The sequence below is a fragment of the Rhinoraja longicauda genome, chromosome 15 (assembly GCF_053455715.1).
Source record: "Rhinoraja longicauda isolate Sanriku21f chromosome 15, sRhiLon1.1, whole genome shotgun sequence".
Taxonomy (NCBI): Eukaryota; Metazoa; Chordata; class Chondrichthyes; order Rajiformes; family Arhynchobatidae; genus Rhinoraja; species Rhinoraja longicauda.
Window position 1 is genome coordinate 4,419,340 of NC_135967.1, and position 288,358 is coordinate 4,707,697.

At 41.7% G+C, this 288,358-nt stretch overlaps 2 protein-coding genes across 7 annotated transcripts; both read right to left on the reverse strand.

Moving 5' to 3' along the window:
• Nucleotides 1–2,665: 2,665 nt before the first annotated feature.
• LOC144600488 (transcriptional regulator ATRX-like) lies at nucleotides 2,666–183,562 on the reverse strand. 6 transcript variants are annotated; one of them, XM_078412131.1, is made up of 35 exons: nucleotides 183,427–183,562; nucleotides 167,849–167,961; nucleotides 150,394–150,446; nucleotides 144,467–144,513; nucleotides 140,433–140,563; nucleotides 136,602–136,718; nucleotides 134,573–134,682; nucleotides 133,546–133,613; nucleotides 129,915–133,261; nucleotides 126,359–126,434; nucleotides 110,149–110,282; nucleotides 104,916–105,104; nucleotides 103,600–103,711; nucleotides 102,096–102,192; nucleotides 97,477–97,683; nucleotides 92,933–93,077; nucleotides 91,187–91,296; nucleotides 90,100–90,246; nucleotides 85,875–86,052; nucleotides 73,619–73,756; nucleotides 71,646–71,821; nucleotides 70,074–70,191; nucleotides 54,488–54,618; nucleotides 53,460–53,548; nucleotides 50,128–50,294; nucleotides 49,639–49,792; nucleotides 47,250–47,350; nucleotides 33,408–33,516; nucleotides 31,080–31,257; nucleotides 30,222–30,416; nucleotides 15,912–16,061; nucleotides 14,905–15,030; nucleotides 13,053–13,148; nucleotides 10,643–10,771; nucleotides 2,666–7,024 (listed from the first exon to the last, which is right to left on the reverse strand). In XM_078412131.1, exons 3-35 carry the CDS (start codon nucleotides 150,406–150,408, stop codon nucleotides 6,725–6,727), a joined length of 7,587 nt encoding a protein of 2,528 aa, XP_078268257.1. In that variant the 5' UTR covers nucleotides 150,409–150,446; nucleotides 167,849–167,961; nucleotides 183,427–183,562; the 3' UTR covers nucleotides 2,666–6,724. The 6 variants fall into 6 exon arrangements, with proteins under 6 accessions (XP_078268257.1, XP_078268255.1, XP_078268253.1 ...); XM_078412129.1 differs by lacking the exon at nucleotides 183,427–183,562 and adding an exon at nucleotides 182,696–182,821; XM_078412127.1 differs by lacking the exon at nucleotides 183,427–183,562 and adding an exon at nucleotides 182,707–182,814.
• Nucleotides 183,563–200,615: 17,053 nt separating this feature from the next.
• On the reverse strand, nucleotides 200,616–230,134 carry LOC144600489 (dolichyl-diphosphooligosaccharide--protein glycosyltransferase subunit MAGT1-like). Its single transcript, XM_078412134.1, has 10 exons — nucleotides 229,993–230,134; nucleotides 223,122–223,291; nucleotides 222,892–223,009; nucleotides 221,821–221,961; nucleotides 219,579–219,719; nucleotides 218,852–218,941; nucleotides 215,863–215,926; nucleotides 211,481–211,555; nucleotides 209,116–209,206; nucleotides 200,616–203,422 (listed from the first exon to the last, which is right to left on the reverse strand). Exons 1-10 carry the CDS (start codon nucleotides 230,074–230,076, stop codon nucleotides 203,407–203,409), a joined length of 990 nt encoding a protein of 329 aa, XP_078268260.1. The 5' UTR covers nucleotides 230,077–230,134; the 3' UTR covers nucleotides 200,616–203,406.
• Between the last annotated feature and the right edge of the window lie 58,224 nt (nucleotides 230,135–288,358).

Consider the following 288,358-nt stretch of genomic DNA (forward strand, 5'->3'; position numbering starts at 1 on the left):
TGGCCCGTGTATTTTTAACTGCTAATGTACTTACTTGAATATGATCACTATTAGCTGGAAATCCTTGCCATATGAACATGTCTCAAAACCTTGCTGGGGTTTCACAGTACCAAGGTACATGGGACGATAAAGTATAATTGAATTATCTGCGATTCTTAAACAATGTGTCTATCGGAAGCTGAAGGCTACACTAATAAAAAAAAGGATGAATTAAACTGGGTCTCTGTTCATCCCAATGCAACTATAAGTGGCTGATAACCACTTATGTGCTCGGTGCAGATGTTATTTAATGGATTTAACTGTAGTGCAAGTATAATCTAAACCTCATGCTAAAATAGCGGCTTGGTCATATTGTGGTTTTGTTGAATAGTTAAACAGGCTTGAGGGATCATAATCCTTCCCCCATTTGTTTTGTTCTATGCTAATAATTTATGTATTAGAACTTAAGTTTTGTCTTAACTAAATCTGAACTAAGGTACCCTGCATCAATGACTAGTGGCACTAACGTCCGCGGTGAAGAAGTGCTTTGAATGGTTGGGTATGGCGCATATTAACTCCTTTTTTTTAAGCAAGATCTAGAGCTACAATTTCCCACTGTAGATCAACAGGGGATGTGATCTGACGGGCTCTCCACTCTGCAGTGGACCACGCAAAATGTCAGGCTTTTGTTGATCGACTACAGCTGTGGTGTTCAACACCACCAGCACCTACCTCTAAGCTTCTCAAAATCAGGGAAATGAGTCTCTGCTCATCCCAATGCAACTGAAGCCACAACGGCACACCACAATCTGTACAAATTGGCAACACCTCCTACTCGATTAGCACAGCACCTCAGGGCTGTGCTCCGCTGCCCCCTTCTCTACGCACTCCTGACCCACAACTGTGTAGCCAGGCAGTTCCAATACCATCTTTAAATTCTTGAAGACACCATTGTTGTTGGACAAATATCAGGTGATGAATCAGAATATAGGAGAGATTGAAAGGTGCCAGATCAGCCTTGCTAGACATCAGTAAGACCAAGAAGCTGATTGGCGCGGATCCATGCACCTGTCTTCTGACAGTAACTTCAAGTTGCTGTGTATGCACATCTCTGAAGATCAGTCTCAGACCCAGTACATTCATACAATCATAAACCTCATCAACATCTCTACTTCCTTAAAAGATTCAGCAGATTCAATACGTCAATGAACTCATGAACTTGCAGCAGCAGTGGCACAGTTGCTGCCTTACAGGGCAATTAAACCGGCTTCAATCTTGACAGTATTGGTCTGCACATTCTCCCTGTGACAATATGGGGTTCCCCGGGTGCTCCGGTTTCCTCCAACTTTCCAGACATACAGGTTTGTAGGTTAGTTTCGGCAAAAAATATAAGTTGTCCCTAGTGTGTAAGATAGTGCTAGTGTACTTGAGTGAACGCTGGTTGACGTGGTCTCGGCGGGCCGAAGAGCCTTTCCTCACTGTATTTCTAGTCTAAACTTCTACAGCTGTACAGAAAAGAGCATATTTTGACTGGTTGCATCACTGCCTGGTTTGGCAACTCGGTCCGGTCGTAGGTACTGACCTCCCCACCATTGGAGGAATCTAAAGGAGGCGCTGCCTCAAAAAGGCAGCCAATGTCATCAAGATATGCTCTCATATCATTCCTACCATTGAGGGTACAATAATCTGAACACTGTGACCACCAGGTTCCAGCATAGCTTCTTCCCAAGAGCCATCATTGTCTGGAACACGAATCTCAACTGCCTTTGGTTGCACTGAGGACTTTGGGCTTTCTGTTTTGCACTGGTATTGCAGTTATTGATTTATTGAATCTTTTGTTTACGATATATTTTGTTTTTTGTGCATATAGGCCTGTCATGCTCCTGTAATCAAGTATTTCATTGTTCCATTGTTGGTATATATCACAATGGAACACTCTTGATCAGTGAACGATAAACAGGCTCAGCATTTTAACCCTAGGCAAAGGATCCAAAACATTCATAAAATTTACATCAGTCAATTTGTGTCTCTTATTTTTGAGGACTACTGATGCACCAGGCAAGGGGTACAAGGGATTATCTACACTAGAGTCAGGAGGTAATCTTCCAAGCTGGCTTTATGTATTTGATATCTATAACTATTTTGTTCGATAATTGAAGATGAGCCAGTAAAAGGGCAAGGGTGTATTTTTCACGTGGTCTGGCAATGATGATTATTTATACTCTTGCTTTAGGGTTCAGTTTGAAGGTAAAACAAATACCATGACATTAAGATTATTCTTTACTCAAAGTTCATTTTCAGCATTTCAAAATGTCCCTAATAATCTTGATGCTTGGAAAAAGCTGAGCAGACTTTTGAGTGTTTCCTTCAAAAGCAGCAAAATGTGCAATTTGTAAGCCAGACCAAAAGGGATCTAACAGTTCTTTCAGTGAACACCTTGACCTCAAAATATCTTAAGGAAGAAAAGTGTTTTTTATGAAAAAATTATAATGCCTTACAATGGGTTGTAAAGACTGATCAGGATAACCGCAAGATTTCATTTGCTGACAGGAATGGACCAAAGAAAAACAATAATTGCTTTGATATTCAATCATAGCATTATTTTGTAACATGCAGACTTTACCAATGAAAATATAACTAGGCAAACTGATTTTTTGGTAACATTTTAATAAATAGCTTAGGCATATTCATTTTGTTATTTTTATTGAATATTAAATATTAAAATTTCAATATTTTGATACCACTTGCAAAGGTGACAACACAGTGTGCGTACTTATTCATCCACTACAATTTCTATTAAAACACGCTGCTAGAGGCACACAATAATCCCTATTGGATGAAGTTGCATCAGTTCTACAGTATTTACGGTGGCGAATAAATACAGTTGAAACAATTTCTAAAATGTATAAAGCAAGCAAGATTGTTACATCTTCACTGCTATTGAAATTTAACAGCTTCGGGCTTGCTTTTTGCTAATCAACTAGGGCACCGTTGATACAAAACAAGTAACTAAGCAAAGAATGCTTTACATTCAAAATTAAGGACAGTACGAGTTAGAAAATATGTTTTTTTCACCATTTTTAGTCATACAAGCTGCAACATATTTATCAGTTAAGCAACAGCAACTATGTAAATCACATCTAACCTTATAAAAATGAACAGTGTGGGTGATATAGTTTGTCATCCAACCACAACCTTAATAAATTTCACAACTATTTTGTGGTCAAATGTAGCACTGAGAGATTTAAACGTACAACACAAATTTAAAGTGAAACATACCAAGCAGCCTAAACTTTATATTGTATATTTCATCTGAAAAATTTGTGTGAATTAACTCAATACCATCAATGTGGTATCCATGGCTTAATTTTTTCTCTTCATTTAAGGAAAATAAAAGCAAAAATCTGTTAGCAGTACTGTTAGAATATCTGGTAAAAAGTCTGCGGGTAATTTTCCCTCTTGTTACAAAAAGAAAATTCCAAAAGAGAAAATTAATTACAGCAGAAAACAAAACTATGAAAACAAAACCCATTGAGAACTGAACATTATTCCACTGCCCAATTACATTTGAAGTCTCGTCACTGCATGGGTGTTTAGTTTTTATTGTTTCATGCTCCAAAAGATAAAGCCACGACAAATCAACCAACCTGCTTAAATCAAATGAGATGAAAGTGATTACGCCTCAAGTCACTGGCTACTTCGGTGATGATGATGAGGGGGGTGGAGTAGGGGGAGAGGGTAGAGAACAATGTGGTTGTCACGCAAGCACTTGAAGATGCCATCCCACTGAACGAACAAATACAACGTCTAACACCACATCATTAATGTACACATGTATATCTACTCCCACTCCCCAAATAACATCAGGAATTTGTGGAAACATTTAATGGGTATGAACTTATTACAAATTTAGCAATTCCCAATGGGTAACTATTTCAGCTCATTTGAAGTAACTCTTAATTGTAGAAGAGCACAGAGGTGATCAATTGATAAGGGAGAAAGTGGATGGTCCATCAATTTTTTAAAAAGCCATTGAAAGCAAAAGCTGCTGTGCAAATTGATTTTATTTTTAAAGTTAGCAGCCAAATAAGCCTCATCCTTCAATAAGACGAAGAGGCTTATTATTTTGCATCAATTGCATAGTGAAGTACAATGGACTTAAAGAAAATATCTGCCATTCATATTACACAATAGCATATAACTTGAAACCGCCACATTTTGCTGCTGCAAGTTCCAAATCAAGTAATTTGAACATATTCTTATGAATCATTGATGCAATTAGAAAACATTCATCTTTCATAAATCATTTCACTAGCTAAATAGATTTAAATCATAATGATTTTAACAAAGCTGCAGCCAGAGTAGTTTTATTTTTGGTTTACATTTGGCTGACAGTGTAGGTGCAAAATAAATGTGCATTACCATATTAATATGCTTATACTGCTTTAATCATACGTATGCAACAAAATGTTATGATTATATAATATGAAAAGACATTCTGACAGGAATCTGAAATTTACATTACTTATCCTTAATCTATCCTTCAGTCTTTGAAGAGAAGCATCCACCACATACCACAGTTGACAATCAAGGTTTCCAGTAGGTTCCTGTCAAGACTTTACTTATGGCATCATTACTTTGTTTCCCCACTAAAACCTAAGAAATTTTGGTTTTAGCTAACAGCTGATAGGTAGCCCTGTTTTGGAATTAAAAACTGAAATCAAAACACAAATTGACCCTATTTAGTAATACTTAAAGGTAATAGGATTGGTTGAGTAGAAGCTTCTATTCAAAAGAGCACTTCACTAGGTTGATAATGAGATTCCCCTCATTAAAACAAAATCAACAACATATAACAGGAGCTTGACCTAGCAGTATCTAACAGTTGGAATGAATTTTAAGATTTTCTTCATGGAAAACCAAAGCAAGATGCTTCAGCCAGTCTTTCAGATTATTAAATTACCTCCAAGATTGTACCTGATATTGATTGAAGATGACTTCAACTAATCAATTTTCTATTTTTATGGTGACAATAATGCATTACATGACATTAATAATTGCTTTCTGGTGCCAAAAGCAGAATGCGCATTGTTTAGCATCACCGATTTAGCTCAGGTTTAATCTATACAGGCCGTTAGTCATCTATGCACTGAAAAGAAGATTCTTCCTTGGAGACAGGTGAATGGAGGCTCATAGGCATAGATGTACAAATCACATTCAATAATTTAATGAATTGAGGGAACCAACAGTTTCAATCTTTAGGGTCCTATTATCTGTAGCGGATGAAACATCAAATCTAGAAGCAAGCAGGCAATTGTAAACTCTACATAAAATAAAAACGTTTAGTTGCCATGTAATAAATGCAAGTCACATGTTAATCTCAGTCCTGATGGAACATTTAGGTATATAGTTGAACATCAGTGAACAGATTCTTATTCCAATTGAGGAAATGAAATGAATTAACAGCAGTGAGAATGACTAAATGATCATTTGTTAGTACAATAATGTTGCTGAACCCAAACTGAGAAATAATTGTTCCAAGGACAGTTACATTTTATTCACAGGAATACAAGAGATAGCAATTTGTGCTCACGCCGAGGCTGGCCACTGACTAGAGATCTGTAGATGTCAAGAGAGAATTCCCTGACACTGGCATAACCCGCACCAGAAAGGATCCAAAGGTGTCATTCCAAGCAACCACGAATTGCACAATCAAAATGGAGACGTGACTGAATAGGATGGCATACTTAGGATAGAGACCAGTTACAGCCATGTACCAAATACACAAAGTTACATTAATGGAATCAACATTTGGTGAAGACGATAAATGGTAACTTGCAGGGCATGATTGGGTACTTTCCAGTTCCTCTACAGTTAAAGATATCCAGGCAGTAAGTTTATATCCAAGGTAAAAGTTTTGGCTTAATTGCAAGAGGAATTTAACTCCAAATCGGGTTTGCTGGCAACTAATTAGGTTGCAGAGTAAATGCAATGTAATTTGCACTACAGAGACTGAAGCAAAATAAAAATCACTAAATTAATATACTGAATAGTGGGACTGCAAAAGAATCAACTTCAATTTCTAAGAAAACAGAGGTTTTATTTAGAAATATGAATTGACATTCATAACTATTACCAATGAACCTTGCAAACATCTTGATTCATCTAAGATAAACCTGTTCTAGAATCTTTTAGTAGTTCAGAAATTTTCCTGTTTTGGAACAAGAGATGGAAAAACTCAGTTGACATGGGGTAAAAATCTTGACGTTAGCTCTGAGACAAGCTTTTTCACCCAAATATATTTCTGGAAGGGGTAACAAGAATGATTTGTCCTTTAATCAACTTGGGCTTATTCCTGTTATTCATAAGCATGTGAAAAGATCGACGTTTTTGTTGGTCAGTGAATCTGGACTCTCGTCTTCCCACTTCCCCAAACCATTTTAAATTGCTCAGATACATCAAATTAAACAAAATGGCATAAGGAAAAATAAAGGTGGAAGAAAACTAGTTCTCTTCCTCACCAGTCACATTTTTTTTTTTAAGGCTATGTACAATGTTTCAAGATTCTTCAGAATCTCCTATGACAGTATTACCACTGAATATCTCAGCACGAATCTATGCATTCAAGTAGTGTCCCAGTTATAAATTGGTCACTTTTTTTTCTTTCAGTTCAGAAATGTGCTTGCTACCATAGCAAAGGCACAATATTATGTTTTTGTTTTCTGGTAAAATCTCACAACAATGGCTATTTTTTTGAATTTTGTACTCCTTGTTTCAGTTGTGGGGGGCCAGGAGACTGTCCCTTCATCTGCATGGGTACAGGTGGTGCCCTCTGCAAAGGAGGTGGCCGCATACCAGATGCAGTTTGTGAATACATAGGCAGTCCTCTTAGGTCGATGTGTGGATAACTAAGCAGTGGGCCAGAATTTCTTGCAGCCATGAATTGGTTTAAAAGTGGAGACATCGGGTACTGTTGATGTTGTGCCATCTGGTTAATCTGTTGCTGCCTTCGGCTCATTAATATCTGCTGTACTGAACGGATCAGCTGTAAATAAAACAAAGAAATTAGAATGCAAATTGCATGCAGGATTCAAACTGATGGAAAAATGTCCTGAAAGGGCAATTCACAAATGCAAATGCAAGTTTCTGAAACCCCCATTTTCACTGATACCTGCCTGCATATTGTTGGCGTAGTTCACAAGTCATAGGATCAGAATTAGGCCATTCAGCTCGGTCTACTCTGCCATTTTATCATGGCTGATTTATCTTTCCCTCTCAACCCAATTCCCCTGCCTTCTCCCCATAACTTTTGACAGCCTTACCAATCAAGAACCCGTCAATCCCCACTTTGAAAACCCCCAATGACTTGGCCTCCACAGCCATCTGTGGCAATGAATTCCACAAATTCACTACTCTCTGACCAAATAAATTACTCCTCATCTCCTTTCTGAAGGTATGCCCTTTTATTCAAGAGTTGTCTTGTTAAGATTCATTTCAGTGTTGAATATGAGACCGAGAAAATTGTTACAGTTGTGATGGATGATTTTAGCTAATAAAAGTATTGGTTACTCTTGTAAAAGGCAGCTTAGAAATCCAGGTGATTTGGTTAACATCCACCCCATAGACTACTACTTTAGATACTTGTTTTCTTTAGGAAGTGTTATTAGGGAAATAGTTTCTTGTGGCGATCTTGAATCAGCAACGAAAATACAGTCTTGGGGTTTGAAAAAATAAAAATGTTTAAATTCTGCTTCCTGCAGAGGAAAATTAAAAAATACACTTACATTTTAGGTCTATTCCCAGATAAGTGAAAATAAAACGGACATTTTGTGCAACAGCAGCTCCTACAAATGAGTTCCTGAAAACAATCAGCTTCCCTTGGTTGTTCAATGTCCAGTCCAACAAGAACATAATCAAGTGATTTTTATTATGACAGAAGACTATCACTAAAATATAAATAGTCCAATTATGGGAGTGAAATATCAGTTTATCAGGTTCTTAATAAGTAAATTATAACCAGAAGTGGAATGACTTAATTTAGTGGCTATTTGCAAAAGGTTTATTTACTTCTGATTGACACATCTTTTTCTAATTTAAGTAAAAATATTAAAATGCACAATTCTAAAATGACATAGCTTTTAATGCCTTTGCATATTTCTCAGAAAAAAAAACTTTTTTGAAATGACATATTACATTCACATCTATGTTCTTTTAACTTGTGTGGTAGGGGATATTGAAAAATTGTGATCACTGAAGTAGTTTAGAGAGGTCATCAAGTTACAGAAATGTATTTTAATGTAAAGACAAGTGACCTCCATAATGTTTGGGACAAAGACCCATCATTTATTTATTTGCCTCTCTACTCCACAATTTGAGATTATAATAGAAAAAAATCACATGTGGTTAAAGTGCACATTGTCAGATTTTATCATATCATATCATATCATATATATACAGCGCCCACCAAGTCCGCGCCACCCAGCGATCCCCGCACACTAACACTATTAACACTATCCTACACACTAGGGACAATTTTTTTTTTTTACATTCACCCAGCCAATTTACCTACATACCTGTACGTCTTTGGAGTGTGGGAGGAAACCGAAGATCTTGGAGAAAACCCACGCAGGTCACGGGGAGAACGTACAAACTCCTTACAGTATTAAAGGATATTTTTATACATTTTGGTTTCACCATGTAGAAATTACAGCTGTGTTTATACATAGTCCCCCATTTTAGGGCACCATGTTTGGAACACATGGCTTCACAGGTGTTTGTAATTGCTCCGATATGTTTAAATGCCCCCTTAATGCAGGTATAAGAGAGCTCTCAGCACCAAGTCTTTCCATCACCTTTGGAAACTTTTATTGCTGTTTATCAACATGAGAACCAAAGTTGTGCCAATGAAAGTCAAAGAAGCCATTATGAGACTGAGAAACAAGAATAAAACTGTTAGAGACATCAGCCAAACCTTAGGCTTCCCAAAATCAACTGTTTGGAACATCATTAAGAAGAGAGGAGTGGTGAGCTTACTAATCGCAAAGGGACTGGCAGGCCAAGGAAGACCTCCACAGCTGATGACAGAAGAATTCTCTCTATACCGAAGGAAAATCCCCAAACACCTGTCCGACAGATCAGAAACACGCTTCAGGAGTCAGGCGTGGTTTTGTCAATGACCACTGTCCGCAGAAGACTTCATGAACAGAAATACAGAGGCTACACTGCAAGATACAAACCACTGGTTAGCTGCAAAAATAGGATGGCCAAGTTACAGTTTGCCAAGTAGTACTTAAAAGAGCAACCACAGTTCTGGAAAAGGTCTTGTGGACAGATGAGATGAAGATTAACTTATATCAGAGTGATGGCAAGAGCAAAGTATGGAGGAGAGAAGGAACTGCTCAAGATCCAAAGCATACCACCTCATCTGTGAAACATGGTGGTAGGGTGTTATGGCCTGGGCATGTATGGCTGCTGAAGGTACTGGCTCACTTATCTTCATTGATGATACAACTGCTGATGGTAGTAGCATATTGAATTCTGAAGTGTAAAGACACATCCTATCTGCTCCAGTTCAAACAAATGCCTCAAAACTCATTGGTCGACAGTTCATTCTACAGCAAGACAATGATCCCAAACATGCTACTAAAGCAACAAAGGAGTTTTTCAAAGCTAAAAAATGGTCAATTCTTGAGCGGCCAAGTCAATCACTCAATCTGAACCCAATTGAGCATGCCTTTTATATGCTGAAGAGAAAACTGAAGAGGACTAGTCCCTAAAACAAGCATAAGCTAAAGAAGACACCCAGCAACTGGTGATGTCCATGAATCGCAGACTTGAAGCAGTCATTGGATGCAAAGGATATGCAACAAAATACTAAACATAACTACTTTCATTTACATGACATTGCTGTGTCCCAAACATTATGGTGCCCTGAAATGGGGGGACTATGTATAAACACTGCTGTAATTTCTACATGGTGAAACCAAAATGTATAAAAATACTCTTTATTAAAATCTGACAATGTTCACTTTAACCACATGTGATTTTTTCTATTACAAATCTCAAATTGAGGACAGAGACAAATAAATAAATGACGGGTCTTTGTCCCAAACATTATGGAGGGCACTGTAGCTTTTAAAGGGTCAAAGCCTACACCCGACCCTCACAAGTTCCTTACACTCGATCCCACTTCATTAATAGAAATTAAGCTTAAAAGATTGAAGGTTTGAAGATTGGAAGGACATTTAGAGTTTATAATAGCATCATTTATCCAAACATCATGGAGGGACCGTATAAAATGTCAAGTTTCTTTAATAATTTTCCTTGTTACTACTGAGATTTAAAAAATCAAGTCATGGTTATACAGCCTACCTTGCCCATGCCGACAGAGATACCCCATCTATACTAGACTTGCCTGCATTTGGCTCATATCCTCTACACCGTTCCTTTCTAAATGTTCAAAACCAATCACTTGGAACACTTATTTTAATGGACAAAGAGGAGCTTAACTTCCTAGATAAGAAACAGGCACGGGTAGATGTAGCCAAACAGGAGCTTGCCCATATCACGTATGGCTGCTAGAATAAAGATTGAAAAGATTTTTGTTACATGAACCAGAGTGCTTGTTCGTCAAAAACAGGTTTCAGTGACCAAAAGATCTTACCAGCTGCTGCTTTGAAAGGATATCATTGTACATAGCTTCTCTTCGTTTAATTTCCAACTCTTGGGTTACTTGTTTGGTGAGTGATACTGCTTGAACCTGGTCTTCAGTCAGGCTGGGATTCTCTTTCCACTAAAGAAAAGCAGCTGTTAAAAATACTGCAAACCTGGAGAGCTAACAAAAACTAATAGCATACAGTATGTTTTGTGGCAGTTTCCTTAAATGTCTCCTGACACATGATTTTTAAAATCTACTGCAAGTGATTTAAAAAATAATTTCCATATACAATGAACGTAACATAACAGCAAAGAGTTTAAGAAAAAAATAGTCCAAAACAATTACATCAGGTGGTTTGTTTTTGTAATATTTGGTTAAGCTTGATGTTTTACAAAAATAACTTAAAAGAAAAGGGAAATGGGGTTGTTCTATTAATTCAGGAGTTCAATGCAGTAGTAAAAGCTAACGTTAACACAGAAGATCAAGATTTAGACTAATTTGGGATCGGAATGAGTGTTAGCAAAGGAAACAAGTCAAAAGAACGAAGTAGTCAAAAGCCCTCTAAGATTAGCTACACTGGAGGGCACCATGCTGTAATCCCACCACACTGTTGGGCAGGTAGGGACAAAGGAGTAAGAACAATACACTTCCCAGTCAGAAAAATATGCAACTTACAGCTGGCAGTGTTATGTGCTTGAAACTCTTGGTGCTTGAAACTCTTGGTGGGAGAGGTCACAGGTTAGGGAGCTGCTGCCAGAGTAATCAGCAAATACCTGCAGTGCATTTTGTAGATTGTTCACATTGCATTCATATGTCCAATTGTGGAGGTAATGAATGTATAAGGTAGTGCATGAGAAACCAAACAAGTTGGCTGATTTGTCTGCTAAGATGGTGCCACGGTTTTAGTGGTGTTGGAACTGCACTTGTCCAGGCAAGTAGAAAATATTCTGTCCCTCCTTACTTGCGCGTTGTTGATGGTGAAAAGACTGAGGGTATCAGAGACATGTCGTAGGATAACCAGCCTCTGACCTGCTCTTGAACCCCACAGCGTTTACTTGGCTGGTCTGGTTGAGTTACTGATGAACGGTGATCACCAGGATGGGGGAAGTCAGTAATGGCCTTGACACTGACTGCCAAAAAGCAGGTAAGTTATGTTCACTTGTATCGGAGAGAGTAACTATCGGACAATTTTGTGGCGTGAATATTAGTTGCCACTTATCAGTCCATGATTGAGTATTGTCTAGGTCTAGCTGAATGGAGATCTGGACTGCTTTATACATTCGGTTATAAATGGAATTAAATATGATGTAATCATAAGTGAATATCCCCATTTTTGACATAGTAATGGAAAATTCACAATCAAGAAGGAAGCGATGAACTTAATACAAATCAGTAGAGAAAAACTACTAGGCTATCTGAGAGATAAACGGCTGACACATTCTCTGGGCCTTGTGCCTGCTCCCATGTATGCTAAAAGTGACAGCACATGCATTGGTTATGATGTTCTCAAATTCCCTGTATTCTGGAAAATTCCTAGCAAAGTGGAAAAACACAAATGTAACTCCTATTCAAGAAAGGAGGGAGACATGATTAAGGAAATTACCTAGCTCATTAAATATTTAATTGCTAAATTTTAATATCTAATATTAAGGTAGTAGTAGCAGGATATTTAGAAAACCATAATAAAACCATACTGCAGTCGTTTAACTAAAAGGGTAACAGGGTATTTATTGTACATTAAACAAACAGGAATGTAAAACAGTTCCTCTCAGACTATAATAGTCCATTTATCGCAGTACTTCTATTATTGAATGAGTAATAACAACCCCCATTATTCACAAATATCATGATTGGCCCAAATAATGTATGCACAAACAACATGTTTAGAGATACACCATGGAAACACCGAGACAACGCTGATCATCGATCAGCCATTACACTAGTTCCATGTTAATCCACTCTCATCTCTACACACGAGGGGTGATTCACAATGGCCAATTAACCTACAAACCTCTACGTCCTTGGGATGTTGGAGGAAATCGGAGCCCCCCCCATAAAACCCGCATAGTCATAGGAAGAACGTGCAAACTAAACACAGACAGCAGCCAAGGTCAGGATTAAACCCGGGTCTCTGGCGCTAGAAGGCAGCAGCTCTACCAGCTGCACCATTGTGCCACCCAGTATGTGCCATATTAGACGCGAACAGAAACTGAGATTAATGATAGTAAAATAGAACACAGCTTTCATTAAATATTTTTTTTAATCTTTCAAGTTACATGCTTTGAAGAAAACTCATCATGCATCACTTTTAAGACTTTGACCAAAGCATCATTGCATGTTAGCGAAAAGTACATTATTAGAAAGTCATTAATAACAACAACATTAAGACTTTGGGATAAGTATTTAAATTTCTTACCACTTGTGCAATTAGGTCTTCAAGAGCCTCTGCTCTCACACCTGCTATGCTAGTACTTGCTTCGACTACTTTCTCTCTGCCTTGGTTTATAAGATCCTTAAAGATGGAGAAAGATCATCAGAGTGAGTAGGAACAAGTTCACAATTAGATTATATTTTTCAAGTGGAAATATTTAATATTTCCAGTTTTTACTTAACATAATCTTTGTATGCAAAACAAAAAATAGGATCAATCTCTATACTTGTCGCACCCATAAATGCACAGAATTACTAGATTAATCAGAATATTTACATTTTTCATGATTCAAGACAAGATCCTCACATACCATATATTTTTCACATCGGTTTGACTGGCATTGCTAAAGCACCTTATTCTGATCCAACAATGGTTATATTATGTGAATCATATTTCAACGAGCGAAGAACTATGCAATATGATTAACTTCAACACTGAGATTTTGGAACAGGAAATGATAATGAAATCAGAAATCCTATTTCTAATCAAACTATCTGACACATAAGCATAATGTTCACACTTTATCAACCTTGTACCACTATCCAAACTCCACAATGCTTGGAAGGAGGCAAGAAGTGACTTAATAATTGAATGCTGCACTAAGTAAAAAAACACCCCAGAATGAGTTCCATGGTAAGTCCTCAAGCCAAATACCTGACATCAGTTTAGTTTAGTGATACAGTATGGAAACAGGCCCTTCAGCACACTGTTCGCACTGACCATTGATCACCCTCTCACAATAGGACCGCGCCCATTGGTAATAAAATTCTATCTCGTTCAGCTTTAAGGTAAATAACCTACCCAGCATCAATTACCATTTACAAACACCTTCTCCACCTTCTGCCTCGTCGTTATCCCTGCATTGTCTGATACTAATTGTTAAACTACGGGCTCCCTGATCAGTGTGTTTTCTGTATGTATGCATGATCAGTATGTTGTTTTTTCTCCATCTATTTTGCCACTTCCACATAATACCATAGAAATTTAGTAGAAAATCACACCATAACCACTACGTTCCAGGGAATACAAATTTAGATTCTGTAGTTTCTCCACATCACTTGTCCTTGAAGGTCAGATAAATGTACAATGTGCACCCTCCAAGTACAATATCCTTCTTAAAACATAGAGAGGGAAACACATTCATCCAGTTGTGGTGTGACAGGGCTTTGTGCAGCCAGAGTGTTACTTCTTCCTCCTGTGCTCCGCTCCAACACTTCATTGGCGTCTCTGCGAGACTGGGCGCGGTCACAGGGAGAACTTGCAAGCTCCACACAGACAGTACCCAAGGTCAGGATGAACCCAGGTGTCTGGTGCTGTGAGGCAGCACGTCTACCAACTGCGCCACAGTATGCAGTTTATTTAGAGATACAGCGTGGAAACAGACCCTTTGGCCCACCGAGCCTGTGCAAACCAGTGATACACTAGTTCTATCCTTTATCCTACACACTAGTGACAATTTACAGAAGCCAATTAACCTACAAATCTGCCTGTATTTGGAAAGTGGGAGGAATCCTGAGAAAACCCACACGGTCACAGGGAGAACGTACAAGGCAGCAACTCTACCACTGCACCACTCTAAAGATGTTTAGCCATTGTTGTGACTAAAGATACAACAAAACCAGAAAATAGCTTTTTTTTTCAGTGATTGAAGCATTTTACCATGAAAAATGGAAATAACCACCTTTCTACTTAGAATTGATTAAATTGTACTTCCTCTTAAGGTGCACCTATTATATTATGCCGGATTAATTTTAATAGATAGTGCTTTGAACCTCACATAATCACCCAATCATCAAGATGTTGGGAACATCAGTTACATGTGGATCAGATTACCCACCTCCAGCTGTTGATTACTCATTGCCGACAAAGTTGCTATGTTGAAAGGAAAATGTGTAGCCTGCAAGCTGAAATTGGCACCAGGGAAATTAATCCCAGTTGGAACATTAGTTCGCAAGGAGATACCCTGGAAGGAAGGAAAAAAAGCCAGGTTTATCATTCTGAAACTGCAAGTAATATGAAACACCAAAAGCACCAACTCTATCGAGTCATTTGACAACTGTACAAAGCACATAATTTCCATAAGCAGATTGCAATGAAACAGAAATTATCCATATAAATTTCCTTCCTAGTATTTATATCATCATATACTTTGCATCCTAAGAGGAGGGATGTAAAAAAAGGGTAGCTCAAAAATCAATGGTTAGCTCAATAATCTCTTGGTGACCAGAGCATGCTTAAGGAGCATCATTTCCATATTATCAGAAAACATCTGATTTTAGTGAGTGTGAAAAGAATCTTATCCTTGTTTATTGATGGGCTGGAATGCCCCGCGAGAAAATAATTTGCAAAGCTGAAATTTATGCACAACATTGACCATTTTACCAAAGGAAATTTATATCCAAATTTCCTGTGCAATTACGAAGATTGCAGCGGGATACAAAGAGACATAAACATCTTGCATGTTATGAATTTAATGATTATAAGTCCCGTGTTTCCTCTGATCATCCCTCTCTTAGGACAGAATTTACACAAAGCCTTTATATTTGCCAGTCACTGGAGGCAGATCTATAAACATGCTCCCAAAATGTAGCTTTGTTTTATTCAACAGCCGAGTGATTTGATTGATTTGATCTATAATAGTATTGCTGCACTTGTCTGTTTGGGTAATAGTTTCCATTCAGTCTTGAAAACTTAGGAGAATCCAATTCTTAATAATCAAAAGCTACTTTTTAGTTTTTTGTTTTAAAAAGAGATTTATATCTCCTTTTAAGTTTGCTATAGAATTGCCATTTTGGACCAAATGAGAAAATCCCTTTGGAAATTTATGCCTGTGATGTTGCTCACCTTCTTTTCTGCTTCATATTCAGCCCATGCTGCTTTACGGTCCTCCTCACTGAGCTCTTCTTCCTCCTTGTGGTCTAAAAGCGAGTCATGTTCATGGTAACCAACAAGGAAATCTTTCTGGTTTTTAAGTAATTCTGCTAAAATATCATCCTTTTAAAAAACAAAAATAATAAAAATTATCGACTGGGTTATTTTCTGGACATTTGCAAAATCATTTTTAAAGTCCGGCATCATAAAATTATGTTGCTGGCCTTGCCGAGGAAGCGCGAGGTACAAATGGAGTCAATGGTAGGGAGGTTGGTTTGTGTGATAACCCATGTTGCGTCTAAAATTCGCTGCAATTTCTTGTAGTCTTGGAAGGAGCTGTTCTCAAACCAAGCATTAGAATTAGCACTAGCATATTTGGAATGGATAATAATCCCATTCTACAGTAGAAGCTAATATTGATCCATGGACTACAGGATAGTGAGACAGCATAGTTCCATTTCTGCTGACTAGATAGCATGTAACAAAAGCCTTTCACTGTACATGTGACAATAAACCAAACTCTATAGTCCACTAAGAAATTAGTTAGTAGCAAAACACAACAGGAACAATGAAGCTAGCTGGCTCCTGCAAGGATCTGTGTTGCATAATGGGAGCCCAGTGGTGTCAAGGTCTCAGGATGCGTAATAAGCCAGTGAAGGAAGCAGGCAGGCAGTGAAGAAAGCGAATAGCATGTTGCCTTTCATAACGAGAGGAGTTGAGTATAGGGGCAAAGAGGTCCTTCTGCAGTTGTACAGGGCCCTGGTGAGATCTGGAGTATTGTGTGCAGTTTTGGTCTCCTAATTTGAGGAAGGACATTCTTGCTATTGAGGGAGTGCAGCGTAGGTTCACGAGGTTAATTCCCAGGATGGCAGGAAGAATGGAGCAACTGGGCTTGTATTCACTGGAATTTAGAAGGTGAGAGGGGATCTTATAGAAACATATAAAATTATTAAGGGATTGGAACCAGGGCCACAGGTTAAGAATAAGGGGTAGGCCATTTAGAACTGAGATGAGGAAAAGCTTTTTCACACAGAGTTGTGAATTTGTGGCACAGATTCACTGGATGCATTCAAAAGAGTTAGATAGAGTTAGGGCTAGCGGAATCAAGGAATATGGGGAGAAGGTAGGAAAGGGTTACTGATTGTGGATGATCTTCCATGATCACATTGAATGGCAGTGCAGGCTCGAAGGGCCGAATGGCCTACTCCTGCACCTATTGTCTATGTATACCAAAGGTCTGCCTTGAAATACCCAGACAGTCGCTGATAGATGGCAAAGCTATGGGTGCAGCGTTGCCTCCTGTCAAATTTGGAAGGCTTATTGCTCCTCACAATTCTTTAACTGCCACTGATGTTCAGACATTTTAAAGGTTAATGAACACACAAATCAATATAACTGTTAAAAGTAAAAGGAATAAAAATCATACCTTCTAGCCAAGAACACACAGGGAAACAAATGCAGGACATGTGTTTCCAATTCTGTGTATGAAAGGCATAGGATCCAAGGCAGATTACATACCAGATGTTGGGGAGGACCAGCAACACTAGGCTGTTATTGTATCAGTGACAGATGCATCTAAGGCTAGGTATTAGTAGTGAACAAATAATTTAAAGCTGACAGGTTTGACCAATATCCAGGAGTTTAGTGGAAAACATTAAACAACAGATCTACAAAGCTGTAGATAAATGAAATTTGGTATGTCTCCAATGACTCTTACTAATTTCTACAGATGCATCGTAGCATCTTATCAGGACGTTCCACAACTTGGTTTGGCAACTTCTCCTTCCAGGACCGTGGGAAATTGCAGTCGTTAATGCAGCCCACTCCATCACACAAGCAATCCTCCTCCACCCTCACCACCCCCAAAATGACTTCATCTACACTTCACTCTGCCTTGGGAAAGCAGCTGACATAATCAAGGACCACAATCAAATGGGTCATTCCCCCTCTCCTTTCTGGCTGAAGATAAAAGCTTGAAGATATACCACTAAATTCAAAAGCAGCTTCTTCCTCGCTGCTATCAGACCAATAAATTGACCTCTTATAAGGCAAAGGTGTAATCCCGATCTCTCAAAGCAATTTGCTGTGGCCTTGCACTCTTTTGCTGTAACTCGATATACTGCACTCTGATTATTTTTCTCATTGCACTACCTGTTGTGCTTGAATATGACGTGACTGTGCTCTTCATGGGCTGAATGATTGGACGGCATGCAAACATTTTTTTTTAAACTGTTTACAAAAGTAAACCAATATTGATTTCAATCGTAAACAATTCTGCAGTGCGATTTTGTGACAGCACATACCATCAGAAAAAAAGCATCATTGTAGAATTGTTGACTTGTTTGAAATAGATATTGGTTTATTGTCACCGGCACCTCTGAAAGGTTAACCAGATTGATGTACAGCAGCCAATGGCATCATGCCTGAAGAAGGGTCTCAACCCGAAATAGCACCTATTCCTTCTCTCCAGAGATGCTGCCTGTCCTGCTGAGTTACTCCAGCTTTTTGTGTTTATCTTCAGTTTAAACCAATATCTGCAGTTCCTTCATACACAATGGCATCATGTTAACTGTTATATGCACCTATTGTCTATATATCTATATATACCAAACATGTTATATTGTTTGATACCCACAAAAAGCACTGATTCTGCATTTGAAAGGAGTATTTCTTAATGGTGGAAAACCAGCAGCCCAGATCCAAAACAACGCAGTCATCCAAGATCATTAACCACATGTCATAAACAGCTGCAGAAAACAATCAGGAGAATCACAAAAAATACTGGTCTTCAGATCAAGACAGTTTAAGCAACAAGCTGGTTAACTATCAGCAATCCTGGGCATGGAGTATAACATGACCTTAAACTATGTGCAATGTATATTTAAAATGGTATTTACAATCCAAGTGTAAAGTAAGAAATTACAGAGTTTTAAGGTTATGTTCCCTGAAATTAATTCAGTAAGAGGTTGAGATGATTTTATTGAAGTTTTCAAAACATTGTGAAGAAATTACAAGAGAGAAACATGCCCTGGTTAGGAGTCTCAGACCAGAGATCACGAGAGAAATTAGAAAATTACTTCCATGAATGGCTAGGACAATTGCTAACTTTAATTTTGAGTTTGATATAGAGTCTACCTTCGTTATTACGGACCTCTTTATAATGGATTTTGGTTATAGTGGACGTAGCATCCGCACAGTAATCAGACACCGTTGTCTCTTTAAGAACGATGGCTGTTACTTACACTGCGAGAGATCATAGACAATTGCTTCAATGTTCTTTCGTGTATTGGTCATGTTTGACTAATCTTCTTGATTTTTTTGAAGAGGTTACCAGGGAAATTGATAAGGGCAAGGCTGTGGATGTTGTCTATATGGACTTCAGTAAGGCATTTGACAAGGTTCCACATGGAAGGTTGATTAAGAAGGTTAAATCGTTGGGTATTAATAGTGAGGTTGCAAGATGGATTCAACAATGGCTGAATGGGAGATACCAGAGGGTAATGATTGACAACTGTATGTCAGGTTGGAGGCCAGCGTCTAGTGGAGTACCCCAAGGATCTGTGTTGGGTCCACTGTTGTTTGTCATTTACATTAATGATCTGGATGATGGTGTGGCAAATTGGATTAGTAAGTATGCAGATGATACTAAGATAGGTGGTGTAGTTAATAATGAAGTAGATTTTCAAAGTCTACAGAGAGACTTGGGCTTTTTGGAAGGGTGGGCTGAAAGATGGCAGATGGAGTTTAATGCCGATAAGTGTGAGGTGCTGCATTTTGGTAGGACAAATCAAAATAGGACGTACAGGGTAAATGGTAGGGAATTGAGGAATGCAGTGGAACAGAGGGATCTGGGAATAACTGTGCATTGTTCCCTGAAGGTGGAATCTCATGTGGATAGGGTGGTGAAGAAGGCGTTTGGTATGCTTGCCTTTATAAATCAGAGCATCGAATATAGAAGTTGGGATGTAATGTTAAAATTGTACAAGGCATTGGTGAGGCCGAATCTGGAGTATGGTGTGCAGTTCTGGTCGCCAAATTATAGGAAGGATGTCGACAAAATGGAGAGGGTACAGAGGAGATTTACTAGAATGTTGCCTGGGTTTCAGCACTTAAGCTACAGAGAGAGGTTGAACAGGTTGGGTCTTTATTCTTTGGAGCGTAGAAGGTTGAGGGGGGACTTGATAGAGGTTTTTTAAATGTTAAGAGGGACGGACAGAGTTGACGTGGGTAGGCTTTTCCCTTTGAGAGTGGGGAAGATTCCAACAAGGGGACATAACTTCAGAATTAAGGGACAAATGTTTAGGGGTAACATGAGGGGTAACTTCTTTACTCAGAGGGTGGTGGCTGTATGGAATGAGCTTCCGGTGGAAGTGGTGGAGGCAGGCTCGATTTTATTATTTAAGAATAAATTGGATAGGTATATGGATGGGAGGGGATTGGAGGGTTATGGTCTGAGAGCAGGTAGATGAGACTAGGTCAGAGAATGTGATCGGCGTGGACTGGTAGGGCCGAACGGGCCTGTTTCCGTGCTGTAATTGTTATATGGTTATATGGTATTAAGCAGCATCTGCAGTTTCTACTACTTGTACAATGATACCCTATTACCCGGTAATCCCTTACTCGGTGATAGCAGACAATCGGCAAAAACGGATACCATTCCATCCCCCTATGATCTGTTATAACAAGACTTATCTGTATTGTTAACTGAAGGTATTAAAAAAAAAAGGAAAAGTCAGGTATTTACATTTGGTCACAGATCAGCCAATTTCTTCATACAAAGGGCACTGAGTGAATCGTTGCAATTCTCTGCCTTGGAGGGGTGTGGAAGCTCAGCTGCCCAATACAGGCACTTCCCGACTTACGGAATAGACAACTTGTGTAAACTCACACTTAGCTAAACAATTCTCAATAGGTGGTTCAATTTCCTGAATGACCCGTGTTATTGCAATGGGAGGATGCAAGGGCTTCCCATCCTCTTCATAGATATAAAAGCGTCACCCGGGCTGCTGCTCTTATAGTTGCAGCCACTGTAGTTGTGACACTGGGAAGGGGAGCGAGAACGAGGGAGGTGGTGGAGAGCAACCCCCGGCTGAGTCACCGACATCTTCCAGACGGAAGCCCTTCATAACCAGCTGCTGCACTGTCTGGTTGACGCGGCTGTGGTCGCGGCTCACGTCATAGCCCCTGGCCAACCATGCTTTCTTTAGGCCACCACCGCTGACAGGATGTGCTCGGTCGCTGTAGAGATCCCTCCAGCTCCCGCTTTGTCCTGTCAGCCGTTGCTTCGTCCTCACTGCTGCTCCACCCTCCACCGCTGCCTCCTCCTCCTCCTTCTCCCCTGGAGTCGCTGACATCTTCCACTTTGATGTTGGTGACTGGGGGTGGAGGGGGGGGAAATCGGCAGAGGACAGAGCAACCTGCTTCTACCTAGTTTTAAGGTGATTCCCACCTGTGTAGTCTGACTAAAGTAAGGGTTTATGGAACGTTACCCTTATGTAAATCGGGGAGTATCTGCATGTTCATGTTAGAAATGAATAGATTTTTGGCTATTAAGTGAATCAAGGGCAATGGAGTTACTACTGAAAGTGGGCCTGGGTAGCGATCAGCCACAATCATTAAATATTGAAGCATGCATAAAGGACTGAATGCCTACTAGAACATTTGTATCTCACTGAAGGATTCATGGGATTAGAAGGTAGGTGGGATGGTACATGTAGTCTACACACGCAACTAAATAATGCAGAACAGAAGATGAGTCGACGAATGAAGTCTGCACAAGAAAAGTAATTAATGCTGTACAAGCACTGTGCTTCAGAAAATGTAATGACCTATTTTTTTTAGGTCATTTCCCCAACAGACCGTGATTTACTCAGCAAGTACAGGTTGAAACTCGTCAGTCTACATTCTATGTTCTGTCGTTTGGAATCTGTAGTTCTAGTCTATAGTAATCAATTCAATTGCAATTAATTAATTTAATTTTTTATAGATTGGTTGCCGTATCATAAATAATTCTATAAAATTAACTAAGATCTATACTAATCTGTAGCTAATTAACATGCCAGTGTAATTTACATGTTCTTAGTCAACATTACTTCCAACTTAAAGAAACAATGGGTTGATAGTTCTCAGAATCCCTATGCGACTCAGAGAATGTCTATACTTCAAAACAGGTCTGCTGCAGCTTTTTCTGTGGTCCAGCACCAGTCTAGCTCCAAGAGTTACTAGGGTAGCACTAGGGTAGTTATTTTCTATAAACCAATGTGTGCTCAGAAGCAATTCTTGAAAAGGACTTCTGCATGGAGCAACCTGCAGTTCCAAATTCAGATTGCTCTGAAGACTGTATTTGACTAGCATCAGTATCTTATAGGCTTGGACAGCTGTCCATAATCTCCAGATAGGGAAAGGCAAATTTACTGACCTAAGGTGTCAGGCATCCTGCTCACATCTTGATTTTCAGCATGGCCTCAAGTACAGAATGAACCCCCGAAAGAAATGACAGTTGACCAATGGAAATACGAGATGCTGTTCCTCCAATTTTCGCTTGGGCAGCTTACAGCCCAGAGGTATGAATATTGATTTTTCTAACTTCAGGTAGCCTCGGCATTCCCTCTCTCTCTCTATCCCTCCCCCACCCAAGTCGCACTAGCTTCTCGTTTTCACCTAACAAACAGCTAACAATGGCCTGTTTCCTTTACCATCATTACTTTTTTTCCACATCTTTCATTCATTGTTCTTTATCTCTCTACAGTATCACATATATCTCTCGTTTCCCTTATCCCTAACCAGCCTGAAGATGGGTTTCAACCTGAAACGTCACCCATTCCGTCTCTCCAGAGATGCTCCCGCTGAGTTATTCTAGCTTTTTGTGTCTATCTTCGGTTTAAACCAGCATGTGCAGTTCCTTCCTGCATACTATGTAGCCAGACGCAGCTCCAGTCATCTTTAAATTCACCAACGATGTAACCATTGTTGGACGAATAATAGATTCCCTTCTCAGTTTCTGGACAGTTTTGGAGAATGACTCAGTATAATCAATAACCTGGTAAATTCAACCTTATTCCTCTGAACTTCCCATCAGGCAGAACGTCATGATAATTTATGAAAGCTTTATAAACCTCAACTCCAGAAAATAAATAGTAAAATGACACAGGTCAATTAACCCGTTTCAATGCAGTAATAATTTCCAATGATATCAATGTAAGTTAGATATATTGTTCATTAAGATAAATCTTACTGATATTATTCAAAAGTTCTCCAATTATAATCACTATTACATTGCTGCAAATTAAATGTATCAACTGTTATCAACTAAACAATAAAGAATGACCTCAGCTGTACTGTTCTATTTGTTGTCAGTGATTATAAATCGCTAGTGATATTAAAGCATAATGACATTATTGTTGTAAAACTGACCTATATGTTACATGGCCACTTTGTTCTTCAATTATGTGAATGTATTCAGTTTAGATCAATCTACTCGGTATTGCTATGCTCAATGATGCAGTGCAACAATTACAAACCAGTTTTATTATTCTACCCCGACACAGCAGATTTTGAGATATAGTTCAGTGAGGTAATTTGAATAACCTAATAATATGGAACATGTTTATCAGGAATGAGAAAATGTTATAGAGATATTGGCTCACATTAAGGTGGGCAAATCCCCAAGGCCTGTTAAAATCTATCACAGTGTTGTGGGAAGCAATGGGGACATTGTTGGGGCTGACAGAGATTTTTGCACCATCTTTAGCCACAGTGAGGTACTGGAAGGCTGGGCAGTAACTAATATTGCTGTCATATTCAGTAAGAACTACAGGGATAAGCCAGGAAAATACAGGTCAGTGAGCCTGACGTTTATAGTAAAACTATTGGAAAAATTCTTAGGGATAGGATTTATTTTTACTTGAAAGGCAGGCACAAAACTCGATGACTAGAACTGCACAAAATACTCCAAATGCACCTGACCAGAGTCTGAAACAGCTGCAACATAACTTCCTGATTGTTATACAATGCCCTGACTGATGAAGGCAAGCATACCATACAAACTCTTTACCACTCTATCTGTTGTGCTGCCTCTGTCAGAGAGCTATGGAGTTGGTCCCAAGCACCACACAGAAAAGCACCAGGCCATTATTTCACAAATTATCTCAGATTTTATTACTTCCGGATGTCTACCCACACACAGCCTCCAACCTTATAGTTCCCCAGCATGGCACGGTCCCAATTTTCCTTCTCCCCAAAATCCAGAAACATAACTGCCCTGAAAGATCCATTGTTTCTGTCTGCTTCTGCCCCACTGAAATCTTTTCCACATACCATAATTCCATCCTTACCCCCCCCCCCCCCCGATCCAATCCCAGCCGGCCTATGTCCAAGATATCTCACACCCCCTTCATCTCCTTAATAATCTCCGTTTTCCTGGCCCCCGTTCCCATATCTTTACTATGAACGTTCAGTCACTTTACACATCCATCCCTCACCTGGCAGGCCTTAAAGCCCTTCGTTTCTTTCTCATTTGCAGAACCAGACAATTTCCCTCTGCTAACACGCTCTTCCGCCTAACAAAGCTGGTCCTCACTCTAAAAAACGTCTCCTTTCATTCCTTCCACTTCCTCCAAATCAAAGGTGTAGCCATGGGCACTTGCATGGGTCCCAGCTATGCCTGCCTCTGTAGGGTACGTCGAACAATCCCTGTTCCAGGCATACACTGGCCCAATCCCCAAAATCTATCTTGCTACATTGACGACTGCATCGTAGCTACCTCCTGCAACCATGCAGAACTCGTGGACTTCAATAACTTCACTACCAATTTCCATCCTGCACTCAAATTCACTTGGACCATGTTTGACACCTCCCTCCCATTTCGTGATCTCACCATCTCCATCACAGAAGATAGACTATCAACTGACGTCCACAGCTATCTAGACTAAATTTCTTCCCATCCTGTCGCCTGCAAAGACTCTATCCCCTACTCCCAATTCCCCCATCCACGCCACATCTGCATCCAAGGTGAGGTGTTCCATACCAGGACATCCGAGATGCCCTCATTCTTTAGGGAACGGGGGTTCCCCATTCCTATTAAAGAAGAGGCCCACATGCGTGTCTCCTCGGTAACCCACAGCTCCGCTCTTGCTGCCCCTCTCACCGGTCGCAACAGAGACAGAGTCCCCTTGTTCTCACCTTTCACACCATCACCTGTCGCATATAGCACCTAATTCTCTGACATTTTCGCAACCTCCAACAGGATCCCACCACTAGCCACATCTTCCCATCTCCACTCCTTTCCACACAGACTGTTCCCTCCGCAACTCCCTGGTTAACTCATTCCTTCCCACCCAAACCACCCTCTCCCCAGGTACCGCAACTGCAGGAGATGCAACACCTGTCCCTATACCTCCTCCCTTGACTCTGTCCAGGGACCCGGACAGTCCTTTCAGGTGAGACAGAGGTTCACTTGCACCTCTTCCAATCTCATCTACTGTATCCACTGTTCCCGGTGTGGACCCTTATATATTGGTGAGACCAAGTGCAAACTAGGCGATCGTTTTGCTGAACACCTTCGTTCAGTCCGCTTTGGCCTACATGATCTCCCAGTTGCCAAACACTTTAACTCCCCCTCCCATTCCCACTCTGACCTTTCAGTCCTGGGCCTCCTCCATTGTCAGAGTGAGACCAAAAGCAAATTGGAGGAACAACACCTCACCTAACAACCCAGTCGCATGAATATTGATTTTTCTAACTTCAAGTAACTCTTTCATCCCCTCTCTCTCCATCCCTCCTCCACCCTAGTCGTCGTACTAGTTTCACTGTCACCCTGTTGAGTTTCCCTGCCTGCATAACTCGTTATCACCTACTCTAGAGCAAACAATGGACCATTGTGGGCTCTACCTTTTATTGATCATCTTATTTTGCATATCTTTCTAAGCATATTGTTTCTTTGTGTTGTCTATCTCTCTCTTGTTTCCCTTTCCCCTGACTGTCTGTCTGAAGATCTCAACCCAAAACATAACCTATCCTTTTTCTCCAGAGATGTTGCCCGACTCGCTGAGTTACTCCAGCTTTTTGTATCTATCTTCGAGTTAAATCAGCATCTGCAGTTCCTTGCTACACATTTGCAGGCAACACTAAAATTGAAGTTGTGGACAATGAGGGAGGATATAGTGGAATATAGATTAGCTGTAGAAATGGGTGGAACAATGGCGAATGGAGTTGAACGTAAACAAGTGTAAGGTACTGCACTTGGGAGGCTGAATGTAATGGAATGCAAGGGTCTTGCCATCAGCTGTATACTTTACCCTTACATTCAGCTTCCCAAAGTGCAATAGCTTACACTTGTTCACGTTAAACTCTATTTGCTATTGCTCTGAGAGAACTCAAAAGAAAGGTGTAAACCTTTTCACAGTACAAAGCCAATTTCAAAATAAACGTTTGAACAACAAATTTATTGGGGCAAATTCAAACAGTGTGGGGAAACCAGAAATGCTTGCTGGTCATATCTCGCAGCGTTATTGAGATTGGGAGCCAGATTAGAATCCATTTATAAAAAATACTAACATTTGCAACAATTCATACTCTAAACAGCTTTGATCAAAAATGGCAGCATAATTACATTCTTGTTCAGTGGGGTACTAACAGATACTTCTATATTTCTGTAGATTTAAATGTGCGTAGAAGTTGTCAGCAGCTATTTAACCATCCAAGGCAACCAACCTGATCTCCCGGTGGCTGAGCACTTCAACTCCCCCTCCCACTCCCAGTGACCTTTCTGTCATGGGCCTCCTCCATTGTCATAGTGAGGCCCAGCGCAAATTGGAGGAACAGTATCTCACATTTTGCTTGGGCAGTTTACACCCCAGCGGCATGAACATTGACTTCTCCAACTTCAGATAGTTCCTCTGTCCCTCTCTTTCCCCTCCCCCTTCCCAGTTCTCCCACTGTCTTGCCTGTCTCCTACTACTTCCTATTTTGTCCCGCCCCCTCCCCTGGCATCAGTCTGAAGGGTCTCGACCCGAAACGTCACCCATTCCTTCTCTCCTGTGATGCTGCCTGACCCGCTGAGTTGCTCCAGCATTTTGTGTTTACCTAACCATCCAAGGCAATGTCACTTAAGGTTGTGAAAAGTGTCCAAAGTAAAAATAGTCACCCATGTTGACATGGTATTTTCAAATGTAATCTTGCCAGTCACCACACACAAATCTCAAACTCCCAACTCACTGGGTTATCTTTAAAGTAAGAGTGAGATCACTTAATTGATTCTCTCAGTAATAACCAACTTAGAATATTATCAACATGATTATTAAATGCTATTAAAAATAAGCAAATCATGCCATTACAATAAATAGAATGAATAATGTGTACCGTTTCAAATAAAGTTTATCTTACTAGTTGGGAATTTATAAACTCATTTGCAAATGGACTTAAATGCCAGAGCAAATGCTGTAAATTATTTTCAGATGGTCAGTGAGGTCAACTGCACTCACCATTGTAAAAAATCAGTTGAGCCACATCAATTCTTCGATATTAGAAAACAGTAAATTTCCACTTTGGACCAAAATTACTTGAAATTTTTTAATTTCCAACTAAGATGCAATTTTTAAGTCATTAATTCAATTTTTTTAAATGTATAAAAGAGTAAATGGAATCAAATTTTAACAATGTGCTTCAATTACAGTAAAGGTCTAATTAAAAAACAACAACACTCTAATTAAAAATTAAGCTTGACCTTGAAGTAAATGAAATTATTTTACGTTATTTTTCAATGAGTTAGATAATTAAATTCAGTGTGGATAATAGTGGCAGATAATTGAAATTCCCCAGGGTTAGTGTTATGCTTTCTCCAAGTTTGGTTTTGCACATTGAATGCAACATTACTGTAGTTAGAAAAATTACCTACGAGATAACCAGACGTAGCATAGTTTGATTCAAGTACAAAAGAAGACTACTGCTGTAAAATTGATATCAAGTTCAAGACTTTTCCATTCAAGAAATAGCAGGTACTCAGAGTATAAAGGAAATGTCATTATAACTCTGGTCTTTCTATCAAAAGTAGATGCCTGAAAATTATTTTTAATGTCCTTAAAATATAAATGATCTTTTAAAGTACCCAAAGCTGTAAGGTATAAACTGAAATATCAAAACGTCTATGGAAAAGGCAGCAAGAAGATGGCTTTGATCTGAAATTTCCTTATTATAGAGCCACTTTAAGAAAAAAATTTAGAATTGAAGATTTTTCATGCCACTCGGACTAGAAGATCAACTATGGTTGATTACAAAAATGAATCAATTTAAAACTGCTATTCAAATTTAAGTTTTCGCCTCCAACTCAAAATATGAGTGTGTCAATAATGTGCAATGTTTAAGGGTTAAGTAGCAGTTTAAAAAAAAAATTGCATCTTCAGATGAAATACACAAACTTCAGTTATATACTGCAGCAACTTCACTCCACACTTTACTATAATTTCTAAAATATCGAAGATTCAAATTATATTTTTAGTTTTTGTTCTAAACTACCATAAGATAATTAGTTAATACAATATATATTAATGATTTGGACGAGGGAATTGAATGCAACATCTTCAAGTTTGCAGATGACACGAAGCTGGGGGGCAGTGTTAGCTGTGAGGAGGATGCTAGGAGGCTGCAACGTGACTTGGATAGGTTAGGTGAGTGGGCAAATGCATGGCAGATGCAGTATAATGTGGATAAATGTGAGGTTATCCACTTTGGTGGCAAGAACAGGAAAGCAGACTATTACCTGAATGGTGGCCGATTAGGAGAAGGGGAGATGCAACGAGACCTGGGTGTCGTGGTACACCAGTCATTGAAAGTAGGCATGCAGGTGCAGCAGGCAGTGAAGAAAACGAATGGTATGTTGGCATTCATAGAGAGGGGATTTGAGTATAGGAGCAGGGAGGTTCTGCTGCAGTTGTACAGGGCATTGGTGAGACCACACCTGGAGTATTGCGTACAGTTTTGGTCTCCTAATCTGAGGAAAGACATTCTTGCCATTGAGGGAGTACAGAGAAGGTTCACCAGATTGATTCCTGGGATGGCAGGACTTTCATATGAAGAAAGACTGGATAGACTCGGCTTGTACTCGTTGGAATTTAGAAGATTGAGGGGGGATCTTATAGAAACTTACAAAATTCTTAAGGGATTGGACAGGCTAAATGCAGGAAGATTGTTCCCGATGTTGGGGAAGTCCAGAACAAGGGGTCACAGTTTAAGGATAAGGGGGAAGTCTTTTAGGACCGAGATGAGAAAGTTTTTTTTCATACAGAGAGTGGTGAATCTGTGGAATTCTCTGCCACAGAAGGTAGTTAAGGCCAGTTCATTGGCTATATTTAAGAGAGAGTTAGATGTGGCCCTTGTGGCTAAAGGGATCAGGGGGTATGGAGAGAAGGCAGGTACGGGACACTGAGTTGGATGATCAGCCATGATCATATTGAATGGCGGTGCAGGCTCGAAGGGCCGAATGGCCTACTCCTGCACCTATTTTCTATGTTTCTATGTAAATATAATGGTATAGTGCTCAAAATCAATTTGCTACATTAAAAATGCATCATACTTTGTAAAACATCTGGCATAATACACAAACATTAACTGTAGCATTTAAAGGTGACATAACCAACATTACATGATGGTAGTCATTATCCAACCAAATAGTGGATTGTTTCTTTTATCAGCCTTGGTGCCAAAGAATAATCTCAAGCTGTCAGCTATTAAGTACTCCTGGCAGCACATCTCCCAAAAGAAAAAATGTACAAAACTTACATCATTCTCATTCATCTCCATTTCCAGCCACCAGCTATATTTTCTAACCAGTTTGTTATTGTTTCTCATCTATTTATATCAATCTTACCAACTCTGTTCTAAATTTTAACGCTGATTTCACTGGCAATTTTTCTTGTCTTGCTTCAATCTCGTTCATTTCTCTCCAATTCTTTGTACATTTTTGCCTATTTCAGGTTCTTTCCAACACCAAGGCACCTCTATATTTCTCCATTTCAATTTGACATTTCTACCCCCTTTTTCCCCAATTGCGCATGTCTCTATCTAGTTCCTTCCCCAACCTTCTCTCTGCTTCTATTATGTTAAACAACATTTTGACCATTCCCTATTCATCTTCCATTTTTCCCTCTTTTAACATTCCTTCTTCACTCTAGAATGACCTTACTGTCAAGGACAGATGTCAGTGACATTTCCGATCCAAGTGTACCAAGAGCAAAATGTAAATTAATTTTTTTTTAATTGATGACCATTGAAATTAGGAAAGGACCAAACCTTTGGCAGCATTGGAGTATCCCTTTTCTTCTTCTTTTCAGTGCTTAGATCATCCAGCTGATCTGGCTCAAAAGTATAGAGTTCAGTTAATTCATTCATTGTGAAGTGACGCTCAATCTGTTGCTGGTCGACTACACGGAATGAAAGCGACTGTTTTGTTACTTGTCGATCGTAAATCTTTTCTTCCATGGTTCCCTGTAGTTAACATAGTATAATTTTATACTTCATCAGATACTCTTTATTCCCATGCCCTCGTAATCCACCCAATTGTAATGGGCAATTGTATGAGTCCTGTTGTATTTTGCCCTTGCTTAACCCATATTTTCTATTTCAAGGTTAAAATTACCTTTCTATGTTTTTTTTTAGAAAGTTGAAGGGAATATTTCATCACCAATACATAAACCAAGAACACCCTGATAAAATTAGGAAGACCAATAAAGAGACAAAAGTGAGAAGTAACTTTAAAATATGATTCATGATTCTAATTTCAAGGATGCTTCATAATTGCTGCAGAGGCAAGGTTTCCAGTAATTACTACAAAAAATGCATCCACACGCTTTGAGAAAGGCGTACATCATGAATTTATTTCCCTATACACATTTAAATTAGTTTTGAATACAATGAGAAAAGAATAGTAACCTAATTAGTAAAATTAGTAAAAATGTTTTTATTTTTAATGATAAAAAGTTTCACAATATCTAAACATTAATAGAGGAACAAACGCCTTGAACATATTTTTGTAAAGAAATTGTGTTACATTTTCCCCACCCCTCACAAATTATGTGCAATAATGTCCGTTCATACTTTTTTTAATAAAAAAGGAAATTATGCATGCACACAAAGGTATGTCATTTTTACCTGAGCCAAGAATCTGTACACAAAGACTGTCTTCAACTGTCCAAACCGATAAACTCGAAAGATGCTCTGGATATCATATGAAGGATTCCAGGAGGCATCAAAAATGATGACACGGTTGGCAGCCACAAGATTAATCCCCAGAGATCCAGCTTTCGTAGAAATGATGAATAGACGACCCCTTTCACACACAATTGAACAGAGATAATCAGAGTTATAGAGAACACCAGCAAGCAAACAAATTCAATATGGAGTAAAAATGCATTTTCTGTTCCTTTTTCAAATGTTTGCTTTTGTTTGATTTTGTTTTTGTGATAATGTAGTATATTGCAGTTATGTAAACCACCTTTACAATTCTATTTTGATAGTTTGCATACTGTATTTTTCTTTAGTTTAAAATGATTACATTTTTCTCCTTGCAATATAAAAAAAGTGAAATACTTAGAAACGTTTCAAAATACATTTTAGAAGATCTCGTGAAAAGATTTCAGGTACATTTGCTCAAATTCATGTTTTACAAATCGTTGGCCAAATTTTTTGCTGTGCAATTAATTATTCGCAATGCCAACTGCTCATAATTAAAGAGAAAGTCAGAGTTATACAGCATGAAAACAGGCTGCTTGGCCCAATGCCGACCAAGTTGCCAACTTGATTTGCCTGCATTTGTCCATATTGCTCCAATGTTATTGCTATATTGTTTAAATTTTCTATGAATATTGTAATCAATGTAATAATCAACATCCAGCAATTCTAGAGCTACAATTAGGAGATACAGAAGATGCTGTCCAGTTTGCATTACATCTTCACAAACTTTGCTGTACTGTTAGTATAAGAAAATAACTGCAGATGCTGGTACAAATCGAAGGTATTTATTCACAAAATGCTGGAGTAACTCAGCAGGTCAGGCAGCATCTCGGGAGAGAAGGAATGGGTGATGTTTCGGGTCGAGACCCTTCTTCAGACTGATCAGTCTGAAGAAGAGTCTCGACCTGAAACGTCACCCATTCCTTCTCTCCCGAGATGCTGCCTGACCTTGCTGTACTGTTAATGACCTCACCAAGAAATGGAACTAATAAGGCACAATGAATTGCAAAGTTGGGTTAGTGACCCACTGAATATACCAGAAAAAAATTGAAGCTGGCACATTTGAATTTGAATTTTTAGTAAATTATCATCCAAAGCAACCCCATGCCACCCAAAGGTCACATGTGCATGGGCAAACCCTACAGGCATTAGTGCTACTAATTAAAAAAACTCCCAATTTTCTTCCCTTTTATTTTGCCTTCTGTCAGTTTTCATTGAAATGAATATTCTATCTTGCACTTCCTCCTTTAGATTGTGCATCTTAATAAGGATTCATCAAATTGATTAAGGCATGCTGGTGACTCCCCTATTTACAAGTTCCAAATTTCCAGAACAGGAGGCACACATTACCTACTAATAATCTAAGTGCAGCCGTAAGCAGAATGAAGGATAAACACCACACATTCCCTGCATATCCATGTGCCTATTCAAAAGTCTCTTACATGCATCTATCGTATCTGCCTCCACTACCACCACCCTCAGCAGCACGTTCCGGGCTTCACCACGGTCTGTGCAAAAAAAAACTTGCCCGGTACATTTCCTTTAAACGTTGCCCTTCTCACCTTGAAGCTCTATTCACAATGTTTCACTAAATATGGTCTGAACTGGTTCAACATCCAGCAGTATCTTCGTGCCTAAGATTTCACAGAAAACTATAGAAAAGTACAGCACAGAAATAGGTTGCACCATGACTGTGCTGAACATGGTGCCAATTTAAGCTAATCCCACCTCCCTGCACATGGTCCATATCCTTTTCTTCCCTGCCTGCTCATGTGAATGTCTAAATGCCAATTGCTGTCGTATCTATCTCTACCACGGCCTCTGGTATTTGTGGTATTCACCACTGTCTAAAAACCTGACTTACAAATCTCCTTTAAATTTTCCCCCTGCTATGTTAAATCTTTGCCCTTCAGTGTTTGACATTTCCACCCTGGGGAAAAGACTGACTACCCAATTATGGTCATAATTTTGTATTCTTCTATCAGGTTACCCTCAGCCTCCAACTCTCCAGAGAAACATATTAAATTAGTGAGTTATTCAAACATATTAAAAGTGAATTCCTAGATTAATCTAGTACAATCAGCTTGAGCAATGCTACTCCATAATCTGTTAATATTTCAATTATTTTTAAACACCAAAATCAATTTTCAACCATTGAAGCTCATTTTTACACTTCTTTCCTATATGTAAAAAATGAACTAGCTATTTGCAGATTTTTGACATCAAAAAGCTTTTCAGTCCTAATACCTGACATTTGTTTCATCATTGAACTCTTCTGCCCATTTTTTTCTTGTTTGTGCACTTGTGGATCCATCCATTCGATAGTAATCTATGTTTCTGTACCATTTCCCTTTACCTGCAATTTAAAGTATTTAATTGTGAATCAAACACTATTTTTATACTCATAATTAAAATGAACTTATTCTTCACAATCAAACCTGCCCAGTAATTACAGCTGAAAGTTTAATCAAGGAACAGAATAGAACCATTTTTGAAGCAGCATTGCACAGCTTTTTGGGGTCTCACCCATCAATTTTCAGGTGTGTTAGACATAGAAGAAACATAGAAAAATAGGTGCAGGAGTAGGCCATTCGGCCCTTTGAGCCAGCACCGCCATTCAATATGATCATGGCTGATCATCTAAGATCAGTACAGATGCTCCCCGACTAACGTTGCTTCGACTTCCGATATTTCAACTTTACAACGGTGCAAACACTGGCCAACGGCAGCGACCCGTAGCTCGCTTCCGGCCACTTGATCAGGTGCATTAAATGCATTTCGACGTATGATATTTTCGGTTTACGATAGGTTTATCGGAACGCAAGTTGTAAGTTGAGGAGCACCTGTACCCCGTTCTCTGGGAACAACACCTGCAGAAATTGTGTCCAGGTGCAGCTCCTGAATGGACGTGTTGTGGAGTTGGAGAAGCAGCTGGATGACCTCAGGGCCATCCGGGAAGACGAGAGTTTCCTGGACAGGACCTACCGTGAGGTTGTCACGCCAAGGATCCAGGACGAGCGAAGGTGGGATACCGTGACAAAGGGGAGTAAACATGGACTACATGTGCCTAATGCAAACAGGTACATCCTCTTGGGAGCTGTTGGGGCAAAAGACGCTTCCAGTCCGAGTGGCGGACAGATTGGTGGCTCCAATCCTGGCAAGGAGACTCGACCGGGGAGATGGACGTCGGGTAGTTATAGTAGTGGGTGACTCCATTGTCCGAGGGGCAGACTGTAGATTCTGTGGCGGCAGGCGAGACTTGATGATGGTCTATCCTTTGTGACATTTCGTAGAAATGATGAATAGACGACCCCTTTCACAAACAATTGCACAGAGATAATCAGTTAAGAATCATATGAAAAACTTTTTAGTGGTGCATTCAAGATAACACTGTTATACTCGCTCCCTACACATAATGACAGTTGAAAAAGTCAAAAAACACGTAGGAAAGGAGAGAAAAATAAAATAAATACAACCATAATTCCATACAATCTGGTGCCAAGGTTCAAGATGTCACGGACCAGCTGCAGAACATCCTCGAGAGGGAAGGTGATCAGCCGGAAGTAGTTGTGCACGTGGGCACGAACGACGTCGGGAGGAAGAGGAAGGAGGTACTGCAACGTGAGTTTAAGGAGTTAGGAAGAAGACTAAGTAGGACTTCAAGGGTGGTTATCTCTGGATTGCTTCCTGTACCTGGTGCTAGTGAGGGCAGGAACAGGGAGATAGGGGATATGAATGTATGGCTGTGGGGCTGGTGCAGTGAGCAGGGTTTTAGATTTCTAGACTACTGGGATATCTTCTGGGGGAAGGGGTGACCTGTACAAAAGGGATGGGCTACACCTTAACAGCAGGGGGACCAACATTCTGGCAGGCAGGTTTGCTAGTGCTACACGTGTGGGTTTAAACTAAGTAATGGGGGGGGAGGGGTTGACAAATTGGGAGTATAAAGATGGAGTTAAAGGGGAAGAGAATACAGGAAAAATTGCAAAAGACTCCCGAATAAATGGGAAGGAAAATTCAAGATGGGATAAGAGAGTAAGGTCAGGGCCAATGGTGACCGGTGTGAGAGGGGAAGTGAATACCAAAGTTAAAATGCTGTATTTGAATGCGCGAAGTATAAAAAATAAAGTGGATGAGCTTGAGGCTCATACACATTGGCAAGTATGATGTGGGAATTACCGAGACATGGCTACAAGAGGACCAGGGCTGGGAGCTAAATATTCAGAGGTATACGACCTATCGAAAAGATGGACAGGTGGGCAGAGGGGGTGGGGTCGCTCTGTTGGTAAGGAATGGCATTCAGTCCCTTGCAAGGGGTGACATGGATCAGGAGATGTAGAATCTGTATGGATAGAACTGAGGAATTGTAAGGGTAAAAAGACCCTAATGGGAGTTATCTACAGGCCCCCAAACTGTAGCCTCGGCATAGGCTGCAAGTTGAATCAAGAGTTAAAATTGGCATGTCGCAAATGTAATGCTATGGTGGTTATGGGAGATTTCAACATGCAGATAGACTGGGAAAATCAGGTTGGTACTGGACTCCAGGAAAGGGAGTTTGTGGAATGCCTCAGAGATGAATTCTTAGAACAGCTTGTACTGGAGCCTACCAGGGAGAAGGCAATTCTGGATTTCGTGTTGTGTAATGAACCGGAAGGAACTCAAGGTAAAAGAGCCATTAGGAGGCAGTGATCATAATATGATAAATTTTAATCTACAATTTGAGAGGGAGAAAATCGGAAGTGTCAATATTACAGTATAGCAAAGGGGATTATAAAGGCATGAGGGAGGAGCTGGCCAGATTTGACTGGAAGGAGACCCTAGCAGGGAAGATGGTGGAATAGCAATGGCAGGCATTCCTGGGAATAATGCAGAAGGTGCAGGATCAATTCATCCCAAAGAGGAGGAAAGATTCTAAGCGGAGTAAGAGGTGCCCGTGGCTGACAAGGGAAGTCAAGAACAGCATAAAAATAAAAGAGAAGTATAACATAGCAAAGAAGAGCAGGAAACCAGAGGATTGGGACTCTTTTAAAGGGCAACAGAAGAGAACTAAAAAGGCAATGTAGGGAGAAAAGATGAGGTACGAAGGTAAGCTAGCCAGTAATATAAAGGAGGATAGTAAAAGCTTCTTTAGTTACGTGAAGAGGAAAAAAAGTTGAGGCAAATGTGGGTCCCTTGAAGACAGAAGCAGGTGAATTTATTATGGGGAACAAGGAAATGGCAGACAAGTTGAACCGGTACTTTGGATCTGCCTTCACTAAAGAAGATATAAACAATCTCCCAGATGTTCTAGTGGTCAGAGGTCCTAGGGTGACGAAGGAACTGAAGGAAATTCACATTAGGCAGGAAATGGTGTTGGGTAGACTGATGGGACTAAAGACTGATAATCCCCAGGGCCTGATGGTCTGCATCCCAGGGTACTTAAGGTGGTGGCTCTAGAAATTGTGGACGCATTGGTGATCATTTTCCAATGTTCTATAGATTCAGGATCAGTTCCTGTGGATTGGAGGGTAGCTAATGCTATCCCACATTTTAAGAAAGGAGGGAGAGAGAAAACAGGAAATTATAGACCAGTTAGTCTGACATCGGTGGTGGGGAAGATGCTGGAGTCAATTATAAAAGGCGAAATTACGGAGCATTTGGACAGCAGTAACAGGATCGTTCCGAGTCAGCATGGATTTACGAAGGGGAAATCATACTTGACTAATCTTCTGGAATTCTTTGAGGATGTAACTAGGAAAATGGACAGGGGAGAGCAGGTGGATGTAGAGTACCGTGACTTTCAGGAAGCCTTCGACAAGGTCCCACATAGGAGATAAGTGGGCAAAATTAGAGCACATGGTATTAGGGGTAGGGTACTGACATAGATAGAAAATTGGTTGGCAGACAGAAAGCAAAGAGTGGGGATAAATGGCAGGCAGTGACTAGTGGGGTACCGCAAGGCTCGGTGCTGGGACCGCAGCTATTTACAATATACATTAATGACTTGGATGAAGGGATTAAAAGTAACATCAGCAAATTTGCAGATGACACAAAGCTGGGTGGCAGTGTGAACTGTGAGGAAGATGCTATGAGGTTGCAGGGTGACTTAGACAGGTTGTGTGAGTGGGCGGATGCATGGCAGATGCAGTTTAATATGGATAAATGTGAGGTTATCCACTTTGTTGGTAAGAACAGGAAGGCAGATTATTATCTGAATGGTGTCAAGTTAGGAAAAGGGGACGTACAACGAGATCTGGGTGTCCTAGTGCATCAGTCACTGAAAGGAAGCATGCAGGTACAGCAGGCAGTGAAAAAAGCCAATGGAATGTTGGCCTTCATAACAAGGGGAGTTGAGTATAGGAGCAAAGAAGTCTTTCTGCAGTTGTACAGGGCTCTAGTGAGACCACACCTGGAGTATTGTGTGCAGTTTTGGTCTACAAACTTAAGGCAGGACATTCTTGCTATTGAAGGAATGCAGCGTAGGTTCACGAGGTTAATTCCCGGAATGGCGAGACTGTCGTACGTTGAAAGACTGGAGCAACTGGGCTTGTATATTCTGGAATTTAGAAGGATGAGAGGGGATCTTATTGAAACATATTAGATTATCAAGGGATTGGACACGCTAGAGGCAGGAAACATGTTCCCAATGTTGGGGGAGTCCCGAAGCAGGGGCCACAGTTTAAGAATAAGGGGTAGGCCATTTAGAACGGAGAGATGAGGCAGAACATTTAGAAATGAGGCAGAACCTTTTCACTCAGAGAGTTGTGAAGCTGTGGAATTCTCTGCCTCGGAAGGCAGTGGAGGCCAATTCTGTGGATGCTTTCAAGAGTTAGAAAGAGAGCAGAGTCAGGGGATATGGAGAGAAGGCAGGAATGGGGTACTGATTGTGCATGATCACGGTGAATGGTGATGCTGGTTCGAAGGGCCGAATGGCCTACTCCTGCACCTATTGTCTATTGTTCCTGCTGTTTCCCCATACCCTTTGATTCCTTTAGCTCTAAGAGCTAAATCTAACTCTCTCTTGAAAACATCCAGTAAATTGGACTCCACTGCCTTCCGTGGTAGAGAATTCCACAGATTCACAGCTCTAAGTGAAAAGATTTTTCCTCATCTCAGTCCTAAATGGCCTACCCCTTATTCTTAAACTATGATCCCTAGTCCTTGCAGTTGGTACTCCTTGCACCTAAATCCTCTCGCAATGAAGGCCAACATGCCATTAGCTTTCTTCACTGCCTGCTGTACCTGCATGCTTACTTTCAGTGACTGATTTACAAGCACACCCAGGTCCAGTTGCACCTCCCCTTTACCTAATCAGACACATAGAAAATAGATGCAGGAGTAAGCCATTCGGCCTTTTGAGCCAGCACCACCATTCAATATGATCATGGCAGATCATCTAAAATCAGTATCCTGTTCCTGCTTTTTCCCATATCCCGATTCCTTTAGCCCTAAGAGCTAAATCTAACTCTCTTGAAAATTCATCCAGTGAATTGGCCTCCACTGCCTTCTGTGGCAGAGAATTCCACAGATTCTCAACTCTGGGTGAAAATCTTTTTCCTAATTTCAGTCCTAAATGGCATATCCTTTGTTCTTAACACCATTCAGATAATCTGCCTTGCTGCTCTTGCCACCAAAGTGGATAACCTCACATTTATCCACATTATATTGCATCTGCCATGCATCTGCCCACTCACCCAACCTATTGAAGTCACCCTGCAGCCTCATAGCATCCTCCTCACAGCTCACACTGCCACCCAGCTTTGTGTCATCCGCAAAGTTGGAGATGTTACTTTTAATTCCCTCATCTAAATCGTTAATATATATTGTAACTAACTGGGGTCCCAGCACAGAGCCTTGCGGCACCCCACTAGTCACTGACTGCCATTTTGAAAATAACCTGTTAATTCCCACTCTTTGCTTCCTGTCTGCCAACCAGTTCTCTATCCATGTCAATACCCTACCCTCAATACCATGTGCTCTAATTTTGCACACTAATCTCTTGTGTGGGACCTGGTCAAAGGCTTTTTGAAAGTCCAGATACACCACATCCACTGGTTCTCCTTTGTCTATTCTACTTGTTAAATCCTCAAAATATTCCAGACAAACATTAGATCCCCTTCATAAATCCATGCTGACTTTGACAGATCCTGTCACTGCTTTCCAAATGCACTGCTAAAAAAATCTTTAATAATTGACTCAAGCATCTTCCTCACTACCGATGTAAGGCTAATTGGCTATAATTCCCTGTTTTCTCTCTCCCTCCTTTCTTAAAAAGTATAGTTACATTGCCTACTCTCCAGTCCACAGGAGCTGTCCCAGAGTCGAGAGAACATTGAAAAATGTTCACCAATGCATCCACGATTTCTAGGGCCACCTCCTTGAGTACTCGGGGATGTAGACCATCAGGCCCTGGGGATTTATCTGCCTTCAGTCCCAACAGTTTACCTAACACCATTTCCTGACTAATGTGGATCAAAACAGATAATCCCATTATATTTTAGTGACACTGAAGACCTGCTCTTCATAATTAGCTGGGTTTCCGGTCACACTGTTCTCATACAATTACAATACTGGTGTCTACGCAATTTGGAAAATTACCAATATATATCCAGCTCATAAAAACCACAGTGAGGATAGGTGATAAATCATCTTCTACAATAATCCTCAACATCAATGCCCCGCAAGGCTGCGTTCTTAATCCCCTTCTCTACTCCTTACACACTCATGACTGTGCAGCCAAATACCAACTTAACTCAATTTACAAGTTTGCTGACGACACCACCGCAGTGGGCCAGATATCAAATAATGACAAAACAAAGAACAGGACGGAGATTGAGAACCTCGTAAGCTGATGCCAAAACAACAACCTCTCCCTCAACATCAGTAAGACAAAGGAGAATATGATTGCCTTCAGGAAGCGAAGCGGTACACACCCCCAGTACAGATTAATGGCACCGAAGTAGAGATGGTTGAAAGCTTCAAGTTCTTAGGAATAAATATCACCAGGAATTTGACAGATCCTTGAGGAATTTGTCCTGGACCAGCCACATCGGAAGCAATAGCCAAGAAAGCACACCAACGCCTCTTCTTCCTTCGGAAGTTAGGCATGCCCCCAAAATTCCTCACCAATTACGATAGATGCACCTACAGTAGAAAGCATTCTATTGGGATAAATCACAGCATGGTTTGGGAACAGCTCCATCCAAGACCGCAAGAAATTGCCGAGTTGTGGACGTAGCCTAGACCATCACACAACCCAATCTCCCTCACACAGACTCCATCTACACTTCATGCTGCCATGGCAAGGCCACCAGCATAATCAACAACCAGTCTCAGCCTGGTCACTCCCTCTTCTCCCCTCTCCCATCAGACAAGAGGTACAGAAGCCTGAAAATGCTTACCTCTAGATCCAGGGCCAGTTTCTTCCCAGCCGTTATCAAGCAACAAAACCATCCTCTCACCAACTAGAGCAGTCCTGACCTCCCACCTCCCTCATTGGAGACCTTCAAACCATCTTTAATCAGACTTTACTGGACTTTATATTGCATTAAACGTTATACCCTTTATCCTGTATCTGTCTGTACACTGTGGGCAGCTTGATTGCGATCATGTATAGTCTTTTCGCTAACTGGATCGCATGCAAAAAGTTGTTCATTGTACCTCAGTACACATGACAATAATAAACTAAACTAAACAGAACAAATTCAACCCAACTATTACCTGCCAATCCATATACTCACAATCATCAAAGTGATGCAAGGTGTTTTCAATTGTGCTATCAAGCAGCATTTAATAATTGGTCCAGCTTACTTTCATCAGGACCGATTGGATGCAGTCCTCTTTGCTGCCATGGTTCATATACAAACCAGAGGTAAGGGGAAGGTACCACTGATAAAGTCAGCACTTGACCAACTGTGCCATCAAAAAGTTCAAACAAAATTGAACTCAATGGGCATCATGGGGAAAATGCTCTAGTTGGAAGCGTACGTTAACATGCACTAAGATAATTGTGATTTTGAAAGACAATCACCACTAGCTACCGGGTATCACTGCACGGATACCGCAGGGTAGTATCCTATGCTAATGCCATTAGCTGTCTCATAACAATCATTCCATCATTTGTCAGATGTAGGAACGTTTACTGATGCTCAATTTGCATCTCCCAAGCAAATTAAGTTCATGGCTGCATCCAGGAAGACTGAGACAACATTACGAATGGACCGCTAGATAGGTACTATTTGGTCGCCTGTGATGTCATTAAGCTGGAATCCACTTCAATCCACTTTACCTTAATTTACTTCCGCCTACCAATGAAAAGGAAATTATTAAGGGCATGCATCATTGTAACCAAAATGTACTACTTTATGGTCTTGTATAATAAACTATCTATCTACTCATTCCTCCGACTCAATGTGTACATATCTCCACTCAATTTAGGGAATATGTTTTCATTCATGTGGTTACATTCATTTCAATGCAGGAGGTTTCTGTAACCTTACTAAATATATTTTGTGAATCCCATCAATACCTCAGGCAGGTCCTTTATGTTTCCTCAAGCAAGCCAAGTACATTCTTCAGTTGTCTAAATATCAAAATTAGCTTCAAATAGCTTTGTGTTCAGTAAATTCATCTTATATTATGTATAGCCCCCCCCCAACCTAGATAAGACCAGCTGAGATATGATTTCCTATCTTATCCCCACTCTTTTATTTCTCAAAATTGCGTTAATTCAAGCTTACCTAGTCCAATATGCTACACTGTATCTAAAACAGGCCTTGTTACATTGTTACTAAATATGCTCGTTACATAGAAAAAGATGTTTTAAGAAAATGTAACTGCATGCTGGTGGAGTAAACTATTGGCAGTGATTTAGCTAATTAAATAAATACTCTAGTTAGGTTCAGTCTTTAACTAAATATTTTCTTTGTTAATTAAAGCTGCATGATGCACAATTTATTTTCTGCAAAACTGAGGTCCATAATGATGCAGGTTGGAAGATCAGGTTGACACCCTAGCTTACAGAGGACCATTCAGTAGTGTGATGACAGTGGAGGGAAAAAGCCATTCCCGAATCTGTTGGCACATGCTTTCAAGCGTTGGTGGGGGAGGACCACAGTCTAGGGTTCTTCCGCTGCTGGACATGGGGGGCAGGGTGTGGTGGAGACGCCCCTCCAAATAAGGGATTCTGTGTAAATTTGGAAATGAATATCTGCATTGAATGTGTAACCTCCAGAAATGTCGGATGGGGTTTTTGAAAAGAAGATATTTTGTAAATATTTATTACTTGAATAAAGTATTTTTTGATATTAAAAAAAGTATCTTCTGCCTGATGGGAAAGTGGAGTAGAGTGAATAATCAGGGTGAAAAAGGATATTTTCCAGGAGCAGCAGGAAGTATAGATGCAATTTCTCTGCAATTTCTTGTAGTCTTGGGCAGAATTGTTGCCAAACCAAGCTGTTTTCTACAGTGCATCAGCAGAAGTTGGCAAGCGTCATTGGAGACAAGCTGAATTTCCTTGGTCTTCTGCAGAGGTTGGTGTGCTTTCTTGACTGTAGCTCCAATGTAGTTAGTCCAGGATTTAAAAACTTGGTGATATTTATGCCGAGGTACTATAAGCTCTTGACCATCTCCACTCCATCTCAATGCTGAGAGTTAGATATTCCACCTTGCTCCTAAAGTCAATAACTAGCTCCTTTTCTTGCTGACATTGACAGGTTGTTATCTTGACACTATTTTTCAAAGTTCTCCATCTGCTTCCTGCATTGTCTCATCATTGTTCAAGATCTGACCTACTACAGTGGTGTCGTTTGTAAACTTGTTAATGGAGTTAGAGCAGAACTCTTTTGTGAGTGCACAGGGAGCTGTGAACATATGGGGCTGTGAACGATTGAGATTTTCTGCTGTGACCAAAGCTTTCCCTAGATGTCTTGCCTTCAAAATCATGCTAGTTTTTTCTCCCAATATTTATAACATTTATAATTCAGGATTTCTTGTTCCTCATCAACAAGCATTTTCACAAATAAAACTCACCATTAGGGGAATCGGTTTCAATATTTGTTATTAAAGGGAAAAAATCAACAAGTTGATCAAAAGCTACAATCATAGTCAATATTAAAGACGATCTTACTATTCAATGGAAAAATGCTCAAGATTAACTTCTTATTCAAAGTATAAAGTTTATAGAATAACTCCTGACAAAATCTTTGCATTTAGATATTAAAAATATCAAAAAATATCAACTGCATAAAATCTCGTGGCTCCTTAAACACCAATTAAGATTCCGTGCATCTCAGAAAAGTTCCACCAATTACAATTAGGTCTGTGACGTTACACAAACAGCTCTACGTCACTTTTACATCATCAGGAAGTCCTGTTTCCCCGATTTAGTTCAGCTACCAGAGTTTCTAAACTTTGAATATGTGGTTGAGCATTAACACATTCAAATTGACCAACTGTCATTATAAATATTTTCAGTAAATTAGAACAAAATACCAGTAAAGCTTTGTTTCCAATAATATTGGTATCAAACAGTGAAATAACACTCTATTCGTATGAGTGTAAAACAGACTTCCGTTGAGTCCTTAAAACTGCGTTTCCAACAAAGTTCTGTAGATTCTAGTCTTTAATCGGTATAGCTTTAAATGTTCAATTCTTCAATTGATTATTTGAAATCAGAAAATACAGCCCAATTTTACGTTTAGCTAATTATACTCTTTATCTTTCCATAAAAATCTAATTAAAAAAAAAAAAAGTATCCTCCTAAATTATAATATTAACCTTATTATTTCACCCATATGTGCATGGTATTAATTACTGAGGAATAATATATTCCAGACAAATTTCATCCCCAAAGTAATACTTCCAGGAATCAAGCTTCTAATGTCTAATCACAATGGAACTAAAATGCAGACCAGCTGTAGATTAATTATGTTATGAAGCAATACAACCTAATACCAGATGTATAAGCAAAATTCAGCTGATGACTATAGGCATGGGTTAACTAACCTAAACGTTGAATAAATAAACTTTAACCCCAATGTTAATACTTCAAATCTCTTTAAGGATGAAGACATATACATTTACAGCAAGAGGCCACTCAGCCCATCACATTCATAATATAGGATCAGGACCTTTGGCTTTGAATCTGCCCAGGCACTCCAGGTGATCATGGCTGCTCATCTTTCCCATTACTGAATTCCTGCTCTCTTCCCACACCCTATCTTGCATTTTGCAACTGGAAAATTTCCTCCCGATCTAAAGATATTTAGCACATTGTATCTACAGTTCTGTCGGAGCAAATAACCATTTGAGCAACAGAATTTCTAATTTTAGTCCTAAATCTTTTGCTCTGTAACCTGAGATTTGACCCCTCATTCCAGACAGGGGGAAACATCCTTCTCACACCCAATCTGTCTAGCCCTGTCAAACATGTAAGACTCAATTAAATCCCCTCTCATTCTTCTAAGCTCTAGTGAATACAAACCTAGTCAACTTAATCTCTTTTTGTACTGTAGTCTTGCCATCCCAGGAATCAGTCTGGTGAACCTTTGCTGCACTTCCTTTATGGCAAGTATATACTTGGGTAAAGAGACCACAACTTGCACAATACTCCAGGTGTGGTTTCAACAAGGTCTTGTATAACGGTAGCAAGTCATACTTGTTCCTGCACTGAACTCTGTGTATTTTAAGAGGCCAAATACCAGATAAGCAACTAAAATTATTCACTCCAATCTTACTTCTCAGACTGTAGTCTTCAGTTTAGTTTTAATTTAAAAGATAGAGCATGGAAACAGGCCCTACAGCCCACCAAGTCCGCGCCGACCAACATTCACCCTTAAGGATAGCGAAGTAGGGGGTATGGGGAGAGGGCAGGAACGGGGTACTGATTGAGAATGATCAGCCATGATCACATTGAATGGCGGTGCTGGCTCGAAGGGCCGAATGGCCTCCTCCTGCACCTATTGTCACCCCGTACACTAGTTCTGTCCTACACTCTAGGGGCAATTTAGAGAAGTCAATGAACCCACAAATGGAATGCATGAGGAAACTGAAGCACCCCAAAACCCACGCAAAGAACGTGCAAACTCCACACAGACAACACCCATAGTCAAGATTGAACCCAGATCTCTGGCGCTGTAGGGCAGCAACTCTGCTGCTGCACCACTGTGCTGCCCTAGTCCTATAGAATTCAGCAGGTAGTTGAGTTCTGAAAAATTGCGACAAATGTTATTTTGCCTTAACTGTCATTGCAAAAGCATTTTGTAGCCCCCCAGTCCTTTTTAGGTAAAACCAAATTCTTCAAGTTACATCTAAGACCCTTAGTTATTGACAACCTTGGTAAGGAAGATAGATCTGTCTCATTTAAATCACTCTGTTTTATACATCTCAATAAAAATGTACCTCTCTGCATTCACCGTTCCCATCTTTCTCTTTACCCACCAGTCCCACCTCGCTTTGAAAATAAACAATACCAGTTTAGACAACATTTCTTCAACTAAAATCTTTCAGGCGTAGCAATATCCAAATAAATCATCTTCATAACTTCCATAGTGTTAGCACACCTTTCCTATTACATGAGAACTGCATTCAAATTGTCTAGGACTTCGGCTTCATATAGGTTTACAATAACCTTCACACCAACTCAACCAATAAAGTACCTCGTATACTTTTATTTTAACCAGCTTATCTAATTAGTCTGACAACTTCACGGACATGGAAAAATTCAGCCCAAAGTCCCTCTACACTTTTAATTTCCTTCTTTGTTTGTCACACTGCTCCAAAAGCCTTATGTATAACCTTTTGATGGAGTTCCACTGTTGATCGATACCTTCCTATAATATACAGCTTTCTTCCTCTACAAACACCAAGCCAAGTTTAGCTGTATCTACAAACTTTTTACTCATGTCTAACACATTTATGCCTATAACTAAAAGTTGTGGGATCTGTGAAACGCAACAGCAAATTACCTCCGTGTCACTAAAAAAAAGCTTTATATTTTCCTTTCTACCACTGAGACAAAGCCCTTCTTCCTTGGATCCTTTTATTAAGTTTGACTACCACAGGGATTTTTGTCAGATACAGTAAAATTCAGTTAATCCTGCATAATTTGGTGGTTAGATTTTTTGAACTACTGGATGACACTGATTTTCTAAAGTGAAGGAACATGCAATCATACTATAAGGATAAGAATAGGCTCAAATTTCGGTTTTCAACTCTGTTAATTTTCTTCAAAAACCTCAGGAAGGCAAAAGAAAACTTCTACATTGCCCAATTTTAATGAAATGTGAAAATAACTCCTCCTTGATATATCTTGGAATAACTCTTTGGGTATTTAGCATTTAATACTCCAGTCCGTTTGTGCAATTGTCCACATGTATGAGACTCCCAACAAGGTTAACAAAAACTCTCAATAATAGTGGTATGGTAATCAGACTGGTGCAGAAAATTGTTCAAAATATCAAATAGTCAGGATTGTAATCAAAGAGACATGATTAACATGTGGGGATGTTTTCAGTCATTTACCCTAAATGATATCCGAGAATGGCAATTTTAGTATGGTTACAAATCTCCAGGCCCATATTTACATCTGTGGAAGGCATGGTGAATATCATCAAGGATGGTTGGTGGAGGCAGAGTGTGCATAAAAAGGAATAGTGAATCCTCAAAAGATATTACCCATTGAGTTGCACCGATACACTATCAACTGTTTTAGATGTTGCCATGGCAGTACCGTACTTTTTAAGTCCATATCATATAAGGCAGGCAGGTTCTAGATTTAACATTTCATCCTTCTCCAAGTTGATAAAAGTTCTCAAATTAACATTTAAAAAGTATATGAACTTGTGTAGATTAAAGAGCAAGAAGTGATAAACAAATGAACATGCATGCGAAATAGAGTATTAGAGCACCAATATGAGGAGGTTCCTTTGAGCAATGAATCCTACAGGAGTACCAGAAAGTGCTTTTTAAAATTAGTTTCATGCAAGCACTACTACTTTCATTAATCTGAAATTAAATTAAAATAGATTACAAAACTGGGTAATACTTTCTGTAATACAGAGATCATACCACAAGTTATCTTGGAGGATTAGATGGATGGCATAAGATTACCTTTATAAATATTATTTTTCCCTTCTGACTTTTCTTTACTTGCCATTTCCAGAAAGTCTTCTATCAAATCCAATGATATCAGTGATTGGCTGAAGACAAGTCTGAAATAAAATTAAAATATTGTCGACTTTACTCAATTACACCAATCATTTTTTCACTCGCTTTTGCAGTAGTCAATATATTTGATTTCAAAAATAATAAATTGGTCAAGGAGTGGGAAGAAGTTACAGAATAATTGGTATTATTTTTGAGTAATGTTAAAGATCAAAGTCTACATTACTGTACACTTTACTGTAAAGAAACTACCCGACTAAATAATCCCCAATATTGTTATTGAAAACTAGGGAGAAGAGCATGTCAAATTGAAATTAGTAATACTTTTGTCATATTTAATGAATTTGCTTTGCTTGCTTTAAAGTCAATTTAAAAATGGAGGTTACCTGACCAATTTAAAACCTCAAATTGCAAGGAAGAGCAACATGCAGAACAACTGCAGTCTTACAAATAACTAAATCTTCATACAAGAACTCAATAAATCCACAGGGAATAAAGCAAAACATTCAATCACAAATGCCTGACCAAATAATTCTTTACTTTGTTCACAATACTGGCAACTGCAAGCTTTTTCAATCAAATTGTTGTAGATTTCAGCTCCACGATATATATAGTGCAACAACAACTTGGTCGGCTCATTGGATGGAGTGTACGATCACCACAAAATAATTAAAGATTAGGAGTAAAACAATGAAATAGTTGATACGTGACGGTTAATAATACCTGCTTTGAGTAAAAGTATCAGAAAAATACCATTTGCCACTCAATGACTGTAAGGCAGTAATTAAGCATTGCTCATAAAAACTGCTTCTGTATGATTAACTGGAGTCAGTAATTACAAAAATTTAGAGATAACCATGTTGTGTACTTGTGAGAAATCAACCTGCTGAATATCTTGGAAACTGCAAAGAAAATAACCCTTTGTTTGAAAGGCCATCAAACTGAAACATAAGCTGGTTCTCTCAGAATTTGCCTGACCTATGAAATATTTGTAGCATTCTCTGCTATTTCGGATTTGCCACAAATAAAAGGTGTTTTGTATTCTCAGTTCCAGCACTATATTTTTCCCCTCTCATCCATTCTTTCTATCTTTCTATTTACATTTTCTCCAGATAGATGAAGTAAGACAATCATCCTCTTTCAGTTGGTACCACTTTTAATGTTATTCCGTTTCTCAATCTCCATCTATCAGATGTTCTCTTTCTTCCCTCTGTCCTATTCAGAGCAACATAAAACAATTGATTTCTCACCTCTCCAGTCTGATGAAAGGCCATTATCCAAAAATGTGTTTCCCCCATCTGTGTGATTTGATGCTCATTTTGTTATTATTTAAATTAATTCATTTTTATTTATAAAATATCCAACTGAGGCAAACAAAATGGCATATCTGGATTCTCAAAAAAATATGGCTGCTGCAAAATAAGGGGTCCATTATTTCTCGACAACACAAAAGACCAGGCGCCTCATTGAGTCTATGCAGGCTACCTGCCTATCCATTCATCCCACCCCCTTCCTCGACATATTTCTCTATAATCTATTCTTCTACTGCCTCCCCACTGATTCACTTACAATCCACATACCCTGGGGGCATTTTATAGTTGCCCAGTAGCACTTTTCTGCTCGTCTTTAGGATGTTGGAGGAAACCAGACAATCCAAGGGGAACCCACCAGTCACAGAGAATGTGCTCACTTACCACAGAAAACCCCCTAGATGGGCTTCAAATCTAAGTCACTGTTGGTGTTTGATTGAGTATTTTAGATTAATTTATTACGTCAACCTGCTGTTAGGATAGATAAAATTGACCATATAACTCTTGTAGATACAGCTTTAGCTGCAGAATATTCCCCCTTTCTTGAAGGCAACAAACTATTACAAACAATACTGTGCGTTTTCATCCCCAGATGTGGTAGATATTATTGTGATATAAGGAACTGCAGATGCTGGTTTACAAAAAAAGACTGGAGCAACTCAGCAGGCCAGGCAGCATCTCTGGAGAACATGGACAGGTGACTTTTCTGGTCAGGACCCTTCTTCAGAGTGACTGTAGAGGAGATAGAAAGCTAGAAAAGAGAGCTGGTAGATAATATTGTTCAGCAGACACATCTCAAAATGTTACAGATCTCCCCATTGCTGACCAGAGAGCACTATCTTTCATTGTCATTGACACATGACAGATTATTTTGCCCTCGACATTTGGAAGCTGCACAAAGCTGACAAAATGAAATGGGGAAATGTAGCGGAATTAAAACAAAGATTAAGTCATACTATCTTCAGAGAGGACACTCTCTAAACCAGTAATACGTTGTGGTTTATAATGAAGTGATGCTCACTTACATTTTTTCTCCTTTTTCTTCTGACATGTATAGAATTTCAAACAAGATGGACATTTTCCCTGAATGGTGAAGTATTTCTGCATCAGCATCAGTAATGAATTCTTTGTACCAGTCAGCAGCAGGACTACCTGGATTGGTAACAGCGGGAGGCTTCACTGCAAGAACCAAAATTGACATCACGTGAAATATATTTACAGTATGGTGGACCACATATAGGACATAAAGTGAATTATGTAACACACAATACCACTGACTATGAAGTCAGATTATTATTTTACAACCATCGATGTTCTAGCTTCTGTTTGTTTCAAATTTGTATAAAAAATATTGGCCCCATAGCAATTGTAAAGACATATCACATTAAATCAATTCTATTTATCTAAACACAGTATTGTCCTATACATTGACATTTTATACATTGATTTGTGAATTATACAAATATTTAGAAGTTTCACACTAACACCATTCAAATAATAAACTAAATTCTCACCCTCTTCGATTTTCGCAATAGTAGGTTCTGCAATTTTATCTTCTGTACTTCCTTCCCCTCCACCACGTGATCTTGAATTCCAGACTTTGATCACTTCTACATCATTGTCACTGCCACTTTCCTTAGAGCTGCTTTCATTTTTCTTTCCACGCTTTTTTTTCTTTTTACTATATTTTATACAGTTAAAGTAATGAGTGGAGCACACATCTCTTTATTATGGTATTACAATCAGTTTCTGCAACACATTCCCAATCACACTATTTATAACAGCATAAAATCCTAACACATGAAATGCTAAAAAATTCAAAAAAGATTAATTATTGCCTAATGTTTACACAAACTTTGCGTCATACAATCAGAGCTGTACAGAACAGAAATAGCCCTTCAGTCTAATGTGTCCAAGCTGACAAACCTTTACTATCCATCTACCCAGGCCTTTTCTTAATGTTCTATTTGTACCCAGCACTACTACATCCTCTGGCAACTTATTTCACCATCTGTGTGAAAATGTTGCCCCCTCAGATCCCTACTAAATCTTCCCTCGCTCACCTTCAACCCAAGCCCTCTAGTTTTAGCGACACACAAAATGCTGGAGTAACTCAGTGGGTCAGGCAGCATCTCTGGTGAAAATGGACAAGTGGCATTTCAGGTCAGTATAGAAGGGTCCCAACCCGAAACATCACTTGTCCATTTTGCAAGTATTTTGTGTCTATCTTTGGTATAAACCAGCATTTACAGTTCCTTTTTATTACCCTTTGGCAGGTGATTGGACAAAGGCCTGAAATGAAAAGACAAAAAAATGTGATAAAAGGATAGAAGCAGCATGAAATTTGAAGCCAGAGGGAGGAAAATAGGTGGCAGGGGACAGGGTGAAGGGAGAAGTGAGTGGGCATCCAGATGGGGCACAGGGAAAGGAAGGGGGAAAAAGGGTGGGGGTGGGGGGGTAGAAGAGGGAAAATGGAGGGTAAATGGAGGTTAATTACCTAAAATTGGAGAATTTAATATTCATACCGTTGGCTTACAAGCCAAGCAAAAATTTAGTTGCTGATCCTCCAGTTTGCATGTGGCCTCACTCTGGCAATGGAGGAGGCTAGACCATTGGGTAAAGGAAACCAAATCAGGAGCAGTGCCCTAGTTTACCGTCTCAAAATGCGAAACCTCACATTTATCTAAATTAAACTCTTCTGCCATTTCTTGGCCCACTGGCCCAGTTGATCAGAATCCCGTGGTAATCATACAGTGCCCTCCATAATGTTTGGGACAAAGACCCATCATTTATTTATTTTCCTCTGTACTCCACAATTTGAGATTTGTAAAATAGAAAAATTTACATGTGGTTAAAGTACACAGCCAGATTTTAATAAAGGCCATTTTTATACATTTTGGTTTCACCATGTAGAAATTACAGCAGTTTTTATACATAGTCCCCCCCATTTCAGGGCACCATAAAGTTTGGGACACAGCAATGTCATGTAAATGAAAGTAGTCATGTTTAGTATTTTGTTGCATATCCTTTGCATGCAATGACTACTTGAAGTCTCCGATTCATGAACATCACCAGTTGCTGGGTGTCTTCTCTGGTGATGCTCGGCCAGGCCTGTATTGCAGCCATCTTTAGCTTATGCTTGTTTTGGGGGCTAGTCCCCTTCAGCTTTCTCTTCAGCACATAAAATCATGCTCAATTGGGTTCAGACCGGGTGATTGACTTTGCCACTTAAGAATTGACCATTTTTTAGCTTTGAAAAACGCCTTTGTTGCTTTAGCAGTATGTTTGGGACCATTGCCTGCTGTAAAATGAACCGCCGGCCAATGAGTTTTGAGGCATTTGTTTGAACTTGAGCAAATAGGACGTGTCTATACACTTCAGAATTCATTATACTACTACCATCAGCAGTTGTATCATCAATGAAGATAAGTGAGCCAGTACCTTCAGCAGTACCTTGTTTGGATCTTGGGCAGTTCCTTCTCTCCTCCATACTTTGCTCTTGCCATCACTCTGATATAAGTTAACCTTCGTCTCATCTGTCCACAAGACCTTGTTCCAGAACTGTGGTTGCTTCTTGGCAAACTGTGCCTGGCCATCCTATTTTTGCAGCTCACCAGTGGTTTGCATCTTGCAGTGTAGCCTCTGTATTTCTGTTCATGAAGTCTTCTATGGGCAATGACAAATCCACACCTGACTCCTGAAGAGTTTCTGATCTGTCGGACAGTTGTTTGGGGATTATTCTTTCTTATAGAGACAATTCTTCTGTCATCAGCTGTGGAGGTCTTCCTTGGCCTGCCAGTCCCTTTGCAATTAGTAAGCTTACTAGTGCTCTCTTTCTTCTTAATGATGTTCCAAACAGTCGATTTTGGTAAGCCTAAGGTTTGGTTGATGTCTCTAACAATTTTATTCTTGTTTCTCAGTCTCATAATGGCTTCTTTGACTTTCATTGGCACAACTTTGGTCTTCATGATGATAAACAACAATAAAAGTTTCCAAAGATGATGGAAAGACTGGAGGAAAGACTAGGTGCTGAGAGCTCTCTTATACCTGCATTAAGGAAGCATTTAAACACACCTGAGCAATTACTGTGAAGCGATGTGTCCCAAACATTATGGCGCTCTAAAATGGGGGGACGATGTATATACTCAGCTGTAATTTCTACATGGTGAAACCAAAATGTGTAAAAATGGCCTTTATTAAAATCTAACAATGTGCATTTTAACCACATCTGATTTTTTAAAAATTACAAATCTCAAATTGTGGAGTACAGAGGCAAATAAATAAATGATGGGTCTTTGTCCCAAACATTTTTGAGGGCACCGTAGATTACCTTCATCGCTGTCCATTGTATGCCTAATTTTTGTGCCATTGGCAAACTTACTAACTAAGCCACTTACATTCACATCCAATTTGTTAATGTAGATAACGAACAATAATGGACCCAGCACAGATTCCTTTGGTACACTACGTATTACAGGCCTCCCATCAGAAAAACAACCTACCACAATTTATTTCCTATCTTTAACCAATTTTGTATCCAATTGGCTACCACCATGGAGCTGGGTGGTAGAAAAACCCAAGCGAAACATAAACAACTGCACAGTTCACTTAGGCCTTTTCTGCACTTGTAAGAATATTGTTCTCCACTATCCAAGTAGTTTTACTCCCCTGTACATCCAAAAGTCCAAAAGTACTCAATATTTTACCATTTTACATTATAAATAGAATAACTAGGTTTAATTTAACTATTAAACCTGGCAAAATTGTAGAATTACATTGAACTGAAATATTATAAAAGTACAATATGATTTTGAGTTTAGTAAATATAGATAAGAAAAAGAAACACCTTTTATCATCTTCTGAGGAAGGACTCATTGAAGTCTCATCAGAGTCTGATGCAATGAATTCATCCATACTGTCCTCATCAAAGTATCCCTATACAAATAGAAATAAATTGGTTATTGTTAACGTTTACTTCATCACACAACTTTCCTTTTACAAACTCCCTCAATGTTGCTGCTCTGTATCCTAGATCACCCTACCCAACTACACAGTGGATGTAACTTTATCAAAATTAATGCAGGGAATCAATATAGTAGTTTCTCCCCACTTTCGCAGGGAATTTGGAATGGGCAATAAAAGCTGGATTTGCCAGTAACATCCAGATGCAAGAAAATATTTGTCTTAGAAATGGAAGTGTTCAGTTTCCACTATCTTTCACTATTTGAAAAATGGTAATGACGTATAATTTTATTTAAAATTATTAATTAAATTCCAATTTTACAGGTGTCATGTGTCACTTGAACTCTGGTTTCTGGGTTGTCAGTCCAAAACGCTAGATTATTAACTACTGCAGAATCATTATTGCAAACTGTGCTGCAAATCAGTGTATTCTGATTAAACACTTCACACAGGATGGACAAACCATTCTACAGCATAACTCACTGGGATTACTGCAAGTGAGTTTGATATTTACATATATCTAATGTGCTTATCATTCAAGGCAGATGCTGCAATCTGGAGTATCTGTTTGGATTTATTTTTCAAATAACTCTTTAAACATGACACAAATTTCAATCTGTTATATGTTGCACCAAGATGCAATCCTATCAGATGTTTTTCAGAATGACCAACTTTTTAACGTATAACTGCCATAAAACAAAAAACACAGTAAATGATGACAATTGTCCTATCTTTATTTGTATTTATAATGAATGTCTCTTGCTATCCACTTTGCTGCTGTAACACTGCAAATTTCCCCGCAGTGGGACAAATAAAAGGAATATATTATTATTATTATATATTTTGAACTTCAGTGAAAAATGCCACAACTGAAAAAAATAACACCAATGGAATTCACTGTTTTTACTGTACCTTGTTTTCTTTACTGATGTAGTCCAACTGCAAACACCAAGGATGGGTCCATATCCTACTCAACATTTGAAAATCTTGAAAGAGTCTGGTTCCAGTTTTACCCCTTCCACCTTCATTACTATTTCCTACAGCTGAAAGCAAAGTTAGTAATCTTAATAGATTTACATATTTTTCAAACTATGTAATTTCTATTGTATCAACAGCTAAAGATATCAATTTTCTCTGCACACATTAATCCATCAATTGATAATGAGACTTTTAAACCACTATGTAAGTATCATATCATATCATATCATATATATACAGCCGGAAACAGGCCTTTTCGGCCCTCCAAGTCCGTGCCGCCCAGCGATCCCCGTACATTAACATTATCCTACACCCACTAGGGACAATTTTTACATTTACCCAGCCAATTAACCTACATACCTGTACGTCTTTGGAGTGTGGGAGGAAACCGAAGATCTCGGAGAAAACCCACGCAGGTCACGGGGAGAAGTACATTTAATATATTTCTTTTATGCAATTGACTTTTTTCTAATAAAGTGCCAACTCAGTTACAATCCGGAGAAAAATCAGAATAATTTAAGCATAGCATTTATTTGAAACTGATATAATGTTTAGTCCAAAATTAATAATTAACAACTGTCCTTGATGGGAGGTGCTTCAAGTTAATGGTTGAGAGCTGCAAGTTCCTTGGAGTTAATATCATCAACGATCTGTCACAGCAATCACATTGAAGACAGTACACCAATGTCTCTACTTCCTGAGGAGAATGAGGAAATTTAGCATGTCTCCAATGATTCTTACAAGTTTCTACTGATGCACCATTAAAGCATACTATCAGGTTGCATCACAGCTTGGTTTGGGAACAGCTCTGCCCAAGACCACAAGAAACTGCAGAGATATGTAGATGCAGCCCAGTATATCACACAAACCAGACTCACCACCATTGACTCATCTACACTTTACACTGCTTCAGAAAAGCAGTCAACATAATCAAAGACTTGTCCAACCCCGGACATTCATTCCCCCCCCCCCCTGCTCAGATCAAGCAGAAGATACAGAAGCTTGAAAGCACCCACTACATACGCAGGAACAGCTTCTTCCCTTTTAATCAAGCATCTGAACAGTCCTTTCATAAGAAAGGGTACCGTCCTATTCACCTCAACCCCATTGTGGACATTGAACTGTCCCTATGGAACTGGTGCACTACAATTGTAGTGCATTTTGCACCTTCCCCATTGCTTTACCCATTGTACTTGAGTTAGACTTGATTGCATTAAAGCTTAGTATTAGCCAGACCTCCCAACATTTGTCCAAAATTTACATCAAAATTCATAACATGGCGCGTAATGCAACTTTTCAGCAAAAAAAAAAGTATGCACACCAAATGCGCGTACACATTGCGCTACATTCACGTGTGAGAAACGACTATTATTTCCAACAGTCTAGTTCTTGGACTACATGTACAATGTCAGGCCTATCATAAGTATATTCTACTATTATAGAAAGGTTATTGAACAGAAATACCTTTTACAAAGAAAAAATTGTTTTGTTTTGTTTTTTCTATTTGCTTTTTCCATACACATCCCAATTCTCTTGGTATTGAATAAAAGAACAATGGTCATAAAATGTATGACTAAGTTATGAAGAAAAAGTTTCATTTAAAAAACTGCACATACCTAATTTAATTGAAGACATACTTGCTCCAGTGGTCTTCAACAGCAAATCACAATGGTCCATGTCCCCCCCAACCCTACTCCCCCCACCCCTCCTCTCCCCACTCCCCTCCCCCTTACTCCCCCCCACCCCTCCCCCAAATCCACTCCCCCACCCCCCTCTCTGCCCCTCCCTTCCTCCATCCCCCTGACCCCCACTCCCCCGCACCCTAACCCCCTCCCCCCCATCCCCTCTCAACACCAACGGGCCTCACGCTCCGCAGCGAGGCGAGGCCAGTGGCGAGAGGCGAGGCCGGGCGAGCGGTGAGGTGAGGCCGGGCCAGCGGCGAGGCGAGGCCGGGCGAGCGACGAGGCGAGGCTGGGCCAGCGACGAGGCAAGACCAGCGGTGAGACGAGGCGAGTACAGCGGCGAGGTGAGGCGAGGCGAGGCGAGTACAGCGGCAAGGTGAGACCAGCGGCGAGGCCGGGCCAGGGCGGGGCGAAGCAAGCGGCAAGGCATGTGTTTTGCGGAAAAATGTGTGGCGAAATCGGAATGGCGGAAATGAAATAAGAAAGTGGAAAGTTTCCGCCAAATTCGTAAGGGTTGGGAGGTCTGTATTATCTGATCTGATTGGATAGCATGTTAAAATACTTTTAACTGTAACTCGGTATATGTGACATGGTTTCCGCAATATTAGAACTCTTGTTCAATATTTATCCATGAATGAATTGCAATTTTCCCCATTGGACATGAGAAAACTGAATATTCTCCAATCTTTACCACTAATTCCATTTAAATTTCCCTTCTCTTCCCAAGTGTCTTACAAAATATCTATTATTATACCATCAATAAAATAGATTATATATTCATCACATTTACTGCCTGTGGGACATTACTCTGGACAAATTACAAATGTTACAACAGCAAGTAAACTTGACAAAACGTACATTGCCCGCAAGACACTTCGCATTCGAAGGTAGGGAATGGCATATCAAATTTGTTATTTCCAATAACAATACTATCTTCATCTAGATATGCAGCTGAAATTCATCTCCCTTTATTTCCAACACTCTTATCTTCTCTTCCCCCCCACCCCCACAGGTTTCTGGTGAATCATCAAGCCTTTGGCTAATCATCACATCTTAATTTTTTTGGGTTTCGTAGAATGTACTTTTATATTATATATAAATATAGATAGCCATGTGTTTGCTTGCTTGCTTCCTCCCAGGCAAGTTTAGCAAATAGGGTGTACTGTGGGGAAAAATAATAATATTTTCCCTGCCAGTTTGCATCACTGTGGGGCAGAGATCCAGGTGCATGGTTCATGAACAGTTAATCTAAACAGGTCCCGTGAGTAATAAGGAAAGCTAACAGAATGTTATCATTTATTGCTAAGGAACTAAATGACAAAATTATAAATATGTTATACTGCAGGTTCATAGAGACCATATTTGTCCAAATACAAAGTTGTATGTACAAAAGGATGTTAATGTGCTGAAATCAGCAGATTTCATTGTTAAATAAAGGCTAGGCATCTATTTGCTATAGTTTCTAAGTCAATCCTGGGAGTGAGGGTGAACTTGACTGAAGCACAAAAGATCCTGAGGGGTTTAGAAAGGAAGGTTTTGCAGAGCATGTTCTTTTCCTGTAGCACACTCTGGAACTAGCAATTAATGTTTGAAAATAAGGGGCAAATGGTTTATGACAAGAGTTCATTCTCTCCGCAAAGAGTTCTGTGGCTCGAGGGTCACAATCTCTGAAATTCCAAGGCAAAAGCAGATAGAGACCTGAAAGGAAGAGGTTAATAATTAGTGGAAAAAAATGCAGATTTGGGTTACTATCAGTTTAGTCATGATCTAATTAAATGGTTAGCAGATTTAAGAAGTGGAGTTGCAGATTCCTACCCCAATATATTTGCGTATGGGTGTTTCCGTAAATACGGCACTCAGTTGTGAAACTGAAGGTCTCCAAACTTCCAGGTTATTTTCCTGTTTTTTAATGTAATATTTCCATTGTTTCATATCCTGGATTTTAAGTAGTATATAGACCATGGTGTATAGCCAAAATAATGAGATGAAGCAAAAATAAATCTGTTTTTACAAAGAAAAATAACAGATAGGTCCCTGTGTTTTCTTGCCTTTTTTGTTACATTTTTCAAGCAGGATTTCATCAATTCCTTAGGCTAATTTATACCAGGAAGATTACATTAATTTTGCAATTAAATAACGCTATAAAAGCCAAATTCTGATTATGCTTATGATTTTTATGATTTATCACCCGACTAGATGGTTTTCTGATGCCCAAAATTTTTGCAGTACAACGTGAGTAGCGGTGTCCATTTGGTCACATGTGAAATGTGTGAATTAAAAGGAGAGTAACCGTTTTTATATTTATTGTTTCTTTTTTATTGTTTATATTTTGTGTTTAACCTTTCCATTGAAATACTTAATAATGAATAGAACGTAAAATTATGAAATAAAAATCTAGTTTGCGCACCTAGTTAATTGATGCCTCATTCTGTAGCCCCTCCCGTTGTCAATGCTATCTCTAACTGTTTTTTTTTTGTTGCACTCATCGCGATTTAAAAAAAATTCAAACAGCACGATTATAATGACCCTGGCGTGAACTATGGGCCTCGTGGTGGGTTACTGGCCGACATTTTTGCAAGGGAGCTTAGGAATCAGTAAAAAAGTAAATGTTTTTTTTCCTCAAAATTTGAAAGTATTAAATTTGGGTCAGATTTTGATCACAAATTAGCTCATGGTAATGCTGTGGTATTTCACTATGATTTAATAACTTTCAAATTTGGCCACCCATGTCACAGGTTGGTAACCTTATTTACAGAAACACCCATATTCTCTTTCTGATAAAAGTTTAACAGAGGTTAGAGTGGAGCAGTAGAGAATAATTAATGTACAATCTTGTGAGGATTAAGGAGTGTTGCACTGCTTTGCCAAATTCAAAGAGTAATCATACACACCAATGGATCAATTAAGTCCCCGCTGTGGTATGATCCCCACATAAGATTCCATGTTGTGTACAACATTGTAGAAAGCATTATTGAAATATCACAGGTATGGAAGTTGTTATGAAATAAAAAACAGGGATTTTTTTATGCTGGTAGAATGTAGATGGCAGTGTGCCCAGGAATCTACAATATTACATCTTGTTTTCTATTGTGCGACTTGTCTGAACCCAAACATCTGCAGTGGGATTCTGAAGTTTTCTGATGCTATTATAGGAAGTTGAGAAAATAAAAAACTGTGAGAATCAGGAATATTTGGATCAAACACAAAGAAAATATTAAAATATTAAGTACATACTAAACATAAAAAATAACAGTGCAGAGGAACAGATATCAAGGTGTGCAGAAATAAAAGTGAAAAGTACAAACAGCAAAGCTTTTGCGGGCTAACCAGAAAGATAATACATGATTATAATTGATCCATTTAAAGTGTATAGATACAGGATAAGGGAATAACGTTTAATGCAAGGTAAGCCAGCAAAGTCCAATCAAGGATAGTGCAAGGGTCATCAAAGAGGTAGATAATAGTTGTGGTAAGATGATTCAGTTGCCTTATAACAGCTGGGATGAAACTGTCCCCGAATCTGGAGCTGTGCTTTTTCACACTTCCATACCTTTTGCCTGATGGGAGAGGGGCGAAGAGGGAGAGGCCAGGGTGCAACTCGTCCTTGATGATGCTGCTGGCCTTGCCGAGGCAGCGCGAGGTATAAATTGAGTCAATAGAAGGGAGGTTGGTTTGTGTCTACATTGAGTCAATAGAAGGGAGGATGGTCTGGGCTGTGTCTACAAATCGCTGTGATTTCTTGCGGTCTTGGATGGAGCTGTTCCCAAACCAAGCTGTGATGCATCCTGATAAAAAAAACTTTCTAGGGTGCATCTGTAGAAGTTGATGAGACTTGTTGGGGATGTCAAACTTCCTAAACCTTCTAAGGATGTAGAAGTAGCTCCCTTTTAGCCTGCCAGTCATCTTAAAGAAGTGAACAGCATTAACCATTGTAATTGGTGCCTCTGGTATTGACAAAGGTACTACTTAAATCATAGTAAGAATATTAACTACCCAGAATACTTAAAACAGTTATTTCAATATAATTATGGGAATGCAGCCAAGGTCAGGGTCTGATCTGTAGGCCAGGAACATGGATATGTTTGCCACTGGAGCTAGGGTCCAAATGCTTGTACATTTTCCACTGAATTCACTGGAAAATATATTGTACCGCTTAGAAACTTGCAAGGAAAATGAAACAACAGAGTCTGAATATTAATAGATGCAACATTCAATAGTCCCAAAATACTCCAGCACTGCCAAAGTTCCACAGATGCTGGATTGTTGGAGTTGTAATGTAGTTATAAACTGTATAAATTCTACTGCGTGCATTTCCGGGTAGTCTAATATAGTAAAGATATGAGATATCAAAGAGATAGCTATAATATTTGATTGTAAATTATTTAATTGATTGTCGGTGTGGATCCGGTGGGCTGAAGGGCCTGTTTCTACGCTAAAATAAACTAAAACTAATCATTCAAAGTTTAAAAGAAAGGAGAAATAAATGGTAGAGGTGATGTTGGTGGGTTGCAAGTTGAGTTTTTGAATGAATAAGTAATGAAAAAAAGTTCTAGCAACCAACAAACACTAAACGTGTACTTATTTAAGATGAGCAACAAAGAAGAAATGGAGGAACATGGAATCAGTTTACACAGGATTATTTGAACAAGGCATGCTTTATCATATGTTTTTGTTTAGACGAATCCTAAAATAAATTGAAAGCAAATTTGATGTGATATTGTGCATAAAAAACCCAAATATGGGGTAGAAGCAAATGAACAGAATTAAAAAGAAATCAAAAGCAGCAACTATCACAGGTGGTTCATGAGACGTAAAATACTGAACCCCATTCTGAAATATCAAGACTGCCAACATTTTGTGCAAGTACAAGTTTAACAGCAAAGTCCAAAATTCATTTTAAAAAACATAAATCACATATGCACAAAACAGAAAACATAAAATTGAGAACTGATTAGTTGGAAGACCTCACGTTATTTATTTACCTCTGTACGCCACCATTTGAGATTTGTAATAGAAAAAAAATTACATGTGGTTAAAGTGCACATTGTCAGATTTTATTAAAGGCCATTTTTATACATTTTGGTTTCACCATGAAGAAATTACAGCTGTGTTTATACATAGTCCGTCCCCCCATTTCAGGGCACCATAATGTTTGGGACACGTGGCTTCACAGGCATTTGTAATTGCTCAGGTGTGTTTAATTGCCTCCTTAAGGCAGGTATAAGAGAGCTCTCAGCACCTAGTCTTTCCTCGAGTCTTTCCATCACCTTTGGAAACCTTCATTGCTGTTTATCAACATGAGGACCAAAGTTGCGCCAATGAAAGTCAAAGAAGTCATTATAACACTGAGAAACAAGAATAAAACTGTTAAGAGACATCAGCCAAACCGTAGGTGTACCAAAATCAACTGTTTGAAACATCATTAAGAAGAAAGAGAGCACTGCTGAGCTTACTAATCGCAAAGGGACTGGCAGGCCAAGGAAGACCTCCACAGCTGATGACAGAAGAATTCTCTTTATAATAAAGAAAAATCTCCAAACACCTGTCCGACAGATCAGAAACACTCTTCAGGAGTCAGATGTGGATTTGTCAATGACCACCGTCTGCAGAACGGTGAACAGAAATACAGAAGCTACATTGCAAGATGCAAACCACTGGTTAGCCGCACAAATAGGATGGCCAGGTTACAGTTTGCCAAGAAGTACTTAAAAGAGCAGCCACAGTTCTGGAAAAAGGTCTTGTGGACAGATGAGAAGAAGATTAACTTATATCAGAGTGATGGCAAGAGCAAAGTATGGAGGAGAGAAGGAACTGCACAAAATCCAAAGCATACCACCTCATCTGTGAAATACGGCGGTGGGGGTGTTATGGCCAGGGCATGTATGGATGCTGAAGGTACTGACTCACTTATCTTCATTGATGATACAACTGCTGAGGGTAGTAGCATAATGAATTCTGAAGTGTATAAACACATTCTATCTGCTCAAAATTCAAACAAGTGCCTCAAAACTTATTGGTCGGCGGTTTATTCTACAGCAAGACAATGATCCCAAACATACTGCTAAAGCAACAAAGGAGTTTTTCAAAGCTAAAAAATGGCCAATTCTTGAGTGGCCAAGTCAATCACTCGATCTGAACCCAATTGAACATGCCTTTTATTTGCTGAAAAGAAAACGGAAGGGGACTAGCCCCCAAAACAAGCATAAGCTAAAGATGACTGCAATACATGCCTGGCAGAGCATCACCAGAGAAGACACCCAACAACTGGTGATGTCCATGAATCGCAGACTTCAAGCAGTCATTGCATTCAATAGACAATAGACAATAGGTGCAGGAGTAGGCCATTCAGCCCTTCGAGCCAGCACCGCCATTCAATGCGATCATGGCTGATCACTCTCAATCAGTACCCCGTTCCTGCCTTCTCCCCATACCCCCTAACTCCGCTATCCTTAAGAGCTCTATCCAACTCTCTCTTGAAAGCATCCAACGAACTGGCCTCCACTGCCTTCTGAGGCAGAGAATTCCACACCTTCACCACCCTCTGACTGAAAAAGTTCTTCCTCATCTCCGTTCTAAATGGCCTACCCCTTATTCTTAAACTGTGGCCCCTTGTTCTGGACTCCCCCAACATTGGGAACATGTTATCTGCCTCTAATGTGTCCAATCCCCTAATTATCTTATATGTTTCAATAAGATCCCCCCTCATCCTTCTAAATTCCAGTGTATACAAGCCCAATCGCTCCAGCCTTTCAACATACGACAGTCCCGCCATTCCGGGAATTAACCTAGTGAACCTACGCTGCACGCCCTCCACAGCAAGAATATCCTTCCTCAAATTTGGAGACCAAAACTGCACACAGTACTCCAGGTGCGGTCTCACCAGGGCCCGGTACAACTGTAGAAGGACCTCTTTGCTCCTATACTCAACTCCTCTTGTTACGAAGGCCAACATTCCATTGGCTTTCTTCACTGCCTGCTGTACCTGCATGCTTCCTTTCATTGACTGATGCACTAGGACACCCAGATCTCGTTGAACTCCCCCTCTTCCTAACTTGACACCATTCATATAATAATCTGCCTTTCTATTCTTGCTTCCAAAGTGAATAACCTCACACTTATCTACATTAAACTGCATCTGCCATGTATCCGCCCACTCACACAACCTGTCCAAGTCACCCTGCAGCCTTATTGCATCTTCCTCACAATTCACACTACCCCCCAACTTAGTATCATCTGCAAATTTGCTAATGGTACTTTTAATCCCTTCGTCTAAGTCATTAATGTATATCGTAAATAGCTGGGGTCCCAGCACCGAACCTTGCGGTACCCCACTGGTCACTGCCTGCCATTCCGAAAGGGACCCATTTATCCCCACTCTTTGCTTTCTGTCTGTCAACCAATTTTCTATCCATGTCAGTACCCTACCCCCAATACCATGTGCCCTAATTTTGCCCACTAATCTCCTATGTGGGACCTTGTCGAAGGCTTTCTGAAAGTCGAGGTACACTACATCCACTGACTCTCCCTTGTCAATTTTCCTAGTTACATCCTCAAAAAATTCCAGTAGATTTGTCAAGCATGATTTCCCCTTCGTAAATCCATGCTGACTCGGAATGATCCCGTTACTGCTATCCAAATGCTCAGCAATTTCGTCTTTTATAATTGACTCCAGCATCTTCCCCACCACTGATGTCAGACTAATTGGTCTATAATTACCCGTTATCTCTCTCCCTCCTTTCTTAAAAAGTGGGATAACATTTGCTATCCTCCAATCCACAGGAACTGATCCTGAATCTATAGAACATTGAAAAATGATCTCCAATGCTTCCACTATTTCTAGAGCCACCTCCTATTTTTTTCCTCTTCACGTACCTAAAAAAACTTTTGCTATCCTCCTTTATATTATTGGCTAGTTTACCCTCGTACCTCATCTTTTCTCCCCGTATTGCCTTTTTAGTTAACTTTTGTTGCTCTTTAAAAGAGTCCCAATCCTCTGTCTTCCCACTCTTCTTTGCTATGTTATACTTCCTCTCCTTAATTTTTATGCTGTCCCTGACTTCCCTCGTCAGCCACAGGTGTCTCTTACTCCCCTTAGAGTCTTTCCACCTCTTTGGAATAAATTGATCCTGCAACCTCTGCATTATTCCCAGGAATACCTGCCATTGCTGTTCTACCGTCTTCCCTGCTAGGGCCTCCTTCCAATCAATTTTGGCCAGCTCCTGCCTCATGCCTCTGTAATCCCCTTTGCTATACTGTAATACCGACACTTCCGATTTTCCCTTCTGCCTTTCCATTTGCAGAGTAAAACTTATCATGTTGTGATCACTGCCTCCTAATGGCTCTTTTACCTCTAGTCCCCTTATCAGATCAGGATCATTACACAACACTAAATCCAGAATTGCCTTCTCCCTGGTAGACTCCAGTACAAGCTGTTCTAAGAATCCATCTCGAAGGCACTCTACAAACTCTCTTTCCTGGGGTCCATTTCCAACCTGATTTTCCCAGTCTACCTGCATGTTGAAATCTCCCATAACCACCGTAGCATTACATTTTTGACACGCCAATTTTATCTCCTGATTCAACTTGCACCCTATGTCGAGGCTACTGTTTGGGGGCCTATAGATAACTCCCATTAGGGTCTTTTTACCCTTACAATTTCTCATTTCTATCCATACTGATTCAACATCTCCTGATTCTATGTCACCCCTTGCAAGGGAATGAATATCATTCCTTACCATCAGAGCAACCCCACCCCCTCTGCCCACCAGTCTGTCTTTTCTATACGTTGTGTACCCCTGAATATTCAGTTCCCAGCCCTGGTCCTCTTGTAGCCATGTCTCAGTGATCCCTACAACATCATACTTGCCCATGACTAACTGAGCCTCAAGCTCATCCACTTTATTTTTTATACTACGCGCATTTAAGTACAACACTTTAACTTCTGTATTTACCTCCCCTCTCACATCGTTCACAATTGGCCCTGCCCTTAATTTCTTTTCCCCTCTAGAACTTCTGTTCCCATTCTTCCGAGAGTCTTTTGCAATATCTCCTGTATTCCCTTTTACCTCATCTTCATATTCACAATTTGTTAACCCCTCCCCCCCACTACTTAGTTTAAAGCCACAGGTGTCACACTAGCAAACCTGCCTGCCAGAATGTTTGTCCCCCTGCTGTTAAGATGCAACCCGTCCCTTTTGTACAAGTCACCCCATTCAAAGGATATGCAACAAAATACTAAACATGACTACTTTCATTTACATGACATTGTTGTGTCCCAAACATTATGGTGCCCTGAAATGGGGGGACTATGTATAAACACTGATTGAATTTTTTGAAGGGGTGACCAAGGAGGTAGATGGGGGTAGTGCAGTGGATGTGGTATACATGGATTTCAGTAAGGCTTTTGACAAGATCCCACACAGGAGACTAGTCAAGAAGGTAAAAGCCCATGGGATCCAGGGCACCTTGGCAAAATGGATAAAAAAACTGGCTTAGTGACAGAAGGTGATGGTAGAAGGGTGCTTCTGTGACTGGAGGCCGGTGTCCAGTGGGGTGCCGCAGGGATCGGTGTTGGGTCCCTTACTGTTTGTAATCTACATAAATGATCTAGATGTCAACGTACAGGGCATGATCAGCAAGTTTGCAGATGACACAAAGGTAGGGGGGGTGGTGAATAGCGAGGAAGGGAGCTGCAAGCTGCAGGAAGATATAGATGAGATGGTCAGAGCAGTGGCAGATGGAATTTAATCCTGAAAAGTGCGAGGTGATGCACTTTGGCAGAAATAACTTGGAGAGGTAGTACACCATGAATGGAAGGACCCTAGGAAAGACAGGGGTACAGAGGGACCTTGGAGTACAGGTACACAAGTCCTTGAAGGCAGCAGGACAGGTGGACAGGGTGGTTAAAAAGGCATATGGGTTACTGGCCTTCATTAGCCGGGGCATCGAATATAAAAGTAGGGGGGTAATGATGGAATTGTACAGAACACTGGTGAGGCCAGTTCTGGTCACCACATTATAGAAAGGATGTGATAGCTTTGGAGAGGGTGCAGAGGAGATTCACCCGGATGCTGCCAGGGATGAAGGGCCTCGGCTATGAGGAGAGACTGAGCAGACTGGGGTTGTTTTCCCTGGAGCAGAGAAGGCTGAGAGGGGACATGATCGAGGTGTACAAGATCATGAGGCGCATAGATAAGGTAGATGGCGGGGAACTTCTTCCACTGGTGGAAGGTTCAACAACGAGGGGACATAGATACAGGGTAAGGGGAGGGAGGTTTCGGGGGGATGTGAGAAATAACTTTTTCACAGAGGGTGGTTGGAGTCTGGAACTCACTGCCTGGGGTGGTGGTGGAGGCAGGAACACTCACAACGTTTAAGAGGCATTTGGATGGGCACTTGAAATGCTACAACATTCAGGGCTACGGTCCAAATGCGGGAAAATGGGATTAAAATTAGACTGTGTTTGGTAATGGGCGGCACGGACACGATGGGCCGAAGGGCCTCTTTCTGTGCTGTAGGACTCTATGACTGCTGTAATTTCTACATGGTGAAACCAAAATGTATAAAAATGGCCTTTATTAAAATCTGACAATGTGTACTTTAACCACATGTGATTTTTTCTATTACAAATCTCAAATTGAGTACAGAGGCAAATAAATAAATGATGGGTCTTTGTCCCAAACATTATGGAGGGCACTGTAGCTTTTAAAGAGTCAAAGCCTATACCCGACGGTTACAATTTCCTTTCACAAAATGCTGGAGTAGCGCAGCTGGTCAGGCAGCATCTCAGGAGAGATGGAATTGGTGATGTTTCGGGTCGAGACCCTTCTTCAGACTGATGTCAGGGGGGCGGGACAAAGGAAGCCCTCCTGACATCAGTCTAAAGGAGGGTCTCGACCCGAAACGTCACCCATTCCTTCTCTCCTGAGATGCTGCCTGACCTGCTGAGCTACTCCAGCATTTTGTGAAATAAATACCTTCGATTTGTACCAGCATCTGCAGTTATTTTCTTACACTTACAATTTCCTTACACTCTATCCCATTTCATTAATAGAAATTAAGCTTAAAAGATTGAAGATTTGAAGATTGGAAGGACATTTAGTTTGTAATAGCATCATTTAAAAGACACTCAGAGAGATACATGGACAGGAAAGGTTTCAACAGGCATGGTTAATGTTGGCAAATGAGATGAGCTTAGATAGGCACCTTAGGATATAGTAAAAAAGGGGCAAGAGTAGGCCATTCAGCCCTTCGAGGCAGCATCGCCATTCAATATGATCATGGCTAATCATCTAAAATCAGTACCCCGTTCTCTCTTGAAAACATTCAGTGAATTAGCCTCCACTGCCTTCTGTGGCAGAGAATTCCAGATTCACAACTCTCTGGGTGAAAAAGTTTTTCCTTATCTCAGTCCTAAATGGCCTCCCCCTTATTCTTAAACTGTGATCCCTGGTTCTGGACTCCCCCATCATCGGGAACATTTTTCCTGCATCTAGCCTGTCCAATCCTTTAAGAATTTTATATGTTTCTATGGACAAGTTGGGTGCTGTATGATACTATGTTATCATGCTATTACGATACTATGTTTCGCCCTGGAGAATACAAACATTAAAAAAAATACATGTAGATAGACTGAGGAGGGACCCCTAACAAATGCATGGCACACACAAAATCTGGAACAGCTGGGAGACAGGGCCCTAAATATATTCAGTAATCACAGAAACCAGCAGCACAAGTAAAGGAGGGCAATGGCACATTCAATCTCACCTTACACACCAGAATGCAATTTTTGTGAAGTCATTGGTGTGCCTGAAGTTCCTATACATTGTGACCGGTTTAGTATAAATAATACATTTATGAAGATGACTATTAAATTTAACAGATCAAAAATATAGTTGGAAAGACTATTTTAAATATATAAAATCCAAGAGCTGAGTCAGCTTTCAATAAGTTACACCTACCCTTAAGCAAGCCAGCTGGGCAAAATGACCTTGAATCACAGCAAAAACCAGACATCTGGTTCAAATTCACTACAGTTAAGCCTCTGTATGCTATTAAAATGCACAATGATATCACAGCAAACATGAATGAAAATGAAATTAAACTTTATAGTTATGAAACATAATTTAAGTAAAAGCTACAAGATGAATGCTCCATTGTAGTTCGTAAAGATTATTAAATAGATCTTGCTCAGTAGTCCTCAAAGAGCTTTGTTAAATGTTGCACAAGTTATGCTGATTAGGTAATTGTGGCCTTAGATTCAAAGTGTTCACTGATTGCACAAGAATAAACTGTTGGCTAATCGAGTTTTAAAACCCATTTATCACAAACTATTAAAAAAATATCACTGATAGGCATCTACTAACTTGGCAGAATTTTGATAACTGAGTCAACAGCACACTTGCAGGAGCCTCAAATTTAACTTCAAAACAGCGTACCTCATTTCATTCATATTGACAATGTATAGCATTTCTATGCAAGTACTTTTATGTAATACTAAACACCTTCATTTTAATTTCTTAATTTCTTGAATGTTGCAGCATTATTTTGAAATTCAAGATTAATTTGTGCCACCGTTTAATTTGACTCAATTTCCCCTTTAAATACACATACTCTACTTGCAATGTACTTATTTTCAGCTTCCCCTACCTATTGCAGTTCTCAAAGCATCATTGCCTTTGGCCTAATACAGACTTGTTCCATTGTGCATGTGTTCACAATGTTCCCCAATCCTTTATCCGCTTCTTCACCCACATTTTGGACAATTCTAGTGACCAGAACTCTTGCTTTAACCAGACAGGAGCCTCATCCTTAACAATTGAGTCAAATGCACCCTGAAACCACCTTAGTTTTTGCACTCCTGTTTATAACTTCGTTCTGGTTCAATCATTAATCCACAGGCTCAAACACACTACTCTTCAAAAGCTACTTTGACTTGCTCTGGTTTATCGAGAATATCTGATGATTTATTGTATGTTTATTTGAGATGCGTTGTGCAAGTAAGAATTTTATTGTTGTGGTCCCAGAGCATATGACAATTAAACACTCTTGACACTTAACATTATGAGGCAGCTCATTCACAGAGATGATTAAATAAAAATCCTTATCTCCAAAATTAATCAGAAATCTTGAGAGAACTTTGACAGTTGTTTACGAGTTAATCACCGTAACAAATTCAAAATTCATGCAGATACTGAAATTGATTACGTAAATTAATGTCTTCTTTCTATTTCAGATGCGAGGCACTTTAAGCTCTTTGAAACAGGCAATTGCACCATCCTGCCTCACAAATAAGTCTGTTACTCATGGGGATGGGAACATTTCAATGGCAGTTCACCAATCAACATTGGGATCTGGGCCAATGAAAATTAAGTGGGTCTCACGCCGACTTTGCCAGGCAGCCACCACACTCGCACCCAGTCTGTCCAAGATACATGCAAAAAAAAACAACAATAATTTGGGGTTTTTAAATGCCAATATTTCGATGTAACACTTTGATCAACAGAATTACTCTGGGATCTACAGCAACATTCCTTTACTCTCTCCACAATGTCTAGACAGCAGGAAGACCCAGCTCCAACTCACCACACACCACTATGCAATTCCTCCGTGACTGAAAATACACAAGCTATTGAATCGCATTGTTCTTTCTGGGGATGGCAGCCAACTCATTTTACAAACAGGCATGATTCCTGTATTTATGTAACATGCAAAAGTGACCAGACACTGCATAGCCAGCTATTCTTCCGAAGTTAACCAATGAATTAAAATCACAACCGGGACAGTTACTTTAAAAATCAAAATTGCAAATGTTTATTAAAAAAGATTTTGTCACATACCTGTAAAATGATCAAGGTAGTACTGATAAAGTTTGCACTGAATTGGCATCATTCTCACAGCAAGAACATACTCATATTTTGGATGCAAAAATTTTGTAAGTGCAGTATAATCTTTGCGCTGGAAAAGAAACAAATAGTTTTTACTAAAATAACAAAATAGACATTAATATTACCAATATTCCTTGTTTAGGCCAATTTGTGAGAAAGGAAAAGACTTGAAGATTATAAAGAAGCAGCCACTGTGTGAAATACACTTCAATTTCACAGAAGAATGCACCTTTGCCAAACAGGGAATCAGAGAGTGTAGACAAGCGTATGGCTAATGATAATCATCTAAAAAAGGTAAACTAAAACCAAGGGCAAGAATCTTTAAATTAATATAGTGCAGCAAAATAACATTGAGGTTCTCGAATATACTGGACCAAAAAAAATCATCAGGATGTTTAGATGATGGTTTTGACAGAGAGCACAGCAGACAGCTACATGCAACATTGACTTCACTGTCCAAAGAACAAGAAAGAAAGTAGTCTCACTACTTTAAAAAAAAAAGGGAAGCAGGAAACTACAAACCAGTAAGGTTGATATCAGTAGAAGTCAAAATGTTGGACTTCATTGTTAACGAAGTAACAAGGCACTTGGATTTATGAAACGGGAATCATATTCAACAAATCTATTGGAAATGTTTTTGTGATAGCCAGCCGGAAACACAAGGATGCCCCGTCAGCATTATGAAAGAACCATTCCCTTTGTGACTTCCTGGTCTGCTCTACCAACCCCACTGATCACTCTCTTTGTAGCAATTTGCATGCAACTGCAAATCCTGTTTTTACCCCTTTCTTTCCTACCACCCAGTGATCCAGTCATGCTAAGTGAACCAGCTATTCATTTGTATTTCTTCAAAATATAATGTGGTTTTCTTTAGTGAAGAAACCAAACAAAATTTGATATCAGTTTTGCAGACTACCTATATTCTGTCTGCAAGGAGCCACAAACAACTGCAGATCCTGTCTGGGGCTCAGCCCCAGGGACAGCATTTGGAACATTATGCACTATTCTGGTCGCTTTACCCAAGGATATACTTATAAGAGTGCAGCAAAGGTTCATCAGATGACAGATTTGTCACGCGAGTGATTACACAGACTATACCCTTATTGAAACATATACAAGATTTTTTACAGGGCGTGGCAATATAAATACAAAATTGATGTTTCTCCTCATTGAGATGTCTAGAACCAGAAATCATGAAATAAGGTACCAATCAGTACGGTCAGGAGTACTTTATTTAGCCAAAAGGTAGTGAACCGTTGGATTTAGTTACATAAGGTGGCCGTGAGGACTCAGTCAGAGTATATTCAAGAGAAAGTTTTTTTTAAAGAATCAAAAAATTTGGGGTTGCTGCTAGAAAGTGCCATTGAACTAAAACGTTAGCCATAATCTTATTAAATGGCAAAGCAACACAATAGGGCTGGATAACCTACTTCTGCTTTATTTCATTTATGTTCTTAGCCAATTTGTACCCAAACTGGAATATGGTTAGTAACTTAAGAAATAACAATTATGTTTAGCACTTACCTGCACACAACCTGCTAACATCTCATACAAAATGTGGGCACGTTTCTTCATTACTCTTACATCCACTAAAGTGGAGTCTGCACATTGCCCATTCTGAATCGGATTCATAAATCTGTTTCTGAATTCTTTTATTGAGCCAAGAAGATTCTCTTTAATGAAATTCACCATACAATGATCTGCAGGAGAAACATGTCAAATACTTAGACCAGACTTCCAAGTGACATAACTGCACCTTGAGCCCAACTATCAATTCAGCTTTTCTTGCCTCAGAAGACCAATCTTACTGTCTCAGGTGGTCCTGGAGATAAGTAATTAAGGCCTTGAGTAGCAGTTTCAGTGATGTAATGCCTGCTCATGAAACTCATCAGATGTTTTTGACAGCCAGCAATCCCTAACCCTGACCTACAAAATCATTTCAAATCTTTGAAAAATGCTATAAACATTTAAACATCTTAAAGAATTCAAACAAAAATCACTCCAACATATTTTCAATAATTAAAATCATTAAACAAAAACAAAAAAAATGTTTTCTTCTCACCCCTCATTCAAATGTAAAATGTCACCTCAATCCAGGTCCAAAAAAATTAAATTAACACATGGATAGGGCAGGTTTAAAGAGATAAATGCAGGCTAATGGGACCTTGGTCGACATGAAAGTGTTGGGCTGAAGGATCTATTTCTAAGCTGTATAACCATGACTCTAACATGGAATATTTCCTTTGAAAAATGCAACATGCATCCAATACAAAATGATGGATGGAATTTGTGCATGCAGTAAGTGTGAATATTTATGTGAAATGTTGCAGCAGCAGCCGCCAATTGCAACAGCAAGCTGTGGAACTCTGACAATTGGTACAGGTTAAACACCTGTTTTCTGGCATCCCCGGTTCCGAGCCTTTCTGGATTAACCGTTTTTCGAAACCAATAGAGGTCACGTGATAATGAAACAATACACCCCCAGCCCGCTAATGACACCCCTCTGTGTCTCTGAAGCACCACGTGGTGCCAGAAAATGAAATAAAACAAATATAAAATGTCAACTGAATAAGAACGGAATAACCCATCGACCCTTCGCAAGCTCCCACCGTCTACCCAGCTGTTTCGAGCCCCGGCTTCCGACCCGACCCCCAACTCACAAAGTGTACGTGTGAGCCCTTCTTCACCCACCGCATGGTCTGGCGACGCATCTCACGTTATAGCCTCTGGGGATAGCACTTTCGTTGGGGGGGCCCCCTTCCCTCTGCTTCCACCCCCCCACCTTTCTCTCTCTGCTGCCCCCTCTTCCACAGCTCCCCCATCTACCACCGTTGCCACCACCTCCTTCTCCCCCGGAGCGGTGGACATACTCTAGCTTGGAAGCAACAGCAGATGAGAGGTGAGAGCCCCACTGTGACCAAGCTCATGGGGGCACACTGAAGAAAGCACTATCCCCAGGGGCAACATTATGAGCTGCAACAGCTACATGAACTGGTGAAGGAGGGGCCACTGGTGTATACCAGTGGCATTGGCGCCTTGTTTCAAAGTGAAATGACACAAAGTGCTGTAGTAACAGTTGACTGAATCAATCCGAGGAAGGGTCCAAATGTCACCTATCCATGTTGTCCAGAGATCCGGACCCACTTGCAATGCCATCTGTGGCCACTCGGGAAATTTCAACTGAGCTCTGGTAATTTAGTCTGGATTTTTAGGGGCTGGAAAATTGCTGTTCAACCTGTACAAGATCTATTTTAAGCACAGTGTCAGATGATTTAAGGACAATTGGAGGAGAAAGATGGTTATGCCAAGAGTTAGATTTTGGGAAGGTTTACTTGCAACATTAACACTGGCATGAATCAGTTAGGCTGATTAACTAATTTGCGTGCTAAATTTATCATATAAAACATAAAGCATTAACATAAACGTTTAAACGGCTCTGTAATTTATAGAGATATTAATGTATTCAGAAGAAAATAGTGATAAACAGATGCACTTACATTCAACAAGATTGTTTTGTAATGGTGTCCCTGTAAGAATAATCCTCCTTCTTGTATCGATAGAATTCATTGCTTTTGATATTGCCGAAGCTTCATTTTTAAGTATATGGCCTTCATCACAGACAACAAAGTCTGGTCCTGGAGGAGAAATCAAGTAATTTGAAATAATTTGAAAGACTTTCACAAACCCTAGACCCAAGATTTAAAATCACTGATATAATGTGAGGCAAATTTTCAGTAATGGAATTTCCAAACTATATCATCTGCTTCAGCAACTTTGTTTCTGTATTCTAAACATTATGCAAGAGCATTAAGAACTATTTATGATACAACCTTGCTGCATCAATTATTTTACTGACTATTTAGCTACCTTAAATGCCAATGCCAAACTATTTTAAGGTAGCTAAATTCCAGTTTTATTTATTAATTAAAAATGATATCAAATTAGCCCTCGAATAGGACTGGAGCTAAAAAATACAATAATACTTCTGGTAAAGAAATCAAATTAAACATTTTTAACTAAATACGTTAATAATTAATCTACAATATGTATAATTGCAATTGATAAACATTAATGTACGTTTAAAAACAATTTTGTGAACCATTAACATCATAGTCCTACCTTCGGCCCAAGTTGCCCACGCCCACCACCATGCCCCATCCACATTAATCCCACCTGCCGGTATTTGGCCCATATCCTTCCAAACCTGTGCAATCCATGTACCATCCAAATGTCTTTTAAATGATGTGATCGTACCTGCTTCAACTACCCCCTCCAGCAGGTTGTTCCATACACCCACCACCCTTTCTGTAAAAAAGTTACCCTCAGATTCCTTCCTCACTTATCTAAATCTTTCCTCCCCTCACCTTAAACCTATGTACTCTGGTTCTTGATTCTCCTATTCAGGGTAAAAGACTATCTGATCCCCTCATGATCAAATACACTTCTATAAGATCACCCATCCTGTGCTCAACCTCTCCCTGTAGCTCGGGCCCCCGAGTCCTGGCAACATCCTTGTAAATCTCTGTACCCTTTCCAGCTTAACGTGTTGCTAACAGATGTAACATTAACAAACATTGTTACAATATTTCTGTAAACTTTTAATAAGTATAGTTTTCTCATGTCAAACCTCTAGATTGTGGTAATTTCCACCCCCCCCTCCCCATTTAACAATGTAGCATTCTGTTTTGAAAAAGCAGATGGTTCCTAATACATAATTTTATGATATATCATAAAGTTTCATAATTTTCAAGTAATTTTAAGCTTTGGCCACTAAGGGGCAATGTGTTGCACCCCTTTGTAAGCAAGCAGCCATTTCCATGGTCTTCGGTGGACAGGTTAACTACAAGATTTCAAATTAAACATTTTAAGAAAGGTTACATGTCCCCCACCCCACCAAAATAAAACTAAATGAATGGCATGACGCCCTCATGATCCCATTTGCAACACTTCTCCAAATGGTTTTGATAATTGCCTATCAAGCCAATGACCGTTAATGCAGCACTTTTGCAATAAATGGCTTCTCAGCTACTTTGCATCAACATGCAGTGTGCATTGTGTGGCACACATCTCTGCCCCCTCCCCACCACACTCTCTCTCTCTGTCCACTCCAGGTAATAGACATCTCCTTTGACTCCTCCCACTTCCTCCAAACCAGAGGCGTAGCTATGGGCACTCGCATGGGCCCTAGCTACGCCTGCCTCTTTGTCGGGTACGTCGAACAATCCCTGTTCCAGACGTACACTGGCCCCATCCCCGAACTCTACCTCCGCTACATCGACGACTGCATTGGTGCTACCTCTTGCACCCATGCAGAACTCACTGACTTCATACACTTCACCTCCAATTTCCATCCTGCCCTTAAATATACCTGGACTATCTCTGACATCTCCCTCCCGTTTCTGGTTGATCTGGTTAAAATGGTCTCTGGTACTGTGGAGATAATGCTAATTTTCTATCAAATCTCTCATATTAATTCAACTGTGAAGATAATGCTAATTTTCTATCAAATCTCTCATATTAATATGAGAGATTTGATAGAAAATTAGCATTATCTCCACAGTACCAGAGACCATTTTAACCAGATCAACGTACTGACTATAGATACAAAATGCTGGAGTAACTCAGTGGGCGAGGCAGCCTTCTGGAGAGACCTCAACCCAAAACGTCACTCATTCCTTCTCTCCAGACATGCTGCCTGTCCCGCTGAGTTACTGCAGCATTTTGTGTGCATCTTCGGTAAAAAACAGCATCTGCAGTTCCTTCCTACACAACATGCTGACTAATATTTTATAACTTGAGATAGACAAAGCATTCAATTGGGAACTTTGTCCATAAAATATCACTTTATTAGCTTTAAATAATTATGATGATTATTTATTTAAACAAAAGACACAAAATAGTAATTGGCCATTTTCCACCTTGAGCTCATTTCACAATTTAATGAGGCCAAGTCTGATTTGCCTTTCCCATGCTTCAGCCTTTGCTCTAATTTCCCAATGTGCAAGATTAAAAGCAAGCTATAATGTAAAATTAATAAATGGCCTATTAGTAAATTTCTTTTGAGGAAGAGAATTCCAAACTGCGAATTGAAATCTTTGACATCACTCCTTGAAGAACTTGGATTGAAATTTCAATTGTCTCCGAGCTAGTAGTGGGAGAAAGCTAGAACAGAGATTGGGGTAGGACAAAACCCAGTGAGCCGCGCTGGCACAAAGTTCAACAACTCATGGTTACAGGTGCTACTTGGGTCACAGCAGGCGTCTGATCCTGAGAACTGTTTGTAACCCCAAGCAATTTGGATGTGCAGCTATGAATCAAGTCCCTATATGGGAGATACCTGGAGAGATGGGTTATCCAATAGGAATAGATGGTCTGGAGAAGCATTTTAAAATCTCGTTTTGCTATCTATATACTAAAACTTTGTTAGTTTGTTTGTTCCAGAACTACAGCCAAAACGGTATACGATAGCGCAACAATTTTAGGCCCAACTTACTCACCGTCATCCCATTGGTGCTAATGGAAGAAGTTTCATTGAAATCGATGTTATATTTTTAAAGATATTCACATTTTAAAGTTTAAATCTATCTCCTAGGGAGGGAGGGGGGAGGACAAGGGGGGTTGAGGGGGATGGAGTGCGGGGAGGGGAAGGAGGGTGGAGTGAGGGAGGGTGGAGAGTGGGAGGGGGGAGAGTGGAAGGGGGGAAGGGGAGAGGGTGCTGCACCAATGCAGGAGAGGTTTGGGCCCAACGGGTCCACTTGGTCTAGTACTTAATAAAACTGATGTCAACAAATTTAGTCCAAGCTGATCTTGGACTATTCAATGTTCTTTTAAAAGATTTTACTGCAGGCAAGCATTTAAATGCTATTAATGGTTTCAAAAAGGACACTGCTGATGGCGAGAACAGCACGTCCCTAATTGGGATTCACAAACTGTCAATGTGTTTACGAGAATGTATTCTTCCTTGGTTTGATGTACAGAACAGTCCCATTGCAGCCAGCAAATCCATTCTGCCCGTCTCCCATAAGCATGCTGGCAGGTTAGGGCGACACACAAGTCAGGCGTTGTTAAACTGTGTACAACCTGTATCTGGCTTTTCACTGCTGCCCTTCTTAAAGAAAGGAATATTAGATTTCATCCAATCAAGTTTTGATGTCAAATTATCGTGATCAAAAATTACTTTTTGCCTGTCTGTATGCTTATTTTTCAACAGGAACCCAAAATCCTCAAAGCTCTTCACATCGGCACTGGTAGGTAATATAGTAAGCAGAACTCTAAATTAGACTAAACATTTACTGGAGAGAAAATTAACAACTTTGAAATCCGGTGGTTCCATTCTCTTAGGTGAAATGAACTGACATCTCCTTATACAGTGCCCTCCATAATGTTTGGGACAAAGACCCATCATTTATTTATTTGCCTCTGTACTCCACAATTTGAGATTTGTAATAGAAAAAAATCACATGTGGTTAAAGTCACATTGTCAGATTTTAATAAAGGCCATTTTTATACATTTTGGTTTCACCATGTAGAAATTACAGCTGTGTTTATAAATAGTCCTCCTATTTCAGGGCACCATAATGTTTGGGACACATGACTTCACAGGTGTTTGTAATTGCTCAGGTGTATTTAAATGCCTCCTTCATGCAGGTATAAGAGAGTTCTCAGCACCCAGACTTTCCTCCAGTCTTTCCATCACCTTTGGAAACCTTTATTGCTGTTTATCAACATGAGGACCAAAGTTGTGTCAATGAAATTCAAAGAAGCCATTATGAGACAGAAACAAGAATAAAACTGTTAGGGACAATAGACAACAGGAGGAGGCCATTCGGCCCTACGAGCCAGCACCACCATTCAATGTGATCATGGCTGATCATTCTCAATCAGTACCCCGTTCCTGCCTTCTCCCCATACCCCCTGACTCCACTATCTTTAAGAGCTCTATCTAGCTCTCTCTTGAATGCATTCAGAGAATTGGCCTCCACTGCCTTCTGAGGCAGAGAATTCCACAGATTCACAACTCTCTGACTGAAAAAGTTTTTCCTCATTTCAGTTCTAAATGGCCTACCCCTTAATCTTAAACTGTGGCCCCTTGTTCTGGACTCCCCCAACATTGGGAACATGTTTCCTGCCTCTAACGTGTCCAACCCCTTAATAATCTTGTACGTTTCGATAAGATCTCCTCTCATCCTTCTAAATTCCAGTGTATACAAGCCTAGTCGCTCCAGTCTTTCAACATATGACAGTCCCGCCATTCCGGGTATTAACCTAGTAAACCTATGCTGCATGCCCTCTATAATAAAGAAACATCCCCAAACAGCTGTCCGACAGATCAGAAACATTCTTCAGGAGTGGATTTGTCAATGACCACTGTCCGCAGAAGACTTCATGAACAGAAATACAGAAGCTACACTGCCAGAAGCAAACCACTGGTTAGGATGGCCAGGTTACAGTTTGCCAAGAAGTACTTGAAAGAGAACCACAGTTCAGGAAAAAGGTCTCGAGGACAGGTGAGATGAAGATTAACTTATATTAGAGTGATGGCAAGAGCAAAGTATGGAGGAGAGAAGGAACTGCCCAAGATCCAAAGCATACCACCTCATCTGTGAAACACAGTGGTGGGGGTGTTATGGCCTGGGCATGTATGGCTGCTGAAGGTACTGGCTCACTTATTTTCATTGATGATACAACTGTGGTAGTAGCATAATGAATTCTGAAGTGTACAGACACATCCTATCTGCTCAAGTTCAAACAAATGCCTCAAAACTTTTTGGCCGGCGGTTCATTCTATAGTAAGACATTGATCCCAAACATACTGCTAAAGCAACAAAGGAGTTTTTCAAAGCTAAAAAATGGTCAATTCTTGAGTGGCTAAGTCAATCACCTGATCTGAACCCAATTGAACATGCCTTTTATATGCTGAAGGGAAAACTGAAGGGGACTAGCCCCCAAAACAAGCATAAGCTAAAGATGGCTACAATACAGGCCTGGCAGAGCATCACCAAAGACACCAAGCAACTAGTAATGTCCATGAATCGCAGATTTCAAGCAGGCATTGCATGCAAAGGATATGCAACAAAATACTAAACGTGACTACTTTCATTTACATGACATTGCTGTGTCCCAAACATTATGGTGCCCTACAATGGGGGGACTATGTATAAACACTGCTGTAATTTCTACCTGGTGAAACCAAAATGTATAAAAATGGCCTTTATTAAAATCTGACAAACCACATGTGATTTTTTTTCTATTACAAATCTCAAATTGTGGGGTACAGAGGGAAATAAATAAATGATCGGTCTTTGTCCCAAACATTATGGAGGGCACTGTATGTAGGAAAGAACTGCAGAAGGGTCTTGATCCGAAACGCCACCCATTCCTTCTCTCCAGAGATGCTTTCTGTCCCGCTGAGTTACTCCAGCATTTTGTGTCTAACATCTCCTTACAAGTTGTTAAGATGAAACTTAGCCTTGGGTGGAGTGGGCACAGGAGATTGTGAGGGAATCCTACATTTTCAATTACTTTAATAAATTTCAGGCATTGCAATTCACTGAGCAAGGGGCAGCACGGTGGCACAGCAGTAAAGTTGTTGCCTTACAGCACCGGAGACCCGGGTTCGATCTCGACTACAGGTGCTGTCTGTACGGAGTTTGTACGTTCTCCCCACGACCGTGTGGGCTTTCTCCGAGATCTTTGGTTTCCTCCCACACTCCAAAGACATACAGGTATGTAATTTAATTGGCCTGGTGTAGGTATAAATTGGCCCTAGTGTGTGCAGGATAGTGTTAATGTGCGGGGATCGCTGGACGGCACGGACTAGGTGGGCCGAAGGGCCTGTTTCCGCACTGACTAAAAAACCTAACTACATTATTGGTCTGTTACGTAAGATATTGAAATAAAATAAAAATATATATGCATATTTTGGGATAACAAGGATGGGGATGGAAAGTAAAATAAAATTAAAATCTATCATTCCATCAAAGATAGACCTTTATCTAACAGCCATGCGGTCGGTCAGTGCAGAAAAAAGCAATCACAGCAATCAAGTTTAAACAGACCAATTAGTTAAGTGTTCAAAACGTTTCAGGGCTAAAAGAAAAGCAGACCTTCTTTTGAAAAAGTCAGAACCCAAGATAAGAACCAGCTGACTTTTCAACTTTTTGGAGATGGAGGTCATTACAAATGTCACTGCAATCTGGCAACCATTTGGAATTATCAAATGATGTTTACATGCTTCTCCACTAAAGCCACTGGCAAGCAAAGTTGGATAACGTGTTCAATATTTTAATGTTTATATCATGATATTTTCCAGCCTATTGTAGTTTGTTTTGTCAAACTTTCTCTTCTCAATTTCCAAGAAATCAGGTAAGAACAATTGCATCTCAGATGTGTAGCTAAGGAAAGTGAGGAGATATATAGTGCAATCTCTTAATCTATGGGGTTTGGCATTGAAGAAAATCGGAGACATACTGCATAATACAGAAAGTCAAATTTTACAGCTGAGAAAATTCAGAGACTATTCAAATTAGAAATACATGGTACTAACCAACTCTGCACAACACTAGATTTATGATAAACTATCAATTCTACATGAAACTAGAGGTTAACGTTTTTATTACTGAAAAAAATGTGGTTCATGAAACATGGAGAGCAGATTTACACAACTGAAACAAAGATTTTTTATGGTTTAGTATCTATGATTCATTGACTGGAAAAGATTTGTCAAATATCGACTAAATTGAAATTGTCGTAACAATTTTCATGTCAACATATCAAAAGGAATAACTTTCTTGAACTTTATTAATCAGAGCTTGTGAAAGACAAATTGACATTTATGGAATCTTTCTTTTTTTTCCAGAAATAACTTTCGAAAGCACTTTATAGCCAATTCAGTACTTCATTTTTTGTAATGTAAGCATTCCTGGAATGTATGAGCAGTAGCCATCTTGTAACTATCCTCCAGTAAATAACAATAATCTGCTGTAGAAAAACGAGGGATAAATGTGAGGAAAACTGAGGGATAATTTAAAATAGCGCCATTCTGTGGCGACATTTTGCAAAGCATCAAATACAGCAGTTCTGAATTTTTTAGATAAAAGAAACAGCAGAAATCAGTGCTGTAACTGACAAGCTGCTGTCCATTTAAATGGATTAGCACTATTGCGATGTCCTGCCAACAAAGGAGCTGCCAATTGCAAGGGAATCCCCTGTGGCAAGGCAGCCACAGAGAATCATTGTCAATACAGTGCCAGGAAACACTGAGGAAGCCTCCATTGTGCCCAGAAATGTGACTGGCTGGCAGGGGATTACTGAACGGCAAGACTGAACGGCAGGGGATTACTCCCCCCCCCCCCACCCACCTTCAACTGGACATTGAAGTTGGCTTCGAGGGAAGCTGATCACAGGTGCAGCATTCGTAGACTTGTCCGCAGCATGAGATACTGTAAACTATCGTACCATGAAAGCCAAACTGCAACAAACACTACAGGACTCTCATCTTGTCCAGTTCATCATGACAATGATGTAGAACCGCCGCTTCTTCGTATGCCTGAATTGTCAGAACAGCCGTTGAGGACGCCAAAAGAATGGTCTACCACAAGGCAGTGTCCTTACCCCAATGTTGTTCAATATATACACCAATGACCAACCCAGCACCCCAAAAACCACTGTCCCCCTCTTTCCCCTCCCCCTTCCCAGTTCTTCCACTGTCTTCCTGCCTCCAACTACATCCTTTCTTTGTCCGCCCCCTCCCCTGACATCAGTCTGAAGGTCTCGACCCGAAACATCACCCATTCCTTCTCTCCTGAGATGCTGCCTGGCCCGCTGAGCTACTCCAGCTTTTTGTGATGCCTTCGATTTGTACCAGCATCTGCAGTTATTTTCCTACACAAACCCCGAAAACTAGGTAGTTTCTGTATGCCGATGACTTATGCATCGTAACGCAATCTTCAGACTTCAGCCAGATTGAGACCGTACTAAGGCTGCTCTGCAGAATATGACAACATACTACCAACAGAATTCCCTGCGTCCAAATCCAACAAAAACGCAAAGCAGAGCTTTCCACCACCGGAACCGGGATGCGAAACGTCAACGGTAGGTGCGATGGAATGATGTCCAGTTGGAACACTGCAAAGCCCCAAAGTACCTAGGTATGGTCCTCGATCGTACATTATCATATCGCCATCATGTTGACAAAACCAAGGCATGGGTCAACACTCGCAAGAATGTCATCGAAAAACTGGCAAACAGCTCATTTGGAAGTGACCCAACAACAATCCGCACTGCAGCCGTGGCACTCTGTTTCTCAGTGGCAGAATATGCAAGCCCTGTCTGGAGTGGCTCTAAACATGCACGCAAGGTGGACTCTGCATTAAACACTGCCTGCAGGAAAATCACAGGATGCCTGAAGCCGACAAAGATTGAACATCTGTACGAGCTGGCTGGCAATGAAGAATCATCTCTAAGACGTGATAGGGCACCTGCAGTAGAACGCTTCAATGCGGACACAGACCCCCGTCATCCCTTGCACAATCACCAACACGCCAAGAAACACTTGAAGAGTCGGAACAGCTTCATGGAACTAGAGCCAACCGTGCCAGGTACCAAAACCAAACAACAGATGGCACCGGGAGACCACCTGCCTTATACTACCTGGAAAGGCCTAAACCGCCTCCGCACTGGAGTGGGACGTTGCAGACTCAACCTGAAGTGGGACTTCTCGGACTCTGACAAATGCAACTGTGGAGAGGTACAGACAATGGCCCACAGACTGACTTGCGGCAGAGAGGCATGCACTGCGGACGATCTCCGCAGAGGCACAGATGTGGCACTGGCTGTGGCAAAGCGATGGCAGAACGTCGTCTGACACACGAGCAAAACTGGCCAATGTTCAGTCCCTTGAGAAAAATGTTGAAGACTTAATGGCAAGTTTGCTTTATCAAAGGGAGGCGAGAGTGTGTTTTGTTTCAGAGACATGGCTCACCCCCAGCAACTCAAACTCAGCCCTCGAACCTGAAGGTTCCTCCACTCATTGCATGGACAGATCAGAGGCATCGGGGGAAGGAAGAAGCAATGGTGTCTACCTCATGGTAAACTCCTCTTGGTGCTTAGATGTAGCAGTCCTGTCCAACTCCTGCTCTCCACAAATGGAACACCTGGCAATGAAGTGCCGCCCCTTAACCTCCTGCCACCCCAGATAGACGTTCATCTCACACTGGTGGGGCTCCAGGTTGTGGTCAACAAAAACCAGACAGCATACCCCAACGTCTTTCCTTTCATAACTGGAGACTTCGACAAAGCCAGCTTGAAGAGGTCACTCACAAACCAGCACGTGTCCTGCAGCACCAGAGGATCAAACACCCTCGACCACTGCTGTTCCACCATCAGATATGCCTATTGCTCCAACCCGCACGATACTTTGGTAAATTGGACCACTTGGCTGTGCTCCTTCTTCCTGCGCACAGGCAGCGGTTGAAGAACTCACCCAGTGGTGAAGACCGCACAGAGTTAGTCAGGGGAAGCAGTGGAACAACCACATGACGGCTTGAAGTAGATTGGGTGATATTCAAGGACTCGGAAACGAACCATAACAAATACACACGTTGTTAGTTACTTCATAAGGAAACGTGGGGAGGTGTGTTCCCATGAAAACCATCCAAGTGCTCCCCCACCAGAATGAACCAGGAGGTCTTGATTTTGAGCAATTCTCTGAGGACCAGATCTCGGGCATTCAAGTCTGGCTACACATTCATACGAAATTTAGAAACTACTTTAATAAGGCCATCAAAAAGGTTAAAAGGGACTTTCGCTAAACTGGAGGATGAGACTGACGTTCGACGGCTGTCAGGGCTTACATGCTATCACTTCCTACAAGGCAAAACTAGGGGGCCGGTCAAGCGACAGCAAGGCATCACTCCCAGACGAGCTCAATATGTTCTACACACTACGACAGGGAGGACACTGATGTGCATTCTCAAGCCCCCGTAGCTTGATGGTATTACAATCGCAGTTACTGAGGCTACATCAGATCCTCCAGGACGGTGAACCCTCGGAAAGTGGCTGGACCTGATGGTATAATTAGTCATGTTCTCAAAACCTGTGTGGACCTAATGGTTGGAGTTTTTGTGGATATCTTCAACCTCTCATTAATGAGGTCTGAAGTTGTCACCTGTTTTAAAAGGGCATCTATAATACAGGTCCCAAGTAAAGTAATGTGATGTGCTTCAATGACTATTGATTGGTGGCACTAGTGTCCGTGGTGAAGTGCATTGAGAGGTTGGTTATGGTGCATATTAACGAACACAAGAACCTCGACCCATTCCAATTTGCCTATCGCCACAATAGATCAATGGAGGATGCGATTTCTCAGTGGTCCACTTGGACAATGGGAACACATACATCAGGCTGTTCATAGACTACAGCTTGGCGTTTAATACCATAATCTCCTCCAAACCTGTTACCATAGTCAGGGAACTCATCAACAGAACACAATTGGTACGAATTGGCAGAAACACTTCCTCCTCACTAACCATCAGCACAAGAGCACCTCAAGGCTGTATGCTCAGCCCCTGCACTACTCACTCCATACCCATGCCTGGGTCCATCTTTAAATTCACTGATGGCACCACAGTTGTTGGACGAATTACAGACCATTTAGAGTCAGAGTATAGGAGGTATTAATAAGTATTGAAATAATAAACATTAATCCAAAACTGTTCTGTTGTTGGTCTCAAAAACCTAATTTTTCTTTTTCATTAGATTGCTCCAATGATGTTGGCAATTTAAAATATATTGTCCACTGGATGTATCTTTTTTAAACTTAACAAAATAAAGCATTTTAACTTGCGCTGACCTTCAATAAGTCTTCAAGAATATAACGATGCAAGGATCTCACATGGTCCTTCAATACCACCTGACCATTGAATAAATTAACAACTGTACTTGAAACCATTTCAAATCCATTATGTGTGTATAATTCAAATCCATAATATGTGTGTATAATGTGTATGTAATATGTGTGTATAAATCAATATGTGATATTTGTGTATAAACATCTTTCTAGTCAATGAATGGAACTTCCACTTGCACTGAGTTAGTGGACTCCAAAAATTTACAACCCTCTATCCTAAACAGAGTACTTTTCAAATAACAAAAGCAAGCGAATGCAGTGGAAGAGTCTTTGTGGTGGCGTGGAGGTAGTACCTATGTACACAGGACATAAAGAGATCAAGGACAGTTATAGAAATTAATCAAAAGTTAATAGAAAGTCATCATATCAAACCAGGATTGATTTACGCCGCAGCTACACAAACCCCATGCTGCTCCACACATATAGTCCAGAGCACATTTCTGGGAACTGCACGGCAAAGAAGCATTCGAATTGGAGGTCATGCTATATGGCTTATTAATTTGATAAGCTAAAAATTCCAATTAAGTACACCTACAGGGAGGGATGGAAAGTATGACAGTCTTCAACAAACAGCGGCTGATAAAACGTTAATTATTTATTAAAAATCAAAGTGGGAGATAATTGTAAACCAAAGGTAGTGAGGAATATCATGAAAAAGCACATGGAGTTAAGTCAGCTATGATCTAAATGAATGACGGCCCAGGCTCGACCATTAATCAGCCAAATGCTCATCCTAGTGTTGTTGTACAATATGGATTTGCACAGTACTGCCAACATGCAATTGAAAAATTGGAATGTTATCAAAACTTATTCGAAGAGCAATAAATCATTAAAATATATCTCACCAGGGCTTACTAAAGTCTTCTGGAATATTTCTTTCATCTTCCTACTTTTCACATTTCTGCCTTGTGCAAGATTACGATACATTTCATAACCTAAAACCATGACACCTCCATCCTCCACCCATCTTTCAAGAAGGTACGATCTCTCCTGAGGGCGTTTAACTGTCGCCAATTCAGTTACCTTGAGGAGGGAAAACAACAGAAGTTGCTGAAGTCTGTCAAATTCCAGAAGTTTCAAGAATTTAAATAATGATGTGTACACATATTCTCAAAATATATTTTGTAACAATGAAGTACATATTCTAAAATAGATTCTTAATATACAAAATACATAGGATATTATACCAAAGCACAATTTTGATGTGTAGAACATTATAAAATGGCAAGTTACCATAATAATTGTGATGACAAACCGAAATTTCCCAGATGTTCAAGAATATCTTTTCGTTATCATGCAATATCTGTTTTGCTATATCTCGTGTTGAATAGCAGACCCTCTGATATTAGGAATTACTGATTTACCTCAATAAATCAATAGTTCAGGACATTCTCTAACTGCAATTACCGTATGACAATATTCATATTTGCACACCGTAGCAGGTGTTCCCAGTAGAGTAATTTTACCCATTGAATGTTTTAAATACATGCCTATACAATAAAACAAGTTTATCGAATGTCATACAGAAACAGGTCCTCCGTCAGTTCACTAGTTCAGCTTAGTTTATTGTCACATGTATCGAGGTACAGTTAAAAGCTTTACTATTGCATGCATTCCAGTCAGCGGAAAGACTGTACAGGATTACAATCAAGCAGCCCACTCAAGCAGCCCACCGGGAACAGATACAGGATAAAGGGAATAGCGTTTAGTGCAAGTTAAAGCGTAGCGAAGTGCGATTAAAGGTAGCCTGACGGTCTCCAATGAGGTAGATGGTCGGTCAAGACCGCCATCTAGATGGTGATGGGATGTTTCAGTTACCTGATTACAGCTGGGAAGAAATAGTCTCACTAATCCCATTTCCCAGCACTTTCTTTTTTTTTTAAGTTTAGAGATACAGCACAGAAACAGGCCTTTCGGCTCACCGAGTCCATGCCGAACATCGATCTCCGCACACTAACACTATCCTATGCAGACAAGGTTTCAAAGGTGTTTTATTGCCACGTGTACCAATTAAGGTACAGTGATATGCGAATTACCATACAGCCATACTAAAAAAACAACAAGACACACATAAAAGTTAACATAAACATCAACCACAGTGGATTCCCCATATTCCTCACTGTAATGGAAGGCAATAAAGTCTAATCTTCTTCCCTCATTTTTTTATCACGGTCGGAGCAGTCAAACTTTCCACCGGGGCGATCGAAGCTCCCGCATCGGGGCAGTCGAAGCTCCTGCAGCTTGGAGTTCCCGAAGCCGGTCTCTGACCAGACACCGCAAGCTCCATGATGTTAAAGTCCACAGGCACCCGCGGTGGAGCTCAGAGTTTGATCACTGGCAAAGGGATCGCGGGCTCCGCGATGTTAAAGTCCCATAGGCTCCCTGCGGTGGAGCTCCCGAAATCGGTCTCCAGCAAAGGCCGCCAACTCCTCGATGTCAGGCCGCAGTGCAGATGGAGATTCGATACGGGGAAAAAAAAAACGCATCTCCGTGGAGGTAAGAGATTAGAAAAAGTTTCCCCCAACCCTCTCCCCCATAGGAAACAAGCTCAAGAACACTATAAACATACATTTAACACATACTAAAAAAACAACAAAGAAGAAAGGGACAGACAGACTGTTGGCAAGGCAAGGGACAATTTACAATTATACTAAGCCAATTAGTGTACAAACCTGTACATCTCTGGAGTGTGGGAGGAAACCGGAGATCATGGAAAACCCCATGCAGGTCATGGGGAGAATGTACAAACTCCATACAGACAAGCACCCATAGTCAGGATCGAACCCGGGTCTCTGGCACCACTTGACCCACAATCTATGCCTCAGCATTTCAAGTGATCTTCTGAACATTTTCTAAATATTGTGAGAATGTGTCTCTCCACCACATAACCCCAGGCAGTGGATTCAGGATTTCAATCACCCTCTTGGTGAAAAATTCCCTCTGAATCATTTACCCTTTAACCTAAACCCCTCTGGTCAGACACTACTACAGGGAACGGTTTCCCACCATTACCCTATCTATGCCCCTAATACAATTGTACACTTCAATCAGTTCACCCTTCATCCTTGGTTCCAAACAATACAAATCCAGCCTATTCAGTTTATCTTCATGACAGAAATGATTCCTCTAAAAGTAATATGGTGATGAATCTCATCTTAAATCCATCCAGAACAAGTACATGCTTAATTTAATATTGCAGACAAAAGTTCACTGAATCATTCAAAACTCAAATTTGCAGTCAAAGCAGGAAATAAGCAGCAGCAATATATGAGATTGCATTATTTTTATATGTTATAGTTAAAGCAATTGAGTGATGGGTCAATGATACGTAATAAATGTTGATTAATTTTCATGCAAGAATAAAGGACTAGTTGCAATGGGATATCTGTAGAGTTTACATAGAGATCTGTATGATAACTGACTAATAACAATCCTGAACACTACCTTTCTTCACTCAAAGTAAATGAATTAAACAGTGAAATGGTCTGAATAATTTTGTTACTCAATAGTACTAAATCTTCTCGGGGGACATCAGTTGGTTACCCATCTAGTTCCCTTCCCCCATTTCTTTACCAGATTTCTCCTCCCTACCATCAGTCTGAGGAAGTGTCCCAACCCAAAACGTCACCTATCTATGTCCTCCAGAGATGCTGCCTGACCTGCTGAGTTATTGCAGCACATTGCGCTTTTTCATTTGGTAGTTGTCTAAAGCTTTACAAGCATCTGCTAGTTTTTGCTCTCCACATATTGGGATTATACGCAAGGTTCAGGAAACAATATTGTCTCTTTAATAATCTGAATCCCTTTGTTCTGAATTATATGAATGGTGGTTTATAGGATTTCTTGTTACCCCAAAGAACCCAGCAAATTAATTGTTCACTTGTTCAATGAAAATGAAGGTCATCTAACAACAGTATATCATCACGGCACAATTACTTTCCCTAACTACTGAAATAGCTAAATGTTAAAGCCCTTTGAACTGCCAATATGAAAGAAATCGCAAAACAAATAATCTGAAGTTGATACAAAAACTTAACTTCTGCAAAATAGTTGAACCAAATAAGTAAACTTAAGATAGACACAAAAAGCTGGAGTAACGCAGCAAGTTAGTTATGAATGGATTGGAGAGGGAGATAGAGAGAGAATGTTTTCATTTATTGGAGACTCCTGAAATACAAAGTAACTATAAAATAAACGGAGCAGGGAAATGAAAAAAAATGTTCCCGAGTAGTTAAAGCATAAAATTTACTACCAAAGGAGGAAATAGATGGCATTAAAAAGAAACTAAACAAATGAATGAGGGGTAAAAAGATAATGATGGGAATGTCTGACACAACATGGGTGGAAAGAGAATGAACTAGCGTGAAGAATAAATGCAATACAGACCATTTGGGTCGGAAGGCCCAATTCTACCCTGTATAATGAATGCCCATTAAAGTTTACAGTAAACTATTAAAAGGTAACATCACGCCTTCCCAAATAAACCAGTTATCAAAATTTGAATTGCATTTGTAATAGACAACCAAGATACCATATAATAATTATATAATATGGTATCTTGGTTGTCTATTACAAATGCAATTCAAATTTTGATAACTGGTTTATTTGGGAAGGCGTGATGTTACTCAATGTTTATTCTCCACCTGCAGAATGGAATACAACAAAGGTGGCCGATTGCATGAATGTTGAAAACTGTGAAAACCGATCGGAAGAAGAATAAAGCAAAGTGGAGGATGATTAATCTGGGGATTTTGGAAAGAGACGCGAGGGCAGGAAACTAATAAACAGTTGGTTGAGACAACTGAACTGATTCGCATTGGTATATAATATTAGAATCGCTTCACAATTGCACTATTTTAAAATCTATTTAGATTTATAAATCAAGTGTTGTCATACTAGTTGTTTCAAAATATGATCTCTTGTGCATCCAAGTTACTGTTTATGTGATTATTACTAACGAGAGAAAATAAAGTTAATTCAAAAAAGTTTTATATTTTAAATCAAATGCAATAAAAAACTGCAAAATATCACCAAATGAAAGCTCAAAGCTAAAGAAAGGTAAATAAATACCTCTAAGCACTCATCATCGTTCAGTCCTTCCTGCCATTTTGAAAATTCATTGATCCAATTAAGAACAGTGTTAAGTGGGCAAACAATTAAAGCAGTACTGAATTCAAGTTTATCAGCCAACAGCATGGTGTGCAAAAAAGTCACAACCTGTAAGTAAGACATGAAAAAACATTTTAGAAAGTCGGTGTAATTCATAACGATTTTAACCAGTTTTTCTTTCAAGTACTTTAAAATAACAGAAACGAATGCATGTTTGTTCTGAATAAACCTGGCTGATATGACTTCTAAAGAAAATTGAGTTTGTATTAATAGTACCGTTCTGCCTCATGTGTACTGTATTCAGGCGACCCAGTATTGAAACCTTTATTTAATTGGCTAGATATTTAAATCCATAACGGGTATGAAATTAATTGCTATAATTTTGCAATAAATACTAGATCTTCTTTGTTGCTGTCCTTTACTGCTCCCCCTTGAAAACTACACCAAGTAACGCAAGCACAGTTCTACACATATACTTTGATGGAACAATAAAAGTCAAATACAGTAAAAGCTATAAATCCACTGAAAAACAAAATGCTGGAAATGCTCATCAGTTCTGGCAGTGATGCAGAGAAATTACCAGAGTTATTACATCAGTTCAATTAGAAAAGACCATTGATCCAAAACATTAACTGTTTCCCTCTTCATGCCTGACCTGCTGATTTTTCCCAGCATTTTGTTTTATGATTTCATATTCATCATACATTAAGTTAAGCATCATACAGTAATATCAATACTGGAATGACTGAATGCACTCTGTTTCAGCGCATAATTACAACATTCAAAAATATTATTCATTAAGCAGACTCAAATTTGGCTGCAAGGTGGTGTCCAGCTGTTACGAGCCTTTTGTAAAAGACAGATTTAAAGAACCTCATGATGCCATGCACCTATAGCTTAATTGTAGATCTGGATTACATTTGAATGTCATTGTTATAAATTCTGTGCTTCCACCAAGATTTTAAAACTATTAAAAAAAAATCTGAAATCTGGCAAACAACCAAGTGGCCTCCTCAGTTAAAGTTTTATCTTTGCACACTCTGCTTACCTGCAGTGTCTTTCCAAGTCCCATGCAATGTGCCAATATGCAGCCTGAGCCTGTCTCTTTTAAGGATTTGCTCACCGACTCACAGCAGCAGTCCCACATGAACTGCACACCTGCATAAACAGGCAATTTTAATTATAAAAATCTATACAATCTGATACAGCCTCAATATTTCTACAACTTATACTTGCTCTGCTATTTTATCAATTAAATGAACGGGAGTAGTTAAGAGACAGAGAACATAGTCATATGAATGTAGCAGTTCTAAAGTGCACGTCCCACTCCCAGAGGTGGAAAAAACTAAAAACAAGCCAAACCAATATCATGGGAATGATCTGAAGTCTTCAGGTACCTAATTTCTGTCTGTATCAATCATCCAACTTTAGAGCCACTAGAACATCTAATATCTCTTTTGTTTTTAATTTTAACATGCCTTCGAAAGTCATCTTCCCAAATGAAATTTCCAACTATAATATTATTCTCCACAGTGAAAAAGTATTCATTTTAAGATCTTGTCACGTGCTCTAGCTTCACTTGCAGATTGCCTCCTTGATCTCTAATAAACCCCACTTTTCCTCGATTCCTTCTGCTTTCAATATACAAAACATTTTGGGATTTTATTTTATTTTATGGTGATATTCTGTGATGCCACTTTGCCCAAATATCTTCTTTAACCATCGCCCTGTGTGCTATACTATTGAAGGGCCTTCAGAACTTTCAGTATCATGTCAATATAGCATTTTAGAAAATATCATGCAGCTAGTCACATCCCCATTGCAGCCATAAAAAAGGAAGGAACCATATAATGCTTTTCAAAGAAATGTCAAGAGCAATATTGGACAACCCAAGGCACTCAGTTGCGAGTCAATTATGTCAAATTACAAGTGCTTTGGAACAGGCTCTAAGTTTCAACTCATTCCACCTGTTCTGAATGGTTCTAATGATGCACACGCAAATCTCTACCAAGCAGTTCAAATGGGTGGCCTTCTCTCACGACAGTTACATGTTTTCCTGCATCACCTAAAAGTCAAAGCAAGTTTGTCACTGTAAAGCAGGCACCAACTGTTGCAAGTCATCATGTGTATATAATATTTCATAGCAACATCTAGATCTGAGCACAACTATTATAGGAAGCCAACAAGCACAACTATTATAGGAAACTACACCACAGCTGCTTCTTCCATCCAGAAGATACCCTGACATTCTCAAGATCAAGTAAAGTATTGGACATACATACATACACAGCTAACATATAGGAAGTATACACACATCAGAATCTAATCACCCACTTTATATGCAAAACATTAAATTTATTTACCAGTTCCTGTTGGGCACTAGATATAAAAGCTTGAAAGCACCTACCATCAGACTCCAGAACAGCTTCTCCTCTCATCAGATTTCAGAATGGTTCTCCCATAAGCTAAGGTGTGCCCCCAATATTCCAATCTATCTCAATGCAAACACTGAACTTTTTCTCTGGCACTGTAGTGCTACAATCCTGAAAATTATATTCTAAACTGTGATTTTTTTCTCGTTGCTCTACCTGTTGTACTTGGGTATGGCTTGATTGCATTAATAAACTCTATTAGCTAATTTAATTAGATAGCACACAAACGAAAGCTCTTCATTGTTATCACTGCATGTGACAATAATAAACCAATACAACTCAGCCTGACAATGTCTGATCTTCGAACTTCATATAAAACACAAATTTCTAATTAACTATTATTTACAAATAAATTTACTTACCATCTACTTGATGCGGTTTCAATTTTCGTACCAAATTTCGATGGACTTGGATGATGCATTCCTTTGTCTCTTTGTCTTCCTCAAGGACCAGTTTAGTGGTTACTGCAAACTGTGCAGGTGATATACCTGCCAATACTTCCACGTGCTGTGAATTTAATTCAGAGAATATTTTTGATTTTACACAATGTACCGTGAAAATGAATTTTGTAATTTTCAACAATTGAATGTGTCAGTGTCAGGGTAAAAGCTATTGAACAAGCAATTTGCTGTAGTTATATTTAATAGCAAGTAGCATCAATGAAGTTACTATTGCATAACTAGTGAACAGGAAAATCAAGATTTCTGGGTGATAAAGATAAAATCCACACATATACATAATTGATGTACCTTCTTTGTGGTTCTAACTGGCCAAATTACACCATTACAGTCACAACCCTCACCCCATAAAGAGGAAAACTTGGTTATATCCTGCCCGTACAAAGCAGAACAAATCAAATTATCACCGTGATAACACACTTTCAATCCGTAGGAAAGTGGACAATAACATAAATACCTTTTCTCACCAACAACCTGCTCACAAAAATCCCAATTGCACTTTGCTAAACTACTTGGTTTCCTAGCACAAACCAAAGTCAATTTCTTGAAAAAATCCACTTTACTTCAAAGTAGCATTTGAGTGAGTCTGGCATTAAAGAGTCAAGAGCGCTCTATTGTCATATGTCCCAGATACAATGAGTAGTTCAGAGCTTATTTGGAGTTTGTAGTATAGCCTTTGAATGTAGCAGTTCCAAGGTGCACTTGAGTAAAGCAGGGGGCTGAGCACACAGCCTTAAGGTGCTCTCCTACAGACGGTTATTGAGGAAGAAGTGTTGCCAAATCCAAAAGACTGGTCTGTTGATGAGGAAGCTGAGGATCCAGTAGCAGAGAGATGCGGAGGTCCAGTTCCAGAAGCTTGATAACTAGCTTGGAAGGGATGATGGTATTGAACGCCAAGCTATAGTCTATAAACAACAGCCTGACGTATGTGTTTTTATTGTCCAAGTGGTCCAGTGGAGTGAAGAACCAGTGAGATTGCATCCTCTGTTGACCTGCTGTGGCGGCAGGCAAATTGTAATGGGTCAAAGTTCTTGTTGAGGTAGGAGTAGATATGGAGCGATAGGCATCTTTCATAATGGTATAGCACTGGTCAAGGGTGTTTAATCCTCTGGTGCTGCAGGAGACATATTGGTGGTAATTAGGGAGGGATTTCCTCAGGTTGGCTTTGTTGAAGTCCCCGGCTATGATGGTTAAGGCTTGGGGTGACTGGTGTTTGTTGACCATGGAGTGCAGTTCCTCCAGTCCAAGTAAAACTGAAGTTGTTGGGAATTGGGAGAAATACTCCACTGTCCACTCGTTGTTGTTTGAGGGCAATCTTAACCTCATAACATTGTTGCAGTACTTCCTAGGGTAGTGTGCTAAACTATCTTCAGCTGCTTCATTAATGCCAATCTCTTCGCCCTCCCCCAATCCACCTGACTCTATCTGCCCATTACAGTAATGTACCAGGGATCCTCATTCGGCATCTCCCAAATGGATACGGGTATCGCTGGTTGGCGCGGTGGGCTGAAGGCGCCTGCTTCCGCGCTGTATCTCTAAACTAATCCCAAGGCCAAAAGTTGTAATGGGAATATCACCTCCATGTCATTCTTCAAGTCAAATAACATCCTGTTATACCTTTTCTACCAAAATCATGGAATCTCTCACTGGTGGAAGTATCCTTACTCTATGGACTGCAGTATTTCCAAATGGGCAGTTTCCTCTCAATGACAATTAGGAATGGAGAATAAAAAATCTTGAGAGCAATGCCCACAAATCTATCTATCTATCTTATTCTATTCTATTCCATCTTTCTATTCTATTCTTTCTATATATTATGAAAACTCTCGGTTTGTTTGTGTTTATGTTTATGTGTGTACCATGCCCTCTACACAGCCAAAATGGTACATGACATGACCCTACTCACAATTCCCCCGTGGTTTGAATAAACCCACGTTTGTTACTTATTAAAAACAATTTACCTAATAAGCTTTAATAAATGCGCTCCCCCCCCCCCCCCCCCGAAGGACCAGTGCCCGTCCAGGCGTGCCCTGCGCCTGACCTTCCTCCCATGGTGCAGCGCAACCACAAATTTACAACTCTGACTGAAAAAGTTTTCCTCATCTCTGTTCCAAATGGCCTACTCCTTATTCTTAAACTGTGGCCCCCTAGTTCTGGACTCCCCAAAATTGGGAACCTGTTTCCTGCCTCTAACGTGTCCAGCCCCTTAATAGTCTTATATGTTTCCATAAGATCCCCTCTCATCCTTCCAAATTCCAGTCACAAGCCTAGTCGCTCCAGTCTTTTAACATACGACAGTCCCGTCATTCCGGGAATGAACCTAGTGAGCCTACGCTGCACGCCCTCAATAGCAAGAATATCCATCCTCAAATTTGGATCCCAAAACTGCACACAGTACTCCAGGTGCAGTCTTACTAGGGCCCTGTACAACTGCAGAAGGGCCTCTTTGATGCTATACTCAACTCCTCTTGTTATGAAGGCCAACATTTTGCATTGGCATTTTTCACTGCCTGCTGTACCTGCATGCTTCCTTTCAGTGACTGATGCACTAGGACACCCAGATCTCATTGTACATCCCCATTTCCTAACTTGACACCATTCAGATAATAATCTGCCTTCCTATTCTTACCACCAAAGTCACACTTATCCACATTAAACTGCATCTGCCATGCATCCGCCCTCTCACACAACCTGTCCAAGTCACCCTGCAACCTCATAGCATCTTCCTCAGTTCACACTGCCACCCAGCTTTGTGTCATCTGCAAATTTGCTAATGTTATTTTTAATCCCTTCATCCAAGTCATTAATGTATATTGTAAATAGCTGCCAAGGTCCCAGCACCGAGCCTTGCGGTACCCCACCAGTCACTGCCTGCCATTCTAAAAGGGACCCATTTATTCCCACTCTTTGCTTTCTGTCTGCCAACCAATTTTCTATCCATGTCAGTACCCTACCCCCAATATCATGTGCTCTAATTTTGCCCACAAGGTGGGACCTTGTTGAAGGCTTTCTGAAAGTCAAGGTGCACTACATCCACCGTCTCTCCCCTGTCCATTTTCCTTAGTTACATCCTCAAAAAATTCCAGAAGATTAGTCAAGTATGATTTCCCCTTCGTAAATCCATGCTGACTCTGAACGATCCTGTTACTGCTGTCCAAATGCTCCGCAATTTCGTCTTTTATAATTGACTCCAGCATCTTCCCCACCACTGATGTCAGACTAACTGGTCTATAATTTCCTGTTTTCTCTCTCCCTCCTTTCTTAAAAAGTGGGATAACATTAGCTACCCTCCAATCCACAGGAACTGATCCTGAATCTATAGAACAATGGAAAATGATCACCAATGCGTCCATGATTATTAGAGCCACCTCCTTAAGTACCCTGGGATGCAGACCATCAGGCCCTGGGGATTTATCAGCCTTCAGTCCCATCAGTCTACCCAACACCAGGAGAAACGGGTCAGTGCCTTTTCCCTGTCCCCCCTGGCCCGTACATGGGGGCACTCCCCACCCGGCAACGGGTGCACGGTTGGGCCGAGGAGGGGAGGGATGGGGGGAGAGGGATGAAGGGGATGGAGTCGGGGGGGGGGGGGGAGCGGTGAAGGGGGGGGGGTGCTGCACCAATGCAGGAGAGGTTGGAAACCAATGGGTCCACTTGGTCTAGTCAATAACTAATCCCCAAACATTACCAAGGTACAATTCCTAGTAATAATATTCAAATTTGCAGTTAATATTAACCTTGCTCTTAAAAAGTTAACAATTTCAAGTATCATCTGCTCTTTTAACTGTTTTGACATGAACCACAAAATAACCAGAAACAAAATAAATATGCACCACCTTTTCACCAAAAAGGACAGAACTTTACAAGAGATTTCCTGGATTAAACACAAAATTTTACTTATAACCCATAGTACAATTACCTTAATATTTCTAAAATAGGTAATGTGTTAACATGTACGGCTAGCCATCCATCTAAAGTCTTTATAAAAAAATGCACCTTGCACTTTACAAACCTCAAATTGCCACAATTAATATGCTTCCCTTCATGGCAAATCCTTTGATGCGTGGAAGCAAGTACTCAGCCAGTGGGATAAGAAATCAAAGACCTAATCTTATAAGGTTATCACTGATCAGCACAAAAAAAAAGAGAAGGCAATCATTTTCAGGTTAGATACGTGAGGAATTGAAATGTATGATGACATTTCCAATATGGGCAAAAAAGATCTGTACTTGCATCCAGTCTGGGTTTACTTGCTATCTTCAAATAGAAAATGCAACAGTAGAATGTATAAGAATCCGTATAAACTCAAAATTATGTTTGGAAATACATTACAAACACAGTCTGAAAATAGATGAGGTACAAACATCTTAACTGGCAGGTTTCAGAGTTCATCTCAATTGTATGAGAATCCAATGGGCTACATCTAAACACAATCAATCATGCAATACCTCTCTCAACGTTTCCCTCTCCTGTTCTCTGTCAGCAATTCGTTTTCTTCTATCTTCCTCTTCTTTTAAGGCATTTTGAGTTTCTGTTCGCAAATTGCCATCTTTCAAAATCTTCCTTATCCTCTTCCGACCTTTTCCAGGGGATGCTAAATCATCATCGCTCTCATCACTATCACTGTTACTTTCACCTTCACTCTCCGAGTTGCTCTGCATAAGAAAATTATTTGGTTTGATTTACATTCAAATTCTTAAATTTATTGCAAACAAAAAGAAACACATACACACAATTAGAACATATTCAGCTTTACTAGATGTTAGGAGATTTTTGCTTGCTCTCTTCTTATTAATATTGTTGACCTTGGTGAAACAAGTCTTATTACAGCATTAAAAATTTCTTCAATGGAAAAAAAATCTAAAAATGATTCAAGCAAAACAAAAATTAACCTCACATGACTAAAAACATAAAATGTAAGAAGTATTTTGAAAGAGGAGAGGGGTTTAGGGAGAGAATCAGAGAGGCTGCTTTTGCAGCTTAAGGTAAATCTAGGAAATAGTGGAGCAGTTAAATTTAGAATGAGCAAATGTTAGAGGAGGCTTTTGCAAACATAATCCAGTTCTACAAAGCAATAGAAGGTAGACACAAAATGCTGGAGTGACTCAGCGGGTCAGGCAGCATCTTGGGAGGGAAGGAATGGGTGACGTTTCAGGTCGAGACCTTTCTTCCCCTACAAAGCAATACCTCTGTGGAGAACTAAACTCGAAATTTTGTTGAATGTGGGGAATTAGCACGAGGGGAATATATATTTTTTAAAGGAATAATTTAAGGAAGCATACATAATAAGATAAATTAACAAAATAAATATATGTAACTGGATGTATTATAATAGTCATTGCGGACTCATGGTTACAGTGTGGCCAATGAACAGAGCAGAATATCCAGTATTTTTATTCACAAAATGCTGGAGTAACTCAGCAGGTCAGGCAGCATCTCGGGAGAGAAGGAATGGGTGACGTTTCGGGTCGAGACCCTTCTTCAGTCTGAAGAAGGGTCTCAACCCGAAACGTCACCCATTCCTTCTCTCCCGAGATGCTGCCTGACCTGCTGAGTTACTCCAGCATTTTGTGAATAAATCGATTTGTACCAGCATCTGCAGTTATTTTCTTAGAATATCTAGTATAGTGCCCTCCATAATGTTTGGGACATAGATCCATCATTTATTTATTTGCCTCCGTACTCCACAATTTGAGATTTGTTAGAGATATCAGCTAACCCTTCGGCTCACCAGAATCAACTGTTTGGACATCATTAAGAAGAAAGAGAGCACTGGTGAGCTTACTAATTGCAAAGGGACTGACAGGCCAAGGAAGACCGCCACAGCTGATGACAGAAGAATTCTCTCTATAAGAAATAATCCACAAACACCTGTCCGACAGATCAGAAACACTCTTCAGGAGTCAGGTTTGGATTTGTCAATGACCATTGTCCGCAGAAGACTTCATGAACAGAAATACAGTGGCTACACTGCAAGGTGCAAACTACTGGTTAGCTGCAATAATAGGATGGCCAGGCTACAGTTTGCCAAGAAGTACTTAAAAGAGCAACCACAGTTCTGGAAAAAGGTCTTGTGGACAGATGAGATGATGATTAACTTATATCAGGCAACAGCAAAGTATGGAGGAGAGAAGGAAGTGCCCAAGATCCAAAGCATACCACCTCATCTGTGAAACATGGTGGTGGGGGTGTTATGGCCTGGGCATGTATGGCTGCTGAAGGTACTGGCTCACTTATCTTCACTGATGAAACAAATGCTAATGGTAGTAGCATAATGAATTCTGAAGTGTATAGACACATCTTATCTGCTCAAGTTCAAATGTCTCAAAACCCATTTGCTGGCCGTTAATTCTTCAGCAAGACAATGATCCCAAACATACCACAAAAGCAACAAAGGAGTATTTAAAACAAAAAAATGGTAAATTCTTGAGTGGCCAAGTCAATCTGAACCCTATTGAGCATGCCTTTTATATGCTGCAGAGAAAACTGAAGGGGACTAGCCCCCAAAACAAGCACAAGCTAAAGATGGCTGCAATATAGGCCTGGTAGAGCATCACCAGAGAAGACACCCAGCAACTGGTGATGTCCATGAATCGCAGATTTCAAGCTGTCAATGCATGCAAAGGATATGCAACAAAATACTAAACATGACTACTTTCAGTTACATGACATTGCTGTGTCCCAAACATTATGATGCCCTGAAACGGGGGGGGGGGGGGGGGGCGATGACGACGACGACTATGTGTAAACACTGCTGTAATTTCTACACGGTGAACCCAAAATGTATAAAAATGGCCTTTATTAAAATCTGACATTGTGCACTTTAACCACATGCGGTTTTTTCTATTACAAATCACAAATTGTGGAGTACAGAGGCAAATAAATAAATGATGGGTCTTTGTCCCAAACATTACAGAAGGCACTCTACTTCAAATTTAGAAAGACAGCCAGAGAAGAAAAGAAGACAGGCGGCATTGTTGGCAAAGGATAACAGAATAACAATGAGAAAGGATATGAAGCAAGGATGCAGCACCAAGCTGAAGACGCCAGGGGAAGTTGTCTTACAAGTTGCCAGATAAACAGTAGAGGTAATGTAAGGGATGTCATCAAGCAGGAGAAAAATGCATATAACAATGTTCCTACAGTTATGAGATATCGACTGGCCAAATCAATTTAGCAATAGAACAGTGGTGGATGAGCTCTTAGACAGAATTGAGGAATTGCTTTGGACCAGTATGTTAATAAACCAACTGGAGAAAATGTTATCTAGAATGGGTACTGCAAAAAAGAGAAGGGGTTAGTCAATAACCTTGTTGTGCAGGGTCCCTTGGGAAGAGTGAATAGAACATAATAGAATTTGTATTAAATGTCAAAGTGAAATAGTTTAATCTAAAACATGAGTCTTGAATGTGACAAAGGAAACAATTGAAAAAGGCACAAATGCTGGAGTAACCCAGTGGGTCAGGCAGCATCTCTGGAGCACAAGATGCTGGAGTAACAACTGAATTTATTTGTGATAGATTGGGGGAACTTCACTGAAAGACATGACAGTGAATAGGCAATGGCTAACGTTTAAGGAACAAACATATGAATACAATAGCTATATATGTTTCTTTCTGGTGCAAAAACAAAAGGAAAGTTGAAGCAAGAATGGCTAACAATAGTGGTAGAGGGCTGTACTAGGTCAAAAGAGGATATGAAATTGCCAGAAGATATAAAGTTGCCAGAAAAAGAGTAAGCTGAGGGTCGGGGACAGTTTATCATTCAGCAAAAAGAAAAGGACCAAGAGATGAAAACAACATAAAATGGAGTACAGCAGTAAACTAGCAACGTACATGAAATCAGATTGTAAACGCCTCTAATAAAATGCAGAAAGAAAAATTATTCAAGTCCATTATAGTCAGAAACTAAAAAAATTATAATGATGAACAAGGAAAGGTTAATTAAACATCAAAGGTTCAGGTTTTGGAAAGGAATACAAATATCCCAAAAATTTGGACGCTAGAGTTAAAAGAAAAGGAACTAATAAATCCACAAGTTTTAAAATAAAAAGATGCACTGGAGAGATTAATAGAACTGGGAGTTGATTTGGGAGTTGATCTGAGAGAGAACTGGGAATTTCCCATGGAATTCCCCATTCTGCATCACAGAATACAAATTATGTAATCATAGAAATGGTGAATGCAGTTATAGTCATCCAAAATTCTATAGATTATGGAGCAGATTATAGATTATGACTTCGAGGACCAGAGGACATAGGTTTACGGTGAAAAGATTTAATAGGAATCTGAGATGTAACTTTTTCACACAAAGGGTGATTGATGTATGGAACAAGCTGCCAGAGGAGGTAGTTGAGGCAGGGACTATCCCAACATTTAAGAAACAGACAGGTACATGGATGGGACAGGTTTGGAGGGATGTGGGCAGTTGGGTCTAGTAGGCAAATTGGGCCGAAGGGCCAGTATTCACGCTGTATCACAATGAGTTCCTGCAGATTCAAGGATGACAAATACAAACCCATTATTAAAAAAGGATAGATAAAATAGGGATCAGTTTGTCAAATATCAATAAAAGGTAAAATAGAGTCGATAACATGAGAGTTCGAACATATCAGCGGGATTTGGCAAAGACAATGTGAATGTATGAAAGGGAAACCGATTAATGAACTAGGATGAAGCCAGTAGAACTGTCGAGAAAATCAGTGCTTGTGATGTATTTGGATTTTTTGATAAAATTCCATGTAAAAAGGTAGCGTGCACAATTAAAGTACATTGGATTGGAGTAATATACTGACAGGATTGAAGTGGTTGTAATATAGCAAACGTAATAGGTATTTTTGACAAAATTGGGTCTTCCCGTAGAGTACTGAAAGAATGAGTGTTTGGGCAGTCAGTCATTATATGGATAATTTAAATGCGATATCAGACCAACTTGGATGGGGCATCTTGGTCAGCATGGATGAATTGGATCAAGGCCTGTTTCCATGCTGTATGATTCTGTGACACTGACAACCAGCCCAGCACAACTCAGTTTTTTTTAAATTCACAATTAGCATCCATAAAATCACCTTTTCACTTGATGAGTTTTCCTGAACTTTAATTCGCCTTCTTTTCTTTTTCTGCAAATAGCTGCGATGGCTTTCCTCTGCCTCTTTTTTAGATGATCTGAAAAAGAATGCAGAATAATGCATTTAACTTTGGTCAAAGCTCCAGCTTTAACAATCTTGGTGGTACTTTTTTTTTCCCAAGCAAAAACCCCGAATATTTCTCATGGCAAACCTAAATAAGAATTCAGCAGTTCTGCAGGAGGTAAAGAAACTTAAAAATAGGATGATAAACAGGTAAAACATTCAACCTGAAATTTAAGGCTCAAAAAGGTACAACATTTCAATGCACAAGTTTTTCTTCAGTTAGCATGCATAAAGGCCAGGTTCAAAAAACTCAAAGTTCTCGATGTCATCCTTTAAACTGTCATGGACCAGAATTTCCTACAGGTTAAGTATTTAATATATTTTTTCCCAATTACCATGTGAGAACATCCTCCAAGTGTTTCCCTATGATAATCTCCCGCTGTGACGGAGGTTTGAGTAGAGTACTTGCCTTTGGATACTAATGTGATTAAACCAACGATAGGGCTCACCACTGGAGCCAGCTTGATGAAATTCGGGTATGCCGGTGTGGGACAGGAAAATCTATCCCCAACTGATTTGATTACTTTTGTGGAGACAGGTTTGGCATTACTTCTCCAATACTTCAAGGTGTCAGCTGTCTATGAAATGTGGCAAGTAATAGAGGGTGAAATAATTACTGTCTGATAGATGCTGAAGTTTGTACTGGTTTGAGGTCTTGATCATCAAGCATTCATTTCCTCAGAGAGCTAGGGACATTTTGCCGATCTTCATCAATAATATCTGCCTTTGCTGAAATGCATCTCTTGAAGCACAGAATGTGGTCTTCATTTTCCAAGATCTTGTCTTGGACTTTGTTTGTCAGGGGAGGGTGCATTGTAACTGGGCAAGGTGACAGAGGAACTTAATTTTCCCAATGGTTGGTATAAGACCCATTCTTTCAGATGATTCAGGGGACAAGTTGTTGATCACTTGGAACTAAATAAGCATGCACAAGTAATATAGGCATATTGCACCTTGATGAACACAGGCAGTTGTGGAATGGAAATTGTGTTAGTTGAATAGCTTTAAACTGGTCCTGCAAGTTAACCATGCCAGTAGGAAGTTTAATGGAAGAAAGGTACAATATCTTGGCAAGATGAGTCAAAGCAACCTTGTGGACTCCATCTGCATTTGGATGGGCTCAATGGTGAACCCAATGATTCAAATTATGGTTTGCATTCCATCAAGTAGCAGATGAACAGCCTTAGTTTACTGACAGTTTGATTAAAGTAAAAAACAGATAAGAATCAAATTTAAGATTATATAACTTGTATGATCATTGAAACACTATAATGCAATTACCCAAAAGAAAATAAAGGATGCTTCTGTACGATTTATTGAAGTATCAACAAATATTATTTTTTGCTTGTGCAAATAGGTTCATTTTTAAAATGGCATATACCTTGTCCTTGGACGTTTCCGTTTATCATCAGAATCACTTTCCTCTTCACTAGATTGAGATTGAGAGAAGTCAGAGTCACTCTCCTGTCCGGTAGTATCTTCGTTACTGCTTACTGAAATTAAAATTGATTATGATAGTAAAATTTACATCCAGCAACAATATGTGGAGATCCCCAAGTAGAATCTGGTGTGTGCAATTCCAAAATCAAATCAGAGGGAGTACTTGAATGCAATAGCATAATGCCTTCAAAGACACCTACCAAAGCAACACAATGACCACCAATATTTCTAATGTCCGGAAGTGGCGGCGCCTAACGGATGCGGCTCGCTAGCAGTCTGTTCGTCTTTTTTCCTTTTTTTTTTGTTGTGTGTCGGTGTTGGGATGGTTTTTTTTTGTTTTTGGTTGTGTATGTGTGGGGGGTGGTGGTGTGGGTGGGGGGGTGTTGGGAAACCTTTCTCTTTTAGGTCTCTTCCTCACGGCGCCTGGTGCGGCTCGGTCGCTGGACTTAACATCACCCGGCACGGCTCGGCCGCTGAACTTAACAGTGCCCGGTGCGGCTCGGCCGCGGGGCGCAACATCGCCCGGTGCGGCTCGGCCGCTGGACTTAACATCGCCCGGCGCGGCTTGGCCGCGGGGCCTAACATCGCTGGTGCGGCTCGGCCGCTGGACTTAACGGTGCCCGGTGCGGCTCGGCCGCGGGACTTTACATCGCCCGGCGCGGCTCGGCCGCTGGACTTTTCATCGCTGGCGCGGCTCGGCCGCTGGACTTAACATCGCCCGGTGCGGCTTGGCCGCGGGGCCTTCCATCGCCCGGTGCGGCTCGGCCGCTGGACTTAACATCGCCCGGCGCGGCTTGGCCGCGGGGCCTAACATCGCTGGTGCGGCTCGGCCGCTGGACTTAGCGGTGCCCGGTGCGGCTCGGCCGCGGGGCCTAGCATCGCACGGCGCGGCTCGGCCGCGGGACTTAGCTGCGCACGGCTCGGCCGCGGGGCCTTCCATCGCCCGGCTCGGCCGCGGGATGTTTCAGCGCTCGGTGCGGCTCGGCCGCGGGAACTTCCATCCCCTTGCGGGGACTGTGCGGGTCGGTCGGGGAAGAGCTGTCTGTCCGTGGGCGTGGGGAAGAGAGTGGAAGTTTTGTTGCCTCCATTACAGTGAGGGGGTGTTTGGAGTCACTGTGATGGATGTTTGTGTTGGGGTCATGTGTCTTGTGTTCTTTTTTGTGTATGACTGCTATGTAATTTCGTTCGGTACCTTGGTACCGAATGACAAATAAAGCTCTGTTTTTGAACTGTACAAAATGCAAGCCATCTACATACCTTTCCTTCTGCTCTTGCGTGTGCCTTCCTTTGCTCCATCTTTGATTTTAGCTCCTTTCTTTTCATTTCCAGATTCACCATCGCTCATTGTGAGTTTATGCCTCAAAAGTCGATGCCTGTAACGTGGCTTCTTTGTCATTTCAAAGTCAGAGTCTGAATCAGAGTCGGCTTCAGCTTCCTCTTCTTCATCTAGTTCAATAAAGGACCAGCTGAACATTAGAGCTTTTACTAGAAAGCAACAATTTTGGTCAACATTATTAATTTCAGTTTTAGCCTCATGTACTCCAAGTTGTAATTTTATTTAGAAGTAAACTAAATAGAAGTCTACAGTGCCCTCCATAATGTTTGGGACAAAGACCCATCATTTATTTATTTGTCTCTGTACTCCACAATGAGAGATTTGTAATAGAAAAAAAATCACACGTGGTTAAAGTGCACATTGTCAGATTTTATTAAAGGCAATTTTTATACTTTTTTGTTTCACCATGTAGAAATTACAGCAGTGTTTATACATAGTCCCCCATTTCAGGGCACCGTCATGTTTGGGGCACAACAATGTCATGTAAATGAAAGTAGTCATGTTTAGTATTTTGTTGCATATCCTTTGCATGCAATGACTGCTTGAAGTCTGCGATTCATGGACATCACCAGTTACTGGGTGTCTTCTCTGGTGATGCTCTGTCAGCCCTTTATTGCAGCCATCTTTAGCTCATGCTTGTTTTGGGGGCTAGTCCCCTTCTGTTTTCTCTTCAGCATATAAAAGGTATGCTCAATTGGGTTCAGATCAGGTGATTGACTTAGCCACTCAAGAATTGACTATTTTTTAGCTTTGAAAAACTAATTTTGTGCTTTAGCAGTATGTTTGGGATCATTCATTGTCTTGCTGTAGAAAGAACCACCGACCAATGAGTTTTGAGGCATTTGTTTGAACTTGAGCAGATAGGATGTGTCTATACACTTCAGAATTCATTATGCTACTACCATTAGCAGTTGTATCACCATTGAAGATAAGTGAGCCAGTACCTTCAGCAGCCATACATGCCCAGGCCATAACACCCCCACCACCTTGTTTCACAGATGAGGTGGTATGCTTTGGATCTTGGGCAGTTCCTTCTCTCCTTCATACTTTGATCTTGCCATCACTCTGATACAAGTTAATCTTCATCTCATCTGCATCAATACCTTTTTCCAGAACTGTGGTTGCTCTTTTAAGACTTTCTTGGCAAACTGTAACCTGGCCATCCTATTTTTGCATCCAACAGTGGTTTGCATTTAGTGTAGCCTCTGTATTTCTGTTCATGAAGTCTTCTGCGGACAGTGGTCATTGACAAATTCACACCTGACTCCTGAAGTGTGTTTCTGATCTGTCTGACAGGTGTTTGGGGATTTTTCTTTATTCTAGAGAATTCTTCTGTCATCAGCTGTGGAGGTCTTCCTTGGCCTGCCAGTCCCTTTGCAATTAGTAGGCTCACAAGTGCTCTCTTTCTTCTTAATGATGTTCCAAATAGTTGATTTTAGTAAGCCTAAGGTTTGGCCAATGTCTCTAACATTTTGAAGAAAATGCTAAGAAAATTAAATTTAACTTAAAGGACAACAAAATGCAGTTATTGTGAAATCAGAATTGTACAGTAGTGTAAGGATGTTGGTTTGGAAACACAATAATCCGCAGAGGCTGTATAGGAGCCATTTATGCATAATTTAGTTACTGTCATTGTATAAGAAGATAACTGCAGGTGCTGGTACAAATCGAAGGTATTTATTCACAAAATGCTGGAGTAACTCAGCAGGTCAGGCAGCATCTCGGGAGAGAAGGAATGGGCATTCTCTCCCGAGATGCTGCTTGACCTGCTGAGTTACTCCAGCATTTTGTGAATAAATACTGTCATTGTATTATGGCTATGTTTAATATTTCTAGTTTTTTGCATGCTTGTGGGTGTGATTTGATACGTAATGGCGAGTGTCTACATTGGAGGAGGCTAGCGTAGCAACAGAGATTGTGGGTCAGTTTAGTCTTGGAGGATGGAGAATAGTTTTTTACCACACTCATGACTGCCACACTCGCGCCAGCTATACTCACAAGGACCACACGGTAACGACTACACGATTTTTACTGTATTTGAAGAAGAAACAGTTGATAAGAACAAAAAGTTATGAATTACTCTTTGATTTGTGCTATTTTAATAAAGACCAATTAATCAAGAAACAGCGTTTGGAAGATTCGTTTTTGTTATCTCAGAGTGCGGTGTGTGCGTAAGCTATACCTCCATTCCATCCCCGGGCAGTAATGGCTATCGAAGTTGGACTTTGAGAAAGTATAGAAACTGCCATTATAGGCTGGATTCCAGAGCAAAATACAAAGTGCTGGAAGAACTCAGGAGGATTAGACAGCCAACATTTCTGGTCAAGACCCTTCTTCAGACTGATGGTTTCCTCTTCTAAAGGGAGCGAGTCGAACATGAACACCTCCTTGGGTCAAATGGCTTATTTATGTTGCATGTAGGTTAACCTGTCTGTTTTACATGACAACAAAATGTTGCTTATTCATTTCAAATTCTAACGTTCTTTCTAAAAGCCAACAGTAAATTTTAATTTGAAAGCTCAAAGTTTAATTTGGTGTTAATTTAGCCTGAAAATTGTAAAGATTAAATGATTAAGATATTTATTTCCAAAATGCTGAGGTCAGGCAGCATCTCAGGAGAGAAGGAATGGGCGACGTTTCGGGTCGAGACCCTTCTTCAGACTGAATTACCCTTCTCCCCCCCCCCCCCCCCCCCCCCCTCCCCAAATGATTAAGACATGTCATTTTTATTTTCATTTTTGAGCATTAAAAATACCATTGAAATGTGAACAATGTTTTTCAGTCAAAATATCCTATTTTTTAACACATTAAAAACCTCTAACTCAGCAAATTGTAAGCCTACAGGCCATTCCAGTAGCATCTAATTTAGACAGATGCTTCAAAGCAGTGCTCAGGAACTGTTCAACTCTCAAAGTGAATGTTCCACCAATCCACAAGTATTTGTAGATGGTCTCACAGAACTGTTCAAATGAGAATTTGACATGGTTCAAAAATAACTTTTATTCAGTAATCACAAAGACATTAACCTCAATACATTTTGTGGAACTTGTTGTGCAAAGAATTAGATCCCTGGTTTGTCAACCAACAATTTTTACAATTGAAAAGTTGCAAGGCATTTTTGGAATTCTTGAAAGGCACTCTATAAATCCTTCTATTATGTACCACTATTAACTTTCGTGTTGCTAACGTGCCTTTCGGCTACCTTTAGGATTCACTGTATGAATAATGTTGATGTTTTACTTCAAATCGCCACCTAATATTTTTATTTTATGAACCATGCAAACTTTAATGATTACCAAGTTACATGTCAGCCAATAACTTCGAAATATTGCAAATGTTGGCTCCAAATAATTACAGCATTAAAAACCCCCATTCCTGGAGTACATGTACCTCAAGATATAATTCAGATATATCCCGTTGAAATAATGTGAACCAATAGAACCTGCTTATTTGCTTTCCTCTTGATAAATTATATCTTGCCTGAAAGGTCACATGATTATCTATGCATATATATATTTATGAAAATTCATGGCGCAAAGTAGATAAATAGGATAGAGATGAAACATTAAATCATTTTTCTTAATGTGTTGAAAAAGCTATCCTAGAAAAGGAGAAATGCAAAGTTTAAAATAAACTGGCAGGTGGAAAGTGAAAATACAAAATCAAAAATATAAAATCCCATTACACTAAAGACAAATTAGAAATCATTACTATTAGAAACATAGAAAATAGGTGCAGGAGGAGGCCATTCGGCCCTACCATTCATTGTGATCATGGCTGATCATCCACAATCAGTAACCTGTGCCCAACTTCTCTCCATATCCCTTGAATCCACTAGCCCCAGAGCTCTATCTAACTCTCTCTTAAATTCATCCAGTGATTTGGCCTCCACTGCCCTCTATGGCAGAAAATTCCACAAATTCACAACTCTCTGGGTGAAAATGTTCCTTCTCACCTCAGTTTTAAATGGCCTCCCCTTTATTCTAAGACTGTGACCCCTGGTTCTGGACTTCCCCAACATTGGGAACATTTTTCCTGCATCTAGCTTGTCCAGTCCTTTTATAATTTAACGTGTCTATAAGATCCCCTCTCATCCTTCTAAACTCCAGTGAATACAAGATTATTGTAAAATTTATGATCTGCAAATCCATACAATTACAGAATTTTAGTACATTATTATTAAAGCAAGAACTTTGTCCTAGAAAACAGGAGAAATAATAGTGAACGGTGGGACACTAATCAGTGTTTTAAAGCGACTACAAACAACTACATTGTTTCCTGAAAGTGGTAGAAAAAGTAGACGTGCTAGTCTTCATCAGTCAAGGCATTGAGTATAGAAGTCAGCATGTTACATTGCAGTTGTTACATTCGTGAGGTCGTTCTTGGGAGTAGTCAAATTTGGTCACCCTACTATAAGGGAGAAGCTGAAAAGAGAGCAGGAAAGATATACAAAGATGCTACCAGAACTCCAAGGAGGAATTTTATTCCTTGGAGTAAAGGAGGCTGAGGGGGTGATATTCTAAAGGTGTATAAAATCATGTGTAGGAAAATAACTGCAGATGCTGGTACAAATCAAACGTATTTATTCACAAAATGCTGGGGTAACTCAGCAGGTCAGGAAGCATCTCAGGAGAGAAGGAATGGGTGACGTTTCAGGTCGAGACCCTTCTTCAGACTGAAGGGTCTCGACCCGAAACGTCACCCATTCCTTCTTTCCTGAGATGCTGCCTGACCTGCTGAGTTACTCCAGCATTTTGTGTATAAAATCATGATCATCTCTATTTCACTACTATTGATGCAGACTGGTGTGTTCTCCACCCATTTCCTAAATTCCAAGAATCAGAGGGCATAGGTTTAAGATGAGAAAGGAACGATTATTCTACCCAGAGGATGGTACATATATGGAATGAGCTACCAGAGGAAATGGTGGAGGTGGGTAAATAACAACATTTAGAAGTCATTGGGAAGGGTAAATGGACAGGAAAGATTTAGAGTGATACAAGTAATATACAGGCAAATAGGACTAACTTGGATGGACATCTTGGTCTGCAGGGACATGTTGGGCCAAAGGACTGTGTCCATGCTGTATAATTGCATATCTATATTACATGTAGGATTGAGTAAATACTTATCACTCTTAGATAACTTCCTCACCATTTTCTTCTTCATCTTGGTCATTTCTCTGGTCAGATTTCTTCTTTTCATCTTCGGATTCCTCGTCTGAAGATTTATCATTGTTGGATGATAAATTTGCATTTATTTCCGCTAACAGCATTTTCTTGGCAATTCTACCAAAGGAGAGAAAAGTTGAAGATTTCAAATTGAAATTTAAGTGAACAGTATCATTCAAGTAGTTCAATATAACCAGGTATTTTTTTGCTAATTATTACAAGCACTTACTGTTAATTTTCATAAATTTAGAGTTTTACATAAACACTAATAAGCAGGAAGATTATTCAGTCACCAAAATTTCACCACTTTTACCCACTTCCTGTATACATCTTGGAGTTTGTGAAGTAAGCAGATAAAATCTGTATCTGTACACTGTAAATGGCTCGATTGTAATCATGTATGGGCTTTCCGCTGACTTGTTAGCACGCAACAAAAGCTTTTCACTGTACCTCGGCACACGTGACAATAAACTAAACTAAACTCAAAATCAAATGATTACATTAGACATCTATTCAAAATAAGTTAACTTAAGAAAAATGAACTTTGTTCCAAAAAGATCAACACCACTCTGGACTCAAAGTGCTGGAGTAACGCAGCAGGTCAGGCAGCATCTCTGGAGAACAGGAGAAATAATAGTGAATGGCAGGACACTGATCTGTGTTGTAGAGGGACTACAAACAACGACATTGTTTCCTGAAAATGGTGGAAAAAAAATAGACATGCTAGCCTTCATCAGTCAAGGTATTGAGTACAAAAGTCAGGATGTTATGTTGCAGTTGATACATTGGTGAGGTCGTTCTTGGGAGTATTCAGATTTGGTCACCCTGCTATAAGAAGCTGAAAAGAGAGCAGGAAGGATATACGAAGATGCTGCCAGAACTCCAAGGAGAGGTTGGGCAAGCTGGAACTATTCCTTGGAGTATAGGAGGCTGAGGGGTGATATTTTAAAGGTGTATAAAATCATGATCATCTCTATTTCAGCACTATAGATGCAGGATAGGTGACGCTTTCAGTCAGGACTCTTGTTCAGACTGATTGAAAAGGGTGGAGATGGCAAAAGAAAGCCAAGAGACAGGAGAGGCAGTTCCAAGTCTGGCAGGTAACAGGTGAGAAGGGGATTTGATAGTCAGATGGTTGGAACAAAGGCCAGATATTAAAACAGAAGCTGTGAGACAAAGGATCGAAGAGTCGCGAATTGTGAGCCCAGAGGAAGGAATGTACGTGGAGGGGGAGGGGAGGAAAAGGTGCAAACCCAGGTGTGGCACAGGTGAGGCAGGGGGTTGTAGTGGTTACCTAAAATTGGAGAATTCAATGTTCATACCGTTTGGTTGTAAGCTTGGTCCAGTCTCTCCTCTCCGCAGCTTTCTCACCTCCTTTCCCCCCATCATAATCAGTATAAAAAAAGCCCCCTGCACAAAAAATCACCTATCCATGCTCCTGCTGATTTACTTCAGCACTTTGAATCCTTTGTAAAACAACCATCTGCAATTCCTTGTTTCAATACCACTCTGATACCTGTTCTTGGCCTTTTCCATTCAAGGAGTATTTGACTAATTATATTTTACCAACGGCTACAGATATTCCTATTCAATAAGCCGCTTAATTGAATTCATAAATTTCAAAACAAAAATCTCGACACCAATCACGAAAAAGATGGATGACAAATGGAAGACAATGCCAGAGCAGGAAAAGGGAAGGCAAAGAAAGAGTATAAATAAACTGGTCTAGAAATTTGTTAGATCCTCAGGATATTCTGTAAAACTACACTACTAATGATTTACATGTATTCATTTGCAGTAAACAGTAATTTATCTATGAATAGTTAATCTCAAGTTAATCAGATCACTGGCCAGTTTATATTTTGAGGGGTCAGTGACAAAAAAAAGTCAAGAAAACACTACACTACCTAGTGTTATAGGGAGCTTAACAAATACCCAACTAATAGCAATAGAACTGGTCATCCAAAAACAATGCAGTTCCCCAGGATCGCACAAACGCATCAGCAATAGTTATGCACTTAAATCTGGACAGCTTAATAGTTTAACATCAACTTAAAGCACAGCAGTCTCAACTGAACCTTTCACTAAATATTGCAAAGGAAATTGTAAATAATACCAACTTTAAAGATACCCAATTTATGTGAATTATAAGAAATCGTTGAACTGAACACCGATGAGACAATACTTGAAAGTGTGGTGGATGAAGAGTCTTAATTCTTTTTGAGCAGATATTTGACAAGCAAATAGAGTGAGACCATCAGGGTAATGTAGAGATTAATCTAATTTACCACTATTTTATTAAATAGTAGAATAGGCTCAAAAGACAAAGTGGCCTATTTTTGTTCTTAAATTAGAACATATAAACCATAAGACATAGGAGCAGAATTTTACCATTCAGCCCATTCGATCCTGGCCTATCTATTTTTCCCTGTCAACCTCATTCTCCTACCTTCTCGTAACTTTTGATGCTCTTCTTAAACAAGAACCTATTAAGCTCCCCCTCCCCCCCAGTCACAAGTAGCCCATAGCTTCACTCTTCCTCCCCTACCCCCAGTCGCAACAGGGACAGAGACCTCTAGTCCTCATCTTTCACCCAATCAGCCGTCGCATACAGCACATAATCCTCCGACATTTTCGCCAGCTTCCCATCTCCACCCCATTTCTACTTTCCGCTGATACTGATCCCTCCGCAAATCTCTGGTTCACTCATCCCTTCCCACCCCTCCCCGGGTACTTTCTCCTGTAACCGCAGGAGATGCAACACCTGTCCCGATACCTCTTTCGACTCCATCCAGGGACCCCAAGTCCTTTCAAGTGAGAGAGACGCTGCACCTCCTTCTACCTCATCTACTGTATCCTTTGCTCTCGGTGTGGCCTCCAATAAATCAGCGAGACCAAGCACAGACTGGGCAATCGTTTCGCTGAACACCTACTCAGTGGGCCTTGGCCCAGCCGATCTCCCAGTTGCCAAACATTTTAATATTTCCCATATTGACCTTCCTGTCCTGGGCCTCCTCCATTGTCAGAGTGAGGCCACAGGCAAATTGGAGAAATAGCACTTCATATTTTGCTTGGGCAACTCATCTTACAACACAACGGTATGAAAATTGATTTATCTATTTTCAAGTAACCCTTGCATTCCCACTCTCTCCGCCCCTACTCCACCCTAATCGTTCTGCTAGTTCCACTGTTTGCATCCATTTATCCCTTCATTATCACCTCTTCCACAGCCAACAATGGACCATAGCGGGCTCCATCTTTTGCTGTCATCGGTACCGGCTCCAATTTGTTCTGAATCTTTTCATACCTTTAGTTTCCCTCTCCCCTGATTCCCAGTCTGAAGGAGGGTCTCGACTCGAAGTCACCTATTTCTTTTCTCTAGAGATGCCGCCTGACCCGCTGAGTTAGTCCAGCATTTTGTGCTTGTCTTCGGTATAAACCACCATATCCAGTTCCTTCCTACACAAAAAGCTATCAATCTCACTTAAAAAATACCTCACGACTTGGCTTCCACAGCCATCTGCGGCAATTAATTCCTGCCAGTAGTAATGGCAGGAATGATCCTATCTCCACATGCAGTCCATCTAGGCCTTTCGGTATATTCGGTAGGTTTCAACAAGATCCCCTCTCTCTAAACTCCAGTAAGTACAGGCCCAGAGCCTTCAAATGCTCCTCAAACGTCAACCTACTCATCCCAGGCCCAGATCATTGTTGTAAACCTCATCTGGACACTCTCCAAAGGCAATACATCCTCTGATATGGAGCCGAAAACTGTTTCCAATATTTCAAATGTAGCCTGATCAGTGCCTTAATGCTTCAGCTTACACCCTTGCTTCTAAATTCTAGTCTTAAAATGAATACATTACTTACTACCAGCACTCTCAAGTCCATTTGCACTGCTGATTTCTGAATCCTCTCCCCATTTAGAAAATAGTCTACACCTTTATTCTTTCTACCAAAGTGCATAACTGTACAATTTGCTGCACTGTTGCCCACTCTCCCAACCTGTCCAAGCCCTTCGTCCTCAATGCCCTGCTTCCTCAACACTACCTGCCCCTCTACCTATCTTTGTATCATCTGCAAATTTGGCCCATTTCATCCTGTGCTTCCAAGTAATGGAAGTTAATAATAGACTCTAAAATCTTACCAACCACTAATGTCAGACTAACCAGCCGAATAATTTCATTTATTTTGCCTTGCTGCCTTTTTAAAACAGCAGTTACATTCGTGATTTTCAAGTCCTTTGGAACTATCCATCACTCTATTCATTAAAGATCATTACTAATGCTTCCACAATCTCCAGTGCTTCCAGCATTCCACAATGGTGTAGTCCATCTGGTCTAGGTGACTTATCCACCTTCAGACCTTCCTACTTCCCAAGCACCTTCTCCTTAGTAAAAGCCCTTGAATCTCCTGAATTGCTGGCATGTTGCTAGTGTCTTCCACTGTGAAGACTGACACAAGACTTACAATTTGTCTCCCATTTCTTGGTTCCCCATTACTATTTCTCCGGCGTCATTTTCCAGCAGTCCAACGTCCACTCTTGCCTCTTTTTTACTCTTTATATATTGAAAAAACCATTGAGTATCCTCTTTTATATTAACAGCTAGCTTACCTACATATTTTTTATCTTTTCTCTCCTTATTGCTTTTAATTGCCTTCTGTTGTTTCTTAAAAATTAGCTTCCCAATCTTCGAGCTTTCAGCTAATTTTTGCTATATTATATGCCTTTTCTTTTACTTTTGGGCCGTCTTTTGACTTCCCACAATGGTTACCTCATTTCCCTTCCTTCAGTACGTTTCTTTCTCTTTGGGATGAAAAGATCCGGCTGCTGAATTGTTTGCAGAAACTCCTGCCATTACGACTCCACCATCATTCTGCTAGGGTCCCCTTCCAATTAACTTCAGCCAGTTCCTCCTTTATGGCTCTATAGTTAGCTTTACTTAACAGTTATACTGATACATCTGATTTTGGCTTCTCCCTGTCACATTGCAGCCAATGAATATTATTTTGCAAATAATTGTTTAAACCTAAAAATAAACTGGCTTTGTCACAAATATACAAATTAAAATTGATGTAAGAAAATAGTACATGAAATTCCTTGTGCAGTATCTTTAAATAGCCTCTAGAGGGAGTCAAACCTCAAGCAATGATGCACTAACATGCTCTTTAATGTGTGTTTTATTAAACCATCCCATCAAATCTCTGTTCAGTCATGCTTCTGTTTGAATTTGTTAACCAAAGACTTGTGTATGGCGATAAATGTTGCATTTGACATTGTGGGGATTAGAGGACGTGGCTGCAGAAGGATCAGGACTGGGAACTGAATATTCAGGGTTATACGTCCGAGAGAAAGGACAGGCAGGTGGGCAGAGGAGGTGGGGTAGCTCGGTTGGTGAGGGATGGAAGTCAGTTCCTTGTGAAGAGTGACATTAGGACTGATGAAGTAGTCACTGTGGATAGAGTTGAGGAATTGTAACGGTAAGAAGACACTCATGGGAGTTACCTACAGACCCCAAACAGTAGCCTGGATATAGGGTGTAAGTTGCAGCAGGAGTTAAAATTGGCATGTAACAATGCCAATTGGGAGTTTGTATTGACATGGATAGAGAATTGGTTGGCAGACAGGAAGCAAAGAGGAGGAATAAACGGGTCCTTTTCAGAATGGCAGGCAGTGGCGAGTGGAGTGCCGCAAGGCTCGGTGTTGGGGCCGCATCTATTTACAATATATATTAATGATTTGGATGATGGAATTAGAAGTAACACTAGCAAGTTTGCAGATGACACAAAGCTGCGTGGCAGTCTGAACTGCGAAGAGGGTGTTAGGAGGTTGCAGGGTGACTTGGACAGGTTGAGTGAGTGGGCAGATGCAGTATAATGTAGATAAATGTGAGGTTATCCACTTTGGTGGCCAAAATAAGGAGGCACATTATTATCTCAATGGTGTCAAATTAGGTAAAGGGGAAGTGCAACGAGACCTTGGTGTCCTTGTACACCAGTCACTGAAAGTAAGCATGTAGGTACAGCAGGCAGTGAAGAAAGCGAATGGCATGTTGGCCTTCATAACGAGAGGATTTGAGTACAGGAGCAAAGAAGTCCTTCTGCAGTTGTATAGGGCCCTGGTGAGACCACATCTGGAGTATTGTGTACAGTTTTGGTCTCCTAATTTGAGGAAGAACTTCCTTGCTATTGAGGCAGTGCAGTTTAGGTTCACGAGGTTAATCCCTGCGTTGGAGGGACTGTCATATGAAGAAAGATTGGAAAGACTGAGCTTGTACTCGCTAGAGTTTAGAAGGATGAGAGGGGATCTTATAGAGACGTATAAAATTATAAAAGGACTAGATAAGCTAGATGCAGGAAAAATGTTCCCAATGTTGGGGGAGTCCAGAACCGGGGACACAGTCTAAGAATAAAGGGGACGCCATTTAAAACCGAGGTGAGAAAAAATGTTTTCACCCAGAGAGTTGTGAATTTGTGGAATTCTCTGCCGCGGGGGGTAGTGGAGGCCAATTCACTGGATGAATTCAAAAGAGAGTTAGATAGATCTCTGGGGGCTAGCGGAATACAGGGATATGGGGAGAAGGCAGGCACAGGTTACTGATTGTAGATGATCAGCCATGATCACAATGAATGGCAGCGCTGACTCGAAGGGCCAAATGGCCTCCTCCTGCACCTATTTTCTATGTTTCTATTTCCGACCACAATTCTATCGCTGGCATTATTAGTTGTATATCAAACCCAACGGATACTGTTGCAATCACCATATCTACAGCAACCATCAAGCAATCATTTACACCAAACCTACACATAATTATTTTCTTTTTTTGATTATGTCAAGGGAGACGATTATAAAATGCCAGTTTACACGTGTAACCACAAAGCTGGCATCTTTCTGTTCATTTTTTCCATGATATTTAGTGAAGCTACGAAGACTCACATGGCTCACATTCAAATCAACTTAATTGATACTCAATCACAATCTAATAAATAGGTGCTTCGTGTTCTACTTTCCCCAATCAAAGAAAATTCCAATTGAGTAGTTGCTTACTGGCCCCAGAAATCAAGGAACTTTCCTTCTCAGTTCTAAATTGTCTGCAGTTCTTTTCCCCCATACCCGATTTCAATTATTCCTCAACTTCCTTAAGCCCCTTGAGGATATTGTCCCTTTCCACTGCAAGCTGAACATTCTACACAATCCATTGCTAATGGTGAATTCCTAGTTCAACGTGATGTTATTTCTTCACAAAATCTTACTACTTCTGCATTAAATTGATACATCATTGCATATTTCAATGCTGACAATCATCACTGTACAGCCAATATATCACGATAACTAAATTAAAAATTAACACACACACAAATATCTACACCAAAGCATTTATATAAAAGTGCGTATTGAGCGATTGTCTAATCCAGTACATTATCCACATAATTGAGTTAGTCCATCAAAATGTTCTTTTCACTATTAGGGGCAGGACAGCAATCAATTTTTTTCTGCAGACACTAGTTCTGAAAACAGTGGACAAAGAAAATCACATGACGAGTCAGTCAGAAGAGTCCCGACCCAAAACATCACCTCTCTACATTTGCCAGATGCTGCCTGACCCATGGAGTTACTCCAGCACTTGGTCTTTTTTGTAAACCAGCCCCTGCAGTTCCCTGTTTCTAAGATCACATGATTACCATTTTCTTCTGCTGACAAGAGCAGTAATACCAATTATGCATAATGAATTCAATTTTTAGCTCTGTAACAATTAAAGTCACTTTTGTGCCATTTACCATTAATAAATTACAATGAAAAATCTGAATGCCATACAGATATTTTTAACATGAACGAACAATTCCAGCAACACAAAAGTTGGATTGCAACACCAAAAACTGGTTAAAATACCCAACCAGTTCCTTCAGAGAAAATAGACAGTTAACATCCCAGAAGAATTTTTAAACCAATGATTGACACTTGAACGATAAAGTATCAGCCTCCAGTGATCCGCTGAGAAATCTTAGCTTTTTAAAAAAAAGTTATTACCAAAACATGAATGGTCAGCCCCAAGCCCTTTCTCAACTTTTTTCCAAAAACTATGTACATGGAGGAACCAAGCATTATTTGTATAAATACTATGATCATTTTCGAAATTACATGACCAAGATGCACCGTTAGAATGGAAAGCAGCTTGTGGAATAGAAAGCAGCCTACTTAAATATTTTTTATGTTTAGTAATGCATCTTAATACTTTTAGAATATTCAAGGGTATATGTGTATTTACTTGGGGGGACGGACATTGAGTGCAAAGAAGGGATCCTTAAAAGCATCCCGTGTTCTGTCATCTACAGGAAGTCTGCTATCTATTGTGGATTTAGTACAATACAAAAATGTTTCAGATCAATTCATTATATAATAGTGAAATTAAAGATTTCACTCTAAACATTTAGTGTGTGATGATGAGTTGCTGTCTAATACAGGAATGACCACTGAATTAACAGCGATTAGCCAAGAAATACAAATGCATGCAGGATCTTAAATTAAGAGATGGGTTCAATTATTTAAGTTAATGGCTGGAGATAAAGAATAGCTGAGTTTCCTTTATCTTATGTTTTCTTTACTTACACTGTATTAAAACGGGATGATGTGCAGGATCTTCTGGTCTTCTGTGTATTCCAACTCCTGAGCTGGCCACCAGACTGAAGCCGGCACTTTCACATCCAGTCAACTAATCAGCTGCTCAGAACCCAATCCATGGCACACACTGGGCAACAAACGTCTGCTGTCATTCTTCAGTCAATTGCCCCGATCATTATCCATTGGTTTACTGTTCATTTAAGCACTTCGGATAGCATACTGTGCATTTCAAACAATGATTCTCTGCAAGTTTCTATTTGTAAATCCGTCATACAAAGGCTAAACGTGCAAAATAATGCTCCCTGCCCTTTCAACTATATTACTTCAGGAATATAACCCACACAAGAAAGAGAATATTTATTTCTACAAATTCTCAGGGAACAATGCAGCAGGTGAGTTTAGTGCCAAAACCCAGCATTTGTATCCTGCATTTGCATCTTCAACACAGGCTGAACAAAGCAACTTTTTTTTGTAGATACAAATTCCGATCATAGAAGAAATTACTTCGTCCATCAAATTTTACAACTCAAATTTGCAGACAAAAAATGGATGCAAATTAACCAATAGACACACAGCACAACATACAAATATTGAAGTATCAAAGGAATTCTCAGGAATTACTTGACAATAATTCAATATGCACAATTCATATTTTCAATTGCTTGTGTAAAATGTGAAAATATGTGTTAAGGTTTAATTATATGCAGAAATGGTGAGAAATTAAGAACTTCAAAGTACTTAAGCCTCTTTACTGCATTACACCATGGAATTGTCGTTTCATCTTGGAATATATAAATGTACAAAAGATTTTATATAATTGAATCAAATACAAATTCAATTTCCAAATTAATTATTCTAATCAGGTTTCATCAAACATCACAAGTCAGGTGGCATAGTACACAGTAGCACAAGGCCAGGCAATAGATTATGAATAAAGCAGTATTTCCCCAGAATGGGGAACTGAATCAAGTGAGCACAACCGCCTCAGGTGACCGTTATGAAAATAATTCTACGATTGCATTCTTGACGAGAGCATAAAAGGTTTTCAGGACTCAACACTAAATTGGATTATGATTACCATTAAGTTACTTGCATTTTTACAACTGTCTGTTTCAAATTGCAAATCAAATGATATTCATCTAATTCAGTTCAAGTTTGATTTCAAATTTGACCTTCTAATTGATTTTTTGACTTTTAAAAGAGTTTATCATCACTTTGTGATAATCTGGATATGAATATCGTGTAGGCAGTTCATTTATAGTAAAAATAATTCAAACTTGTATTATTAGTAACTTTGGTACTGTAATTTTTGTAATTTCAAGCATGTAATGTTCCAATTAACCTTTTGAACACTACAGCTTCATACAGAAACTTTAATTGTAGAAAAAACACAGTTGAAGTTTTATGCATATCCAAAACCTTTGAAATAACGAAAATACATATATTTGGCACTGAAAGGGCTAAAACCAAACCATATTCTATCATTTTCTACATGAGGAAAGGTGCTCACCCAAGGATTAGTGATTTTGTTCTGAAGACATTGGCCAAATATCTTTTAACTCTGAATTGCATGTTTTGCCAGTATTTTCCATTTTAAATACTTGGATCTATCACAATGAAAATCACTTGGAAATAGTTTAGGGCCCCTAGGATCTCATAATAATTTAGTAAATGCATCATGCTGAACCATAGAAAATGGGATATATTAACGCGTCTCCAGCCTTTGGATATCGACTGTGTAGATAATGAAGCACTAAATGTTAGAGGAGAAAACAATAATTTACCTCAAATTTAAGACTAACCTCCTCTCCATTTATAAATTTACAATTTTTCAGCAAATAATTAAATTTTAATTGAAGGATTTCACCAAAAATCTGAATTTTATATTCCAACCACTTGAAAAATCTGCAATAATTCCTTTTTAGACGCTTGTATGATCATCTTGAAATTATGTGATATCATCAATAATATTGTAAAGAATCCACTTTATCCTTGCTTGCCTCCATAATCTTGAAACCCAATTTCACAGTAAACCCTCAAATGCCTCAACTCTTCAGCAAACAAAAGCTTCAATTTTGTCTTTTATAATCAGAATCTCTCATCCAGGACACAACTAACATTTAAAATATATTTTGAGTTGTCCCAATTAGGTCATTTTTCTCCACGTGTCTATTGATCTCATCCTAAAGTAAAGTCTTCACTCATTTCTCAGCAGAAATATCAGCAAGTCTCTGCCTTACAATTGAGCGCCATATTTAAAAAAAAGGTTTGTTCTTCATGCAGCAGTCCAGTGGCAAAATTTCACAGAGCATGCTAATTTATCAAAACCTACTTCCTTGCTATCTCCAAATCCAATGATTGAATGGTTAAATTCAATTTTGGAGCATTTTAACAGCAGTCTATTTTTGTTATTACACTTTCAATATGTCAAAATGTTTCGCATGAGCATTATCAAAAGAATATCAACATTGACTAACCTTTGAATGCTTCTAGCAATTCAAATACTCAACTTCTCCTCTGAATGAAGGCAAAGCTAGTTTCACTATGCCAAAGTCTGAGGTCTCAACATAACCCAAAACATCACCTATTCATGTTCGCCAGAGATGCAGCCTGACCCGAGTTACTCCAGCACATTGTGTCCTTTTTTGTGTTAACCAGCGCCTACAATTCTTTGTTTCTCCACTATTCTTTCCCTTCCTACTACTGCATATATTTCCATGTCTTAGTGCCACAGCTTTACTTGTCACAATTACTTTCCTACAGGAAGGATACAAGATCTCAGTAAATTTGGGGATTTGGGGGGAAAATTTAAAATGCCAAAGCTCAACTAGAATTTTGATAAAATTTTGTAATCAATGAATATTGCTGAAAACTATGCCAACATTTAAAAATAGAATATTTCTTGATGGTAATGTCCAAGATTGCTTGCTTACATTCCTTATTGACAACTGAGATCCATTAGACCCTATTGAATTGTATAAAGGGAAGTGGTAAGTGTTGAGAAACTTCCATTTACATGAACTAGATACTCTGTGTGGAAACACACCCCTGAATTTTTGCTGTTTGTCATTTGTATCAATGATTTGGATGAGAATGTGTACAGCATGAATAATAGGTTTGCAGACGAGACTAAAATAGGTAGTATCATAGACAGTAAAGATGATTATCAAGAATCACGGTGGAATCGTTACCAACAGGGCAAGTCGGCCGAGGAATGGCAAATGGAGTTTAATTCAGATAAGTGTGAGATATTGTATATTGGGAAGTCAAACCAGGGCAGGACCCTCACGATAAACTAAAGGGCCCAGAGGCATGTTGAGAAGCAGAGGGATCTTGGAGTGCAAGTACGGTACGGTAGCGCAGCGGTAGAGTTGCTGCTTTAAAGCGAATGCAGCGCCGGAGACTCAGGTTCGATCCTGACTACGGGTGCTGCACTGTAAGGAGTTTGTACGTTCTCCCCGTGACCTGCGTGGGTTTTCTCCGAGATCTTCGGTTTCCTCCCACACTCCAAAGACGTACAGGTATGTAGGTTAATTGGCTGGGTAGATGTAAAAAATTGTCCCTAGTGGGTGTAGGATAGTGTTAATGTACGGGGATCACTGGGCGGCACGGACTTGGAGGGCCGAAAAAAAGGCCTGTTTCCGGCTGTATATATATGATATGATACATAGTTACCTGAAAGTGGTGTTTCGGGTAAATGGGGCTGTATAGAAGGTATTTGTGGCAAGCTGATCTTCATCAGTCAGGGAATGGAGTATAGATGTTGAGACAATATGTCAACAGTTATGCAAGACATTTGTCGGCTGCACTTGGGAGTATCTTGTTCAATTTTGGTCACCCTACTAGAGGAAAATGCCATTAAACTGGAATGGCGGAGAAAATTTGTGGATGTTGCCAGCACTTGAGGGCATGAACTGGGAGACTGCGAAGCCTAAGACTATTTCTTGCAACACAGGAGGCTGAGGGATGATCTTATAGATGTGTATAATAATAATCTTTCCAGGCTAAGGGATATTTGAGATTAATATTAATTCAAGAATGAGAAAATAAATGTTTACAGTGAGAGGGGAAAGATTTAATAAGAGACACAAGGAACTGAAGATACTGGAATCTTAAGCTAAACACAAAGTGCTGGAGTAACATAGCAGGTCAGGCAGCATCTGTGGTGGGAATGTATAGACAGCGTTTCAGGTTGGAACCTGAGGAGCAACTTTTTCAGAGAGAGCATGATGGGTATATGGAACGAGCAGCCAGGGAAAGTAATTGAGGAAGGTACATTAACAACATTTTTAAAAAACATTGGATAGATGCATAGAAAGGAAAGATTTAGAGGGATATGGGCCACGTGTAGAAAAATGGGACTAGCTTAGCTGGACATCTTGGTCGGCATGAAGAAGCCGAGTCGAAGGACCTGTTCTGTGTTGTAATCCATGACTCCGAATAAAACTGATGAAAATGGGAACGTCATTTAAGGTCCTGTTTAGTGATTTCAATGGTCAATTGTAAACATCTGCATAAATTCATGTGGAAGGACATTGCGAATGCATTACTTCCACTGTTCATTGGGGTCAGTTTTAAGATTGTAATATTTTGCCTTTGCCACTAGCCATTCTCATGACAAAATACAAGAAAGGTGCCCTCCCAGCTGCGATAGCAAACTGAAGGGTCTCAACCCGAAACGTCACCCATTCCTTCTCCTGCTGCCTGACCTGCTGAGTTACTCCAGCATTTTGTGAATAAATACCTTCGATTTGTACCAGCATCTGCAGTTATCTTCTTATACCAAATATCATGCCGTTGGACATCAGCAGCGCAAGTACAAAAGAGTGGGCCGCTTGACCCTTTAGCTTGCTCCACTATTCAATAAGATCACTGATGATCCTATTTCAATTCCGCTTGCGTCCCAATATTCACATCTTCTGACAAGAACATAACAAACAGAAGCAAAGGAATACAAGAAAAAGGAGGTGGTCATAGCTTGTTTTGAGCTCGATCAGGTTAAATTCAATGGCGCAATTTGTTATTCTAGCTTGCTTAAATTTCAGGTTCATGTATATGTTTCCAATCCTAAAGGGAAATAACATTCTCCTACAGTAAGCCGACATTTTTGTCAAAGTATGGTTTTAAACCATCAGAAATGCCAAAAGCCTTACAGCGTTGTAGAAAAGATTTAACTCTAGGAGCCCAAAAAACATTTAATAGAAAGGGCAACAAAAATCTCTATTAAGGCTATATCTGAATGCACTGTTGCATTTTCTTTGCTAGTCTAAAGGCAGCAACAAATGGAGACAGCCACTTTGGCCCAATTCTAACTCAGCACTCATGGAAGTTTTATATATAATTTGGAAACATTCACAGCCTATGCAGTAAAACAAGTATTTACCAATTTCTGAATAACAAACTTGAACCTGTATCCCACACTCATGAATTAACTCATTAATTACACACTATTAAAAGCAAAAAGGTTGCTTGCTTTATTACAAGCTACAATAAAGTAATTCTCTCATATTTGTGCCGTTCCAGAAATCTGAAAATGTAGGGTACTGTAACACTGCGATTAAGAGAAACTTTAAACTCTAGTTTATCAGAGAAAAAAATAGTACGAGCTTGTTAAATTTCCAAATTTTGCACTGCGGCAATGTTTTGAAAGTTGCTTCAAAAGTTCAATGAATCTCTTGTTTAAAAACATACTTTTACGTCAACACAAAATATGGAACACATGTCACTTTTGATCTTGACAATATCGTAAGGAAAATAAAGGAATTACTGCAAAGAAATTATTTAAATCTAAATTTCTTACTTTATGTCGAAACAATGTATACAATACGACATTAATACTGTTTATGCTGTGTTAGATCTTTGTCCATTAGATGTGCAGTAGAATGATGAATTAATTTAAAATGTAATACTTATGTTTACATGCAAGATACAGCTAGATACTACAAAATCTCTGCTTAAAAATCTTAAATGTAAACTGATTTCACTAATGCAGCAGCTAATGTAACTGATAGCAGTGGTTAAGTCTCGAATATTTCCTTCTATAAACAAGGAAACAAAACTCACAGCAGCAATTTTGCACCCTAAATGAAACATAAATAATCGCCATCCTAGGATCTGCAGTCCGGGCAATAAAACAAAGCTGCCGTTTTAATAACAGCCATTTCTACATTTTCCAATGGAAATGTTTTGTGCACAATTTTGAAAAATTCAAGACACCAAAATGTCCAGAAATACATAGCTAATATAACAAAATAACATTTTACAAACATCTTACATTGATGTAGCAAATGTTAGCATCTAATGAAGTAGCTCCAAGTGAAGAAAAAAAAATCAACCGGCTGTGGTAAAGTCACAAAACCTTAAAAACTGATCTATTCTGTCAAGTTTACTATTTGGCACAACTATTATGGCTTAGTAATTAACAGTTTTCAGTTAGTTTTTGTTTTAGTTTATGGAAGTTGGTCTGTCCCATTGGTATACCACTCTTCATGTGGTTATCTCACAGCTCTACAAAATGTTTCCATGAATGCCTTCTGGGTGCTTCAAATCTGGCCAATCTCGTCCCTCTCCCTGAAAATAGTCCGAGTTTGCACATATTCACCGTAAGACCAATTTTAATTGAGTGCCCCCCACTTTGACTTGCAATACAGAATATTTATTACTTGGATTTGTAACACAAAATGTTTAATGCATTACAAAGTACATGGCAGCAAACCATAAAACACTGATGACTAGATTTAAACCTGTATAAGGATTTCAAAATTACGTTTTAAAGATTGCAAAGTTATATTTTAGACAATTATATCCAATATATTCCAAACCATCGAATGTAAGAATAGAACACCAAGTCATGGCTGTCAAAAAATCATATTTGGGATCATGATGCATTCAAAGTCAAGTCTCATTTCCCACCAGGGGGACACCATAATTATTCATAAAAACTATTTTACTGCAAACAGCTGCATCAAAAGCTATCACACATTTAAAGAATTTAAAGTCCACTTTTGTTCACAAATTTAAATTAGTGACTGGATAAACCGGATTAACATTTCTAATGTTTCACATTAGAAACATTAATTCTGCATGAACAGAACATGAGGGGGGACCTCATTGAAACATACAGAATAGCGAAAAGCTTGGATATAGTGGATGTGGAAAGGATGTTTCCACTAGTGGAAGAGTCTAGGACTAGAGTTCATAGCCTCAGAATTAAAGGACTCTTTTAGGAAGGAGATGAAGAGGAATTTCTTTAGTCAGAGGGTGGTGAATCTGTGGAATTATTTGCTGCAGAAGGCTGTCAAGGCCAAGTCAGTGAATATATTTAAGGCAGAGATAGATCGATTCTGGATTAGTATGGGTGTCAGAAGTTATGGGGAGAAGGCGGGTAGGAAGGAGCGATAGATCAGCCATGAATGACGGAGTAGACTTGATGGGCCAAATGGCCTAATTCTGCTCCTATCACTTATGATCTTACAAAATTTGAAGGGAAAAAAACAGACTTAACCCTGCCAAATGGGAAACATTTTTTCAAACTTGATCCAACCAAACCAAACTACAAATTACAAATCATTACCTATTCTCAGGATCATCATCATAGTCATCACTGGCACACCGGGTGACATTTTTTGAATTGCCTTCTGCTTCATCACCTACAAAGATATAAAATTAAATTATTAGTTATTACAAAATTAGTGCTTTCATTACACCAGAATATTCTGCTCATTGTCCAGCAGCTCTGTAGAAAAATGCCAGTGTGCTGGAGAATCCAGGGCAAATTGTTCTCAGTTTATGCAATTGTACATGGCAATATGGAAGTCAAACAAGCATACCCAAACACTGTCGAAGAGGTATTAAATCTAGGGGGCAAATTAGTGAGCTGAAGTGCCAGAGGATTCTTCACTGCTGCACTTTGCAACTGATCCCAAAGCTTCATGAGGATTAACTGCCACATGTTGTGTGCTCCCTCCACCTCCCCACCCCTTCATTGGCTGACTGGCAAGAGGGCTTTTTCTCTGTTCACTGGAGGGGGAAAGAAGGGGGAGGGGGAAAGAAGGGGGAGGGGGAAAGAAGGGGGAGGGGGAAAGAAGGGGGAGGGGGAAAGAGCAGGTGGAGGGGATACTTAACAAAACAGTGCTTATATCAATTGATCTCCTGTAACATTGAATGAATAGTAAGGTTTTAGTTATGAGAATAGTTGCACAATAGTTTAATTAATTTAGTTGAAAGGATAGTCAAAGCTTATATGGAGCAACTGAGTACATTAGAATGGAATCATCAAGTATGGTGGAAATATTAAATTAATACTTTGCAGCCCTCTAAACTATAAAGCTATGCTTGACTGCTCGTGTTTAATGTTAATCATACAACTTATATTATAAATATTTATAATATTAAAATAGATTGGACAGAATTCCAAATAAACATTAAAAATAGAATTAAGATCAACCAGATCTGAAGATTGGCATTCAACAATTCTGAAGAAAACAAGGGATACACCAAAATATCAGGATTACCCCTTAATTGATTTGACACTGTCAACAGGACGCTTGAGGGCATCAATTATTATATATTATTATTTACATAGAGACATGGAAATTCAGCACTATTTCAAGTAAAGATCATAAGTTTTTCAAAGATATGTTTATAAAATTATAGTACACACAGTCAGAACCCATATAGAAATACTAGAGGCCAGTGTTAAAGTCAGAAGGGGAATGCTTTATGGAGATGTACAGCACAGGGTTCTTTTACACAGAGACGGGTAGATGTCTGGACTGCACTATTACGGGAGGTGGTAAACCAGGTACAATAGCAGCCTTTAAGAAGCTTCAGATAGGCACATGAATCTGCTAAAAAATGAGGGATAAGGAGTATGTGCAGGCAGAAGGAAGTACCTTAATTTGACATCGTGTTCAGCACATGTATGCAGATGATATGAAGATAGGTGGAGGGGTAGGTAGTGTAGATACAGTAGGGACTCTACAGAAAGACCTGGACAGGTTGGGAGAGTAGGCAAAGAAGTGGGTGATGGATTACAGCGTAACAAAGTGTGGAGTCATGCATTTGGGTTGTAGGAATAAAGGTGTAGGCTATTTTCTAAAGGGGAGAGAATTCAGAAATCAGAGGTGCAAAGGGACTTGGGAGTGCTGGTACAGGTGCGGGAAGTCTTCTGCCGCGTGGCCCGATGGGAAGCCATTCAAACTTACTCAATAGTCAAAGGCTTGGATAGAGTGGATGTGGAGTTTCCACTAATGGGAGAGTCTAGGATCAGAGGCCATGGCCTCAGAATAAAAGGACGTACCCTAAGAAAGGAGATGAGGAGGAATTTATTTTCGTCAGAGGGTGGTGAATCTGTGATATTCATTGCCACATAAGGCTGCGGAGGCCAAGTCAATGGATATTTTTCAGCTGGAAATTGACAGATTCTCGAGTATAAGGGTCAGGGGGTATGGGCAGAAGGCAGAATAGGGTTGAGAGGAAAAGATAGAACAGCCATGATTTAATGGCGGAGTAGACTTGATGGATCGAATGGCCTAATTCTGCTCCTATAACCTATAAACTCTCTCCTAAGCATTCCTTTACCTTAAGCTCCTTGATAATCACATCTGGCTCAAATTCTTGTGCCCCCTCCCCTTCTGGTTCACATTCTGCTCCTCTATCTTATGAATGTATGATATTGTGGAAATAAAGCTCTGTTTTTGCACTGTATTGTCTATGTTCTTCATGAGTTTCGGTACGGTTTCCTTTGAAAGTAATCACCAAGATCGTAGATGAGCAATGGCCAGTAGAAATCCCTTCTGAAAATTTACAGATAAACCCAATAGCAATGAGTGCATTAAATTTTAACGGATATTTAAGGCAGAGGACGTTTAATTTCTAAAAATAATAGAATGCAAACTTAGTGGACACGGAATCTACATATAGCTTTAAAGAAAACATTAAAGCAAGTGGAGGAAAAATAAGCAGGTCTAATTAGCACCATGATCACCAAAGGTTCATGAGCAATGCCATGAAGTGATACCTGGAGTTAGCAATTACAGGATAAGTGACTGAACGTTGAAGACTACAACATTATCAACAACAAAACAATGGTGAAACTTCAAAATGCAAAGTCAAGTTGTTAAGCAAAGAGCTGACAGCACTTGACTGGAACCCTGAACATTCATTTCCTCCATCAGTGGAACACAGTGGCCATGATGTGCATTGTCCGCAAAATACATTACAGTTCTCTCAGGCTATTCCTCTAGCACAGACATGTCCAAAGTCCGGCCCGGGGGCCAATCGCGGCCCGAGCTCAGATTTTATACGGCCCGCAGCTTCCGTCTTAAAATGTATTATTTATGGCCTGCCAGCACTGTTTAACAGAATGAAAGTGGGGGGAGGGGGAGAGGAGAGGGCGACTACACCTCCCGGCGGTCAGCGCTGTCCGACCTCTCTCCCCCCCCCCCCCCCCCAATCCAAGCGGGAGAGGCGACTACACTTCCTGGCGGCGGGGTTGAGGGCGTGCGGGGGGAGAGCAGCAGCTGAGCTCTCCTCACCCCGCACGCTCATTGGCAGGCGCTCCCGTCAGTCGGGCGGGTGCCGCATCCTCCCCCCCCCAGCGGGAGAGGCGACGGCGACTACACCGACTACATCTCCCGGCAGTCAGCGCTGCCCGATCTGCGGATTGACAGACGCGAGGTCCGTGGGGGGGGGCGCATTAGTTAAAGGTCCGGGGGGGAGCGCATTAGTTAACGGTTCGGGGGGGGGGGGGCATTGGCCCGTGAGTATTTTCACATTATCAAATCTGGCCCTCTTTGAAAAAAGTTTGGACACCACTGCTCCAGCACCTCAGAAACCTACAACCTCAATTACTAGAAAGGTCGAAGGCCTTCTTCAAGTTGCACTACCAAACAACACAATGGGAAGACCTTCAGCATAAGGACTGTAGCATGTCAAGGTGACAGCTCACCATTACCTCAAAGACAATTAGACACAGACATCATATGCTGCCAGGGTTGCTCAGATAGCAAAAACATTTAAAAAAACATTTAGTCCAATGCTGACTATTCTTGCTTACCAAATATTTTGTGAGTCTAAACAGCTGAATATACCACACATTGAGAACATAAATACAAAAAATCACCTACCTGATGACTGGCAAAATCCAGATCCAGTAGCAAGCACAATGTTTTCAATGATAGGTTGTATCTTTTGTTCGTCAATGCTTCCTTCTCCAGGAAGATCATGATTGTCTACTTGCTCAGCAGCTTCATCGTCATCTGACGAGGATGAAGAGGTTTGCTTTCTTTCCTTCGTTTTTTTCTTGCGTTTTAATTTTGTCTTTTCTTGAACAGACTTTGCAGCAACTTTCTCATCATCTTTGGATGAATCATCCCCATCTTCCTTTGTTGCCTGCTTTTTTGCTTTCTTTGAAGATGATTTTTTTGCTGCACTGATTTTACTCAAGTTTTTTATTTCTTTTTCTAGGTCAGAATCATAGTTGGAGGAGTCAGAGTTATGTCGTCTTTTTTTATTAGCAACATTAATTATTTTACTAGTTCTTTTTCTTGCCTTTCCACTGAAATCTGAGCTGGAGGATGAACACTTTCTCTTCCGTTTAACACTATCTGTGTTATTAGCTCGTGGCATTCGCTTTCTCAAACCAAACAAACTAGCCTTTTTAATAATTTTCTGCGATGAATCACTGTTTTTGTTATCCGCATCAGATGAACTATCACGTTTCACTGCTGCCTTTCTCAGTACTTCTGGTATTTCATCAGAGTCAGAGGTAATTTGCACACCAGCTTTATGAGATGTATCTGATTTATCAGGATCAGACTCTTCCATCTCAGACTTGACATTTTTATTAGATGTTTTTGATCGGACAGCCTTAACCTTTGCTGAAGAATTTACTTTTTCATTGTCCTTGGTTTTACTTTTTGATTTCCTTCTTTTTTTGCCACCACCACTATCAGTGTCTTCCTCAGATCTGGAGTTGACAATCCCTGCCCCTGCAGGGCGTCTCAAGGGGGTAGTCTTTATGCGAGGTGACCGCTTTGTATCAGTGTCCTCTGATAGAATCAATGCATCAATTGTAGCATCATTTGCAGTATCATTTTCAACACTTTCATCCTTAGATTTTTTCTTTCTTTTTTTGGAAACATTTGCACTGCCCTTTTGAGATCTAGTGACAATCTTTTTGTTTTTAACCAAATCACCTGCACCACTGACATTACCCACAATATCACCATTGCTGTCTTCCCCAGCATCATGGTTTTCATCATCCATTGACTCTGGTGCAACATCCTCACCACTCTTATTATCTAGAACGCCAGCATCACTGCGATCCCTCATTGCTTCAGCATCACTCCCATCATCCCCTACAGCCTCAACTGCACTGTCCACATTCCATAGAGTCTCAGCTATACCATCTCCGTCTCCTGCAGTCTCAGCTGCACCATCTACATCCGGTACTGCCTCAGCGGTACCGTCTACATCTTGTACAATCTCAGCTATACCATCCCCATCTCCTGCAGCCTTAGCTGGACCATCTACATCCCGTACAGTCTTAGCTGTACCATTGGCATCTCGTACAGTGTCAGCTATACCATCCCCATCTCCTGCAGCCTTAGCTGTACCATCCACATCCCGTACAGTCTCAGCTGTGCCATCTACATCCCGTATAGACTCAACGATACCATCCCCATCTCCTGCAGCCCCAGCTTCACCATCTCCATCCCCAGCAGACTCGGCTCCGCCATCTCCATCCCCAACAGAATCATCTCCATCATCTCCAGCAGACTCGGCTGCTCTATCCTCATCCCCAGCAGACTCGGCTACACGATCCTCATCCCCAGCAGAATCATCTCCATCATCTCCAGCAGACTCGGCTGCAGAATCCTCATCTCCAGCAGACTCGGCTGCAGAATCCTCATCTCCAGCAGACTCGGCTGCGCAATCCTCAACCCCAGCAGAATCAGCTCCATCATCTCCAGCAGACTCGGCTGCATGATCCTCATCTCCAGCAGACTCGGCTGCGCGATCCTCATCTCCAGCAGACCCAGCTGCACTATCCCCACCGCCAGCAGACCCAGCTGCATCATCACTGTCCCCCGCAGCCTCAGCTTCGTCATTATTGACCCCTGCAGCCTCAGCCACCGATTCGGACACATTTTTTCTACTTCTCTTTGGCAACCTTTTCTTACGTGCACCCAGTGTTGTTTTCTTACTCCTCTTCAATGAAACTGGGGTCAAATTTGTTGAAAGTTCATGCTTCACTAGACTAGAACCAGAGACAAACTCTGAAGATTTTTGCAAGTTATTGTCACTTTCAATGGTTGCCTTAGGTAACACGGTATCAAGCATTCCGCTGTGACTTGCAGAATTATTCACAGTTTCCAAATCTGGTAACAATGAGTCAGAAACCTCAGACAAATCTCCAGTTAGGGAAGAAACACATCCCATATGCAAGGCTTCATCTAAACTGTTAAACAAAGTTTCATCTACCATTTCTGATTCTAGGCCCAGGCTTGTACTTTCATCTGCAGTATCAGCTTCATTTTTGACCAATGGCTCACTTAATGAACAGTCATTTTCAACACTGTCTATTGCTGGATTGAGCATTAACTTATCAGTTTTTCCTACACGTATAATATTTTTATCTTCAGTAGTCTTGTCATGTTCACTTGAAACCAAAGACACTTCCATTTGATCAGATGTGTCTCCCGCTAAAACCGAATTTTCTGCAATTGTCTTATTTGGTAATAAATAATTCTCACTTTTAGTAGACTTTTGTGCATCAACTATGCTAACAGACTCTTGTAAGGATTCAGATTTTTTTTGTTCCATTTCTAAGTCTTGAATCTCTTTATCTATAACTTCTTCCAATGCAAGATGCACTTTCTTTAGATCACCAAGCACAGACTTAAATGCTTTCAACTGTCTCATGTTTACACTAGATTCAGAATCACCCAAGTCTTTTTGTTTTAAAAAATGAACAAAGCTATTATTCAAGTTAGCTGTCGTATCAATTAGTTTGCGAGCCTTCTTCAGAATGTCTTTTGGCACTTTCAATGCCTTATAAGAATATGTAATACTTCCAGATCCGGAAGAAAGAGTCTTCAATGAACTTGTATCCTTCTCCTGGCCATTACAATCTTTACTGGACATTCTTTGAGTGCTTTCATAATCTACAGATCTATCACTGTCATGGGGGTCTGGAGACTTGCATTTTTCCGTGTCAAATTTAAACTTTTCAAAGTCTTTCTTCTTTTTGTTTTGTTGCCATAGCTGATCAAGGCACTCAAATACACTGTCACAAGCTGTGACCAAATCCAGTAAAGGCTCTGGATTACACGTATAGCAATACCACTTTTTGTTTTCATCCATAATATTGGATAGTTCCTTTCTACCCAGGTTGCGCAATATGCAGCTTTTGCAAAATGCATTGTGACAAAAATCACAACAAATCAGATTTCCACCTTCAGCACACCATCTGCAGTACAGAAGAACAAGTGTGAGTATAATAAAAACAAGACTCCATCAGATAAATAATAATCGTGATTCTTGAAATGGTTTTCTTCAGCAGATGACTAAAGCCAACAGGTACAAAAAAAGGACATGGTGCTGGTTTTAATTTCCATTTCTTAAACTAGTGCAAAATAGTGCAACTAGTTGATTTGCACTAAAGTATCCAATCAACCCAACCAAACTTAAATTTTAGGCAGAAACTTTAGGCATACCAGTGTAATGAACGAGGAGAGATAAAACATTACACACCTGCACTGTTCATCCATATCATCAGCATCTCTGCTAATGTCATCACTCATGTAGTACTTATGGCAGTTCTAAAAAATATGCGTTAGAGTTTAACATGGTTACATACATAGTGAAAAAGTTTAAACAGATTCATTCTTAAAATCCTTAAATCTACTATGTCATTACATTACCAAATATAATGACGCTACCAATGTACCCAGTCAAAGAAGCCATTGGCTTTATTAACTCCAAAGAGACACATTTCAGTGACAAAAGCCTTGGGAAATTCGCCAAAAAAAGTATAATTATAGAATTTATTCCATGTACATGTTCCATATTTAGAGATAAATATCCTTCCATTGAGTTTGAAGTTACATCTTCAGCATTTGGTTATGAATTCCCATCAAGCTTCTGGGTGTCCACTCTGTTAAAGTGAGTAGCAACCAATGGTCTCATTCCAGGTTTTGGCAACAAATACCTCCAAATACAGGAAAATCACGGACCATCAAAATCTACGGCACCTTCAATATTATGCCGTATTAGAATCTGCTTAGCCCCAAGATGGTGCCAATATTCCCACCATAACACCTTGCAATTAAAAACTGATCCAAATCTCTAGGTTTCAACATTTCATATTCGCTATACTAAGTTAAGCCTTCCATTTCAGCCAAATTATCCCAAGACCTCCACACATCCTGTTACTGAATAATCACATCACATAACATAATTTAATAGTCAGTATAGATTGGATGTTTAAAAAAATATTTAACACCCCTTGGCCCTCTGATTAACTCTCCCTCTTCATCACCCATCCATCCCAGCAGTTGCACATACCAGAATCATGCGACTATTTACAGCTTTCTGGGTTCATTGTTAATTGTTAATTCCATCTGTTTTTGAAACCTGGAGACTTGCTGATCATTCTTGATCACATTTAGATTTGCGACTAACCTAACTGTTTTAAATACCTGACCATTACATCACAAATAGTTGCTAATATTTTGTTGGAACAGGATAAAATTCACAATAAAATTGCAAGAACACCTACCTTACATATGAGAACTTTCAATGTAGGATGCCGCTGGACTGAATCCTTGTGAAAATGGTTTACCTGCTGCCCACAAGCAGTGCAGCTCACTATTCCATGCAGATTCTCATCTGGAAATGAAAAGTCTTAGGTGTAAAACCATGTTTGCTCATTGGCTGCCAAAAAAAATTTAAACTACATTATTGTATTCCTCAGGCAATCTGATTGCAGAATGTACATATTGGGCTTAGAAGAATTCTGTGAAGAAATTCACCTGCTAACCCAAGTCAGAAAAATTAGGATAAAGATAAATCCAGATAAAGCTCAAAAGCAGAAGCCTTCATCCTAAAAGATCCTTCAGAACAATAATTTTGATAAATGTTTAATTTTAGTAATAAAAGTGCTAGAAGTACTCAATATTTGTGAAAAAAGAGCAAACTGGTGTTATCAGCTTGAAATGGTAATTATTTCTGAGCATCTTCAGCATTGATTTTATTTCAGATTCCCCACCATTGGTTTTCAATTCAATATAATTTATATTTATTATTTTTGGAAATTCCTTCTGCCGAGGTGACAATGCATGCTGTCACAGAAAGATTCTCCAGTAGAGTGTGGCTAGTAAAATCATCCCTGTTATTAAAAAACAAACACTAAGTCAAATTTCATTCTATTAGGATCACACGTAAGCTACTGGACCAAGAGCTAAACAGTGCACAGCAATTAATTTTAGATCTTTGTAAGCACAGACAGGTTTGAGATCGGTCATTCTGAAAAAAAATAAAATTTAAAGGCATAAAACACCAAACAGCAGCTGTCCGGGTATACAGACTTCTAATCAGATTAAAAATGATAGCTTGCGTGCCCTTACAAACAGAAGGCTTCAGTGCATTAGTGGTAAAGTTTTAAAGTGGCTCTACTAGCTGAGAGTCTGATTACATGAGGTAGTGTACACAATTCTGGATACTACAAATTAAACAGGACATTTCAGGATCACAGAACCACCGTTGTGTTGCTATCGTGCCACGGTTTTGGTTACGAGGAAAGAGTACAAGATTTGCATTTGTTGGAATGCAGGTTCAAAAGGTGGATTGTGCCAAAAATGAATTGATAGGATTGATAGAGCCACACTTTTCTAGTCAAGTCTCATTGAACATCTTAAAATCAAAGTTCATTATTGTTAGATAACGTTTTAAAAGGACATAGAACCAAGGCAGACAGAGTCAGAACCTACTCCTTCACAGTCCTATCTGAAGACTCATTCCTAACCAGTCATGATCTCAATTAAATGAGTTGTGTGATTGGATAGCCAAATCTTGTTCTTCCATTCTTGCCCAGCACCACAATCTCAGGTTCTAATATTATTCTTTACATTTTTAAATCTTGTTGTACTGTTTTGGTCTCCAAATTTGAGGAAGGATATTCTTGCTATTGAGGGCGTGCAGCATAGGTTTACTAGGTTAATTCCCGGAATGGCGGGACTGTCATATGTTGAAAGACTGGAGCAACTAGGCTTGTATACACTGGAATTTAGAAGGATGAGAGGGGATCTTATCGAAACATATAAGATTATTAAGGGGTTGGACACGTTAGAGGCAGGATACATGTTCCCAATGTTGGGGGAGTCCAGAACAAGGCGACACAGTTTAAGAATAAGGGGTAGGCCATTTAGAATGGAGATGAGGAAAAACCTTTTCAGTCAGAGAGTTGTGAATCTGTGGAATTCTCTGCCTCAGAAGGAAGTGGAGGCCAATTCTCTGAATGCATCCAAGAGAGCTAGATAGAGCTCTTAAGGATAGCGGAGTCAGGGGGTATGGGGAGAAGGCAGGAACGGGGTACTGATTGAGAATGATCAGCCATGATCACATTGAATGGCGGTGCTGGCTCGAAGGGCCGAATGGCCTACTCCTGCACCTATTGTCTATTGTCTACTATTTAAAATCAAAACCATTCCCCTAGCCAGACTCAAAACAATTTCAATATGCAACTCAAATGTTCAGAGAAAATTGCAAGTCATTGGAAGTTTATCAGATAAAGGTAATATTTGGTCTACCTCCACGTTTCTTTGTTGTTTCCATTTTGTTCTTAGGATTTCTGGTTCTAAATTCAGGTCCTCGAAAGTTATCTTTATCTTCATTCCATACAGGTTCAGGCTGCACAACTACCGTGCCTGAAAGAATGATATTTTACAGATAGAATTTAAATTATTAAACATTTCTAAAAATGCACAATCTCTAATACCACTTACTTTTCTTTAGAAAAAAAGCTGTAAATTAACAGAAGATTGGAACAGCTGATGAGTTTCTCCAAGCCAGATGTCAGTGTTGGCTACACACAGTAGGCCAAGAGGAACCCACATTGGACTATCCTTTTGATGTTCCCCACATCCTGTGGAGAATAGTCTGGCCAAGGTCTCCCTTGAGGCACCATTAAAATCAAAATCTCCACTACAGATTCATGCTTCTGGTTCTACAAGCCTTAAATAAAAGCCATACTTCTAATGGCTATTTGGAAAATAATTTAACTATTTTGTTTTCTATTCTGAAAAAAATATTATATAATTAATATTATATTACTCAGTTTTACTCAGTGCTCAGTTTTAAAAGAGACCCTTGCAATGTTCTACAATTTTCAGTGCCAGATATTCAAATTAGATAAGAGGCACAAAAAGTGGGTCAGGCGGCATCAGTGGAGGGAAATTCACATTGAACATTTCAGATCGAGACCCTTCCCTCTGGATTGAGAGTGGAGGGGCGATAGCCAGTATAAAGGGATAAGGGGATGTGGGACAAGAACTGGTGTTTGTGGGGAATAAAAATTGGTTGGATAGAGAGACAGAAGGGGTTAAATTATCTGAGAATGGAGAATTCAATGTTCATGTAGTCGGGTTGCAGATTACCGAGGCAAAATTGAGTCTCACCCTGGCAGTTAGTCAGGGTGAGAATGGGTGGGGAATTGAAATAGCAAGCAACCAGAAGCTCCAGATGACCATGACAGAGAGCGCAAGTGCACGGCAAAGCAATCACCTAGTCTGCAATTTGTCTCACAGATGTAGAGGTGGCCATGTCAAGAGCACCTAATGCAATAAACGAGGTTAAAGGAGGTGCAGGTGAATCTCTGGCTCACCTGGAAAGGATGTTTGGATCCCCAGATGTGCTGAGGGTGGAAGTATAGGGAGAAGCGTTGCACCTTGTGAGAGGAATGAACAAATGAGAGTCACTGAGAGTGGTCCCTGCAGAAAGAAGAAAGGGTTGGGGAGAGGAAGATGCAAAAGTGGTGGGAATACACTGCAGCTGGCAGAAATGTGTGAAGGATGCAAAGGCTGGTGGGGTGAAAGCAAGGACATACAGGATTCTATCCCTATTAGAAACATAGAAAATAGGTGCAGTAGGCCATTCAGCCCTTCGAGCCTGCACCGCCATTCAATATGATCATGGCTGATCATCCAACTCAGTATCCCGTACCTGCCTTCTCTCCATACCCCCTGATCCCTTTAGCCACAAGGGCCACATCTAACTCCCTCTTAAATATAGCCAATGAACTGGCCTCAACTACCTTCTGTGGCAGAGAATTCCACAGATTTACCACTCTGTGTGAAAAAAAACTTTCTCATCTCGGTCCTAAAAGACTTCCCCCTTATCCTTAAACTGTGACCCTTGGGATGGAAGCAGGATGTGAGCAGATATGTGGAAAATGGGAGATGTGGGTGAGGGTATTCATGTACCCAAAGATGCCAGGGAAGCTGGAAACCATGCAAATATCCATGTCTACACTATTTTGTAGAAAATGGAAGCAGTCAAAATAAGTTTTCAGGGTAAGCACAAGTTCAGCTCAGCAAAGGAAAGTGTTACAGAAGGGGAACCCTTTGACAATAGACAATAGGTGTAGGAGTAGGCCATTCGGCCCTTCGAGCCAGCACCACCATTCAATGTGATCATGGCTGATCATCCACAATCAGTACCCCATTCCTGCCTTCTCCCCATACCCCCTGACTCCGCTATCACTAAGAGCTCTATCTAACTCTCCCTTGAGAGCATCCAGAGAATTGGCCTCCACTGCCTTCTGAGGCAGAGAATTCCACAGATTTACAATTCTCTGAGTGAAAACGTTTTTCCTCATCTCTGTTCTAAATGGCCTACCCCTTATTCTTAAACTGTGGCCCCTGGTTCTGGACTCCTATAGCGTGTCCAATCCCTTAATAATCTTATGTTTCAATAAGATCCCCTCTCATCCGTCTAAATTCCAGTGTATTCAAGCCCAGTCGCTCCAGTCTTTCAACATACGACAGTCCTGCCATTCTGGGAATTAACCTAGTGAACCTATGCTGCACTCCCTTAATGGCAAGAATGTCCTTCCTCAAATTTGGAGACCAAAACTGCACACAGTACTCCTGTGTGGTCTCACTAGGGCCCTGCACAACTGCAGGACCTCTTTGCTTCTATACTCAACTCCTCTTGTCATGAAGGCCAACATGCCATTAGCTTTCTTCACTGCCAGCTGTACCTGCATGCTTACTTTCAGTGACTGATGAACAAGGACACCCTGGGCGGCACAGCGGTAGAGTTGCTGCCTTACAGCGAATGCAGCGCCGGAGACTCAGGTTTGATCCTGACCACGGGTGCCGTCTGTACGGAGTTTGTACATTCTCCCCGTGACCTGCGTGGCGATCTTGTCCGAGATCTTCGGTTTCCTCCCACACTCCAAAGACGTACAGGTATGTAGGTTAATTGGCTGGGCAAATGTAAAAATTGTCCCTAGGGTGTCGGATAGTGTTAATGTGCGGGGATCGCTGGGCGGCGCGGGCCCAGTGGGCCAAAGGGCCTGTTTCCGCGCTGTATCTCTAAATTTAAATCTAAAAAATCTAAATCTCTTTGCCTAACATGACACCATTCAGATAATAATCTGCTTTCCTGTTTTTACCACCAAAGTGGATAACCTCACATTTATCTGCATTAAACTGCATCTGCCCACTCACACAACCTGTCCAAGTCACCCTGCATCCTCATAGCATCCTCCTCACAGTTCACACTGACACCCAGCTTTGTGTCATCTGCTAACATTAGCTACCCTCCAATCCATGGGAACTGATCCTGAATCTATAGAACATTGGAAAATGATCACCAATGCGTCCACGATTTCTAGAGCCACTTACTTAAGTACCCTGGGATGCAGACTATCAGGCCCTGGGGATTTATCAGCCTTCAATCCCATCAGCCTACCCAACTGCATTTCCTGCCTAATATGAATTTCCTTTGGAGCTATGTTTCAGAAAGAAACAGGGAGCTGAGGCCTTCTTGATGGGGCACAGAAGTGTACGAGGATTGGACATTCATGGTGAAATTGAGGTGGTGGGCGCTAGGGAATTGAAAGTTGTTGAATTGACGGAGAGCATGTGAGGTGCCCTGGATGTACGTGGGAAGAGATTGGGCGAAGGAAGTGTTGAGGGAATGGAAGGCAAGAGAGTGTCAAGATACGAGGAGATGAATTCAGTGATGTAAGAACAGTCTAAAACAATGGGCCTGCCAGTCCTGTTTGTAAATCTTGGGTGGGAGATTGAAATGATCAGTACATGGGTTGGCAGTCTATAAGAAGTTGTAGTGCGGAGATCTTCTGAAGTGTTTGGAACTTCTGGTGGTGTGGGAGACAGGAATCTGGTATTAGGTGGTGGGGTCATGGTCAAGGAATAGGTATGAGGTGTTTGAAAGCTGTCTCCTAGTCTTAACAAGGTAGAAGTCAAATGTTAATGGTTCAAAACTGATTTATGGAATAGCTAACATTTAATAGTAATCAAATGATTATATGATCTTTCTCACTTGTATTGAGTTACAAAAGTGCACATTTGTATTTCGATAATGTTTCCTAAATATTTAAGAGAAATGTGTACCTTTAGGCAGACAATTCACATCTAAAACATCCGTGTCCTCAATATTTGAAGTCAGTTTCTCGCAGCCAGAAGCATTCTCATTTGATGTTTCATCATCTGACACAATGTGCTTTGTCACAAATGAGGGTTTCCTGCAATCAAAAGAAAATTAAACACGATGTTCAAGGTTTGTAAAATCATTCACCATCAGAAGCATAATGGTGCCATGGATCACTGGAATGTAAATTACGACATTTCAGCACTGCCACTTTGGTTAGCATACGAGATGCCAGTTCCAGTATTTTCATATAATGTAAACACACCAGAAACCACAAATGGTTCACTGAGCATGCCATTATTAACCCTCTTTCTAACATCTACCAAGATACTCACTTTTGTTGGGCAGACTCGTATAAGCAACGGTTCTTAAAAAAAGTAGACATTGCTTATTGAACAAGTCTCCATCAACCTGTCCTTACCCAGCTGATTTGCACAGGTTTACAATGCGGTAGGATTGCCCAGCTTCAATCTAATCTGTAGGTTGTAAAATCTACCGCATGCTATCTTTGCCGTTAGCAAAGCTATACTCTTGTACTGCATCTGCATCACGCTGACACTTCCTCAATTTTTAAAATATGTCCTGGCATGCTCTTCTACACTCTTTGTTGAACAAGTAATGCTAGGCCACCAGTTGAAACAGTACCAAGAGTTATTGGGGTCATATAGCCATAATGTTTCTACTGCAAAAACTGAAGAGAGAGAACGCCATTATGCTGCCACGGTACTCCAATTGCGGTCTGACCAGTGCCTTATAAAGCCTCAGCTTTACATCCCTGTTTTTATATTCTAGTGCTCTCAAAATAAATGTTAACATTGCATTTGCTGTCCTTGCTACCAAATCAACCTGCAAATTAACCTTTTAAGAATCTTACACCAGCTCTCCCAAATCCCTTTGCACCTCCGATTTGCTACTCAGTCTTCCATCTGCCACATCTTTGCCTACTCTCCCAAACTGTCCAAGTCCTTCTCCAGAATCGCTGATTCCTCTACACTAAGTGCCCCTCCACTTATCTTCCTATCATCCGCAAACTTGACCACATAGCCATCAATTCACTCATCCAAATAATTGATATACAATTTGAAGACTAGCAGCCCCAACACTGATCCTGCAGAACACCATTAGTCACTGGCAGCCAACCAGAAAATACCCCCTTTATTCCCACTCTTTGCCTTCTGCCATTCAGCAAACCTTCTATACATGCTGGTATCTTCCCTCTAATACTTTGGGCTCTTATCTTGTTTAGCAGTCACGCGTGCAGAACTTCATCAAAGGTCTTCTGAAAATCCAGGTAAACATCCACTGACTCTCCGTTGTCCATCTTGCTATTTACTTCAAAAAATTCCAACAGGTTCATCAGGCAAGATTTCCCCTTCACAAAACCATGCTGACTTCAGACTTCATGTGCTTCCAAGTATTCGGAAAACTCATCCTAATAATGGATTCTAAAATCTTACCAACCACTGAAGTCAGGCTAACTGGCCCCCAGTTTCCCTTCTTTTGCTTAGCTTTCTTCTTAAACAGCAGAGTAACATATACACTTTTCCAGTCCTTTGGGACCACTCCCGACTCTGGTGAAAGATCACCACTAATGCCTCCACAATCTCTAGTCACCTCAGACCCTTGAGTGTAGTCCACCTGATCCAAGCGACTTATCCACCTTCAGATCTTTCAGCATAACAAGCACCTACTCGTCAGTAATATCTACTCCACTAACAACTGCCTCATTCTCTGTGATGCAAAAACGTATTCAATTCATCTGCCATTTCTTTAGTCCCCATTATCACTTCTCCAGCATAATTTTCCAGTGGTCCAATGTCCACTCTTACCTCCCTGTTGCTATTTAAATATCTGAAGGAACTTTTGCTATCCTCTTTTATATTATTGGCAAGCTTACCTTCACATTTCATCGTTTCTCTCCTTATTGGCTTTTTAGTTACCTTCTGTTGGTGTTCAAAGGTTCCCAATCCTCTAATCGTTGCAATATTATATTCCTTCTCTTTTACCTTTATGCTGTTCTTGACTTCTCTTGTCAGCTGCGGTAGCTTCATTCTTCCCTTACAACTCTTCATCCTCTTTGGGATGAAAAGATCCTGCGTCTTCTGAATTACTCCCAGAAATTCCTGCCATTACTGCTACACTGCGGGAGTCCCTTTCCAATCAATTTTAGCCAGCTCCTCCCTCATGCCTCTGTAGTCACCTTTACTGAACAGAAATACCAACACATCATATTTCATCTTCTTCCTCTCACTGCAGATTGGATTTTATCATATTATGGTCACTACCTCTTAGGGGCTCCTTTACCTTAAGTCCCCTAATCAAACCCAGTTCATTACACAACACCAAATCCAGAATTGCCTTTTCCCTAGTAGGCTTGACTACAAGCTGCTCTATTAAGCTACCTCATAAGCACTCCACAACTTCCTTCTCTTGGGATCCAGTACCAACCTGATTTCCCAGTCCACCTCCATTTTGAAAACCCCCATGACCACTGTGACATTGCCTTTCTTACATGCTATTGTATCTTCTGGTGTAATTTGTACCCTACATCCTGGCTACTGTTCAGAGGCCTGTATGTAACTCAATAGTCTTTTTACCTTTGCAGTTTTAGAGCTCTATATCAAGGATTCAGCATCTGATCCTATGTCTTCCCTTGCTAAGGACTGCACTTCACTCCTTACCAGCAGAGCTACCCCGCCTCCTCTGCCTACCTGCCTGTCGTTCCGATAGGATGTGTAACCTTGTATTCCGATAGGATGTACACTCTCCTTCCCTTCAACTTCATACATACATTTCTAATTTCTTGATCACCCCCCCCCATAGAGTTTGAAGCCCTATCTACAGCCCTAGTTATGCGGTTAGCCACTACACTGGTTGCAGCAGGGCTCAAGTGGAGTCAATCCCATCGGAACAGCTCCCTCCTTCCCAGTACTGATGCCAATGTCCTACAAATTCATACCGACTTCTCCCACACCAATCTTTGAGCCAAACGTTCAAATTTTAAATCTTCTCAGCCCTATGACAATTTGCTCCTGGCTCAGGTAGCAATCCTGGAATTACTACCATTTTCGTTACTTTTCAATTTAATCCCTAGCTGCTCGAATTTCATTAGCAGAACTTTTTTAAGTTCTACCGAAGTCATTTGTACTCAAATGGACTACGATGACTGGATCTACCCCTCCCACTCAAAATACCTCTGCAGGTCAGACGAGATGTCCCGAACCCAGGCTCCAGGCAGGCATTCTCGTGAATTGGCATTCTTAATCCTCAAGACAGAGAAGTGTCTATTCCCCTATCTATAGTATCCCCAATGATAACTGTGTATCGTTTCCCTCTCTCGGTGTCATGGTTAGGTCATCCTTCCTACAGCCCCCACTCACCTGCACAGGGAACATGAATCACAGACCTACTTTACAAACTCATGGGCTGAGGCTCCTCTAACACTATCTCTATTCCCTCACTTGCAGCCACACCCTTCTCATGACCACAGATCAAATTGGAAGTAACAGGTGTGACTGCTTCCAGAAACAAAGGGTCCAAGTATTTCTTCCTGCCCCTGTTGTGCCGCAGCATTTGAAGCTCAGGCTTCAGGTCAAGGACCACTTAAACCCCAGTTATTCCCTCTTTTGTGCTCTCCCATCAGCTAGAAGACAAAAGCTTGGCAGCATAAGCCACCAGATTCAGAAGCAGCTTCTTCTCTTGTGTTATCAAGATGCTGAATGGACCTCTTATAAGCTACGGGTATAGTCGCCGATCTCTCAGCCTACCTCATTACTGCCATTGCATTTTTCTTTAATCTTCAGTCTCTCTGCAGCTCTAACTATATAATGTTATAGCAGTATGTACTGCACTCATTCTTTTTCTTTGCATCACTTGTTGCACTTGTGTATGGTTGATTATGCAGATGTATGTTATGATTTGACTGGATAACACAAAAACTTTTTTCACCGTTTGTCAGTAATGTGACCTATACTCACTTAACTTTTAAAATACTCACCTTCTTGTACGGGATGATCCCGAAGACTTTGATTTTTGGCTGGAGACCTTTAAATAAAAAGGAACCACTAAATTTAGGCTTATAAATGCTTCATCACAAAGTAACTAAAATGAACTAGTCAATAGTCAATAGTCGTTTATTTGTTACATACACATAAATGTGTAGTAAAATGAAACATTACCCGCAGTTGAACAATAAGACCAATAAGATTAATCAATAAAAATGCAATAACACATACAATCACAACTAACACCAAACAAAAAGAAACACTAATGTGGACTTTAGAAGATTAAAACTTAGAGCTGACCTAGTTTAAAAAAAAACGTTATGTATGCATTTCAGAAGTAATTATGGATAATTAACTTTGAATATAATGTCAAAATACAATGTTTAAAAAAACAGGGAAAGTGCCAGTTGAATTCTGGGCAAAATATCAAGAATGATGTTTCCATTTGACTCGTCAAATGCATCTTAAATACACTTCCAATGAGGACAAAAGATAGATGTATAAAAAGAACAAAATAGAAATATTCACTGCAAAGGTCCAAATGCTGTCCCCATAAATAAATAAAGATTTTTTTTCATATTTACTCAAGTGGCTGCTTAATGGTGGAACATGAAGATCATGATATTGAGAGAATGTAGGTCACAAACTCAATTCTCCAAACAAGGAACTGAAGGAAACGGCCTTATAGTATTCAACTGTCACACAGTAAGCTCATAAGATTTTCTTCATCTACTTTAAAAGAAATCGTCCTGATTACTTGTTGACATTCCAGCTTTTTTTTTTTGCAATGATGGCATGTTTCTAGTTTTTCTTTCAACCTTAACTTGAAACTGTTATAAATTATCTGCTCAATCGTCATCCTGCAGTTTTGTGTTATTCAAGGTCAATAACTTCTCATTCAATTTCTTTTTCTGGATACACATGTGGAAATGCTACCGCAGGTACATCATACCAGAACAAGTGCATTCTTATTTTTATTCCCTCTCCATATCTATCAAAATTTTAAAAATCAAGCACTCACAGCATATCAATTACTTATCCTATGGTAGATACAGCTTGAATGAATTATGTAAATAGTTCCCATCCACCAAAATAATAACAGCAAGTTCTGACTTCAAATTGAATGTATTTATTACAAGCTGAATAAATAAATTCTGCTTGCTTGGGATAATCTGCATCAATATTAATGGCTGGTTTACAGCCACTCACAATAAAATGATTGGCAGTTACAATCATTTCCCAAAGTTACCACCCATGTATATTATCCATATTTGGCACTCCATTTTTATAATTTGACGCTTCCAAAAGGAACCCATCTTCCAGAGAAACAAAGGAGGAGGAAAATTATTAGTTCCGGGTTGGGAACATTTCGCATTTTGTTTTCTATTCTTACAAAACAATAATGTACTGAACAAAATACAGGAAAATAGATTATCCATTCGCATTTCATATTCTAAAATGAGAAATGTCCCTAATGGATGTTTTCTTTTCACTCTGCACATTGGGACTCAGTTTTGAAAGATTCACTTCATTTCAACTACATCCCTCAAAGGGCCGAATGGCCTCCTCCTGCACCTATGTTTCCATAATCAGCCTTTTTAGTTGATTTTAGACTTTAGAGATACAACGTAGAAACTGGCCCTTCGGCCTCCCGAGTCCACAGCGACCAGCAATTTGGCAATATACTAACACTATTCTACACACCAGGGACAATTTACAATATTATTGAAGCCAATTAACCGACAAACCTGTATGTCTTTGGACGACAGGAGGAAACCGGAATGCCCAGGGAAAACCCACGCAGAAAACAGGAAGAACATACAAACTCCATACATACAGCACCCATAATCGAACCCAGGTCACTGGCGCTGTAAGGCAGCAGTTCTACCGCTACGCCACTGTGCCGCCCAACATTCTATATTTATAATAAAAGAACAAGGGTCATATGAAAGAAAAATGGACCCAACCCTCCTGTATCCAAAATGGATCATAATTGAAAATGTTGGTAGGATTTTCCTGCCACCTGCATTTAATTTAGTTTAGAGATACAACATGGAAGCAGGCCCTTCGGCCCATCAAGTCCATTCCAACCGTTGATCACCTGTTCACACTAGTTCTATGTTATCCCAGTTTCTCATCTACTCACTTACACTGGGGACAATTACAGGAACCAATTAACCTGCAAACCCGCACGTCTTTGAGATGTGGGAGGAAACCGGAGCACCTGGAGGAAACCCACGCAGTCATAGGGAGAACGTACAAACTCCACATGGACAGCACCCGTGGTCAGGATCAGACGTGGGTCTCAGGTGCTGTGAGGCAGCAACTTTATGATTACACCGCCCTATATTTAGAAAAATTGAATCTCCAAAGATAATTATATAAACTATGTTCACGGTTTACACAGAACATACACAGTATATCAGTATAGATATCAGTATATCAGAAACCCTACCTGGACCCCATGCAGTTCGCTTACCAAACAAAGATGAGGGTTGAGGATGCCATCATTCACCTGCTCCATCGTTCCTATGCTCACCTGGACAAGCCGGGAAGCACTGTGAGAGTCATGTTTTTTTTAATTTTTCCAGTGGTTTTAACACCATCCAGCCTGCACTGCTATAGAGCAAACTGGCGAAGATGCGGGTGGATGCTCCATTTGATGTTCTGGATCACCAACTACCTGACTGGATGACCACAATATGTCAGGCTACAGAACTGTGTCTCGGACATGGCAGTGAACAACATCGGGCCCCCACCGGGGATGGTCCTCTCTCCCTTCGTCATCACCTTCTACACCTCGGACTTCAGATATAACTCAGACTCCTGCTACCTATAGAAGTTTTCGGATGACTTTGCAATTGTGGGCTGCATCAGTGTGGGAGGGAAGCTGAATACAGAGGTGCAGTCAACGACTTTGTTCAGTGGTGTGGATTGAATCACCTGCAGCTCAACACTGACCAGACAAAGGAGTTAGTGGTGGACTTTAGGAGGAGATGAACATCCCTGTCCCTTGTCTCCATCATGGGTGTGGATGTGCAGTTTACCAAGGAGTGTACCTGGACAGAAAACTGGACTGGTCCAGGAACGATGAGGCCCTGTACAAGAGGGACAGAGCCGGCTGTACTTTTTGAGAAGGCTCCGCTCCTTCAATATCTACAGCAAGATGCTGCAGATGTTCTACCAATCGGTGCTGGCCAGTGCCATCTTCCTCGTTGTCATGTGTTGAGGCAGCAGGGCAAAGTCCGCGGACGCCAACAGGATTAACAAACTCATCAGGAAGGCTGGCTCCGTCCTGGGGGCGGAATTGGATTCATGGGAGGTGGTCTTGAAGGGGAGGATGCTCCTCAAACTGCAGAGCATCTTGGATAATACAACTCACTCCCTCCATGACACACTAGTCAACCTGAGTACCTTGAACATACTAGTTGCACCAAGATGTAGTACTGAATGCCACGCGAGATCCCTTTCCCTGTGGCTATCAATCTGTACAACTCCTCCCCCTTCTGTCGTGGGCTAGACTGAAATGCCCCCCCCCCCCTCCCCCAGCAAAAAAGATCTTTGCACATCCCCAATCCTTTCCACTCGTCACTTTAATTTCACGTATCTTGTGGTTTATGACCGTTGGCAGATCAATTTCCCTCCGAGAATAAATAAAGTTCTGTCGCATCGTATTGCATAGGAAAAGGCATTCTGGCCCACAATGTCCGTGCCAAAGATGATGCTAAATTAAACTATTCTCCTTTGCCTGCACATGATCCATATTTCTCAATTCCTTGCATATCCATGTGCCTTTCCAAAATCCTCCTAAATACTCCTATCGTATCTGCCTCCATCAGCATTCTGGACACCCACCATTCCTTGTAAAAAAAATTGCCCTGCATATTCTTTAAACTTTGCCCTCTCACATTAAGCTGTGCCCTCTAGTATCTGATATTTCCACCCTGGGAGAAAGAGTCTAACTATCTTATCTATGCCTCTCTCTCACAATCATACATACTGTCAGGTCTTCCCTTCAGCCTCTGATTTTTCAGAGAAAACAATCCAAGTTTTGCCCAACCTCTCCTTACAGATAATATCCTCTAATCTAGGCAACATTGTGGAAACCTCTTCTGCACCCTTCCCAAAGCCTCCACACCCTTCCTGCAATGGAGCAACAAGAACCGCACACAAATCTCCAAATGCAGCATACCAAATGTCCTGCAATATATAAATGTGATTTATATAAATCACAAACAGAGATCCTATCACAGAACCCTGTGAAGCTCCACTGGTCACAGACCTCCAGTCTACACCTTCGACCATAACCCCCTGCCTTCTATGAGCAAACCAGTTCCCAAACCAAGTCCTCAGGTATCCTATGCATCTTAATCTTCTGGATCAGGTTACCATGAGGGCCTTTATCAAATATCTTACCTAAATCCATGTACACATGCACTGCCCTTCCTTCCCTCCTCAGTCACTTTTGTCAACTCCTCAAAAAACGTAGTCAGACACGTAAAACATGGCATGCAATAGATAGAGCCATATTGCCCATTCACTTCCAATTTAGAGTAAATTCTATCCCAAAGAATCTTCTCCATTAGCTTCCTAACCACTGACATGTGGCTCATCAACCTATAATTCCCAGATTATCTCCACTTCACTTCTTAAACAAAAAAACATTGGCAACTTTCATACATTTATTCCCATTTAAAAACCAGCTCCACTTCCCTTTATTACACAAAGTCTTTTAAAAAACACTGCACTCAACAAGGTGCAAAAAAAAAAAAATGCTAAAAGATGTTAATAAAATAGGTGAGCTACTAAGATAACCACAGAAATGCAATTTTTTTTGGTCTACTTCCATAAGTAGGTGGTCAAAGGGTATGATTCTCGCTTCGGGTGCAAGAGATCATGGGTTTAAATCCCAGACAAGCCCTTCTTTCGGCTGGCACAGTAACACAGCGTCAGAGACCTGGGTTCCTGACCATGGGTTCTGTCTGTATGGAGTTTGTACGTTCTCCCAGTGACTGTGTGGGTTTTCTCTGGTGCTCCGGTTTTGCCCCTCATTCCAAAGACGTGCAGGTTTGTAGATTAACTGGCTTCTGTAAATTGCCCTTGGTGTATCGGACATAGAACTAGTGCATGGGTGGTCAGCGTGAACTTGGTGGGCCGAAGGACCTGTTTCCACGCTGTATATCTAAACTAAATAATCTAAATATGGTGTAGGAAGGAAGTGCAGATGCTGGTTTAAACCGAAGATAGACACAAAATGCTGGAGTAACTCAGCGGGTCAGACAGCATCTCTGGAGAAAAGGCATAGGCGACTTTTCGGGTCAAGACCCTTCTTCAGACATCAGAAGTCTGAAGAAGGGCCTCAACCCGAAAAGTCACCTATTCCTTTTCTCGTAATGCTATCTGACCCATTGAGTTACTCCAGCTTTTTGCGTCTATATTCAATCCAACTTTGGTAATGCAAATGAGACGGTAAGAAAGTAAAAAATAAAAAAACAAATGTCATCCACAAAAATCTAAAACAAAATGTAATTAACTCACAGGATCAGCTTGAAAAAGCAATGTACATATAAAATAACAACAGCATAAAAAACACCAAGTGTTGCAAACAAATCTCTTAAACGAATTACTACATGATGGAAAAAAAAGACTACAGGAAAACAAGTGCACAGAACATAAGAAAAGAGGAAGCATTTGATTCACATTTACAGGAATGAGAATAAAATAATTAATAGATTGAAAATGCTACTCCGCATTCTTTTGAGCTCAGGACTCTATGGTTAGGATTTGATAACAATCAAAGCACACAATCTTTTGGTAGACAAAAAAAAAATAATTAAATTGCAACTTCAATCCAGTACTTAAATCCAGAGAAGCCACTAGATTTTGCATGCATTTCTTCGAGTGTAAAAGTGGAACAAACCTCTTTGTGCTCCATATGTGTTGAAATTGAAATGAGAGCTGTGTCCCTTTTATCTGAAAGAAAAATTGTGCACATTCAACTCGGATGTTTGAAATCAAATCATCTTCTAGAAAATTTATATTCTAAATAGATTCAAAACGCACACATTTTTTTCCTCCAAAATCATTTTTTTAGGATATGTTAATATGAAGCTGATTGGTTGTAGAAACTTCTAACATGTCGTCACTTTTATATAGTCCATATCTGACTATCCTTCCCTGTTGTCTCTTTGTCCATTACCAATCAAAATCCATTTTGACCTCACAAACTTCCACAGCTGTGCTGACACAGTCTTCCAATATATTTCCTGTAATGAGTCGGAGTACAGAAAAGAGATCGAGAACCTAGTGTCCAGGTGTCGAGACAACAACCTTTCTCTCAATGTCATCAAGACAAAGGAGATAGTCCAAGTCCCAGGGCACCCACATGGGCCCAAACTATGCCTGCCTCTTTGTAGGATATGTTGAACAATCCCTGTTCCAGGCATATACTGGCCCTATCCCCAAACTCTATCTCTGATACATTGACGACTGCATCGGTGCAGAACTCATGGACGTCATCAACTTCACCACCAATTTTCATCCTGTACTCAAATTTACTTGGACCATCTCCAACACTTCCTCCCCTTTCTTGATCTCGGTCTCCATCACAGGAAATAGACTCAACTGATGTCTATTACAAACCCATTGACTCCCACAACTATCTCGACTACACTTCTTCCCACCCTGCTTCCTGCAAAGACTCTATCCCCATCTGCCAATTCCTCTGTCTACGCCGCATCGGCGCCCAAGATCAGGTGTTCCATACCAGGACATCCGAGATGTCCTCATTCTTTTGGGAACGAGGGTTCCCCTCTCCCTTCATTGATGAGGCCCTCACTCGTGTTTCCTCGGTACCCCGCAGCTCCGCCCTTGCTCCCTCTCCCCCTAGTCGCAGCAGACAGAGTCCCCCTAGTCGCAGCAGACAGAGTCCCCCTAGTCCTTACCTTTCACCCCATCAGCCATCGCCTACAACACATAGTCCTCTGAAATTTCCATCACCTCCAACGGGATCCTACTACAAGCCACATTTTCCCATTTCCACCTTCCACAGAGACCGTTCCCTTTACAACTCCCTGGTTAACTCATCCCGTCCCACCCAAATCACCCCCTTCCAGGTACTCTTCCCTGCAACCGCAGAAGATGCAACACCTGTCCCTATATCTCCTCCCTCGACTCTGCCCAGGGACACTGACAGTCCTTTCAGGTTAGGCAGACGTTCACATGCACCTTCACCAACCTCATCTACTGTATCCGTTGTTCAAGAAGTGGACTCTTATACATCAGCGAGACGAAACATAGACTGGGCAAATGTTTCACTGAACACCTTCGCTCAGTCTGCCTGAACCTACCTGATCTCCCAGTTGCTCAACAATTTAATTCTCCTTCCCATTCCCACAAATACCTTTATGTCCTAGGTCTCCTCCATTGTCAGAGTGAGGCTAAACGCAAATTGGAGGAACAGCAACTCTTATTTCGCTTGTGCAGCCTAACGCCCAGTGGTATGAATATTGATTTCTCTAATTTCAGGTAGCACTGGCATTCCCTCTCTCTCTATCCCTCTGCCAGCTAAGTCACATGAGTTTCTCATTTTCACCCAACAGCTAACAATGGCCTGTTTCCCATATCATCTTTTTTTTTGTTGCACATCTTTCATTCTTTATCTCTCTACATGATCGCCTATATCTCTCGTTTCCCTTATCCCTAACTAGTCTGAAGAAGGGTCTGGACACAAATCGTGAACACTCATAATCACAGAAGTATGGAACAAAAAATGAAGAACACTCATAATTACAGAAGTATGGAACAAAAAAATAATTTGTCTACTCGCCTCAAAGGACCTAAGGCGGTGGAGAAAATAAATTCTTTGTTTTGTCCTTTTGCAGACAGATTCAATGTGGTCTTTCCAGGATAGCAGATGGTCTATCATCACACCCAAATATTTAAATGAACACACCTGTTTGATTTTTTCATTATAGATAACAATAGGAACTATGAGAGTCAGATGGTGAACCAAATACCATTTCTTCATATTAATCTCGAGCATTATTATCACTCCACTCGACCACTTTGTTTACGCCATGTTGGTGCAGCTCAGGGTTGTCGGATTTACTCAGAAATATTAAAACTGTACCATCAGAATACTTTAGAATGTATTGATTTGGTTTATTTGTATGACAGTCGTCAGAATAAAAAATAAAAAGCATAGCTGAACTCGCACAACCCTGTGGAGCCCCAACATTGATTGTGATGGCAGATGAAAGTGTTTTGTTCACCTTTATGAACTGGACTCTGTTAGTGAGGAAAGAGGCATACCAGTGAATCAAATATGGATTCAATTCCTGCTGGACCATTTTTGACACCAAAAAGGTCTGCTTGTATTGTGTTGAAAGCTGACAAAATTGTTGATAAACGTAAATTATGAAACTTACTACTCAACAAAACCATGCAACAGTTATCATCAGGATTGCAGCAATTCATGGCAAAAGTTCTATCTTCAAGCACAATGAGAGATGGCAAGAAATACTGACTATACCAACCTCACCCACAACCTATTTAAAAATAAACATTTAGAAAAGTATTCAAAAAGATACCATACAAATGCTTACATTTTCTTCAATTATTAGTTTAAATACTTCAAGTCAAATAAAGTCCATTGTCAAATACAAGTACAGTGAGGTAAGGGTACAATGAAAATCGTGCTTGCAGTATCATCGCAGGCAACAAAAAAACATAAATTACACAAATTCTACACAGGGTGCAAAAATCAAGGCATTACTACATAAATATACAATTAGAAAATATATCCATTGTAGAGGACGTGTTGGTCTAGTATTCCATTGCTGAGTAAGTAATATCAGGCCAGTTTAAGAACCTGATAGTTGTAGGAAAGCAGCTGCTCCTGAACAGGGTGGTGTGCAACTTTAGTTTATAGTCACATGTACAATGTACATGTACAATGAAAAGCTTTTGTTGCATGCTAACCAGTCAGCAGAAAGACAATACATGATTACAATCAAATCATCCACAGTGTAGATACATGATAAAGGGAATAGCATTTAGAGCAAGATAAAGCCCTGTGAAGTCCAATTAAAGATAGTCCATGGGTATCTAGAGAGGTAGATAGTAGGTCAAGACCATTCTCTAGTTGTTTATAGGATGGTTCAGTTGTCCGTTAACCGTTGGGAAGAAACTATCCTTGAATCTGGAAGTGTGCGTTTCCACACTTCTGTCCCTCTTGCCTGATGGAAGAGGAAAGAAGAGGGAGTGACGGGGGTGAGACGTCCTTGATTATGCTGGTAGTCTTGCCAAGGCATCATGAGGTATAAATGGAGACAATGGAAGGGAGTTTGGTTTGTGCGATGGTCTGGGCTGTATCCACAATTCTCTGCAATTCTTTGCGGTCTAAATGCTTTCTATGGCGCATCTATAGAAGTTGGTGAGAGTTGATAGGGACATGCCCAATTTCCTACGCCTTCTAAGGAAGTAGAGGCATTGGTGTGCTTTCTTGGCCATTTCTTTGAAATGGGTGGTCCTGAACAGGTTGTTAGTGATATTTACTCCCAGGAACTTGAAGCCTTTCTACTTTAGCGCTGTCAATGCATACCAGGGTCCATGTACCGCTTTGTTACCAGAGGTCGATCGCTGTCTTACTGACATTGAAAGGTTATTGTCTTGACACCAGGTCACTAGGTTCTCAATCACCTTCCTGTATTCCGTGTCATCATTTTCTGATATCCGGGCCCGTTATGGTAGTGTCATCAACAAATTTGTAGATTTGAATTGGATTTGTACTTGGCTACAAGTCATGGGTGCGGAGCACCAGCGTTGAGGACTATCGCAGAGGATGATTTGACCCCTATCCTCACTGTTTGGGGTCTGTTGATCAGGAAGTTGAGGATCCAGTTGCAGAGATGAATGCTGACTTCAAGTTCCACAAGTTTGGTGATGGCCTTGGATGGGATAATTATGTTAAAATCAGAGCTGTAATCTAGGAATGGAAGTCTGACGTAGGTGTCCCTTATCCAGATGTTCCATGGATGAGTGCAGGGCCAAGGAGACGGCATCAGCCATGGACCATTTGTGGTGAGGCAAACTGCAGTGGGTCAAGGCTGTTTGGTAGACTGGATTTAATGCATGCCATAACTAGCCACTCAAAGCACTTCCTGACGATGGATGTTAAGGCCGCCAGACATTAGCCGTTAAGACACGAGATCTTGCTTTTCTTTGGCACCAGGATGTCTTTTTAATGCAGGTGGGTACGTCAGAACGGAGTAGGGAGAGATTAAAGATGTCTGTGAATACTCCAGCTAGTTGGTCGGCGCATCTTCCAAGGACGGGATTTACTGCAACTTATGATAAGTTGAGGCAATGTTTTGGCATGTCGGTGACTGCAACTTAGTCCAGATTTGTCTGCTACACTCCCTCTCACCTTCAGGGGATCATACCGATACTTCAGTCATAAAGCTACATAGCATGCAAACAGACCCTTCAGCCCACCTTGTCCATGCGAAAGGTAGACACAAAATGCTGAAATAACTCGGCGGGTCAGGCAGCATCTCTGGAGAGAATAAATGTGTGACGTTTCGGGTCGAGACCCTTCTTCAGTCTTAACAAATGTATTTTCTGAAGAAGGTCTCGACCCTAAACGTCACCCATTCCTTCTCTCCAGAGATGCTGCCTGTCCTGCTGAGTTACTCCAGCATTTTGTGTCTACCTTTGATTTAAACCAGCATCTGCAGTTCTTTCCTACACTTAATGACATCCTACCTATAGCTGGGCAACCAGAACTGCACACAGTATTCTAAGTGCAGTCACACCAACAACTTGTACCGTTGCACCATGTCCCAACCTTTATACTCTACACCCTTCCCCATGAAGGCAAGCATGCCAAATGTCTTCTTGACCACACTATCCTCCTGTTGCACCACATTTAGAGAACCATGCACCCGAGCTCCCAGATCTCTCTTCTGCAACACTGCCCAGGTCCAAGCTTTTATTGCATCCTAGTTTTTATAAAATGCACACGTGAGAGTTAAATTCTATTTGCTATTCCTTGTAAGGGAAAGAAGAGGCTCTCGCCACATTGTTATACTTAATATACCTGTAGAATCTCTGGAATTTCCTTTACCTTGCTTGCCAGTTCCATTTCATGTCCCCTTGTTGACCTGCTGATTGCCTTAAATATCCTCCTAGACCTCTGATGTAAGCCTCTCTCTTTTTCCTGATCAGAGTCTCAACATCTCTCGCCAACCCGGGTTCCCTAAACTTGCTAGCCTTGTCCTTCACCCTAACAAGAACATGTTACCCCTGTACTCCTATCTCACCTGACAGCTTTCCACTTGCCAGCCAGACCCTTACCTGCAAACAGACTTGCTCAATCTCAAGTTCTTGCCTAATACCTCCAATCAGCCTTGTCCCAATTTTGGACTTTTGACTTGTGGGACAGTCCCAACCTTCTCCTCAACCATTTAAAAACAAATAAAATTGTGCTCATTGGTCATGAAATGTTCCCTCACTGGAACCTCGGTCCCCGTCCTACCTCATTCCCCAAGAAGAGGGCCAGTGTTGTGCGCTCTCTAATACAGTGCATTCAGAAAGTATTCAGACCCCTTCACTTTTTCCACATTTTGCTGCGTTACAGCCTTATTTTTAAATGGATTAAATTCATTTTTTAATCAGCAATCTACACACAATACCCCATAATAAAAAAGCGAAAACAGATGTTTAGAAATTTTTGCAAAGTAATTAAAAAGAAATCAATGAAATATCACATTTACATAAGTATTCAGACACTTTACTCAGTACTTTGTTGAGGCACCTTTGGCAGCGATTACAGCCTCAAGTCTTCTTGATATGACGTTACAAGCTTGGCACACGTGTATTTGGGTAGTTTCTCCCATTCTCTGCAGATCCTCTCAAGCTCTGTCAGGTTGGATGGGGAGCGTCGATGGAAAGCTATTTTCAGGTCCCTCCCGAGATGTTCGATCGGATTCAAGTCCGGGCTCTGGCTGGGCCATTCAAGGACATTCACAGACTTGTCACAAAGCTACTCCCGCGTTGGCTTGGCTGTGTGCTTAGGGTCGTTGTCCTGTTGGAAGATGAACCTCCGCCCCAGTCTGAGGTCCAGAACACTCTGGTTTACATCAAGGATCTCTCTGTACTTTGCTCCGTTCATCGTTCACTCGATCCTGACTTGTCCCCCAGTTCCTGCCGCCGAAAAACACCCCCACAGCATGATGCTGCCACCACCATGCCTCTCCGTAGGTATGGTATTGGTCAGATGATGAGCAGTGCCGCTTGGCATTCAGGCCAAAGAGTTCAAACTTGGTTTCATCAGACCACAGAATCTTGTTTCTCATGGTCTGAGAGTCCTTTAGGTGCCTTTTGGGAAACTCCAAGCGGGCTGTCATGTGCCTTTTATTGAGCAGTGGCTTCTGTCTGGCCACTCTACCATAAAGGCCTGATTGGTGGAGTGCTGCACATATAGTTGTCCTTCTGGAAGGTTCTCCCATCTTCACAGAGGAACTCTGGAGCTCCGTCAGAGTGACCATCAGGTTCTTGGTCACCTCCCTGACCAAAGCCCTTCTCCCCCGATTGCTCAGTTTGGCCAGCTCTATGAAGAGTCCTGGTGGTTCCAAAGTTCTTCCATTTAAGAATGACAGAGGCCACTGTGCACTTCGGGACCTGCAATGCTGCAGAAATTGTTTTATACCCTTCCCCAGATCTGTGTCTCTACACAATACTGTCTCGGAGATCTACGGACAATTCCTTCGTCTTCATGGCTTGGTTTTTGCTCTGACATGCACTGTTAACTGTAGTACCTTGTATAGACAGGTGTGTGCCTTTCCAAATCATGTCCAATCAATTTAGTTCACCACTGGTGATCGCCAATCAAGTTGTAGAAACATCTCATGGATAATCAATGGAAACAGGATGAACATAAGCTTCATTTTGAGTGTCATAGCAAAGGATCTGAATACTTATGTAAATGTGATATTTCAGGTACATCTTTAATTACTTTGCAAAAATTTCTAAACACCTGTTTTTGCTTTTTTATTATGGGGTATTGTGTGTAGATTGATGATAAAAAAATGAATTTAATCCATTTTTAAATAAGGCTGTAACGTAGCAAAATGTGGAAAAAGTGAAGGGGTCTGAATACTTTATGAATGCACTATATATTGGAGGAAGTTTTTTTGAACACGTTAAACAAATTCTGCCCCGTCTAATCTGTTTACTCTGTGGTAGACCAAGCTGAAATCTCCCACTATTACAACCCTATTATTTTTATAGCTATCTACAATCTCCCAACACATCTACTGCTCTAATTCACATTGACTATTGCGATGGTATAATACACTCTCATCAAAGTGATCGTTCCTTCCTGTTGCTAAATGCTACCCATAAAGCCTCACCGGACGATATTTAGTTTTAGTGATACAGCATGGAAACAGGCCCTTCGGCCTCAGAGTCTGTGCCAAGCAACAATCATCAGTATACTAGTTCTATCCTATACACTGGGACAATTTACAGACGCTAATTAATTTACAAGCCTACACGTCATTGGAATGTGGGAGGAAACCGGAGCACCTGGAGAACACCCACACAGACACAGGAGGAATGTACAAACACTGTGCAGACAGCATCCGCAGTCAGGATTGAACCAGAATCTCTGGCGCTGCAAGGCAGCAACTCGACCATTGCGCCACTGTGCCATAGGATCTCCCTCGAATAACCTCTGAGCACCTTAGCTATGTCCTTCCTGATCAAAAGGCAACATCCACTCTTTTACCATCCACTCTGTACTCTGCCCCATTGAGCTGCCAGTCCTGTCCTTCTCACAGCCATATTTGTTATGGTTATAATATACGATTTACATGACCTAATCATAGCCCCAAGATCACCTGCCTACCTATTAAGCCTCTAGCATTGAAAGGAACACAGTTTAAACCACCTGTCTGTCATCTCATTTCTTGTACGACTGCAAGATGGAGAAAGAATCAGGTCCACCAAGCAGTCATTAGATAGCCATGATAGTGCAAAAACCTAACCAATGTGCAACCAAATACAGTCCATAGAGATTCATAGTTGTGGAGGTTCATGCTGTGTAGCATCAAGAGCGCGATGGTACAGGGAAGAAGTTATTCTTGAACCTACGATGGACTGGGCAGTGTTTACCATTCTCACTAATCTCATAATCATAATTTATTAGCCAAGTATGTTTTGCAACATACGAGGAATTTGGTTTGCCATACAGTGTACCAAAAAAAGCACAACATAAAAATTTGACATAAACACCCACCACAGAGGCTCCTCCTCCACATTCCCCACTGTGATGAAAGGCAATAAAGTCTTATCTTCTTTCCTGTCGAAGCAGGCAGGGTGGCTTAAAAGCCAGTTTCCTACTGCTGTAGTTCTGGCTGCAGATTTCAGTATTGAGGCCAAAACATTAGATTAGTGTTTACATGCTTGCAGGATAAAGAATGAGCTTTGTGGATGGAAGCAGCAGGTGATGGTGGAAGGCATCACAAAATGCTGGAGTAACTCAGCAGGTCAGGCAGCATCCAGGAGAGGTAAGCAGCCCAAGCGAAATATGAGGTGCTGTTCCTCCAATTTCAGGTGGGCCACACTATGGCACTGGAGGAGGCACATGATAGAAAGGTCAGACTGGGAGTGGGAGGGAGAGTTGAAGTGCTCAGCCACCGGGAGATCAGGTTGGTTAAGTTGTTGAGCGAAACGATCGCCGAGCCTGCGTCTGGTCTCGCCGATGTAGAGAAGTTGACATTTGGAACAGCAGTTTTTCCAACACTTTTCCTTCACTCTCCATCACTTTTTCCTACAGGTGATGGTGGAAGGTTGTTTTTCAGATTGGAGGCCTGTGAGTAATGGTGTGCCTCAGGGATCAGTTTGTGCTTTATATAACCAATTGTGTGTTGTAGAGCAGAGGGATGTAGAAGTGCAGTAACATAGTTTGCCAAAATTGGCATCCCAGGTAGATAGGGTGTTCAGAGCGGCTATTGGTACATTGACCTTCATCAGTCCCGGTATTGTATAGAGGTTGGGTTGTTATGTTACTGTTGTACAAGACATTGAACCTGCATTTGGAGTACAGTAGAGAAGGAATGGGTAACTGGAGAGAAGGAAAGGGTGACTTTTGAGGCGCGACACTTCATCAGACTCTTTGAAGTGTCGTGTTTGTTTTTTGTCACCCTGCTATAGGAAGGATGTTGTTAAGCTGGAAAGAGTGCAGAGATGTTGCCAAGACTTGAGGGCTTGAGCTATAGAGGCTGGGCAGGCTAGGATTTTAATTCTTGGAGCGCAGAGGGCCGAGAGGTGATCTTATAGAGGTGTATAAAATCATGAGAGGAGTTGGCTGCGCCTAACGGCTGCGGCTCTCTGGCAGTCTGTTTGTCTTTTTTTCTTTTTTTTTTGTTTGTGTCGGTGTTGGGATGGTTTTTGTTTCTGTTTTTGGCTGTGTATGTGTGGGGGGGGTGGGTGTGTTGGGGGAAACCTTTCTTTTATTAGGTCTCTTCCCCGGGGCGCAGCTCGCCCGCGGGGCCTTCCATCACCCGGCGCGGCACGGCCGCTGGACTTAACATCGCCGGCGCGGCTCGGCCGCGGGACGTTTCAGTGCCTGGTGCGGCTCAGCCGCGGGACGTTTCAGTGCCCGGTGCGGCTCGGCCGCGGGACGTTTCAGTGCCCGGTGCGGCTCGGCTGCGGGACTTAACATCGCCGGCGCGGCTCGGCTGCGGGACTTAACATCGCCGGCGCGGCTCGGCTGCGGGACGTTTCAGTGCCCGGTGCGGCTTGGCCGCGGGACGTTTCGGTGCCCAGTGCGGCTCGGCCGCTGGACTTAACATCGCCGGCACGGCTCGGCTGCAGGTCGTTTCAGTGCCCGGTGCGGCTCGGCCGCGGGACGTTTCGGTGCCCGGTGCGGCTCGGCCGCTGGACTTAACACCGCCCGGTGCGGCCGCGGGACGTTTCAGTGCCCGGGGCGGCTCGGCCGGGGGGGGGCTTCCATCCCCTTGTCGGTTGCCTCGGTAGGGGTCGAGCTGTCTGTCCGTGGGTGCGGGGGGAGGAGAGGGGAAGTTTTGTTGCCTCCATCACAGTGAGGGGGTGTTTGGAGTCACTGTGATGGATGTTTGTGTTGGGGTCGTGTGTCCTGTGTTCTTTTCTTTTTTTGCTGTGACTGCTGAAATTTCGTTCGGTGTTGTGCCGAGTGACAATAAAGTTTTGTTATGTTATGTTATGTTATGTTATGAGGGAATAGATAGGGTGAATGCAGTCTTTTACCCAGAGTGGGGAAATCAAGAACATAGGTTCAAGGCGAGAGGAGAAAGATTCAATAGAAACCAGAGGGGCAACGTTTTCCACAGAGGGTGGTGGTATGTGGAATGAGCTGCCAGAGGAGGTAGTTGACAACATTTTAAAGATATTTAAACAGGTACATGAATAGGAAAGTTGAGGGGTATGGGCCAAATACAGGCTGATACAACTAGCATAGATGGGGCATCTTGGTCGGCACAGGAAGGGCCTGTTTCCGTGCTCTATGACATATTGCTCACCAGAATATTAAGTTGTTTATGCATAATAAAGAGTTACCAATGTAGAATGTAATGCAAAATATATTGTTAAACTCATGACTAATAAATAGGCTTTGGCAAAAAACAAATGATGCAAACTGCCAAATGCATTACCTACACCATCACAGGGAGAATGTTCAAACTTCACAGTACTGGAGATTAGGATTAAAACTAAATTGGAACTGTGCCACCCATTTACACATCAGTAAACAATTTCAAAATGAGCTGCCGCAAGGATTGGCAAAGGAAGACCAAAATATTTCTGAAACATAAAGACAGGTGCTAGTTCCAATGTAATGCAACATAAAATTAGACACAAGGAATCAAAGTAAGTACAACTGAAGGCGAGAAGACCAGAAACATTGGTGTAGAGGGCACCAGTGATTTGAAAAAAAGTCCAGGTGGCACAGCAGTAGAGTTGCTGCCGTACAGCGCCACACTCTAGTTCATATACTGACTACGGGTGCTGTCTGCATGGAGTTTGTACGTTCTCCCTGTGACGGCGTGGATTTCCCCAGAGTGCTTCGATTTTTCCCCACATTCCAAAGAATGTTCCCGGTGTGTAGGATAGAATTAGTGCACGGGTGATCGCAGGTTGGCATGGGCACAGTGGACCAAAGGGCCCATTACCACATTGTAGCTCTAAGCTCCTTTTAAGTTGCAAATGCCAATACAAATCTTAATTTTGCATGTAGAGACAAAGTATAGTTATGACAGGCATGTGAGTGAGGATTAAAAAAAGAAAAAAAGATCCGAGAGTTTGCGCGAGGCGTACAACGGGGTCAAAAATTTACACACAAAATCACCCGTTTCGAGCCTCTTTTAGTGCATTTCAAAGTAAAAACAGACATTACGAAATAATGTGAATGTCACTGTACACTAATAACATTGAAGTAAATCCGCACCTTAATTGATTGTCAGCCCAAAAAGGTGGTAATTGGCTTTTCTGCTGTGCTTTATAATTTAACCCTGTCTTGATTAATTTAGTTATATAATCTTGCACTTAAATTTAATATTTACTCATTACAGTTCCACCACGGATTTTCTGGCACTCTTGGTTCCAGAGCTTTGCTCGTTTATCCAGCAGGCCAAGGAATGATTATCCAGCAGGCTATGGGGATAGATTTGCTGGCTCCAGCTGGGCTGGAGTTCCAGAGCTCCGGCCGCAGGTTGCAAATTCAACCCACCGATCGGCCGTGGAAGTCCCGATGAGGACAAGACTGGCTGCCTTGCCCAGCCGAGGTGCCACATTTTCGGGAGGACTTCCACGGCGCGGGGGATTTCTCGCAGAACCTCTAGCAGCCGAATTGACAAATTGGCCATGGAAGCCCCGATGAGGTTGAGATTGGCTGCCTTGCCCAGCCTAGGTACCACATTTCCGGGGAGACTTCCAGGATGCGCGGGGGTTCTCACGGAACCCCTAGCGACCTCTAGCGGAATCTAGTGTTCATTACAAGTCTATACATCGTTTATTTTTTCATCTCTTTTTTTCGATCCGATTTCTGTTTATTTGGCAAAATGAAAAACGCGGAAACCATGCAAAAAGCGCGGAAAATGGATTTTAAAAACGCTGAAATTCGCGGAAACTTCACATGCCTGTTAGGATCAATGTACAGAGACTTCCAAGAGAATGCATTTTCCAGAGATGTAAGAGATTGCAGATGCCGGGATCCTCAGCATAACAACGAACTGCTGGAGTCTGAAGAAGGGTCCTGAGCCAAAACATTTAATTTCTAACCAAAGATACTCTCTGGCCCACTGAGCTTGTCCAGCAGTTTGCTTTCTGCTCATTTTTCAGAAGTGAAACTTAAATATCATCAACAATTTATCCTGGATCAACCTCCTGCAAGCCATTATCAAGAAAGCACACTAACGCTCCAATGTTTCATACCAACTTTTACAGATGCACCACAGAATGCATCCTCTCAGGATGCACCACAGCTTGCTTTAAAAACAGCTTTGCCAAAGACCAAAACACATGGCAGATAATTGCTACCTCACAGCACTTTGCTTTTAATTGCACTTTCCCTATAAATGTAAGACTATAATCTTGTAACACTATATTCTGCACAATGGCTTGATTTTACTCATGTAGTGTATGATTTGACGGAATAGCACACAAAAAAACATTTATTATTGTACCTTAATGCACTTAGTCATAGAGTGATACAGAGTGGAAACAGGCCCTTTGGCCCAACTTGCCCAGACCGACCAACATTGTTCCAGCTACACAAGTCCCATCTGTCTGCGTTTTTGGCGAATATCCCTCCAAATTTGTCCTATCCATGTACATGTCTGTTTCTTGAATGTTGGGATAGTCCCTGCCTCAACTACCTCCCCGGCAGACACCCACCACCCTTTGTGTGAAAAAATTTCCCCTCAGATTCCTATTAAATCTTTTCCCTTTCACCTTAAACCTATGTTCTCTGGTCCTCAATTCACCTACTCTAGGTAAGAGACTCTGCATCTACCCGATCTATTCCTCCCAAGTAACAGGGTCCCAGCCTACTCAACCTCTCTCTATAGCTCATACCCTCTAGTCCTGGCAACATCCTTGTAAATCTTCTCTGTACCTGCTCCAGCATGACAACCTCTCCTCTAACATGGTGCCCAGAACCTAAAACAATACTAAATGCGGTCTCACCAGCATCTTATACAACTACAGCATGACCTCCAAACCTCTATGCTCAATACTTTGACTGAAGGCCAACGTACCAAAAGCCTTTTTTGACAAAACCTATCTATCTGCAACTCTACCTTCAAGTAACCGTACACCTGCACTCCCAGATCCCTCTGCACTACCCAGGTACTTTCCACTGCAATCGCAGGAGATGCAACACTTGTCCCTTTACCTCCCCCCTAGACTCCATCCAACGACCCCAACAGTCTTTCCATGTGAGGCATAGGTTCACTTGCACCTCCTCCAGCCTCCTCATCTACTGTATCCGCTGTTCCAGGTATCAACTCCTGTACATCGGCAAGACCAAGAAGCGCAGGCTCAGTAATCGTTTCGCGGAACACCTCTGCTCAATCTGCCTTAACCTACATGATCTCCCAGTTGCTCAGCACTTTAACTCCCCCTCCCATTCTCAATCTGTCCTGGGCCTCCTCCATTGTCAGAGTGAGGCCCAACGTAAATTGGAGGAACAGCACCTCTTATTTCACTTGGGTAGCTTACACCCCAGTGGTATGAACATTGACTTCTCCAACTTCACATAGCCCTTGCTTTCCCCCCTCTCTCCATCCCCCTCCCCTTCCCAGTTCTCCCACCAGTCTCACTGACTCCGACTATATTCTATCTCTGTGCTGCCCACTCCCCTGACATCAGTCTGAAGAAGGGTCTCGACCCGGAACGACACCCATTCCTTCTCTCCAGAGATGCTGTCTGTCCCGCTGATTTACTCCAGCATTTTGTGTCTCCCTCTGCTCTACAAGGGCCTAGAGCCCTACCATTCACTGTGTCCATCCTGCCCATGTTAGACTTCCCAAAATGCAACACCTCACATTTCTCTACATTAAATTCTATCAACTATTCCTCAGCCCACCCGGCCAATCGATCAAGGTCCTGCTGCAATTTATCACAACCCATCTTCACTATGTGCAAAAAAAAAACACTTTTGTATCACCCACTTGACAATAAATCAATACCAATCCCTAAAGTCAAGCATCGGTTGTAAAAGGGACATCAACTGGAGTATAATATTTCTTCAATCTCTCATTATTACGATCGGAGGTCTCCATCTGCTTTAAAGGGACATTCATAATATCGGTGCCCAAGACGAGCAAGGCGACATGCTGAAACTACCGACGGGAGGCATTCATGTCCATTATAATGAACTACATAGAGGAGTATAAGAAAATAACTGCAGATGCTGGTACAAATCGATTTATTCACAAAATGCTGGAGTAAATGCAGACTGAAGAAGGGTCTCGACCCGAAACGTCACCCGTTCCTTCTCTCCCGAGATGCTGCCTGACCTGCTGAGTTACTCCAGCATTTCGTGAATAAAACTACATAGTTGGTCATGATGCAAATCAACTCCTAATTCAGTAATGACCTGGACCCAGATCAATTCACAAACGATCGACAGTGGATGCAATCTTACTGGCTCTCCTCTCTGTGCTGGACCACTTGCATAATAGAAAGATCTATGTCACTTGTTGTTCATCACTACAGTTCAACATTTAACACCAGCATCCTGAAACCTCCTCAGCTGCACCCTCACCTTCCACATCAGCAGATTTCAATCAGCTTGGATTGGCAACAACACAAACTCCCAGCAGACCATCCGCACAGACAACTGCATGCTCAGTCTCCTGCTCTGCCCTATACCCATGGCTGTTTAGCGAGATGTATAGGAAGGAACTGCAGATGCTAGTTTAAACCGAAGATAAACACAAAAAGCAAAAGAAACTCAGCAAGTCAGCCAGCATCTCTAGAGAAAAGGAATGAGTGACATTTCAAGTTTGAGACCCTTTTGCAGACAGTCATGGGAACTGGAAACGAAAGATAGATGCCACACAGTACAAATGAAGAAAAGATATGCAAAAATCTACAATCAGACCTCCCAACATTTGATTTTACAAATTCATAATTTTGATGTCTAAAATTCAGAATTTCACATTAAAATTCATAATATGGCGCATAATGCAACTTTTCAGCAAAAAAATGTATGCGCACCAAATGTGCATATCCGTTGCGCTACTTTCATGTGTGAAAAACAACTATTATTTCCAACAGCCTGGAGTTCTTGGACTACATGTACAATGTCAGGCCTTTCATGACTATATTCTGCTATTTATAGAAAGGTTATTGAACAGAGATACTTTTTGCAACACAAAGAAAAAATTGTTTTGTTTTGTTTTTTCTATTTTGCTTTTTTCTTACACATCCCAATTATCTTGGTATTGAATAAAAGAACAATGATCATAAAATGTATGACTACGTTATGTAGAAAGTTGATATATGCGACTCGAATAAGCATACGGAAGTACTTGTTAAAGTAAATTCACACATTAATCGAAAATCAGCCCAAAAAGGTGGTAATTGGCTTTTCTGCTGTGTGTTATATTTTAACCCCGCCTTAATTAATTAATAAAGTTATATGATCTTGCACTTTATATGATCTTGCATTTAATATTTACTCATTACAGTTCCACCACTGATTTTCTGGCACTCTTGGTTCCAGAGCTTTGCTGGTTTATCCAGCTGACCAACGAAGTCGGCTATGGGGCTGGCTCCAGTTGGGCTGGAGTTCCAGAGCCCTGGTCGCAGGTTGCAAATTCTACCCACCGAACGACCATGGAAGTCCCGATGAGGTCGAGATTGGCTACCTTGCCCAGCCTAGGTGCCACATTTTCAGGGAGACTTCCAGGGCAGGGGGATTTCTCACGGAACCCCCAGCGACCTCTAGCTGCCGAATTGACAAATTGAAATTGTCTGTTTTGCGGAAAAATGAGAAGTAAAATCGGAATGGCAGAAATGAAATAAGAAAGCGGAAACTTTCCGCCAAATTCGGTAGGTTGGGAGGGGTGTACAATGATCAAGGAAAGGTGGAGCCCACAATGGTGCATTGTTGGCTGCGGGGTTGGTGATATAGACAGACAGTGAAACTCAACAGGAGTAGAGTTTTTACAGTGAAACTCAAAAGGATAACAGTGAAACTGGTACGACAACTAGGGAGGGGGAGGGATGGAGAAGGGATGTAGTGGTACTTGAAATTAGAGAAATCAATATTCATATCGTTGGGTTGTAAGCTGCCCAAGCAAAGTGAGGCACTGTTCCTCCAATTTGCGTTTTTCCCTCACTCGGACAATGGCAGATGCCCAGGGCTGAAAGGTCAGTAATCAAAATGGGTAGGGGAAAGTGGAGGAGGCTCTGCCTCGCCTTGAAGGACTGTCAGGGACCCTGGATAGAGTCGAGGAACAGGGACAGGTGTTGCATCTCCTGCTGTTGCAGGGGAAGGTCTTTCCATCTCTCCCCAACCCTCGTTGCTGTACTAGTTTCACTGTCGTTCTGTTGAGTTTCACTGTGTATATCTCGTTATCACCTTACAATCAGAGGCTCCCCCCCCCCAACCTCCCCGCATTCCTTCTATCACCTGCTTGAAAAACACAAGCCACGGTTTTCAAGCCATCAGCTAGATTAAACAGAGTTAAATTAAATTACATATCTTAGATTCTCAAAATGTTGTACACATCAATTAAGTCTGCCCTTAACCGCCTCTGAATTGGCAAGAGTTATTTTCTTTGCATTGTCTTTTCTAGGCTAAATTTTTCCATTCTGCGAAATGGACTTAAAATTCCTCCGCACCCTCTCCAACACAATCACATGGTTCTGGCAATGAGCACTACAGTACTCAAATGTTCAAGCTACAGCCTCACTACCAATATAGATAATTCCAGTATGATCTCCCAGCTTTTAAGTTCGGTGCCTCACCACAGGAACAAAGCATCTCAAGCTTCTTTTTTTTTTTTTTTTTTTTTTTTAAATCGCTTTCGGCCTTGCTAGCTTTGAAGATCGGAGTACATAAACTCCAAGACCCTCTACTCTAGTAGACATCTCAATGATTGCTCATTCCTTTTCCTTGGTGCATCGTCCCTGGTAAATTGACTCGTGCTTCCTTGGAATAAATTCTATTTGACACTATTGGCCAGTCTACCTACATTCATAAATTGAATTTTTTTCTGCCCCACCTCAGTGTCAATCAGAAAGCCAATTTGTGTATCGTTCACCACTTTTCTGTTATGGCTGTTACATTAAAGTTGATAAATTAGATTTAACTGATTTACCTGAAAATTGATTTACACATAGGTCTGGAGGGGACAGGGTTTCTTCAGCTTGTTCTGTTGATTGAGCCAGATATTCGTGTAGCTTCTGCACTAATGTATTCAGCTTGCTTTTACTGTAAAGATAAGAATTTTTTTTTTTTTTAATGCATTTGTTGCCAATGCATTTGTATTTAAGAGTGCAATTACAAACACCTAAAATAAGCAGATTGTGGGGAGAGATATAACAATTAATTAAAAGTGGACAAATATAAGCCTCAGAGGTTTGTGCGCGCACCGAGTGACTCTCAGCAAGTTCTGGATCGTTATTTTATTTTCGCCAAGTAAATTTTCTGGACAAAATTTATTCTTAATCAGTTCTTAATGCAAACTTGAAATGTAACCGATATGTTATGCTCCCATCTTTGTGCATAAGATGAAAATATAATCAGAACTTTGTTATCAAGTGATGTATATGGAAAAACTATTTGAACAGTGCCCAATTCTAAAAGTATGCAGTAGACCAACAGCCCTGTCCCCATCAAGTACCTGTCAATCTCCACTTTAAAAATACCCAAAGGCTTGTTTCTCCCCCACCACCAGCCATCTGTGGCAATGATTTACCACCCTCTGTGTAAGAAATTCCTCATCTTTCTAAAGTTACGTCCTTTTGTTCTAAGGCTGCGCCTTCTGGTCCTATGTCTTCACTAGTGGAAAGATCACATCCACTAGTAATCGATAGTTTTATGGTCAGGTTTGTGGATGGTTCGAAGATAGGTGGAAGGGCAGGTAGTGTAGAGGAAGCAAGCTCTGCAGAAGGACCTGGACAAGTTGGGAGAGTGGGCAAAGAAGTGGCAGATGAAATACACAAAGTATGCAGTCATTTATGATAGACACAAAATGCTGGAGTAACTCAGCGGGTCAGGCTTATTTTAGTGGTTGGAACAAAGGATTCATAAAATTTAGATTTTTTAGATTTAGAGATACAGTGTGGAAACAGGCCCTACGGCCCACCGAGTCCGCGCCGCCAAGCGATCCCCGCACATTCAAGTCAAGTCAAGTCAATTTTATTTGTATAGCACATTTAAAAACAACCCACGTTGACCAAAGTGCTGTACATCTGATTAGGAAAAAAATGAAACATACAGTAGCACGCAAACATAACAGCACATACAAAACAGTTCACAGCACCTCCTCAATGAGCCTCAAACGCTAGGGAGTAGAAATAGGTTTTGAGCCTGGACTTAAAGGAGTCGATGGAGGGGGCAGTTCTGATGGGGAGAGGGATGCTGTTCCAGTCTAGGAGCTGCAACCGCAAAAGCGCGGTCACCCCTGAGCTTAAGCCTAGACCGCGGGATAGTGAGTAGCCCCAAGTTGGCCGATCTGAGGGACCTGGAGTTAGAGAGGTGGGTTAGAAGATTTTTGATGTGGGGGGGAATGTCCATTTAGGGCTTTATATGTGAATAGGAGGAGCTTGAAGTTGATTCTGTACCGTACAGGGAGCCAGTGGAGAGAGGCCAGAATCGGCGTGATGTGGTCCCTTTTACGGGTACCCGTCAGGAGTCTCGCTGCGGCGTTTTGGACCAGTTGCAGGCGGGACAGGGAAGATTGGCTGATCCCAGTGTATAGGGAGTTGCAGTAGTCTAGGCGGGAGGAAATGAAAGCGTGAATGATTTTTTCAGTGTCGTCGAATTGGAGGAAAGGTTTGATTTTAGCTATGGTACGAAGTTGGAAGAAGCTGGCTTTTACCACAGCGTTGACTTGCTTGTCACATTTTAATGCAGAGTCAAATTTCACGCCGAGGTTTTTGACATGCGGTTTGACTAGGCAGGATAGGCTTCCAAGACTACATTAACACTATCCTACACACACTAGGGACAATTTTTACATTTACCCAGTACGTCTTTGGAGTGTGGGAGGAAACCGAAGATCTCGGAGAAAACCCACGCAGGTCACGGCGAGAACGTACAAACTCCGTACAGACGGCGCCTGTAGTCAGGATCGAACCTGAGTCTCCGGCACTGCATTCGCTGTAAGGCAGCAAATCTGGTGCAGGATTCCCAAAAGCTCGATCTGCAAGTTTATTGCAATGCAATATGAGCATGATTGGGTTAACATATGATGAGCGTTTGACGGCACTGTGCCTGTACTCGCTGGAGTTTAGAAGAATGAGGGGGGACATCATTGAAACTTACCAAATAGTGGAAGTCCTAGATAGAGTGGATGTAGAGAGGTTTCCACTAGTGGGGGAGTCTAGGACCAGAGGCCATTGCCTCAGATTAAAAGGACATACCTTTAGAAATGAAATAAGGAGGAATTTCATTAGTCAGAGGGTAGTGAATCTGACTAAGGCCACAGAAGGCAGTGGATATTTTAAGGCAGAGGCCAAGTCAATGGATATTTTTAAGGTGGAGATTCATAGATTCTCGCCGAGTAGGGGTTATGGAGGGAAAGGCAGGATAATGGGGTCGAGATGAAACAATAGATCAGTCATGATTGAATGGTAGAGTAGACGATGGCCTAATTCTGCTCCAAAACTTATGAATTATCTCCTAAGCATTCCTTTACCTAAAGCTCCCTAATCAAATCTGATTAATTTCAACAACAAAAAATCCAGAATTGCCTTTGCCTTTACCCTAGTAAGTTCAACCACAAACTGCTCTCAGCCATCCTATAGACATTCTACAAATTTTCTGTTCAAATCCAGTACCAACCTGATTTTCTCAGTTTACCTGCATATTGAAATCCCCCATGACCATTGTAAACACTGCCTTTCTTGCATGTCGATTGTATCCTCTGATGTAATTAGTATCTTACATCTTAGTTACTATTTGGAGGACAAAATATAACTCCCAACTGGGTCTTTTACCCTTAGAGTTTCTTAATTCTATCCTCAAAGACTCAACATCTTCTGATTCTATGCCATTCTTTGCTAAGGACTACATTTCATTTCTGACCAGCAGAACCACCCCACCCCATCTGCCCACCTCTTTGATAGGATGTGTAGCTCCCAGCTCTGACCCTCTTTCTGCCACATCTACATGTCGTATCTACCAATTTGTAACTGCACTGCAAGCTTATCCACCTCGCTCCGTATATTGCCTGCATTCAAATATAACATCTTTAGCTCAGTATTCAACACTCCTCTTCTCAAATTGTTCCATTTCACTGGAGCTTAAGACTCTTATCCTTTTTAAACTTCCTGTTCTATTACTTCTTCTGGAGACTTCAGTAACCTCTCTTGCACTCTCCTTGCCACTAACTTCATTCATATATATCCAATTTGTTGAACCCAAACAACAACCTGCTTGCTGAATGTGTTTAGGTCTGACATGCATGATTATTTTTGTAACTACTCACAAAAAACAGCCATTCTAAAGAAACATTTTCCTTATAGTTAAAATTTACATTTTTGGTATTGGTGGTGGTGATTTAGAAGAAAGGGAGTGGTTTAAGTGAAGACAACAAGATAGTTAAGGGAATAATAAAATTTTGTTTAGGAAGGTCTAAGCAATGCATTTGTGTTCATTATGTTTTCTTCCTCTTCGGCAACTCCTTGGGAGTCTCACCAGTTCAAAATGGCTGATGAGGTCAATGTGGAAGGTGCAAAGTCACAGGTGCAATAGGTGGTGCTGAACTTGGCAGGTTGTTTAGAAGCTGATCACACTGCTTCCACAGACTATGCTAAGTATCCAAGTATTCTAAATAAATGGACATCATTCCAAACTCTCCTACTTCATTGTGAAGCTCATGGCTTTCCACAAGTCACAGGATTCCTACACCAATTTGCAAGAGACCTACAGAAAACCCCTTGAAACATTTCCTGCAACAAGTGGGAAAGTCTTACCGCGATGGAGTTCGAGATGCCCATTTCAGGTTGTCGGATATCAACCAGCAAATCAAACCAACAGGGCATAATTACAGTTGCAGTGGCCAGGAACAGAACGCTGTCACAATTCACTTATCCTGCCAGTAAAATGAGTACAGAGACAGCTTGGAGCAATGACACTAATACTTTGGGGTGCTTGCTGCAGGTGTTCAGGTCTGACATGCAGGAGGGTGAACCAGTGGACTGTGGAGTGGGGCTGAAGTCTTGATCTTGAAACAGCTATCCTCACTTGGCAAAGGCCGACACACTGAAGGGGATAATGAATTTTGTCATCTGCTCCAACTAAGAAATGTGAAGTCGCCCACATTTGTTGAGGATCTTTATTGTCAGGCAGAGGGAACAGAAAGCATTACCTAGCAGGAACATGTTAGCAGAGGACTTCCTTTTTGTTGGTTTTTAGTCTATTCCAATGTTTGAGCTAGCAGAGTCAATGCTAACTTGAAGCACTATCTCTATGTGCACATCAGCAGGGATCAACTGCATATTGTAGTTGAACAAAGGAGGCTGTGGTGACCTTGGTTATGCATGGTATTGCAGTGAGAAAAAACAAGAACAATTGCTGGATGATGACACAACCCGATTTGAAACCAGTCTAAAATGAAAATCGGTCTGTTACAGACTTCTCAGTTCGAAAACGGACTTGCATACTATCATGTACCAGATAGACACAAATTCCAAGCTATGTTTGAGAAGGATGCATAATCCACCTTGATTGGAAACCAAAAGCTTGAGGTCAAAATGGGAAAGTACAGTAAATCCTTGTTATAATGGACCATATTGGGGGGGGGGGGGGGGGGGGGAGGGGAATGGTGTTCATTATTGCCCATTGTCCAAGGAAGGTATTTTCATTGTATTTAGTTGAGACAAAGAAATGCAGAGAATGGTTAATACACAAATGGACATTGAGTGCTGGAATAACTCAGCAGCATCTCCGGAGAACATGGATAGGTGATGTCTGAACCATTCGTCAGTCTGATTCAATCTGCTGGGTTACTCCAGCACTGTCATTTCACCGTAAACTTAGGTGCCAATGCCTGCACCAACGAACCCTTGTTCACCCACCACACGGCCCTATTGAAGTGACTGTTGTTATCGTAGCCCCACAGGGACAGCACGCTTTTTTCAGGCCGTTGCCACCGGCAGGACACCCTCTGTCATCATAAGGCTCACTCCCCTCACCAGAAGTCCTCTTCTTCCTTTGCTTTGGCCGCTCCACCACCTCCTCCTCCTCCCCCACAGTCGTGGGGGGACAAGCGGAAACTAGTGATAGGGGAGTAAACCTCATGGTGACCAAGCGCATCCTATTGTTGGCAGCGGCTTGAAGAAATCGCAGTCCCATGGAGCTACAATGTGAGCCGCAACTACAGCCGCATCAACCAGACCGTGCAGTAGGCGAAGGGCTCGCTGGTGCACCTTGCATGCTGGGTTTGGCATCGGAAGCCGGGGCTGTAAGGGGAGGGGGAGGCGGTGCAAGCCAGGCATGTTTCCTGGCAGGTCCATCTGCTATAATCGAAATCCATTATAAAGGGGTCCGTTAAAACAAGGGTTTACTTGATGATTACTGCTGCACCCAACATTCTCCTGGATTTGATATATAATGAAAATCATTACGGCTCTGCCTCTGAATGGACAGATTTCACGCTGTCACTTGAACATCTGGGAGGCAATAGTTGAGAAGAAACCAAGATAATATTCCCTGTGGCAGAAGGCAGATAATGCTCTTCTGAAAATACTACAATCGGATGCAAGCTTTCAAGATTATGGCATTTTCCAAGTCCTGACAAACCTCTTTCCAGATACAGGAGACATGGCTGTAAATTTGTTAGAGGTTTCCAAACTTCAGCCGGGTACTTTTTGCTTCCAAGGCCTTGTTTTTCAGCTGATATATGGTCTTATGAATTTGTCCATCTGGGGTGGCAGTGACAGTAGACTAGTCAGTTTGCTATTGGGTGAAGTTAAGGAACGATAATTGAGGAGTTCTTTCGTGGTTCCCAGCAGCATAGGCCCTAGGGCATTTGGTTTTTGAGCCACTTCATGGTATCTCGCATATCTGCACAAATGCCTTGGAACAGACCAGATGGAGCTGTTTAACAATATGTTGTTGGAGGTGAAAATATGAAGAGTGAAGTAAATATAAAAGATGGTCAGATTTTTCTTGCAATTAGAAGTGTAATTATTATTCACTGAAACCCAATTGTCAGAAACAAAATTAGAGCAATTGTGACATCAGGATTATTTGATAGAATTTTACAATTTTAATGTCAATACTGACTTCCAATTTTGATCCCCATGGGAATTGCTAAATAAACACATCACTAAACACTTGCTTAAACACAAGAACATTTGCTGCCAGTGTGCAAGACAAGAAGCGCATGTCAAGATGCACTCAGATTTACTTAACTTCCAATTGAATTTACAAATTAAACACATTTAAGTCATTAACTAAACAGCAGCAGGGATTTGGAATGGAGTCAGTCATATGCTCATCCTTGAAAGATAAAAAAATAAAAGAAATTAAAAATTGCACATGTTGGCCATCTAAAATAACAAAATGCACTCAGGCAATGCATCTGTGAGGAGCACAAATTTGTGAAGTTACAATTTTTTCACACTGAAGACCCTTTAACTGGAAATATTATTTATTTCCACAATTGCTACCTGACCTGATGGATAAATAATTCAGAGGATCCAATAAAAGGGAAGCAATTCTATCATAACATTGAACAATTTAATGTTAGATGTTGTGCTACTACAAAGATTTCTTCCAGACAAGTGATAATATGTGCTGAATCAAGATGGATTAAAACCTTTCAAATCATTCTAAATCACTGAGATTATCTAATGCTGAAGTTGTAGAATAGAAAATATAAATGGCAAATTATCCACGGGTCCTCTTATTTTTGATTGTAGGTTAACACTGCTGAATCTTCTGCATCCACTGAACCAAGTTGACCATAATTAAGGATCAAAACAGCATCAAAAATATGCACCAGGAGTGTCTAGTAGTCTATAACTGAACTTGATCCAAACAGGGAAAATACTATTCCCACCAAGTCAGGCAATCAGATCAGAACAAATGCCAGATTTGCTTGGATGGATCAGTTGGATAAAACCTGCTTGGCTGGATCAGTTAGTTTACTTACCAAATATCCAGTAAATCCATTCTGCACAGATTCCATTTGCTGGTTACAGCAAATGGAACAGAACAGACATTACATCTGCATGTTCCCCCAAGGATTATCCATGAATGCCCAGATTCTTGTAATGTGGACAAGGCAATAACTATCTTAGTTAAAGCAACTCCCCAAAGTAGAGGACAAGAACTACATTTTAAGCTCATGAAAATGGTCATCTCAAACAAGATTCTGGAACAACATGGAACCCTAGTTTCCAGAAAGATCAAAAACTGAAGAATTGAAAGTGACCATGACAGCCCTTCCAGGCCAGGCAGAGGTTCACATGCACCTCTATCCTCATCTAATGCATCCGATGTTCCCAATGTGGACTCCTGTGTATCAGCAAGACCAAGGGTAGACTCGACAACCATTTCACTGAACACTTGCACTTGATCTGCCGAGGCCTATTGGATCTCCTGGTTGCTAACCACTTTAACTCGCCTTTTCATTCTGATTTTTCTGCCCTGGGTCTCCCCCGTTGCCAGAGTGAGGCCATGCGCAGATTAGAAGATAACCTCATATTTTGCTTGGGTAGCTTACAACCCAGCGGTACGAACGTTGAATTCTCTAATTTAGATAACTTCTTCAAACATTTCCCTCTTCTTCTCCTTGCTTCCTTGGCTAGTTCTTTCAAAGTGCAAATCAGAAATACTATATTACAGATAATATCTCTTGGCTATTCATATTATTGATCTTTAATTGGTCAAGTTTATTTTACCTGTCACGAAGCAATCTTCAGCCAACTTGTTGCACTTTTACATGAAATTACATAATCACAGCTCACTGGATACAAAACTTGCAAGCCTTGAAGATATTCCATTCCGTTCCAGAAACAGCCATCCATGCATCACTGAGTTATTTCAATTCAGTAACATTGACATTTCCAAAATAAAGTCTTAAAATACATAATTCCTCCTGCCAATTACTACTGTCATCTATTCCCAATCAATAAAATTATAGAATACATGATCATCTGTGCCATGAAGCGGCACTTATTAATCAGTAACCTGCTTTCTACTTTTCATGTTCTGCCACAATTACTCAGTTCCTGGTCTCATCAGTCTTTGGGTAATACAGTTAGATTTCAAAGAATGGCAACCACAACCATCCCCCAAGTCAAGCAGCTCTCATAAAATGGAAACTGGGATGCATTCCGGTTGGAAATTCAGTGCAACGGAAAAGTTGCTGAAAGTCAATCTCAGCCCAAGGATATCAGTGGAAGATTTTGGGGTCTGCATTAAAAGGTAAAAAGCTGAGATATTTGCTTTCAATTGCAGTTCAATCCTTCAGGTGTTCAGATGTCTTGCTCTATGTGGAAATAATCTGGCTTACATTAATAAGCAGTGAAAAAAAAAGAAACACACCCAGCACACCAGGAAGTGAATATCCCAAGCAAGTCCACACACCAGCAAATAGAAATATCTCACTATCAACATTAAGCACATCACTGATTGGAATCTAAATCAACTACATGCAGACTATGACTTCAGTTAAGCTAGAGCTTTATATTCTGCAACAAGTGTCAACTACTGACTTCCCAAAGTCTTTACAAGATAGTTAGCAAGACAGCAATGTGATAGCAGCCCCTCCACCGCCTGTGCTTGCAACTCCAATGACATAGAATTAAAGACCACTTGATTGAGACCCCATCATTAACATAAACATCATTGCCTATAATGTCCGCAAACCACAGCAATGAGCATCATCTTCACATTAATAAGTCATGCAGACATTTTCAACAGCACCATCTATGCTGTTTAAAAGGACAAGGACTTAAAAGCCAATGGAACAGCACTACCTGCAAACTTTTGCCTCAAGTTAACCCACACTCTTACATGGAAATCTGTGATAATTTCTTCATAGTTTCTATCTACCAACCAAAAGTGCCAGAGAAATACCTTCAATGCGCAGATCGAATGCATAAGGAAACAGCGTACCAGCATCTTCAAGAATAATCAGAAATGTGAGCTTGTGCTGGCAGGCCAGCATTTGTAAGTCCTAAATGAAACAAAAATAAATTCGCAAAAGCCACTCAACTAAAAATATTTCCAATTCAGATTTCTTTTCTCACTTGTTTCGCAACATGTTAGTCAACAGAAGTCATTGACATTATTGAGTCAATTCATAAATAACTACACCAGTAAATAAAATTGCATTGTAGCCCACAAAAGGACACAAAGTGCTGAAGTATCAGGTCAGGCAGCAGATGATTTTATAAAATCACAGCTCACTGGGTACAACAAAACTTGCAAAAGTTAAATGGTTAGCAACAAGTAGATCCAGTAGGCCTCGACAGACCGAGCACAAGTGTTCAGCAAAACGGTCGCTGAGTCAACATTTGGTCTCGCCAACGTACAGGAGGCCAAATCGGGAACACCGGAAGCAGCAGATGAGGTTATGGGAGCTGCAAGTGAACAGAAATGTTGGAGCATGATCTGTTGGATGCAGAGGCTGATGAGGTGAGGACCTGAGGAACTCTATCCTTGTTCCATCTGGGGAGAGAGGGAGCAAGAGCAGATCTACAGGACAGACAAGATGCGGGTGAGATAACTATCTATGGCAGCAAGAGGGAAAGCATGTTTACTAAAGAAACAAGACATATCTGATGTCCTAGAATGGAAAGTCTCATCTTGAGAGCAGATGTGGCAAAGGAATTGAGAGCAGAGAATAGAGTTTTTGCAAGAGGCAGGGTGGGAGGATACAGGTCCAGATAACTGTGGCAGTCTCTAAGTTCATGGTAGACGTCAGTCAACAGACTTTCTGCTGTGTTGCCAACAGAGATCAAGAAAGGGGAACAGAGGTGTCGGAGATATTCCAGCTGAAGTTGAGGGCAGGATGGAAGTTAATGAAATGCAGCCCCAATACAGTCGATGTAGAAAGAGATGGTGGATGGAGCCAGTGAAACAAGGACTATTCAACGTACCCAACAAAAAGGCATAGCTGGGGCCTTTAACTTGGAAAAAGTGAGAGAAGCCAAAAGAGTTGTTGAGCACAAGGATAAGTTACTTGTGGAGGGAAATTGATTGGGTCTCTGTTGGAGGAAGAAACAGAGGGCTTCGAGATCTTCTGGGTGGGGGATGGAGGTGTAGAAGGACTGGACATCCATGGTGAAGATGAGGCAATGGAAGCCTAGTAATAGAAAGTTATTAAAGAGTTGAAGGGCATGTGAAATGTTTTGGACGTAGGTACGAAGGGACAAGGGGAGATAGTTCAGTACATGGAAATGAGCTGGCAGAAATGATGACCCTGTCAAAGCAGACCCGTTTGTGGATTTTGGGGGAGGAGATGCAAGTGGTCAGTGCCGGGCTGGGAATGATTCTACTGGCCAGTGTTCAGTCACTAGAAAATAAAGTGATGGACTTAAGGGCAAGGCTACTTTATCAAAGAGAGATGAGGGATTGCCAACCCAAAGGTTTTCCATCCATTGTATGGACAGAACAGAGGCAGCAGGAAAAGAGGATATGGCATCTGCCTCTTGGTAAACTCCTTATGGTGCTCAGATATAGTGGTCCTGTCCAACTCTTGCTCGCCACAGCTGGGACACATGGCAGTGAAGTGCCACCTCTTCTACCCGAGGGAATTCACCTCCATCATCATGACTGTACATCCCACCTCAGGCAGACCTTCACCTAGCACTGGAGGAACTGCACGCTGTGGTCAACAAACGCCAGTCGGCGTACCTCGATGCCTTTACCATCATAGCCAGGAACTTCAACAAAGCCAGCATGAAGAAATCACTCCAACTACCACCAGCACATGGCCTGCAGCACCTGAGGTGCAGACACCCTTGACCAGTGCTATACCACTATCAAGGATGCCCATTGCTCCATTCCTCGCCCTCACTTTGGGAAATCCGACCACTTGGGTGTGCTCCTTCTTCCTGCTCATTGGCAGCGAACGAAGAGTGCACCCTCAGCAGGGTGGACTGCACAAAGAGGGGGTCAGGGGAGGCAGAGAAACAACTCCAGGACTGCTTGGAGTTGGTAGATTAGGTGATATTCAAGGACTTGGAAACGGACCTGAATTAATACACCATATTTGTTACTGACTTCACAAGGAAGTGGGTGGAGGAGTGTGTTCCCACGAAAACCATCCAAGTGTCCATCAGCCAGAAGCCTTGGACGGACCAGGAGGTCCACATTCTTCTGAGGACCAGATCTTGGACATTTAAGTCTGGCTATGCAATCATACAAGTCCAGATACAACCTTGATAAGGCATTCAAAGGCTAAAAGAAGCTTTCCCTAAACAGGTGGATGTTGGGCAGCTGCAGCAGGGCTTGCACGCCATTACTTCCTACAAGGAGAAGCTACAGGGCAGCAAGCGACAACGAAGCATCACTCCCAGACCAGCTCAATGCGCTCTACGCAAGCTTTGATAGGGAGAATGATGTACCTTCCCAGGCCTCCATAGCCCATGATGATATTGCAGTCTCAATCACAGAGACCAATGTCAGAAGATCCTTCAGGAGAGTGAACGTTCAAAGCGTCAGGACCGGATGATACACCTGATCGTGTTCTTAAAACCTGTCCAAACCAACAAGCTGGAGTGTTTGCAGACATCTTCAACCTCTGATTACTGAGTTCTGCTTCCCATCTGCTTTAAAAGAGCATCAATAATACAACCAAGAAGAGCCCAAGAAGAGTACGGGCACGTGCCTCAGTACTCCACTTGGACAATAAAAACACATACGTCAGGCTGTCGTTCAGAGACTACCGCTCAGAATTCAACACCATCACCCCCTCCAAACTGGTCACCAAGCTCATAAAACTGGGTCTCTTCCTCATCAAGAGAACACAATCAGTATGATTGGCAACACTTCCTCCACAATAACCATCAGAACTGGAGCATCTCAATGACTGCAGTCAGCCACAGTTCCAACTCAATCTGCAAATTCGCAGGTGACACCACCATTGTTAGACGAATTACAGATGATGTTGAGTCAGAGTATAGGAGGGAGATTAATTGTCTGACTGAATGGTGCCAGAACAACCAAAGAATTAATTGTTGACTTAGGATGAGAAAGGTAAAGGATCAACAAACCTCTCTTCACTGATGGGGCAGTGATGGCGAGAGTCAAAAACGTCAAATTCCAGGGCGGGCATATCTCTGAAGATCTGTCCAGGACTCAGCATGTTGATGTAATCATAAAGAAAGCCCATCAATGCCTCTACTTCCTTAGATTTGGTAGGTCTATGAATACTCTCTTGAACATCTACAGGTGTATAGTAGATAGCATATTGACTGGTTGGGCACATAAAAATGCACAGTACCATAGCAAAACACAGGGAGACAGAAGTAGACATGCATAAAGTGGAATTGATTCAATTTGATTGAAGCTGGATTATAAATCTAAAAGTGCAAAAATAGAATTGTATTCCTAGTGGCTCAGATCCAGATCACAAAACACTCCATAATGATAAAGTACCTATTGAAATGCAGTTGCTATTGTGAAGTAGCAAATACATAAATCAATTTACACAATTGTCATCAATATTATCTGCGCATTATCAGTGATATGAATTAGAAAAACTGGTTCTAAAATTTGGCCATGATTCAAGGCCAGATCTTCTTTGGATTATTTATGTATACTGCAGACTTAGTTTAATATCATTTGAAAGTACAAGTAATATAGAATTCACAGCCAGGGTTCAGTGGCGATTTTTATAATAGAAGAGAGAGATTTAAATGGTAAAAGACAGAATGCGTTGTTCACATTAAGATGCAGAAGCAAGATTATTGGGAGCAGCAGTAGAGATGGGTTAGTGGCAGCTCATCAAGCTTCAAAGACTAACAGCAGCAATGTTTGGTATTTTTCTTCAGACAAGCAATATGAATGTTGGAACTCATCCCTTCCCACCCAAACCACCCCTTGCATCTCCTCCAATCTCATCCACTGCCTCCGCTGTTCCAGGTGTCCACTTCTCTACATCGGCGAGACCAAGCGCAGGCTCGGCGATCATTTCGCTGAACACCTCCGCTCAGTCTGTCTTAACCTACATGATCTCGCGGTGGCTCACCACTTCAACTCCCCCTCCCATTCCCAATTTGACCTTTCTGTCCTGGGCCTCCTCCATTGTCAGAGTGAGGCCCAGAGTAATTGGAGGAACAGCACCACATATTTCACTCGGGTAGTTTACACCCCAGCGGTATGAACATTGACTTCTCTAACTTCAGATAGCCCTTGCTTTCCCTCTCTATCCCCTCCCCTTCCAATTCTTCTACTAGTCTTACTGTCTCTGACTACATTCTATCTTTGCCCTTCCCCCTCCCAACATCAGTCTGAAGAAGGGTCTCAACCCGAAACGTCACCCATTCCTTCTCTCCAGGGATGCTAACTGACCTGCTGAGTTACTCCAGCATTTTGTGTCTACCTTCGATTTAAACCAGCATCTGCATTTATTTCCGACACAATAAGGATGTTGGTGTATTTTGCAAACATTCACTACCTAAGCTTACAGCAGAATGTTCACACTTCTAGTTTTTGCCAAATTGCTTTCAGCTAGTCTGCATCGGTTTGCAAACATCCTTTCACTTTCTGCTTCTGAAGAAGGGTCCCCATCCAAATGTTGAGTTTTCCTGCACTTGTCTTTCTGTGATTTAATGGCGGTGAGATTGGCTTTGGGATTAACTGGCTTCAGTAAAATTGAAAAGTAAAAGTAAAGAATGAGTGTGAACAGGTGATCGGTGGTCAGTATGGACTCAATGGGTCAAAGGGCCTGTAACCATGCTGTATCTCTAAAAATTAAACTTAAAAAATATTAATTTATGAGAGGCATGGATAGGGTAGTCTTTTGTCCCCCAGGGAAATGTAAAATACTAAAGGACATTTATGATTTATGGAGGATCCTTTATAAATAGAGGAATACAAAAATACATGAAATACAAGTCAAAGTTAAACATTTTTCAATATGCGAACAGAAAATTATCCCCGAGTCATTGTTTTTCTGAAGCCTTTCAAATAACATGGGAATTAATAATCTGTACACTTTCACACAATCTTACAAAAAAGACTAGCACATCTTTGTTAAAACTATGGACACTTATTCGGTTTTTAGTTTTACTATATTGCAAGTTTCTCAATGGAATTAACGTTTGGCTACTCACTTCAAGTCACAAAACAGCCACAAGTGAATTGAAGATCTAATTTTTTTTTAAATTTGGTATAATAAAAAAGAACATGGTATGCGGTTTGAGCGGGGCCAATCAACCTAACCTGCAAGCTGCTACCTGGCGGCAACCGATTAGGTTCCAAAGTGGTGAATCGGCAGTGACCTGCTGATGTGACATGTGTTGATCGTTGGGCCCAGACGCGGCGAGGACATACCAAATCCGTTATATACGCGTGTGAAGGAATTATTTCCGGATGAACTGTCTGCCCGGCTGAGTGTTTCCAGCAATTACTGTTCTGATATTAAGATTTCCAGCATCTGCATTTTTTTCTAAAATATTCACCAGTGCTGTGTGGGTGTACAGCAAGAAAACATGGGCGCTCAACAACTGATTTCCTTCCATAGCTCCAACTTTACCTTCCTGGATGTGAATTATAATGAGTGGGAAGCATGCGGAGAACGTGGTTGGGAAAGGATGGGGTGGAGAATACTGAGTGCGTCAGGCGGCAAGTCGCCATTTTTATTTTAAGATGCGGCCTTGAGGGGCAGGAGGATGGGGGGGGGGTATCACTTTGATGGCGGATCCAGGCGAGGAGGGGAGGGGCGACACCCGCTCTTACTTCCTTCATTCCTCCTCCCTCCCACCACTTCCTCGCACCGCCGCCGTACAAACCCGACAAACGTATGGCTTTTCACCTAGAAAGTACCTCCGCGGCTCTGCTGTCATCGCTCCCGCGGCTCCTGGGAGGTGCGGCTTTCTGCTCTCATCCGCGGCGTTGGCTTCTCACTGACACTCTTCGCTCGCCCCCCACCCACCCCAAGCCCCTGCCCCGAGCCCCTGAGCCGCCCTAGAGTCCGAGCACACAATGACGTGCCATCGCTCTCTGACTCTGCCCCCGCCGTCCTCCCTCCTGTCCGCGCGCTCCCGCTCTGCTCCCGCCTGCGCGCTCCCGCTCCGCTCGCACACGCCCGCGCGCTCCCGCTCTACTCCCTTCCGCGCGCCCCCGCTCTGCTCCCGCCCGCGCGCTCCCGCTGTTCCCGCCCGCGCGCTCCCGCTGTTCCCGCCCGCGCGCTCCCGTTCTCCTCCTCCCGCCCGCTCCCGTTCTCCTCCGCCCGCCCGCGCGCTCCCGCTCTACTCCCTCCCGCGCGCTCCTGTTCTCCTCTCTCCCGCGCGCTCCCGCTCTCCTCACGCTCCCGCCCGCGCGCCGACCGACCGCCGCTCGCTCCTGGCGCCAGCACCAACCACACCCCCGCCTGCCCTTCCAATTGGCCCCTCCGCCTCCAGTATCCTCCTCGCCCATTGGTCTCTCCCAAGGGCATGTGCGGCCTAGCTCCCTTCGCCGCTTCACCTTCAGCGCTCGGGGAAACGGGGCGTCACGCCGCTGACGACCCGCACTGGCTCACATGCCCCCATAACCCTCACTCACCATATCACCCTCCGGACCGATGTTGCCCGCGCCTCCTGCACTCAGTCAGGTCATTCTGACTGGAGGTGCCCCCATGGCCGTGAAGAAAGGGAGGCTGTTCCTATGGCGACCACGACGGCCGGCGACCAACGTCATGTGACCAGCCGTCTGCTCCAATCGGAAGGCGGGTTCCGCCGATGACATCATGGAGGAGCCTCCCGGCAGTGTCGCGTCGTGCTACTGGCTGCGCTCGCCGCTTCAAGGCGCTCATTGGTCGCAATTGACATAACCCTGGTAACCGCGTTGCCATGGGAACAGGGGGGTAGTGATGTGGTGGAGCATAGAATGGAATATTAGAAAATATTTTTAGATTTATGGGACATAATGCTGAGATGATTCACTCTCTGCCTTTATTGTCAAATTAATAAGTGTTGTGTTTTAGATACAAAAATAGGCCATTCATCCCCTCCAGCCTGCTCTGCCATTCAACCAACCCATAACTTGTCTTCTACCTCAACACCACTTTCCTAATCTATCCTCTTTTTTTCGTTACGTGGAGGGAGGAATTGCAGATGCTGGTTTAAGCAAAAATAGACACAAAAATCTGGAGTAACTCAGTAGGACAGGCAGCATCTCTGGAGAGACGGAATGGGTGACTTTTCGGGATGGGTCCGAAGAAGGGTCTCCACCCCAAATGTCACCCATTCCTTCTCTCCAGAGACGCTGCCTGTCCTGCTGAGTTATTCCAGCTTTTTGTGTCTATCTTTTCTTTTTTCCTTAATTCCTCTGTTAAATAAAAAGCAGTTTATCTCCATTTTGAATCTAGTCAATGACTGCAACTTTGTGCCCTTTAGAAAAGGCACTCCAAAAATTTGCCATGAAGGAATTTCTCCTCATTCCAGTTTTAAATGGCCACGTCCTTAGTTTGCCCCTATTTGTTGTCACTCCTATTTGTAAACTCCACAGCTGAGGTGAAAACAATCCCGTATCAACCATGTCAAAGCCATTAAGATTTCTATATGGTTTAATGAAGTCACCTCTCTTCTAAACTTTGGAGAATGGAGCCTGAACCTACTCAACATCTCTTTAGAAGATAGACACAAAAAAAGCTGGAGTAACTTAGCGAGTCAGACAGCATCTCTGGAGAAAAGGAATAGATGACGTTTTGGGTCAAACCCCTTCTTCAGCATCAGCAGTTCCTTCTGTAACATTTCTTCATATTGACAGACTCACCATCCAATGAACCAGTCAGATGTATCCTCACTGCATTCCCCTTATGTAAGTATATCCTTTAGGAAAAGACCAAAATACTCCAGGTATGGTCTTACCAAGGCCCCTTATAATTAAAGTAATAAATTATAAACTAATACTTGAACTCCAATCTTATAACAATTAAGCCATCATGCCAATTGCTTTTCTAATTGCCTGTTGCACCAGAATAACCATACTGGTGTTAATATTGGCATATTTAATAGGGATTTCATTGGTACAAAGAAGATGCATATTTGTAGATGGGAATCTGCATTTTTCCTGTACTTTCCAAGACGCTCACCCGACGATGTGGAAAGATAAAAACATGAGTGGAGGAGTGTGAAAGAAAAATACCATCTTCATATACCTGAGTGTGGCATCAGATGATGAGAAGAAAACAAACTGTTGAGTTTAAATGGTAATCCAAGAGCAATTGCCTCAAAGTGGTGCTGACTAAGTAGTGAGCTGTATTGATTCAGGAATCTGACAACAGTGAGGAAGAACCTGTTATTAAGTCTGGGTGTCTGAGCTTTCAGGTTCTTGTAGCTACTTCAAGAAGGTGAAGAAAAGGAACTAGCCACGGTAATAGGCATCCTTGACAATACTTCCAGCCCTCCTGATGCAATGCACTGCGAAGATGGACTGGGTAAAGAAAGTGACAAGCCTGTGATGGACTGGGCAATGTTCACCACTCTCTGGTGGGAGAGCGGTCAAGAGCAGAGCAGATGCCATACCAGGCGCAGATGTATCCAATCAGAATACTTTCTTTTGCACATCTGTCGAAGTTCGAATGAATCCTTGTGATAGAGTTGCCAACTGTCCCGTATTAGCCAGGATATCCCATATTTTGTGCTAAATTGGGCTTGTCCCGTATTAGTTCCGGAGGGCGCTGTAGGCCCGGACGCTGTAGGCCCAGACATTGTAGGTCTGGACAGTGTAGCAGGGAAAAAACTGCGGACGCTGGTTAAAATCTGTGCCTACCTTCCGGAGAGTGTAGGTGTGGACAGTGTAGGCCCGGAAGTCCGGGCACAGCAACCCGCCTCACGGCTGCCATTGGTGGAGCAGGAGCATGTGGCCGCTGGCTGGGTGAGGTCATATGGGACACAGGGCGGTGACATCACCTTGTCCTGTATTTGGGAGTGCTACAGTTGGCACCCCTAAGTGCTGGAGTAACTCAGCGGGTCAGGCAGCATCTCTGAAGAACATGGATAAGTGACGTTTTGGGTCAGGACCCTTCTTCACATTGTACTAAAAGAAATACATTAAGACCAACTAAAATATGGTTGGCACAGTAGTAGAGTTGCTGTCTTACAGTCGCAGAGACCTGGGTTTGATCCTGATCTCTGGTGCTGTCTGTACAGAGTTTGTATGCTCTCTCTGTGACCACAGAGATTTACTCCGGGTGCTCTGCTTTCCTCCCACATACCAAAGACTTGCAGGTTTGTAAGTTAGTTGCTTCTGTAAATTGTCCCTAGTGTAGGTTAGGGAATGGGTAATTGCTGGTCAGCATTGACTCGGTGGGCCGAAGGGCCCATTTCCATGCTGTCTCTCCAAACTAGAGACTAAATTGTAATTGCCCTAAAAAAGGCCATGAATATTAAACTCTAACTTTAACACTAATTTAACCAGGGAATATAACTAGGTCTAAACAGTGCTGGAGGTACTCAGTGGGTCAGGCACCATCTGTCTGAACACAAAGGAGATGGACAGACATTTTGGATTAGGAACCTTCTTCAGACTGATGGATTAGGGCAGAGAAAGAAGGGGGAGTGATGGGAGCAAGACAAAGCCTGGCGAGTGATAGGTGGATACAGGTGAGGGAAATATAGGACTTGGGGATGAGATGAGTGTAGAGGAGGAGGATCAGTGACTGAGGTGTTGGGGAAGTGTACACCAGGGTGGGGGTTAGGGTTGCCAACTGTCCCATATTAGCCTGGACAACCCGTAGTTTGGGCTAAATTGGTTTGTCCCGTACGGGACCGCCCTTGTCCCGTATTAGTAGGGTTGCCAACTTCCTCACTCCCAAATAAGGGACAAAGGGTGGCATCATCGCCCCACTTTACCTCACCCAGCCAGCGGCCACGTGCTCCCGCTCCACTAATGGCGGTCGCCCTGGCCGGGAGGCAGGTTGCCAAGCAACATCCGTTAGGCGGCGCCCGGGCCTCCAGACCTAGACTGTCCGGAGCTCAAATGTTGGAAACCTAGTGTCGAGACCTACAGCTTCCGGTCCTACAGTGCTCCCTGGGCCTAATACGGTATTATTACGTACCGGGGCCTACTCTTGGATGATCTGGATGCTTAGGAACTTGAAGATGTTGGCCATCTCTTCAGCAGCTTCGTTGATGAGTACAGGGTTGTGTTCTTTAGTTCACAACCAACTCTTTATCTTGCTAACATTAAGGGGGCAGGTTATTGTCCTGACACCATGACACTAGGCTCTCAATCTTTTTCCTGTACTTTGTCTCATTATTGTTGTAGAACTGACTGATAACAGTGGTATCATCTTACTAATCTTTCAAGGGACTTTATTATTGTTGATGTTAGAACTATTAAGCAGTGCAGTTGGGACTGAAATAATGGAAGCTTCCTTGAAGTAGATGGGGACGGAAGACTTCAAGTGAGGACGCCGAAGTCTGTTGGCAATTGATATGAACCTGAATCGTATTCCCCCTGGGTAGTCTACAACCCAGTGACATGAACTTTATAAATGATACATATAACATTAAATTCTCCAATCTCAGGTGAGCTGCTCCCCCTCAGTCTCTTTCTGTCTCCTGATCTGCCCGGATGGTCGTTTTTTTACAACCACCTCCATCCCCTATCATCCAATCCCCTATCTGCCTATCACCCACACACCCCTCCCACAGGCCTCCTTACACCCTCCCTTTCATTCACGACAGTCCACGATCCTTATCTGGTTCCACCCTTCCATTCTTATCAGATTCCATAATCAGAAGTCTTTTGTTGGCACTTCTGAACCCTTCCCAGCCCCTGATGTTATCTCCATCTTCCCTCCCTCACTTGACTCTATCTTACCCTCTCCCCCTCCCCCCCCCCCCCCCCCACCACCACCTCTCCACTTCATTCTTTCAGTCAAAAAAATCAATTTCCCACTATAAGTGCTGCGTAATCGATTGAATTCCTCTAGTAGTTTGTTTTTTTGCTCCTGATTCCAGCATCTGTCATCTCTTGTGTCTCTGAACAAAAAGTGTTGCTTTACTCTGGATGTTTCTAATAGATTGAATCACAGTGGATATCCAGATGTCCTGCTTTGCTGGAATCTTTACTGCTGTTTCATCATCCAAATATTTAACTGTTTCATCATTTTTTTAATGTTTTTTTATGTCTACTCTCATTCATGTTTAACTTTTTTCTGCTTTTCTTTTATTAATGTTTTGAAAATGGAAAACATTTCTAAAAGCTCATGAAGATTATTGCTGAGCTTGATGGTAAAGTTGATGGATGCCACTCTGATCCCTCTCACTGGCTGACAAGCCAGGCGAGGCCAATCCCCAGCATCACTGGTAACAGCTGGGTCCAATTAGCTAACATCGAATTGCCCTCTTGAACCTTGTCAGGTACTCCTTAAAAAAACCCAGATATTCAGGGGAGAGGGAGAGGGAGAAAATGGGGGTCCCATCTTGGTAGCTGTATTCCCCTGTCTATGGAAGAATGAGCCACTGGGGTCAACCCAAGACCACCAGTGCTAACGTGTGGTAAAGATTGAGCTGCCAGGAATAGCCCCAAACAGCCAGTGCCTCTACTGAGGCCAAGACTGAGTGGCCGGGTCAAGCCTGAGATGTCAGTGCTTCTTACTGCCCACACACAGGCGACAAAGGACTGCTCCCACACAGAGTCAAAGACTGAGCTGCCAGGATAATCCAGACACCGCCAACGCCGCCGCTTCAGGTCCCAAGGCTGAGCCGCTGGGATAATCCAGACACCACCAGTGCCTCTTCTTAAGGCAAGGGTGGACTGTAGGTTGAAGCCTGAGATCATCACGCCTCCTCCTTCCAGACCAGGACCAAGATGCTGGGACAAGCCCGAGATCGCCAGGGCCACTGCACATGTACCCTGATGGCGAGGGACAGCACCTCATGCGGTCCTGGACTTTATTACCACTGTAAATAAAATTAATCATGTGAGTTCACTTTACTACGAGTGTCAGTGTGGTCACTGCCAAACCCGGCAGTGTGGTCATCCCTGATGCCATATCTCACAGTAGTTGATACTCAAACAGGTTGCGGGATTATGTTGAATCATGTCCAATAACTAAATTATGCAAAGGCCCTTTGCGCTCTGGATGATGATGATAGCGCTCTGAATGTCTGGAATTATATGCAGAGAGAGCACAAAATACATCAGGGGAGCCTCTTGCATCCAGACGAGAAATTGACAATGATTTCTCGCTTACTTGCAGACAATGTCCTCCAGTTCTCCCCTCTGAATCAGTTCACCTTTATCATCTGTCATTGATGCATTGTCAGAACCATTGCCTTGGATGATCTTTGATGGTATAGTGATGGAGATTACCTCCGTACGTGCTCTGAGTGTCTTCATTTAGGGGCTGCTAAATAGTTATTTACCACCTAATATGTCCCTCTGTTCTGTGGCCTGAATGGGAAGGTAACAATAATATCCGGTTGTAATATAAACTGGATATTTGGACATTTTGTCCTGTACATGTTGTTTTTAGCAGTTAGTAATTCTACAAAGCTACAATTATGATCAAATTCACTTAATTGAACTGATATTGTCGTTATATCATAAATAATAAAAATACCAAGTATGGTATAACAGTATAACAGAGCTTTATTTGTCGTTCGGTACCGAAGTACCGAACGAAACTACATAGCAGTCATAGAAAAAAAGAACACAAGACACATAGCCCCAACACAAACGTCCATCACAGTGACTCCAAACACCCCCTCACTGTGATGGAGGCAACAAAACTTCCCCTCTCTTCCCCCCCCCCCCCCTGCGCCCACGGACAGACAGACAGCTCGTCCCCGACCGACCCGCACAGTCCCCGCAAGGGGATGGAAGTCCCCTTTGATTTGAACAGAATCATATAGGTACATCCACACGACTGCCTATTGCACAGGTGTCAAACACAAGGCCCGTCATTTTATGTGGCCCGCGAGAGCTTAATTGTCATTGGTCGTATATCTTTTAAGTTACAGACATTTTAAACTTTCAAACTTTCATTTCTAAACATTTTTTTCCAAGTGCTGTGCGTCTGACGTCACCAGCACGGCACAGCCTCTCCTCACTCGCACACACAAGATGGATGCCGTTAGCGGAGCCGCCCGCCCGCAATCACCGCCTCCCCTCCCCTCCCCGCCCCGCCCGCAATCACCGCCTCCCCTCCCCGCCCCGCCCGCAATCACCGCCTCCCCTCCCCTCCCCGCCCGCAATCACCGCCTCCCCTCCCCTCCCCGCCCGCAATCACCGCCTCCCCGCCCGCAATCACCGCCTCCCCGCCCGCAATCACCGCCTCCCCTCCCCGCTCTCCCACACCCGGGGGACACTGTCTCCCGAGCAGGAGGGAGATGGTCGGACTGATGGTCCTCATCCTTCCCTTCCGTCCCTTCAACCCACGCACGGCGTCCTCGAGTCCCCCCTTCCACCGATGGCGGCGTCGACGAGGGCCGCTGCCACCGACGGCCCGTCGCGACTTCAGACTGCGCGCCTCCCGCAGCCTCTCTCCCCTCCCGACGCTCCCAGACCGGCCCCGCCCGACTCGAGTAGTCCCACCTCCGCTGCCCGACTCCAGTAGTCCGGGGCTCCCTCCTCCATGCACGCTCGGTAAGTGCCTTTCGCCGCCAACGGCTCCACGGAGGGGAGGGGAGTGGACGTGGGGCCGAGTGGGGGGAGGGAAGGATGGGGAGGAGAGAATGGGATTATGGGGGGGGTGGGGGGAGGAGAGAGTGGGGGAAAGGGGGTGGTGGGGAAAGGGGGGAGAGTGAGAGTGGGTGAGGAGAGAGTAGGGGGAGAGTAGGACTGGGGAGGGAGACAGCGGGGGTGGTTGGGGGAAGGGAGAGTGGGGGTGGGGGTCAGGGAAGAGTGGGGGGGAAACAAAGGGGGAGAAGGTGGGTGGGGGAAGGGGACAGTGAGAGTGAAAGGGGGAGGTGGGGGAGGAGGGAGAGGGGAGGGGGTGAGAGAGGAGGTGTGGGGGGGGGTGGTGGTGGGGGGAAGAGGGGGTGGGAGGGAAGGGGGACTGAGGGTCAGGGAAAAGGGGAGAGTGGGGGAGGGAGGGAAAGGTGGGTGATGGGGAAGGGTACAATGAGAGTGAAAGGAGGGGGAGGGTGGGGGAGGAGAGAGGGAGTGTGGGGGGAAGGGGGGGTGGTGGTGGGGGGAAGAGTAGGGGGAGGGGGACAGTGGGGGTGGGGGGGAGGGGGACGGTGAGAATGCAGGTGGGACAAGTGGGTGGAGGGGTGGGAGGGGGTGAGGAGAGAGTAGGGGAGGCGGGGGTGGGTGAGGAGGGGTGGAGGAGAGGGGCTGGGGAGAGAGTGGGGCTGTGGAGGAGAGAATGGGGGAATGGGGGTGGAATGGGGGAATGGGGGTGGAGGAGAGTGGGGGTGGGAGGGAGAGTGCTACTGGGGAGGAGGGTGGGGTGGGGAGGAGGGAAGAGTGCGGGTGGGGAAGAGGGGTGGGGGGGAAGGGGACAGCAGGGGTGGGGGGGGAGGAGGGGGTGTTGGTGGGGGATGAGAGAGTGGGGGTTGGGGAGAAAGGGGATAGTGGGGGTCAGGGAAGATGGGAGAGTGGGGGGTAGGGAGAGGAGGGATAAGGAGGATTGAGTAGGGGGTTGAGGATGCTACACCAATACAGGAGAGGCTTTGGGTCCAAGGCTCCTCGGTCACACCCTCTCCCCTTCCCTGTACCGCCTTTATATTTATTTTTATTTTATATATTTTTAAAAAATATTTCAGATACAGCGCGGAAACAGGCCTTTTCTGCCCACCAAGTCCGCGCCGCCCAGCGATCCCCGCACACTAACACTATTAACACTATCCTACATTCACGAGGGACAATTTTTACATTCACCCAGTCAATTAACCTACATACCTGTACGTCTTTGGAGTGTGGGAGGAAACCGAAGATCTCGGAGAAAACCCACGCAGGTCACGGGGAGAACGTACAAACTCCTTACAGTACAGCACCCGTAGTCAGGATCGAACTTTAATTGCGCTCCCTCTCCCCTGGAGGAGCACGGCACCACAGTGAAGGAGAAAGAAGATGGCCGCTGGCAGGATGGTGTCAGAGGCTCCCTCTCCCCTTTCCCTTCCTCACCCACCCCTCCCCTCTCCACCTCCCCTCCTCTCTTCCCCCCCCCCCCCCCCTCCCATTGAGATTCTTCTTTTTTTTTTTAAGAGACAATTTATTTTAAAGAAAAAACGCGATTTCCCCAGGTCGCAATGGAAACCCTACGAGGAACGGGCCCAATTTGTCATATTTTTACATTTATGTTAATGCATGTACAATATTTGTTCATTTCATTAAATAATAATCAAATGCAGACAGTTATTTAACAATATGTTAAGGATTAGTTACATTTATACAGTCTTACAGTTACAACCGGCCCTTTGAGGGCAACCATAATGCTGATGTGGCCCGGGGTGAAAATGAGTTTGACACCCCTGGCCTATTGGTATAAATAATGCTACTTCCTTTTTTACAATGGAAAAGCATTGCAAGATTTTTCTAAGAATAAAGGTTGACTTCAAGAGTGGAATATTAGAAGATGCAGGATGGGGTGCAAAAAAAGCTTGATCACCTGGATAGCTTTTTTGGGGGAGGAATTACTGGATGAAATGGTAATATAATGGTTAAATGGGCAAGTCAACTGAGATGGAGTTGTCGGCTAGCACCATGTGTCAAGCAAAAGCAGACTGGCTTAGAAAAACAGCTAGATGTTTGGGAAAATGCTTGGACTCCAATAGAGGAATTAGTAAATCATGGGGTCACCTGCAATACAGATAAGAAGACGGGTCTCGACCCGAAACATCGCCTATTCCTTTTCTCCAGAGATGCTGTCTGACCCACTTCGTTACTCCAGCTTTTTTTTGTCTATCTTTGGTTTAAACCAGCATCTGCAGTTCATTCCTACAGGTAAGATAAATTTTCGTTTGAATCTAGCTTGGCACTTGTATTTTGACCACAAAGAACAGTTAGTTTAAAAAAAAACATAGTTCATGTGAACTTCACCTTTGGGAAGAGAGAGCACCTTGGACCGTGATGTGTGCTGGTACCGGACTCTCGAGTTCTCCAGACCAGCCATCACGGCAGGAGTCTCTGATATGCAGATGGCGTGACGTTTGTTTTCTTAATGATTTCCTGTATATTTCTATAATAAAGATAGTTGTTGGTAACCCAAAATGTTCATCCTCCCTTCAGTGTTCCGATTCTTTGAAACCTTCTTATATCTTTTTACAGAAGGTGCAGTGATTTTTGGAATAAGGATGTGGTTAATTCATTCATCTGTTCATTTTGTTAAGCATACTAATTTTCTCAACCTATGTTAACTCAACAAAAATTAGTTAATACACTTGTGCATTTAATATAGTGCAAAATAAAAATGTGAAGCAAAATTCATGCCATTCTACAATCGCTGGTCTGGAGAACTTGAGAGTCCTGGCACGGATTGTGATCCAAAGTAAATTCTCTCTCCCCAAAGGTGAAGTTTCCATATCTCTCCCCGAAGGTGAAGTTCACATGCCCTTGCTTGAGGCATGGGAGACCCAGTTCCCTGCGTTTGATAACAAGTTTGGAGGGGATGATAGTATTGAATGTTGAGCTGTAGTCATCGAATAACAGCCTGATATACGTGTTCTTCTTGCCTAATTGGAGAACCAGTGAGATCACATCTCCCATTGATCTAATGTGACAGTAGGCAAATCGTAGTGGTCCTGGTCATTGCTGCAGTAAGAGTTGATATGCATCATAACCAACCTCTCCAAGCACCTAATCACCATGCATGTGAGCCAAACCAGGATGCTGTAAAACTTTTTAAAATCCTGATATTAAAGTGCAATTTTTCCTTTAAGGCCAGGTAGAGTTTCCCAACTGTTTTGATCACGTTTATAAAAACTTGAAATCAATACGGACCACGATCTAAAACTATTTTGGACAGAGGGATTTCTAATTGGGCGATTGGAGTTTAACATGTATTCCTTGATGGCACTTGTTAAATTTGCTGAAGCCATAAATATAATTACAAAAGTAAGTTTTAAAGATTTTATTCACAAAATGCTGGAGTAACTCAGCAGGTCAGGCAGCATCTCAGGAGAGAAGGAATGGGTGACGTTTCGGGTCGAGACCCTTCTTCAGACCCGAAACGTCACCCATTCCTTCTCTCCTGAGATGCTGCCTGACCTGCTGAGTTACTCCAGCATTTTGTGAATAAATACCTTCGATTTGTACCAGCATCTGCAGTTATTTTCTTATACTTTAAAGATTTTATAATGAGTTTAGAAAGGTCTCGCTCAAGTTGACTGGAGCAGGCTATTAGAGGGGAAAGGAACATCGGCCAAGTGGAATGTTTCTAAATGTTATAGCCTGAGACTGGATGTCAAGTATCCCGACGGGCTTTGGGAGGATGCTGCTAACTAGAGACAGACAGAGCGAAATGCTGGAGCCAGGAGAACAAAGGAGCACAGTGAAAACAGTCAGGTCATTCACATCAGGTGGGAGCATAGCTGAAGGTAACTTCACGGCTAGGCAGTACGACCTTGAGAAGATAAGGTGCCTGGAACGGGCGTTTTGCAAAATTACTCTATAATGAGAAAGAGATATGAACAGGCAATGCAGTTAAGAACTCTAGCCTGATAAAGAACAAAGATGTGTTTTGTTTATTCAGCCCTTGGAGGAGTGACAACTTGAAAATGATTGACTTTTAACATCATGAGAGCCTTGGGTTAGAACAAAGGCTTCCTTTTGAACATTGAAGGAAAATTAGTATAAAAGACATCGGGGGCGACAACGAGGGAACAACCATGGCAAGAAGAAGGGACCTGAGTTTGAAGCTCAGAGAAGACTACCCCTACCAACAGAGTGAATCTGGCGAATTCATTCATACGGGTAATATCTGACTCCAAGTCATGAGTTTTGTGATTTAATTTAAGAAGTGATAAGTTGAAATAGTAAAGTAAATGAAAAATTATTAGAAGTCAATTGTTTGCATGCATGTTTAAGTTACTTGAGTGTTAATAAAGATTAACTTGTACTAAACCTTGGTTTAGTCCTTTGTTCGACACGTCAGTTGATACCCTAAAGAGGTACTAGGGTCAACAAAGTGTACTGAAGAAAGCTCAGGATATGTACTGTACATCCCCGTTAAGGGTAAAGGGCAAAGCAGGCAAACGTAAGGAAGCTTGGCTGACAAGGGTAATTGAGACGTTAGTCAAAAACAAGAAGGATGCATGGGACAGGTATAGGCAGCTGAGATCAAGGGCATCCATGGAGGTTTTGGGAACTAAGGAGTAAATTAAAAAAGAAAATCAGAAGGACAAAAAGAGGCCAGGAGATAAGTAGCTCTGGCGGGTAGCATTAAGGACAATCCCAAAAGATTTTATAAATACATAAGGAAAAGGGTAACTAGAGAGAGTGGGACCACTCAGGAATCAAAGCGGTCACCTCTGTGTGGAGCCACAGGAGATAGGACGGAGGAAATTTGTGTTTGAAGGTAGACAAATCTCCAGGGCCTGATCTGATATATCCGAGGACATTGTGGGAAACTAGAGAGGAAATTGTGGGAGCCCTGGTTGAAATGAAGTTGGCCTTAAATACAGGAGAGGTGCCGGAAGACTGGAGGGTGATAAATGTACCTCTTTTCCAGAGGGCTGCAGGGAAAATGCTGGGAACCATAGGCCTAACGTCTGTAGTTGGTAAGTTACTGGAGAGTATTCTGAGGGATAGGATATACAGGTATTTGGATGGGCAAGGGCTGATTAGGGATAGTCAGCATGGTTTTGTACGTAGGAGGTTGTGTCTCACAAATCTGATTGATTTTTTTGAAGACGTGACCAAAAAGCTTGATGAGGGCAGAGTTGTAAATGTTGTGTACCTGGACTTCATTCAGTAAGGCATTCGACAAGGTTCCACATGGTAAGCTGCTCTGGAAGGTTAGATTGCATGGGATCCAATGAGAGATAGCTGAATGGATAGCAAATTTGCTCCATGGAAGAAAGCAGAGGGTGATGGTGGAAGGTTGCTTCTCAGACTGGAGGCCTGTGACTAGTGGTGTGCCTCAGGGTTTAGTGCTGGGCCCATTACTGTTTGTCATCTACATCAATGATTTGGATGAGGACAGAGCAAGATTAGCAAGTTTGCTGATGATACAAAAGTGAGTGGTTTTGCAGATAGTGAAGATGGTTGTGAACGATTGCAGCAGGATCTGGATCAATTGGCCAGGTGGGCGGAGAAATGGTTGATGGAATTTAATACAGAGAAGTGTGAGGTGTTGCATTTTGGGACGTCGAACAAGGGCAGGACCTACACAGTAAATGGTAGGTTTCTGGGTAGTGTTGTAGAGCAGACGGATCTAGGAGTACAGGTGCATAGTTCCTTGAAGGTCAAGTTGCAGGTAGATAAGGTGGTCAAAAAGGCTTTTGACACTTTGGCCTTCATCATTCAGAGTACTGAGTATAGCAGTTGGGAGGTCATATTGCAGTTGTATAAGACGTTGGTGAGACCGCTTTTAGAATATTGTGTTCAGTTCTGGGCATCATGTTATAGGAAAGATATTGTCAAGCTTGAAAGGGTTCAGAAAAGATTTACGAGTATGTTGCCAGGATTAGAGGGTGTGAGCTATAGGGAGAGGTTGAGTAGGCTGGCTCTCTATTCCATGGAGCGCAGGACAATGAGGGGAGATCTTATAGAGGTATACAAAATCATGAGAGGAATAGATCGGGTAGATGCACAGTCTTTTGCCCAGATTCAGGAAATCGAGGACCAGAGGACATACAGTGCCCTCCATAATGTTTGGGACGAAGACCCATCATTGATTTATTTGCCTCTGTACTCCAAAATTTGAGATTTGTAATATTAAAAAATCACATGTGGTTAAAGAGCATTGTCAGATTTTATTAAAGGGTATTTTTTATACATTTTGGTTTCACCATGTAGAAATTACAACTGTGTTTATACACCTGGCTTCACAGGTGTTTGTAAATGCTCAGGTGTGTTTAATTGCCTCCTTAATGGAGGTATGAGACCGCACAGCACCTAGTCTTTCCTCCAGTCTTTCCATCGTCTTTGGAAACTTTTATTGCTGTTTATCAACATGAGGACCAAAGTTGTGCCAATGAAAGTCAAAGAACCCATTATGAGACTGAGAAACAAGAATAAAACTGTTAGAGACATCAGCCAAACCTTAGGCTTCCCAAAATCAACTGTTTGGAACATCATTAAGAAGAGAGCACTGGTGAGTTTACTATTCGCAAAGGGACTGGCAGGCCATGGAAAACCTCCACAGCTGATGAGAAGAATTCTCTCTTATAATAAAGAAAAATCCCCAAACACCTGTCCGACAGATCAGAAACACACTTCAGGAGTTAGGTGTGGATTTGTCAATGACCACTGTCCGCAGAAGACTTCATGAACAGAAATACAGAGGCTAAAATGCAAGATGCAAACCACTGGTTAGCTGCAAAAATAGGATGGCCAGGTTACAGTTTGCCAAGAAGTACTTAAAAGAGCAACCACGGTTCTGAAAAAAGGTCTTGTGGACAGATGAGACAAAGATTAACTTATATCAGAGTGATGGCAGGAGCAAAGTATGGTGGAGAGAAGGAAGTGCCCAAGATCCAAAGCATACCACCTCATCTGTGAAACACAGTGGTTGGGGTTTTATGGCCTGGGCATGTATGGCCGCTGAAGGTACTGGGTCACTTATCTTCATTGATGATACAACTGCTGATGGTAGAAGCATAATGAATTCTGAAGTGCATAGACACGTCCTATCTGCTCAAGTTCAAACAAATGCCTCAAAACTCATTGGCCGGCGGTTTATTCTACAGCAAGACAATGATCCCAAACATACTGCTAAAGCACCAAAGGAGTTTTTCAAAGCTAAAAAATTGTCAATTCTTGAGTGGCCACATCAATTACCCGATCTGAACCCAATTGAGCATGCCCTTTATATGCTGAAGAGAAAACTGAAGGGAACTAGCCCCCAAAACAAGCATAAGCTAAAGATGGCTGCAATACAGGCCTGGCAGAACATCACCAGAGAAGACACCCAGCAACTGGTGATGTCCATGAATCGCAGATTTCAAGCAGCCATTGCATGCAAAGGATATGCAGCAAAATACTAAACATGACTACTTTCATTTACATGACATTGCTGTGTCCCAAACATTATGATGCCCTGAAATGGGGGGGGGACTACATACACTGCTGTAATTTCAACATGGTGAAACCAAAATGTATAAAAATGGCCTTTGATAAAATCTGACAATGTGCACTTTCACCATGTGATTTTTTTTTCTGTTACAAATCTCGAATTGTGGAGTACTGAGGCAAATAAATAAATGATGAGTCTTTGCCCCAAACATTATGGAGTGCACTGTAGGTTCAAGATGAATGGGAAAAGATTTAATTGGAATCCATGGGGGGGGTTTTCACACAAAAGGTGGTAGGTATATGGAACAAGCTGCCAGAGGAGGTAGTTGAGGCCGGGACAATCCCATCGTTTGACAGGTACATGGATAGGCCCGGTTTGGAGGGATATGGACCAAGCGCAGGTAAGTGGGGACTAGTGCAGCTGGGACATTGTTGGCCAGTGTGGGCGAGTTGGGCCGAAGGGCTTGTTTTCACACTGTGACTATATGGCTATGGATCAGTTAAATATGTGGACAAATATCTGGCAAATGGTATATTATGAGGGAAAAGATTACATTGTCCACTTTGTCGGGAAAGGTAAACAAAAGAGAGCATGGTGAGAAATTGCAGAGGTCTGAAATATAGAGGGATTAGGGTATCCTAAAGCACGATTTTCATCAAATAAAATTAATAGGATGTTATAATTTATTGCTGAGAAAATTGAAAAGATCAGGAAAGTGTACTTTAGTTATTTGGGGTGTTGGTAAGACAAAAAATGTTGATATCAGTTCCAAAGCAGGCTTATACCTGGAAAGGGTGTTATCTTATGAGGAAAGGTTGGACTAAATCCATTGAAGCTCAGATGAATGTGAAAGGACATCATTTAAACTTAAAAGAATCCCAGGGTGTGAATATGGAGCATATAATTCCTCTTGCAGTGGAATCAAGTGGATAAAGGTAAGGGACATCAAAAGTTGTTTTTGCAATTTTCTTCCTCAAAGACAAGATTCTTTGAATATTTAACATAGAGGTAACTCTAAACAAAAGGGTGAAAGTTTATTATAGGTGGAAGGAAACGCAGTTAAGATTACAATCAACTAGTCATGCTGTCATGAAATGGCAGAGAAGATGGTTTATTCTTTTGCATGTGATGGAAAGCAGTAAGTGGGGCATTTTCTTGGACATAGAAAACAGGGAGTGATCATAGTGTAAGAAAATAACTGCAGATGCTGGTACAAATCGAAGCTATTTATTCACAAAATGCTGGAGTAACTCAGCAGGTCAGGCAGCATCTCAGGGTGATGTTTCGGGTCGAGACCCTTCTTCAGACTGATGTCAGAGGGGTGGGACAAAGGAAGGATATAGGTGGAGACAGGAAGATAGAGGGAGAACTGGGAAGGGGGAGGGGAAGAGAGAGACAGAGGAACTATCTAAAGTTGGAGAAGTCAATGTTCATACCGCTGGGCTGCAAGCTGCCCAAGCGAAATATGAGGTGCTGTGCCTCCAATTTCCGGTGGGCCTCACTATGGCACTGGAGGAGGCCCATGACAGAAAGGTCAGACTGGGAGTGGTAGTTGAAGTGCTCAGCCACTGGGAGATCAGGTTGGTTGTGTTGAGCGAAACGATCGCCGAGCCTGCGTTTGGTGGCGGCACGGTAGCGCAGCGGTAGAGTTGCTGCTTTACAGCGAATGCAGCGCCGGAGACACAGGTTCGATCCTGACTACGGGTGCTGCACTGTAAGGAGTTTGTACGTTCTCCCCGTGACCTGCGTGGGTTTTCTCCGAGATCTTCGGTTTCCTCCCACACTCCAAAGACGTACAGGTATGTAGGTTAATTTGCTGGGTAAATGTAAAAATTGTCCCTAGTGGGTGTAGGATAATGTTAATGTACGGGGATCACTGGGCGGCACGGACTTGGAGGGCCGAAAAGGCGTTTCCGGCTGTAGATATATATGATATGATATGTAAAGAAGTTGACATCTAGAACAGCAGATGCAATAGATGAGGTTGGAGGAGGTACAGGTGAACCTCTGTCTCATCTGGAAAGACTGTTTGGGTCCTTGGATGGAGTTGAGGGGGGAGGTAAAGGGCAGGTGTTGCATCTCCTGTGGTTGCAGGGGAAAGTGCCCGGGGATGGGGTGGTTTGGGTAGGAAGGGACGAGTGGACCAGGGAGTTACGGAGGGAGATTTTCCTCGCAATAAATTGATCTTGGGTCTGCAGTACTAGTGAAAGGTTTGTGCAGAACACTAAGGTATTTGAGCAATTTGAACATGTGTAACTATAATAAAGCAAAGTTCGAGAATGACCCACATGGTTTGTCAAAACAACATTCCTGTTGAGATTTGGTAGAAAGGACAAGTGCACACAGTTGCACGCAAGTGTATATTGTTAGAGTAATTAAGCATTTAAAATAATTATTTGGTAAAATATTAAAAATTCATGTGACATTGGGCATAATGCTATACGGAAGCAAATATAAATTTAATTGACTGTTTGGAAGTGACATTTAATCAATTATTTGAGGTATTTCTGCAGCATGACTCGAGTTGCTGCAAATCAAATATCTATTTTAACTCCAAAAGAAAATCGAGCAATCCACCATGAATTGGTAAAATCACATGGTACACCATACCATAAAATTGGCTTTTAATAAATCTGGGAGTTTAAATAATTCACAAGATTCATATTTGTTTCTTAAAGCAGCATTCACATGCCTTCAGTTGAATGGAGCCAAGGTCCTTGGGATTGATACCAAAATCAGGCAATATTACATGCTGTGGATATTGAGTCACCATCTTAAGGATGTAGTGACATAAACGACTGACACCTTTAGCATACAAAATTATATGGCTTTTTGCACTGCTTGAGAGCTCCAATACTTTATCTATTTGGCATGAAAATCTAAATTTAATTACATGCATTCTTCTTTTAAATAAAGCATTACAACAATACAGAAATTATACAACAAAGATTGATGGTATATAGGGTTCAGTAGTAGCATGGCTGGAAAAGTAGTTTAAAGGCCAAATGTAAGCCAGGGAGTTAATCAAGCCATATTAGACCAGGGGAAGGAAGACAGCTTAACCACCTCTATCATTTCTCCAGTTTAAATTCTTAAAATACACATCAACAACAAAATCTACCTCCAACTCAAGTGCAAAGATCCAAGTGGTTATTAGTGACATAATTGTTATTACTGAACTAAAGACCCATGTGTGGATAAGTAGCTTATCAGGCAGTTCAGGGAAGCATCTGATGGGCAATTAAACCTACATTCTGCAAAATTAATTTACTATCTGGTGGTCTTTTCTATAGAACTTCCAGAAAATCTAATATTTACATTACTGTAGCTTAATAAAGCAGCACCAAGATATTGCAGGTTCAAACACAAATTTCAAACAAACGTCTTGGAAACTATCAATGAGAAGCCAAATTGCTAATTAAAGAAGTGTAGGACATGCAAAGGCGTTTAATGTATTATAACCAGGGACCTAATCTGACAAGCCTAAAAAATACAGTTTTATTGTCATTCCCCACTATTATAGTAAAATTAACACCATCTCCAAAAATATGACTGTGAATCTTTTTTTTGGCTATCTAAATTAACGCTTAAAATGATGGTCAATATATTCATAATTAATAAAATAAATGTCAGAGTCCTGAATTGTCTCCTTAATGCATGTTAATCTGTGGTGCCACCTGATCACTGCCATCCTTCATCTTATTCAACCACATTCAAATGTAGCAAACAGAAGTAGGAGTCCTTATTGGATTTATTTTTAAGCCTGCGAAATACAGGGCAATTAATAGATGTGGTACCACTCTAATTTGAAATCAACAAACAAGGAACAACGAATGTGGGGAAATAATTATTTTCTCTTATCAGCATTGCCAAAGTTTTACAGTTTTTATTGGGAACTGAAGGTAAAGGTTACAGGTTGTTTTTTTACACGTGTGGCAACGTAACTTGGATCAGAAATACCAATATAAATTTGCTGATTTTTCTTGAAAAGCATAAATTGCGGGGACTGGAATCACAAAGCACAACAGCTACATTTTGAAAAGTTTAATTAGAAATAACTTTTGTTTTACTGAAAAAACTTAGTTGCCCAGTTGTACTATTCTCTTGTTTTCTAAATGCAGCACCTGTCGGCAATTACGTGCAAACAATTTAACAATGTGCAGCTTCATGTGTGTGCTAGATTCCATCGAGATCTATATTTCTAGTCATGTTTACTATATGTGAAGTGGCAAATATTTCCTCATCTAGAGATTACAATAATGTTTTGCATATGGGAGTTTCCTGCTAATCTATTTTTGTGGAAGTTTTATTTTCTAGCTGTCTCGCTGTATATGAAATAGAATTTTATTAATTGCACCGCTATAACAATTTTATTCCCATGATGCATCACAGAGAAAAGACAAAGGAACTCAGAAATATTGAATGAAAATTAAATCTAACTGAATGTTTTGATGAATAAAATATTTATGTAAATTACAACCAACAAAACAAGAGGCTTAAGCTTATAATTTACTCTGCTTTTTCCGTGATCTAATATCTTTGTTTATTAATCCATACACTAGGGAGCACCACACGTACTTCTACTGAAAAGTAATTAAAAATGCGGATGCCGGTAAATCAGAAATAAATCAGAAAACGTTGGAATTAATCAGACCAGGCAGCATTTATGAGAGCGAAAAAGAGTCAACATTTTAGACTGACGATTTGCTGAGTATTTCCAGCATTGAATTTTCGTTTCTTATCTTTATTTCAGTTATAGTAATATTTTGCAATGTAAACTTTTCATAGAATCAACATTCAATGTCTTAACATTTTATCTAGATGATCAAATAAGCAAAAATTATTTTAGATAATGAAGCTCTGACCTGGTTATTAAAATACTATAGACATCAAGTCATCTCTGTTGTAAATTTAGCAATAGCCAAGTTCACAGTGTATGCAAAGGAGCTAACATAATATATATATACATAATAAAATGTAATATTATGTCAACTTACCAAAGATTATTTTTCAAAATTGTACTTCACAAGTAAAAATTTAACCAAAATGCAAATCAGCCCTTTGAGACCTGAATCTAGGAACAACTCCATTTAAGGCACTTCAGTCGACAGAAATTGCTTTTCTTTTTAAAAAGATTCTGCCTAATTTCTGATAATTTTCTATTTTGCCCCAATAACAACCAAAATCATTTCTTTAGTAAATACCACTTTAGAAAGTGCTTTTTTTTTTGTTGCCCAACAAAACACTAAGGCACCACAGACTCTCTTTGGTTCAAGTCTTCCTCTGAGAGACCAAAAATGGAATTACATTAGGTGTGGAACACAACTAGCTTCTCAGTTTGATGTTTAATTTCCACTTTTCACACCATGGTGCGATGTTGTTTTGTTCTTCCAGTTTTTCCAGGATTAACTTATAAGAAAGCTAAAAAGACAAAAAATAATAAATTAGAAAGGTTTAAAGTAAATTCCATGATTGTCCAGAAACATCATCCAGGGAGACAGTTTAGCAGCACAATAGAACAAATTTAAAGCAAGAAATATTAAAAAATATTTTAAACATATGCCACAGTGCAATTATAAAAGCAAAAGAAAGTTTTAGTTTCTATTTGCTCAGTGATTCTCCATTCTGCAGATATAACTCTAGTAACATAATTTCCAAAAAGATCCCTCAATTCTCATCCAAAACCCTGGTTCGTATGTCCTGTAGAACAGCAACTGCGTGGCCCAGCAGTAAAGGCTACCTAATCAAATAATTAGTAAATTGATGTTTAAAAAACAAACTGAGCCGATTGAATTTCACCCAGGAAAGAAACTATGGAAAAAAAAGAAAAACCTCTGGCAAGAATATATTTACCCTTTTGGTTAAAACACTTGATATGCCCATTTTTCTTTCAAACATTTATAAGCCTCGTTTTTAAAAAATCATCAGGATGTGTGACATAATTAGCATAACGTTGTTTTAAAAATTTCATTCAATGGGTATAATTTGGGGTGTATTATTTGGATACTTCCATTTATCTAAAGCCCACAGCTCAGGTCCAGGTCATGTACCTGACTTGTGCTGATGTTTCATCAATCATTTAGACCTGAATGGGATGAATTTTAATTTACAAGGACTAACCCAAATCCTCCGATAATTAAGTAGATTAAACAGCATCAATGCTGTGAATTATTAACAAGCTCAGGCTTCAGATTAAAAATTGGAAAAAAGGACAGATTGACAATTCTATTCTTCGTAAGATATCAAGAACACGATATACTCAATTTTTATTAGCCCACTTGCAAAACAGTGATTGGTGGTGAGAAAGACAAAGAGGGGATGGCAAGTGGATAAAGAAAGTGGTTAAAGAAAGGGCTAAAAGACAGAAATCCATTAAATGTTAACAGTGAAAGCTTGGAACATAGAAAACAAAAAATAGGTACAGGAGGAGGCCATTCGGCCCTTCGAGCCAGCACCGCACTAAATGATGAATGGAGGAAGATGAACAAAAATTTAGATTAAAAAAAATTGAACAGCTCCAAAAGCCCCCTAATGTAAATGTGTAAGAAGAAACTGCAGATGCTGGTTTAAACCGAAGATGGACACAAAAAGCTGGAGTAACTCAGCGGGACAGGCAGCATCTCTGGAGAGAACAAATGAGTGACAATTTGGGTCGACCCAGAATGTCACCATTCCTTCTCTCCAGAGATGCTGCTTGTCCCGCTGAGTTACTCCAGCTTTTTGTGTCATGCCCAATGTAATAATCTCTTCGCTAAATAACATTTACAATATTAATGGCACTAATAAACTGCCAAAATAAAAATGCTTCAGAGGAAACCTGTCATTTGAAGTGACGTTAGAATTGGACCTCGCTTTTGAACTTAATATGCTGCATTTTGAGTACATGTCAAACAAAACATTTTTCATTCAAGGGTGAATGCAGGGCAGTAAAGAGAAACAGTGTGGGAGATTTTTAAAAAACAAGCTATTTCTGGCAGAGACAGCCCACAGAATTGAACACAAGGAAGAAGGGCTCCAGTGGAGCTGGTGCTGGAGGCCGTTTAGGTTTTTAGACCATTGGGTTCTTTTCTGGAGTAGAGGTGAGCTGTACAAGAATGAAGTGTTGCACCTGGACAAGAGGGAACCAATATTCTGGTGGGGAAAATTGTGTGAGCTATTCAGGAAAGTTTAAAGTAGTCTGGCAGAGATGTGGGACCAGCAGTGAGGCAGATGAGAAAGTCGAGACAAATAGGGAAGTTAAAAAACAGCATTTTCAATGGATAGGACAGTTAGGAGCACAGCAAGGGGCAAGGGGCAAGGGAAAACCAATGTATTAAAATGCTGTTATTTCAATGCAAGAAACCTGACAGGCAGATTAACTCAGAGTACGGATAGGTACATGAGGCTAGGATATTATGGTTACTAGTGAAACATGGCTGAGGGAGGGACAGGACTGGCAGCTCAATGTTCTGAGATACCAATGGTACATGAGGAATACCAGTAGAAGAGTTGGGTTTTTGATCAGGGAGAACATTACGTTGGCACTTAGGGAAGATATTTTAAGGGGATTGTCCAGTGAAGCTATATGGTTAGAACTGGGAAAGTTGGAACTGCGGGGTGTTCACTTTGATGGGATTGTACTATAGTCTCCCCCCAATACATTAGCCCAAATTGGAGATCGCTGCATGAACAGCAAGCTTGCAATCATGGGGCATTTTAACTTTCTAAATATCGACAGGCTCTGCCATAGAGTTAAGGGCTTGGACAAGATGGAATTTAAATCTGTCCAGATGACTTTTCTCAATATGCCGATGGGCCTTCTGGAGAAGGGACAAATCCTGACCTCCTCCTGGTGAATAAACAACTCCCTGGTGAATAAGGCAATTGACTTGGGAACTTTGGGACCAGTCACCATAATTCGATTAATTGGAAAATAGTTATGGAGATGGAGAGGACTGGGCCATGGGTTGAAGTTCTAAATTGCAGCAAGACCTATTTTGATGGCATTAGCCAAGAACTTTTGTAAGTCGATTGGGGGAGGTTGTTTACAGGTCGAAGAACATCTCATAAGTGACAGGCTTTTAAACATGAGATAGAGAGAATTCAGAGCATGTTTCTACTAGAATTAAGTTTGTTGGCAAGCGTAGGCAAAGTTGGCAAGCCTGGGTGACAAGAGATATTGAGTCTCTACTTTGGAAAAAGGAGGCGTATGTCAAGTATTGGCACTAGGGATCAGATGAATGCTCTCAGTTTAGGGGGGTGCGCAATCAGGGAAATCAGAAGGGAAAAATGGGGCATGCAGTAGCTTTGGCAGATAAGGTAAAGGAAGAAACCAAAGAGAGACACGTGGTCTGGAATCCTGAGCAAAACACAAAGTGCTGCAGTATCTCAGCGGGTCAGGCAGCATGTATGGAGAACATGGATAGGTGATGTTTCAGATTGGGACCCTTCTTCAGACTGATTGTAGTGGGGGGGGGGGGGGGGGGGAATCTTTCCCATGCAGCTGCAGATGCAGCAACACCTGTCCCTATACCTCCTGCCTCTCCTCCATACAGGGACCCCAGTAGCCCTTTCAGGTGAGACAGAGGATCACATGCACCTCTTCAAAGCATGTCTACTGCATTTGGCACTCCAATGTGGCCTCCCTTACATCAGCGAGACCAACAGTAGACTAGGCGTCCGTTTCGCCTAATGTTTGCATGTCTGTCAAGGACTGCTGGATCTCCTGATTGTGAACCATTTGAACTCCCCTTCTCATACGGATCTTTGTCCTGGGCATCCTCCATTGTCAGAGTGGGACCGCAAGCAAACTGGATCAACAGCACTCGTACTTCCCCACTGCAATCAGATTGAAGAAGGGCCATGGCCTGATTCGACACATATCCATTCCCACCACGGATGCTGCTTGACCCACCCTCTGTTTTACTCAAGAATTCAGAGATTCCAAAAGTATATTAAGGGCAAAGAAGTAACAAGGGAGAAAATAGTGTCACTTAGATATTAACAAGACCATCTATATGTTGAGTCACAGAAGTATATTTCTCAAGTACCTTACAGTGGAGAAAGACAAAAATGCCAGGGAACTTGGGAAAGTTAATAGTGATGTCTTGAAGAGACTTTAAAGGCGGTTAATGTTGTACCTCTATTTAAGAAAGACTGCATGGAAAAGATTGGAACGACAGACTAGTGAGCCCAACATCAGTGCTGGGTGAGTTAATACAGGGGATTCCGAGGGACAAGATCTACATGCATTTGAAAAGGGCGAGGACTGATTAGGGACAGTTATCATGGTTTTGTGCATGGAAACAGAGTCTCAGTTTGACAGAGTTTGATTTGGAAAAGATGATAGGGACGTTTGATGAGAAATGCAGTACACATTTTCTACATGAACTATCACAAGGTTAGATCAGATGGGATTCAGGTCAAAATTGGCTTGTCGGTTGGAGGAAGAGGATAGGAGAAAATAAGCTTGCAGGTACAGCAGGCAGTGAAGAAAGCTAATGGCATGTTGGCCTTCATAATGAAAGGAGTTGAGTATAGGAGCAAAGAGTATAGGTGCAGTTGTACAGGGCCCTGGTGAGACCATACCTGGAGTATTGTGTGCAGTTTTGGTCTCCTAATTTGAAGAAGGACATTCTTGCTATTGAGGGAGTAGGTCAAGTGGTTAATTCCTGAGATGGCGGGACTGTCATATGATGAAAGAATGGAGTGACTGGGCTTGTATTCACTGGAATTTAGAAGGATGAGAGGGGATCTTATAGAAACATATAAAATTATTAAGGGAGCGGACACGCTAGATGCAGGAAACATGTTCCCGATGTTGGGGTAATCCAGAACCAGAGGCCACAGTTTAAGAATAAGGAGTAGGCCATTTAGAACTGAGACGAGGAAAAACATTTTCACACAAGAGTTGTGAATTTGTGGAATTCTCTGCCTCAGAAGGCAGTGGAGGTCGATTCACTGGATGCATTCAAAAGAGAGTCTTACTCTAAGGGCTAGCAGAATCAAGGGACATGGGGAGAAGGCAGGGACGGCGTACTGATCGTGGATGATCAGCCATGATCACATTGAATGGCGGTGCTGGCTCGAAGGGCCGAATGGCCTACTCCTGCACCTATTGTCTATGTTTCTATGTATCAATGATTGTAGTAAAGGGTTGTTTTCAGGCTGGATATTTTTAACAAGTGATATGCCACACGGAGCAGTGCTGGCTCTACTGTTGTTTGCTATTTATATTACCAATTTGGCTGTGAATGTAGGTGGCAGAGTTGGCAAATTTGTAGATGACACTAAAATCAGTAGTGTTGCATACAATGAAGGGGGTTATCTCAGGTTACAACAGGATCTTGAACAATTGGGCAAATGGACTTTAATTCAGAAAATGTGAGGTATTGCATTTTAGTAAGACAAACCAGGGCAGAGTAGACTGTAAATGGAAGTGCTCTTGGGAGTGTTGCTAGGCAGAGATCTAGGGATGTAGGTACATAGTACCAGGAAGGTAGTGGCACAGATAGATAAGGTGGTGAAGAAGCTGTTTGGCACATTTGCCTTCATTGGTCAGGGTATTGAGTACCGGAATTGGAATGATATGCTACAGCTGTACAAGACTAGAAAGAACGCAAAACAAAAAGATTCAGGATTTGCTACTGAGGCTGCAGGGTTTGAGTTATAAGAAAATGCTGGATAGAGTAGATCTATTTTCCACATGAATGTAGGAGACCGAAAGGTGACCTTTAGAGTGGCTTATAAAATCATTAGAGTCAGAAATATGGTGAATAGCCACAGTCTTTTTCCCTTGGGGAGTTTAAATTTAGATGACCTAAGCTGCGAATGAAAAAGATTTAGAAGGGATCCAAGTGGCACAGAGGATGGTGAATAGAAGGGACGAGCTACAAAAGGAAGTGGTAGATGAGGGTATAATTGTGAATTTAAAAGACACTGACAAGTACAGAGATTGCAACAGTTTGGAGGGATATGAGTCGGGCAAGTGGGATTGGGTTGATTTGGCAACTTGGTTGGGATGGACGAGTTGGGCCGAACGGTGCGCTTCTGTGCATGTAAAGTTCTATGATTGTATGAATATTTTACAGAAAGAAGTCTGTAACACTAAAACATGTTAGCCATCAACATCTTACCTGTATGGATATCCTTGATATTTAGCTCTGAAAATGGACAACATCAAACTGAAGAAAAACACAACCAGTCCTAGTCCAGCCACACATAAAACTGCAGGGTAAAGAGCAAAGCAAATTTGAATGTCAGGTTAAATATATCATATCATATATCATATATATACAGCCGGAAACAGGCCTTTTCGGCCCACCAAGTCCGTGCCGCCCAGTGATCCCCGTACATTAACACTATCCTACACCCACTAGGGACAATTTTTACATTTACCCAGCCAATTAACCTACATACCTGTACGTCTTTGGAGTGTGGGAGGAAACCGAAGATCTCGGAGAAAACCCACGCAGGTCACGGGGAGAACGTACAAACTCCTTACAGTGCAGCACCCGTAGTCAGGATCGAACCTGAGTCTCCGGAGCTGCATTCGCTGTAAAGCAGCAACTCTACCGCTGCGCTACCGTGCCGCGGTACATTCAGTTCATTTCACAAGACCATCAACTGAACTAATTCAACAGAAAAATTACACATTTTCTCATAAACATTACCACCACCACATGCATACATAAAATCACTGCAGCTTTAGATACTGCAATTTATCAGAATCATAAAAAGAGAATAGGATTTTAAATGTTGAGCAACAGAGCCAGCCAAAGTGAGTTGTCCTGTAACAAAAATAATGGGCTGAAACTACCATTGACGAACCATCTGAGCCTCTGGACCTTGCTATGACTTTCGATATGTCCCTGACAATCTCATAAAGCAAGGACTGTCCCAGCTGAAGAGCAATCTCTAATACAGGATTGTTCAGAGCATTATTGACCAGTTCCTCCCCCTCAAGGCTGACTGGCTTTCAAAGTTATCATTTAAATTGAATCTGCTTTGAGATTTACAATCGAAGCTGGTACTCAAAATAAACATTTAAATGTAAATAATTTAAAATCGAAATACTAAAACTCTCGTTTGTCTGTTTGTGACTGAACTTCAGCCAAAACTGTAAAAGATAGCGCGACATATTGAGGCCCACCTTATTCACCGTCGTCTCTTTAATGGTAAAAATGGTAGTTTTATTGAAATTGGTGTTATATTTTTAAAGTTATTCACATTAAGTTTTTTTAAAACCAGCGCATGCGCAGTTGGGGGCGGTCCTCATGTAAGAAGGCTGCCAGACCAGCGCCTACACTTACGTGGCCGCCGGGTGACTGCGCGTGCGTAGTTGGGTTGTCATTTTCGTTCAGCTCCCACTTCCCGCCAGACGCCCGTTTGGTTCCGCGGCCCAAGTGGGGGGAGCATCACCGCCGCCGCAAACCCCGGGCGTCTCCATCATGGCCACCGCTCGACCCTGGAGTCCCCGCCCCGCCATCACCGCTGCCGCTGCTCCATCACTGCTGGGCCCCAGAGCCCCGCTGATCCAGCGCGCCGCCGCTGCTGCTTCTCCTTCCCTCTCTAAACCCAGGCCTTCGCCATCATGGCCGCCGCTGCTCCCGCTGTCGCTCTAAACCCGGGGCGTCTCCATCATGGCTGCCGCTGCTCCCGCTGCCGTTCTAAACCCCGGGCGTCTCCATTATGGCTGCCACTGCTCCCGCTGCCGCTCTAAACCCGGGGCTTCGCCATCATGGCCGCCGCTGCCGTTCTAAACCCCGGTCGTCTCCATTATGGCCACTGCTGCTCCCGCTGCTGCTCTAAACCCGGGGCTTCGCCATCATGGCAGCCGCTGCTCCCGCTGCCGTTCTAAACCCCGGGCGTCTCCATCATGGCCGCCGCTGCTCCCGCTGCCGCTCTAAACCCCGGTCGTCTCCATCGCTGCCATCGCCGATGAGCCTTCAGCTCACGCTAAGCATCACCGCTGCTGCTGTCGCTTTCAGCCACTGGCGTCTCTCGATCGCCAAGCAGTTAAAGGTCAGACTAATTAGACCAAGCGGACCCGCTGAGACCAAGCCCCTCCTGCATTCGTGCAGCGCCCTCCCCCCCATTCGTGCAGCCCCCTCCCCCCATTTGTGCAGCGCCCTCCCCCCCATTCGTGCAGCCCCCTCCCCCCCATTCGTGCAGCGCCCCCCCCCATTCGTGCAGCGCCCGACCCCCCTCCCCCCCCCATTCGTGCAGCGCCCGACCCCCCTCCCCTCCCCTCACTAACCATTCAAACCCCAATAAGAGTCTTCCAGAATGGTTAGAAGAATACAACAGTGCATTTGGATGATCGCAGATGTGCTGCATGCCATAAGTTAGTTTTAAATGAAAGTAAATATTTCTCTGGTTCATTCAAATTCTAACAAAAGCTTTAAAGTAATGGTAAGATAAATTAATTCTCAACAAAAGACAGATGAATCATAACAATTACCCTCAATAAAGGTATATCTAGCTCGACTTTGTACTTACTTCTACGCTTGCCTATATCCATATCAGATGTGGCTGCTTCATGAAGAAGTATCATGCCTAATGTTATGGCAGCATCTGCATCATTGGTTAAGTAAAACATCCTTAAAACTCCATGCTTAATATGGATTCATTTCCTGATAAAGGCAAGTTCTCAGCTAGAAAAATAAAACTGTAATTGAAAATTTTAAGAGCTAAATTACTATCAGCTTCTTGACAAGCTGAGATCATTGCAAAACACTTGCATGCAGTGAGATCCACATTTATCATGATGAAAAAGTCACAATCGTAAAAAACGTGAAGCCGAGGCATAGATATCACTAATTTCCTCAAGCATTCCAAGTAAAAAGAATTGTTTTATAATAGATCATCACATAATCTGTCCCGGTACTGCAGAGAGATGGAACAGTTGAATACTGATCCAAGAGATTAGCATGGGATAACTTGGTTGTTTGGATGTAGAACTGGCTTACGCAAAGACAACACAGGGTTGTGGTCGAAGGGTGTTATTCTGGTTGGAGGTTTTGACTAGTGAAGTTCCTCAGGGTTCCACCTGGGAACCTCTGGTGTTTGTGATGGATACAAGTGCCTTGGACATAAACGTAGATGGCTTGGATACTAATTTTGCAGACGACACCAAAATTGGAGTTACAGAAAGTGAGCAAGGCTTTCGAAGCGGGATACAGATTAGTTGCAAAAGAGGGTGGAGAAATGGCAAATGGAGTTAAGTCTGAGCAAGTGTATGGTGCTGGGAGGTAAAATGCAAGGGGAAAATATACAGTTAATGGCACACCCTTAATAGCATTGATGGACAGAGAGATCTTGGGGTCCAAGTCCATTTTCCCTGAAAGTGGCCACACAAGTAGATGGAGTCGTAAAGTAGCATTTGGTATGTTTTCCTTCATTGGCCGGGGCATTGAATCATTTTGCAGATTATAAAACTTTGGTTATACCACGTTTATTGTGTACATTTCTGGTCTCCCCATTATAGGAAGGATGTGGAGGCTTTGGTAAGGGTGCAGAAGTGGTTTATCTATCCCTAGAGCTCATCTGTCGCATCCAATTAGCGAATCTAGCAGTCCTTTCAGGTGAAACAGAGGCTCGCGTGCACCTCATCTACTGCTTCTGGTATTTGTGATGCGGCCTCCTTTTAAATCGGCAAAACTAAGCATGGACACAGCAACTGTTCCACCAAACACAATGTTTGTTTATATTATCTATTGAGTACTGTGTATACAAACCTGTTGTGCTGTTGCAAGTATGAATATCATTGTTTCATTTTGGTCTAATTTCAATGTCAATGAAACACTCTTGACTCTCAAATTTTAGATAACTAACCTACAATTGCCCCCCCCCCCCCTCCCCTCTACCCTGTGCCCCACCTGGACTCAAACCAGTTTCTCCCCTTCTCTTTCCCACCTATGTTCCTTCCTCAGGGTTCACAATTTGCACTTTTTCTATCCTTATCTCACCACCTTTGTCTTTTCATCTCTGGCCTTTGTCCAATCATCTTCCTCTCAACTTTATCCACCTGTCACTCGCCAGACTTTGTCCTGCCCCTTTGTTCTAGCTGTCTCCCCCCCCCTCCCCTCAATCAGTCTGAAAAAGATTTCCAACCCAAAATGCCACTATCCATGTTCTCCAAAGATGCTGCCTAAACCACCGAGGCGCTCCAGCACTCGTGTCTTTTATTTGTAAACCAGCATCTGCAGGTTCTCCATTTTACCAGAGTATTGTCTGGAATAGAGGGTATTAGCTACAAGGAGACGTTGGACAAACTTGGATTGCTTTCTCTGGAACACGGAGGCTGAGGAGGAACATGGTCAAAGTATATAAAATATATGAAAGCATAGATAAGATAGTCGGAACCATTTATCTCCAGGGTGGAAATATTAAAGGCTAGGTAGTGAGAGGGGCAAAGTTTTGTTTTTACACAGCACCCATGGAACCTGCTGCCATGGGTGGTGATGGAGGCAGGTACAATTTGGGGGATTTAAAAGACTTTTAGATAGGCACGTGGACATGCAGGGAATGGATAGATATGGATCTTATGTACGGAGTGGAGATTAGTTTAATTTGGCATCATGTTCAGCACAGACATTAGGGGCCAAATGGCCTGTTCTTGTGTTTTACTGTTCTATGCTCTGGTTGAAGAGATTGAACAAAATCTACTTACTTAGAATTAACATAGAGGAGCTATTCTGCTATGTGGCCAATTCTATAGACAACTGGAGAGATTCAGGAGCAAAGTTAAAGGCACATTAATAGCATTGGGACTATTAAATAAAAGTTGACCTGAAACGTCACCCATCCATTTTCTCCAGAGATGCCACCGGACGCGCAGTTACTCCAGCATTTTATGTCTATCTTACTTTAAAACGATTTTTTTGACAGTATTCTTTGTAGAGGTTAATGACAGAAATGTGTCAACTATCAAACGATATGCCAAATTAGCACCTGATTTGCAACTAAAAATAAATTTCATGGGATTAAAGGAACAGTACTTGTGTGAAGCTACAGTTTGCCAAGGGCTAGGAAAATAGTGGGGAAGAGATTTGTTTTTTAAATACTTCAAAGAAGTGCACAGTGGAGTTAGATGCAACACCTGTCCGTTTACCTCCCCCCTCAACTCCATCCAAGGACCCAAACAGTCTTTCCAGGTGAGACAGAGGTTCACCTGCACCTCCTCCAACCTCATCTATTGTATCCGCTGCTCTAGATGTCAACTTCTCTACATCGGCGAGACCAAGCGCAGGCTCGGTGATCGTTTCGCTCAACACCTTCGCTCAGTCCGCCTTAACCAACCTGATCTCCCGGTGGCTGAGCACTTCAACTCCCCCTCCCAGTCTGACCTTTCTGTCATGGGCCTCCTCCAGTGCCATAGTGAGGCCCACCGGAAATTGGAGGAACAGCACCTCATATTTCGTTTGGGCAGCTTACAGCCCAGCGGTATGAACATTGATTTCTCCAACTTTGGATAGTTCCTCTGTCTCTCTCTTTTCCCCCCTTCCCCATTCCAGTTCTCCCTCTATCTTCCTGTCTCCATCTTTATCCTTTCTTTGTCCCCCCGAAATTAGTCTGAAGAAGGGTCTCGACCCGAAACGTCACCCATTCCCTCTCTCCTAGATGCTGCCTGACCTGCTGAATTACTCCAGCATTTTGTGATACCTTCGATTTGTACCAGCATCTGCAGTTATTTTCCTACACTGCACAGTGGAGTTGATCGTTAGTACCATTGGTCTTTTGGATAGCTATAAATGGATTATAGGGTACAATTTTAAACTTTGCAGATGTCAGAACTTGAAAATGTAATAAACTGAGGAAAACAGTACCAGACTTCAAGAAAACAGATTGATGACATAAATGAAAAAGCAATGGAAAGAGGAATATAAAAGAGTTATAGAGTGATACAGTGTGGAAACAGGCCCTTTGGCCCAACGCGCCCACACCGGCCACAATGTTCCAGCTACACTAGTCCCACTAGCCTGCGCTTGGTCCATATCCCTCCAAACCGGTCCTATCCATGTACCTGTCTAACTATTTCTTAAAAGATGGGATAGTCCCAGCCTCAACTATCTCCTCTGGCAGCTTGTTCCATACACCCACCAACCTTTGTGTGAAAAAGTTACCCTTCGGAGTCATATTAAATCTTTTCCCCTTCACCTTGAACCTGTGTCCTCTGGTCCTCGATTCCCCTTCTCTGGGCAAGAGACTCTGTGCATCTACCCGATCTATACCTCTCGTGATTTTGTATAAGACCTCATCCTCCTGTGCTCCATGGAATAGAGACCCAGTTTACTCAACCTCTCCCTATAGCTCACACCCTCTAGTCCTGGCAACATCCTCCTAAATCTTTTCTGAACCCTTTCAAGCTTGACAATATCTTTCCTATAACATGGTGCCCATAACTGAACACAATATTCTAAGTGCGGTCTCACCAACATCTTATACAACTGCAACATGACCTCCTAACTTCTATATTCAATACTGGCTGATGAAGGCCAAAGTGCCAAAAGCCTTTTTGACCACCTTATTTACCTGCAACTCGACCTTCAAGGAACCATGCCCCTGTACTCCTAGATCCCTCTGCTCTACACTACCCAGAGGTCGAATGCAGCCTCCAGCAGATCCATTCGATATAGTAATCAGCAAATTAACACACATTCTCAGATAGATAGTATAGGCAGAGATACCCAAGTGTCAGGCTGGCTAAGGATTTTGCATTTTTATAGCACCATGACATCTACATTTAAAATATCTTGCACAAACAAAGATAATAATTTCAAATGAAGAGCAAATAATGGTTAAATTTGAGGAATTATCCCAGCAGAACGCTGACTCTTCTTTAATATTTATAAAAATATCCAGTCAAGGTCAAAGGATACTCAGCAGAATAACAATGTGTGTTTCAGCAACAAATTGTGCTTGACTGCTTCCATGAATGTAACTCTGAAAATGGAAAAGGCAACAAGGATCAAAGATTCAACAAGATTTCCGTTTCAAACATATTAACTTTACAATGTTCACTGCAAACAGTACAGTATGTTTGGTCCAAAAGTTTCTTTCAACAGTTGTTTAAAACTGCTAAGAGGAACATCTCGCATACAGACAATAGGCATTGTTCTAGATATACAATACAATGCTTATAATAAATATACAAGCGTTTGGCATCAGAATTAGAACAAACTGATCTATCTTTCACCATTGATGTTTCAATTTTGCATGATTCTTTTACATCACCATAATCCAGATCCCCACTTCTACAAGAAACCCCCGACAATAACCCTCCGTCTTCACTGTCTCCATTGGAAGTTATCCAAAATACACAATGTGGTTGGGAACCCAAGTTCCTAACTATGGTAATGAGGCTAAGATCAATAGCATTAATAAAATGATATTCTGTTATGAGCTGACTTGATCTTGGAGTGTATGTCACAATATTGGCAAAAGATCGAACTGGATCGATCTTTTTAGGAAAGCAATGACCCGAAATGTCACCCATTTCTTCTCTCCTGAGATGCTGCCTGACCTGCTGAGTTACTCCAGCATTTTGTGAATAAATACCTTTGATTTGTACCAGCATCTGCAGTTATTTTCTTACACACACAGTTGAACAGTACAATGGAATACTAGCTTAAGCGATGAGAAATTAGGTCTGGTAGGAATTCCAGAAGAGGAAAAGACCAAAACTATTGCAAACACAAGCTGGGAGTGCTGGAAGTAAAGCATCTCTGGCAGATCCAAATTGGGGCAAGAGAATGGATGAAAGGATTGTGAAGTGATGTTTTGATCATTTATTGAAAATTCAATGTAATTAGTTTTAAAAATTAGATGAATTCTAAAATGTAGACATTTAGTATGGTTTGTTTTTCAATGTTTATGCCATTGAGACCTGTAGAAGGATGAGAGGGGATCTTATCGAAACGTTTAAGATTATTAAGGGGTTGGACATGTTAGAGGCGGGAAACATGTTCCCAATGTTGGGGGAGTCCAGAACCAGGGGCCACAGTTTAAGAATAAGGGGTAGGCCATTTAGAACAGAGATGAGGAAAAACTTTTTTAGTCAGAGAGTTGTGAATCTGTGGAATTCTCTGCCTCAGAGGGCAGTGGAGGCCAATTCGTTGAATACATTCAAGAGAGAGCTAGATAGAGCTCTTAAGGATAGCGGAGTCAGGGGGTATGGGGAGAAAGCAGGAACGGGGTACTGATTGAGAATGATCAGCCATGATCACATTGAATGGCGGTGCTGGCTCGAAGGGCCGAATGGCCTACTCCTGCACCCATTGTCTATTGTCTATAAAATTTGACAAAAAATAATTAAAATATTTTCTATCTATATTTATACATAATATACATATAGAGATAATATTTTAATCATTTTTTAAGTTAGAGACATTTTAAAGTTAAAAAATCTCATTTCTAAACACCTTTTTCCAAGGGCTGCTGTGTGTATGACGTCACCATAGGGCACGCACGGACTCTCTCTTCACTCGCACAAACAAGATGGACGCCGTTAGCGGAGCTGCCTGCACACAATCAGGGGCTCCCTTCTCCTCTCGCTTCTCTCCTCTCTCCCCTCGCTTCTCTCTCCCCTCTCCCCCACAATCGCCGCGAGTAATCCCAGCACGGCTAGGCCACAGCCGCCGCCACGCTGCCCGTCTCCAGTAGTCTGCCGCTCCGGGAGAGTAAGAGTGGGGGGGACGGGGAGGGTGCGACGAGGAGAGAGTGGGGGTGGGAGGGAGAGTGGGGCTGGGGAGGGGGACAGCGAGGAGGGGGGTTGGTGGTGGGGGGAAGAGAGAGTGGATGAAAGGGGGATGCTGGGGAAAGGGGGGGTGGGGGAGAGTAAGAGTGGGGCTGGGGGAGGAGAGAATGGCGGGATTGGCAGAAGAGAGAGTGGGGTAAAGGGGAGTGGTGGAGAAAGGGGAGGTGGGGGAGAGTGAGAGTGGCGGTGGGGAGGAGAGAATGGGGGGGTGGGGGGAGGAGAGAGTGGGGAAAAGGGGGGTTCGTGGGTAAAGGTGGGGGAGAGTTAGAGTGGGGATGAGGGAGAAGAGTGGCCTCCTCAGTCACACCATTTCCCCTTCCCTGCCCCCCCTTTACTAAAAATAAATCAAGAAACTCACTGTTTATTGCAAGCATTAAACCTCAATTAAAAAAACATAACTTATGTTCATACTTTGCTTCCTGCAACCCACTTGCAGCAAATGAATTCAGGTCAACTTTCCTCTCTTTGTTAGTTCCAGCAAAAAAAGGGGATAGTGTGATAACCTGTACATCACCACCTGGTGGTGAACTAAATCAATGTCACATGGTAAGTTACTGAAGACTGAATTTTTTTCTATTTTTCTATTTTTAATTCCTGTTTTTCCAAGGAGAAGAAAATGATTTAAAAAACAATATATCGCATGATTTTCCACACTTTGAAAGATGAGACAGAACACAAGTCATTATGAAAATTCTGGCATTAATGACACTTTGTAGATTATAGTATCAAAAACATTAGATGGCTTGACCATTAAAATAAATATACACAATTCTAATCATGGTAGGAAGAATTATAAACATGCAAATTGAAAATTAACATTTATATTGAAAATAATAATAATCCAATACCACCAATAGATAGATATTAGAATATAAGCATTCTGCTATAACGCATATTTCCATAACACATGAGCGATGAATCAGGAAACCAGGGCCAAACTCGTGATTACATGAGAAAAATAACTTGATAATTGAGTGTCTAAAAATGTCCAGCCTCTTAACCCCCTTTCCCCATTGATGAGATTTTCCATACGAGGTTTCTCAGGAACTCAACTAACGCATTATAGCAGACCTACCTGTACTTTGCAAATGTAGGTAAATTGAATTACTTACCACTTGACCATTATGAGGGTTCTTATGTGCATATGGGGGACCCCGGATGTGATTCCACATCTGACCAGAGGTCATTGCAAGTACAAAGCACTGCAAGTGCAAACAACAGAAAATAAATGTGACAACTTTTGATATATCACACTTGCCATTAATTAAAACGTACCGAGAATTTTCAGATCACAACACATTTGCCCACATTATTGCTCCAAGCTGATGCTGATTATGACCAGCATGGGGAATAATTCATTTGTGACTCAAATTGAATTTCCTTAAGCAGTGTAATTTCATAAACAGAAGGCCGAGAACAAATTCACAAAGATTCCTGTACATAAGAGAAATGAGGGGAAATAAATTTGGATGAAGTTTGTAAAAACAAAAGTTGATTCTTTTTATGTTCTCACAGAAAATTTAACGTTTCAGGAATGAAATACCGAATTTTATTTTTTATTGCCCAAGGTCTAACTGGTATCATTAATAGGCAACTTACTTTTTCAAATATTAAATACCTGTGGTAGATATAGAAATTACTAATTGGAACTAGATTAAAACAAAGACCTCACAGATTTAATGTCAGTATCTAATGTACTGCATCTCTCAATTTTATTCTTAAAGTATTGCTGTTTTATTGAATTATTTTTAGTCATAGAATTTCAACAGAATTGAAACAATTTTATCTAGTTGTTCTCAACCAACCACAAAGAAAACACAGAAGTAAATTTGTACCCACCAAAGCAACAAAAGCCCAGCCATTTTTGTTATACAGGAAGTCAAGGTTATTCCGTCTTAGATATACGAGTCCACCAATTATAGCAAGTAAAAATCCCAACATCAAAGGACCGGCATAGTTAGGTGGCCTTATCACACGGATCTGTTTCAAATAAAGAGGCAATCTTCATTTTGCTATGACTTTACAACAATTAAAGTAATAGTTTTATCCAAACTATACACTAAAATACTCCCTTTTAATTATGTATTTCAGTTTAAAAAATCATGCCCCAAAGCAAAAAACTGGAAATGCAAAATAGAAATCAAAAACTAGACTTACACCGTAAGTCAATCAGATCAGTGAAGTGGAAATGAAACTCTATAACTTAAAATGCATTTCAATTCTAACTCATCAACTAAGTTTCTGCTGAGATGCAACCTGAACAACATGTGTATTTAAAATATTTTGTTTTTAATGTCAAATCCTAAAGCTCATCTCCATCTAACAATCTTATGAAGTACTAATAAGAGTAAACATCTTATTTATCTCTCAGATGTGATACCAAATTAAATCTGCCTGAACATAAGATTCCTTAATTCTCCTACTTTAGTATAGCGCTATCTGAATGTGTGAATTAATATTTATACTTCATTTCCACATCTGTGAGCTTGTTCGGTGTGAAGCTGATTTATTCAGAGGTCTCAGATGCCTACACGGTTTGTGCTGATATCCTCCCTAGAATCTGCCAAAACAATAATATGGATACTAATGTCCTAGTCATAGTTTTTTTTGTTGTTGAAAGTTTCCTCAGGAACATCACAGAAACTAATTAATATCTACTCGTAGGCCAACACTTTACCCATTACAAGCCATTCCCAATTAGTCTGATAAAGATGGTGCTGGGGTGGGAAAATACTCTCACAATGTTATAACAGAACTTATGGAACTTTGCCCTCGTGACAATAAAACTAAGATAGAAATACAAAACTAACATTAAAAACATCTCCAAGTTTGCGGATGACACAAAGCTGGGTGGCAGTGTGAGCTGTGAGGAGGATGCTATGAGGCTGCAGGGTGACTTTGATAGGTTGGGTGAGTGGGCAGATGCATGGCAGATGCAGTATAATGTGGATAAATGTGAGGTTATCCAGTTTGGTGGCAAGAACAAGGCAGATTATTATCTGAATGGTGTCAGATTAGGAAAAGGGAAGATGCATGTTGTACATCAGTTACTGAAAGAAAGCATGTAGGTGCAGCAGGCAGTGAAGAAGGCAAATGTTGGCCTTCAGAGTGAGGGGATTTGAGTATAGGAGGAAGGAGGTCCTACTGCAGTTGTACAGGGCCCTATTGTGACCGCACCTGGAGTATTGTGTGCAGTTTTAGTCTCCTAATTTGAGGGACATTCTTGCTATTGAGGGAGTGCAGCGTAGATTCACCAGGTTAATTCCCGGGATGGCGGATCTGACATATGATGAAAGAATGGATCGACTGGCCTTGTATTCACTGGAAATTAGAAGGATGAGAGGTGATCTTATAGAAACATGTAAAATTCTTAAAGGATTGGACAGGCTAGATGCATGATTTTGGATGATCAAACATGATAATATTGAATGGCGGTGCTGGCTCGAAGGGCCAAATGGCCTACTCCTGCACCTATTTTCTAGGTTTCTATGTTTAAGTCAGGTCGTGACCTTGGCAATAACACTGTTTCTGTACACATGCTGCCTCCTCATTCTTCACAATTGTGAATCTCATAATTTGGGAGGTGCAATATCAAAGACTTATTGTATTGATGACAGAGAATTGTATTCTTGTGACAGAGAATAACCATCTAAGCACTGTAGGGGTGTGGTTCTATGTTATGGAAAGACATTATTCTTAGGAACGGTAGAATATTGCAGAAATATAATCGTAGGTATTCAAAATGCTTCTAAATTTCTTTGTTTTCTCTCCAATTTCCTTACCAAAACATCAATTGTTCTCCAGTACCTTAGCCAAATGTCTATCGTTCATTTGACTAAAATATTCTAATACAATTGAGGTGTCAGTTAGAAGACATCTGTGCTTTACCATGAAAATAGCACATAATAAACAAACTCTGAAAAATGCGCAGCAGGTATTTATTTGAAAGAAGCATGGGCAATAACATTCTGCTACTCATTTTGAAGATACAATTTTGGCAATGTTTGTTATTTTTCAAAAAAGGTTTACTGGAACAGACCAATGCATTAACATGCACAGAGACACCACACCAATCACTTACATTTATCTCTGTCCGATCAGCAATCCAGCGTGCAATTTGTTCAGCTGCAAATCCACGAACTTGAAGCTCATAAGTGTCTGCCCGCTTTGGTTTTCCCTTAGCTGGAAAATGCATGAAAGTTGGCGCAGAATTCATATTGAGCTGGGTAAGAAAAATAAAAGTTTAAATAATTAAGATTATTAATAATAAATCAATATCAGACTTATTTCAATATTGTTTAGACAGTATTCCCCCTTCAATAAATGCAGCAACACTTGCTGATCTGAGGTTCCTCAGTGCCTGTAGCCCTTCAGTAGTTTACTTTTGGCATCTTTGGCAGAATTTACAATACAGATACAGGCCAATCAGCATGAAAAATCTACGTTTATTCTTCACAGAAGCCTGTTCCCAACAATTCTGTGACCTTTGGCCATTTTGGCCGTCAGTCCATTGTTACTATGGACATCTGATCTCTAGGTTGCAGAGTAGGATGGCTCATTGTTTTTTTGGTGCCCCCTGCTGCATCCCCCTCTCTTGTCTGGCTGAACTTGTTCTCTCAGTGAATTCTTCTCATGACGGGTCTTCAATCTGTAAAGTTAATTGCTTAGTGAACCACAGATTTTTGAGTGTTTCTTGTAGTTTACGCAACGTTGCAAACTCTGGGGACTCATATAGGTCCAAACTTTGTTTGTCTCTTCATGGGGTATGTGGGATAGTCCTACTTACAGTTTTGCTTGTAACCCCTCACTCCTTTTTCCATTACAAAAATTAGAGTGTCAATGCTGCTTTCCATGCCTGTACAAAATTCAATGTTTCATCAGGATTGTTGCTATCTTCTACACCGCCCTCATTCTAACATGATCCATCCCTTCACTTGCTCAAGGGCCCATTTTTTTGTTTGATTTCCTAATTTCTCCCCCCCCCCCCCCCCACCACTGTTCTGATGAAAGGTCTTGGACCTGAATTCATTCCTGACATACAAACGTCTAGCATTTTTCATTTGAATACAAGGCATTACTTATATTTGTTTCAAATAACATAACTATTGTTCAAAATACTGAAAACAATCGAATAAAAAGCAGGTCAACTAACCTGATGAAATACATCAGAGCCTTCGTCAAAGTCCACCAAAGCAAAGAAAAGTTTATTCACAAAGGAGCTTGAATAACGCCAGGAGTTGGCCAGGATTTGATATTCTTCATCCACTTGCCTTTCAAAAATTTAAATAAGATTAAAATATTCTCAGTTAAATTCAAAACAATTATGAATAGACTTATCACTGTAGTGCGCTTATGGTATGATTAAAAACGGTAGCCACGTACTTGCAAACAGAGCACTGGCGCTGTGGCTGTAAAGCAGTGAACATCACCACAATAGAGTAATTCCTTGGTGGAGCCTTCACAAATCGACGGAATTTATCACCATTCATCCGGATTACAGCTCGTCTGTTTGCCCATTCCACTAACTGCCCTACTTTTTCAGATAGAAGTGTCTATCAAGCCAAACAAAAACAAGGTATAAGTGTGCGTTACAAATCTTAATTTAATTCATGGCATGCAAATCTTCATACAGCTAAACAATGCACAAAAAAATGGACGTTTTAGCCTTATGGATTGTATCTCTTTATATAAAGATTAATTACCATAACCAGACTAATACTCTTTTATCTGATACCGGTTTCACTGACACATCATTATTAGCTCTAACTTTTATGGGTGACAAGAGTTGCCTTGGAAACACACTTCAAGTATTAACTTAAAATCTGAACATTGACATACTGAACGTCACCCTATACTATTAGCTAATAATTTTAACAATTTTCAAAGGCTGAACAGGGAAGCCAGCTAATTAGCAATTTATTTTAATTAATGACTTTAAGAATGGCTTGTCAAATTTGTTAGCTTTATATTTTAATATCCAGACTTACAAACTATCCAAAATCATTAACAACCCTGAACTACTTGGTTACCATCAATTATAAGTCTCATGTTCTGTTGGATAGTTTCTGATTTGCAAACACTTAATCCATCTGTCTGGTAATTTAAAATACATATTTTATTTAACTGTCTCAATCTTCTATACAAGTCAGAGCATTGCCCTACTAAACAGTAAACCCTTCCTATAACAGACCACGGGAGAGGGGCAGAGGGGAATGGTGTCCGTTATTGCCGATTGTTCATTAAAACAGAGTAAGGTATTATCATTGCATGCAGCTGAAACAAAGATCTGCAGATGATGGTTAATACACAAAGGACACAAAATGCTGGAGTATCTCAGCTGGTCAGACCGCATCTGTGGATAGGGGATGTCCTGGGTCGAGACCCTTCTTCAAACTGATTCAGTGTGCTGAGTTACTCCAGGACCCAGTCATATTTCACCTTAAAACTAGGCACTGATGCTGCAGGTCTGCTCCAGTGAGATCTTCCCATCATCTATGCTGCTGTCTGGCTAATGATGCTGTTTCACGGCCCATGCCACAGCCCTTAGCCGTCAGCTCCATCAGCCCACTCGCTCCCCCACTCTTCCATCTCCCCTGCAGCCACCGACACCCTCCAAAGTGGAGTATCTTGGTGACTCAGGGCGAGGAGGAGGCGGCAGTGGAGGTGGTAACGAGAGGCCGAGTGGACAAAATGAAGGTAGGAGGAGGCAGCGGCACTGGAGCTGTGAGCAGACAAAACGAAGGAAGAAGAGGCAGCCAGTGAGAGGGGAGGCAGCCCCAGGGTGACCTAGCGTGTCCTGTTGGTGATGGTGAGTCTGACAAAAGCGCAGTACCCACAGGCTACAACATAAGCCCCAACAACAGCCGAGCAAACTGGATCGTGCGATGGGTGAAGGGCTCATTGGTGCACCTTGTGAGTCGGTGACTGGGGAGACCATGGAGCTGGGATGGTATCAGAAGGTCCGTCCGCAATAACCGAAATTTGTTATAAAGGGGTCTGTTAAAACAAACGTTTACTGTATAGCTCTGGGAAAGGCATAGCAGACTCAATAAAAATATCAACTATTCAGGCAAACTATGTCTTTTGCCATAATTTGTCTTTTACCTCTGTTGCATGTAGGTAGAAATCAGAGCTTTAAAATACAATAAACATTTCCGCCATTTGAGTACTGCTGGTATGATATTATTCATTACAGGACAGATATTATAAATGATGCGATTTGTTTGGCATTGTAATTTCTGAGCTGTTGTAAGCAGATATTAAATTGAATCAACGTGTACACGTACAAAATGCATTTTAATATCCAAAGCAGCTGTTTGGATAAACACTGCCTGACTGCAGGGGCTCATGTTGTTGACCAGCTCGTGGTGAGCCCTGTCAACTGACCCCAATCAGGCGAATGACAACAAACAGAGAAAGCAGAAGCAGAAAAAAACAGATTGCAGACCAAATGCAACCTCAGTCGCTGCAGCTTGGCGCCAACCCGGAGCATGCGCCCTTCTTACGGCAGGCACCTATGGATGTCGAACTGGATGGCATCACCCTGCTGCAGCTGAATGCGGAAGGCCTCACCAAGGCAAAGACCACCATCATTGAATATCTGCTACACAAAGTCACTGCAATCCTGCTCCAAGAGACTCACAAAAGTGACAGCTCCCACCTGAAGATCCCAGGTTATACCCTGGCTGCCCACACTGAGACCGACACCCACAGGATTGCCACTTTTGTAAGGAACACAGCAAAAGGGAAAGCGATTGCAACGTCCCCTCCTGACTCCGATGTGGAATGGGTGGCAATGCAAGTCGAAGGTGTCACTGTCATCAATGTATACAAGCCACCTTCTACCAGGCTTCACAAAGACTCCATCCCCGCCTTTGGTTGGCCTTGCATGTACGCTGGAGACTTTAATTGCCACAGCACCATCTGGGGCTACCGTTCAACTAACCCAGATGGCGCTGCACTAGAAGACTGGGCCTCAGCTACTGGCGTTCAACCCATGTAAGACCCAAAACAACCGGACAGCTTCAAAACAACCGAAGAGTGTGACGCATGCTACGACGCATTCCTGTACGCTGAACCTGTCGAAGAGCCTGCCTCCAAGGCTGCGGAACTGACAAACTGCCTTGACAAGACGTGCAGAGAGCAGTGGGAAGAGACAGTCCAAGGAATCGACTTCACACACTCCAGTAGGGTGGCATTGAAGACCTTCAATTGCCTCACCGGTCGAAGTACCCGCCCAAAGCATTGGTCTGTCACAGCCAACATCGCCCACCAGTTCCTGGCCAATGACCACTCCAAAGACGCGGACAAGAACCATACTCGTTCTGTCAAACAGAAATTCACTAATCTTTGGAAAGCTCCAGGCGCTGATGGGCACCTGTCAGCACCCTTTTCCTCTGCAGAACTTTCTTCTGTCATCTCACAACTGAAATATGGAAAAGCTCAGGGTCCTGATAACATCCCCCCAGAATTCCTGAAATACTGCAGTCCTAAATGCCTGGCCTGGCTCCGTGAGTTTTACTCCTCTTGCCTCATTGATCAGTCATTCCGAAGATCTGGTGGAAAGCCACCGTCATTGCGCTACCAAAACCAAACAAGCCTGCGGCCAAGGAACTATCGGCCCATCTCACTCCTCTGTGTCCCGTACAAGCTCCTCAAACGGCTTCTCCTGGCCCGGCTCGATTCAATCGTTGACCCTCAACTACCCGCTGAACAAGCCGGATTGCGACGTGGAAGCTGCACCACCCACCAAGTAGTCAAGCTGACCAATGACATAGAAGACAGTTTTGAAAAGGGTCACAAGGCCGGCATCACACTGGTGGACCTCACCGCTGCTTATGATACTGTGTGGCACCAGGGCTTGATCTTGAAGCTCCTCCGAACCATCCCTGACCGTCATTTAGTGCGCTTCCGTGCCAACATCCTTGCCAACCGCAGTTTTGTACTCAAGACCAGCGACGGACAATCTAGCCGACTGCGACGCCTAAGAAACGGAGTCCCCCAAGGCTCGGTACTGGCCCCCATGCTCTTCAATCTCTATATCAGCGATCTGCCACGCACGCTAAAGTCTCGGCACGGAACAACCTCCTGCATTGCTTGGCTGGATCGTCATGTGGCGCACAGGACAGCTACTCTTCGAACCAGTGCTCTTGCACTTATGTACAGCGCCGCTGAGTATGCCGCCCCAGCATGGTGCCGCAGCGCTCATACCAGCAAGCTAGACGCCACCCTCAACGACACCATGCCGATCATCACTGGCTGCCTACGCCCTACTCCGACGGATCTCCTGCCGGTGCTCGCAAGTATCGCACCAGCCAAGCTTCGCAGAGAGTTCTTCACTCATAGGCTGGTGTGCAAGGCCCCATCGGACGCCAAACATCCTTTGCACGACCTTGCCCAGGATTCACAGCAACTGGGACCTCAACGCCTGTCGCCTCGTCACCCTTTCTCCCGTCATGCAGCGACCCACTGTGGCTCTGGTTTCAACATACTAGGAGCATGGAGAACCAGCTGGGAACAGACATCGCCACCTCCTCAATTCACTGTCGCACCAAACACTACAGCCTTACCCGGCTCGGACATGCCCCGCTAAGAGTGGGTCGCCCTGAACCGGCTCCGCACAGGGGTCGGCCGGCTCAATGCCAACATGCATCATTGGGGGTTGCGTCCATCAGCAGCCTGTGTGTGTGGAGCAGACCAGCAAACAGCGCAGCATGTCATTTTCGACTGCACTGTCCTCCTTTCCTCTGTTAGAGCGATAGACCTCACGGACCTTGACATCAGCACATTGCACAGGTTACAGCGCCGGGAGGGCATTACATAATTTCTGCTGCCTCAAATGCAAGAAGAAGCCTGACTGCATATCAGCTCCACAAGAAAACATCAAGAATTTTAGATTTCTTGTATACCTGATAGCTTCCTGGATTTATTGAGCCATTGAATGCACTATTTAAATTCAAGTTGCCGTTTTACCTAGATCCTATGATAAAAAGGTTCCTGGAGCTGATTAAATTCAGATAGTTATTAACTCTTACATTTTATACACAAGACATTCACGTTTTGCAGGCGACAACTTTTACTCTTGGGATATTTTCCCTTCATCTATAATTCTTTCCTCAACTAAAGGCAATCCTGGGTCAGACAGGAATCGAGCAAGACTGCCTTTGGCCTAACAGCTTTCTCAACCTCTGCAATATCACCTATCACCTCGGGTTATGGTTTGCACAAAAGTGGAATTGCTCTACACAATAAACAGGAATCTGTTCAACATTTGTCTCTTCACGCTAGAAGATCACCCCAACATAAGCCATAAAGTTGCAAGTGAACAACATTTGCATATATGTGGAGGAAGGAACTGCAGACGCTGGTTTACACCGAAGATAGACACAAAATGTCGGAATAACTCAGTGGGACAGGCAGCAGTGTGAAGAAGGGCCTCTACCTGAAATGTCAACCATTCCTTCTCTCCTGACATTCTGAAGGATCTCGACCTGAAACGTCACCCATTCCTTCTCTCTAGACGATCTGAAGTGTTCGACCTGAAACGTCACTTATTCCTTTTCTCCAGAGATGCTGCCTTTCTGCAGAGATGCTAAGTTACCCCATCATTTTGTGTCTCTCTTTAATATTTGCATATATGCACATTCAAAGACAGAGTTTCAAGTCACCGTTGAATCCTTTGCTAGAGTGTAGGAAAGATAGTCAGTAAGATCATTGACAATATGAATCGCTTTTCAAGTCTTGGAGCCACCAAACGCTCTTGATGACAAAACGCATCACCGCCTCCTACATGCCAACACACTTTTGACCAGGGGAAAAGAATCCTTGAAGACCAAGATCTCTAATCCAGCAAACAGCTCATGATCCACTGAAGTGATCCTCATTGTTCTATGCCGTTGGAGACATGAGCTGTTTACTAAAGATTACCTAAGGCATTAAACTATCACCAATCAATCTTTAAAAAAAAATCCTAATCCTTGTGGTAGGAGAGGCAAACAAACGTTAGCGTCTAGCCCAGCATCCAACCACTAGGCTTCGAATACCTCCAATAAGCACATCATATGATCTGTATGGTTAACATACCATACTCCGCTCAGACCTACGATATGGCGAGGTATTTCTGAGGTAAATCCTGAAGTGTATTTTCAAAAACTCCTTGAAGAAAAACTAATACAAGTAGTTTTTCTAGCAGGCAAAGAAATACACGTTTGCAGAGCAGAAACACACCACAAACTATCCACGTACATTTCCCATTAATCCTCACCTGCACCCCACCCATGGCAAAGTCTGCAGCTCCCATAAAGCCAGCTCAGGACCTACAGAACTGGAATAAAGACCCTCAAGCAACTACTTTAGCAGATAACTGAAACATAACTATAAATTATGTACAATAATAGAAGGCTAATTGTCACCACTCCCAGTTTGTTTCACAAATACTGCAACAGGAAGTAAAACTTTCATTGAAATGCAAACATTTGGAGTCGGAGTTAGTTTTGCCATTACTGTTAATTCACTCAGCACATTAGTTCAAACATAATTTCAGTTTTGTAGAGGCAATGTAGACAACCCATTAATCTCTGTTGTTCCCCATCTTACAACTTATTTATCTGTAACTTTCACAAGTTAACACCAATGCTGTGGGGTGTGCTTCTCTCTGCAGAGAAATGGCCCCCGAATGTTCCCAGCATATTATTTGTACCTAAATATAAATATTGGGTCAGCGCAGAGCCTGCAAACATATATCTTGATGCGGAATCTTTGCCAAATATTATTTGTTGTTGTTGAAAGTTTACTTAAAAAGGACTGACTGGGCAAGATAAGATTCTGCCATGTATGAGGATGCCCACTTCCTTCGGTTCGTTTATAATATAAAAGTCCAGAATGGGGAGAGATTATCGAGAGATGTGTAATAGGAAGGAACTGCAGATGCATTGAAGATAGACAGAATCAGCGGGACAGGCAGCATCTCTGCTCTGGAGAGAAGGGATGGGCAGGAGAGAAGGAAGGATATTCTATCTATCTCCCCTCACAGATGCTGCCTGTCCCGCTGAGTTGCTCCAGTATTTTGTGTCTATCTTCATTGATGGCGAGGTGCCTGACTGACGAGAGTGGAGGTCGGAGACGCTTCCACCACTGGACACCCTGAGCTGAGGCAGTTCACTCGGCCCATCCTGCTCTTGCTGACAGCTCGCCGGTGCCTCATCCGGTTTGCCCGCTCACTTTGTTTAAATTATTAAATGCCCTTTTTCCAAACCTCTTTCTTCTTCTGCCCGTCGGACGGCATGGCGCAGCAGAGGAGGAGCAGCAGCGCCACGGACAGCGGACTAACGGCCATCATCACCCGCCTCGCGTCCAGCTCGGTGCGCCCGCGCCACAGGCCGGCCGCGGACAGCGCGCTGACGTCACCACGCAACCGCCCGCGCACCGCTCCCTGGCATCTGGTGATTGGCTGCTGCGGCCGGACGCAGCGGACATGCAGCCTCGCTATTGGTCAGGGTACATGGCGCCCCACCATTGGTCAGGGGACATGCAGCCTCGCCATTGGTCAGAAGCCATGCAGCCCTGCCATTGGTCAGGGGACATGCAGCCCCGCCATTGGTCAGGGGACATGCAGCCCCGTCATTGGTCAGGGGACATGCAGCCCCGTCATTGGTCAGGGGACATGCAGCCCCGCCATTGGTCAGGGGACATGCAGCCCCGCCATTGGTCAGGGGACCTGCAGCACCGCCATTGGTCAGGGGACATGCAGCCCCGCCATTGGTCAGGGGACATGCAGCCCCGCCATTGGTGAGGGGACATGTAACCCCCGCCATTGGTCAGGGGGACATGCAGCCCGCCATTGGTCAGGGGGACATGCAGCACCGCCATTGGTCAGGGGATATGCAGCCCCGCCATTGGTCAGGGGACATGCAGCCCCGCCATTGGTCCTTCATTGTTCAGACTGAAGAAGGGTCTCGACCCGAAACGTCACCCATTCCTTCTCTCCAGAGATGCTGCCTGACCTGCATTTTGTTAATAAACTTCTTCAGACTGATGGTATAAGAAAATAACTGCAGATGCTGGTACAAATTGATTGATTCACAAAATGCTGGAGTAACTCAGCAGGTCAGGCAGCATCTCGGGAGAGGAGGAATGGGTGACGTTTCGGGTCGAGACCCTTCTTCAGACTGATGTCGGGGGTGGGACAAAGGAAGGATATAGGTGGAGACAGGAAGATAGAGGGAGATCTGGGAAGGAGGAGGGGAAGGGAGGGACAGAGGAGCTATCTGAAGTTGGAGAAATCGACGTTCATACCACCGGGCCGCAAACTGCCCAGGCGAAATATGAGGTGCTGCTCCTCCAATTTCCGGCGGGCCTCACTATGGCACTGGAGGAGGCCCATGACAGAGAGGTCAGACTGGGAATGGGAGGGGGAGTTAAAGTGCTGGGCCACCGAGAGATCAGTTGCGTTAATGCGGACCGAGCGCAGGTGTTCAGCGAAACGATCGCCGAGCCTGCATTTGGTTTCGCCGATGTAAAGAAGTTGACATCTAGAACAGCGGATACAATAGATGGAAAGACTGTTTGGGTCCTTGGATGGAGTTGAGGGGGGAGGTAAAGGGACAGGTGTTACATCTCCTGCGGTTGCAGGGGAAAGTGCCCGGGGATGGGGTGGTTTGGGTAGGAGTGGATCAGGGAGTTACGGAGGGAGCGGTCTCTGCGGAACGCAGAAAGGGGAGGGGATGGGAAGATGTGGCTAGTAGCGGGGTCCCGTTGTAGGTGACGGAAATCCTCATAAGTGGATATCTCGCGCAGGTAATATCTCCAGCATTTCCGATCAGCTCTCTGGAGCTGAGGATGCAATTGCCACAGCGGCACGAAGTGACATTAGATCCATTCCTGCACTTGGCAGAGGTGGGTGGTGGAGGAAGGAGATGAGTGGCGGGGTGGTGGGTGGTGGGGGAAGGAAGTGGGTGTTGGGTGAAGGGGAGGTGGGTGAAGGGGAGGTGGGTGGTGGATGAAGGAGAGGTGGGTGAAGAGGTGGCTGGAATCAGCACTTTCTGTAATCTGTTTTGGCGTAAAATGTAATATGTTTCAATACAAAAAGTGGGGAGTAACTGTTCTGTCCACTTCTTGATCTCCCCCAACTTCCAGCATTTCACCTCTGGCATTTGTGTTCTCAGATTGCAATGATTCCAATCTCTGGAATTTCTTTCCAAACCTCTGCATCCCTTTTAAAGAGCAGACCTTTTAAAAAAAATCAAAATAAACTTTATTCAGAGTAAAAATGATATACAAAACAAGAACTATGCAAAAAGTTCGGCCCTTCAAGCCAGCACCAATGAATGGACCAAGCTGCCAGAGGAGGTAGTTGAGGTTGAGACTATTCCAACGTTTAAGAAACATTTAGCCAAGTACATAGATAGGACAGGTTTGGAGGGATATGGACCAAACGCGGGCAGGTGGGACTAGTGTAGCTGGGACATGTTGGCCGGTGTGGGCAAGTTAGACCGAAGGGCCTGTTTCCAACTGTATCACTCTATGACTCTAACTGGGGTAGCATCTGAGGGGTCAATATTTCAAATCAACGACCCTTCATCGGAATTGGAAAAGTGGAAAACCAAGTGTGTTTTAAGTTACAGAATGGAGAGGAATGGAGTGAAGAGGATAAAGGGAATGTGTGCATCCCCTCTCCGTCCCTCCCCCACCCTAGCCGTCATACAGTTTTACTGTCGTCCTGTTGAGTTCCTCTGTGTATACTCGTTATCGCCTATCCCACAACCAACAATGGCCTATTGTGTGCCCCACATTTCCTTGATTATTGTTGCTTCTTGCATATCTTCCATTCATTTCTCTGAAGTACTGTCTATATCCCTCGTTCCCCTTTCCCCAGTCTGAAAAAGGGTCTCGATCCGAAAAATCACCTATTCCTTCTCTCCAGATATACTGCCTGCCCTGCTGAGTTACTCCAGCCTTTTGTGCCTGTCTTTGGTTTAAACCAGCAGCTGCAGTTCCTCCCTACACGAAAGGAATGTATGTGATGGAATAGAATCTCCTGAGATGCTGCCTGACCCGTTGTGATACCTTCGAGTAGAATTTAAGATTGTTCAGGTGCTACAATGCTATTGGTGCCATTTAGTTTGGATAAATTAGGTAGTTAGATTATTTTTAACATTTCTGCAAAATATTCGTTAGAGCTCCAGTTAGATCGAGCTCTAATGGAATCAAGGGATATGGGGAGAAGGCAGGCACAGGTTACTGATTGTGGATGATCAGCCATGATCACAATGAGTAGCAGTGCTGGCTCAAAGGGTGAAATGGCCTTCTCCTGCACCTATTTTCTATGTTTCTATGTTTCTATTTCCTTAAACTTTTCTGCTTTAAGCAGAATTACCCAAATTTCTCGTCTCTCAATATTAGAATCCTTCTATGCTCTCTGAGGCCTAGGTATTGTACAGTCATAAGCCCAGAACTAGAAATGTCTTATGATTAGGCCCTTATGTCATAGGCCCAGAACTAGATATGTCTTATGATTCCTAAAGGTTTACTGTAACTTCCATGATTTTATTCTTTATTAAAAACAAAGTGCAATGTGATTTTTTTATTAAGCCTTCTTTTCACTTTATGTGTCCGTCCTAGTTATCTCCATTTATAGAAGTTTAGCAATTCATGGTAAAAGAAACTTCGATTCACTTAGTCTGTGCCTCCAAAAATGAGAGATAAAGAGAAATGTAATTGTTCTGCCTGGGAAATATGACAATAAACAGTCTGAAGAAGGGTCTCGACCCGAAACGTCACCTATTCCTTCTCTCCCGAGATGCTGCCTGACCTGCTGAGTTACTCCAGCGTTTTGTGAATAAAACACTCTTGAATGGCTGGAATTGGAGATTCACCAGACGTTGAAGTTTTCAAAACCTGAAGAAAGCTTTTGAAATCAGGAGTGTTGAGACCGTGGTGGAATCTGAAAACAAGTATGAGAAAACAAGTATCATTGCAGTCTAGATGTCAGTGCAGACCTTAAACCTGAATACAGAGTGAATAAAACTTGGTGCAAGATTGGATAATGGTTGCAGATTTTTGATACCTTGGTACACGTGACAATAATAAACTTACACCCACTTGGTGCTTTTTTTGTAAATGGCTTTTTTTGACCTCTTAAAAACTAGATTTTCAATTTTTTAATCTTACGAAAAGATCACTAAAGTTGAAAAATAAAACTTTAATTAAATTAGATGGTTAGACCCTTAAACAGCTTAAGCAGCTTATAGGATGAAATCTACCATATACACCAAGAGCAAGGAACAATATGTGTACCGCCACCTTTTTGTATACCAAAAAAGCAGTGTTTACACCTAGAAACATGAAGTTCTTCACCATCTCCACTTCCATGCCATTGGCGCAAACTGGGCCATGTACTCCACTCTGCTTCCTGCAGTCCTTGACCAGCTCCTTTAATCTGCTGACAATGGGTGAGAGCTAGTTGTCTTGACACCAGGCTACTAAGGCCTCTGTCTCCCTCCTGTATTCAATCTCATCATTGTTTGAAATCTGGCCCACAGTACTGGTGTCATCTGCAAATTTATGAATGGAGTTAGAGCAGATCATTTGTCCAAGGTAATTTTGGTAGAATCAATCAGTTTATCGCTATCTATGTCGTTGCTGTCTTCACAGCAACGACATCCTGCATTGTGTTTTGTGGTACTACAATTATGCTGAATGGGATAGACTTTTGCACTAAAAGCTGGGCATCCTTAAAATGCTGCAGATGTTCAACAGCAATGCGCACCACTGTAATCGGTAATCTTATGGCCTGTTACAAGTTGTAACAAAGGACAAAGTTAAAAATAGAAGGAGCGATGCACATAAGCAAATTCATAACCAATGGATAATATCAAATAACTGTACACATAGGAGGGAGAGAGAAAACAGGAAATTATAGACCAGTTAGTCTGACATCAGTGGTGGGGAAGATGCTGGAGTCAATTATAAAAGACGAAATTGTGGAGCATTTGGACAGCAGTAACAGGATCGTTCCGAGTCAACATGGATTTACGAAGGGGAAATCATGCTTGACTAATCTTCTGGAATTGTTTGAGGATGTAACTAGGAAAATTGACAGGGGAGAGCCGGTGGATGTGGTGTACCTCGACTTTCAGAAAGCCTTCGACAAGGTCCCACATAGGAGATTAGTGGGCAAAATTAGAGCACATGGTATTGGGGGTAGGGTACTGACATGGATAGAAAATTGGTTGACAGACAGAAAGCAAAGAGTTGGGATAAATGGGTCACTTTCAGAATGGCAGGCAGTGACTAGTGGGGTACCGCAAGACTCGGTGCTGGGACCGCAGCTATTTACAATATACATCAATGACTTGGATGAAGGGATTAAAAGTACCATTAGCAAATTTGCAGATGATACAAAGCTGGGTGGTAGTGTGAACTGTGAGGAAGATGCTATGAGGTTGCAGGTTGACTTGGACAGGGTGTGTGAGTGGGCGGATGCATGGCAGATGTAGTTTAATGTGGATAAGTGTGAGGTTATCCACTTTGGTGGTAAGAATAGGAAGGCAGATTATTATCTGAATGGTGTCAATTTAGGAAAAGGGGACGTACAACGAGATCTGGGTGTCCTAGTGCATCAGTCACTGAAAGGGAGCATACAGCAGGCAGTGAAGAAAGCCAATGGAATGTTGGCCTTCATAACAAGAGGAGTTGAGTATAGGAGCAAAGAGGTCCTTCTGCAGTTGTACAGGGCCCTAGTGAGACCGCACCTGGAGTACTGTGTGCAGTTTCGGTCTCCAAATTTGAAAAAGGACATTCTTCCTTTTGAGGGCGTGCAGCGTAGGTTTACTATGTTAATTCCCGGAATGGCGGGACTGTCCTATGTTGAAAGACTGGAGCGGCTAAGCTTGTATACACTGGCATTTAGAAGGATGAGAGGGGATCTTATCGAAACATATAAGATTATTAAGGGGTTAGACATGTTAGAGGCAGGAAACATGTTCCCAATGTCCAGAACCAATGGCCACATTTTAAGAATAAGGGGTAGGCCATTTAGAACTGAGATGAGGAAAAACTTTTTCAGTCAGAGAGTTGTAAATCTGTGGAATTCTCTGCCTCAGAAGGCAGTCGAGGCCAATTCTCTGAATGCATTCAAGAGAGAGCTAGATAGAGCTCTTAAGGATAGCGGAGTCAGGGGGTATGGGGAGAAGGCAGGAACGGGGTACTGATTGAGAATGATCAGCCATGATCCCATTGAATGGTGGAGCTGGCTCGAAGGGCCGAATGGCCTACTCCTGCACCTATTGTCTATTGTCTATATCATTGTATGTGGTGATGTACAGTGAAACAGGTAACAGGAAGAAGAGGCTTGAAGAACATCCACATCCTTAACGCCACTGTGGCCCAGCATCTGAGGCTAAAGCTTTCACAACCATGTTCATCCAGAATTGCTGAGTCAATGATCCATCTCAGCTTTCTTGGGAGTTCACCAGCCTAGCATTCCTGTATGTCTGCCATCTTTCTTAGTGATAAAGGTCACGGTTTGGAAGGTGCTACCAGAGTAGCCTGGACGAGTAATAGTAGCATATATTTTATCTGGTATATTCTGCAGCCAGGTTGTGCCTGTGATGGAGGAAATGAATGCTTTTTAAGGTTGACAGGATGCCAATCAAGTAGTTAGTACTTTGAAATTCTCTTCCCACTGAAGTTCCCTGCCTGCTGAGTATTTCCAACTTGACTGATTTAATTGCATAGAAGAGGAAACTTTCTGCAATATTCTTTTTTCTTTTTTAAGAGTAATCTGAATATGGACTGCTCTGTCGCAAGTCATAATCAGTGTTAGAATGACTCCATGTGTAGGAAAGAACTGCAGATGCTGGTTTAAATCGAAGGTAGACAAAATGCTGGAACAACTCGGGCAGCATTTCTGGAGAGAAGGAATGGGTAACGTTTCGGGTCGAGACTCTTCAGATGTTTCGGGCCCAGACCCTTCTTAGAATGACTCCATATATTTTGTTGAAGTTGAATGTAAAAACGCATTGGGCGACATTAGGAAAAAAGTATTAAGGAGAAAGTAAATGAAAAAACAGGTCTATAGAAAGCCAAACCCCAAAGAGTTTTAATTAAATGAAAGCAACAAAGGTCAAATGGCCGCCCCCCCCCAGGCAAATTATTCATGTTCTGTCACACAATTTACCTGAATTACCTATGAAGGTTTGCTATCTCTTTGGAGATAACAGAGCCTTGGTACTTCTGAATGTCTGGTAATGTTATGTAATGGTAATGTAAATATAATTAAGATTCATAACCTTTTGGTCATTAAGTCCAATAGGTTTTTTTTTCAATTCTCTATGATCCTGGTGTATTAGTAATACTCACATAATATCTATATCATATCTGCTAATTCAGCTCAGTTTGAGGACCAACCTCTGGAAATATTTTTGCATTCCTCAGTGTTAACGTAGGTCCATTTCATAAATGAACTATTTAAATATTAGTGTAATGTTGTTAAACACTAAATTGTTAAATAAATTGCATTTTTCAACAATTTTCCTAAGTTGTAGTAATGACCATATTTTGTAAGTATAACTAGTGCAAATGCATCATTGATTGTAATAAGCTTTATCTTCATGCAAAATCTTTGTAATGCGAGTTCTTACTTTATTTCATGATTTCCATGGCTACAATCTTTGATCAGTATTTGATTGGGTGCAACATATATGTTTTGTAGCAAAATAATCATAATCATAATCAGACTTTATTAGCCAAGTATATTTTACAGCATACGAGGAATTTCATTTGCCATACAGTCATACCAATAAAAAGCAACAGAACACACAAAATACATTTTAACATGAACATCCACCACAGTGACTGCTCCACATTCCTCACTGTGATGGAAGGCAAAAAAAAGTTCAAACTTCTTCCCTTCTTTGTTCTCCCGCGGTCGGGGGCATCGGGCCTTCTGTGGACTGGACCATCTTGGCCCCCATAGCTGGCGATCGGGCCCTCCATGTCGGGGGGATCTCAGCTCCCCCATGCCGGGCGATCTGACCCGGGTCGGGGCTGGTCGAACCTTCTGCGACTTTGGAGCTTCCCGGCATCAGTCTCTACCTGAAACTGCGAGCTCCTCGATGTTGAAATCCGCAGGCTACGGTTGGAGCGTCGATCCCAGGCAAGGGATTGCAGGCTCTGATGTTAAGTCCATGGCCCCGCGGTGGGGCTCAAAGTCAGTCCCGAGCAAGGCCACCAGCTCAATGATGTTAGGCCGCAGAGCGACCGGAGATACGATCCGGAAAACAATTGCATCTCCGGCAAGGTAAGAGATTGAAAAAAAGTTTCTCCCGACCCCCCCCCCCCCCCCACATAAAACAAACCCGAGAACATTAACACATACTTTTAAAACACACTAAAAATAACAAAAAGACGAAAAGACAGACAGACCGTTGGCAAGGCTGCCATCGCTGACGGCGCCACCCGGTGGAATAGTGCATTACAGGAGAAGAGCCATAAACATAATGACAGACTGGATCCATTTGTCATATATTACTTTTGTAGCACAAACTCCTCACGTTCTAAATGTGAACTGCAGACAAAGCCTGTATATTGCTGCACATGACAACCTCATGATAGATTTTACAGGAGATTTGGAACTCTGCACCTGTTAGCCATTAGAAATATCTGAAGAAGGGTCTCGGCAAGAAATGTCACCCATTCCTTCTCTCCAGAGATGCTGCTGTCCTGCTGAGTTACTCCAGCATTTTGTGTCTAGCCATTAGAAATGCTTTGTTCTGCATACAAATTTGTTTAAACAGTTTGTCCATCCAATGGATCATATTTTCTCTTGGTAATTGATGACATTTCATTCAAAATGTGCTATATCTAATGGATTTGACCTTATTACTGTTTTGTTCAATTTATCTATTTATCAAAATGAACAGGAATGACTGATAGTAATCATGGCATTTGGTGCTATCTTGTTGCATGTGGAATATTTCTATTTAGCTTGAAAAAATATTCCACTTAACCCAGACTAGTTTCCACTTAAACAAACTGGTATAGTTCAAATAATTTATTGTTACAGTGATAATTTAAAACACTCAAGTCTGCTGTTTCAAAAGTTGTGCAAGAGACAGGTTTGGTTATGAGGGATTATCATGTGGCAAAATGATAATACTGTTTAAAATGTCCCAAAATATTCCAAATTAAACAAATGGCAATATGCCTGCAAACTCAACATAGTTTGCTGTTATGCAGTGGTATTAAATCTTTTGTCCTAGAGTCTTCTTTGCCAATGCCCCACAGGTGTAATTTTGATTAAAAATAAATAAATTAGTTCAACGATTTGCCCAGTCGAAATCAAAAAGCAAAAAACCTAGATACCGGAAATCTAAAATGAAAACAGAAATTCTTGGCAAGTCAACAAGCAGCATCTGCGAAAAGAGAATCATAGTTAACATTTCAAGCTGATTATCTTTTATTAGATTTAAGAAAAAACATAGAAAGAAACACATTTAAATTGCAGACATGGGGGTCAGGTGGAGAGAACAAAGGAATAAGATTGAGACCTGAAGATTGTATGAGACAAGAACTAGTGATGATGTCAGGCAGAGGGTGGTGGAAGTTTGTTAATTGCAGCCAAATTGCTTGAACTGTGATTGCAAAACACTGCAGTTTCTAGAAATCTGAAATAAAGGAGAATGTTGGAAATGCCCAGTGGATCAGACAGCATCTGTGGAGAGAGATAATCTGAGTTTACGCTACATGATGATAACCCGCTTCTCTCACCAAAGATGATACCTGACCTGCTGGTGTTTCCAACATTTTCTGGTTTATTGCACTGGGATAGGAGTCCGTTTCAGAAGATAGACACAAAAGGCTGGAGTAACTCAACATCTCTGGAGAAAATAAATAGGTGACGTTTCTCATGAAAGCAGCTTTAATTCGATAAAAGTTTGCATGTTATTATATTATTAGTGGATATATATAAATTATTATCTATTTAGTAGAAGTCCAACTGCAGTTTTTTTAAAATATTGATCAATTGCCATTATTAAATTAATTTGTTTTACGTTACATAATAAATTGATTTACCAAAATCTATATATGATTTAATTTTATTATATTGAGAAGAAACATTTTAGCAAGTTCTTTGTTTCTTTAAAGATTTTGATATGCAGTTATTTTGCCTATTTACTTGACATCAAGTCAATAGGATTAAACTAAAGATGATGGGTTATAACCATGTCAGCTAAAGTACAATAAACTTATGGAATACATTACAAAGGAAAACCGTAGAATCAGGCTGGATAAGTTAATTCAAGAAGCAATTGGATTAAAGATTATGATGATTAGGCAGATGGATGGAGATAATCTATCAAAAATTCACTTGCTATGCTTCCTGATTTTTTTCCCCGTGTTCCTAAATTTTATGTTCTTAAGGTTACACTTAAAATACATCTCTCAGAATGAAATGTTCACTTCAACTTTGTGAAATGTGGTCAAATAAGTTTTTGTGTGAGAAAACACGTCTTGCGTCTTTCAGGCATGTGAATTTTCCGCATTTCCGCGGATTTCCGCGTTTTTAAAATCAGTTTTTTGCGCCTTTTGCACGATTTCCGCATTTTTCATTTTGCCAAATAAACGGAGAAATCGTATTGAAAAAAAGAAAGAAAAATAAATAAACGATGTATAGACTTGTAATGAACACTATGTTTCCGCTAGAGGTTGATAGGGGTTCCGCGAGAAATCCCCCCACCCACGCCCTGGAAATCTCCTCGAAAATGTTGCACCTCGGCTGGGCAAGGCAGCCAATCTCGACCTCAACGGGACTTCCATAGCCAATTTATCAATTTGGCCGCTAGAGGTTGCTAGGGGTTCTGTGAAAAATCCCCCGATCCTTGGAAGTCTACCGGAAAATGTGGCACCAACGCTGGGCAAGACAGCCAATCTCGATCTCATCGGGACTTCTACGGCTGATCGGTGGGTTGAATTTGCAACCTGCGGCCGGGGCTCTGGAACTCCAGCCCAGCTGGAGCCAGCACATCTATCCCCATAGCCGACTTCCTTGGCCTGCTGGATAAGCCAGCAAAGCTCTGGAACCAAGAGTGCCAGAAAATCAGTGGTGGAACTGTAATGGGTAAATATTAAATTTAAGTGCAAGATGATATAACTAAATTAATTAACACAGGGTTAAAATATAAAACACAGCAGAAAAGCCAATTACCACCTTTTTGGGCTGATTATCAATTAATGTGCGGATTTACTTAATGTTATTAGTGTACAGTGACTTATTCACATTATTTTGTAATGTCTGTTTTTACTTTGAAATGCACTAAAAGAGGCTTCAAACTGGTAATTTTGTGTGTACATTTTCAAAAGTTTTCCAATTTTTTGACCCCTGTTGTATGCCTCATGCAAGCGCTCGGCTCTTTACCTCCTTTTCTTTTTACCTCACTCACATGCCTGGTCTTTAATGCCAATAACCTGGAATAATTCTGAAATAAAAATTAGAAACAAGTACAGTATTGGGAAAACAAGTTCTGCTTGAATGACCTTTAATTAAAGTCTGAAGAAGGGTCTCGACCCGAAACGTCACCCATTCCTTCTCTCCTGAGACGCTGCCTGACCTGCTGAGTTACTCCAGCATTTTGTGAATAAATACCTTCGATTTGTACCAGCATCTGCAGTTATTTTCTTATACTTTAATTAATGAATGACCATCGGGACTGGGGTCGGATGCCAGGGCTCTAAACGGCCGAGAAGATGGTGCGAGCCGGGGATGGGTTGGCAGGTCCATCCGTTACAATACAATACAATACAATACAATATATCTTTATTGTCATTGTTGCACATTGTTGACATCTGTTATAAGGTCGTCATTAAACGCGGGTTTACTGTATTGTCTTGGGAAACAGTTAGGAGAGAAGATTGAGAGCACAGTTGATTCATTCACGATGGAGGGACACAACCGGAAAGAGCGGTCGCCACTCACAATGCCATCTGTGGCTGCTCAGGGAATTTCAACTGAGCTCTTGTAATTTTGTCTGGATTATAGGGATGGGCGGATCATCAGTTGCCAGAAAATCGGTGTTCAAGTCTATCTGTACCTCATGTACCTGTGCGTATGACAATCACCTTGACTTTACTTCTGTGAATCTAAGATGGACACAAAAAGCTGGAGTAAGTCAGCAGGTTAAACAGCATCTCTGAAGAAAAGGAAGAGGTGAAGTTTCAGGTGGAGACACTTCATCAGACTGAGAGTTAGGGAAAATGGAAATGAGAGATATAGATGGTAAAATAGAGAGATATAGAACAAATAGATGAAAGATATGCAAAAGAATAACAATGATAAAGGAAACAGGCCATTGTGCTAGCTAGAATCTATGTTAGCTGATTCAATGTAAGAGTGGGATTTAAATTGTGAGGTTAAGAATAGTTGCTGAATATAAATTAAGATGTTAAACCACTGGACCATGAACAATAAAAGGTCTGGCTAATTCTTTCAATCATGCTTTGGGATCCTTCACATCCACTTTGGACAGTTATGGCCTTAGTCTAAAGTCTTGCTTGAAAGATGGAGCTTCCAGCAGTGTTGCACTTTCTCACTTTGGCACACGAACATCTGGTTCAATGGTTTCTTTACTGTCACGTGTACCAGCTACAGTGAAATACATTAGTTTGCATACAGTTCAGCAAGACTATCCCAGTACATAAGCACATTAGTACAGAACATACAGAACAGTCCACTGAGTCCATATGCAAGAGGCATCATTTTGCCGCCATTTTACAGTTCCAGCTGCAGCTGGCCACAAAGGCCCATTGCAGCCATCGCCTACATCCGGTCGAACCAATGTCTCTCTCCATGACTGGCCCTTGTTCCCTGGGGGGGGGGCTCCTGCAGCCAACCTTGAAGGCGCGGAAGGTAAGACCTTCCCGGTTCTACCTCGACTACATGTTTAAGTTTGTGCTTAGGTTTGTTATAAAATATGAATATTCCCATTGAATTGACATTGGTATTGAAAATGAAGTGAAAGTTAAATATCCAGGTACTATGTTAGAAATTTGGGTGCTTTCAAGTAGCACTGTGCAAGGGACTGCAACAGGTTTGTATGAGTGATACCTACTACATAGCTAGAACCAGAAATATTGAACAACATTTCACTGCTTAGCACACACAAATGTTGTCATGCTCAATAGAATTTTTTAGACAGTTTTATTTTTAAGTTCTCTTTTAAATTTAGTAGGAGGGAAAAACGACAAAATGGGAAAACAACCTCGTAGGTGGATAGTGGTAGCAGTAGGGTTTAGCAATGACCATGTTGTTGAAGGGCCAAGAATTCAGGAACAAACTCCACCTGTCTGTTTATACTGGTCTGATCTCTCTCACATCCCTGGACTGAAGCCATTTTTCCAGCGGTCTTCATTGATCCAAATACAATTCGGAAGGTGATAATTCAGGTCATTTATAGCAGCAAACAGCGGATGAATTTTTGGTAAATTTAACTCACATTTGTTGCTATAAACAGGGCATCACTGAAAGAGGCAACAGGACAGCTGCTGTGTGAAATGGAAATGCCATGCAAGTGCACCAGTGGAGCTTTTCAGAACTAGGGATTAATACACATTGTTGAGTTAGAACTGAAGGAGCTTTAATCTACATCAACCCAGTGGAGTAACTATCTAGCATTCTCTCACTAAGCATAGAAAAATGTAAGCATGTTCTGCCAAACAACGAACATAAGGTTAACCAAAAACAGAGTTGCATTGACAGCATATTTGTCATTAATAGTAATTGTCAGTAAAACCATGGAAGCCAAACCATGTGCACCTGTGTCAGCTCAGTAATCCTTCCTGCTCCTTCATCTGGTGCTCTTTGGGATAAATGAATAGGTAAATCCAGCTGTTGGCCAGATGAGGGTGCTGTGACATGTGGAAATGTTCCAGCTTCATGCTAAAAGTTGTTGCTGTGAAATTCATTCCTGGTCAGTTGCGGTAAATCTTAGCATGCAGTTCTCAGCCTCTAAAATTCAGTCCATTGACTTAATTCCTAGATTTTCAGTTGCATGTCTGCCTTCAGCAACGCCAGTTAAACACAGCAAAATTCCGATGCTGGAGGTAAACCATTTTAGAAAATAAAAATAATATGTAAAATTAAACATTGTTAGTCACTGAATAATTAATGATAGAACTTAAAACGAAACAGGAGGCTACTTAGTAAATTGTTTTCATGCTAACTGCAAAAGAACGTTTGAGACTTGTCCCACTTCCCAAATCTTTATCAATGGATTAGGTACAGCTCATCAAATGCTTAGCAGGTATTTATTAAATTCAATTAAGCTTTCTGGTCCAATGGTTCCAGACTACCACCACTTATCAGGTAATTTTTTTTCCAGTTCTCCTCAAATGCCTGTATCCATTCATTTAGAAACAGAAAATAGGTGCAGGAGGAGGCCATTCGGCCCTTCGAGCCAGCACCGCCATTCACTGTGATGATGGCTGATCGTCCCCAATCAATAACCCGTGCCTGCCTTCTCCCCATATCCCTTGATTCCACTAGCCCCTAGAGCTCTATCTAACTCTCTCTTAAATCAATCCAGTGATTTGGCTTCCACTGCCCTCTGTGGCAGAGAATTCCACAAATGCTACAGGTTACTGACCTCTGCTGAGGGAGAAGTCCCTTATTCCTTTGCACTCAAACTACCCCATCTCCAGGTACTTTCCTCTGCAACCGCAGGAAATGCAACACCTGTCCCTGTACCTCCCCCACATATATCCAAAGACCCAGCAGCCCTTCCAGGTGAGACAAAGGTTCACATGCACCTCCACCACATCCTGCATTCTGTGTTCCTGATGTGGCTTCCTTTTCGCCGAACACTTGCACTTGGTCTGCTGGATCAGCCTGTTGCTAACCATTCTAACTCCATTTCCCATTCCCAGGCTGACCTTTCTATCTTGGGCCTCCTTCATTGCCAGCATGGGGTCACACATAAACTGTAGGAACAGCACCTCATATTCAGCTTACATCCCAATGGCGTGAACATTAAATTCTCCAACTTTAGGTAACTAAGTAACAGCCACTCTCAACCTCCCCCCTTTTTGCACCCACTGCCTTCCCTCTGCCCCACATCTATATGCACCCATTTCTCGCACAATCCTGTCTCCCTACCTCTTCCCCACCCCCTTTCATCTATATCCTTCCTCTGGCTTCACATTGCACGCAAAGTGCTGGAGTAACTCAGTGGGTCAGACAGCATCTCTGGAGATCATGGATAGGTGGCATTTTACATTGGGACTCTTCAGACTCATTTTGTTTTTGTAAACCAGCTTCTTCAGTTCCTTGTGTCTTCACATTTCACCCCTCTTTTATACTTGCCTCCTTGTCTTTTATCTTTTCATCTGGTCTTTACGCAACTATTTGCCCCTCAGCTGTATCTACCTATCACTTGTCTGGTTTTGTGTTGCCTCCAGCTCTCTTCCAGGTTTCTTCCCCCGCTACATTCAGTCTCAAGACGGGTCCTGATCCAAAACATCACCTTTTCAGATCCTCCATAGATGCTGCCTGACCTCGAGCACTTTGTGTCTTTTTTTTGTAAACCAGTATCTGTAGTTCCTCGTGTCGATATCCTCCTTTATTCTTCCACCTATCCAAATTTTATATAATTTACACAAAACAATTAAATCTCTCTCAACCAGCCCAGTTCCAAAGAGGACAAGTTTAGCTTTTTATTCCTGATAGCTAAGCTTGTAATATCAATAGACAATAGGTGCAGGAGTAGGCCATTTGGCCCTTCGAGCCAGCACCGCCATTCAATGTGATCATGGCTGATCATTCACAATCAGTACCCCGTTCCTGCCCTCTCCCCATACCCCCTGACTCCGCTATCATTAAGAGCTCTATTTAACTCTCTCTTGAAAGCATCCAGAGCATCCAGAGCATCTCTGGATCCAGAGCACCCAGAGAAAGCATCCATATCAAGTAATATCCTCTTAATTCTTCTCTATGCCCTCAAGTGCTATCATATCCATTGCTTGGGTTGTTTACTGAACTCTAGATATGGCTTAAATCGTGTATTGTATAGTTCCAGCAGGATCTCCTTTTTTCTCATGTTCTGCTTCTTAGTTATTGAAGGAAAGTTTCCCTTGTTTGCTCTTAACCCCTTATTAACATGATTACTGCCTTGATTGATTTATGGAGATGCTCTCTTACAACTCTTCTATGCAGCTCAATGTTTTCCATTTATTGTGCACCCCATATCTTGTTACCCATCACAACTGCATTACCTCACAGTTCTTCAGATCAAATACCATTTGCCAAGATTGTGGCTACCTTGTGGCGCCAGTGACCTGGGTTTGATTCTGACTACGGTTGCTGTCTGTACACAGTTTGTACATTCTCCCTGTGACCACATGGGGTTCTTGGGGTTTCCTCCCACATTCCAAAGGCCTGCAAGCTTGTAGGTTAATTGGGTTTTGTAAATGATCCCTAGTGTGGGATAGAACTAATGTATCATGATTATCGGTTGCCGCGGCTTGGTGGGCTGAAGGGCCTGTTTCCACACTGTATCTTTAAACTCAACTAAACAAAACTAATCAGCCACTAATATCTTCCTCAAACAAATACTCTGCCACAAAACAACATCTGATGAATGATCTTCAGCTTGAAACATTAACTGTGTTTCTCATTCCACATGTGTTGCCTGAGCAGCTGAATAATTCCACCATTTTTGTGTTTCAGATTTTTATTGTCTGCAGTGTCTTCATTATTAACTAGCAATATCATACTGCTGACTGTAGCTTTCCTCCTTATCAAATTTTGAACCATGTGCAAATCTCTTTTAACTATTTGTCCAAATGATTGGAACAGATTATCGGAAGCCAGACACCTAGCAATGAGCCCTTGGGAGCCTTTTTGCCTGGAGTCTTCTAATCACTAAAGCATGAATTACTGAATTGGATCCAACTTGCCACTTTCTCTTGGATCTCATGAGATTTTACTTTTATGATCAGTCTGCAATGTTGGACTATGTCCATTTTCACGACTGACCCTCACTCCTAAATAACAAATTTCACTTTGTCTGTAATATGGATCTTCTCATTCCTGTATGAATTTCATACACATTCAAACAATCGTGGCACCAAAGGACTTAAAAGCAACACAGTTCAACGGGTGAATTTATTGGCAAAGTGTAACCGATGCAGACGGTTCAGCAAAGTTCCAGGTTGATCACTGGTTCTTTTTGGATGAGGTGAGGGACATTGTAAAAGAGCTCAACGATCTAGACTTAAGGAGGGTAAAGAAAGTCAGCCAACTCATCTCCACCATCCACTCTAGCCAATGGTTCAGGTCTCTTCATTCACAATTTCATTTTGAAATTTCCCATCAAAAATGAAAATAAAGCTCATTAGGTCCATTTGTACAAAGACTTAAAAACAGATATGTGGAGTAGTGATCAGTTGTGGTGCTATTCTAATCCAATAATACAGATGAAGCAAGTCCCATCAATTCAACAAGTAGTTTAAATATATAAAACCTGGTTAACAGAAGGGATGCTTTAAAGAAATAATATTGCTCAGCAAACACCACAAAATCTCTCTTGCATGACTTTACAAAATTAGACAATAAAAGAGGGGCACAATTCCTCCCCACTAAGTTTATGGAACATGGACAACAGCCAAAGGTAGATTGGAGCAATAACAATAGACAATAAGTGCAGGAGGAGGCCATTCGGCCTTTCGAGCCAGCATCGCCATTCAATGCGATCATGGCTGATCATTCTCAATCAGTACCCCGTTCCCGCTTTCTCCCCATACCCCCTGACTCCGCTATCCTTAAGAGCTCTATCTAGCTCTCTTGAATGCATTCAGAGAATTGGCCTCCACTGCTCTCTGAGGCAGAGAATTCCACAGATTCACAACTCTCTGACTGAAAAAGTTTTTCCTCATCTCTGTTCTAAATGGCCTACCCCTTATTCTCAAACTGTGGCCCCTGGTTCTGGACTCCCCCAACATTGGGAACATGTTTCCTGCCTCTAATGTGTCCAACCCCTTATTAATCTTATACGTTTCGATAAGATCCCCTCTCATCCTTCTAAATTCCAGTGTATACAAAACCTAGTCGCTCCAGTCTTTCAACATATGACAGTCCCGCCATTCCGGGAATTAACCTAGTAAACCTACGCTGCACGCCCTCAATAGCAAGAATATCCTTCCTCAAATTTGGAGACCAAAACTGCACACAGTACTCCAGGTGCGGTCTCACTAGGGCCCTGTACAACTGCAGAAGGACCTCTTTGCTCCTATACTCAACTCCTCTTGTTATGAAGGCCAACATTCCATTGGCTTTCTTCACTGCCTGCTGTACCTGCATGCTTCCTTTCAGTGACTGATGCACTAGGACACCCAGATCACGTTGTACGTCCCCTTTTCCTAACTTGACACCATTCAGATAATAATCTGCCTTCCTATTCTTACCACCAAAGTGGATAACCTCACACTTATCCACATTAAACTGCATCTGCCAAGCATCCGCCCACTCACACAACCTGTCCAAGTCACCCTGCAACCTCATAGCATCTTCCTCACAGTTCAGACTGCCACCCAGCTTTGTATCATCTGCAAATTTGCTAATGGTACTTTTAATCCCTTCATCCAAGTCATTGATGTATATTGTAAATAGCTGCGGTCCCAACACCGAGCCTTGTGGTACCCCGCTAGTCACTGCCTGCCATTCTGAAAGGGACCCATTTATCCCCACTCTTTGCTTTCTGTCTGTCAACCAACTTTCTATCCATGTCAGTACCCTACCTCCAATACCATGTGCTCTAATTTTGCCCACCAATCTCCTATGTGGGACCTTGTCGAAGGCTTTCTGAAAGTCGAGGTACACCACATCCACCGGCTCTCCCCTGTCAATTTTCCTAGTTACATCCTCAAAAAATTCCAGTAGATTAGTCAAGCATGATTTCCCCTTCGTAAATCCATGCTGACTCGGAATGATCCTGTTACAGCTATCAAAATGCTCTGCAATTTCGTCTTTTATAATTGACTCCAGCATCTTCCCCACCACTGATGTCAGACTAACTGGTCTATAATTTCACGTTTTCTCTCTCCCTCCTTTCTTGAAAAGTGGGATAACATTAGCTACCCTCCAATCCACAGGAACTGACCCGGAATCTATAGAACATTCGAAAATAATCACTAATGTGTCCACAATTTCTAGAGCCACCTCCTTAAGCACCCTGGGATGCAGACCATCAGGCCCTGGGGATTTATCAGCCTTGAGTCCCATTAGTCTACCCAAAACTTTTTCCTGCCTAATGTGGATTTCCTCCAGTTCCTCCGTCACCCTAGGATCTCTGGCCACTAGAACATCTGGGAGATTGCTTGTATCTTCCTTAATGAAGACAGATCCAAAGTACCGGTTCAACTCGTCTGCCATTTCCTTGTTCCCCATAATAAATTCCCCTGCTTCTGTCTTCAAGGGACCCACATTTGCCTTGACTATTTTTTCCTCTTTACATACCTAAAAAAGCTTTTACTATCCTCCTTTATATTATTGGCTAGTTTACCCTCGTACCTCATCTTTTCTCCCCGTATTGCCTTTTTAGTTATCTTCTGTTGCTCTTTAAAGGAGTCTCAATCCTCTGGCTTCCCAAACTCTCTGTTTGTTTGTGTGTATATTAATTGTATATTATTTGGGGCTGGACACAGCCAAAACGGTGCATGATAGCGCGACAATTATAGGCCCACCTTACTCCCCATTGTCCTGGAGTTTCGATAAATGTTATATATATTTTTTTAATCACTTTTTAATCTTTCAGAATCTCTTTTTAAAGTTTAAAAAATCACTTTTTTCTCCCTTTAGCCGTCACCCGCGTATGACGTCACAGTGGGACCTCTGAGTCCTGCAGAGTTGGGACCCGTTGATACGATCAAGCCTTGCCAGTTCAGTTCCGGGCCCTGCGCAGTTGGGGGAGGGTTACAATTTTGAGCTCAGCTTCGGCGCGTGCGCAGTAGGGGAAGGGTTGCCATATTTTGTTCAGCTCCGGAACGCCCGCGCCTGTCCAGTTGGGACCCGTTGATATGATCAAGGCTTGCTGCCGGGGAGTGGGGGTAGGAGGAAGGGGGATGGAGGTGGAGTGAGGGGAAGGGGTGGGGGGAGAGTGATGGTGGGGGGATGGGGAGGGAGAGGGGGAGGGGGAGGGGGAGGGGAGGGAGAGGGAGAGGGGGAGGGAGAGGGAGAGGGGGAGGGGGAGGGAGAGGGGGAGGGGGAGGGGGAGGGAGCGGGGAGGGGGAGGGGGAGGGGGAGGGGGAGGGGGGAGTGGAGAGGGAGGAGGGGGAGTGGAGAGGGAGGAGGGGGGAGTGGAGAGGGAGGAGGGGGGAGGGAGGAGGGGGGAGGGAGGAGGGGGGAGGGCAGAGTGTGAGTGGAGTGGAGGGGGAGTAGTGGTGGGGTGGGGGGGAGTGGCGGGGAGAGGGGGAGTGGGAGTTGGGGGAGGGGAGGAGGGGGTGGGGGGAGTGGAGGGGAGTAGTGGTGGGGTGGGGGGGAGTGGGGGTGGGGTAGGGGGGATTGAGTGAGTGGGGGGGAGGAGTGGGGATAAGGGGGATTGAGTGGGTGAGTGGGGTGGTGAGGGTGCTAGACTAATACAGGAGAGGCTTTGAGTTCTCGGCTCGCTCTGGCTGTAGCGCTGGCGCCATGGGGCCCAGGTCAGTGACACCCTCTCCCCTTCCCTGTCCCCCCCCCTACGAGGAATGGGCCCAATGGGTCCACTTGGTCCAGTATGATATAAAGGCATGGATGAGCTGAGGCAATTGTGCAGTTAGGCATTGTTACTGAGATGAGGATAGACAATGACATTGACAAAATTGCCACCAGTTGAAAACAGTTGCTTTGATGTGGGACGGGGTCAATTTCTATTGAATGGAGTTCATGACAGGGACCAAAGTCTTGTTTTGATCTCACTAACATGTAGTTGGAGGACCTTTCTGCTAATCCATTCCTGAATATCAAACTAGCGGACTGGCAAAAGGCAACGTGCTGGAGGAACTCAGTTGGCCTGGCAGCATCAGTGGAGGATAGGAAGGTTTAGATGGCTTATGGGCCAAACGTGGGAAATTGGGACTAGATGCTTGTTGGTAGTTTTGAAGGAAAAAAATAGTTAACAACACAGGATAATATACAAAACCAGGACAGCAAGTTGTTTGATCAACCAAATTGCACAAGTCTTTTTAATACTTACAAAACAATTATAGTCTTCTCGGCAACCATCACTGTTTAAACAGAAAGTATGTAAATATAGCACTCAAATGAAATGAATCTCAAATAATCCCACATTGTTGATTGTCACAGTAATATGGTGGTTTAAGAACTTGTCTCTCGCCCACCACTGAGTAACAATCACAATAGAACTTAATTTAAGTCTAATCAAAAAATGCTATCTAATAAATGAGCCTGTTGCCAGGATGCCATGCTTAAATTTAAAGTGGCTACTGCACGAAAACTAGTGTTAAGCTACAAAAATTGCGTGTGCCATAAATTTAATTGCGATAGAGACCCGATAATTACCTGTGACTGCTTTCAGTCCCAGGAAAATTGCGGTATTGTATAAGAAATTACTTAAGTACTTACTCCAGCATTTTTCTTTTGGTGTAACAAATCTCCAAGAAAAATCTTGGTTTCATGAATCATGTTTCTATGTTTAATTGTGCCATTTATTTTTTAGCATGAAATTCTTACCAATGTGAGAAATTCCATACCGTTAAGCTTAACAGCTATTGATATTGTTTGCAGTTTTGCTGTTGAAGTCTTTTTACTAAGCTTTCCATTAACAAGTATCACTCACACTAATTGTCTGTAAAATGTTTGGATATTATTGCCACAATTCGTTGATGTATTGCCCAGTCCAGCAAAGTTCTCAATAATTATTTGACTTGAATGCATGAAAGTAAACTGAGAGTGATGATAAATTACTGGGAGAAATTTTAACATTAAGTACCACACACGTTTTGCACATGATTTATTTGCCTCATACCTGTAAGTTATATAAGCAAACCAACTGGCAATTTTCAGCAAATAATTATTTTGTCACAGCTCAAGTGAAGCTTTTTGCAAAAGTTTGAGCATATGTTTGGTATTAGAAAAGGTACGTGATGCTCTTGACTGATCATCTCATTCTCCGTGAAGGCAGCCGTCCCTGTGGAAAATTTACAGATGTTTCCAATTTTAAAAGGTTAAAGCCACTAAGAAACCTCATCGCGCTTCATACAATTCTGGAGCATTATGTTACTTCAAAAACAGTTCCAACTTTGTCTCTAACAAAAGGAAACAGGGGCTGTAGAAATACAAAAAATAACTCCTGGTAGGTGAATTGCGAATTATAATCATTGCAAATGCTCAAAATAACTTTTGGTCGAACAATTAAATCCCTTTTTAAGTATGAAGGGTTGGATAATTCTAAATATTTATCAAAGGGGAAATGAAAAGTTTGTACTCTATGTAAAGAAGAAAAGTTCCACGAGGCAGTAAGTGTTCAAACAATCATAATGGAAAGAGCTGGGTTTCCTGCCTCTCATTATTTCTAACTAAACTGCAAATTCATTCTGAAAGGGCAATGGGAGTTAACAATTTCCAGTGTCATTATGATGTCACTGGTTCTTGGTGGTCATGAGAAATCTACCCCAAAGGAGATTTTGATTTTCTACATTTACACCCACAAGATTTCATAACCAAATTAAATTGCATTCTCTCTTGCTTGTAGTTCTAAATGCTTGTCAAATACCAGTCAATTTCCCAAATATTTATAGTGCAAAAAGACTTGATTTAATGTAAAAATTGTCCCTAGTGTGTGTAGGGTGGTGTTAATGTGCGGGGATCGCTGGTCGGCGCGTGGAGACCCGGTGGGCCGAAGGGCCTGTATCACTAAACTAAATTAATAGAAGTCTTTAGACAATTCCTTTTATGATGAAATTCAGTCACCCATTTAAAATCACACAATTTTTTCTTTTTTTCATAAAATAATGTTTTCATTATATTAAAAAAAATATTTAAAAATGTTTTCATAAAATAGCCATAATAATTTTTAGGGGTAAATTTAAGAAATGTGCTTGAAACTTACATGGACAGCTTTATTGTCTATTTCTAGTTATTTTCGAATCGGTGGTGGCCGGGCTTGTACTAGAACCGTGGGTGCCCTTATGCAGAAAGTGTCTCCCCACTAAGCTGTTCGATAGGAATTTTGAGCCAGCAACGTGGAACATTAGTGACATGTGTACAGAGCATAAAATGTCACCTGGCACTCAGCAAGGACTTGGAACAGACGACATTCCCACACTTCTATTTGAACTTAAAGAAGTCATGCTGGATTGTAACAACGTGGTCTGTAGTTACCACACACTGCAGGCACTGTCTGCTTGTGATGATAGGGTATGTTTAGGCTTGTCGATGCAGTCAGTTAAACAGACCACTGGGTCCTGGATAGAGTCAAGCTACTTCAATGTTCATGGACCTGCCTCCCTAAGGCAAAAACAGATTTTTTTTCACAATCTTGACTTGTGCCTTTTAGATAAAGGAAACTATTATCTATATACTAAAACTCGTTTGTTTGTTCCTGAACTACAGCCTAAACAGTAAACGATAGTGCAACAATTTTAGACCCACCTTACTCACCGTCGTCCCTTTGGTGCTAATGGAAGAAGTTTCATTGAAATCGGTGTTATATTTTTAAAGTTATTCACATTTTAAAGTTTAAATCTATCTCCTAGGGAAGGGGGGGGGGGGGAGGGAGGGAGGCTAAGAGGGGTTGAGGGGGATGGAGTGGGGAGGAGGGGAAGGGGGCAGGGGAAGGGGGAGGGGGGTAGGGAGGGGGGGAGGGAGGGAGGGAGGGGGGAGGGAGGGAAGGAGAGGGGGGAGGGAAGGGGGGAGAGAAGGGAGGGAGGGGGGAGGGTGGGGGAGAGAGGGGCGAGTGGGGGAGGGAGGGGTAGAGGAGAGGGTGCTGCATCAATGAAGGAGAGGTTTGGGCCCAACAGGTCCACTTGGTCTAGTTTTTACTTATAACTGATAAATTGCAAAATGGAAGCTTTTCCCAGGCCTCTGCTGTTTTCAGTTTTACTTGATACCAGTCTTGGTCACGTATAATACTTTGATGTCCAGAATAGGCACTCACACCTTATTCAACTTTAATGAACTTGTTAGAATGAAGGTTATTTGGCTCATGAGTAGCCTGATGTTGCAAGGTTGGTCAGCTTGGATTTGTTCTGTGTGTTGTGAACAGGATATTCCTGGTTATTAATCATAGTGTTGTGCCAACTCCAGTATTAAACCTCCACTGAAATGCATCACTCCTTCAGTGAACCACCACTGCTTTTGGCTGGATCCCACAATGGCCTTTTTAGCCACCTCAGAATCAACGTACAGTAATCGAAGTAGAAGTACGTTAGCTAATGAGGAGGGAACCAATACTAGTCAGCAGCGTAGGAACGAAGGTGAATGTGATTTGATTTGAGTTGGAACATGAATGGCAAAGTTTTAGATGAGTTCAAATTTGTGAGGGTGAAAAACGCAGCCCAGTGCTTTCCATAATTATTTCAGGTTGTTAAGATTTATGGGGTGGCAGGTTCTGGAGGACTATGTCCTAAGGGTAAGGCCTCTGCACAAAACCATTAGTGGCCATCAACACTTCTTCCCTTGTCTGCCGCCTGATTAGTTGATGGACAGGTAGATACTATTCGGCTTATTGTATTTCCTGCAATTTTTTCATCAAATGCTTGCATAATTATGGAATATATTAATAGTATTGTTCTTTTCTTTGTAGATTTTGTTGTTATTAGGTGAAGTAGTTATATGTGACCGTATTACTAGTATTAGCAATCAACTAGTTAACGACTTTAATCAAGATATTTCAGCGCTTGTTCTCACTCCACTAATCCCTTTCACTCACACTGCCCTTCTGCTTAGGAAAAAAAGGATATTTTCATATGCAAGTCATTGCACTTTGGTTTTAAGGGCTGTTATCAGGTACCAGGTATATCAATCTGAGACACTAGTAACTGCAGATGATAGAGTTTTGATCAAAACACGAAGTGCTGGAAGAACTCAGCAGTTCTGGCAGCACCTGAAGAAGGAGTGGACAGGTCGTTCTGAATCTGAAGGAAGGTCCCAACCCCAAAGACCGCCTGCCCATTCCCTCCCGAGATGCTGCCAAACGTGCTGTGTTCCTCCAGCACTTTGTGTTTTCATTTCATTCTGAACTAACCGCAGATTTTACATTTTGTTATACCACCTGCAATAGACATCCAGTAATCCCATTTCCAGGAAATAGTGGTTCATCTGTTTGAAAGAGGGAAAACATTTTGCAATGAAAGTTTCTGGGAACAAAGATACAGGTAAAATGGAAACATGCAATTGTACTCTTAGTATTCTTGGTGACCCTTGGGTAACCTAAAGAACGTTTCTGTAAACAGTTCTTAACTGCAGTAACTGCACAGTAAAGTATGTTGCCTTTAAATCTTAAGAGTGCCAGAAGGCCTTGTCAGCTTCCAGATAGATGCATCTTTTGCGTATAACATCTGCAAAAATGGTTTGCTATAAAATTTGAAAGATGGTCATCGTAGAATTTGAAATGATCCTTCATTCTCAAAATAAACCAGTATACAGAATTATATATTCTTGTCAATTTTTACAATAGCTGTTCCATTCTGGCATTAATCACTTTCCAGATTCCCAAATTACATACGTGTAAAAGGCAAAAGATTTTTTCTGAAATAACTATTGCTAAAAAGAGAGCTTTCTTTTAGAATGGAAATCACGCTGGATTGCTGAAATGTGTTTATCTGATATTTGATCCTGTGCCTGTATGATATGACAGGGGCATATTTTGTCATCTTTAGCATGTCTTGCCTTTCATTGTGTACAGTTTAGAATAGTCATCATAAACTATCTTTGACTTTCTGTGGAATTCACTGCCTCAGAAGGCAGTGGAGGCCAATTCTCTGAATGCATTCAAGAGAGAGCTAGATAGAGCTCTTAAGGATAGCGGAGTCAGGGGGTATGGGGAGAAGGCAGGAACGGGTTACTGATTGAGAATGATCAGCCATGATCACATTGAATGGTGGTGCTGGCTCGAAGGACCGAATGGCCTACTCCGAAGGGTCTCGACCCAGAACGTCACCCATTCCTTCTTTCCTGAGATGCTGCCTGACCTGCTGAGATACTCCAGCATTTTGTGAAATAAATACCTTCGATGTTAGTTTAATGTTTTCTGTTTCTTTCTTGAATAAGGGGATTACATTTGAAATTTAAAAAAAGATTTTGAGGTTTGCAGAAACTAGGAAACTTTGGAAAATCTTACTCTGCAGCCACTGTTCTTTAGACACTAGGATACAGCTTCAGGTTCCATTAGATTATATAGAATATTTGGTATATTTTCTTTAGTGTTAAGTGGAACCTTTTCTGTACCGTTACTCCCTCATATTTAATGTCTTCTGTCATAAGTTCATAAGTTCTAGGAGCAGAATTAGGCCATTTGGCCCATCAAGTCTACTCAGCCATTCAATCATGGCTGATCTATCTTTTCCTCTCAACCCCATTCTCCTGCCTTCGACCCATAACCCCTGATCCCCTTACTAATCAAGAGTCTGTCAATCTCTGCCTTAAAAATATCCATTAACTTGGCCTCCAAGGCCTTCTGTGGCAATGAGTTCCACAGATTCACCACCCTCTGGCTAAAGAATTTCCTCCTTGTCTACTTTCTAAAGGAATGTCCTTTGATTCTGAGGATCTGGCCCCTGGTCCTAGACTCCCCCACTAGTGGAAACATCCTATCCACATTCACTCTATATGCCATGAAGACAGATATAGATGGTTTGTTTGAAGTCTCTGCCATTTCCTTATTTCCCATTATTCATTCCTCAGTCACATTTTCAAAGAGACCAATGTTTACTTTTGCTGTTCTCTTCCTCTTTATATACTCGAAGAAGCTCTTACTGTCTGTTTTTATATTTTGTTAGTTTGTTCTCATAAAACACTTTCTCCCTGTTTTTTTCAGTCATCATTTGCTCGTTTCAAAAGTTTTCCCAATCTTCTAGCCTCCCATTAATGTTCACAACTGTATGTGCATTTTTTTTCAATGCGATGTCAGCCTTAATTTCCTTAATTTCCGAGGTTATCCTTCTTGCAGAGCTTTTATTTCTCAATAGAGTAGTATATCTTTCTTGAGAATTTAAAAATATTCCTTAATGTCACTGCTTATCCATCATCATTTAATCTATTTTTCTAGACCAATTTGTCCAACTTTGCATTCATACCTTTTTAATTGATTTTATTCAATCCTAAATTTATTACTCTCACCGAATGTGAAATCTATCAAATGTTGATTATTCTTCCCCAGAGGATCCTTTAAGACAAAATCATTAATTTATCCTGTTTCATTACATACACTGCTACAAATAATATTTTACCCTGGAAAAATCTATGAAAATTTCAAGGTTACTTTTGCCTATTTGATTTTTCAAATCAAAATGAAGATTAAAGTCACTCATGATTCATGCAAATTTTCATTTCCAAACAGCCGCTATTTCTGATATATATTCCATCTGACAGTGCACCTACTGTTAGAAAGCTTCATAGTCAGTCCCACCAATCACCATGTTCCCTTGCTATTTCATTATCTTAACCCAAACTAATGCTACATCTTAATCTTCTGTCAAGATCTTTTTTTTTGTTGCTGTACATATGCCTTTTTTTATTAAATAGAGTTGCCTTACCTTATTATATTTACCCTCTGCTTCCAAAGTGTTGAATATCTGTGGAAAATGCAACTACCATTCTTGATCATCCTTTGACCGTATCTTTGTAATGACTACTGGGTCCATTAATTTCTATTTGTGCCTCCAGTTCAGCAGTCTTATTACAAATGTTGTTCACGTTTCTATAAAGAACTTTGAACAAGTCTGTCAAGTCTCCGCTACTCTTGATTCTATTTGTAGATGTGCTGTTTAAGTTTGTACCTTCTTTCCCTTTACTGCCACATTTGGTTGACGTTACTCGATTTGTTTCCCTGCATGACCATTTTGCTCTGTCACTTCAACTTTAAATTTCCCTCATTTAAATCCCTCCCAACCACCTCTACTACTAAACCTTATTTAGGGCTGCAATAATTATATTCAGCAGGACAAAGGTCCAAAACCAGTTCACGAGAAGCCTTTCCCATATCCCGCGACTCCTCAACATAATGAAGCAGTCCACTCTTACAAGCAACAAGAGGCAGACATCATTCCAGGCCTGGGCTGATGAAAGGCAAATATTATTCACACAACAAAAGTGATTGAAAGTTTCCAACAAGACAGAGTCTCTATCCCTATCCTTTATGTTGAATGACAATACTATTGGCTTGCCTTCCTACGGGCAGAAACACAATGGTCCTGCTGAATAACTACACTGAGCACAAGGGCAGGTCAGAGGCTGGATATTCACATTCCATCACCCAAAAACCTTTGCAACATCGACAGGCTCCAAGTCAGATGCATGATGGAGTATTTTCCAGTGAGCTTGGATGATGGTTTAGTTTAGTTTAGAGATACAGTGCGGAAACAGGCCCTTTGGCCCTCAGAGTCCGTGGCGACCAGCGATCGCCTTACACTAACACTATCCTACACACACGAGGAACAATTTACATTTATACCATGTCAATTAACCTACAAACCTGTATGTCTTTGGAGTGTGGGCGGAAAGTGAAGATCTTGGAGAAAACCCACGCAGGTCACGGGGAGAACTTACAAACTCCGTACGGACAGCACCCGTAGTCGGGATCGAACCCGGGTCTCTGGTGCTGTAAGTGCTGTAAGGCAGCAACTCTACCACTGCACCACCGTGCAGTTTGTAGTTAACAAATTGGGTAATCAGACATGGCAGTCCTGGCAAGCTCATGCTCCCCAGACCTGGAACATCTGACCGTGATGTGCCTCTTGATGTTGCAGAAGTTAGACTGGCCTTCCTGAGCATGAACCAAGGGAAAGCAACTGGGCCAGACAGAGCAACTGGATCCTTGATTTCCTGACCAACAGACCACAAGCAGTGAGGATAGGTGACAAATCATCCTCTGCGATAATCCTCAACACTGGTTTCCCACAAGGATGTGTTCTTAGCTCCCTTCTTTGCTCCTTATACACATTTGTCTGTGCAGCCAAAAACAAATCCAGCTCAATGTACACATTTGCTGATGACACTAGCGTACTGGGCAGGATGTCAGGTAATTCTGAGACGGAGTACAGGAAGGAGATTGAGAACCTCATAACCTGGTGCCAAGACAACAACCTCTCCCTCAATGTCAGCAAGACAAAGGAAATAGTGATCGACTCCAGGAAGCAAAACGGCACACATACCCCACTATACACAGACGGTGGTGAAAGCTTCAAGTTCCGAGGAATAAATATCAACAGTAACTTGTCCTGCACTAGCCATGTCAAAGCAATGGCCAGGGAAGCACACCAACAGCACTACTTTGTAAGAAGGCTTAGGACATTTAGCATGTCCCCTATAACTCTCACCAACTTCCACAGATGTGCCATTGAAAGCATTTTATTGGGATGCATCACAGCATGGTTGGAGACCACAATAAATTGTGGAGAATTGTGGACGCAAACCAAACTCCGTTCTATTGACTCCATCTATACTTCGCGCTGCCTCGGCAATCGTAAACAAGTACTGGAGTGAATTGTGTAAAAAGCAAAGATAATAGACTATCAAGCACAGTAACCGTCCAGCTCCAGGGTACCTTGTTTTGCTAGAAGCTCCTCCGGGTACTTGGGTTAAATGACCATCCTTCTAGATGCTGTTCCATGTCTATTCCTCGCATCCAGGATGTCCTCTCCCATCATGACTAGTGTAATGTGGGGGTGTTGTGGTTTGAGCCATCTCTGATCTATGGTTGGTCTGATTTGAACTTCTGTGTCTGACTCTCAATAATTGGTAGGTTCTTTGACTATAATTCTACTATAATTAAATCCACTTCATAGGTTTCTTGATTCTTTGGAGAGTGTGAGGAAACTGCCTGTTGATGATCCATTTTTTTCTTGCCTGTTTTTGATTAACCCCACAGCCTGACACTTTTTGCAGCTAACTTTCTTTTCTGTTTTAGTTTTGGATTTTAGAGGTATAGCGTGGAAACAGGCTCTTGGGCCCACCGAGTCCACACCTTCCAGCAATCCCCGCGCACTAACACTACCCGACAAACACCTGGGACTACATTTTTATACCAAACCAATTAACCTCCAAGCCTGTACATCTTTGTAGGAGTATAGGAGGAAACCGAAGATCTTGGAGAATGTACAAACTCCGTACAGACAAGCACCCATAGTCAGGATCGTACCCGGGTCTCTGGTCCTGTAAAGCAGTCGCTCTACCGCTTTTCTCTCATATAATATTTGTCCCGTCAGGCTGGACGCATGAATAATCATGATAATCTCAGATAATCCATCAATAATCTGGTGTGTGCTAAATGAATCCTTCAAATTTTCACATCTGCAGATTTCTACTAACAGACTAGGCTCTGTTTAGAGAGTCTGAAAGAATCCCCTCTGCTTGTGATTGGCAGTAAAGAAGCAGCAACGGACAATTGTTTCATTACTTGGTGGTTTCCACAGTTTTATCGTAGGGATTTCCTTTACGGCACAATTCTCTGCTGTGTGTGACCAATGGGGGATGATTGCATCTTCCCTCAGTTCTGGTTCATTTTGCATAGATGATGCATCCCAGAGTGTAAACTCTTGCCCCCGTTTTTATCAATTCTCCAGATAGATTATTTGCCTGGAAATTGAATAGTTTTGGTACCTTTATTAGTTCTGTAATGTAGTACATGGAACACTGCAACACACGAACAGGTTCTTAAACCCAGAGTGTCTGTGCCAACCATGATGCCAAGTGTCTGCCTGCATGTGATCCATATCCCACCATTCACTGCATATGCATAAAAGCCTCTTAAACGCCACTATCGAATCTGCTTTCACCCCCCACCATAAGCTCTGTGTTCCTTGTACCCACCACTCTCTATAAAAAAGCTTGCCCCACACATCTCCTTTAAACAGTCCCCTTCCGATCTTAACGCTATGCCCTCTAGTCTTTGACATTTCCATGCTGGGAAGAAGGTTCTGATCGTCCATCTCTGCCTCTCTACTTCTATCAGGTCTTCACTCAACCTCCGCCGTTCAAGAGAAAACAATCAAAGTTTCTCCAACCTGTCCTTGTAGTTCGAACCCACCAATCCTGGCAGCATTCTGATAAACCTCTTCAAAGCTTCCACATTCTTCCTGGGGTGGGGTAACTGGAACAGCGTACAATACTCAAATGCAGCCTCACCAGAGTTTTATAAGGCTGCACTTACTATCTCTTATACTTAATGCCCTGACCTTTGAAGGCATGCACACCTTATTTTTACCACTCTATCTACTTGCGATGCCACTTTCAGGGACCTATGGACTTGGACCCCAGGTCCCTTGTACATCAATGCTGTTACGGGTCTTGCAATTAACTGTATTAGTTCCCCTTTCACTCAGCCTCCCAAGGTGCGACCCCTCGCTCTTGCTCAGTTTAAACTCCATCTGCCATTTCTCTGCCCATCTCTGTTACTGATCTACAACCCATTGTAGGCTTTGATGGCCTTCCTCACTGTGCGCCAATCCGCCAATATTGGCATTGTCTGCATATTTACTAACCAACCCATCTACATTTACGTTCAAGTCGTTTATATATTTCACAAGTAACAGCGGTTCCAGCTCAGATGCCTGTGCAACTCCACTGGTCACGGGCCTCCATCCACGATGACCCCTTCCATCAATACCCTCTGTCTTCTGTGGGTGTCAATTATGAATCCAAACAACCAAGTCACCACCATCTCCAATAGCTTTCCTACTCTTGGCGTGAGACTCACTAACCTATATTTTCCTGGATTATCTCAACTTTCCTATGTAAAGAAAGAAGCAACATTGGCTACACTCCTACCCTCGACTGGCTGGAGAGGATATAAAGATCTTTGTCAAGGTCCTCTGCAATCACCCCTCTTGTCACTCTCAATAACCTGAGATAGAAACCATCAGGCCCTCTGGATTTATCTACCCTAATGCTTCTCAAGAGACCCAACAATACCACCTTCTTGATCTCACATTGTCATTTTAGTATACCCCACTGTGACACATATCCTCCATGTGTTTCTCCTTGGTGAAGACAGATACAAAGAAGCTGGTCCACATCCTCGAAGCATAAATTCCCTCCTTTATCCTTCATGTGACTGTCAGCACACACCCATACGCTAACTTAATTTCTGGAACAGACTAATTTTCATGGTTTCATTAGCCGGCACTTCCGATACAATCCGTCAGTATCTTGTTCGAAGATGCGAGAGGATAGTCATAACATATAACATATAACATATAACTACAGCATGGAAACAGGCCTGTCCGGCCCTACCAGTCCACGCCGACCATTCTCCCTGACCTAGTCTCATCTACCTGCACTCAGACCATAACCCTCCAATCCCCTCCTATCCATATACCTATCCAATTTTCTCTTAAATAATAAAATCGAGCCAGCCTCCACCACTTCCACCGGAAGCCCATTCCATACAGCCACAACCCTCTGAGTAAAGAAGTTCCCCCTCATGTTACCCCTAAACCTTTGTCCCTCAATTCTGAAGCTATGTCCCCTTGTTGGAATCTTCCCCACTCTCAAAGGGAAAAGCCTACCCACGTCAACTCTGTCCGTCCCTCTCATAATTTTAAAAACCTCTATCAAGTCCCCCCTCAACCTTCTACGCTCCAAAGAATAAAGACCCAACCTGTTCAACCTCTCTCTGTAGCCTAAGTGCTGAAACCCAGGCAACATTCTAGTAAATCTCCTCTGTACCCTCTCCATTTTGTCGACATCCTTCCTATAATTTGGCGACCAGAACTGCACACCATACTCCAGATTCGGCCTCACCAATGCCCTGTACAATTTCAACATTACATCCCAACTTCTATACTCGATGCTCTGATTTATAAAGGCAAGCATACCAAACGCCTTCTTCACCACCCTATCCACATGAGATTCCACCTTCAGGGAACAATGCACAGTTATTCCCAGATCCCTCTGTTCCACTGCATTCCTCAATTCCCTACCATTTACCCTGTACGTCCTATTTTGATTTGTCCTACCAAAATGCAGCACCTCACACTTATCAGCATTAAACTCCATCTGCCATCTTTCAGCCCACCCTTCCAAAAGGCCCAAGTCTCTCTGTAGACTTTGAAAATCTACCTCACTATCAACTACTCCACCTATCTTAGTATCATCTGCATATTTACTAATCCAATTTGCCACACCATCATCCAGATCATTAATGTAAATGACAAACAACAGTGGACCCAACACAGATCCTTGGGGCACTCCACTAGACACTGGCCTCCAACCTGACATACAATTGTCAACCGTTACCCTCTGGTATCTCCCATTCAGCCATTGTTGAATCCATCTTGCAACCTCACTATTAATACCCAACGATTTAACCTTCTTAATCAACCTTCCATGTGGAACCTTGTCAAATGCCTTACTGAAGTCCATATAGACAACATCCACAGCCTTGCCCTTATCAATTTCCCTGGTAACCTCTTCAAAAAATTCAAGAAGATTAGTCAAACATAACCTTCCAGGCACAAATCCATGTTGACTGTTTCTAATCAGGCCTTGATTATCCAAATAATTATATATATTGTCCCTAAGTATCTTTTCCATTAATTTTCCCACCACAGACGTCAAACTAATAGGTCTATAATTGCTAGGTTTACTTTTAGAACCTTTTTTAAACAAAGGCACAACATGCGCAATGCGCCAATCTTCCGGCACCATCCCTGTTTCTAATGACGTTTGAAATATTTCCGTCATAGCCCCTGCTATTTCTGCACTAACTTCCCTCAGTGTCCTAGGGAATATCCTATCAGGACCTGGAGACTTATCCACTTTTATATTCTTCAAAAGTGTCCGTACCTCCTCTTCTTTAATCATTCTAATTTCCATCACTACTCTACTTGTCAGTTGAGTTAAACTAACAAAAAGCTTTATTGAACAAGAGAACCTGAGGAAAACATTATTCCTTTCTTTGCTGTGTGCTTAACATACAAAGGCAAGCAGAGGCTTTCTAGAAACTTCTCCCCAAAACGTTATTAGTTAGGGGGCAGACATGTGATTCTGTGGCAGCAATCGAGACTTGAGGATAATGTAGAAACAAGTAACAGCAGATGCCGGTTTACACAAAAGGACACAAAATACTGGAGTTACTCAGCGGGTCAGGCAGCACCTCTGGAGATCATGGATTGTTGGGACCCAATCCTCTAGGATAGTGTGTTGTCTCCTTGGTGCCAGGGTCAAGGAAGTCTTGGAGGGGCTGCGCGAGATTCTCAAGGGGGGAGGATGAGCCATGATAATTCATTGTGTGTGTGTTGGTACAAATGACAAAGGTAGGAAAGGGGATGAAGTCCTGCAAAATTAATATATAGGTAGTTAGGAAAAAGGTTAAAAAGGAGGCGCCCCAGGGTAGTGATCTCCCGAATACTCCCATTGCCATACGTTAGTGAGAGTAGGAGCAGGAAGATAGGACAGATGAACGTGTGGCTGAGGGGTTCATACAGGGGGCAGCAATTCAGATGTTTGGACCATTGGGGTCTCTGCCCCTATTCAGAATTGTAATTTGTGGGCCCAGCCTATCTTTATCCATAACCATTTTAAAGCTAATAGAACGGTAGTCGCTGGTCCCAAAATAAATTAAACCATCTAAGCCCTTTACACTAGGACTGTCCTACTCTATATTGGGAAAATACCCCTACTATGACAACTTTATTAGTTCTCCAACCGCCTGCAATCTCCTGGCAAATTTGTTCTTCTTATTCCAGTTGACTATTTGGGGGCCTATAGTACACTCTTTGTATCTCTCTGAAGGTAGATAAATCTCCTGGGTTACTGGAGTGGATTCTGATGGATAAGATGACGGCAGGGTGGCTCAACTGTAGAGTTGCTGCCTCGCAGTGCCAGAGACTGGCTTTGATCCCACTACAGGTGCTGTCTGTGTACAGATTGTATGTTCTCCCTGTGACCCCATTGTAAATTGTGGCTAATGTGCAGGATAGAACTAGCATTATGGTGATCATTGGGCCGAAGGGTCAGTTTCCATGCTGTGTCTCTAAAATGAAAACTAAACCATATATATATAAAACTAAACCATATACTGTAAATAATATATATGCATATATCTATATATATAGTGAAAGAAAATAACAATAGACAATAGACAATAGGTGCAGGAGTAGGCCATTCGGCCCTTCGAGCCAGCACCGCCATTCAATGTGATCATGGCTGATCATTCTCAATCAGTACACCGTCCCTGCCTTCTCCCCATACCCCCTGACTCCACTATCCTTAAGAGCTCTATCTAGCACTCTCTTGAATGCATTCAGAGAATTGGCCTCCACTGTCTTCCTGAAGAAGGGTCTCGACCCGAAACGTCACCCATTCCTTCTCTCCTGAGATGCTGCCTGACCTGCTGAGTTACTCCAGCATTTTATATATATATATATATATATATATATGTGTGTGTGTGTGTGTGTGTGTGTGTGTATATATGCATTTGGACAGACAGGGGCTGATTAGGGATAGTCAGCATAGTTTTGTATGTGGGAGATCTTGTCTTAAGAATTTGATTAGGTTTTTTAAAGAAGTAACCAAAAAGGTTGATGAGGGCAAATCTGTAGATGTTGTCTATATGGACTTTATTAGTTTGGTTTAGTTTAGTTTACGATGCGATACGATAGAACTTTATTTGCCCCAGGAGGGAAATTGGTCTGTCAACAGTCATAAAACACAACAAGATACATAAAACATGGAATTAAAGTGACGACTGGAAAGTCCAGGATTGGGGATGTGCAAAGAGTGGGGAGGGGGGAGGGGGGAGGGGGGAAGGGGAGTCAGTCGACCCCACGACAGAAGGGGGAGGAGTTGTACAATTTGATAGCCACAGGGAAAAAGGATCTCCTGTGACATTCTGTGCAGCATCTTGGTGGAACCAGTCTGTTGCAGACGTTTTAATCTACAATTTGAGAGGGAGAAGGGAAAATCGGAAGTGTCAGTATTACCTTTGAGCAAAGGGGACTATGGAGAGAGGAGCATGAGGGAGGAGCTGGACAAAGTTGACTGGAAAGAGACCCTAGCAGGGATGACAGTGGAACAACATTATTTCTGGGAATAATACAGAAGGTGCAGGATCAGTTCATTCCAAAGAGGAAGAAAGATTCCAAGGGGAGTAAGAGGCGACCGTGGCTGACAAGGGAAGTCAAGGACAGTATAAAAATAAAAGAGAAGTATAACATAGCAAAGATGAGTGGGAAGCCAGAGGATTGGGAAACTTTTAAAGAGCAACAGAAGATAACTAAAAAGGCAATACGGGGAGAAAAGATGAGGTATGAAGGTAAGCTAGTTAAGAATATAAGGGAGGATAGTAAAAGCTTCTTTAGGTATGGGAAGATAAAAAGTTAGTTAAGACAAATGCGGGTCCCTTGAAGACAGAAACAGGTGGATTTATTATGGGGAACAAGGAAATGGCAGATGATTTGAACAGGTAATTTGGATCTATCTTCACTAAGGAAGACAAACAATCTCCCAGATGTACACGTGGCCAGAGGATCTAGGGTGACGGACGAACTGAAGGGAATTCACATTAGGCAGGAAATGGTGTTGGGTGGACTGATGGGACTGAAGGCTGATAAATCCCCAGGGCCTGATGGTCTGCATCCCAGGGTACTTAAGGAGGTGGTTCTAGAAATCGTGGACGCATCGGTGATCATTTTCCAATGTTCTTTCGATTCAGGATCAGTTCCTGTGGATTGGAGGATAGCTAATGCTATCCTACTTTTTAAGAAAGGAGGGAGAGAGAAAACAGTTAGTTGGTGATAGGATTGCTCAGTTACCTGATTACAACTGGGAAGAAACTGTCTCCGTATCTGGAGTTTTTAAACTTCAATGTGTTTTCAATCTTCTCTATCTCTTGCCTGATGGGAGTTGGGAGAAGCGGGAGTGAGATGAGACTGGTTCTTGATTATGCTGGTGGCCTTGCTGAGGGAGCGTGAAGTGTTGATAGAGTCAATGGAAGGGAAGTTTGGTTTGCATGATAGTCTGGACTGCGACCACAATTCTCTGCTGTTCCCAAACCATGCTGTGATGCATCCGGATAAAATGCTTTCTACGACACATCTGCAGAAGTTGGTGAGAATTGTTGGGGGCATGCCAAACTTCCTAAGCCTTCTAAGGAGGTTGAGGCATCGGTGTGCTTTCTTGGCTTCGAGGTGGCTGGTCCAGAACGAATTACTGGTGATATTTACTCCTAGGAACTTGAAGCATTCAACCACCTCCACTTCGGCACTGTCAATGTGTACCGGGGTATATGTACCACTTCACTTCCTGAAGTCAATCCTGATGACTCTTATGATCTTCATTAACCCAGTGTTACATATGCAACAATGCTTGTTATATGCTGGTGGGGCAAAGATATTCAGCCAAGAAAATCAGAAATTTAAATGTGAACCGGTTTTCAATTTCAATTCATTCTTGTGGGGGCAATCACCCGTGTGCTGACAGAAGTGGGGCATGTGATAAGCTGAACGTCTATTACCCCATGTCTGTGAATGTGCTTTCCATTGATGTTGACATTGTTGTTTATCACCGTTAATGACCTACTCTAATTCTAATTCTAATCATCCCGTATCCGATTATTTGGAAATGCTGCTGATTCGGCATCTGGCTCTTCAGAGAGCAAATGGAGTGTGTGGCTAGAGGCAGGATTGGAAGTGAGGGCTGGGTGTGCAGCTGGAACTGAGGTTGACGTGTGGAACACCAAGGGACAGGAGTTTACAGCCAGGCCTGGGGACCACAGCTCTTGTATATTTCCCACTCTCTTTAAACTTACTGGGTTAACTGGAAAATTTATTGTATCACTCTGTAAAAAGTTAAAGAAAATGCAATAAAAGTGCAGCATTATTAGGAGTGACATTAAATAGCCCATAAACTTCTACTGATCCAGCACGACCAAAGTCCCACGGGTGCCAGATTATTGGTGTTTTACTGTGTTTGGATGTGACACCACCAGAAATGTAATACAACATAATATACCTAATGGAAATGCACAAACAACTACCAGAGTATTGTACATTATCCCAATTTGCGACACAAAGCTTCGGGTGAAGCTGCATTTAAGACAACATTGAGTCATTTGTCAGCAGGTGAAGACCCTATCTGCTTCCCATCAGATAAATCAGTGGTGACTCATTTAATGAAATCGTGCCTCCTGCAAGACTCTGAGCTCTATCCTGGAATTGGGCAATTTGTAACAAGACCCTAATATTTTATTCTGATTTTATTTCATTTCCTGCAAATGTGAAATAAAATCTGAAAAAGCTGGAAATTCACAGGAGGTCAGGCAGGGAGGAAGCAAAGTTCACTTCTCAGGTCAACGACTTTTCACCTTCTGATACAATACAATACAATACAATACAATATATCTTTATTGTCATTGTACAGGGGTACAATGAGATTGGCAATGCACCTCCCATACGATGCAATAAATTAATTAGCTAGTCAGTATTAATTTAAACAACCCAATGAAACAAATTAGAACTGTTTTAAAACAGAATAAAGTGCAAGTAGATCTGTGCCGGTTCGCTGTGCGATGTGACCATCCGGCTCAGCAGGACCGGTTCATAGCAGCTATGGCCCTGGGGATGAAGCTGTTCCTGAGTCTGGAGGTGCGGGCGTAGAAGGCCTTGTATCGTCTGTCCGATGGTAGAAGTTCGAACAGACTGTTGCAGGGGTGTGAAGAGTCTTTGTGGATGCTGGTGGCTTTTCTGAGGCATTGTGTGTTGTAGATGCCCTCCAAGGCTGGTAGCTGTGTTCCGATAGTCCTCTGAGCTCTATGGACTCATGTTCCGATAGTCCTCTGAGCTCCTCTGAGCTCCATGACCTGAAACATGAATAGTCCTTCTCCCTCCACATATGCTGTGTAATATATTGTGTACTTAGAACACGTTGGAGGGAAATATCAATTGAAAAAAAAGATAAAACTAAGTTGAGTCTGAAGTTGACCCAAAACATCACCTATCCATGTTCCCCTGAGGCGCTGCTGGCCCATTAAGTTACTCCAGCATGCTGTCTTCTTTTGTAAGCCAGCACCTGCAGTTCCTTGTTTCTAAATCTAAGTTGCATCTTGATTACACTGCTATCCAGAGACACACAGAGACACGACATAATATTGTTTTCACTTTCATTTTGACCATTGGCAATTTATTATTTGATGTAGACCCTTCAGTATGTTCAGTACACTTCAAAGAGAGTCGGGTGACAGATGAAAGGCATCCAGCACCTCTGGAAAGTAAGGGGCCTTTCTGATGTGGGTGCCCACTTCCTTACATTCTCCACATACTACAGTGGCTTATTACTGCTATCCTTTGAGAAGGTTACAGTGTCAGCCCCGGATAGAACTGAGCTTGCTATGAGGAAATCTGCTTTTCTTTATTTAGCATCAACTATATCAAAGAGAATAAACTTATTGTTAACAATGAAGGGTTTATTCTGGTAACACAGTTAATCAAATCAAACACAGTGTTCAGAACAAAGGGGAAAGCAGACAAGCAAAACATTTGTTGACACATGACCTGATGCAACGCAATATTTTAGACTTCAAATACACTAGAAGTGTTGAAGGATTACTGCAAATGCCAGAGAAGTGCAGAATAGTTTACACAGAAAAGGAATGTGTGTGCAGGACTATGTGTGATTTGCATGGCAAACTATTATTAGCAGGCAGATTATGCTGCATTTCATGAATAGTGGGTTCAAACTATTTTCACTGCGTTGAGAAAGTAATTAAAAAAAATAATCAGCATGTAAGTTTTTCTTACAGATTGTCCAGCATTTGGATCATATCTTCTTCCTAGTGAAGTAGATCCTAGATTTTACCATCCATGTACTTTGGCTGTCGCTGAATAACGTATTCATTTACACAATTGTGGATTTCTATTCATTTCATTCGTTTCCCTTGCGACACATTTCCTTGATGTTCCTAATCTGTTTCTGCCATTCCACATGCTTGTGGAGTTACGCTATTCAATCTGACACGTGTTAATTCATCAATCATTTTATCATTTGATCACAAATTCCAATGATCTTGCTCCAAAAAAGAAAGTTTGATTCAATTGTTTATTTTTCAAAGATAAATAGTTTAATACAACATTAGCAATGTAGTTTAATACAACATTCAATCAATCCATTTATACCAACTAAAGACAACAAAATAAGGTGAGAGTGGAAAGGTTTAGTAAGTACCTAAGGGGCAATTTTTTCACTGAGAGGATGGTGGGTGTATGGAATGAGGTGCCAGAGGCAGGAGTTGCGGCAGGTACAATAACAACATTTACAAGACACTTGGCCAGGTACATAGATAGGAGGAATTTAGAGGGATAGCAGTCATATGCGGGCAAATGGGACTCAATTAGATAGGGAATCTTGGACGGCATGGGCGACTGGGGCTGAAGGGCCTGTTTCCGTGCTGCACGACTCAATGACTCCATGACTTTAAACAGATATTTAGATTCAAGTAATACCTAAACACATTACCGAATCACTGTTTTAAAATGTGGGATTGTAAAGATAAAAAATTATAATGATAAAACTCCAGGAATTTAGTGTCATCATTGTTCTACAGACAGCAATAAAAGGGTAATTAGCTTTCAGATGTTACTTAGAAGAGCGCCATCAAGGACATCAGGTGAATTAATATGAATTCTCTGACAATCAACGCTTGTTAAACTACCTTGGAATACCTAATAATCATTTATTTCATGTTTAAACACAATATTTGGACCATTCTCAAAATTAGTGCTCTACGTTGTTTTAAAGCCATTGAGACATTTTAAATATCAGAAGCAATATACTTTTCATTCTCATTTTAATTAATCCAGGAATATTTTCAGCATGCCTGACTAATCTGCTGGCTGTACTTTGTACATTGTCTGGTGACATTATACACAAAATGGTTGAGGTATGTTGAGCATCAAACAATCTGCTGAAGACTCTCAGCTGGTTGAGTACATCTGCAGGTCAAAACAAATGTGTTGGAAGGAACTGCAGATGCTGGTTTACACCGAAGATAGGCAGAAAATGCTGGAGTAATTCAGCAGGACAGGCAGCATCTCTGGAGAAAAGGAATGGGTGACGTTTTGGGTTGAGACCCTTCTTCAGACTTTCCCAAATGTCACCCATTCCTTCTCTCCAGAGATGTTGCCTGTCCCGCTGAGTTCAGCATTTTTTGTCTATCTTAGGTCAAAAGAAATGGTTGACATTTTGGGTTCAAACTCTGCATCTGGACTGATTGTTAGTTGGAGTATGTTGTTGGCTGGGGCTCTGTGGAAATTCCATGTGCTGAATATGTTAATGTTAGTTGATGGGACACTCTTTAACCTTTACAATTTATGGTAACTGGGAAATACAGTTATCATCACTTGTTCAAGTCAGAAAACAACTCTGTTTTTATTCATTTTCAATGTCCATACCTCAACTGGTGAAAGAAATGATGATATCTTATATTACGGCAGTGTTCAGTAATTCTGTACCAGGCCATTCTAAGGACAAGTTGGTGAGATCAATCTCTGACTTGATACCTTATTTTTCAGAAGTCCTCCTACACATTCCCAAAGTCCCCAGAGGCAACATATTCATCACACATTTATAACAAAGAACAGACTTATCCACAGAAAAAGACATGGACTTAGAATTACTTCCAGTGCACGACTTAAATCAGACTTACAGCTGCAACTAAATTACAAACATCATCTTTTTACCATACATATGGCCACAGATCTTAGCTAGATGTCAATGGGAAAAAAATATCAAAACATTAGCTTCAGCAACAGGTGTAAGTTGTATATCTTATACAACTTAGTTTTCTTATAACAAAATGCCTTTAAAGATTCTATTCTACCTTTTTTAAAACTAGTTTGTGCTGGAGGTTTGCTTGGGTATAAAATTAAACGCCAACCCAAACAAACCTGGCCACAGGCAATTTGAATCTGAGCCAAAGTTGAGATCATGTGCTATTAGATACATGATATGAACCCAATACATTTGATTGGGTTCCTAAATGCTTGGGTCAGATTCCAGAGTCTAGATGGAAGCCCCATATTGAGAAATCAGAACCACTTTCTGTGCTGCTGCACTATTTTGTCTTTTTATGGGGAAGACGTCCGATCACATCCCAGTGTATCAAGCCTCAGTGCCTGTTATTTCTACGGGCTAGTCTGACCACTTCCAAGCCAAAGCCGAGGTCAAATAATACATTTTTGATACCTAACCTGGCTTGAACCCATCACATACAGACGGGTGCCAAGCGACCAAGGTTATCCGGGCTTTAGTTTGAATAGAAAAATCAAAGTGCTGGAGTAATTGTCCTGAAGATGTTGACACTAGTTCCACATGTCCCTCATAATGCTGCTCCATGTCTACCAATACTGGCAAACAACTTATCCATGAGAGGTGTCGTAACAAAGTTCAATCTCCTTCTCCAGTGTTATCCAAAGGCTACATTTAAAATTCCAACATATTCAGCTATCTGTAGTATGAACTGCTGTTTAGCACAGAATATTGATAAAACTCGGGGCCTTCCTGAAGGCTGAGGTACTCAATACATCCATTTATAAAATTATGACCAATGCTTGAAAATGTCATTAAAAAAACAAAAAAATCTATTCAGATGTCATTTAAATCTTTTTAATCATGTGTCACTGGTCTCCAACTATTAATAAACCAGGAAAGACACAAAATGCTGGAGTAACTGAGCGGGTCAGGCAGCATCTCTGGACGTACATTTAGAAAAGGTGATAAGGAGGAATTTCTTTAGCCAGAGGTTGGTGAATCTGTGGAATTCATTGCCACAGACAGCTGTGGAGGCCAGGTTTTGGGGTATTTTTAAAGTGGAGATTGATAAATTCTAGATTGGTAAGGATGTCAAAGGTTATGGAGGAAAGGCAGGAGAAATGGGGTTTGGAGGGAAAGATAGATCAGCCATGATTGAATGGTGGAGTAGACTCAATGGGTAAATGCTCTAATTCTACTGTGACTTATGAACTTATAAACGTGGATGGGTGATGTTTCGAGTCAGAATACTTCCTCGGACTGATTGTAGTGGGGGGTGAGGGGGGGGGGGAGAAAACTGCAAGTGGGGTGGGGCGGGGCTAAGCCTAGCAAGTGATGGGTTGATACACGTGAGGGGGATTTCAAATTTGCAGATGGTTGGACAATGGGCAGAGATGAAAAGACAAGAAGTGTGAAATAAGGAGGTAAGGATAGAAGAGGCATAAAATGTGAAGCCCGAGCAAGGAGTAGAGGTGGAAGGGGATGGTATGGCAAAGGGAGAACTTGGTGCACATCTAGGTGGGGAACAGGGAAGAGAAGGAGGGAAAGGCTGGGTGGTGTTTGTAGGTTAGTAACCTAAATTGGAGATTTCAATGAGGTACTATGAAGTCATAGTAGAATTAGAGCATTTAACCCATTGAGTCTACTCCACCATTCAATCATGGCAGTTTGTGTGCGGCCTAACTCTGGCAATGGGGAAGGGCAGAATGGAGCAGGACAGAAAGTTAACAATTTGAATGGGAGAAAGGTTGGCAAGTGGGAGATCCAGCAATCTTTGGTGGACTGAGCGCAAGCATTTGGCGAAATGGTGGCCTAACCTACACTTGGTCTCGCTGGTGTAAAGGAGGAACATTGAGAGCACTGAATGCAGCAGATAAGGTTAGATAAGGTGCATGTGAACTTCTGCCTCTCCTGGAAGGGCTGCTGGGGTTCAGAGATGGATGTGAGAGCAGAGATATAGCGGCAGGTGTCACATACCATTTTTTTTTTGTCCTGGATCTCCTCCATTGGCAGAGTGAGGACACATGCCAACTGGAGGAACGGCACTTCATGTTCCGCTTGGCTGGCTTACAACACAACAGTATGAATATTGAATTCTCCAATTTTAGGTAACTAACCTGCAAACACAGACCCCCCTTTCCATCCCCCCATTTCACTGCTCTCCTTCCCTGTGCCCCAGCTGGATGCACACCCATTTCCCCTTTTCCCCATCCCTACTTCTTCCACATTTGTTCCTTCCTCTGGCTTCACATTTCACGCCTCTTATATCCTCATCTTTACCTCACACTTTTTGTCTTTTCATCTCTGGCCTTTGTCCAACCATCTGCCAATCGAAATAAACCCTCCCCTGTCCCGACCCTTTATTGGCCAGGCGTTGTCCCAACCCCACCTCACTTCCAGGTTTCTCTCCCCTACTACAATCAGTCTGAAGACAGGTCCCGATGAGAAACGTAGCCTATCCATGTCCGCCAGAGATGCTGCCTGGCCTGCTGAGTTACTCCAGTGCCTTGTGTCTTTTTTCTGTAGACCAGCATCTGCAGTTCCCTGTGTCTACTTTAGTGTGACCAATATTTTTCTCCCCTTTTTTTGCAGTTCTATCCCGATAGTGCCAACTCTTCTGGGGTATGTTTCCATGAGCACTTGTCTGTTCAGCACTTCACCCAAGGGGTCAATCTTCACTGTAGTGAGTAGTTGGAGGCCAGCTAACCTGAGATATCATGAAGAAAGTCTGAGGAAGGGTCTCAACCCGAAACGTCACCCATTCCTTCTCTCCAGAGATGCTGCCTGTTACTCCAGCATTTTGTTTCTACCTTCGGTGTAAACCAGGATCCTTTACACCAAAGATACACCTTCCTACGCATATCATGTAACCAAGTCGCATCGTTCTCTATCCCAGCCACTTTGCAATCTTCTAGCAGTACTCATTGAATAATAATTGAGAGGACAACCTTGGCTGTTCTATATTGTTCCTTAGCCATACGATATTCATGTCAACCTGTAAATAAACTTACCTTTGAAAAGGTTTAAATAGTAGCCATATGAATTAGCGTATTATGGCGAGTCTGGGGGCTCGTTCTTTGTTGAAGAAGTTTATTGCGAGAGCAATATTCGATCACAAAGTATAACGAACGAGATTACAGACAACCATTAATTCTAACTGTTCACTTCGAAGAACTCTCCTAACTGACTGGTTTTTGGGCGCCAAAACCACACGTGACGTCGCTGTCCAATCAGCGGGCTCAACTCCCTGAACCAATCCCTACGGTCGCACCCACACGTGACCTTGCTGGCCAATCTGAGGGTTCGACTCCCAGGACCAATCTCTATGGTCGCTACAGTATCAGTAATTCTCAATTTGCTGCATGACACTGGACTATCGACACAGTGAAACATAGAAACATAGAAAATAGGTGCAGGAGGAGGCCATTCGGCCCTTCGAGCCAGCACCGCCATTCATTGTGATCATGGCTGATCATCCACAATCATTAACCTGTGCCCAACCTCTTCCCATATCCCCTGATTCCACTAGCCCCCAGAGCTCTATCTAACTCTCTCTTAAATTCTTCCAGTGACTTGGCCTCCACTGCCCTCTGTGGCAGGGAATTCCACAAATTCACAACTATCTGGGTGAAAAAGTTCCTTTTCACTTCAGTTTTAAATGGCCTTCCCTTTATTCTAAGACTGTGGCTTCTGGTTCTGGACTCCCCCAACATTGGGAACATTTTTCCTGCATCTAGCTTGTCCAGTCCTTTTATAATTTTATATGTCTCTATAAGATCCCCTCTCACCCTTCAAAACTCCAATGAATACAAGCCTAGTCTTTTCAATCTTTGCTCTTATGACAATCCCGCCATCCCAGGGATCAATCTCTTGAACCTACGCTGCACTGCCTCAATTACAAGGATGTCCTTCCTCAAATTAGGAGACCAAAACTGTGCACAATACTCCAGATGTGGTCTTACCTATACAACTGCAGAAGAACCTCTTTACTCCTATACTGAAATCCTCTCGATAATCCTCTCGACTTGGATAAGCCTTGGAAAATGAAATGCTCTATCAAAGACTGGGAATTTGTCTGTAACTGCACACCATGGTGTGAATATTACTGATTAGTTTTTTTGTTTCAGATTACAGGAACTGTAAAGTCTGAGCTGTACACAGATCATCAATCAAACATTTGTTACAGTTATAAATGCTTCCTTTTAGGAGTTTTGTCATGTTTTAATTGGTGTGTTAAGTTAGTTAATATAGAACTCTGTTTAAATATTAGCAACCTTCTGACAAGCGGATTTTCAAATGAATCTTTGCATTAAACTAATCAGAATGTGAAAGTTTGAAAAGAGGATTTATTTTGGCATGCACAAATTCTGAAAGAGTTATGTTTATTTATTTTTAAGCTTAAAAATACCACCTCCCTCACATTTTTGATAGAAAATTGCTCTCAGTTTCAAACTTTGCGGGTTCAAAACTGTAGTTACCTTCCCATCAGTTGTTTCTTTGTACGTCTTTTCCCTCAAGTTTGGTTTTGATTTGGTTTGAGTTCTTGTTTCTACAAATGACCACTGTTTTCTTGGGAATTCTAGATAATGGACATTCAACTTTAGAGGTGATCACGACTGAGCAGAACCTTTTTTATTCTCAGTTTCGAGGCGTGCACATTTTCCATTGGGTATCAGTTAATAGCAATCTGCACTGGCACTAATGACTGATTTCTCCCTAATATAAGGATCAGTATGGTCCATCCATTGAGTTCCACTGGCATTGAGAACAATGACTTTAGCACAGGTTTAAATTGTGAAAATGTAACTATTATCAGGGTAACGCTGGCCAGGATTGTTCAAATTCTTTCATACTATTCCGTTGGATGAAATTAGATCTTAATTTGTTACAACATTATACTTGTATGTTTCTGATTGAAAATGTTTATTGATATTCATCTGAGATACAATGTGTAGCTTTTGTTTGCAAGCTGTCCAGTCAAATCAAATCAATACTGAGGCAGAGGCAGAGCTATGGTCAATAATAAGAGTCTGATGTAGGTGTCCTTGTTGTGTAGGTGTTCCAGGAATGAGTTTAGGGGTGGGGTGACTGCGTTGGGTATGAATCTGTTGCGATGGTAGGCAGACTGCAATGGATCAAGGCTGCCTGGGAAGGACACCATCTCCAGTCTCTCTGTTGAGAGAGAAACAGAACTAACAGAACTGACCTTTTATCAAACCTAGTAAACATTTGATGTTAAACATGATTTACGTTGCAGAAATGGGGAAGTGAGGGAGAAAACAAAGTGTATGTGTTTCACGGTGTGGACACCAAAAGATACCAGATGATCTAGATTTAGGTGGTAGAGATGTGATTGAGAAAGGGTGGTGGAGAGTTGCCAATTGCAACTGATCGGTCTGGAGATGTACGAGGAAAGGAATGAAAGGAATGAAAGGTGAAGAATTTAATGCTGGAATTACTGGAAATCTGGAATAAAATAAAGATACTGTACTAGATATAAAACAGTTTAGCCAGCATTTAGATAGGGACAACAATTAATATTACGGGTTGATGACTTTTGAACAAAATTGGCCTGCTCTGATCAAAATTGATTATCTGATGTTATTGAACTCAATGTTGATTTCTGAGGGCAGTTAGTTTAGTTTAGGTGACCCTTCGGCCCACCGGGTCCGCACCGACTAGCGATCCCCGCATATTAACACTATCCTACACACACCAGAGACAATGTTTTACATTTATCAGCCAATTAACCTACATACCTGTACGCCTTTGGAGTGTGGGAGGAAACCGAAGACCTGAGAGAAAATCCATGCAGGTCACAGGGAGAACGTACAAACTCCGTACAGACAGCACCCATAGTCGGGATGGAACACGGGTCTCTGGCGCTGCAAGCACTGTAAGGCAGCAACTCTACCGCTGCGCCACCGTGACGCCCTAGTTGGTTTGGTTTACATTTGGACATAAGGTAGAGTCAATTGTTTCTTCTAAGTCAGAACTGGATTAATATGCAGGGCTGAAGAGGGAGAAAGTGAAGACTAGTATTCGTTTTGGAGTGATTATGTACCAAAGTAGTTCACACAGCGTGTGCCAATTGGCAATGCTATTAACCACTTTGTTTTTATGTTACCATGTCAAGCTTTGATGTTCCAAATTTATTTTAAACTCGTACTTCACAGATTACCTTTATGGAGAGTAGAAGTAAAATTGTTTAAGTTGGGGGATGGAGAAATCCATTCATGCTTTTAGGTTTAATTATATATTAATTTATAGAATCAAGGAGTCCAAAGTGGATCTTTTCATTTCTTAATTGCTGCCAGTAGAAATGATGAGTGAAATAGACACAAAATGCTGGATTAACTCAGCGGGGCAGGCAGCATCTCGAGATGGCTCATGAGGATTCTGAAGGATTAGATGTGTAGGAAAATAACTGCAGATTCTGGTATAAATCGAAGGTATCACAAAATGTTGGAGTAACTCAGCAGGTCAGGCAGCATCTAGGAGAGAGGGAATGGGAGACGTTTCGGGCCGAGTAGGGTCTCGACCTGAAACGTCACCCATTCCTTCTCTCCAGAGGTGCTGCCTGTCCCGCTGAGTTACTCCAGCATTTTGGGTCTACCTTCGATTTAAACCAGCATCTGCAGTTCATTCCTGACTGAAACATCTCTTTGCAAGGTCCCTCAGGATCAAGTTCTGAGGTAGTTGATGAGGCCAAAACATGGGGCTTGCAGACTCTGCAGGTTGGACAAGACGAGCTTAATAGTGTAGGTGAGTGGGTAGCTAGTGAAACGCAGTGCTTCTGCTGGCAGTGGGCTTCAGTGGGTTTCTAGGATAATTGGATGCATCCCAATTTGTCGTAATCCACTTTATCCAAACATTGGCTAGAGATTCACAATATAAGTGGCAATGTACTTTCTCAAGAAGGCTTTGAGAAAATCCTTGAATGTTATCTTTTGTCCATCTGATAATTCCTTCCCTCAGCAGAGCGTGGAATAGAATACATATACAATGGCATTGTGGTACCAGTGTTTGAAGGCAAAGTGGAATAAATGGTGCTGCCACCTAATATCGTATAAGATGCTAATAACACCTTGTAAGAGAATTCATAAATATGGCTTCATGCTACACCAACGTTCTCAGTGCTCTCATGGAGTCACTAGGCCGTGGACCCATTGGGCCCAAACCTCTCCTGCATTGGTGCAGCACCCTCTCCTCCTCCCCTCCCCCTCCCCTCCCCTCCCATCCCATCCCCTCCCCTCCCCTCCCCCTCCCTTTCCCTCCCCCCACTCCACCCCCTCAACCCCCCTTACCCTCCCTCCTCCCCCTCCCTCCCCCCTCCCTCCCTCCCTCCCTCCCTCCCTCCCTCCCTCCCCAGGAGATAGATTTAAACTTAAAAATGTGACTAACTTTAATAATATAACCGATTTCAATGAAACCTCTTCCATTCGCACCAAAGGGACGACGGTGAGTAAGGTGGGCCTAAAATTATCGTGCTATCATGTACCATTTTGGCTGTAATTCAGTAGTATATAGATATACTTGTTGATCATTACTTCCATACTTGCACATTAAACTTGTTGAATAACGGTTTGAATTAAAGTTGGAGTCAACAATCTTTCAGAAAGCAAACTCCTTTAAATGAGTACTTGCTCTGATCACATCGCAGATTTAATGCCAGAACGAGTTTTGAACGGGAGTTTTACCTTTTTTATAATTTGGTCACTCAGCTTCTAATAACCTGATAATAATGTTAACCATTAGTTAGCGTAATTCTGCCTGAAGCATACGTATATTTAAAATAATTGAAATAAGGAATAGCTGGAGAATGGCGTGGTGGTGCAGTGGCAGAGTTTCTGCCTTACAGCGCCAGAGACCCAGATTCCATCCTCACTATGGCTGATGAGGCTTATCCATCCCCCGCAGTGGTGCAGCGGTAGAGTTGCTGCCTTAAGGCACCAGAGACCCAGGTTTGATCCTGACTGCAAGTGCTGTCTGTGAGGAGTTTGTACGTTCTCCCTGTGACTGCATGAGTTTTCTCTCGATGCTCAGGTCTCCTCCCATATTCCAAAGACATGCAGGTTTGTAAGTTAATTGGCTTCTGTAAAAATTGTCCCTAGTGTGTAGGATAGAACGTGTACTTGCTGCTCGGCGCAGTCTCGGTGGGCCGAAGGGTTTGTTTCGATGTTGAATCACTAAACTAAGCTAAAATAATCCTATCTATATATCTTTGAAATTCTGTTGTGGTTGGAAAAATCTACAATAGGTTCAAGCTGAACTGAGTGACTATTAAGCAATAGTCCAACTGCTAACTAGCTTTGATAGTGGAAAAAGTTTCACTTTTTTTCTGCTGGTGACCTTAGAAAATTGACTTGATCGAGCAGAAAACTAAATCTTGATTGGTGCTCGAAGAACTCCTAACAAAATGGAAAGTGCTCAATTAGAGTATTCAAATAAAGTCAATTAACATTGGAAAAACCGTCAGTGGAACCTTTGTGATCCTAAATGCTGCCAAAGGCATTTCCTCAGACCATTAAACGAGCTGGGCCGAAGGACGTTACCATGCTGTATAACTAACTCTAAGCATAAATCAAGTACAGGAAAGGGCAGCATTTGGTAATTTACTGTTGATTTAAGAAACGATCATAAAAGGGACTAAGGGGAATTTAAAGAAGTCTGGCATTAATTTTTTCACTATTTCAGCATGTCCCGAAAGATATGTTTAAGGCCATCTTCTTGCTGTTGAGTCACTTACTGGTAGAATCAACCCAACAAATAGTATATTTAAAGGCGGAAACTGCTACAAGGCACTTCACACGACCAAAACCAACTGCAACGATGCACACTGGCATACTACGATAAGTGATCAAAAACTTGACCAGTGTGAGATTTTAAGCTGTAAAGTGAGTTAGGGAGGTGTGGGGAATAAAATGTCAGTGATAGGGGCTTGAGAATGTAGTGGAGATAAGGGAGCAGTCAATTTCTGAAATCCAAAGATAGACACAAGAAGATGGAGTAACTCAGCGGATCAGACAGCATCTCTGGAGAAAAGGAATAGGTGACGTTTTGGGTCGAGACATTTTTTCAGACCCTTGTCTCGACCAAAATGTTATTTACAATATATATTAATGATTTAGACGAGGGAATTGAATGCAATATCTCTAAGTTTGCGGATGACACGAAGCTGGGTGGCAGTGTTAGCTGCGAGGAGGATGCTAGGAGGCTGCAGAGTGACTTGGATAGATTAGGAGAGTGGGCAAATGCATGGCAGATGCAATATAATGTGGATAAATGTGAGGTTATCCACTTTGGCGGCAAGAACAGGAAAGCAGAGTATTACCTGAATGGTGGCCAATTAGGAAAAGGGGAGATGCAACGTGACTTGGGTGTCATGGTGCACCAGTCATTGAAAGCAAGCGTGCAGGTGCAGCAGGCGGTGAAGAAAGCGAATGGTATGTTAGCATTTATAGCAAGAGGATTTGAGTATAGGAGCAGGGAGGTTCTGCTGCAGTTGTACAGGGCCTTGGTGAGACCGCACCTGGAGTATTGTGTGCAGTTTTGGTCTCTTAATCTGAGGAAAGACATTCTAGCCTTAGAGGGAGTACAGAGAAGGTTCACCAGATTGATCCCTGGGATGGCAGGACTTTCATATGAAGAAAGACTGGATAGACTAGGCTTATACTCGCTGGAATTTAGAAGACTGAGGGGGGATCTTATTGAAACATATAAAATTCTTAAGGGGTTGGAGAGGCTAGATGCGGGAAGTTTGTTCCCGATGTTGGGGAAGTCCAGAACCAGGGGTCACAGCTTAAGGTAAGGGGGAAGTCTTTTAGGACCGAGATGAGAAAACATTTCTTCACACAGAGAGTGGTGAGTCTGTGGAATTCTCTGCCACATAAGGTAGTTGAGGCCAGTTCATTGGCTATATTTAAGAGGGAGTTAGATGTGGCCCTTGTGGCTAAAGGGATCAGGGGGTATGATGTAATCCCACCATCCCTCCCGTTGAACAACCGTGATCATGTTAAGCATGTACAATGGTAAGAACAGCATGCCAACATTAAAGGAGAAAGAGAGCTAATGGATCAGGTCAAAGACCCTTCATCAGAATACTTCATTTGATCACAGAGCTTAAACCTAAGATGTTTACACAGTTTATTTTTCACGGATGCTGCCCGATTAGTGTTTCACATTTTCCGTTTTGATTTCAGATTTCCTGCATCTGCAGATTTTGTTGATTTTCACATCTAGGTTAAATGTAAGTCCTAAGTTGATTTTATAAATATAAAAAAGAATTGGAAAGATATCCATTACAACTTCCTCTGGATGAAAGGAAAAGAGATCCTTGGAATGAACGTACAACGTCAATCCTGAACTTTGGCATTTTACAACTTTAATAAACCATGGCTCATGAGGATTCTGAAGGATTAGAGATATATGCAGAATTGACCATGGGCCGGAAGAGGCACCGGCATCTCAGGCTTGCCAAGTGCTTCTTCTCTCACCCTCTCCCATCTCCCCCCCCCCCCCCCCCCCAACCCCCCCTCCCCTCCCCCCCTGTCTGGAATGCCTGGGAGTCGGCTGATGAGGTTCAGGAGGGAAAATCTAATATCAGCTCATTGTTACCAGTGATGCTGGGGATTGGCCTTGGATCACAGTAGCATCCGAGGGAGGGAACACTGTCACAGCAGGCATTCGGAAACTTTTCCGGTTGATTATGGATAGTCAGCATGGGTTTGTGTGTAGGACTTACATTAAATTTGATTGAATTTTTTGAAAAAGTAACGAAGAAGATCAACGAGGATAGGTCTATAGATATAGTCTGTGGGGACCAGCGAGGCTTTTGATAAGGTTCTGCATGGTAGGCCGCTCTGGAAGGTTATGGGATCCAGGGAGAGCTAGCTAACTAGATACAGAATTGGCTTCATGGTATCATGGTAGGAAGCAGAGGGTCGTGGTTGAAGATTTTTTTCCGGACAGGAGGCTTGTGACAAGTGGTGTGTATCAGGAATTGGTGCTGGGACCATTGCTGTTTGTCACCTATATGAACGATTTGGATGAGAATGTACAAGGCATGCACAAGGCACTAAAATGGGTAGTATAGACTTGATAAGATGGTTATCAATAATTACAATGGGATCTTGATCAGCTGGGTAAGTGAGCCAAGGAATGGCTGATGGAGTTTAACTCAGATAAGTGTGAGGTGCTGCATTTTAGGAAGTCAAACCAGAGCAATAACTTTATTAATGGTTTGGTTTCTGAGCATGTGACCTGTATTAATGATTTTGTTTTCTCTGTAACCATGGGAATTGTATTAGATTTGTAATTGGTCCTTAATTTTATCTGTTACACCCCTTTTTCCTTTCTGTATAAAAAAGTAAACAATCGTGGAGAAGTTGTTCTTCCCCTCCCCTGAGTTGAGTTGAGACACTAGTATTGTGCCTGGAGATCCTCATGGGAAGAACCCACTGTGGAATAAATCTGATGTGCTCATCCAGTATTACGTGTGATTATTCAGACTGAAGGTAAAGAACTTGATTTAACAACTTCACAGTGAACAGTAGGGCCCCGGAGACTGTTGCAGAGCAGAGGATCTAGGCATACAAGTACATAGTCCCCTGAAAGTAACATCACAAGTAGATGGGGTGAGGTGGAGGGAAGGGGGGGGGGGGGGGGGGGGGAGTGAGGGAGGGGTTGAAGAAGACTTTTGGCCTGCTGGACTTCAACAGTAATGGAATTGAGTATCAAAACTGGGACATTATGTTACAATTGTACAAGACATAAGTGACACCACACTTGAAGTATTGTGTCTGTTTTGGTCACTCTGCTTTAAGAAAGATGCCATTCAACTGAAAGGTGTGTGTAGGGAATAGTTACAAGGATGTTGCCAGGACCTGAGGGCCTGAGCTATAGGGAGAGATTGGGCAGGCTAGGAGCGCAGAAGGATGAGGGTTAATCTTATGTTGGTGTATAAAATCAAGAGAGGAACAGATAGAATAAATGCACAGTCTTTTTTTCCTGGAATAGAGGAATCAGGGCATGGCTTTAATTGAGAGGGGAAAGATTTAATAGGAACCTGAGGGGCATCCTTTTCACTCAGAGGGTGGAGGGTATATGGAACCAACTGCCATATACAGTAGTTGAGGCAGATACAATAACAACATTTAAAAGACCTTCGGGTGGGTGAGAAAGGTTTAGTGAGATATGGGCCAAACACAAGAAACGTGACAAGCTTCAACGGCGCATCCTGGTTGGCATGTTTGAGTTGGCCAAAGGGCCTGTTTCTCTATTGTATGACTGTGGAATTTATGCCTTTATTTAGTTTGGTCAGAGAAATGTAATAAGTGATGAAACGCTAAGAAGATTTTTCAGAGATCTGAGCAACCCGGTTTGAAAAGAGAGAAAAAATGACGAGGGAGAAAAACGCTTGAAACTAAAAGGCTCAAAATTTGTAATTTTTAATCACGGCATCAGAATGCACTAAATGGAAAATTCTTTATAACTGTAGATTAAGTCTTCACAAGAGTAGGTCCTGCAGAATTTCCAGAGTAAAGTAAATATTGTCATATATTTGAATACCATTGAGTTCCAGCTTTGAAGAACATTATATAGATTGTATAATCACTGCACATTCTGGAAAACTACGTGACATTAAAAAAATAAAATGTATTCATGGAGTGAAAATCAGTGATTTATTGCTGTGAGTTTATGTTGGACTGTTTTTAATTTGTGTATTTTATTGAATTATCACCTTTTTGCCATTTTGTAGATTGGTATTTATATAATTTACAAAATTTTCCAGAGAGTTCCTCATGTCACAGAAATATTAGTTTTAGTCTGTTCGTATAGGAATCTACAAATGTCACATTTCTGCCAGACCTCAAAATGTCTCCAGAGTGTTTTTTCCTAGCTTGTGGGAAAGCAAACCTAGAGATTTTGTAATTGATTTAGACAATGGCATGCTTTCCCACAGTTATTCTCCAGATACCAAGAGTTTACTCCCATTTCCACACAACTAACATATTTCTATTACATATGCTATCTAATTGCATAATTAGTTTTTGAACTTGTAACTTCTGATGTCTTAAGGCAGCACGAAATCCCAAGAAAATTGCACTCAATGCCGTTAACATATCCTTGACCCGAAGAAATATGTTAAGTTGAAATGTTGATGAGAGGCACGAACTACGCAAACCTTGGCGTGTCAGCAATCCATTCTTTCACCACAAAGTGCTCCAATTTAGAAATATATGATTCTGCAATAACTCATGCTTATTGTCTTGAGCAGGTTATGTAAGTGGGTGATTTCTGTAGCCATCTCATTTTCAGATTATTTCAAGTATTGAAGTCTCCTCTGAAAATCGGGTCTCAGTACAAAAGCAGCTTTTGCGCACAATTTTTTCCATGTGCTTGGTTGCACAACAGTTGAACCAATTGACTTCTTAAACTAATTCAGCTACCCAAAAATTATGCAGTGGCTCAGCTTGATGTAAATGATCCAAAACCATGTAGGAGAGAACTAGAGAGTGTTTAAATGTACCTGTTGTCATGGTTGTCAATGTTTTGATCCCAGGAAGGTGGGAAATATATGGGGTAAATTTATCACCCAAATGACTATACAATAATTGGGTGTAACGTTCCAGATATTTTTAGGTATTTTCTCCCACCAATGGCATCTAGATGTCTCAGGAGGAGAAAGAGAAAAAGATCAGCCATGATCACATTGAATGGTGGTGCTGGCTCGAAGGGTCGAATGGCATACTCCTGCACCTATTATCTATTGTCTAAAGAAAGCAGAGGATATTAAATTTCACAAAAGATATTGAGAACTGTGTCATTATAGGCAAGTGCATATTTTTAATGTTTAAGTCAGAAGCATTGTGATCAACGCCTTGAGAGTAAATTTCCTTCCCATTGAGTGATGTTGTCCTTAGATCAGTGAGAGACAGGTGCGTTAACAAAGAGTCAAAGGGATTGAACAGGCAAGATACGTGTCAATAGCCTCAGCCCACAGTTTTGTGGAATTAGGTGTTTACATATCACACTAGCCAGTATTTTTCCCGAAACAATATTGACCAAGCTGTAGATAGACACAAAAAGCTGGAGTAACTCAGCGGGACAGGCAGCATCTCTGGAGAGAAGGAATGGTGACGATTCGGGCGAGACCCTTCTTCAGACTGGTTAGGGATAAAGGAAACGAGAGACATAGGCAATGAGGTGGAGAGACAAAGAACAATGAATAAAAGATATGCAAAAAAGTAACAATGATAAAGGAAACGGTTAGTTGTTTGTAGGGTGAAAACGAGAAGCTAGTGCGACTTGGGTGGGGGAGGGATAGAGAGAGAGAGGGAATACCAGGGCACCTGAAGTGAGAGAAATCAATATTCATACCACTGGGCTGTAAGCTGCCCAAGCTGTATTTGATGGGAAATAGATCACCAACTCTATTTCGTCAAGATCACTCAGAGCTGACAGCAATTCAAACATGAGAATGGTGTCATCAGAAACATTGCAAATGTCCTGCAAGCAATTGGGCATATAATTATATCCTACTTTGCAGAATTTACTTTATTTCTGGATCATTAATGTCCTCATTTTGTGTATATAAAGAACGTTTTCAGAAATAACAGAGTAGTTGTGATGTGATGTCAAATATTCAAGGTGATGTTATGATGCGTTTTCAATCTAAAAGCTGGAAATCAATAAATATTTGTTGATGGGTAAAAGATCTTTCCTCAGCTGTTGATTGAGATTCATATTTTTCCTTTGTAGGGGTCATTTAATATGAGTTCTGGCACAAGAACTGGCATAGGGGGACAGATTCCCTCCTGTTCTAATGCAGAGAGATGCAATTAATCCACAAAAAAACAGACAATAGACAATAGACAATAGGTGCAGGAGGAGGCCATTCGGCCCTTTGAGCCAGCACCGCCATTCAATGTGATCATGGCTGATCATTCTCAATCAGTACCCCCTTCCTGCCTTCTCCCCATACCCCCTGACTCCGTTATCCTTGAGCTCTATCTAGCTCTCTCTTGAATGCTCTATCTAGCTCTCTCTTGAATACAGAGGTAGGGATCTGCAAGTCCTTTTCACACTGAGCATCATATTGTACTTCTTTGATTTAAGTTTAGTTTAGTTTGGAGATACAGTGCGGAAACAGGCCCTTTGGCCCACCTAAACGGTGGTTGCCCCCCACCTATATCAAAAATCTTCTAACGCACCACTCTATCTCCTGGTCCCTCAGGTCGGCCGACTTGGGGCTACTGACTATCCCGCGGTCTAGGCTTAAGCTCAGGGGTGACCGCGCTTTTGCGGTTGCAGCTCCTAGACTGTGGAACAGCATCCCTCTCCCCATCAGAACTGCCCCCTCCATCGACTCCTTTAAGTCCAGGCTCAAAACCTATTTCTACTCCCTAGCGTTTGAGGTCCTCTGAGGGGGCGCTGTGAACTGTTTATGTATGTGCTGTTATGTTTGTGTGCCATTGTATGTTCATTCTTAGTACCTGAACTGATGTACGGCACTTTGTTCAACGTGGGTTGTTTTAAAATGTGCTATACAAATAAAATTGACATGACTTGACTTGATTTGACTCCTAGTCCGCACCGACCGATGATCCCCGCATATTAACACAATCCTACACACCAGGGATGATTTACATTTATACCTAGGCAATTAACCTACATGTCTTTGGAGTGTGGGAGGAAACCAAAGATCTCGGAGAAAACCCACATGGTCATGGGGAGAACTGTCAGCAATGGCTGCCTCGCCAACAGTCCGCCTGTGCTTTCTTCCTTTTTGTTATTTTTAATAAGTATTAAAAGTATGTTTTAGTGTTCCTTTGTTTGTTTTATGTGGGGGGTGGGGGGTTTGGGAAACTTTTTTTCAATCTCTACCTCGACGGAGATGCGATTTTTTCCCGTATCGTGTCTCCGTCCCCACTGCGGCCTAACATCGTGGAGTTGGCGGCCTTTCCTGGAGACCGGCCTGGCGCTCCACGCCGCGGGAGTCCGTGGGACTTTAACATGTGGAGCTTGCGATCCCTTTGCCGGAGATCGAAGTTCCAACCGTGGGGCCTGTGGACTTTAACATCGTGAAGCCCGCGGTCTCTGGTAAGAAGAGGCTGATTCGGGAGCTCTATGACGTGGAGAATGTCTCAACCGGCCCGACGCGGGAGTTTCGATCACCCTGATGAGGGCTTTGATCATCGGCTTTGATCGCCTCGACTGCAGATGGTTTGACTGCCCTGACCGTGGGAGAACAAAGAGGAAGCAGATTGAAATTTATTGCCTTCCATCACAGTGAGGAATGTGGAATCCACATTGGTGGATGTTTATGTTAAATTTTATGTGGCTGTGTGTCTTGTTGCTTTTCACTTAGTATGGCTGTATGGTAACTCAAATTTCACTGTAGCTTAACTGGTACCTGTGACAATAAACTGACCTTGAAACCTTGAACTCCGTACAAACAGCACCCGTAGTCAGGATCGAACCTGGATCACTGGTGCTGTAAGACACCAACTCTACCTCTGTGCCACCATGCCATCGATGAAAAACAGCCAGGCAGGAAAATGGTGTGCAAAGTCACCAGTGCTAACTTTTTTTAAATTTGTGATCAATCTCAGTTTCTCTGAATTCATAATGGAAGGAAATGCCAATTTTATTAGTTCAAGCAAAGTCT

Coding starts and splice junctions, on each gene's coding strand:
- LOC144600488 (XM_078412127.1), bottom strand. CDS start 182,726: ATGACAGCAGAGCCGCGGAG. Junction 91,297..92,932: donor GAAACCGCATCAAGTAGATG/GTAAGTAAATTT, acceptor CTGTTTATGCAG/GTGTGCAGTTCATGTGGGAC. Junction 33,517..47,249: donor GAAAAATAATATTTATAAAG/GTAATCTTATGC, acceptor TTTAAATTGCAG/GTAAAGGGAAATGGTACAGA.
- LOC144600489 (XM_078412134.1), bottom strand. CDS start 230,076: ATGATGGCCGTTAGTCCGCTGTCCGTGGCGCTGCTGCTCCTCCTCTGC. Junction 219,720..221,820: donor CTGATCGGACAGAGATAAAT/GTAAGTGATTGG, acceptor TATTTGAAACAG/ATCCGTGTGATAAGGCCACC. Junction 211,556..215,862: donor ACACATTGTTATTCTGCTGA/GTATCCTTTGAC, acceptor CCAATGATGCAG/ATGCTGCCATAACATTAGGC.